The sequence below is a fragment of the Lynx canadensis genome, chromosome B3 (genome assembly GCF_007474595.2).
Source record: "Lynx canadensis isolate LIC74 chromosome B3, mLynCan4.pri.v2, whole genome shotgun sequence".
Classification (NCBI taxonomy): domain Eukaryota; kingdom Metazoa; phylum Chordata; class Mammalia; order Carnivora; family Felidae; genus Lynx; species Lynx canadensis.
The window spans coordinates 51,252,566-51,503,200 of record NC_044308.2 but is presented as its reverse complement, the minus strand read 5'-3'; the positions used below and the strand labels follow the sequence as shown (position 1 = coordinate 51,503,200).

Below are 250,635 nucleotides of genomic sequence, written 5' to 3'. Positions count from 1 at the left end.
ACAACCTAGAACTCACAGAAGATCCTGTTAGGAGCAGCGAACTGTATCAAAAGGTCAAAGGAGTCTCAGGAGTGCCATTCAATCTGCTCACTGTTACTCTTGCACATCAAGCCCAAGAATGTGGTCTTTCCCCAACCCCAACCCCCTGTGCCCATACTGTCTTCACCTTCTACCTGCTCTGCACCCCCACTTTCACTCCTGGCTGACTAATCTCCATATTTTTTTAATCCCAGCCTCTTATTATTCTCATGTTATTTCTTTGAATTCTGAAATGCCTGTCCTGGCAATCTGAGATGGGTTCTATCAAGACCATGTCTCAAGGCTGGCCCCGGTGTGTATCCAGCATATGTATGTGAAGGAAGACCATTGATATGTGGGGGGAGGGCTTAGGGCTAGTCCTCACTCCCTGGAATTCAAGCTTGTCTTTCCCTTACTGTTCACAATCCCCTCAGAGATGCCATAGGTAATGGCTACAGAATCCAAAGACCCACAGAATTCTCTGTTCCTTCCAATTTTAAAATCACATCTCTTTCATGTTTTGGGGTCCCACCCTTTGTTTGTCCAGACACAAAAAGGGAAAATGTGTAGCTATGACCAGTACAACAGGAAGGGCACTGGATTGAGATTTAGGAGGCTTGAATTCTACCTCTTATAAATTCTTCATGCCTTGTGTAAGGTGGTAACCACTCTGTTTCCTCATCCTCGGATAATACTTACCTCTCAGGACTGTTGAGAAATGTTGATGAAGGAGTTTACGGCATACACCCCAGGGTGTGCTGCTTTGGCATACCAACTATTTTGAGTTCAGAGCGCTTGAAAAACAGCAAATACAAGAAAAACATTCTTTTTCTTAAAAGAAGGACATGAAATTCCTATAGGAAAGATGTCCTCCCTATACCAGAAGGAAAGTAACATTCTTATCATCAAGGAGAAGCTGAGACCAAGAGAATTCTGCACCAACAAACCTTTGTTAAAGTAATTCTTACCTACCATTCGCCTCCCCACAGAGTTTAGTCACTTTTCTACAATTGCTTCTCTTTGTTCAACCTACCGTAAAAGCAAATAGGTTTTGCCATTTCTTTGGGTCAATGCTCCCGTGTCACAGAAAACAACATAAATACATATGTCACTTCTCCTCTTAATCGGTCTTTGTCAGTTTAATTTTTATACACAGCTAGGGACTCCAAAAGGGTTGAGGAAAACTTCTTCTTCCCCTATATTGAGAAAAAGCTTTAAAAAGGGTCTCATAGATGAGACTTTTTTTTTTTTGACAGAGAGACAAAAAACTAGAATTATTGTCTTCTAATTCCTAAACACGTGCATTCAACCACCCAAATTTGGGGGGCCACAGTAAGAGAAAGGTAGTGGAGATGAGGAAGAGGAGAAGAATTCTCTACCCTTGACTTGACTTTACCTCATTCAGAAAAAGAGTAGGCTTAAAAGCCAAAAGAAGCAACAAAGGAAACCCAGATGGCTGACCTCCCTTACTTTAATCACATATATTCACAGTTCCAAGCACTTTGTCATTAGTGAAGTATGGAAACTAGCAATAGTTACAACTTTCCAGGATTTAGGATTCCTCCCTCCCAAAGAGTTGCCAGATGTCATTGTATGTTTGAAGTTAATGAAGTTCTCAATTATCACTTTATAATTGGGAACATTTTCATGTAGTTTGTCTCAAATAAAAACAATGCCCAAGTTAATGTGAAAAATCCCTCTCTTCCAAAACATTTGTATCACTTTTTGCAACAAATATTGAGAGCTATTATGTGCCAGACACTGTTTTACATGTTCACTTGTGAGTGAACAACACAGATAAAATCTCTGACTTCAAGGAGCTTATATTCTAATCAGGGAGACAATGATAAAGGTAGAAGAGAAAGACGACAAGTATTCATTTGCTGAGATTGCACTAATAAAGCACCACAAATAGCATGGCTTAAACTGTAATGTGCTGTATGATCTGGAGGCTAGAAGTCTTCGATCTAAGTGTTGGCAGAGTTGGTTCCTTCCAGAAGCTGGGAGAGAGACTGTTCCAGGCCTCTCTCCTATATCCCAGTGGTTTGCTTACAGTCTTTGACATTCATTGGATTCTGCTGCTCACCCCAATCTCAGTCTTCATTTTTACATGGCATTCTCCCCGTGTGCATGTGTGTCTGTGTCTAAATTTCACATTTTTATAAGGCCACAGTCATGTTGGATTAGGGCCCAGCCTAATGACCTCATCTTAACATGATCATTTACAAAGACCCTATTTCCAATAAGGTCTCATTCACAAGGACTAGGAGTAGAAACGACTTAAGCATCTTTTAGAGGTGGGGAGGGGACACACAATTCAACCCATAGCTGTGTACAATGAAGAAAAACTAAACAGAAAACAGAATGTGGGAGGCTAGCAATTTAGTAGGGTGGTCATTGCTTTATTCAAATTGAAAAAAATAATTTGATGGAGGGCCTATTATGTGCCAGCACTTAAAATAATAAAGACAGAAATTAATGAAATATGGCATTTGACCTGGGGGAGCTCACTATAATGAGTAGCTGGGGAAGGGGCAGTCCATGCTGCATGATCATAGAAAATAGTAATTCTAGGGGTGCCTGGGTGGTTCAGTCAGTTAAGCATCTGATTCCTAGTTTTGGTTCAGGTCATGATCTCATAGTTCGTGAGTTTGAGCTCCACATCGGGCTCTACACTGGTGGTGCAAAGCCTCCTTGGGATTCTGTCTCTTTCTGCCACTCCCCTGTTCAAGCACTCTCTCTCTCAAACTAAATAAATACATTTTTTAAAAAAGTAGTAATTCTGATTCTGTAAGACTAGCCTATTCTAGAAGCAGAGGCAAAACACTGTGTTACTGGTTAATTAGTTGGCATTTATATATCCTAATATTTAGTGTTTCAGAGGACTAAACCCTAGGGCACCGGTGACATTTGAATGGGTGGGAAAGAACCCCAAATAGTTCACTGGAAGATCCAAATAATGATATGTATGAGAGGTCTTTTATTATCAAAGGATATATAAAAGAATAGTATAAGGGAACTAGGCTATGAAGCAAAGCCAAAATTAAGAATAGAGTAAGACCTAGAAGACTTTTGAAAGATGGAAGGCAGGGGGCGCCTGGGTGGCTCAGTCGGTTGGGCGTCCGACTTCGGCTCAGGTCACGATCTCGCGATCCGTGAGTTCGAGCCCAGCCTGGAGCCTGTTTCACATTCTGTGTCTCCCTCTCTCTCTCTGACCCTCCCCCGTTCATGCTCTGTCTCTCTCTGTCTCAAAAATAAATAAACCTTAAAAAAAAAAATTAAAAAAAAAAAAAAAGATGGAAGGCAGGCATCAGGAACTACTAGCTCCCCACCCCTTCACTTCTCCAACCCCAGCCAGTTTTTCTAGCTCCCTCCCACCTGAATTTAGGCCTAGGCACACTTTAAGACTCCCAAGGCAAGGAGGATTAAAAGTATAGTACTTAACTCAAAAGGTGCAATTATTTTTAGTCTCAGTACCTATTATTCTAATTCTAGATTCTAATCTTATGTGTCCTAAAATATCTGTGTGATCTCTGGCCCTTTGTTCCCAGTGTTCTCCCTGTGCCCTGACCACCAGCTATTTGACTAGCCTCTGCATCTCTATGCCTGGTTCTTTGGTACCAGATTCCCCCATCAGCTGATGTTCTGGATCTTGAAATGCTTTCTACTCATATCCATAGCATTCACCTGCTTTATACTACCCTGATCTTCGTGACTTACTTGATTTTAAGTACACCTACTTTCCATGTGGTAGTGATGGAAGCTCCTCAGTAGTCAGAATGACTTAGATTAAAATGACCTTGATTCTAGTCCTAGCTCTAATGTGGGACTAAGCCACCTAGCCCATGTGAACCTTCTTTTGTTTTGTTCTTTAAATACACTTCTTAAAAGTTTATTTATTTTTGAAGGGGGGTGGAGAGACAGAGAGAGAGAGAGAACACTAGGCAGGGGAGGGACAGAAACAAGGAGAGAATCCCAAGCAGGCTCTGAGAGGTTAGCCCAAAGCCCGATGCAGGGCTCCAACTCACAAAACATGAGGTCATGACCTGAGTCAAAGTCAGATGCTTAACCAAATGAGCCACCCAGTTGCCCCTAAATAAACTTTTAATTTATGTTTTATATTTATAGAAAAAATTGCAAAGATAATACAAAGTTGTCATACACCTGGGGCAATGAATTGAATGTTTATACCTCTGCCACCCTCCCATCCCTACCCCTACCTAATTCATCTATTGAAATCCTACCCCCCAAGGTGATGGTAGTAGGAGGTGTGGGCTTTGGAAGGTGATTAGGTAATAAGGGTGGAGACTTCATGAATGGCATTAGTGCCCTTATAAAAGAGACCCCAGAAAGATCCCTCACCCCTTCTACCATGTGAAGATACTGTGTCATCAGACACCAAGGTCAGCACCTTGATCTTGGGCTTCCCAGCCTCCAGAATTGTGAGAAATTTCTGTTGTTAAGCCATCCAGTCTATGGTATTTTGTTATAGTAGCTTGAATAGATTAAGACACCCTGCAACCATTTTACCTTATTATTATCTTAGTATAGTATATTTGTTACAATCAATGAATTAATACTGGCATATTATCATTAATTAAAGTCCACACTTTATTCAAATTTCCTTAGTTTTTACCTCATTTCCTTTTCTGTTCCAGGATCCTAGATTGCATTTAATCATCTCATGTGGATCTTCTTGGATGACAGTTCTTCCCTTGTTTTTGATGACAGTTTTGGGTAGTAAGATCAAGTATGTTGTAGAACATTCCTCAATTGGGATTTGTCTTGCTTAGACTGGGTTTTTTTTCGTGTGTGTGTGAGGGAGCGTGCCATTTCATCACATCAAATCAAGGGCCATACTATCAACATGATATTACTATTGATATTGACCTAGATCATCTGGCTCAGGTAGTGTTTGCCAAGTGTCTCCATTGTAAAGTTACTATTTTCCCTGTTACAGGCTGAATTGTATCTCCTCAAAATCCTTATTTTCAGCTCTAACCCTCAGTAACTCACAATGTGACTGTATCTTGAGAGTGTCTTTAAAGAGGCAATTAATTTAAAATGAGGTCATTTGGGCCTTCATCCAATGATTGATGTCTTTAGAAGAGGAAATTAGTGCACAAACATGTGCAGAGATGACCATGTGAAGACACTGGGAGAGACACAACTGCAAGCCAAGGGGAAAGGCCCCAGAAGAAACCACACTTGCTAATACCTTGATCTTGGACTTCCAGCCTCCGGAACTGTGAAAAAATAAATGTTGTTTAGGCCATCCAGACTGTGGTACTTTGTTATGACAGCCCTAGCAAACTAACACACAGACCCCTTTCTGTACTCTTGAATGAAATCCCTCTATAGAGGCCATGCTTCAAGAGTGGGGAGTTATGCTCCCACCTCCTTGAGGACAGAGTACTTACATAAATTTGGAATTCTTTTCCATGGGTAATTTGTCTCATCTTACTCATTTATTCAATCATTTATTTATATCAGTATGGATTCATGGATATATTTATACTCTGGGTTATAATCTCATACTACTTAATTTTGTTGCTCAAATCATTCAAGCTTTGGCCACTGGGAGTTTTGCATTGGTTCCTGTGTCCATCCCTTTGACACACACCTGCATTATTGTGTGTGGGTTTTTTTTGTTTTTTGCTTTGTGTTTTAAAGTACTTCCTTACTTTCTAGCACTACAAGATACTATAGATTCATCTTATATATTTCCTCTCCAGTCCTAGAATCAGCCATTTCTCTGAGGAGCTCTGGTTCCTTTCACTGGGGAATGGTATTAGAAACAAAGATCTGGGACTCATTGTTACTGGGGTATTGTTGCTTCTTGGATCTGTCAGTCACAGAGCAAGAACATAGAACATACATATACTGACGTGTATGTAGAGATATCTATACTCATTTCTATATGTAGCAGCCTATATTTATATTAAGCTGTCCATGAATTCATACTGATGTCTCTAATTTCAGACTATTACTACGTAGATCATTCTGGCCTCCTCCCCTGGCTTATCTGTAAACTCCAATAGTGAGGAACCTGAGCCTGTCTTCTTTTAATCAGCAACTTAGATGTGTATTGAAGGGTTCAAATGAAATAAATGAGAAAGTGTACTGGAAAGTGGACTGTGCTATATAAGAGATCATTATCAAATTTTCAGTCTTCTCTTCCCCCACCTACTCAGTCCCTGCCCTGGACTGCCCAAGCCTATGCTGTTGTAGGATTCAGTGGAAATCCAACAAAGAATCGAGTGACTTCTGAAAGAGCATTCTGGAAGAGGAACAAAACGAAATGAGGGATCAGCCAGAAGGGATGAATAGCTCAAAGATTAGGACTGTAAAAGTGTACTTATTTGGCTAGACCACCTGTCTGTATAGTTTAAGCCTTTTTCTTCTTTCTTCTCTTAATGTTTCTTATTTCTGAGAGAACATGAGTGGGGGACCAGGGGCGGGTCTGAGAATCTGAAGTGACAGAGGGTCAGAGAGGATCCAAGGTGGGGCTCTGCGCTGATAGTTAATGAGCCCAACGCAGGGCTTGAAGTCATGAACCATGAGATCATGACCTGAGCCAAAGTCAGCCTAAGGCTCTTTGAGTGAGGCATGTCAAATCGAAATGAGTAAGGGAATAACTGAATTCCCTGAAGTTCTCATACACTAAGGAAGACAATACTGCAGTGGTGTGTTGAAGAGGCATCACAGGTATAACAGCATCTGTCCTATTCGTTTGCCTGTCATCTTTTCTGTGTTTTGGGGAAATTTCTACATTAGTCTTGCCTCCTGATAGAAAAATCAGGATGCAAATCCCCCACGTCTCTTGCAGTTCAGATGTAGTTGTATGACCTAGTCTACAAAGATCAGATCCATCTGCACGGTTTAGGATATGGGAGGGAGCAGATATCAGAAAACAGACTCTTCCCAGAACTTCCATTTGCAAAGGAAGGTAGCAGCAGAAGTGGTCCAGTTCTGGGGACAACAGTGGTTACATCCAAGTTGGATTCTCGGCTTTTAGTGTTTGGTTGTGGCGGCGGAAGCAGCAGCAGCACTTTGCCTATCAGGCCGTTGCTGTAACATGCATGTTTCTTGGCGTTATTGCAAGACTGTTTCTCTAGCCTTTCCAACAATTTTGTAACTGATGTATTTTCTGATAAATCCTTTTCAGCTTAAAGGAGACAGTGCTTTGTGAATGAGAACCTTGACCAGTATAGACTGGAATAGCAGCAGTTAATGGGAATGGCTAAAATTCAAGGGTATGCTTTCTTTCAGAAAATACTGGGCACTTACGAAGCCTGGGCTAAGTAAGTACTGGAGCAAACTGATAAGATATTTTCCTGCAAGGGAGACTAACTGAATGGAGGCAACTAGAATGCACTGTGATTAAGTGTTAAAACAGTGTTATGTGGAGATGGTTATTGTGTCTCATAGGATGGAACAATTATCATGATGTGGGGGAGGTGAACATTCAATTCTTACAAAAGTATGCTTGAATTAAGTTCTGAAATACAACTAGGAATGTATCAACAGATAATACCAACTAAGACAAGCCACAGACTGCGGAAAGGTATTTATGATGTATATACTATGCGCAAAGTTTAAGATAAAGAACTTCCATTTCTTCTAGGGAACCGCAATAGTTGCCATATATGGAATCTAGAAAATAATGGATTCAGTTCAGGAGAGCAGCTAAGTCCCAAGATGAGAGCTGTATATAAGAATTAGAAAGCAATGAGTTCAGATTGAAGCAAAGAAGTTTCCTGGAACAAAAGGAAGACTTAGAGAATACTTAATATAATGAAAGACAGTAAAATAATTGTGGTTATGATAGAGGCCAAAAGTACAAGGGGAAAAAATAATTAAACACCAAAAACCAAAATACTATGTAAGAAAATGTGATCACAGTATAAACTGTGATCTACAGTGAACTGTATCAACTGATAAAGCTGAGGTAACTGTGAATAATAGTTATAAAATAGAATGCAAATGTTACCAACTTCGATAATGTAACTGTAAGAATAGAGATGACAAAAGTTGAGGGTGGGGGGAGAGTCAAAAGTAAAGACAGGAAATTAATATTGTCATTTTACCTACCAGAGAAGCAAGAATTACTGTTGACAGCCAATAAGAAATAAAGGTGAAAAAATAGTATTAGACACTGTAAAGGAAGTCTATAAAAAGAATCCAGAGTAGTAATATTATAATCCTTGAAGGAGGTTGGGAGGGAGGTAAGTGATGTAAACTAAATCCTCATCAGTCTTGAAAACCATTAATTTATGTCTAAAATTAAGCAATCAAGAAACAGTGATATGAACGTACTTTTGAGAGGTATGGAGCCAACTACCAGGAAAAAACACAAAACTGAATGTTTCAGTTAGTTTTCCCTCTGGGAAGCTAAACTTGCCTGTAGAGGTCTATATTGTGATTCTTAGCTTTTCACGATGTCCCTTTTATACTAACCTTCAGAATAACATACAGGAGAACTTTAAAAAAAAACCTGAAAGGAACAGAAATTTAGTAACAATTTAGAACCAAGTTTGGCTTCTATCATTCTTTTCCATATTTTTACCCTATGATTGATGCCCTGCTTGAGACCATCTGCTCCATATGGTTCTCTTACAAAAGAATTTAAGCAATGATCCCAGTGAAACACTTTTAAATTTCTAGGTCCTTTCTGATCTGTATTAATGTACATATATGTGTTTTACAAAGTTATAAAGACCCTTTTGGGTCTCAAACTTCCATCCTCTTCTCTCATCCCCTCCAGGAAGTGACCTCACAACCATGTCTTATGAATGGGAGTAAGGTCACTTGGGGAGCACTCTCCTCTAGTGTCCCTTTCCCCACCTGAACTTTATTCATTCTGACTCTTTTAAAGACATGCTAAGGCTGATCTCTTCACCCATGCTCTCCATCCTACTTCTTGCCTTTTTGCCTCTTCTACATCTTTGGTCTTTCTTCCTTACTTTTTGTTTTGCCTGTAATCAAACTCAAACCATTCTTACATTTAAAAACAAATCCAAAAACGGTACCTTCTTTCATGTGCCTCAGAAATCTCTCAAAAGAACCACACCCTTACCACTAATTCCTCTTTAGTTGTTTATCATTGCTTTTCTATTCCTCAGCCGCATGCCCACCCATACCTTTTCTACTGAAACTATTGCTTAAGTGACCAGGTATACAAATTTTCATTAAATCTACAGGCCTTTGAGTCCCACCCTTCTTACTGCTCTGCCATCCTCCCCACTTTAGACTATCTTCCTTTTATTGAAACTTTTTCCTCTTTGCTTCTGACATTTGTAGAGCGTACCTCTCATGGGAATGTGAATTAGTGCAATTAGCTGACAATGTTGTAACATAAAGGAGTCACAAGATATGAAACAAGTATAATGAATAGTTCTTTAAAGTTTACATATAAACCTTAACATGAGAAAGTAAACTTGGCAGGAATAATACTAAGTATGACCATTTTAAATGTCCCCAGCTGGCAAACACTGGAGCCACAGACCTAACTTACTTACAGGTATTCAAGACAGAAGTCTTAGAATCAGTAGTAATTGTCTGCCAATTACAAAAAATCAAAAACAGGGGCGCCTGGGTGGCTCAGTCGGTTAGGTGTCCGACTTTGTCTCAGGTCATGATCTCACGGTTGGTGAGTTCGAGCCCCACGTCGGGCTCTGTGCTGACAGCTGAGAGCCTGGAGCCTGTTTCAGATTCTGTGTCTCCTCTCTTTGACCCTTCCCCATTCATGCTTTGTCTCTGTCTCAAAAATAAACGTTAGAAAAAAAAAATTTTTTTTAAATCAAAAACAAAAAAACCAATTTAGTCTTTTAGCAAGTACATTCACAGTAATTGGGGGCTTTTCATAATACTGATATTAAAGTGGTTGAGAATAACCAAAAACAGTAAAGGTTTGTGTTCTGTAACTTAACAGCAGAAAGCTGCCCACTGGCGTGTCTTTGATCTTTACCCTTAAATTAAAATATGGCTGCTCTATAGTGATCACTTCCGCAGTAACCCTTACCCTTGAACCCAGGTTTGAACTGCACAGGTCCACTTAGATGTATGTGAACTTTCTTCCAATAAATACTGCAAATGTATTTTCCTTATGATTTTCTTAACATTTTCTTTTCCCTCAAAGTATGTAATACATATAATATACAAAATGTTAATCAACTGTTATCAGTAAGGTTTCCAGTCAAAAGTAGGCTTACGTAGTTACATTTTGGAGGAGTCAAAAGTTTTATTTGCGTATTTTCCACTGTGCAGAGGGCCACGGACTTAACCTCTGCACTGTTCAAGGGTCAGCTTCACATCAGTAGACAAAGTCATTAAAAACATTAGCTTGAATTCTCAGGTATACCAATTTCAGTGATGTGAGGTTTAGGAGAAAAAAGCTCTTTGACACTTCCTCATTCAGAGAATTGAGTATAAAGACTTACCTCAATGAAGGAAAGGCCAGATACAGCTGAGACAGCATTCTCTCTCTGCATCCATGTCCTTAATCTGGTTTTCCACTTACATGTCCAACCCAATACTTCATTTTTTATTAAGCATTTGAGTATATATAAACTGCTTGGGATACAATAATGAATTAAATCTCCCTCTAAGAAAGTTAAAAGCTGAGCAGAGATCAGAATGAAATAGAGCCAGCCAAGCTATGAATCCAGGGAAATGTCTAGTGGAAAAGAAATATGTCAAGCATAGGGCAGAAATAAGCTTCGAACATTTTTAAGTGGTTATTAAGAGTGGAAGCCAGGAAAGGTATAGAAGCACAACATGGACAAGAGAGCAGGAGCAGAAAGTGATGTGTTAGGAACCACAGCAAGTGTTCAGCTCAGAAATATTAATCAGGGGTATGGTGCCAGCAATGGAGAGAAATCAGCAAATTCAGTATGTATTGGTGACTATTGGTCACGGCCTCTGAGCAATCACATACGACTCCAAGTTCATTTGAGTACCTGAGTAGATAAATGCATGGTGTTATCATTTACCGATGGCTGGGAAGAAAAAACAATGTGGAGACAAATCACAAGTTCTTCCTTGACATGCTATGTTCTCCAACCAAACTTCCTTATTCAGCCCACATTTCCCCAAGTCCTTGCCTATTTGAAAACAACATCCCCTCTACCTAAAATGATCTTCTAGCTCCCTTGCCCCCCCTCCCAACCCATGCCTACAGTAACCCATCTCTCAAAATTCTCTCCTCTACCACTCATCCCATTTATCCCCGACATTGAATAACTCATTCCTCTGGACTTCCTGGAACTTTATTTCTACCTCTCTTAAGGGATGTAACACCTTCTACCTTGCATTAAATATTATGGAGGTTCTCAGAATGTAAGCTCCTTGTCTAACCCATCTTCTGTTTCTGACAGTATTGTAAGAGTGTTTTATTTTATACATGAGATGAAGACTTGCAATGTGCAAACATTTAACATTATCTTAATCACAAAGCCTTTACAAACATCAGATTGCTAGAATCTCATTATCACACGATTTAAAACAAAACTTAAAGACTCTAACAAAATTCTTTCTGCATTTAGTAGCTGAAATCTAAAGGTATCGACTTCAGAAAATATTTTGAAAAACAGTAACATTTAAATAAGACAAAAACTGCAAATTATATCAATAGAAATTAAGCAGATCAATTTATTTTTTTGTGTATTTCACAAGTATAATTTTGGAAGGGCTATTTGACAAATTTCAGCATTAACTGCCAACTCTATAGACATGTTCAACAAAAAAGGCATTTACTCTTGGCCCTTTTAACACAGGCAAAGTGTCATACTGCATCACAAATGAGATGCAATAACAGATCTGAGGCCTTATTAATTAGGTGTTTTCTTTCAAATGCAATTTGGTTGGTAAGTAACATAATACAAATATACATTAATGGTTTCATGACCACCAGCGAATGCAGAATAAAACCCACAGGTCTACCTACTTTAAAGGCCCAGACTAGTAAAACAGTATTAAAATCAGTGTTTTTAAATCCTTAGATTAACAATCCTGGAATGAGATTTCTTTGATCCCAATTTTACAAGGAGTGGTGGAGAGTCAGGGGGGAGAAAGGATATGAGGGAAGACTGGCAGTGCATACGCTGAGTTGTAGAGTTGGGACAGTCACTCAAATTAGTCATCCAGATTAGGATAGTGTTTTAGAAAATTAAAAATGTGTCCTTAATTGTGGCATTTTGGTAAGGATATTCAAGGTTGACACTTCATCAGCACTAAACATTTAACAAACACCATCTGGAGGCTTAAGAAGTAAGCAAGGATGTGGGGTGAAGTACAATGAGGTGAAAAAGGAAAATGAAAGGTACAAGAAATGTGTTTGAATGCTGGGGAGGGAAAAGGCCACCAAGAGAAACTTGTTTTAGTTGCCACTCGGGTGTGCTCTTCCTATAGGCTCCCAGCCCCTGGATCACCAAACATCAAGTTTACAGCACAATTTAAGTAGAGATTACATTTCAGCTTTGATAAAACCTAATTTTGATTGAGAAAGAATGCATGTCCGATTTAGTAAAAAGTATCAATACTCAGAGGTATGGTTTTGTTACATCAAGTAAAAAGAGCAACTAATTCCAACTTTTGAAGTAATAACAAGTAAAGAGAAGCTTCACCAGGCCTGTCTTGATGAATAGTTACGACTTATTTTTAGGTCAGCAGCACAGGAGTATTGAATAACTTGTAAATAGACTGTAAACATGCTACTGCCAGTTCATCAAAACAATCCAACAATCCTTACTATCCCAACATGCCAAGAACTACAATTGTGTTAGTCAGATATAGCCTTCAAAAATGAAATGTTCCTCAAACGGTACTATCAAAGTAAGAGCTACTAGACATGAAACAGGTACTTTATTTCAGATTTAGCCAATTTTCATCAAGTATTTGTTATCATGAACTTCAGTTCACTTCAACAGTCATTTGCATTAAACAGGACAATTAGCCATTTTTCAAACCACAACTCTGAAATTAGAGAAATGGAGAATTAAGCTCATCTAGTCAACATCTTCATTCAAGCAATGGTGAAACAGTTTGCAAATATATCTTAAATAAACTGAGATTTGAGGCAGAACAAAAAATAGAAAAATTAAAAGCCTCTATATTCCAAGCACCAATAATGGAGGCTAAGCTATTATACCTACAAAGTCTTATTGACAGGTCTTTCCCTAATGGAAAATCCTGACACTTTAAGCACTGTGACTTTACAGAAGGCAGGTTGGTTTAATGAGGAAACTTACTTTTAATAAAAAGACAATCAACAGTATTTTATTTTGGGCACTTACTCAGTATTTCACAGATCCTCAACAAGTTTTGAGGTAGGTTAAATATTAGCATTATACTTTACAAAATAAAACTTAGGCAAAGGTTGTATCATTTGTTGTAAACTACAGCGTCCTAGAGTCCTATCATGGTCAAGAATAACATGGTTCCCGTGATCTTTCAGATTAATCTTCTCTGATGTAAATTTAGTGGTGACAGCTTGCAAATAGTCACAAAAAAAAAAAAAAAAAAAAGGAATACATATTACAGAAATTCTACTTTGGGGTATTCCATAATTCTTAAATGGATCCTACAATGATTATATATAGTGGAATAACCTACTTGCTCCCATAACAAATATATTTACATATGACTGACCCTTAAAATTACAAACTAGAACATTACTGATTTCATTGCTTTTCTGCCTTTTGGGGGTAGGTGGAGAAGGAAGATAATCAGCAAGCCTTACAGAGCGCTAGGCAGCCTTTAAGTGCAGGTGCTGTGCTCAAGGCACCATTTACAATGATTTGGGGTCATAGGAAAGCAAGTATACAGATGGAGCCAAGATCTAGAAAAGATGCCTAGATCCCAAAAGAGGGATGCCGATGCAAGTCAAAGACAAAGAAAAAAAATGCTATCATCTCAGGCTACTGATCTTCAATGTCATGCTATAGCATTACAACACCAATGGGAAGAGCTCCTAAAAGAGCAGTAACTATATCCCAATAAAGTCTGTTAATTAAATTCTTACTATCTAGATAAACCACAAGTAAAATTAAATTGGTATTTTATTAAAATGACATCTACAGAAGTAAAATATCTAAATATTTTAATACGAGTATGTTCCACCTATCACATAAATGATTCTAAGTGTCTTATGTCTAATTCACTTATTAGCTCATTAGAATTACTTAAAATTATTTACCAGAATTCAGCTCATCCTGACATGAGTTCCTGGGCCACGCTGCTCAAGTAAATGTTTCAGTATAAAGTTCCTTTTATTTAAACAAGTGTCAAATATTAGTAATACAGGATTAAGAATGGTTAATTAACTAAGAAATTATAAGAAAAACATCATTCTGTTATAAAATATAGCATTCAGCAGAGTAAATTTCAAGAGTGAGGATAGACACCTAAGCTTCTGAAGACTGAACAGCACGGGTGAACAAGATTTGAGTCAAAGCAGCAAGAAAAAAAGGAGGGAGGGGCCACAGGAGGCAGAGTATCGAAGCCTTTTATTCTAGTGTTCCCCAAATTGACTGCGGAAGTAAAAAGTTTCTACATTAAAAAAGTTTATATAAATTACATGAATTGCAATTTTCATAAAAGTCAAAATGAAATGTTCTGCATAGGACAAAAGATATGCCTAAGCAACATATCATATCTGCACAAGGCCACTGAATGTCATGGATATTAATAACAAATGAAAAAGCTTAAGTCTATGACAGACTAAGCAAAGATTTCAGTTTAGTATTCTATAAGCCCAAGACTGTAAACTACTCTTACTATACAAAAGCTCTAATGACATACAGAGTTTTGTGTAGGAACTCTTGTGCTTCTGGTTGGCACATCATCTGCTTTTTAATATGTGAAATTAATACAGACATTTGTGAGAGGTTGTGCAAAACTATTGTATTTACAAAAATGGCACAAAAGTGAATTCAACAGTCAATGCACATGCACACTTCATTCACATCTTCAACAAAAGATACTCTAACACTATAGAAAGGAATAAGAATACTAGCTTCAACGGCAGCTGTTAAGCACTAGAGTCACATAAGTTACACCAGAATGGGCAAATATTGCCCAAGTAAAATTCTATTGTTAAAGCTGAAACAGGTTTAAGGCCATTCAAGTTCAAGCAGAGATACAAATCTTTCAGAGCCCCATCTATTTTTGTTTGAAGAATGTAACCTTTCTTCCAACTTGTGGTCTTAAACTTCTGTTTTACAAAATCCAAAAGGAAAATACAGAAGAAATCAATACAATAGAGGTTATATTAAATAAGAGTAACATACAAAGCTATAATTAAGATGAGTTAAGGAAAGCCAAAACATTACAACTGTAAAACTTGCTTGTTACTTGTTGAAACAGTCCTACACTAGGAGTTAGGTAATATATACAATTATTTTCAAGTAGATTACTTTATGTTGCTCTAACATGTTCTCTTTATCAGTGCACTGTTAAACTAATCAAAAACTCTACACATGTATATTCCCTTACAACAGCAGCACACACTACCGCTACCTGCAAAGCTGTCATTCTGAAATGACTTAGTGAATGAAAGGAAATAAAAAGCAGAGAAAGTAACATATTAAGGAGAAAAAAATGGGAATTGAAAGATTCATGCAGTTCAGTTCTTTTAATCAGCCAGCCAGCTTGCTAGCAACAAGGGATGGTTTCCGTTGAGGAAGGTCCTGTGGAGTGGGAATGTGGTCACCAGTGACCTCTGTCTTATCCGGAGCTGCAGTAGGAAGCTGCTTGTTCTTCATTTTTGCTTTAGCCATGTTGTAATCCCCAGAATCAAAATATTTTTGCTACAAGGGAAAAAAAAAAACATTCAGACTGGAGTTTAAAACTTTCATATTCAATCACACTGAATTTAAGATGTAGATGTAACCCTCAACTGTCAATATAAAATAAGCTAATCTAAAAAAATTTAAACAAAAACATTAACATGAAATAGCACAACTTTCAATTACTAACAGAAAAACCAGAAATTCTTGCTTAAATTATTTGGAAAATAAAAACACTTAATTCACCATCTTGCATTTAGGATGTGCCACACACTTTCAATTATTAAAAACATTATTTATAGTTCCTGTCACCTAGGATGAACATTCCTGAAAGGATTTAAAATCATTTATTTGAGGGAGGCTAGGGTGGCTCAGTCAGTTAAGCGTCCAACTCGGTCTCAGCTCAGGTCTTAATCTCAGGGTTGAGAGTTCAAGTCTTAAGTTGGGGTCCACACGGGGCATTGGAACCTACTTAAAAAAAATTATATATATATAAAAATAAAATCATTTATGTGAATGAAAGCAATTCAGTAAGATCAAAATTAAGGGTAAAATATAAATGCTAGGGTGACAAGAAAACTCATTAGAAATTATCACTTAAAATGTACATCCTTATCCCACACTTCCATATTTCACTTAAGACACTGAAGAAATACAACTTTTTAAGGTAGAGGAATGAATAAGGTAGCAATGATACCCTATTATCACTAAAATAGAAATTGCAAGGAGAGCTAAATATCAACCTTAATATAGCTAATCTACAGGAGTTATCTGTTCCAGAGTAAAAACGTACAAATCTGCCTGGTTTCCAACTTCTACCTTTCATGTTTAACCTACCTTTACGGACTGCTTACTATACCTGAGGCACTGTGTGAATCCTTGAGATACAAAGATGGACAATAGTCGAGTATTCCAACCATTATACTGTTTTAAGTACACAAGGTGCTACAGGTGCTCAAAAGAGAGTAACTTAACCTTTTAGAGTAGGCAAGAGGGAATAGTCCAGCAATGAGATGAGCACCTCACTGACAAAAGGAGAAAGGGGGAAAAATTCTCTTTGAGACTTCAGGGATATCTCATATGGTAAATGAAGTAGCTGGGAATTCACAGCTTGGTCTAAGACTGTTGAGTGGCCTGGGAAAAGGTCTCAGTGGCTGCCTCCCTGAAGGGACTATTATTCTTTGATAAGACAGCTCAGGCCTAAAGCCAAAGGGTCTAAAGCTAGAAACTGCTACTATACACTTAACACACTGAGCAGTTAACAAGGAAACTTGGACCAGACCCTACTAAAGCTTGCTGCAGCTTTATTTCTACATGTTTTAAAATGAGTATGGTGCTCCTGGGTGGCTTAGTCGGTTAACCATCCGACTTTGGCTCAGGTCATGATCTCACGGTTTGGTTCATGGGTTCGAGCCCTGCATTGGACTCTGTGCTGACAGCTCAGAGCCTGGAGCATGCATCAGATTCTGTCTGTCTCTCTCCTTCTCTCTCTGCCCCTCCCCTGCTTGCACTCTCAAAAATGAATAAAGGTAAAAAAATAAATAAATAAAAATAAAAATAAAAATAGAGTATGGTGGGGGCACCTAAGTGGCTCAGTTGGTTGAGAGTCTGACTTCAGCTCAGGCCAAGATCTCACGGTTCATGGGTTCGAGCCCCACCCATGTTGGCCTTTGGGCTAACAGTGCAGAGCCTGCTTCAGATTCTCTGTCTCCCTCTCTCTGCCCCTGTCCACTCAAGTGAGCTCTCTCTCAAAAATAAACATAAAAAAAATGAATAGGATGAAAAAAAAATCTCAGAACTTCTGAGTATCATATTAGAGAGCTACTTCTGAAATTTAGTAGCTTCTAGAGGAGAACAAAGCAGACTGCCAAATTCTTTCTCAATAAAAAACACAAAAGGAAAAATTTAATATACAGTGCAAATTTTAGGCAGACTGTCCCCATTATAATAAAGTCAGTTTCTAATGATCCTATTAACCCTGACATCTAAAAAATTCAAAACTCTTTTAAAATAGTAAGAAATGATATAGTTGAATATAAGACTTCATTTCCCAATATAAAAGTGCTTATTCATTGACATTTTGGTATAATGCAAAATCATTCAAGAGTTCCCTTCTCAAATTCTATTTCTTGATTCAAGCAGCATTTTCCCTTTCACAACCACTTACAACACCAATTCCAAAATACAAGATTTATAAATTCTGATTTGAAGATACTTAAAAATTCATAAATAGTTGAAGCTAGAGGAAAATTACAAAGATAACAGCCCAAATGTTGGAAGAATGGTTGAGCATAAATTATGCTGGAGATTAACAAAGGAAAAGTTTCCTAAACACTTAAGAGTCAATCAATTCCAAATAATAATTTCATAGTCAAAGATGATTATATAATTTATTTCATAAATAAAACCATACCTGATGGGACCATTTCAAAACTAGACTTGATACAAATACATTCTACATAGCTATGCTCTCAATGAGTATGTTTCTCATTCTGCTTTTTCTATTTATCCCCTACATTATGGTATTTAGAATAATGCTCGTAAATAACTACAAAATATTCTATTTTGTTGACTTATTACAATTTAACTATTCCTCTGCTGCTGAACAGCGGTGCTGCTTCTAGTTATAAAGCTACAAATAGTATCTTCAAACTCGATTTTTTCCTTATATTGAATTATATTCTTAGATTAATTCACAAGAGATTATTCATTCAAAGAATATGAACACTTCTATAAATCTTGATCCATATCTCTTTCCACAATGAGTATTAAATGCTACACATGGCAAAGAGAATATTAACTATATTCAACTTCAACCTTACCAGTGGTTATTATATTTTTCTAATTTACTTGTACGTGTACTATGGTATGATCTAATAATTTACATTTCACTGATTTCCATGTTTATCCACGGATAAACATTTTTCTAACGGTTCTTCTGATGAAATATTTTACATAGGGGCACCTTAATGTTTTTCTTGAATATCTGAAAAATCTTTTTTATGTACTACAGGTATTAACTATCATTTTTGTAACAATTTCCCCAATGAATTACTTCTCATGAAACAGAGATTTTACATTTTTATATATTTGGAATGATTCCAACCTGCCATCATATTATTTCAAAGCTGTGAATGTTATTCTTTCGTAAGACAAAGAAAATTCTGTATTTTGCCACTTTTAAAACTAAGAATTTATTTAATATATAATTCTGTAAAAATTTTTATTAGGTGAGCTTTATTTTTTCTTTTATAGGTAATCTCTATGCCCAACACAGGGCTTGAACTCACAGAGTTCAACTCACAGAGATGAAGAGTCACACATGCTACCAACTGAGCCAGCTAGGGTGCCCTGTTAAAATACTCTCTTGGTAAAAAGACAAACAGTGTATGATTTGACTTACATGTGGAATCTAAAAACATTAAACTCACAGAAACAGCAAAATGGTGGTTGCAGGGGTGGAGGAGTGGGGGAAATGGGGAGATACTGGTCAGAGGGCACAAACTTTCAATTAGAAGATGAATAAGAAGTTCTAGGGATCTAATGTACAATAAGTTAACAGTACTGAATTGTACACTTGAAAGTGCCTGGAAAGTAGAGCTTTAATGTTCTCACCATAACAAAAAAATGGTAATTATGTGAGGTAAGGGATGTGTTAACGAACCTTACTGGTCAACATTTTACAATATGTAGGTGTATCAAATCATCACATTGTACACAGTAAACTTACACAATGTTGTATGTCAACAGTATCTCAATAAAGCTGGGAAAAAACAGCCTTTTGCAATTTGGAGAAAATAATCCATATGTAACTATTGCCAATACCTACACATATAAACATACATATACATACAAACATGTTTTTACTAAGCAAGCAGCAGATACCAGTATATTCAAGGTATTTATTTTAGTAAACTCATGATTTGGCACCTGATTCTATTAACAATTCTTTTCTTTCCCTGTTCCCTGTAAGGTAAATAATTTAAATGTACTTAAACCAAAGATGGAGTCCTTTAATTTTTTACAAAGGAGTTAGAAAGAAAACCTAAGGAATAAGCATGTAGCAGTATCTCAATTCAGATCTCATTATTGAGCAATAATGGTTTATGCCTCACAAAGAATTAGTAAGATTTTGAAAAAATATTTTCAGTAATCTCAACTACTAAAATTACCATGTATAAGTTGTATTAGAGTAACTCTGTAAAATGTATTATGTAAAGGAGATAATAAGCTCTGCCTTTACAAGTGATCATTTCATCCAAATAAAAATTATTTTTAGCCTTTGCATGGAAATCATCTTTAAAACAAGTAAAAGTTAAAAAATATTGGCAGAAGGATAAATGCCAGCTTCTGGATAGTCGCTGCTTTTGGAAAGAAGGGTGGGTGGGGTGGGATAAAGGAAAGAAGGGGGCAGGGGATATATACATACATGTGGTAGGTTTCAACTATATCTACATTTTCTTTCTTACAAAGATAAAACTGAAGTAAATATGGCAAAATATATTAAATCTGGGTGGTGGGTACATGAGTTCTGCTGTATTATTATCTGCACTTTCTACATGCTTGAAATAGTTTATAGTTAAAAGTGATGAGATGTACATTCTTATACAGATTTATAGAGTAAACGATATAAAATATTGGAAAAAAAATGATGTATATCTATGTATATATTTGTATCTGATAAAGTACAGAGTTACATACACACAGACACCCTTTTCATAATCGCAACTAGCACAATGAGTTCAGGGTTTAAGCATTTGAAGATTATATATAAGAACTTACCCCCTTCTGCAATCGTTTCCTTAAGAAATCCGAACCTCCAGGCTTTTGTCCCAAATGAGGATACCTTGCTTTTAATTTTGCTTCTTCAGCTTTCTCTGGACTAGTCACTTTATCTTCCATTTCCTGAAATAATTTAAAATAAATTACTTCTCTATTACAATTCACTTATTTAAAATAATTCACCTTTCAATATCTGGACCCTGACTTCAGTTGTCAAATACCAAATAATGCAGCATCTGACTAAGAAATCAAGCGCAGAAGCTTTTAAAACATCTCTGTCTTGTTTTTCAAATGATCCATGTGATAGCTCTATTATAGCTGTGATGCACACAACACCCCACACACTGGATAAAAATATCAAGATAACTCAGCTCTGAAGTCTTGCTTGCCATTACTTTCCAGTTATGTATAATACATTTATAGTTAGTCACCTTCCATGGAACTCATCAGCTCTGTGCCTATATTTAGAGAACCATTTTAATGTTAAAATACAAGAGCTTTTTGAACTCCTATTAATTCAAATTCATGTATGACTGGGAAGCTCTGAGATTCTTTAATAGGAATTAACAACAGCTGATTTACCAGAATATATTCCCTAACTCAATACAGAAGACCATGTATTTTTTATTTGTTTTTTAAAAGATTCTATTTTTTAAGTAATCTCTACACCTAATGTGGGGCTGAACTGGAACCCCAAGATCAAGAGTCGCATGCTCCACCAAGTGAGCCAGCCAGGTGCCCTGACCTTGGTATTTTTAAAGGGAAACATCATCTTTGTCAACCTTCATATCAATGTCCATTATTCCCTAATCTCCCCCTGTATTTAATGACATGCCAAAGGTCCCATTCTTTATCAAAAATGTGTTTTCTGACCAAATGATATAAATATTTTTAAGCCTATTCATTTTTTTTTTTCTTCTTTAAAGTAATCTCTACAACCAATATGAGGCTTGAACTCATGACCCTGAGATGAAGAATTGCATGCTTGGAGCGACTGCGTGGCTCACTGAAGTGTTCAACTTCAGCTCAGGTCATTATCTCCTGCTAGTGGGTTTGAACACAGAGTCAGGCACTGTGCTCACAAGCTCAGAGTCTGGAGCCTGTTTCTGATTCAGTATCTTCCTTTCTCTCTCTCTGTCCCTCTTCTGCTCGTGCTCTGTCTCTCAAAAATAATTAAATGTTTTTTTTTTAAAAAAAAAAAAAAAAAAAAGAGAGAGTTGCATGCTCTTCAGACTGAGCCAGCCAGGAACCCCTGAGCCTATTCACTTTTTTTTTTTTTTTTTGAAAAGCATACACGATTTATTTAATACAAATTTTATGTGATACAGAAGATTTCATAAGGATGAAGACCAAACAAACAATTTAAACCTGACTTTTATGCTAGGTTTGAACAAAAGTACAGAGAAAATGAAAAAATATGATAGGACAAAAAGGAGTATGAGCTGAGAGTGGTAAATAGAGGAAAACAGCAAGGCCTATTTGCTCATTTTTCCCAGTGTCCCTCCATCTTTGGAGATAAGTAACCCACTGAACCAGCCTCAGTCCTGGGAATAGGTCAGTCCTTTCAAACAGTTATTTCTCATTTCAGGAGGTGGTGGTAAAGATGGGAATAGATACTCATCTACAATAGATCTGTATATGGTATGAACAATCAGGCATTTAAAAAAGGGACATTTCTCTTGCACTGACTTTTGTCAGTTTTCCCATGATCCCATCTGCAGACTCTGGAGTAAGTGGGGTGTCTTAGCCACCTCTTCATGGTCAACAGAAACTATTTGTCAAGTTGAAAAGGCACTGACTCTTTCCATTCTCTCTCCTTTTCTCAACTCCTCTTCATTCCCCCTTCCAAGGGCATGTGGTCTTCCCACCTGGGGCACGAGGTGGTGGCAGGGGGAGGAGGTGAAGCAAGGGGCTCCACGAGGTGGGGCAAGAGGCCTCCACTCAAGCTTATTCACTTTTAACACCAGTCTTGATACAGTCTACTTTCTTTCAAAGAGCCATATTTTATAGGGAAGCAACGTTTATGACTGTATGGTAAATACTGAAGAAGAAAGAATGAATCAAGAAAAAGTTGCCCTAATAGGCGATGCTGGGCAATGGCAAGGTACACACACCTTCCAGCTAATGGACGCTTTTCTGCATACCAGCTAGACAAAATCACACACCTTTGCATATCTCGATTCTTGCAGGTTATTTGCAAATGTCAAAAAGCAGAAATGTTATATCCATAAATGTCAAGCCTAGTATTCTTGTACAGCAAACAAATTACTTATGCCCAAAATGACTTAATATGATTTTTGCATTTATTTTTCAAAATTATATTCATACATGCTTTATAACTAGCTTTGTTCACCTTATACATTGTATTTCCTTCATCTTGACCAGCAACCTCATTTGTTACTACGTCTTCTCATTTTTAGTCTTAGAGGATTTTGATATTAAAACTGCTGCTGCTGTCAAATATGCTTTTTCTATGGGGCTTCCTTTATATGTATGCTCCTTTCTGCTTCAAGTGTTCTACCTTCCTCCTTTTTTTATGCTACAGTTTCATGCATCTATTTAGATTTTCAGTCTAAGACATCACCTCACTTGATGTACACAAAATTCAACTATGCTGCCAGAGAGAGAGAGAGACTCTAAACAGTATGAGTGGTGATCCTGCCAGTCATCCCATTCAAGAAGAGTATGCCTCAGAGAGCTCAAGTGTGAGGTGTGTGATGCCAACCTGCCGTTTCCATGATGATCTCACTCCTGGGCCTCTTTCAGAGTTTTAGCATAGTGATGTTCTATTTATCATCTTAGTATTTAAAAACTCAGTCCCTACATACAAGTCTGCTACCTCAGCTATAAACTGAAGAATCAGCCCAGACATCTGTTCAACCACTGGATTAAAGTGACTACTTGTCCTACTGAGAATTGATGGGGCTGTTTCCACTATTAGGGAATCATGGATTATGACTTCATTGGAGTTTTTCAAGAGTAAATTTAGTTATATGCTATTCCTGCCTTACTAACTTTAGAATATAACCCCTATGTAAGGTATGACTGTATTGAACTCATCACAAAAGGTAGAGAAATATTGTAAATTTAAGGTTACCAGTTTAGTGCAGGAAGATGGGCGGGGTCACTGCAGTTTGTCCAGCTGTATTCACATCGGTGCTACTCAGACGGAACTGGGAGAAGGAACCTACTCTTGGGTCCCTCTGTACAGTTGTGTTTTTTAAATTGGTTAACACTGAATTTGGATGTTAGCTGAAAAAGACTGTAACTTGATTTACACCCTTTGAGTCCTTGCACATTCAAAAAAAATTTTTTTTTAGTGTTTATCTGAAGCTGGCTCCAGGCTCCGAGCTGTCAGCAGAGAGTCCAATGCTGGGCTCAAACCCAAGCACCGTGAGATCATGACCTGAGCTGAAGTCGGATGCTTAACCGACTGAGCCACCCAGGCACCCTCTTGCACATTCAAATTAAAGAGTGTCAAGAGAGTCCTACATTTCCACTAAAACCATCCAGCTTTCTTGGGCCTGCCTGGGAAATAAAGGCTCTCCACTTCCTTTGTTTGATTTGAATTATCAGTTCTTTATATTTAAGAAAAATTCCTTAACATTTCTGGTATAGAGGTAGCAACTTTCCCTAATTTCCAGTGTTTCTGCAGGTTTCCCTTATTTTATATGAGAGGGGAAAAAGTTACACATAATATACAATCGTATCTGGCATTCCCTTATTTTCTTAATAAAGAATATATTCACATATATGTTTATACATGATATATACTACTCGCGTTCAATTAAATCGAGTTAGGTTACTATAAAATACGTCTGGGCAAATAGCATTTACAGAAGTATTGTTTAGGTTTAGAATGGATCTATATAATGTGTCCTAGAAAAAACAAAGTCAATCATTGAACTTTCTTGCCAAATACATAGCACAAAGTTAAGTGTCTGCAAGCTGCAACTTTGTAGCTGGATTCAGAATTTCAGCTGCATTTAATACCAAAAGGGGGAAAAATATGACCAAAGCTGTATTTTTAAAACACAGTATATACCATCAACACATCTATAATATTTTTCATGGATCATACAGAAACGTTCTTAACCTTTTGCAAATGTACAGTTATAGGACCTTACTGATAAGCAAGTTGAAATGCTTGGACTTTATGTAGAGTCAATTATAAATAACACATCAGGTGGCAGGCTGTCCGCTGGCATTCAGCCAACACTTACTCTTCTTTAAAACACTCCCCTGAATTAGTTAGAAGCCTGAAACTACCTTTCCCAGACTGAACTATTAGGTTCTGCTAATGGCACCTACACCAGATTAAAAAACATGGGAGAAAGAATCCACTCTGTTCCTGGTGATGCGACCAACAATGTGAACACCAGCAATAGCCCATGAGTTCCTGCAGGAGGGCACCAGGCAGATCATCAGGGGCTAGTGCAGCTGCTCCATGAGAGTATGTGCAGGGGATGGTCTGCTCAGAATAGTGCTCACTTATGCAGAGTCAACAGCTTTCTACAATCCGCACCTGTAGAAACATTATCTTCCCCCTTTATTCCTCCATCCCTTCTAATAATTTGTAACCTAATTCCCTAAATCACAACCCTTTCTGTTTGAAATACCCAAAGCGGTTTCTACTGTCCAGGACAGAAGCCGTCAATAAAATCAGGTAAAATAAGCAATTTATCCCTACAGTCATGTTAAAAAATGCAAAAGGCCACAATGACTGGTGTGACTGCATGTTTCTGGACATCCTTCAAAGTAACTCTTAAAACATTTATTTCAGCTAGAATCAAAATAAATCTTGAAAAAGGTTTGAGATATAGAAAGAAATTGCTAAGAGGGGCACCTAGGTGGCTCAGTCAGTTAAGCGTCCATCTTCGGCTCAGGTCATGATTTCATGGATCATGGCTCAGAGCCTGGAGCCTGCTTTGGATTCTGGGTCTCCCTCTCTCTGCCTCTTGTCTACTCATACTGTCTCTCTCTCTTAAAAGTAAATAAACATTTAAAAAAAAATTTTTTAAAAAGGAAAGAAATAGCAAAGAAACTGAAATACATTAATGTACACTGACAAGCCACTTTAATAACTCCCCCCCAGCTTTGCTGAGATATAATCAACACATTCGCTTTTCAAATTTTAATATCTTAATATGCGAGGTTAAAAACAAAACAAAAGGAAAACAAACAAAAGGGGAGGCTGGCTGGCTCAGCTGGCAGATCATGCAACTCTTGATCTTAGGGTTTTGAGTTCAAGCCCCTCATAAGGAGGAGCATTTACTTTAAAAACAAATAAAAAACAAAAATACTACATAACACAGTTTAAGTGTTCTATGGTCCACATTGTTTACTAATTTTACATTTTGTTTAATTAAGAATGTATGATAAAATTTCAAGGGGAAACAATTACATAACAGAAATGAAGTATGTAATTTCCATACTAACAGTAGAGGTAAAATGGAAGAAGAAAAATCAATCATGAGGGGAAAAAAACCCCAAAGCCTGGGAGGTCAAGAGATAAGAAAAAGAAAAAGAAAAAAAAAAAGGGGGGGGGGCCAAAAAGCATTAGGGATGCAGAGAATCTAGATATTCATGCCTCTGATAAAAAGCCTCAAAAATATATAAAGAAAAAATTGACTGAATTACAGTAACTGACAAGTCTATCAGTACAGATTTCAATACACCTTCCTCCATTATTGATAAGTGAAAAAGACAAAGTAGTCAAGATATCGTATTTTATTTCTGCACCCAATAGTTAGGAAATGTATATTATTCTCAAGCACAATGGAAAAATTGACTAAATAGGCTATAAAATAAGCCTTAACCATTTTCATCCAAATGACCATCTATGACTACAATTCACAAGATCAAAAGTCAACAATAAAAAAATTTATATATCCCTATTCAGAAATTAAAATACGTACGTAACTAAAATAGCTTAAATCATTAAAACTCTAATGTGCACAGGGGCAGACGCCTGGGTGGCTCAATCGTTTAAGCATCAGACTTCGGCTCAGATCATGATCTTGGAGTCTGTGAGTTCAAGCCCCACATCGGGCTCCGTGCTGACAGCTCAGAGCCTGGAGCCTGCTTCAGACTTTGTCTCTCTGTGTCTCTGCCCCCCTCCACCTCACCACTTGTGCACGCTCTCTCTCTCTCAAAAATAAACATTTAAAAAACAAACAAAACTGCAATGTATATAAGCTTAAAAAAATATATTACTAAAATAATTCATGGTTAATAAATAATGGGAATTAAAAAAGAAACACATGGAACTCACTGATAAAAATTCTATACTTACCAAACTTGTAAGATTCAACAAATGTCCCTTAAGGGCATTTATTAAACAAGAAAACTAAAAGTCAATGAGCTATACATCTAACTTCAGTAGTTAAAGAACAGAACCCAAAGAGAATGAGAGAAAATAAAAAACAGGTTAATGAAATAAAAACCAAATGGATCAACAAAATATGGAAATGACAAGCTTAACCAAGAAGTATTTTTAAAAATTCAAATCTGGGGGCCACTGCATAGCTCAGTCAGTTAAGTGTCTGGCTCTCGATTTCAGCTCAGGTCATGATCTCACAGGTTCATGGGTTCAAGCCTCCATCGGGCTCTGCGTTGACCGTGCAGAACCTGCTTGGGATTCTCTCTCCCCCTCTGTCTCCCAGAATAAACTTAAGAAAAACTCAAATCTGTTTTCAAACTTTTATTCTCCAAGAAGCTTCTGTGTCATAGAGCAATTTTACTACTTTGTAAGGATTCATCAGCTAAGTAGTTTCTATGCTGATAATACCTTGGGCGGGGAGGAGAGTAGAAGAAAAAGGATCATTAGAATTCTAGAACATTTAACCATACGCTACAAACTGGGGAAGCAGAAACCCAAAGATATATGCTTATAATATACAAAAAAATACTTAAAAACAGTATTTTAAATGAAGGTTATCTTCTTGACAAGTACATTTATCTTCAGTGTATACTCTATACCTAGCACATAGCTTAACATTTATTGTTTAGGCACTTGCATTTTTGTGAAATAGTCTACTGAAATATATTAGATGTCCCTTTTGTGAGTAGGTGGGGTATATGGCATAAAAACATAAAAAGAACATTCAAACAATTAAGGATTATTATGTCATGGACTGATTAAGTCTGAATGATTAATACCACTTTTCCACCTTCAGCAGAGAAGTTACATAGCAACATCAGCAATAAAAATCTGGTAACTCTAAGCAAATTTTCCTCTATCTGCTCAGCAATATGTTCACTGACGCAATGATTGATAAATAAGTAGAAAAGATTAATGAAAGCCCAACAAATCCTTTGGGATATTGCCAGGAAGGTATCGGAACTGTTATCAACCTCTAGGGAAAAATACTGTGGTCCAATTAAGTCCCTGCTGCTTGCCTAGTGCCTGGCATTTAACAGGTGTTCAATAAAAGCCTACTGAATGAACAAACACAACATACTCCAATTGTTTCAATAAAGCTAAGAAACTTTCCAAACACCTGACAGCTTCATTATCAGCTTATCTTTGAAATATATCATGTTATAGTAGCAGACACAGAGGCAAGCCTAAAACACTGCTGTATATATAGCACATTTGATAAGGTAGCAACAAGAAACATTTTAAAACTTTTCTGAGGTTTACTTCTAGATTGCTGAGTATCAATGGTTGCACATAAACTAAACAAACAAGTTATGGTTTAAAAACTAAAATTAAAAACACTCTTGAGGGGCACCTGAGTTGCTCAGGCGACTGACCGACTCTTGACTTCTGCCCAGGTGTCACATGATCTCATGATTCATGGGTTCTGGGCTGGAGCCCTGCACTGGTTTCTGCACTGACAGTACGGAGACTGCTTCGGATTCTCCCTCTCTTTGTGCCCCTCCACTGCTCTCAGTCTCTCAAAATAAATAAAATAACATTAAAAAAAAAAAAAACACTCTTAAGCCTTTTAGTTACCAAAGGTGGTGTTAAAATTGAAAATGTCAATACTAACTGCAATTTTTTAAAAACTGGGAAAATGGGAAAGCAGTTTGTACCCACTCTTTAGTGATGATATATGGACGTAATAGTTCTCTTCCTTTTCTACTACTCACAAAAGCACCAAGCATTATCTTTTAAACTGACAAAAATGTTTCAGTTGAGAGCCCCACTTCAGTTAGCTTCTTCCAAGACATCTTACTAACTTAATTTGATCAATATTGTAATAAAATCTCTAGAAAACCTGCTCTTCAGATCTTTTTAAAAAACTTATAAGTGGGGGCGCCTGGGCAGCACAGTCGGTTAAGCGTCCAACTTCTGACCTCAGCCCAGGTCATGATCTCACAGTTTGTGGGTTTGAGCCCCATGTCAGGCTCTGCAATGATGGTGCAGAGCCTGATTGGAATTGTCTCTCCTTTTCTCTGCCCCTCCCCTGCTTGTGCTCGCGCTCTCTCTCTCTCTCTCTCTCTTAAAATAAATAAATAAACTGAAAAAAAAAAAAAAAAACCACTGGGGGGCACCTGGGTGGCTCAGTTGGTTGGGCGTCTGACTTCAGCTCAGGTCAAGATCTCACGGTTTGTGGGTTTAAGCCCCATTTCAGGCTCTGTGCTGACAGCTCTGAGCCTAGAGACTGTTTCAGATTCTGGGTCGCCTTCTCCCCTGCCCCTCCCACACTCATGCCCGGTCTCTATCTCTCAAAAATATTAAAAAAAATTTTTTTAAACTTAAAAGCAGTAATACACACACACACACACACACACATATACATACACACACACATACATACGTGTTCCTTTATTCTCACTCAGATTTCTTAATTGGGTCTAAACAAAGGTTTTTATATTACTATAGTCTATTCTTCCCTCTTTCAAACTGCAGTACAAGCTTTGTCATTTGTATTAGATAGTACTTTGGCAATGGTTTCAAATGAAAAATTCTGAGAAAAATTCATTCAACCAGTATTTTCTGAACAATGAAATGAATGGAATGAATCAGGTAAGATAGGAGCAATGGGAAGATAAATAAAGGAGGGTCCATGACTTTAAGATGTTCACAATGAAAATAGAATTATGTGTTTTAAGTCATCACTATGCCTCTTCTCACCCCAGGACAAGAGTGTACACCTGTCTGACTGAGCTTAGTGTTATTCAAAGTGGAATTCACAGGTGATAGATCCATGAGGTCTCTGCTAAAATTTTTTTAATGTTTTGTTTTCACTTCAGTGATAATCCAGAAGGAAAAAGTTTAAGTATATACCAGCACATATGAATTGCCATCTCATATCTAAGTGCTACATGATTTCCATTTCAGCTTTCATTTATGAAGGAGACTGAGCAGTACTACTCCAATTGTCCAGAAGAGTGAGAAAAGAACAGAGCTGGATTTAAAATGTAAATGATGTATTTTTGATCCTAGAATTAAATGATCACACAGATTACTCTTAAAAAGGACAAGTGAGGGGTGCCTGGGTGGCTTGGTCAGTTAAGTGCCCAATTTCGGCTCAGGTCATGATCTCACTGGTTAGTGAGTTTGAGCCCCATGTCGGAGTCAGCACAGAGCCTGGAACCTGCTTTGGATTTGGATTCTGCGTTTCTTCACTCTGCCCCTCCCCCACTCACATTCCCTCTCTTGTCTTTCAAAAATAAACATTAAAAAAAAAAGGACAACTGAGTCATCACATGACCTAGGGAAGCGTTAACTTGCCATACTCAAAATGCCCTGCCTGTAACAACTGCTACCACATTCTCAATACGTTGGAAATTTACTTTCAGCAAAATACTATGCCACAATGGATAATTCACACTAATTTTGTTTGTATTTAATTTGTTTAATCTAAAATAAATTTTAAGTAATCTCTGTCCAATGAGGGCTCGAACTCACGACCCCAAGATCAAGAGTCGCATGCTCCACCAACTAAGCCAACCGGGTGCCTAATTTTTTAAATATTTTTGTTCATTTTTTGAGAGACAGTGTGAGCAAGCAGGGGAGGGGCAGAGAGAGAAGGCCAGAGACAGAATCCCAAAAAGGCTCTGCACTGCCAGCGAGGAGCACGACACAGGGCTTGAACCCAGAACAGTGAGATCATGGCCTGAGCCAAAACCAAGTCAGACGCTTAACTGAATGATTATCCAGGCACCTCAATGTGTGTTTATTTTCGAGAGAGAGAGAGAGAGAGAGAGAGAGAGAAAGAGAAAGAGAGAGAGTGCTCGCAGGCATACATGCAGGTGAGGGGTAGACAGAGAGGAGGAGACAGAGAAGACAGAGAATCCAAAGTAGGCTCTACACTTATCAGCACAAAGCTAGACATGGGGCTTGAGCTCAGGAACTGTGAGATCATGACCTGAGCTGAAGTGAGATGCTCAACTGACTGAGCCATGAAGGAGCCCCATCCGTGTTTTAATTTTAAAGCACTGTTAAAGAGGTATGTTTATACTTATTTTCATGTTTATACATATTTAATATCCCAATAAAAAAAAGTGGCCCATACAGTTTTTCTTCTCTTAACAAGGGGCCTGCACTTCTCAGAGAAATAGTGACTTAGCCCTTACTCCATGCAGTCTCATCTCTTTATGTTAATTTTTCAGAGGCAACAGGCCAACGTACCATAAAATTATAAAGGTGTTTTAGCTGAATGCTTTGGCTTTAATTGAAAGGTCAACTGGGTACACAGAGAATAATCCAATTTTTTAAGTCATCTATTCTTCCAAAATAGAAGAAACAGGTGATTTGGCCCATAGGAACACAGAAGTGACTCTGCACATTCTCCTCATGTTTAGGGATGGTATCCATGCTACGGGACACTTAACATCTACAGCCAATCCCTAATTCAAGAAGGGACATTATATTACCAACCCACTTTGGTATTAATGACAACAGACCTAAAACAAAAGGACTTGAGTTAAAATTTTAATGTAGACCTTTATGAAAACATTCAAGACATGTTTAATATTGTTAAACCTGATATTAGGTTGTTTCAAATAAAAGCATTTACCCGGTAGAAATCAACACTTTATACTTTGGCAACACACTAAAAATCTCATAAAAGGAAACTACATAGCACACCACAGTACATCAGAAGTCAAAACCAAAGTTGATGTCAGTGTTTAGGACAAGACAGCACACACATGGGTTTGTTGTTTTTGGGGGTTCTTAAATCCCAAGCAATTATGAACAAAATAAATGTTTTTCAATAAATAAATGATATTTCATGTTATAGTTAGGATTGTAATCTTTTTTAATTTTTTTTTTTCAACGTTTATTTATTTTTGGGACAGAGAGAGACAGAGCATGAACGGGGGAGGGGCAGAGAGAGAGGGACACACAGAATCGTAAACAGGCTCCAGGCTCTGAGCCATCAGCCCAGAGCCTGACGCGGGGCTCAAACTCACGGACCGCGAGATCGTGACCTGGCTGAAGTCGGACGCTTAACCGACTGTGCCACCCAGGCGCCCCAGGATTGTAATCTTTAAACTATATTTCTGTCCTAGAAGTCCATGTTTTTGTAAAGTGTGAAAAATACCAAACATAATCTTCATTGGAATATCCCTGAATAATATGGTAACTTGGCCTACTACCTATGCAGTTTTGTTTTTTTTTTTAATATTTACAAGTAACATAACAGAATCATTCAAATGAAGAAAAGTTACCATACTTAAGAACATATGGAGTGGGTTTAGAACACTAATACACTAATCAAATGTCTAACCTGTTTAGGAGCATGAGGAGAACATGAAGCAGAAGGAGCCCTTACAAAGTCCAAGTACTAGACCAAATCCTATTTATAATAATGCCGTCTGACTTTTCAAGAAAAGGTGCTGGCAACTCTCCATAAACAATTTAAGAAACAATATATGGGCCTTTGTAGGCCAGCCACAAGTACCAAGGAGGGCAAGGCAGCAGAAATAATAATGGTGGAAGGGGCAAGAACTAGCACAGACGAAACAAAGTCTTAACATTCGTAATTTGAATCATATTGATTTGTGGATTATTTTCCTACATCTGAAGGATGTTAGAAGTAAGTGTACAAAATATTCCTGTTGCTACAAAAATCCAGGTCAACTAAATTGGTAAAAAATTTTCAATTCCAAGCTTTTGGTTTTCAGTCAAATACCATATGCGGATCCCAGTGGCTCACATTTCTGAGCACACACTGCGCTAAATATTGTAAGTTACCCACGTCATTTAAGCCTCACAACAACTTTACAAAGCAAGTGTTATCAGCATTATTTTACAAATGAGAAGATTGAAAACTTGAAGAGTTTAGCGACTGGCCAAGGTTACGCGGCAAACTAGGACGGGATCGGAAACGCCAACCCTGGTCTAACTCGCCACCCGAACACGAGATACCGCCTTTGGAGTTAAAAGCATGCCTACAATACCAGTAGTTGGGAAGAGTTCGTTCTTCACGGAAAAATAAGACTTCCTACGCTAAGTGAGACTCATGGAAAAACTTAGGTTCCACCACAAAAACGGGAGTCCTGGGCTCATTATGTACAGTCGAGCGTAAGGAAAAAGGCGACACACCGAGGCGCTGAGAAAAGGCAAATCTCGGCCAAGACTCGGACAATGCTCAAACTCCCACCACGCGGGCGCTAATCACCAGAGTTACGGCGGGCGGCAGGTCTGGGAGAGCTCGGCCCTCACGGCGGAGGCGTCCAGGCAGCTCCAGCTCTCTCCACCAGGAGCCCGCGGGCCGACTCAGGGCGCGCCCCTCCGCACGCGGCGGGAGCAGGCCACCCGGCAGGCCCGGCCCGCAGAAGGCTCGCCTCTGGGCCTTCCGAGCCCCCGGGACCGCTCGCCGTGCACACTCACCTTCTGCTCCTCCGCGGAGGCTGCCTCGGGGACTTCCGCGGACATAGTGCTCCCTCTGCAAACGAGACGCCGGGAGAAGACGCGATTACCGGGGGGCCGAGGCCGCCCGGCCGCCGCAACGCCTCAGGCCCGCCCGCCCCCGCTCTCCGAGCGCCAGCTCGGGCAGCCTCCGCCCGGGAAAATGGCCGCCGCCTTATGACGACACGGAGCCTCGCGGCGCTCGGCGGCCACTGCAGCCCGCCGCGCCCCAGCCGCCCGTCCCGCACCGCGCCCCTACCTACCTTACCCCGCTTGTCCGACTCTGCGACGCCGAAGCACTTCCTTTCTTCCTTCAAAGGTCGCGGCTCGCACCCCACCTCACATCCGTCTGTCAGATGCTTCCTGGGAATTGTAGTTTATAAGTGGAGCCGCCTCTCCCCGCCCTTTCCTGCGTATTCCGGGAGATTTACTATTTCTACTTTCCCGGACTCGCCTTGCCCCGTTCTCTTCCTCGCTCCCCGCAGTGTAGCCACGCATGCTTTTTTGGGGGGCGCTTCAAAGCTCTGTGCTCCTTCCCTCCACAAGCCTCTTCCCGCTCCCCTTTTCGTACTTAACCATATTCATCTTTCACATCCCAGATTCTACGTCATTGCCTCAGGCTTTTCTTGAGCCCCTACCCTAGGTCAGATCCACTTCTTAAATGTCTTCACATGTCTGTATCTTCAGCAACACACGCTGTACCATTAGACATATGATTATTAATGACACCTTTCCTGCTCAAATAAGCCACATCAGGACAGGGACCTCGTCCATATTTGCTTATGTTTCACTCCCAGAGCCCAGCATTTCCTAGATGTTAAATAAATATCTGACGACAGAATTCAAATTCCGTTCATTTGTCTACTCCCGGAGGTCCACTCCCACAACTTGACTGAAACCCCTGACACCAAACTATTCCAATGACTTTAACTACCAAATCTGTTGGCTTTACATTTAATCCTCATAATAATTAACATCTGGATAGCTACCGGCAATACTGTACAGGGTGGTTCCAATGAAGAGTTTGTCAGAAACTTTGAAAAAGTTGCCCTCTAAGAGTTAAACTAGTAAAAAGCAGCGGGTAATGAATGCAATCCTGCGGGAATTTGGAAACCATCAAAAGAACCAGTTTCCTAGGAAGAATTTCAGACAGGAAGTATTGCATGGGGATTGCAACTTGAAAATCCAAGTGTGGTACTGCACTCCTTTTGGAGAAAAGGAAGAAGTTTGTCAGGCAAGCAAGTACCTAAAATACAAGAATTCAAGATGCCAACTCTTTGACAAAGATATCCCTTGAGAGTGCTTTAAGTGGGCAGCTGAGAAACTTCTTAAGATCAACTATTTGTTCTCATTCCATACTCACAAAACAACCTACTGAAAATTTGCCTTCCCTTTGTGTCAAACAATAGGGAGAAAGGAGAATTAAATAGTTAGGCTAACTGAAGTGTCTAACAGTTGTATTTTTATTAATAAATTGGCATTCTGGTATATATCCTACATCAATATATTTGCGAGCTTGAGTTAAAATCTGAGACACCCATATATATAAAAAAAATTAGTATATGTGATCTTGGATAAAGAGATTCTGTTCCTGAAAGATAGTGACATGCACGTGAGGGCAAGATTGAATTTCTGGGAGGGAGACTTTGGTCAATGGGGAATTTACAAAGGTCAGTGCCCCATTGTGGGGACGTGAGAAGCCATCCTTCCCCAGGTAACACTCCCCTGCATCATTAACCATGTACCTTAATGTTTAAAATTGCACACTAATCACCAGAATCCTGTTTTTCAAAACTTTTTTCTCTTGGCCTCTAGGATACTACTCTCTTATTCTCTCCTACTTATCTGGCCATCTCCTCTTAATCTCCTTTGTTGAGTCTTTACTTGCCTCTTTCTTTTTATTAAGTTTGTTTATTTTTTGAGAGCAGGGGAGGGGCAGAGAGAGAGAGAGAGAGAGAGAGAAAGAGAGAGAGAATCCCAAACAGGCTCTGAGCTGCTTGAACCCACAAGCTGCAAGATCATGACCTGAGCCAAAACCAAGAGTCAGATGCTTAACCAACTGAACCACCCTGACACCCCTTTTCCTGCCTCTTAAAGGGAGGATTCTAACAGTTCTATCCTTGGATCCCTTCTTTTTCAAGTTTACACTCTCCAGATCACTTCCACCTCATAGGTTCAGCTGCCATCTATGTATTCCAGATCAGTGCTATGCAATAGAACTTTCCGTGATGATGGAAATATTCTCTATCTGTGCTACCAATACAATTGCTACTACCCATATTTGACTATCAAGCATTTTGTTGTTGTTGTTAACGTTTTATTTTATTTTTGAGACAGAGAGACACAGAGCATGAACGGAGGAGGGTCAGAGAGAGGGAGACACAGAATCTAAAACAGGCTCCAGGCTCTGAGCTGTCATCACAGAGCCCGATAACGGGGCTTGAACTCATGGACCGGGAGATCATGACCTGAGACGAAGTCAGCCGCTTAACCGACTGAGCCACCCAGGTGCCCTTGACTATGAAGCATTTAAAATGTGACTAGTACAACTGAGAAACTGAATTTTAAATTTTATATCATTTTAATTAATTAAATTAGCCACAGGGATTAGAATCACTGAAAAACCGTATTAACAGAGATCCTCATTAGGTCTGAGGCAAGGTTCAAGTATTCATGTTTAACCAATGCTCCCCTGGTGATTCTGATCCACACCTGCACAAGATTTTTCAGGCTTGGAACTTGGTAGGTGTAACAAAAGCTTTAAAAAGACCAGAGGTCTTTTAGAGGCTTAGGTGCACTAGCTCAAGAGTTTGTACGAGTCAAGGAAATAATGTTCTACCACATCCATTCCTCAAGCAGCTGAGAGAGGAAATCCACCTACATCGTTGCTGAGATTGTAGCAAGGATCAAGAACAGAATACATTTACCCCCTTGTGGCTGCATTTTGCATTTTATTGGCCAGAGGGGAGGCGGCCTCCTCTATGTCACCAGCAGTGCTCATAATTTCTTCAGCCACTCCAGGCTTGGATCTTGGGGTCCTGGGGGTGGCTGGGCATGTCGGACATGTCCCCATCATCTCAGAGGGGCACTGGATAGTTGTAGGATGTGGCCTGGTCAATTATGGTGGCATATTTGATGAAGGGGCTAAGGATGGGCAGAATTGTAGCGAGGCCTCCTTAGTGAAGGATGCAACCGGCAATCGTTCCTTAGCCCAGGTATCCTCGAGGAAGGTGGCACCAGCTTATTTTTTTAAAGATGTTATTTTTAAGTAATCTCTATACCCAGTGTGGGGCTCAAACTTAACCCTGAGATCAAGAGTTGCATACTCTACTGACCAAGCCAGCTAGATGCCCCAAGAACAGAATATACTTTTAATAAAAGGACGCTATAGGAAGAGCCTGGAAGATACATTCGGGAAGTCAACTGAGCCACTGAGTGCCACAACCCCTGAGGATAAATGGTGATTTCTGAGAGCTAAGCCCAGGGAACAAAGATTACCTGAATAGGTAATACAAGCCAGATAACTATAGAGAGCAGTTTCAACCACTTGAGTACTGGCAATGGAACTTAGAAATTGGAAGATGCCACTTCTCTAGGGACTGAGATGAGAGATCTTTATATGAATTGAAAATTCAGACAGGAAAATTTTGAATGAATTTAAAATAATGATGAACAGTGGGGTCTAGAAGAGACTTCACAAACTTTCAACATTTTAAATCTCATAAAATATTTGCCACAATATATTTCTAAACTTTCCCTTAACTTTACTTGAGTGCCTCCTGACAGTATACTAAGTTGGATGGCCTCTGAGTTGGTTTAGGACATTCCTTCCTTCCTTCCTGAAGTCTTTTTAAGTCTTCTCCCTTCCCCCCCACCCAATGATTAATAGGCATGCCTTATATATGTCACTTATCACACACATATTATAAGCTGTATTGCCAAGAATATTGATGAAAAATATATTCTATGCCAGGCCATAAATACTAGTGGAAAGAATGGAAAAAGAGGCAAAATGCCCATGTAGTAGGGTGGAAAAGACATAAGCTTTAACTCAGATTTGATTCCTGATTCTTCTAACAGTGAGACTCTGGGCAAGCTCTTCAAGCTTCCTTTTCTTTCATTATAGAATATCTATACTCTCTGCAGTATGGCTCTAAGTATTAAATAACACATAAATTGCTTACAGTGCCTGGCACATTCATAGTAGGCATTCACATGTTCTCTTCCTCCTCCCAGTGTCCAAGTTTAAAATACATATCGTCAACTGTACTTCCATAATAAAAATTTTTAGAAAGGACATCTTTTTCATAGATTATCCATGATAGAGTAAAAGGGGCTGATTCCAATGCACATATAGTTTTAGGAATTGAGAATGAATTCCTACCATGATGAAAAGCCTTCTTCCCATCTAGACTGACACTGTATTCCTAGATCTAGTAGACCATATGGGGTGTCAAATACCAAAAGTTTAACAGTGACCACCTCTGTAAAATGATAGCTACAAGGGTGAACAGAGAAAAGGACTTTCATGTTTACATAATTATGTAGTGTGAAAATTTTTATAATGAACATATATTGCATGAATTTTTAAAATTAAGTTTGAAAAAGGATCACCACTTGATTCACAAACCTAAGTAAGAGTGAAGATCCTTAGAATGAAGCCTTGAAAGAGAAATGCTTTCCTTTCTTTCGGGCTGGGAATGACAAAGACCTGGTCTGGGGAAATGGCAGGAAGAAGGAATCTTCTTTTGGATGCCTTCCATTCAGTCCCCACCCATTTCATCACTATTTTTCTTTTTCTTTTTTTTTTAATTTTTTTTAACGTTTATTTATTTTTGAGACAGAGAGAGACAGAGCATGAACAGGGGAGGGTCAGAGAGAGGAAGACACAGAATCTGAAACAGGCTCCAGGCTCTGAGCTGTCAGCACAGAGCCCGACGCGGGGCTCGAACTCACGGACCGTGAGATCATGACCTGAACCGAAGTCGGCCGCCCAACCGACCGAGCCACCCAGGCGCCCCTTCATCACTATTTTTAATTCTCACCTGATAAGAAAATTCCCAAGGACTTTCTGCAGGTTGGTTGTGACTTGGAGTTCTTTTTCAAAGCAAATTATTAGTATGACTCATTGGGTTAGAGTGCACAACTGTCAAGTGAGCCTGTGGTAAATGAGGAGATCCCCATTACCTACCACAGGTGGACAGGTTGTCTGCTGGTATCTTTACCTGCATGCCAACACTCAATCTAGTGACATGGTCTATGAATACAAAGAGGCGTGATATGGCAAGAGTGGTAAAGACTCTGCCTGTGACAAAAGACAGGTAGGAAAAGAACTATTACAATAGAGATAGTGCCAGGGCAAGGGAGAGCAGATTTGTACTTGGTCACCATACCTCAAGTGGAAAAAACATGGGCATAAAAGACCCTAAGAAGAAGAGGGACAAAATGCCAGCATGTTTCCCTTGCCAGGAAGGGCACAGGATGCAACCAGATGTTGCAATCATCTTCTTGAAATTTTCTTTAAAATACCCAGAAAGAAGAAAAACCATGTACTAGCAGTAATTCTAGAAAAGTTGCAGTGAGGTATCCACATAAGAAGACACCTCTATCCAACATATATTACTAATTTTTGGATTACTGGAGAGGTCAAAGAATAACTTTTTTTTTTTTTTTTAAAGCATTTTGATGGTTTAACTACTTGGTGTTTTCCAAGTTGCACTCAAAATTGTCAATATTTACTTTGGTCAAATGAGTAAGTCTAGATACATATATTGGAATGCCAATTCCAAAAATCATATGACAGAATTTAAGAAGGCATATTATCAATACTCTCACTCTATTCTCTCACACAGACCCAGAAAGGTTAGAGGATTCCTGGAGTCAGTCCCATCAGATGCTATTAGAGCTAGAATTACAATCCCAACATTTTGGGTTCTAATTCCATGTTGTTTTCACAGCCTGAAAATCAAGAATAAGTCTTCAAAAATGTGTGCCATCGAAAACTTTTAGCTTTATGGAATGTAAGTGGCCTTTTCTCTTTGAGCTGGTATTTTATTTATTTATTTACTTAAGAGAGAGAGAAAGAAAATGCTCAAGCGGGGGTTGGGGGGGGGAGTAGACTCCATGCTCAGCAGGGAGCTGGATGTGGGCTCAATCCCACACCTGGGATTATGACCTGAGCCAAAGTCAAAAGTCGGATGCTCAAGTGACGGAGACACCAGATGCCTCAGCAAGTATTTTAAAAGTTATTTATAAGAGGCTTCTTGCTGGCCACCCCACAGCCTGCAGTCACATACTCATCACTGGTCTGATTTCCCTTGAATAGTCTATCCATTATCTGGATCCCAATATAAGGACCTTCTCATCTCCAAAATTCCAAAGCACTCACCTGGTCTTTGACTCCCAGGTCTCTTGGTGTGGCCTACTTGAGTAGTATGTATTCTCTAACCTGCACTTGTTGCTTTGTACCAGCATTCCCAGTATCTGTGCCTTGTCATCTGATCTGCTGTTGCCCACTGTCCCTGCACAAACATCTAAAACCATTCTTCTTTTTAGGGGGATGGAAGGAGGGCTTTTGATGCATTCAATCAATTCCCTTCCTCAGTGGTTTTCCTATTGTGACCCTGAGCAAGAACATGATAAATTTCTTTGGGGAAGAGGCTCAAGACATCTTCCTTCCCCTCTTGTCAGCTGTAAAGCTAGAATGGAAACTGTCTGATGGTTATCAGAAATTCACTTAATCACATGAAGATCTCATCTAAAAATAAAAGCCAAATACACGTTTCTTTGTTTTTGCGTATATTTACAATATAAATATTAATTTGTTTTCAAAGTACATATTTTTTTTTAACAATTTGCAAAAGTTATCTAGCATGGGACAGCAATTTAATGTAAAGCTTCTGTAGTAGCAATTAAGGAAAAATAGAACTGTTTTGGGAGTAAGGAGTTCTAGAAGGAATATGAATGGGCATAATGATCTGAATTTGCAAAGGGAATGTGAAGCAGCTTAGTCCACGTTGCACTGCCAAAAACAGCATGTTACAGGACTAGTATGTGAGATAGCAACCAGGATGGGATATTGTAAAAACTAAACCTTGGAGATATAAAAAGTACACATGCTTGCATAGTGCGTTAATCTTAAAGAAGCTCAACATTTCATTCTCATTTTCAATAAATTAAATGAATAGTACTTAAAACACATCACACACAAAATTAAAGACTTGTGCATATATTTTGGATTTCAACATTAATGTCAAAAATACATAGTATGATTTTACATAGGATTTGTGCTACATTAGAACACTAGAGACAAACATCACTTGAGTATTAAGGAAAACATTAAATATTAAATAACTGAGAAATAAAATGTGTAAACACTAATCTAATTGGGGAAGGGGGGGTTGCTATTGCAACACGTCCAATGAAGTGGTTTCAACAGTACAAAATGGATTAGGACATGAGTGTTTCCAGTCTACTTGGAATATGTGGATCTCATTCCAGGAATCCTTTAATAAAAACTGGTCCAGGATAACAGGAGAGGATCCACCCTCCTGGATGTTAATTGGTGCACTCCGTTCTATGCTAATTTTTACTTTCAAACTTGGGTACTGAGCGAACATTTTAAATTGTCACTCCTTATCAACATCTTGGTGAAAACTGAGGGTTTGTTGGCGATTCAGTGTAAGATTTGAGTTCATACGCAGCACCGCTATCAACTTCCATTGACTTTCTAGAGAACAGGAGCCGTACATCTCTATGGAGGTAGATCTTTCCAGATTTAGAACTCTGGAACCTAAACAAACAAAAAGATGCATTATTTCAGGGAATGAGTCTTTAAAATAAAGTTCAGTAAATTTTGAAAGCAAGAAGGAGTCTTGCTACCAATATTAAGAGTAACTGTTTAACAAGATACTTAGTCTTACATTGCTAAAGTATGTGCTGCTATTTAAGTGCCTCTTCCTTACTATTCCCTAAACATCCCATACTCCCTTTCCTTCTTACAATGTCAGAGATATTTTTTTATTTACATAATCTCTACATCCCATGTGGGGTTCAAACTCATGACCCTGAGATCAAGAGTCACATGTTCCTCTGACTGAACCAGCCAGGTGCCCCAGAGATGTTTCTTATTTCTATAAAGCTTGTTTCACATGTGATCCTTTTTTTTTTTTTAAATCTCTGACACCATAACACATGCACTTTCCCTTATCTACAATGTCAAGTTTCAGTTCACATCAGTCAATTATACTACATTTGGGCTTTGCAGCCCTAGCATCTTACAGTCACACAGACTGCCTTATTTCATATAACTTGCCCTTCCCCAATTGTGAGTACATTAAAATGGATTCCACACTTGAGAAGTCACCACAGGAAATAATCAACTATTGAGGACAATTACTGCTATCATCAGTAATGGCTAGCTAATAAAGCCTAATCATCATTAAAAAGACAAAAATTTGTAGTGAAATGAAAATGGTTATCAATACTGTATATGGAACTGTATTCCCTGCTAATACCTGTAACATAATACAGGGTGCTGGAGTCTTTTGTCATATAAACTTATCTGGCAGACATTCAAACATATCCTTTTGTGCTAATCTCTCTGGTTTACCCTTTGCATAGCAGAAATACTCTTTGGGTTTATGAATTTTACTCCTAAATCAGCTGAAAAATCTGGTGGCCAGTTTTATGTGAGCTGAACGCCAGCTCACTCTTTCAATCTGTCTGAAGTTTTTTCACCTTCTCAATCTGAAGGAGAAAAATGAGAGCTTTGGGAAGTATACCATACTCATACATATATATGGTATACTTCCGAAAGAGGTTTCTTTACAGCATTTAAAGTATCTAATCACTCTGTGGGGATTATATAAAAGCTGGGGTAGTTCATGTTTACTTTGGAGAATGTTGGTTATTTATGGTGGTTAAACTTCAAGAGGAATGGTATCAAATGGAAGTTTAGAGAGAGTTGAATCTTATCCTAGCTTGGGCTGGGATCTATTCTTATGGTCTGCTATTTCATACCATTTCTCTTTTTAAAAAAGTCTTCAGAGTCTGTTTTCAGATTTTCATTCTCACAATCTGTATACATTCACATTAGGCTCATGTCAGGTAGTGTAGAGTTGGGTTTAAAAACATTGCTCCAGTTCAACATGTCCTTAGGATGTAGAACACCAGACAGAAGACCCCAGGATAAGCAGTACTATGTGGGAACCCATTAATAGACTTTTTCAAGTATGGGGTTAAGTGGACAGCTCAGTCTTCATGTACTCCTGATGCCAAGGCAGATCTCTTGAAAAAAAGCTGGCAGTCACCATTAGTAGCAGATTAAAGAGGTCTTCTGCCTGCGCCCTGGATGAGAGGTGCCTCCTCCTCATGAATAGGATCTTTGAAGTAAGGAGTTAGGCTAAAATGAATTACTGTCACTGATGTGGTTAAGAACTTACTATAAATAGCATCTGAAAATTACCAAGAACAAAGTTACAGGCAAAAGACTATTCAGCTCTCTCCCAACCAACAGATTTGCTCATTGCCTGAGAACTGCACTAGGATTTCAGGGCCACAACCTTACCCCAGGATACTGGCAACACAGACCTCAAGGGCAAACAAATGGTTTTTCAAAATCTAGTGCTGTGACCTGGGTAGTACAAGTTAGAGGAAAGGTATTTCTGATGGAATTACCAGAATATAAACTCTATGAGAAAAGAGATTTGCACACTGCTGTTTCCCTAGTACCCAGAAACATACTCAACACATAAATACTTGTTGAATGAATGAATGAGGGTTAAAAACTTCCCTGCCCGATACAGTAGCCACTAGCAACATGTGGCTACTGAGCACTTGAAATGTGGCTAGTTCAAACTGAGTTGCCCTGTTAGTATAAAACCTATACTTGATTTCAAATATTTAGTGCAATAAAAGAGCATAGAATAACTCATTCATAATTTTTATGTTGATTATATATTCAAATTACAACATTTGGGTATGTTGGGTTAAAGGAAATATATTAATCTTTCCTGTTTCCTTTTTAAAATTTTTTTTATTTCAGAGAGAGTGTGAGTGGGGAAATGGGGGTAGAGAGGGAGAGGGAGAGAGAGACAGAGATTATTAGGTGGCTCCATGCTGTGCTGAGCATGCAGCCTGATGTAGGGCTTGATCCCATGACCCCTGGGATCATGACCTGAACTGAAATCAAGGTTGGACACTCAACTGACAGAGCCATTCAGGCACCCCAATCTTTCCTGTTTCTTATTTTTTTCTATCACTTTATTTTTATTATTTTTAAATTTTTTAAATACTTATTTATTATTGAGAGAGAGAGACAGGGCACAAGCAGGAGGCACAGAGAGAGGGACACCCAGAATCCAAAGCAGGCTCCAAGCTGTCAGCACAGAACCCAACGGGGGACCTGAACTCATGAACCATGGGATCATGACCTGAGCCGAAGTCAGACATTTAACCAACTGAGCCCCCCAGGCACCCCTCTTATCACCTTTTTTTTTTAATGTGGCTACTAGAAAATACAGAACTACATATACGGTTCATATTACAGTATTTTTAAGATTTTATTTTTAAGTAATCTCTACACCCAACATTAGGCTCGAACTCACAACCCTGAGATCAAGAGTATCATCCATGCTCTACAGACTGACCCAGCCAGGCGCCCCCGTATTACAATTCCATTGAATAGCATTGATTTAGAAAATGTGCTTCACTGCCCCAGATATGTCAGAATTTGTTTTGATATAAAATATTTTACATTACATAGCTATAAATGAAAACTTCCTTAATTCAACAAGTAACAATGAATGAAGGAAGATATGCTCTGTGTTTTCTGCATCTTGGCATATGAAAAGTTTCCAAATTAAGCAAATTCCAAGGGGGCACTGGTCTAGAGTGACACGTGTTAAAATAAACAAAAAAATTTGGAGTTGTTCTTCTGAAGTAACATATTTTCATATTTACTTGAAACATTACCTCAGATGTATGAGGTAGCGCAATAACCGTTCTTCTGTATGTCGGATGTTCTCTTTATTAACGCTTCTCTTCATTTCTTGTTTAACAGGTACAGAAAAAGTTCTTTGTCGTAGGAATGTCTGATGATTAGCTGGCATATCTCGTAAGTCATATATCACAACAAACATCTTCACCACAGTCTTATTAGGGTTAAATAAGGTCTGAAGAAACAATATAAAAATTTTTCTTAAAAAAGTGATTTATTGAGTTGATACAAAATAATTGTGCCAATAATAAAATAGACTTTTTAATAAGAAGTTAATCCCACTGGATATAATTTAGTTTTGGGAACTAAAGTTAATAACATTTTAGAAGTTTATGAAAAGATATTCACTATTTTAAAAAACGGTTCAATTTATTTCCTGTAACAAATCAAAATCTTTAGTCACAAATTTCATATTAGACAATATAAACTTTTACTCTTTGTTCAGATTTTTACAAATGCTTCCACTAAAGTAAGCAAAATACACCCTTACTGGATTAAAAAATTCCAGTTCACTTATTTCAAACATTAGCTTTATTAAAGTGTGTCAAACCCAAAGTACTCAAAACAGAATGTTAATTTTCATCACATTTTGATAAGTAAATAGAAATTGTTTTAAAATAAAAAAGCTAGGTAAAACTAGACTTTTTGGTATACTAGGTATGTATAGTTACTATAAAATTAAAAATATGTTCTAAAAAAAGAGACTTTTTCTTATTTGGAAATTTTTCCAAGTTTAGAAAATAAGGTGTATTATTAATTACCAAGTAGACTAAATAATACTTCATGTTCTCACAGTTGGATTCGTTTCAAAAACTGTAGTGTAAAATCATCAATATTATAATAGACCAAAATATGTATCCTTAGTTAAGACTGAATTAAATTCAATTGATACTTGGCTATTAATAACCAGAGGAATATTATTTTTTAAAGTACTAATTTTTAAACAAGATCCCAAGCTGCTGATCTGACTTTAACCAAATTACCAACACATCAATAGGTAACTTGGTGCCCGTGCTTTCAGAAGCTCATCCGTGGCACTGGACATCACTCACTGAATCAAAATGAGAAATATATCAATATTATGATCCAACTTTTGAAATCTAGTGAGTCTTAAGATTAAGGCTAACACATTCAACAACCACAACAACTAGCAAGCTAAAAGTTCAAACCATGTTGATAAATAATTAAACTATATAAGGAATGAAAGACACACCTAAATTTCAGATTTAAAATTAATCATTAAAGTTGGTAGTCCTCAAACAAAGGGGTATGAACGTGCTGCCTTGGGATTTATGCCTCATTATTATGACAACTGATAGCTAGCTTTTCCATGCTTTCACATGAACTACATAGCCAAGGGCAAGAAAACAAGATGATTATCACTCTTTTTAGTTCAAGAAATCCATTTAACATAAAAGTCTTACTTTAATATGCAATGATTATTCCTCAGTGAAATTATATATATATGTATATATATGTATATATTGCAATATGTGCACACAAATGTATCACATAATACCATGTTTCATCCCTGTGTGATGTGAACTAAGCAAATGTACAGAAGACTCCTTGATGTATTTGAACAATAGTGATGAGTAAAAGTGGTCTGGTGAAGCATTGATCACATTGAGGCCAAAAGGCATAAAAAGGCTTGTTGAATTAGACCAGATCCTGAGTATAAGGAACTTAGCTAGACTTTTTGTTTTGTTTTTTTTTAATTTCAACTTTCTTGAGGTATAACTGACAAATATCAGTTAGATTCTTGTCAGTCTGCTAGAGCCAGCTTTATAATATACTTTTGGGCATGTAAGATTATCCTGGGTCTGACTTGGAGATGAACCCAATTGTAAACTGGCCTTGATATCAAATTACTCTTCTGAAAAACCAAGACCAACGATGATGAAGGACTGCTTTGGGCTCAAGGAATTCTCCTGAGCCAAAACTAGATCAACACCTACACCAAAAGGAAAGATGCTTTCTCTGCCCTCACATCTGTCAGACTACATTTCTACTTGGTGTAACCATTTTAGTAGGTTAATTTAGAAATTATTACACCAGGGATAATATAATTTTGTTTCCCAAGTTTTCCTGCAAAAGCAATACTAGCATTTGAGGTTTCCTTTTAAATAGGTCAATCTCAGTCTGACTAACTATATTAAATGGAAGGAACTAGTAAAGTTCTAATTACATTGAAAACAGCTCTATTTAAGTTACGTAAACTGTCATATACTATTTTTCTAAAGCATTCACCTTGATTAGATTATTAATGTTTTCCTTTTATGGAGGTCCCCACATGGCCATTCCTGGGGCAGAGCAGGGAAACTCCAAAGAAAGCTGCAGCCCCACTGTTACTTACCAAAGTTGTTGCAGCAGCAGTAGCAGGAGAAAGGGCTAAGTTCTATATGTATGTGAGAGAATGATTATTGCAATTGTAGACTATAAAACACATACCACTTGTATTGTTCCTGAAGGAGGTACTCGATAACCCCTTTTACCAAGGGACTCTAAAGTAATCACACCCTTGAAATAAAAGAAGACAAATTGAGTACAAACTGATGCATATGTATATGAAAGGCTAAAATAAGTATAATAAATCATGTAATTACTAAAATTTTAGAATTCTACTTGTATGCAAAAACATTCCCATCAATAGATACATTCTGAGTATGAAATATTGAGGGTCCCACCCAAAAGGAAACAATTTACTGTTCTTCCTGCAGATGTTGAAATAAATAACATTACACTGTTTGAAATTTCCATTAAGATATACAATATAGAAGTTCCTTAAAAAGGAAATACAGTTAGAAGACAGGATTATTTTCTTGTATCATGTGGAAAGAGAGAAATGAAAAAGCAACTAATTTATTGTTCTTTGGACATACAAAAAGTAAAGAATGCAGAAGGGTCTAAGTCTTAGCCAATAGTGAAGTAAATTCTTTAGTCGGTGAGTTAAATTACATATATGGATTTCTGACTAGAGATAGACCAGCATAATCGGCATCACCTATAAACTTGTTAGAAATGCACAATTTATGGCTTCTCCGTAGATCTATCAAATCAAAGCTCTAGTTTTAAGATCCTCCAGATGATATCATATGTACATTAAAGTTTAAGAAGTACTATACTTCTCTATACTAGAGAACATAGTTTTCTGAGAAGGATGTTCTAATCACTACAGAAACCCAAACAACGGGAAGCACGTATAAATTAAAACAAGGAAAGCTAGAATTGAATATATGCAAGTTTCTAGAGAACTAAGATGACCAAACGACCACAGGTGGTAACTGTGATATTTAATTCTTAGAAAGGGGGCTGTTTCATTGGTTTTAACTGGGGAAATAGTTTCGAGTAGTTAAGTAGAATAAATGCATGCTCTGCATTTCATATCCCATCATTTTACATTGTACATGACCAAACATGTCAACTGAAGTAAATATAAAACAGGACTGTCCCATCAGACATTTTTGCTGGATTTGTAAGAAAGACCAGGGTTGGTGGGTAAAAAGAAAAAGTGCACAAAGGTGAAAAGGAAAGCCAGACTCTGCTATGTGAATCAAATGCCATCCTTCGACTGTTAAATTAACATATTAATATTAGGAAATGTTTGTGGAAATGGGCACTGAAAGGACATATGTTGTTCTTGTCTAATGTGATTTACCGCGTGGTCATTTAAAGCATGAAAACAGCATATTAACAAACTGCATCTCTAACCAAAATAATAATGAAGCTTTAACAATTTCTTATGATCTGCTTTATGTGAAAAAAGCTGTGGCATATAATGCCCCTCTTCTTCCTAGTTCCAGGAAAAAAAAGTAAAATATATCCAAATAATAGCTACCTTTCATAATCACATTGCTATAGACAATACATTACTGTTCTTTCCTTGCCTCCTTCCCCTAAATACGTATAAGAAAACTGGTGGGGCAAAAACTACTACTACCAAGCCTATGCTTATTTCCTTTGATACATACAATTCTAATAGTTTTCAGAACATGGTAGCAATAATTAAATCAATTTATAAAGAGAGTATGTGTATTTTTAAAACTTTATAGTTTAAGCCAACACTTCACAACCATCTCTAAGCAACGTAAGATCAGTAGGGGCACTAGCAAATTACAAATTTTAGACAGAAATTGGGAAATTATTTGGAATTTTATTATTTATTATTGTAATTTTAAATAACTTAATTATTTAATAATTATTTTTAATAATTAAATTTATTTTAGTTGGTCAGAATATTCATGTTTCTACCTATAAAAGTTACTGTACTTATTGTATTTATTTTCTTAAGGTTTATTTATTCTGAGACAGAGAGAAAGCACAAGCAGGGGAGGGGTCAGAGAGAGAGGGAGAAAGGTGGGGAGAGAGACAAAATCCCAAGCAGGCTTCCTCTGTCAGTGCAGAGTCCATTGTGGGGCTCAATCCTACCACCCTGAGCCAACGCTTAACCAACTGAGCCACCCAGGTGCCCCAAAAGTTATTTTAACATAAAGAAGAAAAATACATTTTGTCTGGTATTTAAGGATGGAAAAGAAAGATGAAGATAAACAGAATTAAAATCTTACACAAAAACTCCACAAATTACTCTGCTATAGAGAATATGCATGCAGTAAGTAAAACTGAAAGAAGTTTATCTTAATTTGGTGAATTACAAATAGAGAAAGATAACATATGGTCTTGTTAATCTGATGATAATTGAAGTCGTACCATGAATTTACCACTGGCATGCCTTCTTTAGACCATTCTACCTGGTTCCACCATTCAATAGTTTCTAAACAGTGACATGTTGCTATCTAACAGTTGGAGAACATTTTTACCAGTGATACCCAAATTGGAGAGAGATATTATGTGGCTTTTTGAGTTAATCTTTAAGGAATTATTTCATGAAAAGTCCTGTACCAGTTCTATATCACAAAAACAGAATTTTCTGTACATAATATTATCTTTTGTGAGTCATTTGTATTATTTGTGATGAGAGGTCCCAAGGTAACAAGTAGGAATTTGGTATCTCAGTTCTGCTGGTCTGTGATATATATTATCAAAATGTGATCAGTCCTTTAAAAACACACTAAACTACAAGAATGTAAATAAGATTCCCTAAATAAATATGATTAATTTTATTAATTTATAGTAGGAAAGATTTGTGGTCTAAGATTTGGACTGGGTCATTTGCAAAAGGAACCCATTCCTAATGAATAAACTAACATAGAAAAAATTTAATTACAAAATGGAAAGCTTACTGAAGAATATTATCAAAGAAAAGTAAGTCAGGGATTCTTTAATGTTTGCTTATTTTTGAGAGAAAGAGAGAGAGAGAGAGAGAGAGAGAGAGGGAGAGAGGGAGGGAAGGAGGGAGGGAGGGAGGGGGAGGGGGAGGGGCAGAGAGAGGGAGACAAAGGATCTGAAGCAGGCTCTAGGCTGTCAGCCCAATGCTGGGCTCAAATTCACAAGCCGTGAGATCTATGGCCTGAGCCGAAGTTGGATGCTTAACTAAGTCAGGGATTCTTAAAGGACAGACAAACTCAACTCAATAACCTGATTTCATACTCTTTCTGGTATCTGTTCAAAAGTTATAACCATTTGTGTGTACTTTCTAGAGAGAGTGACAAAACTCTTTATCATTTAATCCTATCTTTTTAGATGTCAACCAAGGTCAAGATAAATGCTGTTCTACTCTTTAAAAAGCATAGTTCAAATTCTCTCTTCCTTGTTAATTTCACTCAAAAATATTTATTTGAGCTGATTTCAGTCATTCACTCTTTTATCTTGTTTCTAACCCACCTTAATGGTCATTGGGGGCTTTGTACATGAATGACAGATTACAATAAATGAGCAGACACCATTATGTTTTCTCATTCGAAGTATGAAACACTGAAGTATGAAGCTCTTCATTTTACTCTTAAAATGGAGTAAGGCTAAAACAACTTTCCTTAAGCAAACAGGGCCAACAATGAGTAGGCTATATTTAAGTCCCTAAAAATGTGTAACTTCCTTTCCTTTGTTGTCTATTACATAGATTTCTCTTTTCACAACCTTTAGTTCTTTCTTGAAAATCTAGAAGGTTGTGGAGAAGGATATTAGAGGAAGCAATTGGGCCAAGTGGGAAGCTAGAAAATTCAAATAGCAAGGCCAGGGCTGTATATTTCTATAACTATAGCAGTCTGTATTTCTCAAAGTAAGACCTAACATGAAAACACAGATGTAACCCCTTATTTGAGACCATTACTGTAAACTATGTATACACTTGCAGGGTTAGCCACTTCTCTTTCTTTGTCTTTTGTAAAAGGGCTGATACGAAACATGCACCAAAACTTAGTATCATTTTTGCAGTTAAAGGCTTATTTTATTCTCAAGTGATCAGAATAACAAAATGGGAAAGACGTAATCATGGGATCATTGAGTCAAAACTGTGCTTTTACTTAGCTATCCTACTCTCCACTAGAACATTAGTGTGGAAAACAGAAATAGCTAGTATTCTAAACAACTCTAGGATTAGAAAAAAATGGTCTCGAAACAAACAGCATAAAGAGAGTGAAAGAGTCCAACAGAAGACTTAATAACTCACCAAATCTTTACCTAAATCTTCCTGAAATGAGGATCACATGTGAAGGCAACACTTATGGGACCAGAGTATATAGTAAGTACTTGAGAATTTGTCTGAATTCAGCAAGATATGAAATCATAGCGTCACTAATAAAAGTTTTATCATGTTTTTAAATCACACAGAAACAAGAAAATTTTCAGCAGATCCTCAAATGCAAAAGAGGATATTTGTTAGAGCTAGCTCAGAAAGAAGTTGTGAGATAACATGTCAGTACTTTTGTTTCTATTCAGCCTTCAATTTTCTCTTAGGAAATGCTTTATGTTTTCAAGTATTACCACAATGCAGTATTAAATTTCTTTAAATTTAAAGACACTTGCGATTTAATTGGTTGATTTCAGCAGACAGAGACAATTTTTTAAAATACTTGCCATATAAGGAGAGGGAGCATTATCATCTGAAACACTGTAGAATGACACTTCAACTGGAAGAGTCAAATGTGTGGGGCAGAAAATACCACTTGCCCCTACCTCAGCAGTAAAACCATCAACAATGCCAAGAGGATCTAAACGATAGTTCAAGACAGACTCCTGGAAGACAAAATAAATTTTAAGAAACAAATTTTAGAAGTTAACACATTCATTTCTTTTTTCATTTAAAGAAAAACGTTACTATGATTTCTGGTACCAAAAAAAATAGTTGCTACTCAAACAGAATCCAACAATATGTTAAAAAAATCATTTCTCACTATCAAGTGGGATTTATTCCAGGAATCCAAGGATGGTTCAGTATTTGAAAATCAATAAACATGATAGTCACTTCAATAAGAAAAAAGATAAAAATTATATGATCATTTCAACAGATGCAAAAAAAGCATTTGATCAAGTACAATATCTATTCATAATAAAATCCCTCAACAAAGTAGGTTTAGAGGGAACATACCTTAACACAATAAAGGCCTTAAATAAAAACCCACAGCTAAAATCATACTCAGTGGGGAAAAACTGAGAGCTTTTCCCCTAAGATCACGAACAAGACAAGGGTGTCCACTCTGAAGTCCTAGCAACAGCAATCAGACAACAAAAAGAAAAAAAGGAATCCAGATTGGTAAGGAAGAAGTAAAATTATCACTCTATGCAGATGACATGATCCTATATTTAGAAAACCCTAAAGACTCCACCAAAAAAACTACTAGAACTGATAAATGAATTCAGTAAAGTCTCAGGCTACAAAATCAGTGTGCAGAAATCTGTTCCATGTCTATATACTAATAAGGAAGCAGGAGAAAGAGAAATTAAGAAAACAATCCTACTTAAAATTGTACCAGAAATAGTAAGATACCTAGGAATAAACCTAATCAAAGAGGTAAAAAGACCTATACTCTGAAAACTATAAAACAATGATGAAAGAAATTAAAGAGGACACACAAGAAATGAAAAGATATTATATGCTCATGGATTGGAAGAGCAAATATAGTTAAAATTTCTGTATTACCGAAAGACATCTGCATATTTAATGCAACCCCTATCAAAATAACAACAGCATTTTTTTTTTTTTAATTTTTTTTTTCAACGTTTATTTATTTTTGGGACAGAGAGAGACAGAGCATGAACGGGGGAGGGGCAGAGAGAGAGGGAGACACAGAATTGGAAACAGGCTCCAGGCTCCGAGCCATCAGCCCAGAGCCCGACGCGGGGCTCGAACTCACGGACCGCGAGATCGTGACCTGGCTGAAGTCGGACGCTTAACCGACTGCGCCACCCAGGCGCCCCAACAACAGCATTTTTCACAGAACTAGAGAAAAAATACTAAAATTTATATGGAACCCTAGAAGACCCCAAATAACAAGAGAAATTTTTTAAAGTTTATTTTAAGAAAGAGTGCAAGCAGGGGAGGGGCAGAAAGGGGAAGAGAGAGAGAATCCCAAGCAGGCTCCACACTATCAGTGTGGAGCCCGATGTTGACTCAAACCCATGAACTGTGAGATCATAACGTCAGTGGAAATCAAAAGTTGGACACTTAACTGACTGAGCCACCCAGGTACCCCAACCAAAACAATTTTGAAAAAGAAAAGCAAAGCTGGAGACATCATAATTCCAGACTTCAAGTTATATTACAAAGCTGTAGTCATCAATATAGTATGGTACTGGCACAAAAATAGACACAATAGATCAATAGAACAGAATAGAAAACCCAGAAATAAACCCCCAACTATATGGTCAATTAATCTTTGACAAGGGAGGAAAGAAAATCCAGTGGGGAAAAGACAGTCTGTTCAACAAACGGTGTTGAGAAAACTAGACAGCTACATATGAAAGAATTAAAGTGGACCACTTCCTTACATCATACACAAAAATAATTCAAAATGGATTCAAGACCTAAATGTGAGACACCTAAAACCATAAAAATACTGGAAGAGAGCACAAGCAGTAATGTCCCTGATGTCAGCCACAGCAATATTTTTCTAAATATGTCTCCTGAGACACGGGAAATAAAAGCAAAAATAAACTATTGGGGCTACATCAAAATAAAAAACTTCCGCACAGCAAAGAAAACAATCAACAAACCTAAAAGGTAACTTAATGAGAGAAGATACTTGCATACGACATATATGATAAAGGATTAGTATCCAAAATATACAAAGAGCTCACACAACTCAACACCCAAAAAAAAAATAATCCAACTAAAATATGGGCAGAAGATATGAACAAGCACTTCTCCAAAGAAGTCATATAGGTAGCCAACAGACAAATGAAAAAATGCTCAACATCCCTCATCATTAGGGAAATGCAAATCAAAACTACAATAAGATATTGCCTCACACCTGTCAGAATGGCTAAAATAAAAAACATACACAATAAGTATTGGCAAAAATGTAAAGAAAAAGGAACTCTCTTGTACTCTTGGTGAGAATCCAAACTGGTGTAGGCACTGTGGTGAACAGTATGGAGGTTTCTGGGGTGTCTGGGCAGCTCATTCGGTTAAGCCTCCAACTTCAGCTCAGCTCATGATTTCACAGTTTGTAGGTTTGAGCCCCATGCTGGGCTCTGTGCTGACAGCTCAGAGCCTGGAGCCTGCTTCAGTTTCTGTGTCTCCCTCTCTCTCTGCCCCTCCCCTGCTTGTGCTGTTGATTCTCCCGCTCTCAAAAAATGTTAAAAAACAAATTAAGAAAGAAAAAAACAGCATGGAGGTTCCTCAAAAAGTTAAAAACTAGAACTACCCTACAATCCAGTAACCACACTACTAGATATGTACAGAAAAGATACAAAAACACTATTCAAAGGGATACATGCACCCCTGTGTTTACAGCAGCATTATTTACAATCGCCAAATTATGGAAGCAGCCTACAATACATGAATGTAAGATATAGGGTGTGTGTGTGTGTGTGTGTGTGTGTGTGTGTGTGTGTGTAAGTATCTATACACATACACACAGTTATACTGCTATATATATATATATATATATGTATATACATATGTATATACATACATACATACTGCTACACATACACACACACACACACACACACACATACACAAACACAATGAAGTATTATTCAGCCATATAAAAGAATGAAGCCTTGGCATTTGCAACAACATAGATGGAGCTAGAGAGTATAATCCTAAGCAAAATAAATCAATCACAGACAATTACCGTATGATTTCACTCATGTAGAATTTAAGAAACAAAACAAACAAGTAAAGGAAAAAGCGTTAACCCAAGAGCGTTAACCCAAGAAGCAGACTCTCATCTATAGAGAACTGATGGTTACCAGAGGGGAGGTGGGTGGGGGGATGGGTGAAATAAGTGATGGGGATTAAAGAGTGCACTTGTCATTGAAGAGCATAGGGTAATGTACAGAATTGTTGAATCACTACATTGTACACCTGAAATTAATATAACTGTATGTTAACTATGCTGGAATTAAAATCAAATTAAATTAAAAATAAAAATAAATAAATGACAGGTTAAACCCCCCCAAAAAAAGTTGCTACTATTTTCAAGTCCTTATTCAGATGTTCATTTGAACCGAAATCAACTTTTCTCTCTCAATCTTCTACAATCCTATGAAGTTTGGCCTCCTCTCACTCTTCCAATGCACACTGAACTATCCTTAAACTTCACCACTGTTCAAACCTAATTATTTAATATGTTATTCTTATCTCTGTAAATAAAACTATGTTCTACCAGAGCAGGTATAATAGAAATTTTCTTACCCTTCATAGAGCCTATTCAAGGTGCTAGACACAGAGAAGCACTTAAAATCTTGTTAACACTCTCAAGCTCACTTGATGACATAATCACTTGTAACAATTTAGTGCTAACTTGCTACGTATAAGAAACATTTTAGGGGCACCTGGCTGGCTCAGTTAGTAGAGCATGCAACTCTTGATCTCATGGTTTTAAGTGAGCCCCATGTTGGGTTTAGAGATTACTTTAAAAACCTTAAAAATATAAAGATTTAATATTCTTAAGATGTCACTTTTCCACATATTGACCTATTATCAACGCAATCCAAACAAAATCTCAGCAGTCTGTTTTGTAGGAATAGGTAAGCTAACTCTAAAATTTACATGATGAAGGGGAAAGGAACTACAATAGTTGAAGCAATTTTAAGGAAGAATAGGGGTGGTGCCTGGGTGACTCAGTCAGTTAAGCATCTGACTTCAGCTCAGGTCATGATCTGGCAGTTTGTGAGTTTGAGCCCTGCGTTGGCATCTGTGCTAACAGCTCGGAGCCTGAAACCTGCTTTGGATTCTGTGTCTCCCTCTCTTTTTGCCCCTCCCCCATTTGCACTCCGTCTCTTTCTCCCTCTCAAAAATAAACATTAGATTTTTTTTTTTAAAAAGAAAGAATAACATGTTAGAGAACTCACATTAGTTCATGTCAATTCTAAAATAATTGGGCATTCATGTTCATAAAAATGAAACTGGACTATAAACTACATATCATATATAAATCTTAACTCGAAATGGATCACACAACTAAATGTAAGAGCTAAAACAATAAAACTTGTAGGAAAAAAGTTTTGTGACCTTGGGGTCAAGCAAATAGTTCTCAACCACGGTACATGTGTCAATGTTTAGAGATATTTTTTACTGCTATACCTGGGGGGTAAGGGGCAGACGATGGTACTGAACTCTAATGGACAGAGACCAAAGATTCTACTAAATATCGTATAATGCATCAAACAGATCCCATAACAAAGAATTATCTGGCTCAAATATCAATAGTGCCATGGTGGAGAAGTGTTGGGTTAGATTTTTCAGATGCACTATCAAAATTAAGATCCATAAAAGAAAAGAATAAATTGGACATTTAACAAAACTAAAATTAAAATCTATTGCTCTTCAGGGGCGTCTGGGTAGCTCAGCTGGTTGAGTGTCCAACTCTTGATTTCTGCTCAGGTCATGATCCCAAGGCCGTGGGCTGGACGCCCACATTGGGCTCCATACTGAGCGAGTAGCGTACTTGGGATTCTCTCCCTCTGTCTTTCTCCCATGCTTGCATTCCCTCATTCTCTCTCTCTCTCAAAAACCATAAATGAAAAAAATAATTATTTGGAAAACATTATGTGCTTACTTGGGAAAGAAAAGCTAAATGATAAAGCACAGAAAAGAGGCTCAACAGTATGAGTAATCAGGGAAATACAAATTAAAACCACAGTTCAACAGCATTGCAAAACTACTAGAATGATTAAAATTAAAACGACTGACCCATGCAAACACTGGCAAGGATGTGGATGATCTAGAACCCCCATACACTACTAGGAGGAATTAAACATGGTATAACCACTTTGGAAAACACCTTGGCAGTTTCTTAAAAGAAGTTAAAGATATACCTACCATACTACCCAGACATTCCATTCCTAGGTAGTTACCCAAACAAAATGAAAACTTATGTCCACACAAAAATGCATCCATGAATATCCACAGCAGCTTTATTTGTAATAGCCCCAAACTAGAAACGACCCAAAGGCCTAGAATCAAGTGAGTGAATAAACAAATAGTGGTATATCAATATAATGGAAATAAAAAGAAATAAACTCTTGATACAAAGGACAACTATAAATTAAAGAGAACTTATGGGTTGGACAGTCTCAGAACGTCTCTGTATTTTTCTACTGAAGTCAAGTGAAAATATATGCATATCTGCACAAATAACATTCCAATGTATTGATCTTTTAACCATCTTCTCTTTCCTAAGGCTTTCACATATGAGATGCTCTTTTTCCCCACTCACAAATTTTCTTTTACTACAAAGGTTGCAGAATAAGTGATACTCACAATGGCCTCATGCCATTTTAAAATGACAGAGAATAGAGAGTTCAACAGTTCTGAAGTAATACTTTAAAAGTGACTGGAAAATAAATCAACTTATCATAACTATTTTAAAACTTTGAAAGACAGCTTCAAAATCAAATACAGTTTTAAATACAGCACACTGTTAACATAGAAAACTGCCATAACTCCAGTAAAGCTATTTAAATTAAAACTACTAATTTTACATTATTTTCCCATAAAAAAACCTCACCAATTAAATTCACTTTTAAAACTCCATTTACAGGCTTATGTTTCAGGTTGTTGTTTTTTTTTTTTTTTTTTTATTGATGTGCAGTTGGCATACAATATTAGTTTCAGGTGTACAACATAGTGATTCAATGTTCAAGGCTGTTTTCTAATTAAAGGTAGCTAATCCAATAGTACACTTGATCCCAAGTAGAAATATTCTTATTAAATAAAATAATAGCACATTATTGGAGACTAACCATTCCATTTTTTAAAATAATCTTATTTTAGAATAGTTTTAGGGGTGCCTGGGTGGCTCAGTTGGTTGAGCATCCTACTCCAGATTTCGGCTCAGGGTCATGGGATCAAGCCCCATGTTGGGCTCTGCGTCAAGCATGGAGCCTGCGTAAGATTAAGATATTCTCTCTCTCTCTCTCTCTCTCTCTCTCTCTCTCTCTCTCTCCCCCTCTGCTCTGCTTGCTCTCCCTTTCCCAAAAATAAAAAGAGAATAGATTTAGATTTGCAAAAGAGTTACAAGTATAGTACAAAAAAACATTTGATTTTGAAAATTAACCTCCTTGATCATGAAGGGGCTCCTATCAGTCCACCATCCTCCTTCCTTGGACTCAGAACCAGTACTATCAGGTAAGGTGTGGTCAAGTCCCTTCTCTGGCTAGAGTAACAGACACCTCACTCCAGTTTACCTAAGTCCTCTAACTCCCCTACAAGGTACCCAGTTATAAGATGGCAGTACCAACAATTCTAACTTCACTTCTCACAGAAAGGAAAAGGGAAAGATTTCAAGGCTTTGAAAAAATACAATCCATTTATTTATTTCCCTTTCACAAACAAATGACATAAATAACACCCTAGGTCTAGGTTAAGAAACTTCAACTCTTAAAATAGTTTTCAAAAACATTACCTCAAAATTTCCTAAGAGACTAAGACTTGTTATAGGTGGAGCACTAGAACTCAGAAATGGTTTTTCATGAATATCTGGATCATCTTCAGTGTTTAAACACGGTCGATGACTATTAAAAAGAAAATCAGCAAACAAACACATTAAGCACAGTATTTTCTAATTTATTTTTTGTATAAAATTAAATTAGGAGAATTTGATCCATTTTACTTAAACTACATGATAAAAAATTAATCCAACCAAATTTTAAGATATGAAATATCTAGTTTAAATTCCTGATTAGATTTTATGGTCTTTGTTCTAATATTTGACGAAAAAAATATAAATAATATCCTAGAAGGTTTCAAGGCAGAATTTATATCACATAGTGGCATCTGCTAGAAATATATAATGCAGTCTTCTTTATCAGTCTTCATTTTCAGTTAAAAATGAGAATATAAAGGCAAAATTATGTGACTAAAGAAAATAAGGAGAGTATTATTTGTCAACATGGACACATTTCCAAGGCTTTTTTTTTTGCAAAGAAGTGTAAGGTAAAGGAGGAGGTGAATGACCAGAAATATTCAAACTTACTTACGTGCTAAAACCAATGTATTTATTATGATGACCAATATACACTAGCTACTCATTGTCTTAATTTCTCCCTTCATCCTTAATAACTGTGTGAAATTAATATTGAAAATGATACCCAACTAGAAAATAATATTCCTATTAGAATTGTGATTATTAGAGTAAACATTACACAAGACTAGAAATTAGTATATTATTTCAAATACACAAATCAGTTTTAATATAAATACCTTCCAGATAAGCTTTTCAGATGCAGTAATGAAGAATCCAAATCAAAGCAACCTGATTGTGTCTTTCTTTGAGGAACCTAAGGTCAAAACAATCATTTGTGATATTTAAAAAGACTGTAATTTTTTCTTGAATTGATAGAACACTTTTCAAATGAAAGTTAAGCATATTTTACAAATACTGTAACTTCTCCCCAGTCTACTTACAATCATACTCTTTATTACATATTGTCCTTATTTCTCATGTTATTAACTGGTAGAAAAAAAATAAATAATTAACAAAAGCACTTTTACTAGGTTTTGACTCTTTAAGAAGCAGAATGTTTTTTCTAAAACAAAATCTTACATGGAATCTCAATATATAATAAGACTTTTACTTTTTTACTTTATATACTGTTAACCCTCTAACAACACAGGGATTAGGGGGCACTAATCCCCCCCGCCCAGCCTCTGCAGTTGAAAATCCACAAAAAGTTTTGGGTCCCCAAAAACTTAACTACTAATAGCCTACTGTTGACTGGAAGCCTTACCAACAGCATAAATAGCCAATTAACACATATTTTGTATGTTATATGTATTCTATACGTGTTGTTCAAGGGTCAACTGTACTTCTGTATTTTGTGAAGGGAGTAAAAGACTTATAGCTTTCAAATAAAAATAAACAACAAAAAAAAATTAAATGGTGATGGGAGCCTGGAGTCCTGCCAACTCTGCTACTCCTTTGTCCCTCCCTACCCACTGTGCATTTCTAAGAACTCTGGGGCTTCACAAAGAATAGGTTTGAAAAATACTGCTCCAGATGTTCAACCACCATTGTATACCACACATTACATTTAAGACCATGATCCAACCACCATCTAGCTGAAAATATCCTAAAAATAAAAGACCCAAATGTAAACTAAAGTTAAAATCACATACAACATGCAAGTTAAAAAGACTTGTTACTAGAATAAATATGTATTGTATACAGTACATTCATCATTAAGAAAAAAGATAATACTGAATGTCTAAGCAATCTCAATATTTTTGAGATTTTCATGAGTGCACCATGCTATTTTTTGTAGCTTGAACTTAATTGGGGGCACCTTGGTGGCTCAGCTGGTTAAACGTCCGACTCTTGATTTTGGCTCAGGTCATGATCTCACAGTTTCCTGAGTTTGAGCATTGACCCTGCAGAGCCTGCTTGGGATTCTTTCTCTCCCTCTCTTTCTGTCCCTCCCCTGCTTGTGCTCTCTCTCAAAATGAACTTTAAAAAAATTATATATAAAAAAGAACTTAATGTGAAGTTCTCAATCTAAATTCTCATGTCTTCAATTCTGAAAAGTTCTTTACCTTCATTTCTTCTGATACTGCATTTTCTTTGTTCCACTTAGTTCTACTTTTACAATTTGTACTACACTTCTATTCAGTATCTCATTTAATCCTCCATGGCTCTTCCATATTTTACCAACTCTCTTCCTTTCTGTACTTTATTCAAGATGCTTTCTTAGCATCTGTCCACCCATCACTACATTGCTATACAGCTGATTCTGATTCAATGTTAATCCTTCTGTATTTGTAGGCACACATGTTGTGTGTGTATACAGCAATTAAAATATTTTTCATATTTAAAATTTCTATTTAGTTTTTTCAAGTTCATAAGTCCTTGCATCCCTACCCCCTGTTTGTACCTGTCCCAGCAGAGGCATTAAACCCTAGCACTAAATTAGGTTCAGATATCCCAGAGGGCCATAATTTGCCTCATATGAGTATTTGGAGATTTATCTTTCTTTCTCTTACATTATATTATATACTTAAAGGTTATATCAGGTATTACATATTATTTTTATTAAAGGTTATATTCTATCCATGATTTCCGTCTTTGAGGAGGAAGAGTCTTTGTAGATGAACTCAGTCTACCATGCTGAACAGAAGTCTACAATGCTCTTTTTATCAGTATGATGCTGACAAATCTTTTTTCCTGATCACTTGGGTCTTTCGAAAGCACCTCATACCTAGGTCAAATGTTTGGTGTTATTTTAAGTTGTTTGGAATTCAGCTTCTCTAAGACAAACACCTAAGGTCCAAGTTATAAATTTAAATTCAAGATCTCTTATTCAATAATTATTTTTTGAACATAGGCCAGATATTGTATCCTTAGAGTTTACTTAAAAAAACACAGATAAAGTAGGGTGACTGGGTGGCTCAGTCGGTTAAGCGTCCAACTCCTGGTTTTGGCTTAAGGAATGATCTCACGGTTTCATGAGTTTGAGTCCTACATTGGGTTCTACACTGGCAGTGCAGAGCCTGCTTGAGATTCTCTCTGTCTCCCTTTCTCTCTGCCTCTCCCCGACCCACACTGTCTGTCTCTCCCAAAATAAATAAATAACTTAAAAAAAAAAACACGCAAAGCACCAAAAATTATCTTCTATCAGTAGCAAAATATATATGCTTTTACTTCTCCCTGATATTGATCACTTGACTCAGGTTTAACTGAAATGGCAGGTATACCAGCTAACAACTGATAGCTTACTATGTGTTAGGAATTATATTAATCATCCCCATAATACTAAAGCAGACATTATGCTAGGGTGAAGTCAGGGTGATTCCAAAGCAAGACTCCTAACCATTGCACTCAGATCTACAAATCTATTTGTAAATGTAGAGTGGGGAAATTTACATGTCTCAAAATAAGATGCTGCATGGGTTCCAAATCAAAAACAACCACAAATCTGATTCCCAAATAACTCAGCTGGTGATGTCAACCAGCTTCAGATACAAATTTATTTATACAAACCCTCTTGACACTAAATATTTTCTTTATATTTAGTAATAATTAAAAGATTAGACAAAAGAATTTCAGAGAAATTTTATAATCCTAATTTTTTTCATATTTTTAGTCTTTTCTCATATTAACACATAGCTATTAAATATATTAAAAAGTGGTTTCTAACTGGAAATTCCTTTTAAAGGCATTTACATTTTTCGGGTGCCTGGGTGGCTCAGTTGGTTAAGCAGCTGACTTCAGCTTAGGTCATGATCTCAAGGTTTGTGGGTTCGAGCCCTGCATCAGGCTCTGTGCTGACAGCTCGAAGCCTGGAGCCTGCTTTGGAGTCTGTCTGTCTGTCTGTCTGTCTGTCTCTCTCTCTCTCTGCCCCTCCCCAGCTCACACTCTGTCTCTGTCTCTCTCAAAAATAAAATAAAAAACATTAAAAAAAATTTTTTAATAAAAAAGTGCATTTAAATTTTTTTCAATTACAATTCAGATAAAATAATTTGTAAACATTTTAGATGTTTCCAAGTATTAATATGAAATAAGAGAAAGAAACCTTACAGGACTTGAGAGAAGAGGCAATCCAGTTCGAGGATGAAAAGCTCTGGTTGAGGTCCCATCTAAGGAATGAAAATTATGTTTCCGCCAGACACTTGAATGTTTCAGTGGTATAGTCTTCTGCTAGGAAAATAATTAATTTTAATGATAACATTTAAGTAATTTTGGTCTTATCCCTAATATGTACTGAGATATTACATCTTGGGTGGTAATGCTAATCATCTACAGATCTAGATCTACACACACACACACACACATATACACTTTAATAAAACAATGTCTAAGAGTTTTTTTTCTAAAGTACTGAATAAACTCAAATATTCTAAAGAAACTATGTCTAAATATAATCGTCTTATACATATGCTCATATTTATAAATACTCAGAGTCTAACATCTGGTAAGCTAATATTTGATACTTTTAATTTGTGAAAAAACAACTACTCACAGGTAGAAAAAAGAGTATTCTAAAATATAAAACTATGTTAATATTAAGAGTCGTTCTCAAAGCATGTAATTTGGTAGAGCACGACACAGAAATACAATAAATGTGAATTTAAAAATATATCTAATGCAGTTGCAGTACCATGTTTTTGATGTGATACAGAAACAAGCTATTTCTTAAGAGTTTAGGCAAGTTTAAACCCAAACACTAGAAATTCATAGCAACACATAAAAATCAGAAAAGTCTAATTTGGGTCCTGGCTCTGCCACTTACTAGCTTTGTAAGACCTTGGGCAAGTTACTTAAGCTCTCCAGTCCTAGGGTCCTCATTTGTAAACTGGAGTTTACTCTAGTTTACTCTCATAGTTTAGTGGAAGGATTAAGTATGCCAATATGTGTAAAATATTCAGAAGAGTGTCTGGGCACTTAGTAAATGTTGTATGATTATATTTAAAACAAGAGCATGAAAAACCGAATATTAGTAGCTTGAAAAATACAGTGGCCAAATTAAGTTTTCCTTTTAGGTACCAGAAAGGATCATGAAAAGCTAACTGTTTTTGTGACAATTATAGTTTTAGAAAATTGCAAACTACCATTTGATATAATCCATGTTAGATATTCTATTGAAAAACAGAAATTGGAAACATGGTACAATTATTAAAACTCTTATGTCCAGCAGAACTAATTTTACTGATAAAGAAGATAAACTAAGGACATTCAGATTTAGGTCAAGACAGTTAAAAAGTACTTTTCCAGGGGCACCTGGGTGGCTCAGTTGGTTAAACGTCAGACTTCGGCTCAGGTCATGATCTCTGGTTTGTGGGTTTGAGCCCCATATCCTGCTCTGCACTAATGGCTTGGGTTCCTGCTTTGGATTCTCGGTGTTCCTCTCTCTGCCTAATAATAATTTTCTAAAGCTAAAAAATGGTTTGGTAGAAAGTTAAATAAAATGTAAATAAGTATCTTTTATTTATATAGTACATTAAAGGTTCACAAAATTTCTTAAAATCTATTATATGATTGTCACAACTCTGAGATAGGCAAAAGAGATTTATCATTCTTATTTTAGAATGGAGGAAACTGAGGTTTTTAGAAGTTAAGTGACTTAAGGTCAAAATTGTGAAGTCAGGACAGGAACCCAGGCATTCTAACCAACAAACAGCCTCGTGACTTCTCTATAGATATTCCTAAAATCCCTAGCTGAGCAGTGGCATTACAACGGGTGCACTGTATTAGGCCAGAGCTACTAACAAATGATACATTAAGCTGATGTGAGTTTCATTTCTGACTCCTAATTACCCTCCAGCAATTGTCTAGTGTTGAAATAACCAAAAAAGGGCAATGGGAAGAATTCACCTAGCATTTGCTCTTAAGTAAGTAGGTTATTTTCCAAGGATGTTAATACTAGTTTTGTAGCAGGTTTATTAGAACTGACTGTATTTACTATAATTAATGGGCACCTTAGGCCTTTATAACTAGATCTTCTGTAAACAAAATTGAAACCATGATAAATGTTTGAGAATTATATTTGAAATATTAGATGTTACCTACCAACACCTCTGTATTTTTCAGTCGTTCACATGTAGACAAACAGTCTTTTACTTTCTTTCTCTGAGAACAGTTTTGAGATTTTTCATCAATTACCTCTTCTTTCTTATCCTGTTCAATTTTTAATAGGTCTGGCTTTTTGCATTTGCGAACTTCATTATCTGTATTGAGATAATTTTCTATACTATTAAGTTGAGTATTTTGCTCACATGTCTTAGGCCTTTCTGAGTCTTTATTTGAGCACTTGTTTTCATGTTTGTTCAAATATTCAGACATTTCCAACATAGTAGCTTTTATTTTTGAGTCATCTTTTTTGGAGTTATCAAATTCATGATTCTTAAAATATTCTGGATTAGAATTTTCATTTTTTATTCTTTTTTCCTTATACTTATCTGTGCAAATCTGTTTGTCAATACTGTTGCAATTTGAATACTTTTTATCAGTTTCATTGCTAATTTCTTGCTCCTTAAATTGACACTCAGAAAGTGTATTTTCCAATCTGACTGTCAAATCTAAGTTATTTTTTTTGCAGTGAGGCATATTTGAGGGAGTCAATAAACTAGTGGCTTTGTTCTGTGTCTCTTGAAAAGTATTTTGGATGGTTTCACTAGGATTGTCCTGATATAGATTTCTTCTTATTTGAGGTTTCAAAGAGGATTTGACTTTACCATTACATTTAAAATAACTAAATGATTTATTGGGTATTAAGTTTTCCCCTTCGCTGCTGTCTTCTAACAAGGAAATTTTTGTATTGGAAACGGAAACAGAGGTAACATCCTTGTTTTTCTTCCACAAAGTGTTGTCTTCATATGTACTCCTAAATACTTTCGAAGGAACCGAATTGGAGTCATGCATGTTGAATGACTGCCGGGGTATATGTGATGCAGTTGGATCAATATGCTCCAAGTGTTGAGCAATCCTTGCAATAACATCTTGTCGCTCCTGGAGTAAAGAGCCAATCAAAGGATTTGTCTCACCAACAGACTGACGAGAATAAAGACCATTGGAACTGCCAGTTTCACTTCGAGGAGTATCTGGTTTTACTTGAATTTTTCCCTCACTGGTGTCTTCTGAGGAGGTAAGCTCAGGACTACCAAAGGAAATGGAGAAAGTTTCTTTACATTTTCTCACATTTTCATTTTCTTTTGAAACCCGGAAAAGTTTTGAATTAAGTGAACTAGACTCTTGCATATTGAATGGATGTCCAGAAACAGGGGAAGTGCTTGGATCACAATGAATCAAATGCTGAGCAATTCTTGCAATAACTTCTTGTCGCTCCTGAATTAAAGAGCCTATTAAAGGATTAGTCTCACCAACTGACTGCCAGGAACTCTGGTGGCTAGAGACCCTGGAATCAATCACTGAAAATGATTTTAAAGTTCTCACTGGTGTTTCATGTGACTTTTTATCTCCTCTACCACTGAAGCCCAGAATATTGGCTTGACGTGTTCCATAGTCAGATTTACTGCCAGTGCCTGGATACAGTTTGACATTTTTGACAGCTGCAGTATATTCTGGAGTTGTGCCATTTTTTGCATGCAATATGCTTTCAGGTGCCATGGTCCAAGATTGTTTGCTACACAGACGCTGTGAACTATTTGTACTACATTGTTCTACTTCATTAGAATTGCGGTGCTGATGGACTTTAAGTTCATGTTCTTGAATTCTTTTCTCATAAAGGCCAATATTAGTGTGAATACTACAGGTCAAAACTGGATAATTAGATTGTCTGGGCAAGGACTGAACGCTGACTTTCAAGGCCACATTGTGAGAAACATTAGGAACAGGAAACACATGTTCAATCGGGGTCTGTGAAAAATTCCACTGCAGGTCTACATCAGCAGCACTGATTCTAGAATCATATAGAAATATACAGAATCAATGCATTGTAATGCGTATAACGTTATCATCTATTATAAAAAATTTTCAACAGTTACATACTTATCTTTATTTGTATTAATTACTATTAAGGGTTTACTTTCAGCTACTTTACCATGCATGTCATTCTGAAAAAACCAACATAAAAAGCACAACAGTTTATGCTTAGAATAGAGATTTTTTATCTGAAATTTATTGTCAAATTGGTTTCCATACAACATCCAGTGGTCATCTCAACAGGTGCCCTCCTCAATACCCATCACCCACGCTCCCCGCCCTCCCACCCCCCCCCATCAACCCTCAGTTTGTTCTCAGTTTTTAAGAGTCTCTTATGTTTTGGCTCCCTCCCTCTCTAATCTTTTTTTTTTTCCTTCCCCTCCCAAATGGTCTTCTGTTCAGTCTCTCAGGATCCACATAAGAGCGAAAACATATGGTATCTGTCTTTCTCTTCTTCACTTAGCATAACACCCTCCAGTTCCATCCACATTGCTACAAAAGGCCATATTTCATTCTTTCTCACTGCCACTTAGTATTCCATTGTGTATATAAATCACAATTTCTTTATCCATTCATCAGTTGATGGACATTATGGAAAGAGCCTAGAGATGATCTTTTTACGAACACTAGACTACTTAGGCATTAAAGCTCAAGAATACTATAATTTAGAATTATTTCTTAAAACAAAAAAAATGGCATTTACTCTAAATAAATTGATTTAGCTAATTCTGTTGTACAAGGTGATTAAGAGATACTCAATCTCAGGGCCAACTGCCTAAAGAAACAATTAGACACTTGGTCAGCAGCCTGTAAATTTACAGTTTTCAAGATGCAAAAATTAAATAAGTCTACCATTATGGAAATTCGGCAGCCCAGAAAGTTTTTATACATAAGCCCATTGGGGGTTCTTTAAAGCTAAAAAGCTCTCTGAAAACCATTCTATGCCGGAGGTGCCTGGGTGGCTCAATTGGTTAAGCATCTGACTTCGGTTCAGGTCATGATCTCACTGCTTGGGAGTTCAAACCCCACGTTGGGCTGTGTGCTGACCGCTCAGAGCTGAAGCCTGTTTCTGATTCTGTGTCTCCCTCTCTCTCAAAAGTAAACAAACATTAAAAAAATAAAAAGCAAATTAAAAAGAAATAAAGTAAAATTCATACTGATTCGCATTTAAATTCTCTAACTTGTTTTGAGAAAATCTTCAGTAAATTTTATCCACTTACATTTAGAAATGAAGGAAATAAACTGCTTAAAAGGTAAAATATCATTCAGTAGCTAACCAACAAGGTTAAATACACACTGTCCTTATTTTGCCCAAGACATACCTGTAAAGAATATTTCGTGGAATAGCACCATGGGAAACACTCAGCCAAGCACTTAATTGAGAAAAAAACACAAATGAGCGGACAGCCAATAGAAGAGTCTTCTCTTCAATAAATCGATCGCCACTCCTAAGGGAAGTAAAAAGTATCCTTTAAATGTCAGCAAGTACAAAATGATTGAACTTTAGAAATACAGAAGCTAAAATAAATATATTCTGGATATGTGCTTTCAAGAGTATCGAAGTGCATTTACTAGTGTCACTTGAAGTCAGAGAAGAACTAAATGTCTAAATTTTACTATCATTAGAGTCAAAGACATGATACATTACTAAAATAATTTATAGAAGCAATGGAAAACCTGATTTAGCAAGAACAACTTGAAACTCAGTTCAACAACTTACTGTCGAGGAACTGGCTCCAATATCCATCTTTCTAATAATAATGCATCTTGCTTAATTGCAGGATCATTGAGATCAATTCCATCTGTGGTGGGCCCATCATCACTGTAGCAGCAATCTGGGAGTAACATCACTTCCACCATGATTGGAAGGTTATTCTTCCACAACAGTAAGACCTCAGACCTAGTTCTTCTGGCTTGGCGACACTTAAGAGAAAATGAATGTAAGCGAAATACCTCAATAACCCAAGGCATTTTATATTTACAGTTTAAAATAGACATCTATATGAGAAATGAGTCAACTATAGATCTTTGTTTAGGCTTATTTAGATTTCCTCATTAAATAGTGGATTAACACTAGTGAGTTCTAGAGTACAAGGATTAGTACTGAACATTTATGATGCAAAGTTTCTTGGGGAGGGGGATATTTCTGCTCTATTTTGTGGAAAAATAACTGTCATACACCACGTCTGACAGGCCTTGAGGTGGCCCAGCCTAGTTTGTAACTATGTCATTGTTACAAAATAAAGATTCATTCTAAGTAAAAACCAAAATATTAAAATCTCATTTTCATTAAATGCTCAAAATAGACAAGATTTTAAAAATGTAAAATTTTGGACTACATTTAAGAAACTGTTGGGAAAATCCCTATAGCAAATTATACAGTACCTATCAAAATAACTATTTTTAACATTATATAAAAATACTACTATGATAGCAAAAAGTATCCTCCCGTAGGAAAAAAGAAAGGAATATAAAAGGGAAATTGGTTAATCTGAAGAAAATAATCATGAAAATAATTCTACCAAATAAACACAAGATCAATAGCAACAATTATCTTAAATCTGGCGAGTAAGAAGGCAGGTATGATTTTGGCTGTCACCCTGCATGCTGATCTGCAAAGGTACCTACTGTGACTTTAAGAGCATCGCTTAAGAGTTAGGGGTATTAGCTATGGTCCAAGATTAGGATTTTTTTTATTGTAGTTATAAGTGATTTTAAACTTAAGTGTGAACATTTTAATTGTCATGGAACAAAAGTGATCACAGAATTTAAACTAGTTTATATGAAAGAAAAAGAAAATATACTCAATACACAATTCTCACCTGAGCCAGCTTGTCACTACATTCATGTTTGGAAGTTACTGGGTAACAGGACTGTGCTGGAGGGCAATGGAAACTTTCTGTGCGACCTTTTACAGAACATTCAGGTGTTCGTCCTTCTGTTATTAACAAGGCCAAAGAGACCAAGAACTCCTCTGCATCATATTCAAAATATTCATCTAGAGTATCTGGTTTAAAAAAAAAATGAGTCTCTAATTTAATGTATTCTTGTTAAGAACTCACCGTTTACACCTAAAATACTTAATGTCACAATCTATATTCAAGTATATTCAGTAACAAAGAGTGAAAGGGGGGTAAAAATCAGGCAATTAAAATACAGTAAACTCTTGATTCACAAGGTATACAAGGTAAGGAGAGAATGGATAATTCCAAATTTCAGTTAAGACAAAGATGGTTGAAATTATAGCATAAAATTATTTTTATGTCAATTTCAGTTAAAATGTCTAAGATTTAGGAATAAATTTATAATCCTATAGATATTTAGATATCTTATATTTTTCAGATGTCAAGTGCAACAGTTTTTATACCCAAAATTTCACCAATAACCAAAAGGTTAAAAGGTCTTATTATGTCATATTGTTTAGCTGTTTTATTACTATTATTAAATATTAAGGATGCAAATTCAAATACATGTTTCTCCCTTTCTCTCCTTTGTCCCTTTCTTATCTAGTTCCTTATTCTTACAACCCATCTGTGCTATGGACATTCAGAGCTCTGGAGTCCTTCTCTGCCTATGCCTTACAGTATTAGTAGTTTCAAAAGGAGAAATGTTATAATTATCGCAGCAGATGCAGGCCCAAATTACAATATATAAAGTGTGAATTTTGTTGTTGTTATTGTTATTATGCAGTTCCAAACAATTTGATACGCAGGTGTTCTCACTTATTTGTAGTAATTTTTAAATTTCTCGCAAGTGCTCCAAGTTTGTGAAACAGTTAAGTTTCAAAAGTGTTAACCTGTTACACGAGTTGAACACTAGTGCAAATGTACACACACAAATTCAATTTGTTGTGTAATCCAATTAAATAACACATACTTTAAGTACTTGCTACACTGTATTAAGTGACAGGAGATACAGAATTGTACTATGGCATAGACCCTAGTCTCAAAGGGTTCGTGATTCATAAATCATCTTCAAAACAAATAGAACACTACAGCATTTAATACATTCCAACGTTTTTCAGATAACAGTGGTAAAATTTTGCAAAAGAGGTAGGCATTGAAATACACAAAAAGAGTCAGACCTATAAATACAAAGAACAAATTGTTGGTTGTCAGAGGCAAGGGGGCTGGGAGATGGGCAAAATTTGTGAAGGAGAGTGGGAAATACAGGCTTTCAGTTATGGAATAAATAAGTCAAGGGAATAAAAGGCACAGCATAGGGAATATAGTCAATGATATTCTAATAGCGTTGTTTAGTGATAGATGGTAGCTACACTTATGAGCACAGCATAGAAAATCTGAATCATTATGTTGTACACAGGAAACTAATGTAACATTGTGGGACAACTATACTGAAAACAATTTTTTTTTAAAGGAGGTAGGCATTGAGCAGAACCAGGAGAGAGAAAGTGCAACTTGAGTAGAGAATCTGTATAGAGAAAGCGTGCAAAAGAAAGGACTGGAGCCAGATTATGAATAGCCTTGAAGGAAATGACGAAGAATGCCCATTTCTAGCATCAGGAAGGCTTATCTGGAAAAGCAGCAGCCTTCAAAGCCAACTTTATTGAGTTGGTATTTTAAGACCATTCAGAAAATATTCCCTAAAATGACCATGTGCAACATATAAAATAACAGTGAACACTTACTAACAATGTCAGACATTGCCAGTTCTAAGTACTTTCTACACATTAATTCATTCTATCCTCAGAGCAGCTCTATAAGGCGGAAACTGTTACTACCATTTTAAAGGTAACTGAAGCATAGAGATGTTAAGTAACTTGCCCAAGATTACCCAGCCAGTAAAGAATGAAGTTGGAATTTGAATCTACAGTCTGGCTCCAGAATCTGGTTCCTTAACCACTACTACCTCATGCCTGCTTTCTTTCATTGCAGCTATAAAAACTGTTATTACATACTTTAGTATATGTTTATAAAAATGTAAGTAAAATAATAATATGCAACATATATATTAATAATACATATTGGAACAGACAGCCCCTCATCAGCTTACTATTTTTTGACTTGACGATGGTGTGAAAGTGATTTGGCTTTTGATCTGGTCCCAGACCAGCAATATGGTAGGGTCCTCTCGTGATGCTGCACAGCTGCAGTGAGCTCCAGGGCCCAGTCTGCCACATGATGGAGAGGGCAAACCACCAATACACTTACAACCATCTGTACCACCACAACCATTCTCTTTCTCTCATTTCCAGTACAGTGTTCAATAAATTACAGGCATATTCAACACTTTATTATAAAATAGGCTTTGTGTTAGATGATTTTGCCCATCTGTAGTCTAATGTAAGTGTTCTAAGCACATTCAAGGCAGGCTTGGCTAAGCTATGACATTTGCTAGGTTTGGAATGTTAAATGCATTTTTCACTTAAACCTATCATAAGTTGAAAATGTCTTATCAGGATGTAACCCCGCTGTAAGTCAGGGAAGATCTGTAGTTTCCAGGGATAGAACCCTAGTTTATAATAATGTGACAAGAAAAACAAGAGAGTGATCTCAACTTTCCACTTTCCTCTAGAAATCAATTAGATTATAAATCAAAGGTTTCCTGTAGTCCCTTGGGATTCACTGAGTTAAATCCTGGTGTCCTTCATGGAGAATCAAAAGATGTAAAAAGGATTCCATTCAATCCCTTTCTCTGGTGGTTCTGTGGGTTTTCAAAGCTACCTCAGGCTTGCCATGGGCTACATGGCATGATTTCAGCTCCTGAGATATTTCTCTGGGCTCATCCTGTTCCTTTCCCTGAGTTTGTCAGGTAATCCTGGAAAACTAAGAATTGTGACAGAGCAGTGGCTCCTAATCTTTGGAATGCTGAATGATGCCAAGATGTCAGCTACTCCATGTGAATACCAAGGATGATCCACAGCCTAAGCAATAAGTCTTACATTTATGTGCTACTACTTAAAAAAAAAAAAAAAATCTATACTTGAGAAAAAACCTACAAGGTCAGATTAAGAAAGGGGGAAGGGCAGAAAGAGTGGGGAGAATGACAGTGTTATCCTTATGCCTGCAAAACTATAATTTATCTCTAAAGCCCTAGCAAATAATGGCTTACACACCAGGAATTATCAAGTTTAAAGTGATAAAAACTAAACTATTACAAAAATAACTTTTTTTAAAGTTTATTTATTTATTTTAAGAGAGGGGCAGCGAGAAAGGGAGAGAACCCCAAGCAGGTTTAGTGCTGTCAGTGTAGAGCTCAATGTGGGGCTCAAACTCACAAACCATGAGATCATGACCTAAGCTGAAATCAAGAGTTAGATGCTCAAGTGACTAAGCCATCCAGGCACCCCCAGAGTGTTAAATATTTAAATGAAAAACTTAAAACAAAGATTAGAGATGACAGTAGTTATATATTAGTTATCTATGTAACCATTACATAAAAATTACAGGACATCTAGGTGGCTCAGTTGGTTGAGCATCTGACTTTGGCTCAGGTCATGATCTTGCAGTTAGTGAGTTCGAGCCCCGCTGTCACTCAGCACTGCTGTCAGCCTATCAGCAGAGCCCACTTTGGATCCTCTGTCCCCTCTCTCTGCCCCTCCTCCGCTGTACTCTCCCAAAAACACATATTAAAAACAAAACAAAACAAAACAAAACAAAACAGAACTGCAACGAATAGCATGGATTATACTGTAGCATTATGAAAAATAAAATACTACCTAAATGCATGTGACTTTATGATGACAACCTTTAGGAACTGTCAGGAAAAATGTAAGGATGTCTGAATTTTAAGAAATGAGAATACTAAATCACAGTGGCCATTAGAAAAAGTTACATAGTTAAAATTTTAATAATGTCAACCTCTAAAACACCAGACAGCAGAGACTACCATAAGGAATACGAACAATAACTGAGAACTATGTCATGCTAAAGAAAATTCACTCAATAGAACTTGATATTTTGAGCTTATTCTAGAAGTAAGTTATGATTTTAGGGCCTCTGAAAACAATGTACCTTTATAAAAACAAAAGGTGTTTCATATCTAGACAAATATGGACTGTTAAACTTACCTAGTAGTTACATATTTTAGAAGAAATAAATTATTTGATATAAAGCATAGCATTGAAGCAAACAAAGGATGTTACAAGTTTTCACAGGCTATGAAGGACAGATCTTTGGAGACTGGAGATTAATGAATCAAAACATAGTTCTAGAATCCCTCTACCTCCAAGACCTCAATGAGGATTGGGTTTACACCAGTTTGACTGAGAGCCATGACCAGACTGGCTGCTTTTGTAGTAGCATGCACTTCTGGCTGTGGAGTTTAGCTATTTCTTATACAGTTCCCCATCTGTTCTGTTTAATAAAAGAGGTGAACAATTTGGTAACTGGGAAAACTCTGATCAGAGTGATCCACAGATAAAATGGACTAACTCTCAGTAGAAGTAAATTCTTTATCACCAGGGATATTCAAGGACAGACTGAGAGACACATCCCAGGGGTGTGATTGAAGGTATTCAGCTAGTTAAGTGGTAGCAAGAGTTCTTTCAACCCTGAGAGTCTATGAATCTGTTCTTCAGAAGCAGCACAGAAAAAACCCTAGGAGAGAAGCCAGAACCACTACCTCCTTCTTAGGAGCCCCAGGAGCCCCTCTGAACCAGTTCTCATCATAGAGTGATTCAGAAAAAACTCCCAGGATAGCTCAGAGCTTCTTCAAAGCTCTGTGTAAAACGAATGAGAGAAGAAGGTCTTACCCATCACTGGGCTGCTAGATATGCGGTTCAGTTTACTTTTTTTTTTTTTTTTTAGTATTTTTAATTTATTTTAAATATAGTTTATTGTCAAATTGGCTTCCATACAACACCCAGTGCTCATCCCAACAAGTGCCCTCTTCAAGGTTCACTTTACTTCTAAAGCCTGGCAAGGTAGCAGAAAATTCCACACTTCTAATGACATGGAAGACAATGACAAGACAAGCAGGAGAATAACCTGGGGGTTGCTAAAAAAAAAAAAAAAAAAAAAAAAAAAAAAAAGTTTCTCTAACAATAAGGTCCTTTCAACTTCATAAAGGACAATCTGGTAATATGAATCAAAATCCTCTTTCTATAAAATAACACATACACTGAGCTGAATATTAAAGGATATTTATTTAAATGTTTATACCAATTTAAAAAATGGAATAAACGTAAATGTCCAATAATACAGGACTGGTTGATATACTGTGGTATAGTTATATCTAAAATAATGATATAGGTCTACTTTTGACAAGGAAAGATATTTATAAAATATCTTGAAATTGAAAACATAGTGTTTCAAAAGAAAGAGTGTTATGATCATGTGTTTGTGCCACAATCACATGTGCCATGTACACAGAAAGATGTATATATAATAAAATATGATCAGCCCTTTCATAAAGCTAACATACAAACACATAAGCTAAATTTTAAATAAACTACTGTTCTCTGATTGGTATTAGATAAATGATAAGGCCTTTTAATTGAAAAATAACATGTAAATAAAAGCATTACCTAGTGTCATACATTTTAGCCACTGTCTTATAGAACTCCTACTTAGTAGGCTGTAGTTTAGTTATTTAATATAGGAATTCGTGAAGACAAACACAGGTAACAGCATAGGTTGAAATAACTTAGCAGTTTAAAATGCTTTTTTTGCTTTTTAAAAATAAAATTTTAAAAATTAAGTGAGATCTAGAGTCTTATACTAACAATATGAGAAACATATATGTAGGGAACTGAGAATGGGTGTTAAGAATTAGTGGAAAAGATTATTCTCAAAGAACTGGATTCTCTGTTGGCATAACCAGTATATTGGTATTAAGACTCCATTTATTCAACAATTATTTATTATATACATACTATTATATACCTCCTGTGTGCCAGGCACTTTCCTAAACACTGGGACTTGGAACTTATATTCTAGTGGTGGTGGAGAAAAACAAGAACAAATTAATAAGAAAAATAGCAGATAGTGGGGTACCTGGGTGGCTTAGTCAGTTAAGCCTCCACCTTCAGCTCAGGTCATGATCTCATGGTTCTTGGGGTTGAGACCCGCATCAGGCTCTGGGCTGACAGTTCAGAGCCTGGAGCCTACTTTGGATTCTGTGTCTCCTTCTCTCTGCCCTTCCCCCACTCATACACTGTCTCCCTCTCTCTCTCTCAAAATAAAATAAACATTAAAAAAATTTTTTTAAAGACAAATATCAGATGGTGTGAAGTGCTATGCTGTAAGTGTAAAAAGAGTGAAATGAGAATGCTTATTGTGAATGTTTATATCAAGTGTTCAGAGAAGGCTTTTCTGAGTAGGCAACATTTAAGCTGAGATCTGAGCAAGGAGCTAGCTATTCAGAAATTAGGGGAAAGAGCATTCTGAGCAAAGGGTCTAAGGTGAGAATGAATGGGTAATGTCCCAGGTAAGTGAGGCTGGAAAGGCAGCAAGAAGAAAAGGAAGATGAAGATCAGAATGGTGGTGAGGGACTAGATTATACAGGATGATTTTGAAGCTCTCGAGGAAAGAGTTGAAATTTTGTCATAAATTCAATGGGAAGCCTTTGGAGGTTTTAATTAGAGAAATGGCTTGATCTGATTTATTTTTAAAAAAAACTTTATTTTTGAGAGTGATAGAGCTAATGTGCAAGCAGGGGAGGGGCAGAGAGAGAGAGAGAGAGAGAGAGAGAGAGAGAGAGAAAGAGAATCCCAAGCAGGCTCCGTACTGTTAGCACAGAGGTGACAGAGCTGAAGTCAAGAGGTATAAACTTAACTGACTGAGACATCCAGGCAACCCTGATTTACATCTTAAACTGATCACCTTGGCTGCTATGTTGATAATAGGAATAAAAACCAAAGTAGGTATACTAGTTAGGAGGCTACTGTAGTTGTCCAGGGTTAGGGATATAGCTTAGGGAATCATTGGCAATTGGAGAGTATTCACAATCAAGAGCTACCTAAAGGAATATGTTGGGAACTCATGACAGAGCCTGGAGGCACTCCACCAAGTAGTGATCTGAGAGAGGATGATGAACCAGCAAAAGGAGCTGTCAAGTATATTGTATCACAGAAGCACAAGGAAAAAAAAATGTTTCAAGGGCAGAGCCAATGGTTTCAAATACCAGTGAGGTTTAATAAAATGTAAACAAAGATGTGACCACTGGATTTGACAATAAGCAAGTCACTGGTGACCATGAATGACAATAGTGATCTCAGTAGACAGTGATGGAAGACTAGGCAGATATGACATACATTGTCAATTATTCTGAAGAGTATAGATGATAAATACAAAAGTCTACTTTCTGAGTCCCGAGAAAAATGACCATTCATGTATTACAACAGCCCTTTCTATAAAAACAAGGTAAGTATTAAATACACATCATCATCACTCAAAATGGTCTTCAAATCTCAAAATGAGAATAAAAGAAGTTCCCTTCTAAGTCTATGAGACAAGGGTAGGAGATTCTCCCTCTTTATGGTCCTGAAATCCAGCCACTAAATCTTACTAATCTTACTTTAAAATTTTTCTTTGATTTAAACTTTTTTTTTTTTTTTACCTCAAGACAGTTAACCTAAGTTAGGCTCTTACTATTTTATGCCTGAATTACTACAACAGTCTCCTAGCTATGGTCTAGGACTCTAAGCCTCTTCTTACTCACTTTGCACTTGAATGCAATTAATATTCCTGAAGAGCCATTTCATCACATTCCTCTTCATTCTAAGTTTTCGGTTTGTTTTACTGGCTCCCTAACTGCCCTCTGATTTAATGTAAACTCTGACATTAGGGCCAGGACCACACTACACTTGGCTGTGCACTGCCAGGTTCTGATGTGAATGCTGCATCTTGGATACACACTGAGGTGACCCTGCTTTAGACTCCACCTTTGGAGTCTTAACTTTCTCCACCTTTGCTTCTTCATCTCTTTTACTGCTCCCCCCATATTCTCTCTGTTCCAGCCAAACTGTGACCTATTCCATGCTTGTGCCACTCCTTGTTCTTTTTCATCTATTAAACATGGCTGATTCTTCTCCTTTCCAACAATTCTGAGCTTTCTGAAAAGTTTCTTGATTCCCTATTTTTTTTTCCTCACAAAAGAGCCCTTTCCTAACTCATTTCCACACTCATCTTTCACTGACATTATACTCTTCCCCAGAACTTAGGTAAGCCATGTAGGCTATGAATGGTTACTTCAGGGTGCTGGCTCACAGTCCTAAGGTCATGAATTTCACCTCCACATGGGTAAGTTTCACTGTGTTCCATAAACAGGCTGTACTGCTAACTTCAGGCAACCTTTGCTCAAACTTGGGGCACTTACCACAAATGTGAACATGAAAAAAGAAAGGATAGATCAGTGCAAATCAACCATCACTTCAAGAAAAACTAAGCACTATATTAACAGTTCCATAGGTAACTCAGCCCATCCATTTCTTTATAACAATATTTTTAATATTTCATGGATATGTATCTCAATGGGTTAAATTCTATATACACTGAAAAAATTTTGGTTTCTCATCTTTATGTTCCAATCTCAAAGATAAGTGTTTCATGGTTCTGTTTCAGGCAAAAATTGTAAGGGAGCGTACCTTACTTCCAGATGAAGAAAATAAGGCACAAAGACAAGTTTTCTTTAAAAAAATTTTTTTAATGTTTTATTTATTTTTGAGAGCAAGAGAGACAGAGCACGAGCAGGGGAGGGGCAGAGAGAGAGAGAGAGGGAGACACAGAATCTGAAACAGGCTCCAGGCTCTGAGCCTGTCAGCACAGAGTCCATGTGGGGCTTAAACCCACAAACTGCTAGGTCATGACCTGAGCCGAAGACAGACACTTAACCAACTGAGCCACCCATGTGCCCCTGCCCCTCAAGTTTCTCACTTCTTAAGGCATCACCAGATTGGTGGAATGGTTCATAAATGTTGTTAGCCTGTTTTATTAGCCTCTTTTTTTTTATCTTTTATCAAGTCATTCCAGGAGATTTCTATTGATTTAAAAAAATTTTTTTAATGTTTATTTATTTTTCAGAGACAGAGACAGAGTGTGAGTGAGGGAGGAGCAGAGAGAGAGAGAGAAAGACAGAATCCTAAGCAGGCTCCAGGCTCTGAGCTGTCAACAGAGAGCCTGAGGTGGAGCTAGAACTCATGAATTCAACCAAATATGGGTGTGAATTCAACCAAATATTTTTGTTGTACATCTACATAATACAATAACTACCAAAGTGCAAAATTATAATTAAAGCATTGTAATATTCTGAAGTGTCATCCAGAAAACTAAGTCATATGTATGTTTTTATAGTAATCTACCTTTTCAAAAACTGGCTATAAATTTTAATTGTCACTTAATCCAAACATCCAATTACACAAAGATGATCATCATCTTCTTGAGTTGTGAAGTATTTTATCAAGTGCTTCTTCCTTTTAATTTTCATGATGTAGCGCAAAGTAATAGTTAAGAGCATGAACTCTGAGACAACCAGTTCTACTACTTGTTAGTTCTTTGGCTTTGTGCAAATTATACAACCTCCCTTTGTATCAGTTTTTCTTTTCTCTTTTTCTTTTAACTTTATTTGAGAGAGATAGCACGAGTGGGGGAGGGGAAGAGAGAGGGAGACAGAGAATCCCAAGCAGGCTCTGCACTGGCAGAGGGGCTTGAACTCATGAAGCCAGGAGAACATGACCTGAGCTGAAACCAAGAGTCAGATGCTTAATCCACTGAGCCACCCAGGTGCCCTGCCTCAGTTTTTCTATTAAATGGGGAAAATAATAATATCAACCTTCAGAAGGTAGTTACAAGGATTGAGTTATTATTTGTAAAATTTCCAGAATATTATCTGACACAGAGCGATCACTATGGAATTGTTTGTTAAATTTAAGGTAAACATAAACGCAATGACACAGGTCTTCCTCTCATTTTAAAGATGTGAAAACTAATTCTGTAAAATCATTTGCCCCAAGTCACACACATATTATCAGTAACTAGAGAATTATCTTTAAAAACCTGCTTGCCACTACCAATAGTCCTTAACTCCCAATTATAGAATCTCATACTTATTTTTCATTTCACACAAAAATGACTTCAAGTCTAACCTTCCAGATCAAGGCATGGATTCTTTAAAGCTCCTCCGACAGACGTATCTTCAGGGATTCTTGGTATTAAATGAATTTGGACTCTTTAAAGCTCTTTCAATTTAGATATTATGGAAAGGTCTAGATTATGTACTTCCAGAAAAAGCAAGAGGATATCCCACTTAAAAAATTATGTTTTTTAATGTTTATTTATTTTGAGAGAGTTTGTGCGTGTGTGCGTGCAGGATGGGCAGAAAGAGAGAGTGAGAGAATCCCAAGCAGGCTCCCCACTGTCAGTCCAGAGCCTGACATGAGGCTCCATCTCCCAAACCGATCTCACAAACTGTGAGATCATGACCTGAGCCAAAATCAAGAGTCAGATGCTTAATGGACTGCTCCCCAGGCGTCTTGAAACATTATTCTTATAATGCTTGGCAAAACTGTACAATCATATCTGCTTAAAAATAAAGTGTTTCAATGTTCTATTTTGTGCATTAAAAAACACTTAAGAGTTAATTAAAACTGAGCTTGGTCCCTTTATCGTCAAAGAAAACTAAGCAGCTTCTGTGGGAAAAAAGACAAGGGATAAATGGTTTTGCTTTTTTTTTTTTTTTTTAAGACCAAGTCTTGGCTTTTGTACACAAGTCACAAATTAAACTCAAAAGAACCTTCGAGAGCATGTATTTTCATTAATTTGTACATGAGGAAACTGGACTTCGGAGAGGTAAAGTAATTGCTCAGACACACATGGCAATATAATGGCAAAGTGAGGCCTCAAACCAAGATCTCTTAGATGTGAAAAATGTTAGAAATCTGAGGACTTATGGGGGCACCTAGGTGGCTCAATTGGTTGAACATCCAACTTTGGCTTAGGTCATGATCCCACGGTTCATGAGTTCAAGCCCCACATCCGGGCTCTGTGCTGACAGCTCAGAGTCTGGAGCCTGAACTCCAGATTCTGTGTCTCCCTCTCTCTCTCTCTCTCCGCCCCTCCCCTGTTCTCATTCTCCCTCCCTCCCTCCCTCCCTCTCTCTCTCTCTCAAAAAATAAATGTTAAAAATTTTTTTTTAATTTGAAAAAGAAAACAATCAGAAAAGAATAAATAGTTAAGATTTGGGGCATTGAGGAGGGCACCTGTTGGGATGAAAACTGGGTGTTGTATGGAAACCACTCTGACAAGAAATTGTATTTAATATATTAAAAATAGTTAATATTTGGAATCAAAATACAGAGAAAAGAGGAGGAAAAGAAAAAGGTAAACAAAATAAATGAAGGAGAAACAATAAACAGCAGGAAAATAAAGGAGAAAATATAAAAGGAAGAATAAAGAAAACAGTAAAAGTAGAGCTAGAGGAAGTTGAATAAATAAGGGGTAGGATGTGGAAATCTAAGGAAAGCCAATACTTTGTTTCCTAATTGTTTCTCAGATTCTTTCCCCAAACTTCCATCTTTCAAACATTCCAAAGTAGTTCTTCCTGTTTCCTCACACATGTTCTACTAGCACCTCTATAAAAGGAGCCCCAAACTTCTAAAAGAATTAGTTTTTTTTAATGTTTATTTATTTTTGAGGGTGGTGGTGGGCAGGTGGACAGAGAGAGAAGGAGACAGAGGCGAAGGGAAGTAGCTGACAGCAGGGACAACAGGAAGCCTGACATGGGGCTTGAATTTATGGACCATAAGATCATGACCTGAGCTGAAGTCGGTCACTTAAGTGACTGAGCCACACAAGCACCCTTAAAAGAATTGTTTTAAACTATGTGGTCCAAGTGGGTCATTGAGTGCAACAATTGTCTTTATTAAATGGTAGGCTATAAGAAGTACTTGTGGAAAGGGAGCAAAGTGCTACACCCAAAGGCACCACAGAGACTGAAAACAAGCCCAAAACCGGGAGCAAAAATCTGCAACCTAAATAACCAACCAAAGATAAACATCTGGAATATTTTACCTAAGAACTCTGAGAAGCTAATGAACATATGATGCTGAGCTTCCCTAATCATCAAAGAATACAAATTAAATCCACAGGGACATACCATTTCAAAATCAACAGATTTAAGGGGGAAAAATTAGTCTGACTAAATAAGTGTTGGTAAATGTGTAGAGCATCTGAAATACTCATATACTGCTAGTAAAAGTATACCATAGTACAATCATTTTGAAAAATAACCTGGCATTATCTAGCCAAGAAGTGCATGCCCTACAACTCAAATAGTTAGGTAGGTATGTAGGTATGTAACTCAGAGAAAATTTTCTGCCCATTCACTAGGAGACCAATATGAGAATATTCAAAGAAACACTGTCTGTAATAACAAAAGTCATGAAAACAATAACAAATGTCTATCTATAAAATGGGTAAATTGTGGTATATTCATATAATGGGACACAATACAACAGTGGACATAAATATAAGAAAAACTGATAGGTACACACAGGTTATAGAAGACTATAAGTAGGATGATTCTATTTACATAAATGTTTAAAAAACAAGCAAAATCAAACAACATACTTGATGATCCCATACATATGTGGTAAAAGTATAATGAAGTACAAGGAAATAATTAACACTAAATTTAAAACAGTGGATATTTCGAGTGTGATTGGTGGAGGCAAGGCATACAGGAGTCTCCACACAAGGGACTGATAATGCTTTTGGTAGCCACTGAATGAGAAATTACAATGCACATAATCTTTGTGTTGATGATGTGCTCCATAACTTAAACAACTTACTATATTCTTTTAGAAACGTGACAAAAATAAACTAAAAATTTCAGCATGCATATGGAAAACCGACATCTGAGAATGCTGCACTGTGAGACAGTATGATCTAGGTGGGATTCATGAGGTCTACACTCTCCATTATGAACCTCTTTTGTTCTAGGTTTCTCCGGCTAACGTCAGACTATACCACCTCTAAAAAACCCTGCCGACTTTGGGATTTTGGGATTTGATGAAAATATTAAGGTGAAGAATCACAATATAAAAGAAAGAAAAAATACTCAATTTACAATATTGTTTAACTTTTGGTAGTATCCAAAGCTGATAAATTCAAGTAATAGGACAAACATCTAAGCCTAATTTGCCATATATATTATTTCTAGAATAAATTTTACTTTTTTTCATGTAAGAATCAAGCTTTCAGGCAAGTCTTATTTTGCATTGAACACAACTGAAAGATACTATTAATGAAAAGTTCAGAGATTTCCTTGGTTGGACAAGTAACTAAAATGCTCTAAAATACAATGCTGATACAAGTAATTGCATGGCTCATAGTATTTTCTTTTGAAATTGAATAAGCAGCCCTTTGCTTTCACATTAGCACAGTATATACTTTTGGGGTAAGTAAATGTCACTAAATATACAATAGACTTAGTCTGTACTACAACTACCACTTGCTTCCTTAGGGTACGTTGTTGGCATCTTGTGATGTAGTCTACTACAAGTCATGGACTCTTTTTTGTTTGTTACATAACTTAAATCACGTCTATTAGCCAAGTGATTCCCCTTACAAACTATATGATTTAGTTATTTATATTGTCACTATTTGTCTGCTCCCTGTAAATTCTACAATGGCAGGGATTTTGGTCAGGTCTGTTGACTGACATAGCCTCAATACACAGGGACTATGACTGCATATAAAAGGCATTCAAAAATATTTATGAACTTTTTCTCTCTCCAAGCCTTCTTGGCGGCTGCTTTTGGTTGGGGCCTTTCCACACCTAAGGCAGGAAGATGGTGGCCACAAACAAGATGAAAAAGTCACTGGAGTCGATCAACTCTAGGCTCCAACTCATTATGAAAAGTGGAAAGTACGTGCTGGGGTACAAGCAGACTCTGAAACTGATCAGACATGAAAATGATCATAAACGTATACATATATACATATACATGTACATGTACATATACACGGGTGTATATATGTATATACTGTGTGGCTCAGTCGGTTGATCATCTGACTTTGGCTCAGGTTATGGTCTCCTGGTTCATGGTTTCAAGACCCACATTGGGCTCTCTGCTGTTGGTGTGGAGCCCACTTCAGATCCTCTGTCCCACCCCACCCCCGGCTCCTACCCCACTTGCACTGTCTCAAAAATAAACATTTGGGGCGCCTGGGTGGCGCAGTCGGTTAAGCGTCCGACTTCAGCCAGGTCACGATCTCGCGGTCCGTGAGTTTGAGCCCCGCGTCAGGCTCTGGGCTGATGGCTCAGAGCCTGGAGCCTGTTTTCCGATTCTGTGTCTCCCTCTCTCTCTGCCCCTCCCCCGTTCATGCTCTGTCTCTCTCTGTCCCAAAAATAAATAAACGTTGAAAAAAAAAAATTAAAAAAATAAACATTTAAAAAAAATTTGTGGATCTAATTACTAAATTCTACACTGTGAAGAAGCTAATTATCAAAATCAATACTATATCTAGCTAAGGACCATGTTAGTATTTCTTAAGTAATGTTCCCTTAATTATAAGAAATTAGCTTATATCCACTGATTAAAAACATTTTATAAAGTAGAAAGACCAATTCAATGTGTATTTTCGTTTATAATAGTGCTCAAAAGGTATGGTGCTTCAGTTTAATAAGCATAAAATAGTGACCAAAACTTAAGCAAGTAGTTCTCATAATTATTTCTCTGGTATCTAAGAGATGATTTACTGTTTGATAATTGTATTACTCATATTCATTTCTTCTACTGGTTTTACACAAATGATCTTAAAGACTAATTCTGCTAAGGGTTCAATAAGATGCCAAAATTATAACTCATTTTAAACCCGAAATACTGAAATTTGATACTTTTCTATAGCACTGTAATAGTTCTGTAACTGTGGCCTACCTGGGAGAAAAAAATAAGCTTTATGATCAAGTAGATGTAAATTCAAATACTGAGTGTAGGCAAGTTGGAATAAATCTATTCTTTGATAAATTTCTGAGAAAAAAAAAAAAAAAGACTCTACCCTTGATTTTGGCATATCTTGCTATGGCAGGAATTATGAGATTAGATACCAGTTATTATTTAACCTTAAAAAGCATTCAGTATTAACTGACAAGTATTTAAAAACCCACTATACATGCATTCATTGCTCCTTACAGTCAGAAGACACATCTAGTGAAGTTTTCATATAAAGGACCAGAATATTAATCAAGAAATTATTGATTTTATGGGGTACTTCCTTCATAATGTATTTGATTCAACAAAACATAAAATCTTCCTATCTTCAGAAATGAAATTAAACATAACTGATGGCCAAAGTAAAAATTAAAATTCATGTAAAGATTTGAAAACAAAAGTGACCTTTAGTAACTATTTCATAACTGCAAAGGGTAAAATATTCACTGTAGAATTTGAAATTCAAAATTTTACCATTTTAACAAAGACAGCAATAAGATCCAGTGAGCCCAATCCTAGGCAAGTTCAGACATGTTATTTAATTTCTTCATTTATAAAATGGTAATAAGTGTTAGGGAAGAAAGGAACTTCTTCCTTTTACTCAGGAGGGGTCTCTGTACACAGGGAGAGTGGGACTTTACCACAAGCCTTTTCTTTCTGGGGTGGGGGGGGGGGACTTTAGAAGGGGAAAAGGCTAATCCCATTTTATGAATTCTTCCACAAGGCAGGTGAGGTGGGTAGTCTGACTGGTTTGACTTTGGCAGTCATTGGGCTATTTCCAGTCATAATGGAGTAAAAGGGACCTGATTAACCCACACATCTTAAATCACACAAAATACACAAAACAACTATTTTCAGACACTAGACAAGAGACAGTGAAGGACGGTGTTCTCTGACAGGGAAATCAGCAGGTGAGCCCTACAACTGCCCATCCATACTGTCTTGAATAAGTTTCAGAGCTGAAGTGTAGGGAAGGGGAAGCCAGACAGAGAGTAACAGTCTCCCTGAATGGAGGACAAAGGAATTAGGGGGAAGGGAAGTCAAGGTGGCTAGAGTCACAGGGGGAACCAACAGACAGGAAAGAGTAGCACACAAAAGGAGAGCTCTGGAGAACAAGAAAAGTACTGTAAGAAAAAAACCTGTCAACCTAGAATCCTTAAAAAAAAAAAAAGCAGAATGCTTCAGAAAGGTGAAAAAATTAATCAACAACAGACCTGCACTACCAAAAAAAAACGTTAAATCAAGTTCTCTGTCAGAAGGAAAATGATACCATTTGGAAATGCAGATCTACACAAATAGCACAGGAAATCATAATTACATATGTAGATATAAAATGATTTTCAAACCACTTTTAAACAGAATTGACTACTTAAAGGAAAATTAGAGTGTGGTTTATAACAAGGTAAAAGTAAAATGCAACATAACAACAGTATAAAGGCCAGAAGAGGGTGAAATGGAATGATATCACTGTAGGGTTTTATACTGTACAAAAAGTGGTATAATGTGCTTAAAGGTAAACTTTGACAAATTAAAGATGATTATCACATACCTTAAAATAACTAGTAAAATACCAAAAAACAACAAAAACAAAACAAAGAATCAAAATCAAAAACAAAGAAAAAAACCCACCACAAAACTAATTATAATTAATAAGTTAACAAAGGAGATAAACTGGAATTTTAAAAAAATCCAAAAGATGACAAAAAAAAGAAAAAAGAACAAAGAGGAACAAAAAGGAGCAAATGGAAAGTAAATAGTAAGATGGTAGATTTAACCCCATCCATATCAACAATAACCTTCAATGTGAGTGGTCTAATTAAAAAGACTGAGATTGGATTTTAAAAAAAGACAACTATATATGACCTATAAAAAACTCATTTTGTTTTGTAAAAAAAATTTTTTTAATGTTTATTTATTTTGAGAGAGTGAGAGAGACAGAGCATGAGTGAGGGAGGGGAAGAGACAGAGAGGGAGACAAAGAATCCGAAGCAGGCTCCAAGTTCTGAGCTGTCCGCACAGAGCCTGATGCGGGGCTTGAGCTCACGAACTGTGAGATCATGACCTGAGTCGAAGTCGGATGCTTAACTCACTGAGCTACCCAGGCGCCCCTTAAAAACTCATTTTGAATATAAAGACACAAATAGGCTAAAAGTTAAAGATTAGACAAAGATACACATCCTAACATTAATTAAAAGAAAACAGAGTGGCTATATTAATATCAGATGAAATAGATTCTAGGGCAAATGATATTGCAAGGGATAATGATGGTTATTTCATAACGTTAATGAAGCCAATCCATCAAGAAAGAGTAACAGCCCTAAACATTTATGAACCTAATAAAATAGCTCCAAAATGTATAAAGTAAAAACTGAAAGAATTGTAAGTAGAAAGAGACACATTCACAGTTATATTTGGAAATTTCAACACTCTCTTTTCAATAATCAATAGAGCAAGTAACAGAAAATCAGAAAGAATATAAAAAAATTTGAACAGTACAACTTGACCTGTCATTTACAGAACACTCCCTTCAACAAAAGCAGAATATACATTTTTACTAGGTAGCCAAAAACATTTACCAAGATAAACTGACCACATTCCGGGCCATAAAACAAGTCTCAATAAATTTAAAAGGATTTAAATCAAGCAAAGTGTATTCTCTAGCTACAATGGAATTAAATTAGAAACCAGTAAGAGAAAGATATTGGGAAAATCTCTTAATTATTTGGAAACCAAATGAATGGTGTGATTTTAAGCCATTGAACAACCCCTGAAGAGAGGTTACCAAGTGCTATGGACTCAATTGTGTCCCCTTAAAACTCATACACTGAAGTCCTAACCCCCAATGTGACTATATTTGGAAATAGGGCTTGGGGAGGGCTTTAATTAAGGTTAAATGAAGTCATTTGGGTAAGGCCCTAATCCAACAGGAATGGTGGCCTTATAGAAAGAAGAGATACCTCTTTCTCCAGGCACATGGACCCAGGAAAGACCATGTGGGCACACAGATGACATCTGGCTGCAAGTCAGGAAACACTTACCAAAACCCAAATCAGCTGGCACCTTGACCTTGGACTACCCAGCCTTCATAACTGTGAGAAAATGGATTTCCTGTTGATTAAGCCACCTAGTCTATGACATTTTGTTATGGCAGCTGAAGCAGACTAACACACAAAAACTAACAGCCAGGAATTTGGCTCCCTATTTCCTGTTTCTTCTTGAAACTCAAAGGAGGTAGTCTTGTACTCAGCTCTAGATTCCTGGATAAGGCAAGATGAAGCTTGTCCCCTACAGCCTACATGTTCCTAATTAATAAAAGAGGGAGTGAAAACACCAGGCATAAATGGGTTTCCAGAAACCTTGCACTTGGGGGATTACAGGGTGCATGCCCAATTTAATAAAGTGACACTTTCTTATTCTACTATCAATCATGTATACATACTTCTAGTTGGAACTCAGAAGGGGAAAAAGTGAGTAGTACTGTGACTCCCTAACAATTATAATAACTATGTAAGCACTGTACATAAACGCCATGATGATCAGAAGTGACACATGTCAAACACTGAATTCTTAGATTGCTCTTACTCAAAAGGGGGGAAAAGACCCCTTTTGTTCTATGGCATGACTATTTAATGAAGTCAAGGTGGGAACAAGAGGAGAAAATTAAGACAGAAAACAGGAATAAAGGGAAAATGAAAATAAAAATAATGATAAATCCATTTAGAATTCACTAAGTACAACATTATATCCTACTCCCTCCTACCATGTTCTTCCAATGACAAATTTGTTCTTCCTTCTTGAGTTCTCTATATAGTCTTACATTATCCATGCTCAATTGCCCAAGCCAAAAACTTGGTAATTCAGTCCTATAAATTATACTTCCTAAATAGCTCCAGCCACTTTCTTCCTCACTTTATGACCTGTGCCAAAACTACTAAGGCCATGATCTCTTGCATGAATAATTACAATAGCTCTGTGATGAGTCTTCCTGCAACTAGTCTCTTACCCTTCCCATCTAGCCCCATCCCCCTTGTTAGAATCCTATCTAAAATATAAATGCTGCCTATATTAAAAGGACCAAGAGTAAAATATAAATGTGATTATATTTGGCTTAAATGGCTACAAATGGCTTAAATCTCCATAATGGTTCCATTACTTACAATTTAAAGCCCAAATTCTTATTACTTAAGAATAAGTTTAAAAATCATATAACAGAGGCACAGGTGAAAGCTCCTTACTTCCTCAGGCAGATATTTATGATATGTATTGGTATTAAAGCTACTAGCCACTGAACTTCTTGAAGACAGAGCTTAGCTCATTCATTCCTATATGCTTTATATTAGGGTTTTCTATATAAAATATAGAAAAAAGTATGTCAATGCAAATAGAATTTTGCTTCCTTCTTTCCAGTTTTTAATGCCAATTTCTTTTTCTTACCTTATGGCAATGGCTAGGTATACAATGCAGTATAGAAGTGGCTAGAGTGCATGCCTTCTTTCTGATCTTAGCAAGAAGTGTTCAATATTTTACCATTAAGTGTGATGTTAAGTATAGAATTTTCATAGACGTCCTTTATCAGGTTGAGAAGGCTTATAAAAAATTGTTTTGATTTGATTTGATAGATAACCGTGTAAAATAAATCCCTCAAAGAAATGCCATTTTTTACTTTAGAATGCCCCATGAGTGCAAAAGAAAATTTTTAAGAGCAAAAAAGCATCTGGACAAGGATTGCCAAAAAGCATACCATTTTTCAATGTATATTACTTATTTTTAGTTAAAATAACCATGTTCAAAAATATTTACCTCCTATAAAATGCCAGAAAAAAATATATATCTTTATTCACCAACAGTGAACTCTAATGTATATGGACTTTGTGTGGTGGTGATATGTCAACACAGGTTCAATGATTGTAATAAATGTACCACTGTGGCATGGGTGGCATGGATAGTGGGGGAAGTTGTACATCTGTGGGGACATGGCATATATGGGAACGCTGTACTTTGTGCTCAGTTTTGCTGTGAAATGAAAGCTGTTCTAAACAAATAAAGTTACTAATTAAAAAAATTTACCTTTTATAAAATGCCCCCAAAATATTTTTTTTAATTTTGCAGTTAAAAAATAAAAATCAATAATGAAAATAATATATTCACTTATCTTAAAATTATACTTAAGATGTTCCCTCAGGAAGCATGAATTATGAAGAAAAAAAACCAAAAATCATAGAGGGGAACTTCACAACCAAAAATAAAAAGTATCGAAGCTCAAGAGTCTTTACTGTTCTAGAACCAAAAAAAAAAAAAAAAAAAAAAAAAAGCCTTCTGTACAAACTTAAATTAACATAGTTTAGAAGTCCTCAGGGCCTGGAGAAAACAGGTTAATGGAAGAAGGGAGAAATGCTGTCTCTGTGACATTATTCATTATTGGATTTGCATCACAAGTAAAAAAATTGTTAAGTGAGGGAAAACCATTCTTATAATAACTGACATTCTCAAAGTCTACGGACAATAACCTTGTCTCTCATATAACCTCTGATGCTATGTTTTTTGAACAACATTCCCCTGGATTACACTAGTAATATCTCTATATATTAAATTCTACATTTTGAGACCATGCCAGAGTAAGAGTCCCTAATGAGCAGTAGACTATATTGTACAATGATGGCTTTCAGCAGTCTGTAAATACAGCAGTCTGGGAAATATTAATTCAATGCCTGTTGGATTTCTGTTTATAAAAGGACTTATCTATAGAAAATAGCTTGAGGGGTGCCTGAGTGGCTCAGTTGCTTAAGCGTCTGACTCTTGATTTTGACTCAGGTCACGCATGGTTCATGGGATCCGGCTTCACATCGTGCTGAGAGCATGGAGCCTACACGGAAGAGAATCCCGTTCTTTCTAAATGAGCTAATTGAATGCTTTCTCAGCCCCTTCTGAAAAGCAAACCAACCTTGAAGAATGAAATCATTTACCCAACAAAGTGTGGATTTTTAAGTTTTTAAAAATTAAAACAAATTTTTTTAATGTTTATTTTTGAGAGAGAGCACAAATGTGAGCAGGGGAGAGGCAGAGAGAGAGAGAGAGAGAGAGAGAGAGAGAGAAATAGAGGGAGTCACAGAATCCAAAGCAAGTTCCAGGCTCTGAGTTGTCAGCATCAAGCCCAATGTGAGGCTCGAACCCACCAACTGTGAGATCATGACCTGAGCCGAAGTCAGACACTTTAAGCAACCCAGGCGCCCCTTCCTTTTTTTTTTTTTTTCATTGTTTTAATGTTTATTTATTTTTGAGAGAGAGAGAGTGTGTGTGAGAGCAGGGGAGAGTCAGAGAGAGATGGAGACACAGAATTTGCAGCAGGCTCCAGGCTCTGAGATGTCAGCACAGAGCCCGATGTGGGGTTCGAACCCATGGACCATGAGATCACCACCCTAACCAGTTGGACACTCAACTGACTGAGCCACCCTGGTGCCTATATCCAACAAACTTCTTAAATGAAGGGGGGGAAAGACATAGCTATAGTGCAGGTATTCATATAAACTGCATTCATACTTTATGCTTATTTATTTATTTTTTAATGTTTATTTATTTTTGAGACAGAGAGACACAGAGCATGAATGGGGGAGGGTCAGAGAGAGAGGGAGACACAGAATCTGAAGCAGGCTCCAGGCTCTGAGCTGTCAGCACAGAGCCCAACGCGGGGCTCGAACTCATGGACTGTGAGAACATGACCTGAGCCGAAGTCAGATGCTTAACCAACTGAGCCACCCAGGTGCCCCAATGCTTATTTATTTCTAATCAAAGTAAAAACTACTTCCATTAAAATATGTTTAATAATGATTGGTTAAAGTAAATTTATAGTGCAATAATGGGGTGCAAAGACTGGATATTTATAGTTTTATGATTAACAGATAATTTGAGTCCGGGTTCTGCTGCTAGTTACTACCTGCTAGTAACCTCCTGAAAACTGGAGGTAATATCTATCTCATAGCACCACCAATTTCATGAGGTAACAGTATGTTATGTTGAACACAGTGTCTGGCATACAATAAACACTATCATATAAAACCTAGTTCTACTGATACTTAATAAGCTCAAGTGTCTCAGAAATTTTCAAGAGTCTAAGAGCGCCTGGGTGGTTTAGTTGGTTAAGCATCTGACTTCAACTCAGGTCATGATCTTATGGTTCATGGTATGTTTGGGAGTTCAAGCCCAAAGAGTCAGATGCTCAACCAACTGAGCCACCCAGGTGCCCCTAAATTTTTTTTTTTAGTTTACCTATAGAAAATGGTTTCAGTGATGTCAACATGGGGAAATATCCTACAGCCATTAAAATAATTGTATGATATAGGAAAATATATGATAAAGTCCATTAAGTTAAATAGCAACATATACTTTATATTCATAATTTTGTTCAATAATGTATAAACTTAAAGACCAGTATCAAAAACAATAAAAAAATTTTCTTAAACCTTGCTAAAGTTTGCTTAAGTTTGCTAAAATAAGCTTGCTAAAGCTCCTTACTAAGTACCTTTACTACTAAAAAACTTTTTTTAAGTTTATTGATTGATTGAGAGGGGGGAGACGGAGAGGGGAGATAGGGAGGAAGGGTGGGAGAGAGAGAGAGAGGGAGGCTCAGTGCTGCCAGCACAGAGCCCAAAAAGGTGCTCAATCCTATGAACTATGAGATCATGACCTGAGCCAAGATCAAGAGTCGGACACTTAACCCACTGAGCCACCCAGTTGCCCCTGCTAAATATTTCACTTCTTAAATAAGAGCAATTTAGAAAAAAAAAGTATTACCTTTTACTTTCACCATCACTTCAGAAAAGGCATTTAATTACAAAAATTTGGAAGGCATGATCACAGAAAACCAAGTCCCTCTTGAGAAAGGCTGCTGCTACCTTTGCCATGGACAAATGATAAGCTAATGTTAGACTAGCATGGGTCTGAGGATCAGCCTTTGGCAATCACCACCGTAAGGTACTAACCTGAAAACTGACTTCAGTGTGTGTGTGAATGGTAACCCACAGCCCAACTAATGGGGTCCTTCTCCACCCTCTCCACTTGCTTCTACCTCAATCAGACTGGGAAGCTTATCTATCATTTGAAAGAGCAATGATGAGAAGGGTAGAAACCATGTTCCATAAAAGTGGGAAATTGCCAATTCTTCAAAAGGGGGCAGTGGACCAGAAGTCTATGAGAATGATAGTTTGCCAGAAAGAAAATGAGATGATGTAATAGCACCAAGAAAGAATACCCACCGGTTCCTCTAGTGATTCAACCAGTTGAAACAGGCAGACAATGCCACCCTTGTAACCATTTATTTGTTCAAGTGGATTCATTCATTAACCTCTGTGCAAATGTGGGAGATCAATTCTTTAGGATGGAAAATTACAGTTTAATTGTAAGTGGCTATTGTAAGGATATCACCTCCCTATAAGGGTGGGGAGAACAGAAACAATACTCTCTTCTAATTTTTTTTCACAAAGGAAGTTTCATATTGTTCTATCCCCTTTAAAATGGTACCTCAGGGGCGCCTGGGTGGCGCAGTCGGTTAAGCGTCCGACTTCAGCCAGGTCACGATCTCACGGTCCTTGAGTTCGAGCCCCGTGTCAGGCTCTGGGCTGATGGCTTGGAGCCTGGAGCCTGTTTCCGATTCTGTGTCTCCCTCTCTCTCTGCCCCTCCCCCGTTCATGCTCTGTCTCTCTCTGTCCCAAAAATAAATAAAAAACGTTGAAAAAAAAATAGAAAAAAAAAATAAAATGGTACCTCTGCCAAAGACAATATCCTTTGATAAAGATAATGATCAAGCATAGGATTTAATGCTAATGTAATGCTTTTAATTAATGTTTTATTGGATGACTGTGGTCATTATCGTCAACTTCAGTCAGGCAAGTACAGAATATTTCCTTGAACCAGATTAAACTGGCTTTAGTTCAGCCAATTCACACACAATTAGAACCGTAGTCAATTGAACATAGCTATTATGATCAAGCAATTATTTGTTGTTGTATTTTTCCAAAATCATCTGTTTAGAAAATAAATTTGCCAATCTGCTTTCATTCCACGTTTAACTTAGATCTTTTCCCTAAATTTTGATACCTAAATAACAGATCTTAATAACATTTATACTTGAAATAGATCTAGAAATTCCTAGATCTCTCAAAACCAAAATTTAATGATAAAAACGTTGTAGCAACTTGCAAAAAGTATGAAAACTCCACACACTAGAAGCCAAAAGAGCTGGACAGCCCCAAGACCTTGGGAAAGGTCAATTAAAATCTGTAACCCTCAGCAAACTCACTTGTAAAATGAAAGTTTGTGAAACTAGATGTCCCCTTCCACTTTAAACAATATCTGATTCTACTTGTGAAATTTTTGGAATCACAAAATACTACCATCCCATTTACTGTTAGTACCACTTTGGCCATAAGCACAGACTGATCCTGGCACACCTAGTCAACCACAAACTAAAAACAGTGATGGGGTTGCTGGTAGGGTAAAAAACTTTTCCCAAGCACAGTTATTTTTGCATTTTGTGATTTGAAATCTTACAATCATCTATGCCTCCTCTCTTTCTCTTGTCCTCAGTAAGCCATCAGTGGTAAGGGCTGACTGTTTCTATTAACAACCTCCCATACTTGGTCCCTTACCTTTCCCAGTTTGGCTGGTGTACTGGATGCATAAAGGAGAGTCATGAGAGATGAGGTGAAAAAGAACCCTACCTACCTTTTTTCACTTCTCTCATTACTGCCTTTAAGCACTCAATACTCTGGCCAAACTGATCTACTCATTCTCTCCTAGAGCCTCCTCAAGATATCCCATCCTCTATATTTTAATGAATCACTTAGAATTCCTCCTGTTTCCAGCACTCCTCTCATAGCTCTGAGTTGTTTTAATCCTTCTTTCCTACAAGGCCAATATTTTTAAAGCCTTACCATAGAAAAACTTTGTGATAATGAGGTGTGATTCATCCTTTTGTGCATCAGGGGAGCACTCCAACTCTCCTAACATACCTACTGCCTTTCTGGTCTTCACATACCTCACTAATTATCAATGATTCCCCCAAATTATAACTCAACAATCACTTCAACTTTTTAAAAACTGCATATTAAATATTAAAATCTCACCATTTATGCAAGCCTTTAAAAAAAATTTTTTTTTTAACGTTTATTTATTTTTGAGACAGAGAGAGACAGAGCATGAACAGGGGAGGGGCAGAGAGAGAGGGAGACACAGAATCTGAAACAGGCTCCAGGCTCTGAGCTGTCAGCATAGAGCCCGACGCGGGGCTCGAATTCATGGACCGTGAGATCATGACCTGTGCCGAAGTCGGACGCTTAACCGACCAAGCCACCCAGGTGCCCCTATGCAAGCCTTTTAAAACTTTCTTTGGCAGACTTTTTAAATTTTCTTCATAAAAGTCTTAAAATTTTCTATTGAGTTCATCCAAGATTATATTTGCTGCTCTTGTGCATGAATTTTTTTTCATTACATTTTCTAACAATTTCTACTCAGATGGAGTTAAAATTTTAACTCTACCACCTAATCAAATTTCTATAGATTGGGGTGCCTACTGGCTCTCTTAGGACAGGATGTGACTCTTAATCTTGGGGTCATAAGTTGAAGCCCCACACTAAGCAGAACTTACTACTCTAAAAAGTTCTACAGATTAAAAAAAAAGGCGGGGGGGGCACAGGGTGACGGGTCAGTGAAACAGGTAAAGGGGATTAAGAATATGCTTTACTGTGATGAGCACTGAGTAACATATAGAGTTGCTGAATTACCATATCGTACACTTGAGACTAACATAACACTGTATGTTAATTATACTGGAAAAATACATTAAATGAATAAATAAATAGGGTATAAAATAATGATTTCATCTTGGGGCGCCTGGGTGGCTTGGCTCAGTTGGTCAGCGGGCACCACAGAAACCGCTTTGGATCCTCTGTCCCCCTCTCGCACTGCCCCTCCCCAACTCTGTCTCTCTCTCAAATAAACATTAAAAAAATAAAATAATGAGGTGATCTCTATTGCAGTTTAAACACATATTTCATCATTAGGTGTTGTCCATCTCATTTGATCCCATTACACTCTTTCATGGTTTTTTATTTATTTTATTTTTTAAAGTTGATTTGATTTTGAGAAAGAGAGAGAGGGAGGGAGACCAAGGATCCAAAGCAGAATCTGAAGCAGGTTCCATCCTGACAGCAGAGAGCCCAATGTGGAGGTCGAACTCATGAACCCTGACATTGACCTGAGCCGAAATCAGTCGCTTAACCAACTGAGACATCAGGTGCCCCTTTTTATTCTTTTATTTATAAGAGTTTATTGCACCTTACACTTTCCCTTCCTAAAACCTAACACAAAGAAAATTAAATTATTTGCATCTCTCTTCTAACCCATTAGGCTCCACCAGAACAAGATGGTCCTGTTGCTTGGCCTAGCTGCTTGGCATGAACAAGCACTGGAACACCTGTTGAAATAATGAGTGGTCAATGTTCCATTATGTCTTATTTTCTTCATATTTCAGCTTATTTCTGATTAAAGTAAATAAAGCTTGCTGTTACCCTCTTCAGATAATTATTTTATTTTTCTCTTGGGTTTGATATTTTAATTCCTGACAGGTTTTCTATTTTTTCATATTTAAAAAGCCAAAGTTAGAAATAAAATTCTACAAATGTATCACCTGAAACATTGCACTAAATCTAATTATAATCTCCTTAACTTTCTTCACTTCCCGTAGCAGGTCTTAATTTAGTCAACGGGGCCTAGTTCCTGCTCTTTCTCACCAAAATAGTTTTGTTGTTTGAAATGCCCTTTATCAACATAATTGTTTAAGTAAACTCTACACCCAACATGGGGTTTGAACTCACAACCCTGAGATCAAGAGTGGCATATTCTACCTACTGACCCAGCCAAGCACCCCAATAGAATTCTCTTAAATGGAACAAGGAAACATTTGTTTTTAAAATAATGAAATTGGGTTAGGTAATAGCTAAACCTCTAGCCTAGAGAGAGTGAGTGAGAAAGCATTTTCTGTGTTCTAATTTCCATACTGATTATTGTAATTTTGCCTTTTAAGGGATTATAGAGAGAAATCATCATAACAATCTACTGGCTGCTTATATGGCAAGTATGGAGGAGCTTCAGCTCTAGAAAAGAAAACTAAATTTTAAGTAATTTTAAAGACTGGCTAGAAGGTAAAAGTATCTACCTGTCAAAAACATCAGTGAAACCTAGCTCTTCTCCCCAAGGCAATGGGAGATCAAGCTGTTGTGCCGCCTTCAAGTAGAGGGCAGTCTGATGGAGATGATATAGCTAAGCCTAATTCATGGTGATATGATAAATGGTAACAGGGGTAAATTAGGGTGCTAGGGAATGCTTAAGAAACTCAATCTTGGACATCAGAGAAAGCTCCCAGAGGACTTGATATTTAAAAGGTAAGAATTAAAACTAGTCAGTGTTATTGAGGAAATTTCCATTTGTCCTGCTTCCTTAAAGTCCAAGCTGCCACAATCGTGCTTTTAAGTCACACCATCACGGATGCATGGGCACAAACTTAGAGCTACACCAATATAATTCATTTCCTTCTTACCTGCACTAACCCTATGTAATTTCATTTCTCAGTGTTCTGCATAAACCATTTAGACCTAACTCATCACTGTTTCAGGGCCCGAAAAATCCTCAAGTAGGAAATATTGTCCTCTTCATTGTCCTTTGTGCTAATATTCCTGATTATATGGCATTATCACTCCATACTCCAGAAAGAACCATAGGACGAAAAGATGAGAAAAGTGTCACAGAAGGAAGCAAAGTACTGTCTCTTAAAACCACAAATTCTAGATTTAGCTATACACTCAGGTGACCCTGTGCTAAAAAAGCAACAATCCACTATTCCAGTGCTGTTTTGTTCTGTTCTAGCTTTACAAATCCCAGATAACTGGCACGTAACTTTCTCAAATAATACTCAAGCTTAACCTAATTTAGTCTTAACATTTTTACCTCATGGGAATATAGTTACAACATAGGCTGGTCCCCAGAAATACACTCTGTCCTTTCAACCTCCTTCCCACAGGCATGACCCCTATTTCTTCTAAGTATTCTCAACATTCATATTTTCCACTGTGTGTTTGCATGTGTGAAACCTAAAACAGCAGAAATAAAAAGTGGATAGAATAGAGAATTTTTTTTAATTAAGAGTTGAGAAACTTGAGCACATACAGTAAAATCAGGTCTGCTTGGTTCTGCTTGAATAAAGAAAGAACTAGGTGACATCCATAGCAGTCTCCATCTCCAGTGCAGAATGATTTCTGGGGGAAAGTCCAAGTGGTAGCCTAAGGCCAAAGAAGGTGTCTTCTAGGTCTCCTGTAATATCAGTCTACAACTCAGAGATGGCATGTAGGTCCTGGGGATCTCGACATTGCATTCCAGGTCTGGTCATTTTGTGCAAGGTTCTCTATCAGAAGCCCAACCAAAATATAGGAGCCAGCATAGGAATAAGAGGGACTCCCCAGGGAAAACCTATCTTCAAGAGCACTAATGTATGGAGTACATGTTGGAACATTTTACCATTTTTTTTTAGAAGCTACAAAACAGTGCCCCAGGTCACTACTTCACACTTTGCTTGTATACATATCTTATACTCCTATCCAGTCTATCTTAAAACTCACTCTTTAAAAATTAATGCTTTTATGTTTTGTCTAAAACCAAGATATGTTCAACAAGATTTCTTAACCTAAGAGAATTTATGAACCTCTGGATATTTTCCACAAAATCAAGTGTGTATATGCATAGATGTGGTGTTTTGCTTTTTGTTTTTTTTCCTAGCAAGGGGACTGACAATTTTAAGCAGATTCTCAAAAGGGTCAGTACCCCAAACTGAGAAATACTGACACAGAGAAATCTCTCTTTTGTTCTTTTTCTGTGTGGATTTCTTGAGAAAAGTGATTTAAAGTATGTATCCCCCCATCCACCCACCCCACAAAATATACCAATGCAATGCAATTGGGTAAACCAGGATACTTATTTCTAAAATGGTTCTCCTATCCTCTTCATCTGTTGCAGAACAGTCTCTGGACCCAAAGCAGAAGCTAGTTGGGCAGTACTATTGAATATATTAACAGTGATAAAATGGAGTACACTTGAAAAAGATCTTTTCTTTACATTTGCTTGTTCTCTAATTCTCAATAAGGTAAACTGTATCTTCAGCAAATTGGAGAGCTAAATAATAGAAGTATATATAGGAATCACAAAATCTTGGCACTTGATGAAAATATGAAAACCAGGATGGGAACTCAGATTATACCTCTCTCTCAAAATACTGTTAAATTATGACCACTCAAAGCAACGAAAATAATGTGGTCAGTTGAAATCTTGTATACTTGTTAAAATGACTAAAGAGTAGTTTCTGAACATTTCGGCTTAGATGTTTGAGTTTTTAAAATTTAGCCCTACACCACCAGCTTTTCTCTTCTGAAAGTTTTTATATTTCAATACAGTTACATTCATCATGTATGTGATGATATTCAATTTCTGGTTCCCAGGCCACTGGCTTATCCCTTGTCATTAATGTGGGTGGCAAATACAAGGTCACCCTTAGCCTAATCCTAGCTGAGGGATTCAAAACAAAATTCAGAAACAAGTTACTTCCCAGTAAACAAATCCCCAGTGGATTTAGCAGCTCTAGTCCATTAGCTCAGCATTTGTGGACACTTATGTGTATGCACATGCACACATGTGCACACACACACCCCCAAGATAACATCATCAGTTTTCTGCCTTCTCCTCTTTATCTTCCTCTGCTACCCATTATTTCCTGACTTTTATTGACTATTACCTTTCTTCAGAAATTTAGCCATGTACTTCTCTATGAAACCAGTACCCTTTCTTCTGCCCAAATACCAGTATTTCCATGACTTTCTATATCATGAAGTATTAGAAAATTGAGAAAACTACATATATATCAACATATGTGAAGCTCATGGGTAAAGTCTAAAAAACTATACTTAGTATTCTCAGAACTTAAAAATGTAGAATAATTAAAAAAATTTTAATGTTTTATTTATTTTTAAGACAGAGAGAGACACAGCATGAGCAGGGGAGGGGCAGAGAGAGAGGGAGACACAGAATTCGAAGCAGGCTCCAGGGTCTGAACTGTCAGCACAGAGCCCGACGTGGGGCTCGAACTCACAAACTGTGAGATCATGACCTGAGCTGAAGTCGGATGCTTAACCGATTGAGTCACCCAGGCACCCCAAAAATGTAGAATAATTTTAATGAGTATATTATAAAATCTCACATGTTATTGAGTATTAACTCTGTGCCACTTGGGTCAGTACTTTTCTTACACTGTTTCATTTAAACTCCACAATTACCCTAAGGACCTCCTAATACTGATGGGGAAACTACTGTTCAAAGATGTGAAACCATGCTCAATAGAACATAGGTAAATAATAACAAATCATATAGAATAGGTAAGACAAGCTCCCCCAAATTTGAACAACAAAAAAATCTCAAAATACTAACAAAACAGAAACCAACTTAGATTTTAATGGCCAATACTTAGCAATAACTCCTGTTAAATAACAGGAATGCCTGGGTGGCTCAGTTGGTTAAGAGTTTGACTCTTGATTTCAGCTCAGGTCATAATCTCACAATTCACGAGCTTGAGCCCCACATGAGGCTCTGTGCTGACAACATGGAGCCTACTTGGGATTCTCTCTCTCCCCCTAACTCAAAATAAATAAATAAGCTTTAAAAAAATGTTAAATAACAGACATATTTAATTGATTAGTAGAGTTTCTCTTTCATATTCAGGATGACAAGAAGCTTATAGCAAAATCTGAGGTCCAACTATGTATGAGCCTTATTTTTTTCCACTCCATCTTGACTATTTCTTATAATTTATAATTTTAATGTCCCTGTGTTTATCATAAACTTTATAATTCAAGTCCTTGGATGTTCAGAAGTTTCTGAATGAGTAAAATTGAGAAGACAAGCAAAGAAAGAACAAGAAAATATTTCCAGTTTATTAATACTAATCATGTTACCACCTTTGTTTTTAAAGGGGTATACTGACAACCCTTTTTTTTTTTTTTTTTTAATGTTTGCTTAGTTTTCAGAGAACGTAGAGGGGTGAGGGGCAGAGAGAAGGGGACAGAGGATCTGAAGTGGGCTCTGCACTAAGAGCAGAGAGCCTGATGTAGGGCTCGAACTCACAAACCATGAGTTCATGACCTGAGCTGAGATTGAACTCTCAATCGGCTGACTCACCCAGGTGCCCCTCATGCTACCATTTTTAATTCAGTCTCAGCACAAAGGATTATACAATCAGATTCAAGCAATAGTGCAAACAACTGTATTTTTAAAACTTGGGTCTTTGATTTCAGATACAGTAACATCTAAAGGTTAAAAAAATATGTATTTGCAGGGGCGCCTGGGTGGCTCAGTCAATTTAGCCTGACTCTTGATATTGGCTCAGGTCATGATCTCACGGTTCGGGAGATTGAGCTCATGTCCGGCTCTGCACTGTCAGTGCTTGAGATTCTCGTTTCCCTCTCTCTCTACCCCTTCCCTGCTTGTGCTCCCTCTCTCTCTGTCTCAAAAATAAACATTCAAAAAAAAAATTAAAATATATTTATTTTTACTATACTTTTGGAAAAACAATACAGCATATACAACAGCACTGTTGCCTGACAAAAGTTGTCAAGACTATTCCCTTGACAAATCTTCCTGGAATTCAGAACATAAACAAGCAATGGTATTTTTGCAAGGAAGAGGCAAAACAAAAACATTGTGTCATACAGCACTTAAGCACACATATAGGAATCAAATATTTGGGTAATATTTGAAGTAGGAATTATTAATAAAAATTTTTTCACAGGACACCTGGAGAAAAAAGAAAAACTCATAGTGTTACCCCTTTCTGAGGTTTTAAATTACAGAATTTTCTGAAGAACTGTACATGAGACACTGTTTACATATTATTGCCTGATGATTTCAAAATAAACAAAGTTATTTAAAATAAAATCAGTTATATCATTGTATCTGATAAATATTAGTACTTTTATTTCCTATTCTTTATCAAGTGGCCAAAACAAAAAAAGAAATCACTATTTATAAGAACTGAACTATTTTTTTTATTTTACAAGTACACAAGAGTATGGTCAATTTAAAGATTTGACATAGAATAAGGCAACAAAAATACTATTGTCAAATAATAGATAAATTCAAAGAGTTGAAACTTCCTGCAATGTTACTATATTTGACCAGGGTATAAACATCAGTTATTACCCTGAGGTTTTGATACTAGACAGAAACTTTCAGATGTTCCAGTATTAAAAACATCTTTAGGTGCTGAGCCCAGGAATAAAATTTGAGATTCTGCCAAGACTATTCCTCCTGCAACACAATGGCAAAGCTTTTGTGTGACACAGCAGTAGACCCAACTTTCTTGCCAATATCACTTTCCTTTATCTTTTACAGCACATGAACGAAACTAGCCTGCTCTTAGGAAGTCTATTAATTCCCAAGAAATAAATCAAGAGGAAAAGGTAGCAGATCAATTCAAGGAAAACTTTGGTTTTTGTGGTTCTATAATTAAAAAACAAAATTAGTAACTGATGAGAATGACAGCTCTAGAAAACAGAAACAAGGAGAATGGCTTCCATGTGGTTAGAGTTACATTCAATGAACCTGGGTTCTCATTATCCTCTGCCTCCCAACCTCTGGCTCCCTCACAGCTCTTTTTCTGTACATGGGTGCTTTATATTGTGGGGCCACCAATTTTGAAGAATATAGTAGCTTTCTTTATTTTGTTACAATTTTTTAAAAGTTATTTATTTAAGAAATCTCTATACTCAACATGGGGCTTGAACGCACGACCCTGAGACTGAGTCACATACTCTTCCAACTAAGCCAGCCAGCTGCCCCCATTTTGCTATAATTTTTATGGTAACTCCTATCAAGTTTTAGTTTTGGGTTCTACCTAACAAAATGAAAAAACTAAGAAATACCAGAGTTTTGTTTTGTTTTGTTTCAAGTTCAGCAACATGCAGGTTTGTGTGAAACACTTTACTGTTTAAGGATAATTTGTTTTATACATTTGCATCTATTATTTGAAGCCGTTAACACAAATATATGTATAATTAAAAATGATCAGTGATGGCCACCAAAGCATGAGCTATATTTGCATTCTTTTCAAAGAAATGTCTCTTCTCACTTATCAAATTATGCTAACACTGACTGCTAAATCTACCTAATGACAGGTACCTCCTGAAAAGACTAACAACAAAATCAATCCCTATGGAGATGAGAAATAAAGCTTTAATATCAACTTTAAATTTATATTATACCCATTTTATTCATCAGACATAAATCACTGAGTGAATTAAAGAGGAGCCGGTTACACAACCAGGTGAAAATGAATAACTAAAAGAAAACTCTTCGTAAATGGGCAATATGCTAATTAGTCTCCTGCTTTAATTTAAAAGAATCATTAGTTAAATCAACTGTGTAAACTCTATATGAGAAAATGTAAAAGAAAAAAAAACAAAAAACTTTTATCTAAGATAAAACTTTCGTGTAATCAATTAATTAGAGAAACCGGTTTTTCCAGATCCCATAAAACCAAACTGCAACTCATAGTCTGTTCAATTATTAAAATATTGAATAAGTGAGGCTTAATTTAATAAGATTTTACTATATTTGCAGCATTAACTAAGACAGATATAGAAATATTACATTTAAGAGGCTTACTCTAATTTTAAAATACTATCTTAACCATTTGTGTTATGTTGTCTTCAACATCCTTTATTTTTCCCACTTTCCATTTGGACATTTAATAGAACGCTGACTTTGCAGTTGGTTAATACAACTATCCTTTATCTGAACTGCTCAGAAGTAGTCAATGGATCAAATGATTACAAGAGTGCACAATTTGAGGTAGCATCTTCAGAAATCCTTTATAAAAAGATAGCACGTTCAATTTCCTAAACTATGCCAAAATTATCACTAAGCTAAATTCTGACTATCTCTGTCAAATTCAGAAACAATGAATTCAGTTAAAAATATGTAACTTACTTTAAATACTTTCTCCCTAGCAGCTTTTATTTTTCAAAAACACTTCCTGCTCCCAAATACAGTTAATGCTTCCGGCTAACTCCCCATTCTCTTACCCTATATTCTCATTTTTATCACATTTTTCCCCCCGTTAAAGTGAGCACATTGTATTTTGGTTTCTTTTCTTCCTACTCATTGTTCAGACCAGCATTTTAATAATCTTTTAAGCAATGCTGTTCAAAGAAAATATGAAGCTAAAGGAAATTCTCTAAGTTCAATGTTTTTCAAAGAGCGATTTTTCTAGACCTATTTATTAAAAAAATCTATGCAAAGCAAACACCACAACTGGTAAACAGCTACAGAAAATTCAAAGTTTAAAAATAAAGCCGTTAAAAACACTTCATTACACACCTTCTCTGTGAAGCCCTTTGTTTCCACTGAAAACCATACTGGAATCCTTGTATAAAAGAAGTTGCCTTCTGGCTGTCAATAGCTACACAGTCAGTAACTGAGGGATCCAGATGTCTGCAGTGGTTAAAACAAATGTTCAGCAGTGGGTGCTGATTCCGCTTCCCTCTGTGTAAGGTTTTCCACAAAGGCAGCAGAGTAAGAGTGCACATAGCAACAGCACTCACAGCTGATTGGATGGAGGGTGTGCTCAGCCGCCCCTGCCTGCTAGGTCCACTACAGCTTCCTGTCTACTTGGCAGCACTATCATGTTGTCTTTGCTCTTCTTACCAACTCAGCTGTGTTTAGGCAACTTGAAAGGAAAGAGGAGTAGAACAATAATGACAAAAGTATACTAGCATGCGCCCCTAAAATGGGTGTCTCTGGGTGTTTTTAAAAGAGAGAAATTCATAAGGCAAACATTTATTTCAGTATTTCACATAAAACAGGACAAAGAAGGGTGGTGGAGGCAATCAATTTATTATTTCACATTTCAAGTAAATCAGGTTCTACACCAAGAGAAACCCTCTGAAAACAAAGAAATATAAAAACTCATAACAATTAGAATAAAACATCAGCCTCCATTTACCAGAACAAAGAATTCCTTTACAACAAGCTTCACAAAGTCCTAGAAAAGCACAACCTGTTAGTTAAAATGGGATAGGGCATAAAGTAGCCCCCTCAAATGTATGCAGTGCCTTTTGAGAAGATAAAAAAAATTGAAGGTTAAGAAATTAGAAAAAGATCTGAAAAGGAAAAATAGTTTCTAAGCAAACTCTCAACAATAAAGATTTAACTAAGTATTTGCATTAAAACGTCTCTTTTTACAAAAAGCAACAAGGACATTTAGCCTGAATTCATTTATTTTTATCATAAAATTATTTGGAGACATTGAGGGCATAGGAGATTTTCTTCAGGTTTCAAGTACTGGGCTTCAATGTTATCAGTCTGTATCATCTCCTCAAGCTTTAAGAACAACAACAAAACTCCCCCCCCCCAACTTACAAAGATGTTTCGGGAGAGTCAGTGCCCATGGTAAGAGATAAACAGATAGGAAGGATCGAAAAATTCCCGTTTAAGAAATATTTCCTGTGAACATTACATAAACTAGGATAGTGTTTTTTAAACCTTAAAAGCAATTAAACTCTTTTTATTTACATTATTCCAATAAAATAATTGTTAATGGTGGCTTTAGGATTTCTATCAAGAGAGGTTTGTGGGAGAAAGCAGAAGCTACAGGAGCAGCACACTGTTTATTACTCAGATCTTTGTTTATCTGGAGTGTCTTGGGGGTAGGGAGCAGAAGCTGATGGAAATGCTGGCTCTATTAAGGCACCCCATGAGCAACATGAGGCTATTTTTAAATGAGAGGCCACAGACAACGCTGCAGTTTCAAATCAGCCTCAGAGTCCACAAGATTCCACCCATGCAAAAGCTTCTAGGACTTTTACAGTATACGAGTAAGAGTACGAAGTACACAACCTGTGAGGGTTAAATGTCATTATTACCTCAGTGTAAAGAAAAAACCTGATCATTGGCTCCGCAATTAGCCAGAGGGAGAACTGCTAAGCCCTCTGAGAAAATAACAAGAAGAAAGATGTGTTTGGGAGCACAAGAAGCCTGTGAGGTAAGTGACTCATACAAAGAATGGCATAGAAGAGAGCAAGGAGTTTGGAGACAGACCAACCAATGTGGGTTCAAAACATGAAACTGTCATTTATAAACAGTAACAGGCTTTACTAAGCCACTCTGAGCTTCTGTTTTCTTACTTATAAAATGGAGTTGGGGTACCTGTGTGGCTCAGTCAGTTAAGCATCCAGCTTCAGCACAGGTCATGATCTCAAGGTTTGTGGGTTCAAGCCCCACAACGGGCTCTGTGCTGACAACTCAGAGCTTGGAGCCTGCTTCATATTCTGTGTTTCCCTCTCTTTCTCTGCCCCTCCCAGACTAGGTAGGGCTCTCTGTCTTTCAAAAATAATTAAAAAAAATTTTTTTTTCATGGAGTCAACTTACAGGGATATTGTGAAGGCTAAAAAATGCTGTCAGCCAGACTGGACTTTTGGTTACTAAGGACCCTCTAAGCTTCTTCAAAACTTGGTAGTTTCTGCAAATACTATTCCTCTCTGCTAGGAGTGGTCTTCCACAAACCCTTCAATAAACAAGTCTCAGTTTAAATCTCTCTTCCACAGGGCAGCTTTCCCTGATCCAAGACTAGTCTTAGGCTCTCTGTACCTCCTTCTTAGTACTTACTTCATAGAATGTTAAATAATTATTTGCAAAATGACTTCTCCTCCACCACCTATAAGTGCTTTAAAGAGAAGTACTATGTTTGTCTACATTATTGGTTATCTAGCACCATGCCTGATTCCTATCCCATATGATACTTGGTTTGATCTGATTGCACAACCATGAGAGGTAAATAGAACAAGTATCATTATCTGCATTGTTCAAATAAAATCAGCTCTAAAAGTTTATTTCCCCAAGTCAAAGTCATAAATCTAGAAGTCAAAGGAAATTTTTTAAATTTTTGGTAGAATAACTTGGGGGTGCCTGGGTGGCTCAATCGGTTAAGCGTCCGACTTCGACTCAGTTCATGATCTCGTGGTCCGTGAGTTCAAGCCCCGCGTCGGGCTCTGTGCTGACAGCTCAGAGCCTGGAGCCTGTTTCAGATTCTGTGTCTCCCTCTCTCTCTGACCGTCCCCCATTCATGCTGTATCTCTGTCTCAAAAATAAATAAACGTTAAAAAAAAAAAAAATTGGGAGGGCACCTGGGTGGCTCAGTCGGTTGAGCATCTGACTTTAGCTCAGGTCATGATCTCACAGCTCTTGAGTTCGAGCCCCGCATGGGGCTCTGTGCTGACAGCTCGGAGCCTGGAGCTTGCTTTAGATTCTGTGTCTCCCTCTCTCTGCCCCTAACCCAGTTACATTCTATCTCTGTCTCTCTCAAAAATAAACAGTAAAAAAATTAAAAAAAAATTTTTTTTGGTAGAATAATTTTATAATTCAAAATCTACCTCTATCACTCTCAAAAAAGGAAAAATAATATACAATCCCTAAATTATTTTGGAATATTTCCTTTCAGTTATAATCCTCAAACTTTTAAATTAAAGGCTAATGGAATCCTCTATAATCTAAAACTATTAACATACAAAGAAAACTTATAAAAATATTAAATTTAGTCAGAAACATGTAATTATAAATGAATTAAAATGTACATGACACATGCCACCTTAAAAAGTAAAATCTAACAAAGATTTAGTGAAATGTTTCTTCTATGGTGCCAGTTTTCCAATAAATTTCAAAGTGGCACTTTATGTAACTGAAGAATGCTTGCTTTTCCCTACTTTTGTTTATCTTAGTACACAAAGCTATAAATGGGTATGCTATAAAAGAATGGCAGGTTATCTACTTTGTAGGTCTCAACAGTCTACAAATTAAGAATCTAATAATATAAAATTCTATATGGAGTGCTAGTTCCAGGTTCTCAATTTACAACACCCAACCATGAAAAGCCCCCTTTTCCCCCTGCAACTCATGTAGCATTATCATAATTGCGCTCTACAAATGGACAGTTCAAAAAATATAAATTGCTTATATTATCCTAATGTAAGGAAATACATTAAAAAGGAGATCTTCCATTAATTCTTTTAACTACATATTCTAAAAATAAAGTAGAAAAATTTCAAACATCAACTGTTTCAGATCATCTATGCCCTCCATTAGCAGAAATAATTGGGAACTATTTCCTTTTAAGAAACTTCAGAGATAATCATGCCAGCTTAGATACTTTCTAAGCAAAAAAGATATATTGCTAGTAGAAAAAAAAAACTTATTAAAGGTAATGATTCAATAGCTTCTATATGTGTAAGCCCATGGCCCAGGCATGGTGTTAGTCTCTTTACATACCTGTCTCCTTTGACCCTGTGGCAGGTGTTATCCCCAAAGATGAGAAAACTGGCTTGTTACCTGCCCAAGTAACTAGAATTAAGTGGGTAAAGCCAGGATTCAAGTTTAGGTCTTCCTGAATCTAACATGCATGCTCTTAACCACTGCTATCCTTCCCTTAACAATTTGTTTCTTATGGGGCACCTGGGTGGTTCAGTCAGTTGAATGTCCAACCTTAGCTCGGGTCATGATCTCATGGTTCGTGAGTTGGAACCCCACACTGGGCTCACTGCTGTCACTGTACAGCTTGTTTCAGACCTGCTGTTCCCCCCTGCCATCCCTCCTTCACTCACTTGCTTTCTCTCAAAAATAAAACATTAAAAAAACCCCAATTCCTTTCTTATATATGTTTCCATTCTTACATATATATATTTCCATAAGGCAAATATGGCATCATACAAGAATAAAGTTTAATTACAGAAATCTCAAGTTAACATTTTCCATTTATTACTCATTCAATGAGCACTATTACAGTCCCATTACCCCTCAAATCTGTCATCGATAGACTACTTATACTACAGACTACTTATACTACAGGACAACAGGATTTGACTGCTAAACAGGGAGCCAGGCTATAGCTATTGTGTGATCACTGCATGAAGACACAATAAAATGTTCAGTCTATAAAACTTCACTACTTCATGATCATAGATCACATATGTAATCCAGAGAAAGACAATGAAATAGAAAAGAACACTGACCAGGAACCAAAGATCCAGGTTGTAGTTTAAACTCTACCTCTAATCAGCTTTGTGATCTTAAGTACTCCTCTGAAATTGCTCATTTCAAAGTCAGGAATCCTTTTTTCTTTACTGGTTTAAAAAAAAATTTTTTTTTTACATTTATTTATTTTTGAGAGAGACAGAGACAGAGCACAAGCAGGAGAGGGGCAGAGAGAGGAGACACAGAATCCGAAGCAGGCTCCAGGCTCCAAGCTAACAGCAGAGAGCCTGACGTGGGGCTCGAATTCACCAACTATGAGATCATAACGTGAGCTGAAGTCGGATGCTCAACCCACTGAGCCACCAGGCGCCCCTTTTCTTTTCTTTTTTGCCTGCAGTGTTGGTTTGTTGTTAGGATCAAAGAGGATAGGATAAAATTACTTTGAAAACAATGACATTCTACACAATTAGAATATCATCTTCCCTGGTGATCTTCTAGGGGACAGCAGCATAAACTAAACATGTTTGCACAAAAATCAACCTCATTACTGGAATAATCCTTTAAAGCAGCAAGACAAAATAGAAAAGAGCCAGAGAGTCTAGGAGCTCAAGATCCTTCTCCTTAACAAGCTGTGCTATCACATTATTTAATTTAACCTGAGTCTATTTCCTCATCTGTAAAGTGGGAATAATAATTTCATTGAGAATTATAAATCACCTACCACATTACTTGGCTCTCAAGCAATTTAAGTTTCCTCTTTTCCTTTGCAAACATCAGGTCTACAGGATGTTAGTAAAAGGTAAGTGTACACACACACACAAACACAAATAAAGGACAATACGTTACTAGTAAACCACATTAATAACAATAAGGATAAAATTTAAATCTTGACTACTAAAGCAAGATTTATGACACTGATATTTTTAAACTCCTTAAAAAATGTCATTTAACAAAAGTTAAACATTTAACAGCACATTTCACAGTTCAATAATTTGCAATGAAGGCTAAGCAATAGCTAAAATTTAACATTGTTAACAACTTTGGAAATTAAGAAATTTATGGGCTTTCTCATTAAATCAGTTTTTATCAAAAAACAAAATGTTTTACCGTTAGGTCAGTACTGGGATAAATTAAGCCATAATAAGTTATATTAATTTCCACTCACATAGAGATTTCTAGCCATCATTATTGCCAAAATGATTACCCAGTGATTTGTATTCATTATGAAATGGTACAAATAACCTAAGTGGCCAAACAGCAATCCAAAAATACTGTGTTTTTAAGAGCTAAAATGTTTCTTAAAATTAAAATATTAATAAGTACCTAGAGACTTAGTGGCGTTTCTCCTCAAAAGATTTGAGGTTATGATGACCTAGATTAGCTCTAGAAGCAGAGCCTTGTTTACAAAATCTCAGATCTTGGAGAGAAGAAAATGTTCTAGCCTGTTTTTTGGCATCATTCATACTACATTGTTTAAAATGAGCTAGAACAGGGGTTATTTATAATCTAAGATACTGGACAAACACTTTGTCTAATAATATCTTGTACACACACTAATTAGATTTAGCAAGTATCAAGATCAGGTATAAGAATGCATTTTAACATCCTTAGGTACTCTTCATAAATTAAAACCATCATCATTGCACAAAACGTGCCAAGATGTTCATGGGTTCCCATTTACCTATACCCATACTTCTTAAAGACAAGTTCTAGGATGTTATCCCCTGATACTATATTATAAAGAATGGTATGCTTGATTCAGTCTTAAAATCTAGAGGCATCATTAATTTTTTATTCTGCCAAAAATGATGTTTACTAAAAGTATCTCCATGGAAAATAATGAAACTTACACTTATTTGTCCCTTTGGTAATCTAACTTTGTGAACTAAGAGTATTTTGTGGGGCACCTGGGTGGCTCAGTCAATTAATCATCCGACTTCGGCTCAGGTCATGATCTCACAGTTCGTGAGTTCAAGCCCTGCACTGGGCTCTGTGCTGACAGCTTGGATCTTGGAGTCTGCTTCAGATTCTGTGTCTCCCTCTCTCTGCCCCCTGCCCCCACTCACACTCTTTCAAAAATGAATAAAACATTTTTGAAAAAGAGTATTTTGTAGATAAAGAAACTGAACCATAAAGATTAAGGCAGCTGGTGGGTTACCTACCTAGTTGAATCACCTAACCCAGGTTTAATTCCAAGCCCTTTGCTTTTCTTTTTCCACAACTACCTATCAGTGGTACATATCTTTACCTCTACTAATTATGCCAATAGTCATACAAATGACAGATTCGGCATTTCAAATTTTGGAGAATATTAGCAAAAATCTGGCAAAATTCAACAGCTATAGAATTAAGTAGACCTCATGTAGCTTTAACAAAGACTCAACTGTTAAGTCCCTGAAGCTCTAGTACTGTGCTGGCATTTTTAAAAGTTTGCTAACTTCAGACTATTTTGTATAGTTTTGTTTCCAAATAATAGGACTAAACTCTCCGGCTACCTATAACACCTCAAATTCTAACGTATCTAAAATTGAACTAATTTCTCTCTGAATAGGATATACCATTATTGTTACTCCCAATTCCCTAAGCTTGCAAACTTTGGAGACAATCAAAATAGCCATTAATTATATGCTTATTAAATACCTGGCACAGGGGTGCCTGGGTGGCTCAGTTGCTTAAGCATCCCACTTCAGCTCACGTCATGATGTCACGGTTTGGTTACTGGGTTCAAGCCCTGCATCCAGTTCTGTGCTGACAGCTCAGAGCTTGGAGCCTGCTTCAGATTCTGGGTCTCCCTCTCTCTGCTCCTCCCCTCCTCATTCTCTCTCGCTCTCTCAAAAATAAATAAACATTAAAAATAAATAAATAAAAATTAAAAAATTAAATAAATACCTGACACAACCATTCTCTTAGATTATATCATTATAACAAACCTATGAAGTTAATACTTTTATTACCTCAATTTTAACTAATGAGTAAATTGAAACTCAGAGAAGTTAGATAATTTTATCAAGGTTACACAGAGCAGTTGACAAAAACCAGAACCTGAACGCAGGTCTAATTCTCCTAAATGCGAAAACAATCTGTAGGATGAAATGTGCTATCAAATTAATTTAAGGGGTTGGAACTATCATTTGTTTTTAAATAGGAAAAAGAAAACATCGGCCATCACTTAGCTTTGCTAAGTAATGACTTTGGTTTGGGGGAGGGAGTGTTGGGATTGAGAAGCAATGTCAATTGTCTTTGTAACTGTGGGCTGACAAAAATTTTAAAGCCACTGCTCCATGTTATAATGTCTCTTAACCACCGTCATCCCCTGCCATGTCCCCTAATAGATATTTGGTTCAACCGTATCATATTCAACCAACATGGACTTTGGAAGCACATATCAAAGGCTGATATTAAAATTTATTTTACTAAATAAAGTTTAAAAAAGAAGTAGGGGTGCCTGGGTTGCTCAGCTGGTTAAGCATCCGACTCTTAATCTAGGCTCAGGTCATGATCTCATGGTTCGTGGGACTGAGCCCTGTGTGGGGCTCTATGTTTACAGTGCAGAGCCTGCTTATGATTCTCTCTCTGCCACTCCTGAATGTGTGTGCAAGCTCTCAAGATAAATCAACTTAAAAAAAAAAAAAAAAAGGCAGATACTAGGGATTCACGACCAAAATTCACATACCTCACATGCTGCCACAATTCAGTTCTTTACTAGGGGTGACAGTATACAAGTAGAGACACAATTGTTTAGACACCTTTAAAGATGAAGAAAGTACAAATTCTGTAACTTATTGCATATACCTGTTTGTGGATAGTTTTCTTTTTCCTCATTTAAATGCTACAGTCAATCTGTCAAAGCTGTTCATTTTCAACATTATTGTAGTCTATACAATTATGTCACCCAGAAAGCCAGTGGGAAGTACTTACACTTATCATGGACTACCTCAATTGTTTTTAAACTTTTAGACAGGAAGGTTTTAGCTGCATTGCCTAGAGGGCAAAATCATGAAAGCCTCATGAACTGAGCACCTCAAGTGAAACTTGCACTTACTGAGAAGTAAATTTCCATTGCTCATTCTCCAAAATAAACACACACACACACACACACACACACACACACACACCCTATACTCAAACCAAAAATATTTGAGATCACTACAAATAGAAGAGGGTAGTGAAATGTAGGAGTTCTACAGATCTGATCTGTGTAGACCATGTAATATGCTCTTCCTCTGGGCCACTCCCCCTACTCCACACCTGAGCCTCTTTCAACCCAGCACAGGGTAAACCTCTAATCCTGATTTGTCTGTTTACTCAGGAAAAAAAAAAAGACCGCCAATTCCAGAGGCCAGAGGCCATGTTAGTTCTTGTTCATCAGTGCATTTCCAGCACAGTGCTCAATGAATATGTGTCTGAGAGAAGAGAGGGAAAGGGACACAAATGTCTAAAGTTTTACCATATTTGAAAATAAATTCTAAAAATGATAAATCATTTTACCAATGTTTTATGTAATCATTAATATTTATCACAGAAGAATATTCATAAGAATATTCTTCATTCATAAGAATATTCATCATTCATAAGAATTCAGATGACTTTGAATAAAAAGAACATTTTGTCAAAATATGTGCATTTTGGTAAAAACATCTTAGAAATCAAACATCTCCAGGGGCGCCTGGATGGCGCAGTCGGTTAAGCGTCCGACTTCAGCCAGGTCACGATCTCGCGGTCCGTGAGTTCGAGCCCCGCGTCGGGCTCTGGGCTGATGGCTCAGAGCCTGGAGCCTGTTTCCGATTCTGTGTCTCCCTCTCTCTCTGCCCCTCCCCCGTTCATGCTCTGTCTCTCTCTGTCCCAAAAATAAATAAACGTTGAAAAAAAAAATTAAAAAAAAAAAAAAGAAATCAAACATCTCTGAAACAAAGTCCAAGTGTTTTGTACTACTAAATCCAAGTAAGCATTCCATGTTGTCAATCCCTTGATTTATACAAGAGTCCACGTAAATTATAAAATATTATATGCACTCTCTTACAGAGCATAGCTGGGGCAAATTATCTACCTCAAGCTATATTTAAGCTATTTTAATACAGAATGAAATAGGAGTTATAGAGTGCTCTAGCAGGACAGAAAAATGGCTAACAATTAAGGTGACCATAAAATTCTTTGTCCAAACAAGGATACATTTAGAGTGAAAGAAGACAATGAAATAGGATTGGGCACAGAGGTAACAGGCATAAACCAGGACTATCCCAGGTAGTATTTCCATCCCATCCCCTAAGAAAATCTGAACCTCATAGCACAGTTAAACAGATATAAAATGGTTAACTCAAATTATTATACTGAATTTTTTTATTCCATGAAACTCACTGATCAGCCAAAACATAAAATTTATATTTTATATTTGAAATACTTGACAATTGTCTATCAATTTTGCAGATGCTCTTTTAAAAAAAAAAGGTACCATGTGCAACTCATTGCATCCTAGCTTACTTTTGTCTGAAAGGAGAAAGATAAAGTCCTCACCCATAAGGCACTGATAGTGATTATGTATGCAATAGGCACTTAAAATGTTTTCTCCAGTGTCTAATAAATCCTAACTCCATACCAAACACTGTCACAAGTGTGAGTGAAGAAGGCAGATGTGTCCCAGTCCTTGGAGAACAAATATTCTAATGAAGAAGACAATCTAAAGTGAGCAAATGAAGGAAATACAAATTATGGTATACGGTCTGTTCTTACTTCAGTTCCTAAAGCACGCCAGGCTCTTTATAAATTCAAGACCATTGCACATACTAGGTGCTTGGCCTGGAATGTTCTTTCCCTCAAACCTCACATAGTTGACTCCTTCACATCCTCACCCTACTTTCTAAGAGAGGCCTTACCTAATCATCCTAACCAAAAGGGCTTCTCCCTGCCCTGGGTTAAGCCAGCCTCTTAGCCTTTGTAAGTTTCCTTTAGAATATGTACTTATCTTACTTGTTGAAGAAATGTTAATATATTAATAATAGGTAACATCTTTTTTCTTCAGAATCAAATACTATTCTAATCATTTTACATGGACTACCTCATTTAAACATTATGATAGCCTTTTAAGTACTCTAGTCCTGTTTTTCATATGACAAAATTAAAGACAGATTTTTCTAATTCTTGATTTTTATTTATTTTTCAAGTTTTATTTTGAAAATGCAGAGCGCGAGCAGTGGAAGGGCACAGAGAGGAAGACAAAGAATCCCAAGCAGTCTCCACAGAGCCTTACACTGGGCTTGAACTTGAACTGAGCTCATGAACCCTGTGATCATGACCTGAGCCAAAAATCAAGAATCACTTAGACAACTGAGCCACCCACGCACCCTGAATTCTTGATTTTTAAATTTTAGATATTTTCTCTAATTTCTAATTTCATTGCATTTTTTCTTTTTAGCTTACTGTCTTAAGGATGAAATATGCCTTTTACTTCCAGTCTATTATCATTTAGCTTTCTTCTGAAGGAAGGTATATTTTCTTTGGAGAACAATGTTATAATATAATCACCATTCTTTCTTTCAAGTTCCCTGATGAAGGCTGATTGATCATTAATTATGTCATTTCTGGTGTAGAACCTAGAGGCAATTGTGCTTTGCTAGACGCAGAAATACAGAAACACTGGACTGGCGAGTGGAAATTTGAGTTTCACTTTAATAGTTGGACAGGTTATTTCTTTTTCTCTGGGTCTTAGGTTTTCCTAACTATAAAAATCAAAGACTCATACTTTCTAAAGACCTCCCCAACTCTGATTTCCAGGAATAGCATGAGTTTCAAAGTAATTTCAGAATAACAAAAGGATTTTAATGTCCTGAGCTCTTTTTGATGGAATTTAATCTGTACCACAATGTAACCTGAGGATTTTTTTTTTTTTCATTGTTAGCTATTTTGAGCCCTCTGGCAGATATGTGAACTCTGCAACATAAGCAAAATAAGAAAAAACACAGGTCAGGGTTATTATATGTTAGACTACAGAAATATGCCTCTGGACCAGCATTTAATTGACACAATAATTACTAAAACTTGAATACGCTTCCTCAAAGGAGTAGATATTTTCCTTATTCAAACTTCTGAATGAGAATACCAATTTAAGAACATAAATCCCAGACAATTTTTAAGAAGTTATAAATGAAGAGATTTAAGATTTCCTGCTTTGTGCTCTTTCTACCACAATACACTGAACAAACCTCTTCTATGGCCAAAAAAATTTCTTTTCTTGAAGCCTTGGTGTGAAAGTATTTATTTGGTTGGGTAGCAGGGAGGATATATGTCCATTTCCTCCTTAACATAGGTAGGAAAGCTTATCAGTATTGTTGGAATCTCCTTGCACTCATAGTTCACAAGTGGTTGGAAGGTACAAGGGCCTATAATCCCAGAGTTTATGAAGTTTCTGCCAGCAACTGTCTGAGAGAAAAAAACCCTCCAATTTTATCCTGGTTTTTTATTTGTTATAACACACAGGTACTTAAAAATAGTGTAGTTTACTACTTTAACAAGAGTATCATAAAACAATAGCTATGGCCTTGTCAGAATTGTGTACCACGTTAATATTCCCAGGAATTTTCATAAAAGAGAACACTAATCCTTCATATATTAAAGAGTGGTGGCAAAGGGAAAATAGATGGAGAAGAAAAAAGATTAGCCAACAGAGAAGAATATCAGGTAATTTTTATAATACCAAATCATAATGTTGGGGTTAAAAACTGATTTTAAAACTGCCAGATATTGAATAATAATTTTTTGTTAGTTTATAATGAAATTAAGTAGAAATACACTGACAAATTATTCTTCCATAAAGCTCTCTTTAATCAGACCAAACTACTTAATAGTGCCTATCAGGTGAATGAAGCTCAAATCCCTTAGCTTGACATTTCAAATGTCCCTAATTTTCCTCATTTCTAAGAAATCCCTACAACTCACGTTAGTCTACCTTCTGTCCCTTGAACATTTTAATTGCTCAGATTGTCCTCTCTTCCAGGCCTCCTCCTCTCAATCTTTGTAAACTTCCACCTATCCCAAAGATGCCTGATCTTTTAAGGCTCAATACAGCTGTTGACTCTAAGACAGGCTGTGCCGTGAAATTAATCTCCGCAGGTGAAATGATTTCTTACCAACTCTGATGATAGTTATTTTTACCATTTATTCAGTTATCAGATATCGTATGTTTGCATAGTTATTTCATTTGATCTGCCAATAACCTTGAGAAGTGGGGTAAATATTCCCATTTAGAAACAAAAACTGATACTAGAGAGTTAATTCTTAGGGTTACAAAACTAACAAATCACAGGGAAAGAATGCATAAAATTTTCCAGTAGTAAGTTTTATGGTACATCACAAAGATACTAAAATTCATGCAAACATTCATTTAATAGTAAATATTTATTGAGCAGCTACAAAATGTCAGGCACGAGTCCACGCATAGGGAAATACAGTCGTGAACAAACGTCACTAAGTCCCTGCCCTCATGAAGCTTACATTCCTATTGGGGAGAAAAACAAATAAGTAAATAAATACAGAACATCAAGTCAAGCAGTGATAATCACTACAAAGAAGAGTAGGGCAGTGTAAAGAGAAAATTAAAAAGCTGTACCTTTCTTGATAGGATGGTCAGGAAGGCTTCTTTGAGGAGGTGACAACTGAGCACAAAGTCAAATGCAGTAAAGGCCAGCATCATGAGACTTGTATTCCAAAAAGGGATAGCAAATGCAAAGGCCCCATGATGTCAACGTGCTTGTGGTGACTAAAGAACAGCAAGACCAATGTGCCTAGACTGCAAGGATCTTACAAGTATACTAAAAAAATGAGGTCAGAGAGGTAGCCTGAGACTTTAGGATTAAAATGTAATTCTTCCCCAATTCAAATATAATTCATTTCAATTAAAAAAAATCTTGGAATTTCATCAATACTCATTATTCTCTTAAATCTATTTGGTCCAAGTAATCTCTTTTTTTAAGCTAAATAAAATGAGGAAAAATCTGCTAAAATCTTAATTAACTGTCCTATATACACGACCTAATTTCTCCCCCCCACCACCCCAACACCAATACTTTCATCCACTTATACCTTTACCTATTCTTATGGTATAATCTAAAACCTTTCTAAATGTTGTTCAACATCAGGGTCTAACTCTCTTTCTGTAACAGGAAGCAATTTACTTCCTTAAAAAGGTAACATGATTAAAGACAATACTGGGACAATGAGAAATGTGAATATACAATGTATATTAGATATTAGCATCGTGCCAGTGTTAGATCTCTTGAGTATGATAAATGCACTGCAGGTATGAAGGAGAATATTCTTACTTTTAGGAGATACATGCAGTGGTATGATGGTAAATGTCTACCAACTGGCTCTCCAGAGGAAACAGCAGCTGGTTTGTAGCACTGCCAATTTCCACGTTGTAAAAACTGGCCACTATTGTAGATAGCAAGCAGCTAACTTGATACAGAGTTGGGAAGAAATGTACAGTCAGCTTTCACATGCTAATACCAGTCAGTTCTAGGTTGAATAACTCAGGGTTGATGTGTCAGGTCTACAACTTACTCTCAAATTCTAAAAACAAAAAGTAAAAATGAAAACTCCCTTGGGGTGCCTGGGTGGCTCAGTCGGTTAAGTAATTGACTTCAGCTGAGGTCATGATCTCACGGTTCATGGGTTCAAGCCCCACGTCAGGCTCTGTGCTGACAGCTCAGAGCCTGGAGCCTGCTTCAGATTCTGTGTCTCCCTCTCTCTCTGCCCCTCCCCTGCTTGTTCTCTGTCTCTGTCTCTCAAGAATAAATAAAAGTTAAAAAAAACATTTTTTTAAATGAAAACTCCCTTGTGTCTATCTAATCTACCACCCACCTATCGAGAGAGATAAAAGTGGTAAAATGTTGACAACCTATGAAAAGGCATTTGATTATTAACTATATGATTCAACTTTTCTTTGGATTTAAATTTTTTACAAATTAGAAATTATAAAGCAAACAATGTAGGAAGTTTAAAGAAATTCTACAGCCAATTCTCTTGCAAACAGATTAAATCAATTTTTTGGTGTATCGGTATCCTTTCATCAAGTACAGAGAATATGATATAGAACTTCAACCTGTAAAACGCCTCCAAAAAAAGCAATTTGCCAATATTAAGTGCTAAAATTACACATGCTTTTACTATTATAAATTTAGAAAGAAATTACCCACTAGATAATGTGACAAACTATGATACCACATCACACACACACACAAAAAAAAACCCTGCTGATTTGGTTTCAAAAATGTAAAAGAATTTTTTAGATGTCAGGGTAAGCTTTAGTTTTTTTCTTTTTTCTAAGTTTGTTTATCTACTTATTGAGAGAGAGAGAGAGAGAGAGAGAGAGAGAGAGATGGGAAAAGGTAGAGAGAAAGAAAGAGAGTGAGAGAGTGAGAGAGAGAGAGAGAGAGAGAATCCCAAGCAGGCTCTCAGCAAAGAGCCCGATAAGGGCTCCAACTCAAGGACTGTAAGATCATGACCTAAGCTGAAATCAAGAGTCAGACACTTAACCAACTTGAGGCAGCCAGGTTCCCCTGAGGGTTAGATTTATAAATGGACTGATGCCAGATATTGATACCAAATTTTAATTTCATTCAAAAAGATATTAATTTGGTAAGCGGGAAAATAAAAAATGAAAACCACATACTAATTTAAAATGCTAATCCCCGGGGCGCCTGGGTGGCGCAGTCGGTTAAGTGTCCGACTTCAGCCAGGTCACGATCTCGCGGTCCGTGAGTTCGAGCCCTGCGTCGGGCTCTGGGCTGATGGCTCAGAGCCTGGAGCCTGTTTCCGATTCTGTGTCTCCCTCTCTCTCTGCCCCTCCCCCGTTCATGCTCTGTCTCTCTGTGTCCCAAAAAAAAAAAAAATAAATGTTGGAAAAAATAAAATGCTAATCCCCAATGATAAATTGGTTGCACTGCCAAAGGGTAAGTTTTTAAGTCCAAATAATGGTCATATTTGGAATATTACTTATAAATAATGTGAATTATGACTAGATTCCCCAGGCTAGCCTACCAAAGATTTCTTAATCTATAATGGCCATTACTTGCAGCATTATGGAACAAGTCTAAATTCAAAGAAGTACAAGGGCCATGGTCCAAGCACTAAATCAATCCTGGGTAGTATTCTGATATGAGGAAAAAGACAATTTGGGGCACCATCTCACCACTTTAATATTTTCCATCAACCTCCTAGTGTCCACCTCTACATCTCAATCTCATTACCCCAATGCTGCTCTAAATGTTCATTGTGGTATATTATCACCCAGAAATCATTGGTGTGTTCCAATTACCCACTTTTTCTCTCATTGCATACACATTATAGATGTGTAGTTCAATGCTGGTTTTGAGTTCCTCCAGTTATATGTTGAAGAACACAAATTTCAGAGTAACATTAAGGATATGTTGATCTCTTACACCTGTAATGACTAGTCTTCACAACAGAGCATGAAAACACTCCTCAGTGCAGATAATTCAAGCTGTGTTTCCTTGGAAATAAAACACTACCAATCCCTATCCTGTGCCAGGCATATGCTAGGGTGCTGAACCACAGATGCTCAGTTCATCTCTCCTACAGTCCTTAAAACTGATGGTGCTAGAATGCAAAGACATCAAGTTCAGATAGGCTATGCAATTCGCTCAAGATCATGTGACTGGTCAAGTGCTGAGGTTACACTTTCTATCTGCCTGACCTTATAGACTTAGGGTTTTATCTCTTCCTGCTTCATAGCATGCTACTAAAAAGGACCCACTAAGCTACTTTTATACCAAAATATGGCCATCATTTCAAGATTCTTTAAAAATGTTTATTTAAATATACATTTATTGATCTAGGTAAATCTCTAGTTAGTATAATTTCAGGCAGCATAAAAAGGGGAAACTTTCAAAATGGTAAAAATCAGGTACTATATGAATGCATGTTTACATGGAGTGTCCCCAACTAAGATACAGTAAGCTGTGCTTAGGCACACTTGGCCCTTTGCTCATCTACACTAATGATTAGGCTCACTGGGTCAACTAGTCAACGTATCTAACACTTCACAGTTTATAAAGTTCTTTGGCACATCATCTCACCTGAAGCTCAGAAGCACCACTTTGAGCCAAATACATTTTACAGAAGAGAAAACAGGTTTGGAGCTTAACCCAAGTCACAGAACTGTAACTGACAGAATGGGTCCCAAGTCTAAACTCTAAAACCTTTGAGTCTTTTTCCTATTAATCTACCCTATCTCTTGTACTCGTAAACCTCAAGTTCTTCAACCAATGTAATCTCTCTCTCAGACAAATAGCCAACCAGAACAAATCTTGCATGGTGGGTAGATGGCATAGAGTTCTAGCAAATATTTGTCTGTGGATCATTTGTTAATCAGATATGTACCAACAGGGAACACCTATACCAAATAGCTTTTGCCTACTCCTTCGTTATTTTATAATGTTGTATTTCAATTCATTGAGATTTAGTCAATTTAAAAATATAGTTTTCCTTTAAGTCATGGGCAAATGCATTTTAAATCTATTTTTTAAAAAGTGGACATAGGGGCACCTGGGTGGCTTAGTCGGATTAAGCAGCTGATTTTGGCTCAGGTCATGACCTCATGGCTCCTGAGTTCTAGCCCCGCATTGGGCTCTGTGCTGACCGCTCGGAGCTTGAAGCCTGCTTTGGCCTCTATGTCTCCCTCTCTCTCTGCCCTGCCCACCCCCCATGTTCTATCTGTGTCCCTCAAAAATAAATAAACATTAGAAAAAGGGGGGCTTGCCCTTTAAATTAATAAATAAATATAAAAATTGGGCATAAAGTTGTGATAATAGCCTAAGAGTCAATAATTCAAACAAATCCCTAAATTGGCAGAATTCTAATTGCTGTGAGTAAAACAATCAGTGATTGCTGACCTCTGCTTATACTCCTATTTGCTCAACAGTGAGACACCCTAGTCATTCATTCTTTCACCGAATATACATTAAGCACCTCCTATGCACCTACACTGCACCTACCGTATACAAGGATGTCTGCTAGGTAATGGGAATACAGCTGTGAACAAGAGACAAGGTGCTTGGTCTCAGGGAACTTAAAATCTAGTTGTGGAGACAGACAATAAACAAACATTTACAAAATGCAGTAAATACAATGAAGGAAACAGACTGTTGAGACACAGAATAAAGGACATCCAATTTAATAAATATAATAGCAGCTAACATTAACTGAACACTTTAGATAGGGTAGTCAGAGAAAGCCTCTATGAAAAGTGACATTTAAGCCAAGATCAGAAGAATGACAAGGAGCCATCCATTTGATGCTTAGGGAGCAAGGCTTTTTAGGCAGAAGGAATAATCCACACAAGGCCCTGAACGGTCATCAAAAACCTAAAAGGTATCCAGTAGGGCTGGGCATGGTGAACAAGGAGAAAAAAAATGCAAAAGGCCTCATTATAATTTTATTGCATCCGTATCTTTTATATGAAAAGGAAAATAAGAGAAAACTCAGCTCCGATCATTGCTGTCTTTGGTATTACACATCGATTATTGTCTAATATTTTTGACATGGTTTTCACATTGTTACCCAGTCCATCCTGTTTCAGTTTAACATGAATGTCTAATATAATGAATGAACTATTCTCATTTTTCACCCATTTGAGAAAAGACAGAATTAATTATTGACAAATCGGTTTACATACTGAAAAAGAAGTACTGTTTCCAGATACCACCAATTTTTTTTGTTATTACAAAATAAAATTCAGTATTAAATTAGAATTCTAAGATTGATATTAACTTAGTTTTTAATATCCTCAGCCTCAAATGGGGGAAACAGAGTCCTATAATTCGATATAAAGTTGAGAAGACAAAAAAGTAAATATAAATGTTTTTCATTTAACCATTTTTTCTATACTTGTTCATAATGCAGAATGCTCAGTCTCCATGGGTTTCTTCACCTTTTTGAAATGGAAATCACCTTTTAAGTCACATTCCCTATACACACACTAGCCTCTCGATTCTGCCTTCCAATTATCTTTTTTCTCGTGCTTCAAAGAAATGACAGTTTCCATGCACTGAATCATTTCCTTCTTACTAGATGATTGGCAAAAACATAGACAGGGAAGGTCTATGTCAATCCTGTTAGTATCTAATTTCAGAAGTTAAATCAAACCAGCAATTATTTAACAGCTACAGTGTGTCAAGACCCATCAGTGTAAATGGATGATAGACCAGCAGTAACTTTTTTTTTTTTTTAACGTTTATTTATTTTTGAGTGAGAAAGTGAGTGAGTGAGCAGGGGAGTGGCAGAGACAGAGAGACAGAATCCGAAGCAGGCTCAGGCTCTGAGCTGTCAGCACAGAGTCTGACATAGGGCTTGAACCCACAAATCGTGAGATCATGACCTGAGCCAAAGTTGGATGCTTAAATGACTGAGCCGCCCAGGCGCCCCTAGACCAGCAGTAACTTCTGACTTGATATCACAGTGAGTACACAAAACATGTACAGTTGAATTAGCCTCTCTTTTGTCCTCTAAATGACTTAATTCTTAGAGTATGGCTTATAACAAAAGCAGTTCACATCTGAATGTTTACCATGTGCCAGCCACAGTTCTAAGAACACTAAATACGTGTATTTAATCCTGAAAACAACCGTAAGCAAGATACTATTACTTTCCTCATTGTAAAGATGAAGAAGGTGAGGCAGAGAAGATAAGGAGTTTTCCAAGGTCACAATACTTACCAGATCTGTTTTGTGTTTTCCTCAAGCCAATTTGGTCCCATTATCTTATAATGTCAGAGGATTAAAAGTATATACTTGAGCTCGCTTCAAACCTGAACTAGCCCTCTTGTTAGCTATGTGACTTTGGGTAACTTACCAAATCTGTGAGTCAGATTCATTTATTTACAAAATGAAGGTGACAAAAACATCTACTTCCTTGAGCAACTGTGAAGATTAAATGAATGATATATGTAAACTATTTGGAACAGTGTCTGGCACATAGTATATATAAAAGTCAGCTGTTATTATTAACACTACCACCACCACCTCCTCCTGGGAATTTAATAAAAGGCTTATTAATCTCGACTACTTAATCTCATCAACATTTGTTTTCTTTTCCTCTAACAGCTCTCATTTCTATTGTTTGATTTACATTGGCTAACAATGAGCTATTTTAAGCAAATAAGCAAGGCATCTTATTCCCTTGGTAATTGTTTGTCTAGGTCTAACCAGTTCTTTCCTCCTATTTCAGTTGCCTAGGAAGAAATTGGTTGAGGTTAATAGGGTTATATCATATCCTAAGTAAGTTCATAAGCCACTGTTATACTAAGGTTAAAGCCTAAACTTGTAATATAATAAAAACGGGGGAGGGGAGTCTCTTAGTTTTTTAGGCTGCTGTAACAAAATATCATAAACTAAGTGGCTTATAAACATCAGGAATTTATGTCTCACAGTTCTGGAGGCTGGGATATCCAAGATCGAGGCACCAGCAGATTAAGAGTCTGGAGAGAGCTGGCTTCCTCATAGATGGCTGTCTTTTCACCATGACCTCAGATGGTGGCCACTTTTATAAGGGCACTAATGCCATTCATGAGGTCTCCACCTGATCACAACCTAATCACCTTTTGAAGGGTCCACTTCCTACCCACCATCACTTTGGGGGGGGGGGGGGCTTAAGATTTCAACACATGAATTTGGGGAGGGGACACAAATCTATAACAAGGGAAAAAACTATGATTGCACTCCTCTCAGTTTTAACCTCAAAAAAAAAAAAAAAAAACAACCTATTTGGTATTTGGTATCTGTTTGGTATTTTGCTTGTGAAACACGGTTTACACTAATAGTGTTTATTTAACAATCATAAATCACCAATAATATGTATTCAAATATGAATTGGAATATAGTATTTTAAATTACTGATTTATTGATGATTTACTAGATTTTATAGGCAGACTTAGTCTTTTGTAACAGTTGATAAGCTCAGATAAGTTCAGATACTCTTAGAAATGTCTGATGAAAAAATTGTTTCTAACAAAAGCATAAAGCATAGCAAACTTTTACCTTCAAAATTAAAAAGCTTTTTATTTTCATGCAATACCATAAATTTAGGACTCCAGAAATACTACACATGTATAACACAAGTAATTATTAAAGGTTAAAACCATAAAGCGTTTTAATTGTTTCAATGCAAAGGCCATGCTTTAGACTTTTAATACTGGGCACTCAGTATCTATCTAGGACCAGGTCCAAAGTTTACATCCTTGGGTACAAGGTGGATTACACTGTTGAACCTCCCAGCTGCCCAGCTCTAGTCAGCAGTTAACACATTTAATAGATTTAAAAATCCATTCCCAGGAAGTTTAGTCCACCCACGCCCCCCCTTATATTTTAAGCGATGATTATAACAAATGACAGTATAAAGAAATTATACATGTATGTCAATCACCCTTTCATAGTTTTATTTTCTCAGATGACTATATATTAAAAGCCAATTAAATCTCCTTGAGCTTTAGCAGATTGAACACTATGAATGCGAAACGTAACAAAACAAAACAGTATGAGGTTATTGCACATTTGATTATTTTCTTTCCTCAAACATTCTTTTGTAACTGGCCAACTGTTAGGCATCTAAACATGATCAAAGGTACCATTTACTTAAAACCTACTATGTGTTAACCACTAACATATTTCATTCTAACAACTATGAGAAATTAGAATTACCCCCATTGTACACACAATCTGAGACTCTGAGGGATTAAATAATTTGATAGAAGATTACCTAGCTAGCAAGTAAAGGAACAAAGATACAAACAGGTCTATTCCCAAATCCTGTGCCAATGATAACATCAAAGACTGATCTTTGGCTGCAATGCCCAAGTAATGTTACGCTACTACTTAAAACTTAAAAAAATAAAAAAATAATTTACCTCAGACTATGGTAAAATACTATTAACTATTGTTACTATATAGGCCAATGGCTACATTTAGCATCTTAAATTATCTCAAAGTACAGAAATTTTCCTAAAAGACTTTTGCTTAATCAATTAGCAAGATGGACCAATGCTTTCCATAGCCTCCATAAAAATAAACTGGCAGACACTGGCTGCTAACAAGGTACTTTCTAGTTGTTTGCACTTTCTACTTCTACCAGTTGAGTTGTATGCTTCATTACAATCTGGTGTTTGTTCTCAAAAGTTATTTATAATACCACCCTATTTATAATAACTAATTTATTTAAATAATATATAAATCAATGAAATGAGTGCGAAAAAAGGTTATTTCTGTGAAAACTGCTGCATGCTTTGGAAAGAACATATGTGATGAACATGTATTCCCTCCCCTTCTGAAACAAATTCCTATTGACTTCTGTATATACAAAACATGTATAAAATTGTGTGAAACATTAATAATTTTAAAATGTTTTTAAACATAAAAGATACCATCCTCACACTGCTCTGCAAGTCTTATTTCACTTTTAAGAAAGCGAAACTAGAAAACTAGAAAAAAACAAAACAAACCAGAAATCTTAGGTGCACATTATTGGTGTCATTTATATAAGAGCATATGAAACTCTGAAAAACTGACCCCATTTAACCCCCCCCCAAAAGAACCCTGAGCCTGCATAAAAACACAGGTGAATTAATTAAAGCTGTTATATTTATGGTTCCTCACTGAAACTGACTTTTTAAACTAGCCACCCAACTACTTATTTAGAAACTCTCTGAAGCACAGCTGTATCCTGCTAAGCAAATATCTCGGAGTCTCTCTCTACACTAGAATTCACACACTTTACTCAGATTCTCATAGAAATCTGAAGGGTTCTCCTATTTACTCTTATTTTATAGAGAACTCAGTGTTAAGTATAGTTACCAAGTTCTCTAGCCCAGAGACCAAAAGCAGTGAAATTAAAAGGAGGCAAGAATAAACATTAACAGCAAAGACTGCTGACAGCAGCAACAATTAAATGAGAATTTAAAAATCAGATCTCACAAAAAAACAAAAAAGGAGACGTGATTTAAGTTAGAGGCAAAAACAAAAACCCCAAACCCAAAAAGGTCATAAATTTAAATCTCTCTGTAGGGCCTTTCTAGCCCTGTTTTAGAGGTCTGTCCATACATCATGATTAGAGTTGAAAATATTTTTGGCATTTAAAGAGTAAAGTTTCAATTATACAGAGAATTCACTCAGTTTCTTAGACACCGACGTAGAAGCAAATAAATTATTACTGTCATTTAGCTAAGCACTGCCCGTCATGTGCCTTTCCAACTGCAGGTCAAGAAATCCATTCAATGGGTTGTGACAGCAGTTTTTAAAAATAGAAATAGAACAGAAAAGACAAGACCACACTCACAGAGTAAGGGTAAGTACGTTTTGTGAAAAGTTTATTTTTGTATTTCTATACTGTTTGGCAAAGTAAAAGATCCTTTAGGCCATGGGCCTAAAGATCCCTATCATCATGATGAAATATAATCACAATACTAAACTTGCAATTCTATCATTTTTACATCATAAGGCTAAAGAAAGCTACAATTTTCAAGAGAAAAAATTTATTCTTATTATATTTATTCTTAACGAATAAAGGTATTTATTTTTCCTAGTAATCTGTATCAGCATATAACTAACATTTTATTGTGTTTGGTACCAGTTTTGGCTAAAATAGAGGTGTGTGCAAATATTATTTTTTTAAGCTGCTTACAGCATTAAAGCAAATTTTAACAACAACAACAAACCCCAAAACAAATAGCTGCTTTTATTTTATTTATTTTGACATGCAATTACTGATCTTGGTGCCATTTTTCCAAAGTCACTGATGTACTCTAAAAATCTCAACTTGGCATTCTACACAAGCAACCTGCTTAGTAACAATACACTTACTAATACTTCATGCATACATAGCTGATTTTTTAAAAACAGCCGAACACTTAAAACTAATTTAAACCACTAACTTAAGTATGGCTTTCTCCACTTCTTCCTGGTGCATTTTAAAAGGCACCATTAGCAAAGCCCTATTTTAAAACTAGAAAAGAAAAAGCCTTTGAATACACTTTGATAAAAATAAGGAAATAATATTTTATTACATCTTTTAAAAAATGAGCATCTCATTTATATGAAGATAAATTACTATTTCCAATCCTAAAGTCTCAACTCTGTCATCTAGTCCAACTCTGTACCAAATACAATAATCCTCTTCCAACAATGTTCCTTGGAATCAAACCCACACCTAAAAGTCTTCACTCCTAACTACTACTCTATTAATAATCTCCTAAACTTGGTCCTTGTCATTAATCAAAAGAAGGTTGATAAATTAGTGTTTAATTCCTTTTAAATCCTTGAAAAACAGAGTATACGTTATTCTCATAAATCCCGAAAATACAGGTTTAGAAAGGAAAGGACACATTTAAGGCTCTGGACTGCTTTGCAAACTTTTAGAGTTTGCCTAAAGCACAAAAATCAGCTAATAAAAGCACTAACAGTAACAGAATAGTATTTGTCAACTCAACCTTAAATTTTCTCAGTTTATCAAGTTCAAGTTCTCCAGTTGAAAGTTTGTAAACCGTAAAGCTGCAGTTAGATTGATGTTACCAGAAAAAAAAAAAATTGTGACTCTAAAAAGATGTCAAGTATTGTGGCAACGGATACAAATGCTGCTCCTGGTAATTTCATTTTGAGTGACACTAGAATATCTCTTGAAATTACTACTTTCCAAACACTTCTGAAGAATATATCCTCCCATCTAGATTCTAACTCTGTCTTCCTTGTGCCCTCCTCTACCTCACCTGCTGGAACCTATAACAGAAACAAGTGGGCATATGTAACAAGCAAAGAATTGATCCTGCCAGAGAATTAGGTTAACAATTACAAACCGGGGCACAAAAAAAAAAAAAAAAAAAAAAAAAAAAAAAAAAAAAAAAAAAAAAAAAAAAAAAAAAAAAAAAAACTCCTACTGAAGTAAGTCATTTACCTCGGTCTGGCTTCATTTTCACATCCAATTTCCACCCAAGGTGCTGTGAAATACACTTGTGGGTTCTTTCAACAAGCTCGCCGCTGATTCTGTGGCTACAGCTCCGTTTTCAAAATGCTGAAAGAGACCAAAATAAAATTAATCCGGCCAGGCTCTGATACCCAGACCTTGCAAGAAAACTACTGTGAACAGGCCTCTTCCTGGCAACTAACTGCGGTGACAGCAACCCTCGGCAGCTCCGAAAAAAGCAAAACTCTCTGTGCACGGCCTGCCCCATCTCCTCCGGACCCAGCACCCCTCTTCCCGCCCGTGTGCTCTCCAGGCCAAAGTGTCCTTCCTTGACACAGCGTCTCTGAACCAAAAGAAAGATCTATTTATAACCTGGAGGTACAGGCAAGAAAGAAAAAAAAAAAAAAAAAAAAAAACAGGTTCAAGCAACACGAGCTAACTAACCCCTTTGTAAAAAACGCCGCTGGGAACAGAGGCACCTCCGCACTGGCTGGTATAGAAATTCTCCGTCCAGGTGCCCGGGCGCAGGAAACTCTTCACGACCCCTAGCGCCTCGCCAGGAGCCCCGCCCGCCCCCGAAGGGCCTCACCTGTGTAATTACCCTCTGGCTAGCCTTCGTGTGGCAACCGCGGCCAAGTTTACACAATAAGAGGGTCAGAAAGAAATGCGAGTCATCTCCTCGCGCCCAGCCCCCAGCCCCAAACGAACTCTACTGGGCTGTCCCGGGTCGTCCCCCACCCCACACCCCGCCACCGCCACACGCACCAGACCCCCAACCCTGACTGGCCCGACCTGAGGTGGGCCTGAGGAGGGGTATTTACAGCTGGGCGCTCGCCCCTGCTCGGCGCAGCCTGCCCGCTGCGGGCGCCTTCCGTCCCTCCGCGGCCCCGGATTTCCTTCAGCCTCGCCGCACCGAGCGCCGCGCCAGCCCCTCTTCCCGCCGGAGAGTTGTTTTCATGGCTCCCTCGGCCGACCTCTGCTGACTAACTCTCTCTCCTCGCCCGTCCCAAACCCTCCTCCTCTTGGCACTTCTCTGCGCCGCTCGCCCAGCGGCTCACATCACACTCCCACCTCAGACCCGAGGCTCCGAGAGGCACAGGGCCGGCGAGAGCGGAACGTGGCGCGCAGCGGCCCCCGGGGCTGCGTTAGAGGACCATGGGGGCCCGAGACGACAAGCCCGACGCGGCTCCCGGGCGCCCTTGTGGCCATCCACCCCCGCCTCAGCCGCCGCCTCGCTTCACTCCCAGCGCTCAGCCCGTCCCCCTGCCCGACTCGCACCCGAGCCCCGCGGCCCCCGGGCTTCGCCCGCCCGTCGCCCCGGCCGGCCCGCTTGCCCCGCGCCTTTGCCAGCTCCTCGCCCGCCCGCTGTCTCTAGCTCTGGCGCCCCAGCTCCCGATCCCCCTCGCTCGCCCAGTTCTTTCTCTGCTGTTTGCCCTGTCAAAACACTGCCCGGGTCACGTGTCCCAACAACAGCCAACCCACCGCTCGTCACTTCCTCCCCGGCGGCCTCCGCGGCTGGCGCCCGGTTGTTATGGCAACACCCCTCACGCCCGGGGCCGCTAGCCCCGCGGCCTGGGTTTCGGTGCAGGTGCCCGACTGCTGCGCGGGCGCGGGGGAACGGCAGCTGCGAAGGGCTGACAGAGACAGAGCCTGGGAGGCTCGGGAGGCGCGAGGCGCTGCGGCCCCGCTCGGCCCCTGGCCGCGCTGAGAGCCGGCTGCCGCGCGTCTGGGACCAGGAATCCGAGCTGCGCTATTAGAACACAGGGTGACTGGGGAGATGTCATCCCGGGCCTGCCCCAGACGTGGAGGATAATTATAGTCTCCTCCTCCTCCACATGGGATGTTGGCTCTGGGTTGTGACCGAGCCCCAGTGGATTGCAGCACACGGTGGAACCCGGGTCTAATGTGGCAGGAGAGGGGGCAGCCAGGCGCACCAAGGAGTGAGGAGTTCAAGAGCAAGAAGCCCCTCTCCCTCTAGATTTTCCTAAATCCCTAGAGGTTTTAAGTAGAATTCGGAACCCAAGCTCCCAAGATACTCGCTGTGCTAAAAATAACTTTTATAACGTCTGAAACCCTGACTCATGGCAGGAAGACACTTTTGACACCATGTTATTGTTGAGGAGCTGTAATTTTGTTGTCCTATAACAATGTGACATGATGACATTTCGTGTTGTGATGTGTCATCACTTCAACACAAACAGATGACAAGGATCTGCAGTAATTAAAAAAAAAAAAAAAAAGGCAGTCCTAACAAGGGCTGAAGCTATTAGCTACTCAGTTTATAGACAAAGTACATACGGGGTTGTGAGCTCAAAACAGACAAAGTACCAAATCTGCAATGCTCTTGATGTCATATGAAAAGGTTTTTTTTTTTAATGAAATAATTTTGCATTTAAGAATCAAAACCGGAAAGTATCATGGTAAGTCTAAAGGTGATTTATTTTAGGGGCACCTGGGTGGCTCAGTCAGTTAAGCATCTGACTCTTGATTTTAGCTCAGGTCATGTTCCCACCCACTGGTGGGATCAAGCTTCCCATGGGCTCTGTATTGACAGAGCAAAGCCTGCTTAGGATTCTCTCTCTGCCCCTCCCTTGCACTCTCTCAAACATTTTTTAAAAAGGTGATTTACTTTATAGTTTTTGTACTCCTTTGTGGTTTCCAAAGTTTTACAGTATTACTTTTACATCAGAAATTTTTGCATTTTTTTGCCTTACATCAAATACATGAAACGTCAAGAAAAATACTAATTTTCTAGATGTTTTGATATATACAGTAAAATCACATCGACAACTGCAATGATTAACCTTAACTCTAAGATTGTATCTAACCAAAACAGGGCAGAACATTCATGAGGGTAACATTTTCAGGAAAATGTTCTATCATGAAGATGAAACTTCTGGCAAATGGCAACAGTTCCTTAGTCTCTGTAATGGCTACAAATCTTAACTCCTAGTGGACCTGATTCTGATATTAGTGAATACTCTAATATGTAGTTTCCTTTGTGAAGTTTTACTTGTTCTACAAACACCTCTTGATTAACCTTGGTAATGGGAGACAGAAGGAACACTTCCAGATAATCCAAAACCCTAAATTTAGCACAACAGCTGGGACCAGATAACAGCTATTGTAAAAGGCTTAGTAAGTGAACAGATCTGGAAGCCAGATCTGCGATTTAGCTCCTTTTCCTCTGCTTATTTTGCAAAACGTATAAAGACCAGAAAAAATGTTGAGAGCTGAAGTTGAGAATATTGGATAACTGGAACACAAATTAGAATAATTCTCTTTTCCATAATTCAGTTTTAATAGCACATAGATAAATGATGATGTCTGAACACTTCTTAGACTAACTTGAAGATTTTTATTAGGAATCCTAAATCTGTCTAACAATCGGAGATCATTATGTCAAAGGAAAGAGTACTTAAAAGTGTTATTTTTGACCCATTCTTCAAGTTGTTTCATTCACTTAACACACATTTACTGAACACTCATTATTTGCTAGGCACATCCTAGTCTCAGAATAAAAGGTGATGAAAAACAGGGTCACTTTTCTTACGGAGCTTACAATATTGACTATGGCATAGCTTTGGTCAAGTCACATTCGAGAACCTTTTTTCACCTGTAAAAATGAAGCGTTTTAACTCTCACAGAAGGTAATTTCTTTCCTTTCTAAAACAATTCTATTATTGGAGAAAACATATCCAGAATGGTTGGAAATAAGGACCCTCCCACAATGGCAACTCTAAGTGTTCGTGATAAATGTGTTTGCACTTTGGGGCACCCAAGCAAAACAAACATCTCTGGTTCCTACTTGGTGAGGGGTAAGGGTCAGCAAAGCAAGGAAGTCAAAACAGCTGACAGGAATCTTCCCCTTTTTCTATCTGATTTGCTCTCCATTTTGCTTTCCCGTAGTGTTCCAAAGACGTATAATTAATTTCAAAAAAAAAAAAATCATTCTTCAGCAAGGACGTAATCCCCTCAACTTTTACAGGTTTTGTTGAAGTAGTATGTAACAAAACTGTATTTAATGGAGGTCTCTATTAGTTCTTTCACTGAGGTGTTGAGGATAACTGGTTTGCCCACTTTATTAATACAGGGCTGTTACTTTACCAAGGTCATGGAATGAGTCCAGGGTACCCGAATGAGCTCTACCAAAGTAGAGACGGGCACCCTTTTCTTCTTGTATCTCTAGCACTAAGCAGAGGACCTGGCACAGAATACATGTCAAACTTTATATTAACCAATAAAATTTTCGTTTACATGCCCCAAAACTGTACCCTGAATAGTGATTGACATTTTCTCTCTAGTAGGTTAAAGCTAGAGCGTTGGGAAATCAGTTAGTGGCACAAACTTCACATGTGAAGGAGAGGTTTTCACTGTCCTTGATGTACTGTCCCGTAATAGTAGGAATGTCCTGGTTTGAATTGTGCCCCCCAAAATATTATGTTGAATTCCTAATCCCTGTACTTGTGAATGTAACCTTATTTGGAAATAGGGCCTTGCAGATATAATCAAGTTAAGCCCAGGTCATAATGGATTCAAGTGGGCCCCTAAATCCAACTACTAGTTTCCTAATAAAGTGAGAGCAATTTGAAGACAGAGGAGACAGGGAAGGTGGCCATGTGACAGAGACAGGAATGATACAGCTGCAAGCCTAAAGAATGCAAAAGATTGCCTGGAGCTACCAGAATTTAGCAAGAAACAAGTGAGGATTTTCCTCCCGAGAATTCAGAGGGAGTATGTGGCACTGCCAATACCTTGATTTTGCCCTTCCCACTTTCAGAACCATGAGAGAATAATTATCATTGTTTTAAGGCACTCAACTTTGTTGTATTTTGTTACTGTAGACTTAGGGAACTTATCTAGAACTCTAACAATATTGCTTTAATTTTTTTCTTGGCTTGTAAGTTGTATTGCTGATATTGCAAGTTTTCTAAAGTTCCAGGCTCTGAATGGTCACCTAAATATGGACACCTTCAATTCTGTAATAATTACAGTAAATCACTTGCAAATTTGAAAAAAAAACTCTCAAGTGTGGAAGAACAACTTTGACCATAGATAAAGGATGATCATGACTAAGTGGTTGAGAATCATGAATTGAAAAAACACTATTTTAAATATGGTGAATGGCCAATCTGTTTCATCATAAAATAATGAACAGTACAATTAACATGTAGATAAAGCTAGTCTTGCATTATAAGTAAAAAAACAAAAAAAACAAAAAAAACAAAAAAACAAAAAACGAATTGTGTACTTTTAGTTCTTGAAATAACAAGAGGAAAGGCAAGCTATCTTTTCAGAAAGCTAACTTGTTTCCAATGGTTCACTTAAATTCATTGCAGTTCATTTGTTTCTAAGGGAGAAAGATTGTGGAGTTGTTGCTAAGGTATCGTTTCTAATAAACAATCCTCCACCTTCCCTTAAATTGACTGGCTGGTTTGCTTTTTTTTTTTTTTTTTTTTTTTTTTTTTTGAGGCTCCTGCTTGTCTACCTTCTATGACCACAAGTATAAGGAAATGAAAAGTGATTCTACTTCCTGTCTGCAGAAGTGACTGTAGTACTTAGAAATACAAAAGCATCTAAATTTCAAGCCATGGAAACCCTTAATCAGATTTGCTGAGCTGCTAGAAGTCTCTGAGTCATCGAGTTTTAAGATCTTTTGAAAAGTTAGTAATTGTTCATTTTTGTAACAGTAACTGTGCTTAGCAGTTCACAGATATTATACATTTGATCCTGTTACCACCTTCTTATCTCGTGGATTAGGAAACAGGCTCAGAGAGGTAACTTTCCCAAAGCTATAGTTACTAAGTAGAAGGAGTCTACTTCCTTTAATGAGCTCATTTAATGTCTTTAACATTATGAAGTTAAATTATTCCAAAATTTTCAAATGGGAAAACTAAGGCTCAGGAACACTGAAAATGGTTGCACATTCATAATGTCAACTGGTTTATATAAACTTAGGCTCAATGCTTTGAGGTACAAGTTCTAAATAAAATGGTTCTGTTTTTGTTTTTAATTTTTTTTTTAACGTTTATTTATTTTTGAGAGAGAGAGACAGAGCACGAACAGGGGAGTGGCAGAGAGAGAGGGAGACACAGAATCTGAAACAGGCTCCAGGCTCTGAGCTGTCAGCACAGAGCCCGACGCGGGGCTCGAACTCACGGACGGTGAGATCATGACCTGAGCCGAAGTTGGACGCTTAACCAACCAAGCCACCCAGGCGCCCCTGTTTTTGTTTTTTACATATAAACTCCAAAGACCAAATAGCCACCAAGTTAATAACAGTAGCTAACTTTTCTTGAACACTTAAGTGGTAAGCACAATTGAGTACTCTATAGGGATTAGTTTGTTTAATCCCCGTGACATCCCTGTGAAGTATTATTATCCCTATTTTAAAATTAAATAAATAGGAAAAGGGAAGTTAATAACATGCCCAAGGTGAAGCAATTAGGAAGTGTCACAGCCAAGATTCACACTCAGAGAACAGGACTTTGGAGCATAAGTTCTTAACCACCAACTGGTATTGGTCCCCTTTAGTTTGGTTTTCCACCCCAACCCTGTACTTTAATGCCACTGAGCTCTCGCCATTTCCCCATCATGCATCCCTCCCCAGTTCCTAAACCTTTCTGGACTTTGAAGGCCCAAGTCCTACCTTATCATGTGTTCTAAAGCCCACACTCAAGTGTTTTCTCTGAACACCTATTTTATTTTTACTCTTAAAACTACATTTTATCTTTTAAGGGCAGAAATCAAAGGTGACCTCAAATTCCCTTATATTTCTTACGTTGAATAGCACCAGACTGGGCACAAAGACTCAAGTAATTTTTCAAGACCGAAAAGCCATCACTATTCTCTAGAACTGTTCCAGCCAGTCAGTAGCCACTAGTCACCTGTGGCTACTGAGTACTTCAAATGTGGCTGGTGAAACTGAGAAACACCATTTTTAATTTTAATTAATTTAAATGGAATGATGGGTTCTTGGTTTCAATAATAGATAACTATGTCTGGAAAAAGTTGAGTATGTGAATCTACCTTTTTCCACCTGTAAATTTTAGGGTATCTAAATACAGATCAATTATTTCTATTGTAAGTTTAGCACCCAAACTCAAAGTGTAAAACATACACCAGATTTCAAAAGACTTAGTAATAAAAATGAATGTAAAATATCTCTATTAATACTTTTACAACATTGACATGTTGAAATGATCCTATTTTAGATTAGGTTTCTTTTTAAATTTTTAAAATATGGCTACTGAACAACGTAAAGCTACATGTGTAGCTCACGTATTATTTTTATTAGGACTGCTTTAGGACAGAAGACATTTGAAAATCAGCTCTCCTCCTAACCAAGTGATGCCTTTCGAGGGGTGCAAATTTTGAGATTAGGGAACTTGCTGCTTGCTCCAGTCCTGTCAAGAAGAGTTCCATGTATCCTAACGGGCCTGGAGTGCACCACAACATGGTAAGAACGTACCTTAGATTTGGTAGGAATAGCAGTGAAATTTCCGTTAAAACACATGTTGGATTCAGTTGAGTTTTCACAGAAGTTCTTTTTTGCCACATGCCTCTCAGAGGCTCACACACAGAACTACCTTACCCCAAACAGTGTGAACTATTTTCAGAAGTAGTGATGGGTGGACTTCTGTAAACAGTTCAACTCTCCATGAGCTGGTAGTGCCATTAAGTCTGCTATAAGTAAAATTACTGATCCTTTTCCTCTTTTCATCAGAATACATTAGTTCATTGCATTCTAATGATAATTCTACCGATAGTGCTTTTGATACTTTAAAAAAAAAAAAAAAAAGGAATCCATACCATTTGACTCAAAAAGTAGATATAAACAACAATAGTAATCTCTATTTCAAAATGTGCATAGTAAACTAAATGATCAGATATTTCAGGAAAAAAAATCGGAAGCAGAGTCTGTAAGAAAAATCTTTTCTTAGGTTCTATTATCTTAGGTTAAGAAAAAAAAAGTTTTCTAAGACTGCACAGAAATAATGCAGAAAACCCCAACTCTTTTTTACAAATGGAAAAACACATAATTGAAACTAAACCTTCACATATAACGGATAGAGCAATCTGTAATGTATTTTTAGTAAACCAAACTTCTGCTGCTTCTATCAGAACCCCAAAAGCTCAGTTCAGCATAAAGAGAATTCTAGAAGTGATTCTTTATTTGCCTGTTGTGTATATCTCAATAATTTCATACTGCCATGCTTCAGAGAGACAGGAACATTAGCTGCCTCTTTATTCTAAATTGCACAGGCAAAATTATGTACTTGCAACTCAGTGTAATTGGTCTTTATTTCCAAAATGTCATTCTTGTCTAACATAAGTGTAATTCAATTCAGCATTCACTGAACTTTGTATGCCAAATACTTTGCTGGGCTCCTAGAGAGACAAAGGCCAGAAAAGCTAGTACTGACCCCTCAAAAATTTTATTAATCTAAAAAGAAGATACCTATGTAAATAAATAACTACAGCTTAGTTTTATTACAGGAAAAAAAATTCACGCATAAAGAACACAGCTTAAAAAGAAAAAAATATCACTTCTCTCTAGGAGAAGGAATTGCTCAAGAAGGAAAGAACGTATTAGCCATGTTTTAGAAGATGAAGAGGAGCTCATTCGACAGGCAAAATAGGGTGGGATGGAGATGAAGGAAATTGTTCCCAACAGATGAAGCACAGCATGTCACTGAAGCATGACAGAACACACTTTGTTCAAGATGCCCTATTAGAAGGTCAGATTTAAGAAAGTTAAATGCAAATGATTAGGTACAGCATTAGACAAAGCCCCTTTTTTAAAAAAAATCAACCCCAGTTCTTCATCACCCCCCCCCCACTCCCCTCCCTCCAAGTTCCATGCCTTTCCCATATAACTGCAGTCTCTCTCAGTAATAGGTCAGAATACATTTCCCAGATCCTGGTTCAGCCATGTGACTTGCTTTGAGGAAAAGAATGAGGCTAAAATGGTGGTTTTGAGCTAGACCTTAAGAGGCCTTGGCTGTTTGCTCTCTTGTACCTCTGCCATTAACATGAGAGACACTTGCCAGGGCTACCCTACTGGTCCCTGAAGATGAGAGACAAGTGGAATGAACTCTAACCACCTTTCCTGACCCACAGATCAACCCAGCTTTGATTAGCAAAACCCCCACAACCAACCCATATATCCACATCCCCGAGTATAAATTGTTTTATACAACTGGAGTCATTTGTTTTGCAGCATTATTGCAGCAATAGCAAACCAATGTAGCCATAACAGTGAACTTGGATTTTATCATGTGAATGACAGAAAACTATAAACAATTTTAACAGATAACTAAATTGTTTCAGAAACAATTGGTTCCAGCAACAAAGTGGAGGACAGAGATGGAAAGAGGATGGTGGGAGAGGTAGTGGCAAAGAAGTTATTTTAATGGGCCAACCCCAAGAGTATGCAGATCTGAACCAAGGCAATGGCAGTGTAAATGGAGTAGAAAAGACAGACTGGAGAGAGATTTAAAAGGGAGAATTGATAGAAAAAAAGAGAAGGGAGCATTTTTGTCTCCACTACTCCATCCCAACCTGGCTTGGAATAGTTGGTGGATCAACAGGTACTAGTAGGAAATACAAAACAAAGATCAGATTGGCCACTGAGTGCTGGGGTAGGGGTAGGAAATAGGAGTATTTAGTTTTAGATACATGATGTCTGAAAAACCTGTAAGCATCTAGACAAACATTCTGAAGGTAAAGAAAGATTCTGCTCTGGAGATTGGGAATGAGGTCTCATCTAGGTATATATTACTCAGAAACCATTAGCATACAAATGGTGGCTCCCCCATGGGTGCAGATGGAGAGATGATGGTATAAGAGAAGGATAAGTGCTCAAATGTTGGCTGTTGCAGGGAAGTCAAAAGAAGGACTGAGAAATATTCTTTTGATTTCTCTATCCTGTTACCCCTAAGAGAAAAACTCTTTTTACAAATGGACAGAGGTAGCCTGGGCCCCATTGAACTCACTGTGTATTCAATAACCCACAACTGGGAAATTCACAGTGTAGTTGCTTTGAATCAGGTCACTACTTTGCACCAGGTCAGGGCAGCATAATTCTGAGAACAGTCAACAGATTTACCCTGAACACATATTTTGGGAATTCATTATCATCTGTACCATATCCCAAAAAGGCCATTATCCATGATCTCATGAAGTGCACTGGCAAAATCCAACATGCAGAGATCTCACCAAAATTGTTTTTCTGAGAGTAATGCACTTCAGAAACATTTTCTGATTTATAGGCATGTCACATATGAAAAACCAAGAAAATAAATTCTCCCCAGCTCTTATTCTTAAGTGCCTGTGTACTCCATTTCTCTTCAGTGTGCTCTATGCATGACATTTTCCTCCCAATAAGTTATGGCTTATTTCTGTCTCTTCATCAGGATACACTGTGATGATTCTAGGAAACATGCCAGGTATTGATGGCTTGTCTGGCAAATGATATCCACACAGCAAAGATATGGCAACATGAATATAAAATAAAACCAGTATGGCTGTTTGGATTGTTAGGTATTTATACAGGACAGAACCTGGCTGTGGCTTTTAATAGGAAAGTAGTTCTAAGCTATGCAAGAGAACTCAAAGTACCCGTCTCTTTGTGGCCCTCTTTTTTATTTTTTATTTTTTTGCCATGTAACCCTACTCTCCTGGCCACAAGTGATTGAATCAGGGTAATACCTGACCTGAAGAAAACACTCTATAGGCTGGCAAGTGGCCTGTGAAGTAGTCTAGCCCTAGAGAACTCAGCCCAGAAGGAATACAATATATCAGCTAGTGACTAGCTAATCATACTCTTTAGATGGTGGTGGTAGAAGGGTAGTCATGTGCTTGAGGCATACAGAGTTAGTTACAGCTGGAGCAGAGAGCAGACACAGAGGATTCCCTAACAGTGAGCAATCGAAAATTGAGTAAGAGACACCCAGTTCTGAAAGAGCATTAAGTGCTCTTAAGCCAAGGACTACAAGTAGACTGCTGGGGGTGTTTCTAGTCCCAAGTGATGGGAATGATGGTCCAATTTTCTGTGAAGCCTGGCTATGTTTTCCGAGATTTTGTTGTTGTTGCTGTCTTTCATGGTTCTGTAAATCTTTCCAATAAACCCTTATAACAAAGGCAACCTGAACATCCCTAATAGTTGAAACTCAAAAGTATCTCATACAATTTTATATTACTTCCAAATTATGAGTGAAAAATGTCAAAATACAGGGGTGCCTGGGTGGCTCAGTGGGCTAAGCATCTGACTTAGCTTCAGGTCATGATCTTACTGTTTGTGAGTTAGAGCCCCGCATCGGGCTCCGTGCTGACAGCTCAGAGCCTGGAGCCTGCTTCACATTGTGTGTCTCCCTCTCTCCCTGCCCCTCTCCTACTTGTGCTTTTGCTCACCTCTCAAAAATAAACAAACATTTAAAACAAAAAATATTTTAAAAATGTCAAAATACATTAATGAATTAGATTCCCTACAGATGTCAATCATTCAATCAACAATATATAGTAATTACCTGCCATGTGCCGGACATGAACTAGCATTAGGAATTTAATAGTGAGCAAGATTGACATGACTCCTGACTGTATGGTGCTATGGTCTAGCCTGGAATACTTAGACCGCTTGGCTCTTAACATGTACTATATGGACAGATCTAAACTTAATAGGTCTCAGAAGCTTGTGATCTACATTTTCTTTGAATATTCATGGTTTTCTAAATATATCACATTGACAAGGGTGTGGCATATGCTAACACTTTAGGGATACAACATTTATATTAGAATGAAGTTTAGTTCAGAGGTTTTAAAGATTTACTGTATTTGGAAACGAAGCAAATGATAGAAAATGGGGCTAACAAAACTTTAAACTATTAAGTAGAACATGGCCACTGAGTAGAGCCAGAAGGATAGTAACAAGATGAGGCTTGCAGAAATCAACAGAAAAGAATAAGGTGATGGCATTTATATGCCAGCATTTTGCAACAGTGGTAATGTGCCACCTACAAATGAAAGTGAGCCCCCGAAGTAAAAAGGCCATTTTTCTTCATCCTCAGTAAAAGATAAACTGAAAATTAATGGCATGGATTGCCCAAGATAACAAGGCTAACAATAAAGATATAGGTGATTCATTAACCCAGATTGAAGAAAAATGGAGAAGATGGAATCTGGTGCTTGGTGAATTGAAATGTCAAGGAATGGACATTGATACATCCTGCTGGGAACTCAATAGTCAAGCAAAAATTTTTAATGCTGTATTTCTTAGATCACCTAAAATTAAGAGTAAATATATTCCAGTGAAGGTAAGATGGTCCAGTGAGAGTGGAGAATTTTGGGAACACTGTTAAGGTCTTCGAAGTTTCTCAGATTCTCTAGCTATTATTTTATTTGGAGTATCAGAGGACTGATGCTCTTTATATTCTACCATTCACATTTTTTCAGGCTGTCTCTTCAAGATTCCCAAATCCCTGAACACCTGAACTTGTACTTGCTGTAAGAGATAGTCTGATTGCTATAGTACTGCTATGGAGATTATCTCTTAGTGTCTTCAATTCAATGGATTGCAGTTTCAATGCCTGCAGTTCTTTAAGGAAAGAACACAGGTGACTTTAGAAATTATAGATGGCATAACTACAGCTACCGAAGATAATTTTAATTACCTCAAAATTTTATTTACCTAATTTTATACAAATTTGAAAATAAAAGTGGATATTATGGAAAATGTCAAGTATAAAATGGAGTTGAGAACAGATAGAGAACCAGACTAGACCAATCATCATCTAAGAAATACAATAGCCAGGGCGCCTGGGTGGCTCAGTCAGTTAAGCGTCCAACTCAGTTTCAGCTCAGGTCAGATGTCACAGTTTGTGGTCTTGAACCCTGCATTGGCCTCTATGCTGGCAATGTGGAGCCTGCTTGGGATTCTCACTCTCCCTCTCTCTCTCTCTCTTTCAAAATAAATTAATAAACTTAAAAAAAAAAAAAGCAATAGAATAGCCAAAGATCTACTCCTAAAGAGTTACCATACCCAGAAGACTTCACAAGTTTACATGAGAATTCTACAAAACCATCAAAGAACAGATGATTTCTTTGTTATACAAGCTTCCCAAAGCACACACACACACACACACACACAAAAAAAGGATAAAAAGCTTCACATTTCATTCTGAGACCAACATAATCCTGATAACAAACCAAAATGGAAAGTACGGTCTCTGTCTCCCCTTCAAAAAAAAAAAAAACAACCCACAAGAAACAACTCCATTTATAAACATAGAAGCAAAAATCCCAAATACAGTATCAGCTCAGAATATGGTAGTGTGGTAAAGGAATATATTACATCACGACTAAGAGCATTTATTGTAGGAATACACAACTGCTTCAAAATAATGAAGTCTATTTCTTTAGAACATTAAAAAAAAAGTTTATTTAACTTTAGAGAAAGAAAGAGCAGGGGAGGGGCAGGGAAAGAAAGAGAAACCCAAACAGGCTCCCATCTGTCAGGCCAAAACTCAAAACAGGGCTCAATCTCACTAACCCTGAGATCATGACCTGAGCCAAAAATCAAAAGTCAGACACTCAACCAACTGACCACCCAGGAGCCCTATGAAGTCTATTAATACAATCACCACACTATCCATTTAAAGGAATAGAAACCAAATGATCATCTTAGGCTGAACAGTACACTTGACAAAATTTAATTCCATCCCTATCAAAATGTCAAAGAAGCTAAGCAGAGAGTAAACTCCTTATAGAGAATTCTACGTAACACTACAGCAAGCGTCATACCTAATGTGAAACATTCAAAGCAAGAATTTCCTTGAAAGTAAAAAAAACAAGAATACTTCCACCACTGCTATTCACTATTTAAGGTTTTAGTTAACACACACTGAAACAGGAAGAAACCTAAAATACAAGTCAATGGAAAAGAGGAAACAAAACCTATTTCAGAAGTTATGGTTAAACTATTAGAACTAATGACGAAATTCAATATAAGATCAATATTTGAAAAATTAATAGTTTCTAATATTCCAACAATAGCCCAGTTAGAGAATATTAGGGGAAGGAGATCCATTCACAATAGCAACAAAACCATCACATCACTTAGAAGTAAATCTAATGAGGGGCGCCTGGGTGGCTCAGTCGGTTGTGCATCCCGACTCAGCTCAGGTCATGATCTCGCAGTTTGTGAGTTCGAGCCTGCGTCGGGCTCTGTGCTGACAGCTCGGATCCTGGAGCCTGCTTCAGATTCTGTGTCTTCCTCTCTCTCTGCCCTTCCCCCACCTGTGCTCTGTCTCTGTCTCTCAAAAATGAATGTAAAGGGGCGCCTGGGTGGCGCAGTCGGTTAAGCGTCCGACTTCAGCCAGGTCACGATCTCGCGGTCCATGAGTTCGAGCCCCGCGTCGGGCTCTGGGCTGATGGCCTCAGAGCCTGGAGCCTGTTTCCGATTCTGTGTCTCCCTCTCTCTCTGCCCCTTGCCCATTCATGCTCTGTCTCTCTCTGTCCCAAAAATAAATAAACGTTGAAAAAAAAATTTAAAAAATATTAAAAAAAAAAAATGAATGTAAAAAAAAAAATTAAAAAAAGAAGTAAACCTAATGAAAAATGTTAAAGGCTTACATGGAAAAAACAATGACAGAAAAGAAGACAAAATAGCTAGAGAGACAGACAATGTTTCCTGGATAGGAAACCCCAGTGTTTTGAAGAGGAAGGTTTTCAATCTACAAAATCAATGCAATCTCAATCAAAATCTCCAAAAATTTTTTAAATGAATATGTTGATTACAAAAGTTTACATGCAACACTAGAATGACACTTAACACAGTGAAAGGCAGGGCACCTGGGTGGCGCAGTCGGTTAAGCGTCCGACTTCAGCCAGGTCACGATCTCGCGGTCCTTGAGTTCGAGCCCCGCGTCAGGCTCTGGGCTGATGGCTCGGAGCCTGGAGCCTGTTTCCGATGCTGTGTCTCCCTCTCTCTCTGCCCCTCCCCCGTTCATGCTCTGTCTCTCTCTGTCCCAAAAATAAATAAAAAACGTTTGAAAAAAAATTAAAAAAAAAAAACAAAAAACACAGTGAAAGGCTTGCACGAACAGCACGTGAAAACTATTAACTAACGAACGGCCTCTTCAAGGCTTGCTTTTCATGCTCACATAATAAAAGATAGTAGCTGGGATGACTGTGTGACTCGGTTAAGTGACTGACTCCTGATTTCAGCTCTGGCTCAGGTCATGATCTCATGGTTGTGAGATGAGTTCCATGTCAAGCTCCACGGTGGGATGCGGAGCTTAAGATTCTCTCTCTTTTCCTCTTCCTCTGCCTCTGGAATGGTCTTTCCCTCTCTCAATCTCGCGCTCTCTCTCAAAAAGAAGAGGAAACAAGAAGAAACAAGAGGAAACAAAGAAAGGAGAGACGGAGACAGAGACAGAGAGACAGAGAGACAGAGAGACAGAGAGACAGAGAGACAGAGAGACAGAGTCGTTGGGGGGGAATGGCAGAGATGAATGCCTGCACAATTTAAATCCTCTCTCACACCTAGTCCTCCTTTCTTTTGTTCAGCACCTATACATGAGTTCTCTAAATTCAGTGCACTATATGACTGTTCTGTACTTTGATACATTCTCTTAAAATACAAGACCCTAGAATTTTGCAACTTCTTGCATCAGTCTCTGCATCTCACACTTAAGCTTCTGAGTACATTTTAATACATGATTGCTTAGAATTAAAACAGGTAATACCCTCTTTTGACACTCAAAAATTCAAAGAAATTTGACCTGATGCCTTGGTGTCACATCAGCTAGAAAATACACAACACAAATAAATGCTGAAAGAAAACATTTCGAACACTCCCCAAAACACACTGTTTTACAAGAGCACTGTTGCCAAAATTAGAAAAATCCATTACGTTTTTAAAATCTAATTTAAAAATACTTTGTCTTACCAATTTCACTGAACATATACTTTTCCACTTTTAAATTTAATAATTTCTGTGTGTTCTCTGATAGCAAAAAAAAAAATAGTAGAAAAAGCTACCGCTTCCTTTTTTTGACTACTTTTTTTTGAATAATTTTTATTTAATGTTTATTTTTTCAGAGAGAGAGAGAGAGAGAGAGAGAAGAGAAGAGAAGAGAAGAGAGAGAGGAGAAGAGAAGAGAAGAGAGTGCGAGCAAGGGCAGGGCAGAGAGAGACAGACAGAGGATCCAAAGCAGCTCTGTGCTGAGAGCAGAGAACCTGATGCAGGGCTCCAACTCAGGAGCCTTGAGATCATGACCTGAGCCGAGGTACGATGGTTAACCACTGAGCCACCCAGATGCCCCTTTTTCGACTACTTTTTAAATGTTAGTTGTCCCCCCAATTTGCCAGTTTTCTTTCATCAGTCTACAGGTACTCTCTGGGCAAGACCAATCTTCAAGTATTCCCCACAAGCTAAACAGCTTCATATTTACAATTCTGCACCATTCATCCTTTCCCCTGAACTCTATACCACCTACTATCTACACCCATTAGGACAACCTAAAGGTCCTTTCTCAAAAAAGTAAATCAATAGCATTTCCTTCATTTCCTAAAAAGTTCTGCTCCTTTCCTGCCTTTCCTTTCTTGGAGATACATCATCATTCCCTATCCATTCATACGGTATCTATCGAGCACCTGCTATGCACAATCACTGTTCTGGATGTTTGAAACCACAGTGACCAAAACAAAGATCCCAGTCTTCAAGGGCCTCCTATTCTACTGAGAGCTGGTAGATAATAAATTGAGTAAGTGATATGGTATATTAAAAGTCAGGAATAAATAGAACAGAGTGAGACTTGAGGAAGGGCTTTTTTTTTTAATGTTTATTTTTGAGAGAAAGCAAGTGTGAGCAAGGGAGGGGCAAGGGGGCAGGCAGAGGATCTGAAATGGGCTCTGTGCTGACAGCAGAGAGCCCCATGAAGGGTCTGATCTCAGGAACCATAAGATAATGACCTGAGCTGAAATCAGAGGCTTAACCAACTGAGCCACCCAGGCACCCTGAGGAGATAGACCTTGTAGATATAACGTGAAGGGGTTAAAGGCAGTTAGCATGTGGATATCTAAAGAAAGACTGTTTCAGGCAAAGAGAAGAGTCCGTGCAGAGGCCCAAAGCAAGAACATTCCCTTGTATACTTGAGAAGAGTAACTTGCTAGAACATAGTAAATGGAGGAGGCAGGGGAGTAGGTGGGGTGAAGGGAGTAAGATGAAGAGAGAAGATGGGAGGGCCATATTATACGGAGCCTTAAGGGCTAATGGAGGGGACTTTGACCATTGCATGCCTTTGAGCAGAGACATTATGTAATCTTATCTTTAAAAAGTTCACTGACTGCTCTGTGGAAATTAGACCTTAGTGAGGCAAGACCATATCCTACAAGCTAGTTAGTAGGTGATTACTACAATCCAGCTAAGAGCTAGTAATAGCTTGGATTGCCATCATCTCTCTTACCCAAGCTGGGAACCTGAAAGAATTCCTCCTAGGCATTCCCCTCTCCCATTTCCCAAATCATTTCCTCACCCTCCCAACACACATACCTGGATTCTATTTCCAAATAGCAACCATGCCCTCCACCTCTTACCACAGCCTCCATTCAGGCTTATCTGGACCACTGAGATGGCCTCCTAACTGGCCTTCCTGTCTCTGACTTACCCCTTAGTCTATCAGCCAGGATATCCTTCTGATCACAGGGAACCTTAGTCTGGGATACATACACAGACTTCACTAGGTCTATGATACTGAGAAAAGTACATTTTCAGTAAAATCTAACTGAAATTTAGTATTCTTTGGTTATGAATGTAAGAAACAACCATAGTATTGAAACCCATGATGTCATCAATAGTAATTACAGATATTTTCATATCACATTATAGTTGAAACCTACATCTCAACATCATCTATAATTATTACTTCAAAATTATGTTATTAGATCTACCGCTAGATCTTTTTGAAAATGTGCTAATGGTGGGGTGTCTGGGTGGCTCAGTTAGTCAAGCCGAATTCGGCTAGGGTCATGATCTCAGGTTCATGAGTTTGAGCCCAAGTTGAGCTCTACGCTGACAGCTCGGAGCCTGGAGCCTACTTTGGATTCTTTGTCTCCTCTCTCTGCCCCTCTGCCACTCATGCTCTGTCTCTCGGTCTCTCAAAATTAAAAAAAAACATTACAATTTTTTTTCTGCTTTAAGAATAAAATGTGCTAATGGACAAATATCATAATTAAGAAATATTTGTATTTCAATATTATAGGATTTCTTAAATTTTTATTTTTGAGAGAGAGAGAGAGAGAGAGAGAGGAACACTCAAGCAGGGAGGGGGAGACAGAGGAATCCCAAGCAGGCTTCTCATTGTCAGCACAGAGCCTGATGCGATGCTGAAACTCACAAACTGAGATCATGACCTGAGCTGAAATCAAGAGTCAGTTGCTTAACCAACTGAGCCCCCCAGGCACCCCATGGATTCTTTTTTTTGTTGTTTTCAATAATTATTTGGGGGGGGGGCGAGAGGGTGGGAGAGAGGGAGGGAGGGAGAGAACAGAAAGATGGAGGTAGACAACAGGGTCCAAAGCAAGGCTCTGCGGTGACAGCAGATGCCAGGGGTTGAACTCACCAACTATGAGATAATGACCTGAGCCAAAGTCACATGCTTAACTGACTGAGCCACCCAGGAACCTCACCATTAGCACATTTTCAAAAGATCTAGCGGTAGATGTAATAACTATCATAATTTCAAAGTAATAATTATAGATGTGGTGAGATGTAGGTTTCAACTTATAATAAGCCCAAGAGTCAGACACTTAACTGCCACCCAGGCACCCCTCTTGTATTTAATTTATACATTTAAAATTATTATTCCTTGGAATTTATAGGTTTTACCAAACTTCCAAAGGGGGTTCAAAGCCAGAGGGATTACAACCCCTGTTCTAATCCTATCTAATCTATTCAGCTCTGATCTTAATACTTCCATACTTTCGAATCCTCAGGGGCTTGCCAGCACACACACACACAGGATAAAGTCCCAAATTGTAACAGTACTACAAATTTTTCCACGTCCTCACTTGGCTAACTTTTCCTGCTTTATCTCAAGTCATTTGTCCTCTCCCTCATTCTACATTCTGACCACCCTTGACTCCTGCTGCTCCTGGCACTTGGGCCCTTCATTCCTCTGGGCATTTGTTCCTTATGTTCCCTTTTCCTGCAAGGCCTACCCAACCCTGGAAAACTCCTACCCATCTTCAAACTTCATCCTTCTCCAGTATCGGCCTCCTCCAGGCCCAAATTAGTTTTCTGGTATTCACATGCCACTGCACATCAAACCAGGTGTTTTCACATCCTATGGCATTCTGGTTGACCAAGATGGTTGACCATCTGCTTGCGCCTCTCTTGCTCAACAGTAGCACCTATGGAAAAAGACTATCTTATTACTTGGAATGTCTAGAAGGCTTTAACAGATGCTTCATAAATGGCTAGTTGATTTCAACTAAATGGTTCTTTAAGAAATTGATCTGCGGGGCGCCTGGATGCTCAGTCGGTTGAGCGTTGACTTGGGCTCAGGTCATGATTCACAGTCTGTGGGTTTGAGCCCACATCGGGCTCTGTGCCGCATCAGCTCAGAGCCTGGAGCCTGCTTCCGATTCTGTGGTCTCCCTCTCTCTCTGCCCCTCCCCTGCTACTATGCTCTTGTCTCTCTCTGTCGCAAAAATAAAAAATTAAAAAAAATTTTTTTAAAGAAATTGATCTGAGATTATGACTCATGTCTTTCATTTATAAGAACACGATCAAATATACCTCAAAATTTTCCCCTCAGTCTTCTTATAATCTTTAGGTAAGAATCTGAGATCCTTTACCCTATAATTTGCTTGCAAGTCACAGACCAGAAGAATGTTAATACATATATCTAAGGATTCAGAACCACCGTTAAAAAAAAAATCTACAAAATGATTAAAAACAACCAATCCAATAAAAATTGGGGAAAAGATTTGAACAGGACTTGGAAATGGAGGGTATCCACATGGACAATAAATACATGAAGCAAATTTCAGTAGGGCTTTATATGACTCATTAGGGAAATGAGAATGAAGACACACTGAGAACTACTATTCCACACCCCAGAAAGGCTAAGATTAGAAGACTGACAATATGAAGTGTTTTTAAGGATATGGATCTCAATATATTGCTGAGGGGGGCATGCAAAATGACATAATCTCTTTGGAAAAATCATTTGTCAGTTTCTACTAGGGTTAAATATTGCATTTGCTTTATGATACAGGGAATTCTATTTTTTTTTATCTCTAACAGGAGTGCAATGTTGTATCATTGGACATTATATTCATAGCAGCTGTATTCATAATATCCAAAAGATAAAAACCACCCAAATGTTTATCAACAAATAAATTGTGACACATTTATATAATGGAATACTACCCATTATTAAAGAAATAATTGGACTCCAGCAACAAGACAGAGAAATGTCAGATACTCTGTTGCAGGAAAGCCTGACAAAAGAGTTCTATATAGATTCTCATTTATATCAAGTTTAAGAACAAGCAAAGTAGGGCACCAGGGTGGCTCAGCTGGTTGAGCATCTGCCTTGGATTTCAGCTCAGGTCATGATCTCATGGTTTGTGAGATCAAGCCCTGCATAGGGCTCCGCTATGGACAGCTCATAGCTGCTGGAGGTTCTCTTCCCCTCTCTCTGCCCTGCCCCCCCCATGCTCATGGGTATGCTCTTGCACATGCTCTCTCTCTCAAAATAAACTTAAAAAAAAAGAAGCAAAAGTGAAAAATGTTGATGAAAATCAAAATATTAATTCTTCAGGGAATAGAATGAGAAACACACAAGAGATCTCATGAGGTATAGGAAATATGTCTAATCATTTTATCTCAAATATTGCTTATAGACATATACATATGTAAAAATTCAAACTATATACTTAGACTAGTGCACTTTATGCCTTTATCTTTTATACTAAGTATAATAAACTGGTCAAATCTGCAGTAGTAGTATCTTGGGAACTCAAACCATGGCATAACCATTTAGACAGTGTTTTGTTTTTTTTTTTTTAACGTTTATTTATTTTTTTGAGAAAGAGAGAGACAGAGCATGCAAGTGCATATGCACAAACGACTGGGGTAGGAGCGGAGAAAGAGGGGAGACAGAGGATCTGAAGTAGACTCTGCCCTGACAGCAGAGAGCCCAAGGCAGGGGCTCAAACTCACTAACCAAAGAACATGACCTGAGCTGAAGTCAGATGCTTAACCACTGAGCTACTCAGGTGCCCCAGGAAATGGTTTTAATATAGTCCAAATAAAACTGCCAGTTGACTCAGTGAAAAGAATAAAGCTATTTTGGTAAATAAGGGGAGAATGAAAGAAATATTTTTGAAGTAAAAGCATACTACACAAATGCACCATTGTAGCAAAATCATGTCCAGCCTTGAACCAATGAGAACCTGAGTTAAGCCAATGGCTTAAGGATCAGCTAATACACCTCTGTTCTATTTCCTATATTCTCTCTTCTTTTTGCATGGGTCTTCACACTGGTAGCACTTGGGACTGAAGAATATTTTATTCCTACTGCAGTCAGGCATGAGATGGAAAAAATATTTTTTTTTAAGTTTTTTTTTTTTTACATTTATTTTTGATAGAGAGACAGAGCACAAGTGAGGGAGGGGGAGAGAGAAGGAGACACAGAATCTGAAGCAGGCTCCAGGCTCTGAGCTGTCAGCACAGAGCCCGACGCGAGGCTCCAACTCCTGAACCAGGAAATCATGACCTGAGCCCAAGTCAGGTGCCTAACTGACTGAGCCACCCAAACTACCCTCTAAATTTTTTAATCTACTGAGACTTAAGCTGTGGTCTAACATATGGCCTGTCCTGAAAAATGTCCCATGTGCACTGGAGAAGAATGTATCTTCCATTGTTTTGGGGTAGAGTGTCCTATACATGTCTGTTAGATCTAGTTGGTTCACTGTGTTGAGTCCTGTATTTCCTTGAGCAGGAGAGGGGAGAGTAATGGATGAAGAGTTGGATATGGAAGAAAGATGGAAGGGAAGGTTGGTTGGAGGGAGCAAACTGGAGGGGTGGAGGATTAAAGAAAAACAAGAAACCCCATGGCTTGTTAGATTAATTTTTTATTGGTGTTGTTACTACTAATAATCACAACTATTAATAATAATGCAATTAGCTCAAGCTTGGTCCATAGTACAAACCTCAACACAATTTAGGTTTTTTTAATTTAATGTTTACTTATTTTTGAGAGAGACAGAATCTGAAGCAGGCTCCAGGCTCTGAGCTGTCAGCAGAGCCCCACATGGGGTTCAAACTCACCAACTGAGATCATGACCTGAGCCGAAGTTGGATGCTTACCTGACTGAGCCATCTAGTATTTTCTTCTAAATTGATGATGACTTGTCTACACAGTGAGTGTACTCCTTCACTGGTTCATCCATTTGTCACACTGTGCTGGGTGATGCTGAGGACATGATAGTGGACCAAAATGGCCCAGGTCTCTCCCTCAAGAGGGTTCACTATCCAGTAAACAGAACTCCCTGACAGACTTGTCCCCAGTGATGACCCAGAGTTGGTGGGGCTGGAATGGGCGAGGTTGGTAGGGGGGATTAAAAAAAAAAAAAAAAAAAAAAAAAACAGAAACAACTATACATGAGAAAAGAGAGGAATGGCACAATGTACACTTATTTATTACTTATTTACTAGATTCAGGGCTTTTTTTTTTCTACCCTTGCTTCATCCAATGGGGCAGTACATATCTTTATCTAAAACCATATACAAAAATTAACACAACATAGATCAAGGACCTAAATCTAAGACTCAATATAACAAAACTCTTAGGCACAAAAATTAGACAAAACTTCATGATACTGGATTTGACAATGATTCCTTAGATAGGACATTAAGGCCACAGGAAAAAGAAAAAAATAGGCAAGCTGGGATACATGAAAGTTAAGATCTTTGTGCAAAAGACACTATTCAGAGTAAAAAGGACAACCCACAGAATGGGAGAAAATATTTGCAAATCATCTATCTGATAAGAAATTAATATCCAAAATACATAGAGAACTCCTAAAATTCACCAGGAAAAAACCCAAGCAACCCAATTAAAAAATGCACAAAGGACCTAAATGGACATTTCTCCAAAGATACACAAACGGCCAACAAGCACATGAAAAGATACTCAACATCACTAATCATTAGGGAAACTGAATCAAAACCACAGTTAAGATACTGCCTCATACTGAGGGTGCCTGGGTGGCTCAGTCGGTTAAGCATCTGACTTTGGCTCAGGTCATCATCTCACCGGTTTGGGAGTTGGAGCCCTGCGTCAGGCTCTGTGCTGAGAGCTCAGAGCCTGGAGCTTACTTCAGATTCTGTGTCTCCTCCTCTGTCCTTCCCTTGTTCACACTGTCTCCCTCCCTCTCTCTCTCAAAAATTTTTTGATTAAAAAAAATAAAGAAAAAAATACCACCTCATACCCATAAGGATGCTACTATCAAAAAAAAGAGGAAAACACGAAGTGTTGGTGAGGATGTGGAGAAATTGGAACCTTTGTGCACTGTTGTGGGGAATATAAAATAGCACAACTGCTGTGGCAAACAGCATAGCACTGCTCTAAAAACAAAAACAGAATTCCTGTATGATCCAGCCATTCCATTTGGGACATATACTCAAAGGAATTGAAAGCAGGGTTTTGAAGAGGTATTTGTACACCCATGTTCTTAGCAGTATTTCCAACAGTTAACATGTGCAAGCAACCCAGTGTCCATCAATAGACGAATAAAACAAAATGTGGTATATCCATACAATGGAATACTATTCCACCTTAAAAGGAAGGGAATCCCACAATATACTACAACATGGACGAACCTTGGAGGCATCGGCAGAATGAAATAAGCCAGTCACAAAAGACAAATACTGTGTGATTCCACTGAGGTAGTCAGAGTAGTGAACGCCATACAGACACAGAGTATAGTGGTTGCCAGGGGCGGGGATAAAGTGTTATTGTTTAACGGGTATACAGAATGAGTTTTACAAGATGAAAGACTTATGAAAATAGATAAAGATGGTTTCATAGTATCAACGTATTTAATACCACTGAACAGTACACTTAAAAATGGTTAAGATGGCAAATTCCTATGTGTATTTTCCTGTAATAAAGAGAAATAACCCCCCAGTGAATGTACATGTGAAAGTGGTGAATTATATGGTATGTGAATTTCATCACTGTAAACATACATAAAATGGACTAGAGGGAGAAGAAGACCTCTTCCTTATAACAGAGGTCATTTGATAAATGTGGAGTCAGTGGTGGTATAATTGGAAAATTACCATTTTGCAGCAATCATGAAAAAGATTGGTGTGAACAAGAATGGATGCTAAATTTGGGGGAGAAAGGTTTGATGAGGAGCAGGATATTTGTATGAACTCATGGTCTTTCCAAAGATGGCTTGATTCCAAGTGTACAAGTAATAAATATACAGAGAAGAAATAAATAATGACTGGGTGGTTAAAATTGTCATCACCTATTAGATGCAGACTGATCTCATATGACTCCAGATAGGACAATCTGGAGAGAACACAAAATCACCAGGGTAATACTTCCACCCAGAGATGCATAATCTGAATGTAATTATGAGGAAACACCAGATGAACCAATAGAACATGTAATATAAACAGTCTATAGTCTTCAAAAATATCGAAGTCATGAAAGATAAACAACTATTCCTGATTAAACGAGACTAAAAGACATGATACAATTTTATAGGGAGGGTAGAATATTATTTGGACAATTGACAAAATTGGAATCATACTGTAGATTAAATTATTCTATCAAGATTAAATTTCTGGAATTTGTTTTATTATGGTTATGTAAAAGAACATCCTTGTTCTTAGGAAATATGCACTCAAAGAGCATGATACTTGCTACATATTCTCAAATGGTCCAGAAAAAAATAAAACAAGGCAGGGTGTGAGGGAGAGAATAATAAGCAGATGTGTAAATGTTGAAAAACTAGTGAATCTGGGTACAGGGTATACAGAAATTCTCTGTACCATTCTTACAATGTTCAGTAAGTAAAAGTTTAAATAACAGAGTGTTTGTACCAAGTGCTCATTAAAGACCAAAATGAGATTGTTAATTTCGTTGCCTTTTGTATGTGAGCCCAAGAGCAGTTTTGTTTTAGGGTAGCCAGGAAAATCTTTGTCCCCAAATCACACTATCTCTCTGCCACAAAAACTTTGTCACCAGAGGGTGGAATCACAGGAAATTTAAGGAAGTTTTCTGGAGTGGAGAAAACCTCAAGGAAGGAGTGGAGTTACCCTGGGAAGGTGCAGTGAATATTAAATTAGAACAGTAAATAGGACAAATGAAAAATGAACAAAGAGGCTAATCCTTCTGAATGAAACTGGGGTCAATCTTGCTTTCAGCAGGGTGGGTGGCGGGGTAGTGGGAGGTGGGTACTGTGACTCTACAACCATAACAGCCTACTCCTTCTAGAGCTTTCTCTTTTCACTGACAGGAGAGAGTTTCCCACACCCCTCTTCCTCAACAGTGAGGGAGGCAAAGGCTTTTCTTCTCAGGTTCCAAAAGGTGAATCAATGTACTTTCCATCTAGCCTTGGAGAGTGAAGCTGCCTGATTATGTATCACTCCCCACCAAAAAAATACTCCTCACCATAGTCTTAATCCTTTAAACAGAGCAAAGCCTTTCATTTGTGATAGTCCTCACATGCAAATAATTGGCCAGTGTAACACAGACATGTAAATGTATCCATGCTAAAGTGTCATCAGCTAACAATCAGTATGATCCTTAATTGTAAAGAACAACCAAAAAACCCAAAACAAAAACAAAAAACACCACCAAACCAACCAAACAAAAAGGAGCAAAAAGGAGTAGATTTTCTTGTTTGGAAAAAAGAGGAATTGAGAAAAACCAAAGAAGAAATTACTGGAGTAAAAAGAGGGAAGAAAGAGGAAATGAGAAGTTCTTACAACCTTTATAAAATTTGCTAGAAAGTTAGTCCTCAGATTCCTGGTGAACCAAAGCACCTCAGGGGATCATTGTTATTAATGGTAGGGCACACCTGCTTGCAAGGCACGATTTATGTTGTTTGTTATTGTAATCTCTAATAGAGCCCAGGTTTTAGAGGATTTTTTTTTTTTATGTTTGTTTTGGGAGGGGGAGAGGGGAAGGGGCAGACAGAGCAAGGGAGAGAGAGAAACCCAAGCAGGCTCTGTGCTGCCAACATAGATCCTGATGTGGGTCTTGATCCCACAAACCATGAGAACATGACCTCAGGCAAAAATCAAGGGTTGGGTGCTTAACTAACTGAGCCACCAGGAGCCCCTCAGAGGATTTTTTTTGATTCAAGGTGTGGGTGTTAAAATTGCCTCCGTTTCTCAATCTGTAAAATGGGAATAGTTACATTTGTAAAATCTACCCCACAAAATTGTTGGGATTGATGAGAGAGTTTCTGTTAAACTGCTTTAGGGAAGAAATATAGCACCAAATTAAAATTATGTATTTTTTTTCTATTCCAGTTGTCTGAACAAATTCTCTTTTCACTTGAACACTTACATCACCCACCCCAATATTATCCAATTGTTGGCAGATTTCTTAGTTGACCAGTGTTCACAACCTCAACCTCTCCAGGGCCCACCCAAGTAACACAATTCCGTGAAACTGGCTGATGAGAGGGGAGTGCTAGGGAGTGATGAGGAATGGGCCAGTGGAGATAGCACGTCCCGTCTGAGGGTCTTCATGATACAAAATACATCCAGGAAAGTGGGTCAGCTTTGCCTCCTTTAGATGATGTCTAAATTCCCTGTGATTATTTTGAAATTTCACACTTGGCATGGTAACTGGCTTGGAACTCCTCTCCCACTACTTATTAACCTGCATGGCTCTTGCTGGTCACCAATCATTGCAAAATCATTGAACTTTATGAGTAAAGGGGTTACCACTGAATTGAAAAGTTCACATAAAATACTTCATGTATTTGCAGAACTTTGCCCCAAAGCTTGAATTCTGTTTCCTCTCTTAAAGGACCAAGCTACTGGTTACAAAGTGACAAGTTATGGGCTATTTTTCACAGTTACCTTTTATATATTTTTTAAATACTATTTATTATTTTTTTTTTTTTTGAGAGACAGCATGTGCAAGGGAGTGGCAGAGGGGAGAGAATCTCAAGCAGGCCCCATGCTGTTAGTGCAGAGCCCTACACAGGACTCGAACCCATGACCCTAGTCTCATGACCTGAGCTGAAATCAAGAGTTGGAGACTTAACCAACTGAGCCACCCAGGCGCCCCCACAGTGACTTGTTAACATAATATGTACACATGTTAGGTTCACCCAATCTCTAAGTTTGTACCCAATCTCTGCTTTATCTCCCTTGAACATTCCAGCTAACTCTAACCTCATCTGATTACAAAGCTATTTGAGTCCTTTGTCCCGCTTAATCTTTTCAACCTCTTCACCCCACCATGTACCCTCATATACCCCCATCTCTTTCCATTCCCCACTTTCTCCAGACACATACCTATGAAGTCCCATCCATAGGATCCAGAAGCGTTCTCCACCACAGAAGACAAGACTAAGGTCGGAGTCTGGAAACAGAAGCTGTGGTGAGTTGCTGCTTCAGGTATAAATAGGCAGAGGGAGGAGTCTGTGGGAGGGTTAGTCCAGAGGGAAGTCCTTAAAGAGACTGGCCTGGGGCCTGGCTTTGGAGGAGGGGGCCCTTGGACTGTCACAGCCTCGCCAACCCCAAATAGTTTTTTTAATGCTTGATTCCTGATACTGCAGTAAAGTAGCTCGAGCTGGTTTTTATTATTACAATGATAATGATGTCAAATCAGGTTGATATCTGCCCCCAAAGAACTCAGAACTCCAAATTTCTAGAGCTAGTGAGGTGCTGACCAGTCCCTGGCATGCTATATTGCTGGCAGCTGATCCCAAAGAAAGGCAGCAGTGAGGTCAGGTGTTCTCAAGTTCAGAGGCCTGGTCTGAGACTAGCACCTGTAGCAGCTGGAAGATTGCAGCTGTCACCAGTGAAGTTTCTGTTCCTCATGTGTGTGTATTTACATGTTATTTTGGGTCCACAAAGGACAGGCTCCTTGAACCCATATTACAGCTTACTCCTCTGCACCCTCTAGAATCACTTTCTATCACGGCTTCCAAGACCTTCCCTGTTCTGCTCTGCCAGCATCTCAACTTTATCCCCTACCACGTGGTCCTCTTCCACTAAGGTCCAGCTACCCTGTGTTCTCAATGTAACATATCCTTTAAGTCAAACAAATTCTGTCTCAGGACTTTTGCACTGATTATATCTGCTACTAGAACACGCATCCCACTGTTACTGCTCTTTCCTTTCCATAAACATCTGCCTCCCCGTCATTCATTAGCCCACTGATAAGAGTCTTTCTAAGGGATACCCCTGACTTTCCCCTCGATCACCAGACAGTTTTGTTTTCTTCATAGCTACTAACACTACCTGAAATTACTGAGTTGACATGTTTACTTGGGTATTTCTCCAGTCCCCTCCCCTCACTACACTGTCAGTGCCATAAGAGAAGAGTTGGGCCTACATTGCTCATAACATTATCCCTACCTCCAAGATCAATACCTGACACATAGTAGGTGTTTAATGTATGTGCACAGACTAAATGAATGGGATACAGTTAATTCATTGAATAAGTATTATTGGGTACTTGATGTGTGCCAGGCACTGTGTTGAATACAGCTGAGAGAACAACTAATAAGACAGGCAGAGCCTCCCCCAGGGAGCCTTCAGGTCTAGAAGGGAAGACAATCATTAAAACAATAATCAATTCATGGAAGATATATCTTAAAAAACAATAAACAAATAAGAAATTGTTTTTTTCACAGATTGCTATGAATGTACATTTCAGAAGTGGTGGTGGGTGATAAATGGTCAGTCACAGAGCCCAGAATTCTCAGGAATCCAAGCCATTTATGAACTGATAAAAGGATATATTCCTGGAAACTTGGTGGGATCCCATAGAGCAAATGACCCATTTCTGGTTCTCAGACTAATTTTCTGCTGAGAAGTCTAATCAAGACTGCCCTATGGCACCAGCACATTTATCAGGATCAGTAAGTTTAATTTGAGAATGACCTTTGAATCCATGTTTCAACATTGAAAGAATTCAGATTCTGGGGATGTCCCAAAGCTCTAGGTGTCCTTTGGAGCTTATAAAAGAGATCTGGCAGGGGCGCCTGGGTGGCTCAGTTGGTTAAGCCTCTGACTTCAGCTCAGGTCCTGATCTCGTGGTTTGTGAGTTCGAGCCCCGCATCGGGCTCTGTGCTGACAGCTCAGAACCTGGAGCCTGCTTCAGATTCTGTGTCTCCCTCTCCCTCTGCCCCTCCCCTGCTCACACTCTGACTCTCTCTGTCTTTCAATAATAAATAAACGTTAAAAAATAAAAGAGATCTGGCATAAGGCAGGGATTGCAATAGGCCAGTAGGGCTTACAGCTGGGAAGAAGGGTGGAGTGATTCAAAGGCTGAGGGTTGGAATCAGATGGAGACATCCTCACTCAGAGGTCTAGCAGTTGACACAGGCAATTGACTAGGCACACCTCCATATGGTCTGTCACGGCAGTCCCTCTGCACAGGCTTGTTTGGACTTCCTCCCAGCATGGTAGTTGAATTCTGTGAGTGAGAGTCCCATGAGAGCAAGGCAAGAGTGCACAGCAGCTTTATAATCTGGCTAAAGGTCTCATTGTAAGAAGAGCATGTGAGATGGAATTAATGCAGGCATCTTAAAAAAATAGGATCTGCCACAGTGATAGATGTGACTTTCAAAAATAGCTAAAAGTCATTAAGAGTTAAGTTTGATAAAAAATGTAAATGAGGGGTGCCTGGCAGGCTCAGTCAGTAGAGCACGAGACTCTTGATCTCAGGGTCATGAGTTCAAGCCCCACACTGGGCATACAGCCTACTTAAAAAAAAAAGAAAAATGTAAAGGGGGCTCCTGGGTGGCTCAGTCTGTTAGGCGTCCGACTTTGGCTCAGGTCATGATCTCATGGCTCATGTGTTTGAGTCCTGCATCAGGCTCTGTGCTGACAGCTCACAGGCTGGAGTCTGCTTGAGTGTCTGTGTCTCCCTCCCTCTCTGCCTCTCCCCTGCTTGTGCTTTGTCTCTCTTAAAAATAAGTACACATTAAAAAAATGTAAATGAGTGAAGCTGTTTTCAATTAAAAAAATGAATATGACCATTAGTTAATAAGAACACTTCCTTCTGTTGGTCATATCTAGTCCAGAATTCAATTTCCAAACACCTCTTGTGGAACTTTTTTTTGAAGATTTATTCATTTTGATAAAGCATGAGTAGGGGAGGAGCAGAGAGAGAGAGAGAATGCTCAACCAAATGAGTCACCAGGTGCTTCTCTTGTGGAATTTTTTTTAATACTTTCAGGTATTCTCTCTTTTTTTAAATGTTTATTTATTTTTGAGAGAGAGAGAGAGAGAGAGCGAGTAGGGAAGGGTCAGAGACAGACAGAGACACAGAATCCAAAGCAGGCTCCCCATGTCAGGCTCAAACTTACCAACCGTGAGATCATGACCTGAGCTGAAGTCGGACACTTAACTGACTGAACCACACAGGCATCCCTCCTCTTGTAGAACTTTTAAAACAATTAGCATCATTCCCCCCAATTACCATGTCATATCTGATTAGGCATTGCATTAAGTATATTATCTTCTAGGGGTTTATTTGAGGAACTGACATGTAGGCAGGTAAATTCTTACATTTGGGTTTCCTGGGGAACAAATAGCCTCATCATCTTGTATCACATTTAGTACATAATAAAGACATCACCAAAAGCTACATTTTGCTTTAGGCATAAGTTCTGAGGTGCTAGCAACAATCAGTGTGTCCTAAATGCTTTCCCAAAGGTTTTCCAAAGCTATATTCTAAGCATTAGTTTTCGGACATGAGAAATCTTCCTCCTGGAGATTAATAATTAATAATCCCTCTAAGTATTAAAGGGTCTCTACAAAGGAAAATTTTTTGATATTGTTCAGCCAAGTGATCAAAAACCTCCCTTTTCAAGGAGATCCTATTAATATCCCTTGGAACAGGTATACTATGGAAAATATTGCCCTGTGGTCTTGTCCCTAGAAATGTTTGGAAACAGCAACAACAACAAAAACTACTGTTGGTTTGCCTTTTTGTCCCCAGTGTTCATGTTTAACTTCTGATTAAACAGGTGCTACTTGATATGATTAACCTTGGAGGATGGAGGTCACCTGGGGCCATTTGGTAAAGTCTCATTAATATAACACAGCGGTGCTGCCCAGGGTTGAAGGCTGCTTTCACACATGTGGAATGCAATCTGGGGTATAGACTGTAAAAGAACCACAGAGCTGGAAGAAGCCCTGGAGATCATCTACTTTAATAATCTTAAAGAAGGAAACTGAGGCCTGCCTCTGTTGGACGACTTCCCCAAGAAACTTTGTCAGTGCCAAACCAGAGCTGACAGCCAAATGCATTTTCTTAGAGTAGTTTTTGCAAGTATAAAAAGCACACCTGTATGTCTTAGAGTCTAAGTCTGGATCAGATACCCCCTAGAAGCAAAAACTTGGAGTCAGGCCTTAGGATACTCTGCCATTTATTAGCTGTCTAATTTTAGGCAACTCACTAATTTCCCTTCTCTGAGCATGTCTCATCCGGAAAAGTGAATGATATTGTACCTAGCTGCCCTGGAGGTGGGGGGGGGGGGGGGGGTTGTAAGGGTCAAATGAGGTAACGTGCTGCATGGAGGCTTATGCAGATATCGCTGGCAGATTGGTTTGCTTGCTCTCAGCTAGTATGTAGAAATGTGACGCTGGACTCCTCAGTAATTTGATTGGTTTGAGATATTGATAGACTTACCAATGCAGTTAGTCATTTATACTAGCCACACTCTTTTTTACCTCCATGAATGACACAAAATGAATAATTGAGGGTAAAACCTCGAAGCACATTTCCAAAGATTCTTAAAGCTAAAACCTAAGATACCAATGGGGCGCCGGGGTGGCTCAATTGGTTAAGCGTCCGACTTTGGCTCAGGTCATGATCTTGTGGTTCATGGGTTCGGGCTCCGTCTCAGGCTCTGTGCTGACAGCTCAGATTCTGGAGCTGCTTCAGATTCTGTGTCTCCCTCTCTCTGCCCCTCCCAGGCTTGTGCTCTCTCTCTCTCAAAAAATAAATAAACATGAAGAAAAATGTAAAATACCACTGATGTGTCCTCATTGCACTTTAGGAGTTGGAGGCTCTAATGTTGAAAAATTCTAGGCATAGGGAGGCCAGTTAGTCCTCTTGCTAACGCTAGTAGGGCTCAGGCAAAAGTAAAAACAGAGGCCCATATACCATATGTCCCTCAGCTGTACAGTATCCTTACTTTGTGGAGAAGAACACAGTCAGAAGAGAGGCAGCACAGGGGCCTTTCTTGCCTTGGTTTAACAGCACTGTAGCTTGCAAAAATCTCAGTGAAGGGGGACAAATGTGACCAAAGGAATGAAAAGGAGACAGTAACTGAGAAGTTCACATAAGAAACTACTGGGGTAGGGACACCTGGGTAGCTCTGAGCACAGAGCATGCTTGGGATTCTGTCTCCCTCTCTCTCTCTCTGCCCCTCCGCTGCTTGCTATCTCTCTCTCAAAATAAATAAAAAGAAACTTAAAAAAAGAAAAAAGAAACTACCAAGATAGGGGAGCACAAAAAAGAAAGGTAACAGAATGCCAAATTTTCAATCCTGGGTTATTGATGGGGTCAGGAGGGAACCTACATAGTTAATTTCAGATTTCTTTCAGCATATGTGATTTTTCATGACTGAGCAACACTCTTCCTCAAATATTTTCACACAGAATTGTCACCCACTCATATGTGTTCAGAATAGTGCAGGTACTTAAGCATTTGCTGTAAGCATCAGATATAAGAACATGTTTGCTTAGAAATGTTAACAGTAGGGGCACCTGGGTGGCTCAGTCGGTTAAGCGCCCAACGTAGGCTCAGGTCATGATCTCAGGGTTTGTGAGATCTCTCTGTCTCCTTCCCTCTGTTGAAAAAATGAATAAACATTAAAAAAAATTTTAAAAAGATATGTTAACAGTAATATCTTACAGCAACATAGTTTAGGAAAATGTGCAATCTCTATTTAAATATTATGTTACCTCAAGTCATGCAAATAAACGTCATTCTGTAGCCTTTATGGTAGAAAATTTGGTCAGCTGGAAAATAGGGTTATTAAAATTGTTTTATCATTAATTTTAAAAATACACTTCTAGAGTGGAATGGCATGAGATTTTTCTAAGCCAAAGACCTCAGAAGTCCGAGACATGGCTTTTCCTATTACAGATCAGTCCAGCTAAATCATAGGTAGAAATATATAGATGGAATATAATTATTCTAATTGGAAGATGGCTATGACACCAGCCAGCCAATACTCCAGTCATAAAAACAATGGTTATTTTTTGTCTCATTGCTTTTTATGAGACATTGCAATAATGGTTTGTGCCAGATAACTCTGACAATGTAATTGAATTCTAGAGTTATTATTCTAAACTTGCAATATAAGAAACACTTGTAATATAAGAAACAGAAGTGCATCTTTCTTTAAAGATAATCCATCAAATTTTTGCTTGAAAGATAAAAATATTTAGTCTTATGAAAGGTCCTATTGATAAATAATAAATTATAGAATTGCCACAGTGGTTTTTTCCTAAGGAATAATGAATAGTAAATTGTTTAAATGGTCCACTCTTTCTTAATATTGATAACTATGCAGGGAAACCACGTAGAGTTAAGTGTATCTTGGATTGAGGGCCCTTAGAGCATTGCAAATACACTGGTAATCCACAGTGTGGCCCAAATCAGAGCCTGGGGAACACTGAAAGGGAGCAGAACAGGAAGTAACTTGCAGGTGACTGGGTCCTCATCACCAACTGTAGGTGTTCTCCAGTCCACTTAATACATTTGACAAACCCCAGGTCTCACATGGGGCTGGGGGAAGGCGAAGATGAGGGGTAGAGGTGAGGGTGGGGGCTAGATCTTTAAGAAGATATATCAGAATGGGTTCTTGCTCTTCAGAGGATTCTGAGAAGCAAGGGAGTAGAAGCCTTTGCTGAGCAATTCTCCCTAAAACACCACTGAAATCGTAGGGACCTGATCAATCACATGCTTCCTCCTCTCTGATTCTGAATCAGTTGAGAAATAGGCATGCATATCTAGTGGGAATAAAATGACAAATTTTTATTAATGATAAAGCTGCACTAGAGAACACTGCTTGTACCTTGGTCTAGGTAGGGCCTTCAGCTCTACCTGTACATAGGGAAAGGTGTTCTGCAGAGCATACTTGACCTGCCTCTGCAGGAAAGGCAGTTTCCACCCTCATTCACTATTACACTCAGAGAGGAGGCCCAGAGAAACATCAGCCTCCAGAAAGTAGGCCTGAGTCCCACTCAAGATCAACTTGCTTCTTAGGAACACAATCAGTGAGGAGAAGGTGCAGGCAGTTCTCAGCCAGAGAGAGTGAGAAAGCAGTGTGACCTTTACCCTTCTGCCTGGTCATATCAGTCACTCCTCACCAAAGGGCAGCACTGGGAGCTGCTTTCTCACTTTCCTGAGAGGACAAAGTGTGGGCAGAAGTTACTATTTTAGGGGTCAACGATAGAACATGAGAAGAAGGAGAGAAGTGTTCCCTCAGCTGTCATGTGATTCGGTCTTATCCTAGCAGAAGAACATTCCAGAACAGGTGGGTCCTGGAAGTTATAATTTTACATGAACCCAAGTTTTAATCAGGGCAGAGCTAGGTAAGTAACATCGCTCCCTGTGGCTCATGGGTGGATGAGATGGGGGAGGCAGATGTACTTTGCAACTGAGCCTTTGCAACTGAAACTCTGAGATCAGTCCTGAAAAGGAGCCAAGGATTCCCTTCTGAGATCCCTGCCGACTTGTTTGGAGGGAAGAAAATAATGTATATGTTTATTTTTATTTGATGCCGCTCTGAGGCATGGAAGGTGTCTCTCTTCCAGGGCTGTCAGCCAGAGGAAGAAAAGCCCAAGGTGGATGTGAGGGGAGGGAAAAGGAGCCTAGATATGTGTACATGGACAAAGTTGAGCTTTGGCAAGAGTCTGAAAACTAGGTTCATCTCTGGTATCCTCGATCTGCTCTTCATTTGACCAAAGCCCTCCTGCATGATTCCCTCATCATCCAGATGACCTTTCCTTCCATCTAAACTTGTCAAAGCAAGCATTTCTTCATTCCTTCCAGTGTGGCTCAAAGGTAGATGGTAGGAGAAAAGTGAAATAATTAAAATCATTAACAATGAAGTGTGAGTCTCAGCCCTCTTTAGCCACCTTGGATATATTTATATTTCGAAACAACAACAAAAAAAACTGGGTATAAATATCTCAGTGGTTTAAATTTCATGCAGAGGGGCGCCTGGGTGGCGCAGTCGGTTAAGCGTCCGACTTCAGCCAGGTCACGATCTCGCGGTCCGTGAGTTCGAGCCCCGCGTCAGGCTCTGGGCTGATGGCTCAGAGCCTGGAGCCTGTTTCCCATTCTGTGTCTCCCTCTCTCTCTGCCCCTCCCCTGTTCATGCTCTGTCTCTCTCTGTCCCAAAAATAAATAAAAAAAAAACGTTGAAAAAAAAAATTTAAAAAAAAAAATAAATAAATAAATAAATTTCATGCAGAATTCTGAAGCTGTTTGCCTCAGACTCAGGAATGGAATTGTTCCCAGTACCAAGTGGACAATACAGCCTTCTGTGTAAACATGGCATGAGTAAGGGCCAGGCACAGATTCAGCAGAGGTCAAGAAGGATGAAGACAAATGACCATTGGTTGGCATAGAATGAGATCATCGGTAGCAGAAAGAAATTGGGGAGCAGTGGTAGCAGTGACGATGGACAATTATACAGGTCATGTGGACTCAATCCAGCCAGTAGTGTCCCCTGCTTATTATCTGCTAAGCCCTCAGCCAGATACAACCAAAGCTGCAGGGAAGAAATACACTCAATTGGAAGAAAGAACCAATGTTTAGGAAGGGTAGTAGAATGAAACATTTTAATTATCTGGACTCCTGCCCTAATGAGTATATATTGCTTTTTATAAGCAAACCACCAGTCTTCTTTTTTTTTTTTCTTCCCCAAACCCACTAGTCTTGAACACAGAAAATGCCAACGTATCCCTTGCTAGCTGCAGGACTCATGCTCTACCCTGATGGCGAGCTCTGCCTTGGGTCAGCCTCCTCATCCACCAAAATAAATGATCTATTCCTACCCTCAGCAGTCCTTATGCTCAGCCAAACAGGCACCTGACTGATGCCTCATAACCTGACACTTCTCTCCTTGCCTCTGTGCACACTGTTTTCCCTGCCACCACCCCAAGCCTGTTAGTGCCCCTTCTGAATTTTGCTCAAACCAGAGGTTTGCTCAAACGAGAGGTGGCTCAGGTTTTCAGACACTTCGTTCTCTGTGCAGGTTTCCCTGAATACCAGGATCCCTACCCCTATTGTAACTTAAAGTATCATATTAATAATCATAATGGTGAGGTGCCTGGGTGGCTCAGTCAGTTAAGTGTCAGACTTCAGCTCAGGTCATGACCTCAAGGTTCATGGATTTAAGTCCCACATTGGGCTCTGAGCTGATAGTATGGAGCCTGCTTCAGACCCTCTGTCTCCCTCTCTTTGCCCCTCCTCTGTGTGTGCTCTCTCTCTCTCAAAAAAATAATTGAAAAAATAATCCTAATGGCAATTATCATCATCATCATCATCATCATCATGTCCTACATTAGAATACTAAGAATTTTTTTTAATTTTTAGAGAGGGAACAAACTGGGGAGAGGGGCAGCAGAAGATAGAGAATCTTAAGTAAGCTACACACTCAGCCTGGAGCCCAATATGGGGGTTGAACCCATGACCCTGAGAGTAAGACCTGAGCTGAGATCAAGAGACAGTCGCTCAACCAACTGCGCCACCCAGGTGCCCCAATACTAAGAATTTTTTAAAATGCTGACATGTTCTTTGTTACATGTGTGCATCACAGAATCATTCAACAGACAGTAAAGGATTAACATTATTCCTACCTAAAACCAAAATAAAACAAAAATCAATAAGGAAACCAAGGTCCAAGGCCCTCCAAGGCCACATACCCCAGAATGCATTGTATCTGCCATTTTGGTCTCTCTAATTTATGATTTCTGATTAAATGCTATCTTGCACAGTTTTCAAATTGTTTCCTGTTGCTCGTCATGGCTCTGTAATAAGATTATACTTTTCTTCAGAAAATCTCTTATGCATTTTGGTAATTCCTCAGCACCCAGAAATATATTAAGTACACAATTTTGGCTTGGAAAATGTTGCATTGGTGATGTGGAGGGTCATATGTTCATATTTCTGCACATTGTGTGAGCACAGACATTTGAGTTTGCTGGAAGACAGCATGGCCCTGTGATTTCATTTGACCTTATTTTGGGTATTAGAGATCCTGGGGTACACATACACTGAGGAAGAGCCTTCTACTACTCTTAGTGGTAGTGGCTACCATTACTGCTCTAAATGATTTCAGTGTTGATATCAAGGTGGTAAGGAATGAAATATCTCTGCCTAATGTGTCACCTCCATAGCCCCTACAATATTAACTTGGAAACATGTGCCCTGTCCCCATCTGCTTGGAAATTTCTTGCTTCCCTCTCCCCTATCTAGGGTGACATCTGACCTGTGCCAGCTTCAGTGGGGAGGAGGAAAAGCACACGACTTTCTGACTGACACAGTGATAATGCTGGTGAAGAGAATGAGCTGAGAGGGTCAGTAATTGTGTTGGTGACTTGGGCCATCTGAGGGGGAGAACTGGAGGGGCATAAATGCTCTTTCTCTCCCAGTGCTTTGCGGAGGAAGGATGGTCTATGGGTTACTGCTCTGGCTCAGTGATTGGCCCCCAGGGGAAAGGAAAGACAAGAGATCTGCACAAGCTCCAGACCAGATTCCTTGAAGGTGAAGCTACTGAGGATCATTGCAGTGAGAGGATCAGGACAATTTGGAGTTCAGTTCAAGGATGGGCTGACCGCATGTCCCAGGAGTGATGGATCCACTGGTTAATGTAACCACTGGCTTGTTGCCATGGTGATTTATGTCTCACGATTAGGGTGTGCAATCACAAAATACAATGACATCATGAAAATGTGTTTAATTTTTTTAATGTTTATTTATTTTTGAGAGAGACAGAGCACAAGCAGGGGAGGGGCAGAGAGAGATGGAGACACAGAATCCAAAGCAGACTCCAGGCTCTGAGCTGTCAGCACAGAGCCCGATGCGGGGCTTGAACTCACAAACCATGAGATCGTGACCTGAGCTAAAGTCAGCCACTTAACCAACTGAGCCACCCAGGCGCCCCATGAAAATGTGTTTAAATGTATATCTGTAAATAGAGTAGAACATTGCAGTTTCAATACTTGAAGCAAATCATGCCAACTATTTATTCATTCATTTGAGCCAGCATTCAAATTCAAGTATGTAAGCATGCCAGGAAGATTACTGAGGCAAAAAATATTAATGTATGCCTCCTGGTTTCTGAGTCAACTTGTGTATCACTTTAAATAAATATATAGCACCTATTTCATCTCTAAATGATGACATCAAATGTTCCAGGGAACTTGACCTTCTCTAGAGAGAAACCAATAAAACTATGACAATATAACAAATACCTTGAAACAAAAATAAGAGCAAGGGAAAAATTTTAAAGTAGTTATTATGATAGGAATAATTTCCCAGAATTTTGACCCTGTGATTTATCAGCCAGAGAAGTCCTAGAGTTGGCTATAAAATAAAAACAGACTAGTTTTACAATTCTGAGTCAAAAAATATTTATTTTATACATATTAAAGGATAAAATCTTATTAGAGAGCCAAGACTAGCAACAGGAAATAATTAGCAAACAGTGCAAGATAATATTTAACCAGGGGACAAACCTAAAAATCAAGAGATCAAAGTTGCAGATATAATGCATGGATGGGGTACATAGTTGGAATCTAACTCATGATTGAAAGTAAAATAGCAAATATTCACGTAGCAATAATAATATGCCAGACACTGTTCTAAGTCATTTAAATATATTAACGGATTAACTTCTCATTAACTACCAATGGGATAAGGTTTTGTTAGACTCATTTTACAGATGAGAGAACTAGATCGGTTGGCATAGATCGGTTAGGTAATTTGTCCAAGGTCACACAGCCAGTAAGTGACAGTACTGAGGATATGATTCTAGGCAGTCTAGTCCCAAGGTCTGTGATCTTAACCTCATGATAACTCATACTTCTGTTCCTAGTAGTAATAATAATGGTAACTTTTAAATTATTATTTCCTATGTTATACCTGAAGTAAAGCTTAAGGTGTTAAGTGAAATACATGTATGCAGGTCACTGGTCTTAGTTTCATAATAAGCCACATCCAGAATATCCCATCTTCCTGTCTCCCGGGCTATAATGGACAGACTGTATCAGCAGCTGACTGATTACCCAGCTCATGTACGTGAAGCCTCAGGTTGTTTGTAGGTCCACAGCTGCTTTATCAGGAACCTAGATTGCATAAATTGCTTTAATTTGTGCCATGGAGACATGACTCTCCACCCTAGGTGAACACCTGCTCGAAGGCAGTCAATCTAAAGGCCGGCTGGTGATCTACGATTGGCCTCACCTGAGTCCTTTGGCCAACACTGCAGTGACTGGATCAGTCAGACTCTCTCCCTCTGAGATTTTTCTGTGAGGTAGAGATGGGATGCTAAATAAGTGATTTGGTGTTGAATTAGAGAGAGAAATGGAAAAAGCAGTAAAGAGGCATCAGGAGGCAGTAGAAGTAGGGGAGTCAGTCCACTGCAGAGTGGGAGGGAAAAACCAAGAGACGGCAGGCTCTGAGGACCTGAGGCACAAACTTGGCCATTGAGGAGGACTGCAGTGGAGCCCTGAAATGATACTGGATTACCAGAGCCACGTCTGAAATGTCATGAGTGACCTTTTCATGAGGCCAGCAATGCAGTCACAGAGGTGGCTCTTTGTCCCCTTTAGGTTTCCGTGTGTCCTTATCATATAATCCCATTCGTGGAGATACTTTGATTATTTGCATTTTGTAACCTGAAAAAAATCTCACTAATCCAGGGATTTGTAACTCCATCCAGACTTCTCTTTGTTCCCTTTCCTCCCATATGCCATTATCAAACCCTGCTAAATTTGTTTTCAGACCCCTCTTTCTATAGCTACCTCTTGACTGGAAGACCTTAATCCTCCTACCCATACGGCTACAGTGGCCTCCTCCTGGCACAGCCAACTTAAAAACTCAGAAACAGGAACTCCTGGCTGTCTCAGCCAACAGAGTATGCAACTCTTGATTTTGGGATTGTGAGTTCAAGTCCCACATTGGGTGTAGAGATTACTTAAAGACAAAATAAAAAAAAAAATCTTCAGAAACATTACTTTCTAATTTGTTTAAATATTGCTCTGATGAAGAATTTCAATGGGATTTGGACTTGTTTTTTTTTTTTTTTTAAAGGAACAAACCTTGAAATCAGTCCCTTCTGATTAGTATGCTATCACCACTGATTGAAAGCAGATAAGATGGAAATTTCCTAGCTGAATCTCAACAAGATTACTTACATAATGAGTGTGTGGTATTGAAGAAATAATAACTATTGTGATTTATAAGCATACTTCTTCCTCTGGGTCTGCTTTGTTTTGGTGAGTTATCTTTTATCAGCCATGACAACCACTAAAACCCAATGTCAAAATATACCCATTTTCCATAAGTTAAGATTTCCAGAATAATGAATCATAGCCCAGCTTATTGCTCACATAAATTATATATATATTTTAAAAATATTTATTTATTTATTTATTTTGAAATAAAGATAGAGAGTGAGTGGGGGAGGGCCAGAGAGACAGGGAGACAGATCCCAAACAGGCTTTGCACTGTCAGTGCAGAGCTCGATGTGGGGCTCAAACCCACAAACCGTGATATCATGACCTGAGCCGAAATCAAGAGTCAGATGCTTAACCGACTGAGCCACACAGGTGCCCCTAATTATTATTTTTAAGAACAAATATTAAGAATTATTTTTAGGGGCACCTGGGTGGCTCAGTTGGTTAAGCGACCTCAGGTCAGGTCATGATCTCATGGTTCAAGGGTTTGGGACCCAAGTCGGGCTCTGTGCTGACAGCATAAGCCTGTTTTGAATTCTCTGTATCCCTCTCTCTCTCTCTCTCTCTGCCCCTCCCCTGCCAGCTCTCTCTTTCTCTCAAAAAATAAACATTTTTAAAAAGAACTATTTTTAATGCTTATTTAACTCATCTAGCTCATTAATTCTTTTTTAGTGTATGTTTCATAATATACAAATATATACAGCTGCACAAATTCAAACATATTAATGGATGATGTGTGTGATAAAAAAATAAAAACTGGTGGGGGGGCACCTGGTTGGCTCAGTTGGTTAAGTGTTCGACTTCAGCTCAGGTCATGTTCTCATGGCTTGTGGGTTCAAGCCCCACATGGGGCTCTGCACTGATAGTGTGGAGCCTGCTTGGGATTCTCTCTCTCTCTCTCTCTCTCTCTTCCCCTCCCCCACTTGCTCTCTCTCAAAATAAATAAACTCGTTAAACAAACAAAAAACAAAAAACAAAAACAAAAGCTGGGGACCTCTTCCTGCAGGACAGAATGTTAGGTCTTTGAGGTTTATTCTTCCACCATCCTCCACCCTATTTCCTCCATGCTATCAAGCTTGCTATTTCTGGAAGCTCCTGCTACTCCAAGCTCTTATCCCAGCTGCTGTTTAATCAGGTGATCTCAGTTAACATACCTTTAGTCTCCTACCAATACAATTGGCTAAATTTTATTACTTTAAAAAAACTTATGGGTGTGCCTGGGTGGCTCAGTCTGTTGAGTGCCCAAGTCTTGATCTTGGCTCAGGTCATAATCTCATGGCTCGTGAGTTTGAGCCCCGGGTTGGGCTCTGTGCTGACAGTGCTTGGGATTCTCTCTTTCCCTCTCTCTCTGCCCCTCCCCCATTCTCTTTCTCAAAATAAATAAACTTTAAGAAATTAAAATTAAAAATAAATAAAAAACCTTAAGGGTACCTGGGTGGCTCAGTTGGTTAAGTGTCTGACTCTTGATTTTGGCTCAGGTCATGATTTTACAGTTTGTAGGTTCGAGCCCCTGTGCTGACAGCTGACAGCATGGAGCCATCTTGGGATTCTCTGTCTCCTTCTCTGCCTCTTCTGCTTGCATGTGTTCTCCCCCTCTCTCAAAGTACATAAATAAAACTTAAAAAAAAAAAAAGAAAGTGTTATTCCACTGTCTGTCATTCTAATTACTATTCCTTTGTAGGTGATCTGCCTTTTCTCTCTGAAAAAAGATATTTTCTTTGTCTCTGGTATTTTTCAGATTTCACTATGATGTAACCAGGTTTAGATGTTTAAGAAATTATCTTTCTCAGCATATGTTGTTTTACTGTAGCTTTAAATTCTTGACTTTAATCATTCTGGAAAATGCTCAGCAATGATCTCTTTAAATACTGCATCCTTGCATTGTCTTTGATCTCTCCTTCTGAGACTCTAATTAGACATATGCTAAACATTTTCCTTCTTTCTATCTCAACTTTTCTCTCTGTGCTACATCTTGTTAATTTCTGAAGCCCTCTCTTTCAGTTAGCCAATTTTTGCTTCAGTTGTTTCTAATCTGCCTATTTAATCTCTATTGAGTTTTTAAATTTTCTATATATTTTTTATTTTAAAAGTTCTATATGTAACATATGGCCAACTAGTCTTTAACAAAGCAGGAAAGAATATTCAATGGAATGAAGACAGTCTCTTAGCAAATGGTGTTGGGAAAACTGGACAGCAACATGCAGAAGAATGAACCTGGACCACTTTCTTACACCATACACAAAAATAAACTCAAAATGGATGAAAGACCTAAATGTAAGACAGGAAGCCATCAAAATCCTAGACGAGAAAGCAGACAACAACCTCTTTGACCTCTGCGGCAGCAACTTCTTACTCAACATGTCTCTGGAAGCAAGGGAAACAAAAGCAAAAATGAACTATTGGGACCTCATCAAGATAAAAAGCTTCTGCACAATGAAGGAAACAATCAGCAAAACTAAAAGGCAATCAACAGAATGGGAGAAGATACTTCCAAACAGCATACCTGATCAAGGCTTAGAATCCAAAATCTATAAAGAACTTATCAAACTCAATACCCAGAAAACAATCCAGTGAAGAAATGGGCAGAAGACATGAATAAACTCTTTTCCAAGGAAGATACCTAGATGGCTAACAGACACATGAAAAAATGCTCACCATCACTCATCATCAGGGCAAGACAAATTAAAACCACAATAAGATACCACCTTCCACCGGTCAGAATGGCTGAAACTAACAACTCAGGCAATGACAGATGTTGGTGAGGATGCAGAGAAAGAGGATCTCTTTTGCCCTGCTGGTGGGAATGTAAATTGGGCTAGCCACTCTGGAAAACAGTATAGAGGTTCTTCAAAAAATTAAAAGTAGAACTACCCTACCACCCAGCAACTGCACTACTAGGTATTTATCCAAAGGATACAGGTGTGTCTTTTCAAAGAGGCACATGCACCCCAATGTTTATAGCAGTGGTATTGACAATAGCCAAAGTAAGGAAAGAACCCAAATGTCCAGTAATAGATGAATGGATAAAGAAGATGTAGTATATTTAGACAATGGAGTATTACTCAGCAATCAAAAAGAATGAAATCTTGCTGTTTGTAACAACATGGACGAAACTAGAATGTATTATGCTAAGCGAAATTAGTCAGAGAAAGACAAATATCATATGATTTCACTCATATGTGGAATTTAAGATACAAAACAGATGAACATAAGGGAAGGGAAGCAAAAACAGTGTAAAAACAGGGAGGGGGACAAAACATAAGAGACTCTTAAATACAGAGAACAAACCGAGAGTTGCTGGAGGGGTTGGGGGTGGGTATAGGGGCTAAATGGGTAAGGGGCATTAAGGAACACACTTGTTGGGATGAACACTGGGTGTTATATATAGGGGATGAATCACTGGATTCTACTTCTGAAATCATTATTGTACTATATGCTAACTTGGATGTAAATTAAAAAAATAAATAAACACATACATACATACATACATACAAATTCTCATTTTTTATTGTCTCCTTTTTCCATTTTTGTGACTCCAACTTTTATTTATTTAGCCATTTCATATATTATTTTCTAGTCTTTATTTGGTAATTCTAGTATTTGAAGTTTGGACGGTTCTTACTTTCTGTAAGTCATGACTTATGATCAATGTTTTTGCTGATACTCACTCATGGTGCCTTTTTCCTTATTGATCCTTGGTAATGAGTACATATTTGTTTGATCTTAACCTGGGGGAACCCTCAGGGTGAAGCTTAACTTTCCTTTTTTCAAAGGAAACTTTCATTTGTTTCTGCATGGAGGGGGCACTGCCTTCAGGGACCTTTTGGCCCCTTCCAGGGTCTCTGGCTTAATCTAGAGTCTAAGGTTCATTTTTGTGACCAAAGGTGTAGGCTCTGTTAAGGGCTGAATTGTCTCCCCAAAATTCATATGTTGAAATCCCAATCCCCAGAACCTCAGTATGTAACCATATTTGGAGATAAGCTCATTAAATATTTAGGTGATAACATTAAAATAAGGCTGGGTCTCTGATCCAATTAGGGTGGGCCCCTCATCCAATATGACTGGTTTCCTTATAAGGGAGTCATAAGTTTTCCTTATAAGGGAGTTCACCTCTGTGAACAGGTGAAGAAGCAGTGAGATGGTGACTATCTTCAGGTCAAGGAGAGAGGTCCAAAAGGGTTGGCACCTTGATCTTGGACTTCTAGACTTCAGAATTGTGAGAACAATGAATTTCTATTGTTTAAGCCAGTCATTGTGTGGTATTTTGTTATGGCAGCCCAGCAGACTAATATAGGCTGCATGGTACAGTTCATTAGGATTTGCCCTCAGGGTAACAGCAGCTTTCCTCCTGTGTGTTTATTATTCAACACTGTTTTTAGCTCACATTTTAATCTCTGCCCCTGGGAAATGTCCCTTACTTCCTACAAGCTCACTGATGCAAAGAAAATATGTTTCACTACAGATCTAGCTGTTTGGTCGGGGTATCTATTCAGAGTATCTGGTCTGCCAGCAACAGAAGTGCTTCAAATTCTATTGCTTTCCTAAGTACCAGTTTAACAATTCTTTCTTTATGATATTGTCCTGAGTGACCTTCTCCTATGGCAATCCTTTCCCTCCTTAAAAATCTTAGCGTTTATACATATATCATTTATTGCCATTCAGGCTGCCTTAGAATTAGTCACCAACCATTTCCTTGAAAACAGAGGCCAAACCTTACACCTTCTCTCACACAGCTCATAAGGTAATCATAAGGTGCCTCATAAGGCACCATGGGGATCTATTTCATGTTTATGGAATGGTGAATAGAAAATGAAAAACAAAGGACCAAAACTCTTTAAGCTGTGACTACTAGCTGAACAGACTGCATGAACCACAGAGTTGATTATGGCTATTAAGTGATCTAAATACATTTTAACTACAAAAACATCACATCTGAGGCCCAATTCACAGAGAGCCTTTGAGGAGTTAGTGAAAAGGCCTTCCATTATCGGTGAGAAACACCCCTGAAAGAAATGAAAACTGACGTGAATCAGATCAGCAATCCTAATCTATTTTGCAAATCCTGCTCTTCCTGAGAAACAAAAATAATAGAAACTAAATTTATCCTGCACTGCCTAACACCAGAAAGGAAAATACAGTCACCTGTTGTGACTCATGTAGCCTATTTGGCAATGATTTCCAGATTCCTCTTCCAATTAAGAAGCAAGACAGAACTAAGATTGTTCAGTTAAGTCTGTGTGGCTATAGGTATTAGACCATAACCACATGGAGGCACTTAACGACATGGGGACTTAGTCTGTAAATGAATTCTGATTTTTATTTTTTTTATTAAAATTTTTTTTTAATGTTTATTGAGAGAGAGAGAGAGAGAGAGAGAGAGAAAGTGTGTTTGAGCATGTGCAGGGGAGGGGCAGAGAGAGATGGAGACAGAATCTGAAGCAGGCTCTAGGCTCAGAGCTGTCGGCACAGAGCCCAACGTGGGGCTCGAGCTCACAAACCGTGAGATCACGACCTGAGCTGAAGTTGGATGCTTAACCAGCTGAGCCACCCAGGTGCCCCAGTGAATTCTGATTTTTAAATTTACCAGGTTTCTACTATCAATTGTGTCATTTCATATTGTTGAAGAAATTAAAAGGAACCAAGTTGAAAAGAAAGATTTAATAGCTATATAACAACATGGTCAGAATTACTTTATTATTTTAAAGCTTGATTTTTATTTATTTATCTTTTTTTTAAGTAATCTCTACACCCAATGTGGGGCTCAAACTTGCAACCCTGAAATCAAGAGTTGCATGTTCTAACAACTGAGCCAACCACGTGTCCCTAAGCCTTAATTTTTAAAAAGCTAAGAAAGACCCAAAGGAAGAAGAGGGACAAGGAGCTGGGAAGGGCAATGGAGGTGTGAGATGAGATGGAGGGATGTCACAGCCAAGAGGAGTAAAGCACCGAGGCCACCTTGTGGGGTGACTCGGGAATCTGGAAGTGGTCCTCCTCCCTTCCAGCTCTCAGGGGCTCCTGGAGAAGTTCCGAACAGGCATTTGGAATTTGGAACAAGACAGATAGCAGTAAAGTGTATGTTAGTTGTCCTGCCTTGTAACCGGGGGCATTCTGTGTGAGTAGTACAGGAGTGGCCAGTTCTTAGTTAACTGTGATCTGGGAGACTGCTAGGAGCAAGTTTATTCCTAGACCAGTGCCAATCCAAAAAACCGGGACTGAATTTGATTTAGATTCTTCAATGGGCTCCATTTTCTGAAAGGCCATCAAATTAAAGAATCACATAGCCTCGTAATTAGAATTTTGATGGTTTCCATAGACTTATCTTCCTATTGTGTGATGTGTTTGTTTGAAACAAACTCACAGCTTGCTTAAGTTTACCTTCCTTTCTCTTAAGGGAAGAGACAATTATCCCCAAATGGGCCCAGACTAGTTGCTTTCTAGCCCAGCACTTGTGTAGGTGGTGACTTATAGGGGTATATATTTACTCAAGTGATATTTGTACCCCTCTTTTGTTAATAAATCTGTAAATCCATACCCCTTCAGACTCATTTTGTGGAAAAAAGAACCCCCACAACCCCCAATTTCCTACAAATCTTTTTGTGTAGCACACATATTTCAACTTCTGTCTTCATCTCATGAAAACATGATCAATTTCCTGTTGACTTGATTTGTCTCATGCACATGCTATTAGATCTTATGACTAATGCATGCCACCTTCTGAAGAGGACCTAAATAACCTACCTGTAATTCTAGTTCTTTTGTAATAGACCCACATCTGGTTTCTCTTCCTGGTCTAGTTAAGGCAGGTGATGTGCAGGTAATTTTTCTACCCCCTTCCCCACGGGGGTGGGGGTGGAGTGAGCTGCCCATCCCTGCACTACACTTCTGTGTCAGAAACAAAAGAATATGATATCCAAAGGGTTTCTGGGGAACTGTAATAAATAGTTTTCACTTATTACAGCTTTTATAGTCCAATTCTCCAAGGTGCATAAAACCAGCACATTGAGGTAGGGCAAATGAGTCTAAGTGTCAGATCTCAGCTTTCTTGTCTCATAGTACACCACAGAGAATACCTGAACCTTTGTGTAAGCCAACACCGAGGTTAAAAATACCTCTCTCTGCTCTAGCTGGGGGAGAGTAGGGCTTTACCTTGGAGAGGAGCGGATAAGGCCACAGCCACCCTCCTGAGCAGGGCATTCTGTTTCTGGAAAGCTGCCCAAATACAAAGATAGCCCATCACACAGCTCCCCCAGAAGCATAGTGGAGACAGTCTTGAGCTATCATAGAAATTTTAGAAGAATTGAGAAACGCTTTCCCCCGGGCAAGATACCTTCCTTATTCTAACAACCAGCACCTGAAATTCTATTGCTGATAGATGCCTTTAGCTGAAGACATGTGAATTTGCAAACCCTCCCAAGAATGGTAACATATATCAATACATTAAACAAAGAAAAAACAACCTGTAGTTGTTGAAAAAGTCATATATCCACACAGTAAAAAACAAAACAAAACAGAACAAAACAAACACAGATAGTTCAAAAGGCTATACATTAAAATTAGTCTTCCTCCCACCCCATACCTTCAATCTCTCTGCAGTTATACTAGTCAGACTCAGGCAGATGTAAGATAGGTATACCCCTATAGCCTTTCCCTTTGTTTCTTACCTACATGTGTACACACAGTTGTGATCCTCCAGTCTCCACTTTTTTTTTTTTTTTTTTTTGGCCTCCTAGGTTTCTTCAATCGACTGATTTATTCTGAGGGTATGCTTGGAGATGGAGCACATCCTTCCCCGCTGCTGTTCAGTGTTACATGACCATCATAACGGGCTCAAGGTATCCTTTTTTTTTTTTTTAATTGTTTATTTATTTTTGGGAGAGAGAGTACAAGTAGGGGAGGGGCAGAAAGAGAAGAGGATAGAGGATCCAAAGCAGGCTCTGTGCTGACAGCTGAAAGCCAGATTTGAGGCTCAAACTCATGAACCGGGAAATCATGACCTGAGCCGAAGTCAGATGCTCAACTAACTGAGCCACACAGGCACCCCCAGAGTTATCCTGTCTTTTTTTTTTTTTTTTCCAACGTTTATTTATTTTTGGGACAGAGAGAGACAGAGCATGAACGGGGGAGGGGCAGAGAGAGAGAGAGGGAGACACAGAATCGGAAACAGGCTCCAGGCTCCGAGCCATCAGCCCAGAGCCTGACGCGGGGCTCGAACTCACAGACTGCGAGATCGTGACCTGGCTGAAGTCGGATGCTTAACCGACTGCGCCACCCAGGCGCCCCTGGAGTTATCCTGTCTTAAGAGGATCCAGAGGCTCCACTTCCTTAAACAGAAGAAATATCTGAGATCACTTTAAGGGGGCTTGTTTGAGTAGATCACATGTTCATAGAACAAATTCTTTATTCCACAAAACATGGTAAAATATTTAGATTTGCGGGTAAATTAAGTTTGGAAATTGGAAGCTGTTGTAAACTTTGGGAACAGGTAAAACTTCAAATGTCCAATCTTCTACTTATGGGGCTGGGGCTGAGGGAGGGACCAGGCAGAGCAGGTGTGAAGTGGACGGTTGGACCAGGATCAGATCCAGGGGTGGGGTCAGAACAGGGCTGTGAATCAGAAAATGTAAACAGATCAGGCTCCCAAGAAAAAAACAGGTGTTTCCTGTAAAAGATTTAAATATTCTAATTTCTTTTATGTGGGTTTCTTCCAAGCCATATCAGAGCATATATTTGTGACTTATGAGATTCCAAAGGTAGAATTATAAGTAGACTCTGATCCATATAATGAATAAGTAAGTAGGTTTTGTGTTTCATGGGACTAAGATAAATGCGGTCTAATTGAGCAGTACCAGTTGATACGTGAATGATACTTTATACAATTGTCATTTATGTCATTCAGTCTTTCTGTGAGACACTTTCTCCATTTTATAAAAACATACTTAGAATTCTGGCACTTTAAGAAGAAAATATTTTATTTTTATGAGATCTCTGTACCCAACATGGGACTCAAACTTACAACCCTGAGATCAACAGTCACATGCTCTACTGATTGAGCCAGCCAGGTGCCTCTTAGAATGCTGGCTCTTTAAAAACATTTAACCCAGGGGTGCTTAAGTGGCTCAGTCAGTTGAGTGACCGACTCTTGATTTCAGCTCAGGTCATGAACCTAAGGTCCTGAATTGAACCCTTTGTCAAACTGCATGCTGAGTGTGGAGCCTGCTTAAGATTCTCTCTCTCTCTCTCTCTCTCTCTCTCTCTCTCTCTCTCTCCCTCCCTCTGCGTTTCTCCCTAGCTTGTGCTCTCGATCTCTTTAAAATTAAAAAAAAAAAAAAGTTAACCCGAATCTCTGTTTTAGATCTAACTTCCGGGTTATAGGAAACTTAACGGATAGAGCAACAAGCTAAGCCACATCTGGAAGAAGTCATCAAACACACCCAGGAGGCAGGCATTTTCCAAATCAACTGATCACAAGTCTCCAAGTCAGAAGCATTAAAAAAGGGAATGTTGTAGATTAAGAGACAATAGGGAAATAAAAAACAAGTGCAATGTGTGGTCCCGCTATTGGAGCCTACTAATTGTTTGTTTGTTTGTTTGTTTGTTTAAAGTTTATTTATTTTGGGGCGCCTGGGTGGTGCAGTCGGTTAAGCGTCCGACTTCAGCCAGGTCACGATCTCGTGGTCCGTGAGTTCGAGCCCCGCGTCAGGCTCTGGGCTGATGGCTCAGAGCCTGGAGCCTGTTTCCGATTCTGTGTCTCCCTCTCTCTGCCCCTCCCCCGTTCATGCTCTGTCTCTCTCTGTCCCAAAAATAAATAAACGTTGAAAAAAAAAATTTTAACGTTTATTTATTTTGAGAGAAAGAGAGAGCATGTGCAGAAAGAGCAGAGATGGGAGGGGGTGTAGAAGCCCAAGAAGGCTCTGCACTGAAAGTGCAGAGCCCAATATGGGGCTCGAACTCACCAACCAGGAAATCATCACCTGGGCCGAAGTCCCACGCTTATTCAGCTGAGCCACCCAGTCGGCTCTTCTTTCTTTATTTTTTAGAAAAATTTTCTTTTAAGTAATTTTACACCGCTCAAACTTACAACCTCCAGATCAAGAGCTGCATGCTCTTCTGACTGAGCCAGCCAGGCACCCCTGGAACCTACTTAAGATGAACAACTATAAAGGACATTTTTAAGGACAATTTGAGAAATTTGAATTCTAACTGGGAATTATACATTAAGGCATATATTTATATAATTTAATTTGGTTCAATGTGAAAATGTTATTTTGACTATAAAAAACGTTCTTTTTTATTTACTTACTTTGTTAATGGGCTGAACTTTATTTGCTACCCACCGTCGCGGAGCGCCCTCCAGGGCTGGCTCAGAGCTTCCCCTATTACAGCAGCAGGTCCCCATCCACCTCCAAGAGGCACGCACTCGAGGGCGTATCTGGTAGCGGAAGTGGTGGCACCCAGGATCGCTGACCACCACCTTGAGCCCTTATTCCGCGTTGGTGAGGAGCACGCAGAAAGGCTGTCTCGTATAGGAAGTGAATGCCTGCGCCACTCGCCTCTCGGCCCCAGGTGCCCTGCACCAGGGTGTTGAAGACCACTGCAGACTCATCCAGCCCAGGGGTTGGAATGCAGGGCAGAGGCACCACCCTGCGCCTGGCTAAACAGCAGGCTCACATAAAACCTGCCAGCCTTGACAGGAATGACGCTACGAATCCTCATCACATTGCCGGCCCGGATGCCCTAGGGCGGGGGGGTCTTGTGGGACACATTCTGCAGGATCAGCGGTGTGGGGTCCAAAGGAACCAGGGACACAGAGGAGTGAAGCAGATGGGTCAGCCCCAGGGAGAAACGACCAGGACCCAGATCAGCAGAATCAGTAAGAAGAAAGGCACAGAGCCAGAGGAGAGAGAGCCAAAGCTAGGCAAAGAACTGGAGAGAGAAATGCAAAGCATCAACGGAAAAAGAGAGAGAGAGCATCCAAGAGGCAGATGGGAGCATTGGGATGGGTTGGGTCAACCCAGGAGCCACAGCCCAGACACTTAGCACACCCTAGCACCCACTTTCTCCTTTCAAACAGGAGACCTCAGCTGGGCCAGGCCCTACCCCCTAGTCTGGTGCAGCGTTGGGTCCAAGTCCCCCAGGCCTCTAGGCCCCTGAGACCCTCACAGAGCTCCCCTGCCATGGCTGGGACAGTGGGGCAGACAATGAAATGAAAAATGTTCTTGTTTTAAAAAGATGTATACTGAAGTTAAAAAACAAACTGTGTTGTCACCATCCCCTCAACCCATCCCCCTCCTTCCACCACCAGACTTTGATTGAGTTCTTAAAATGAAGGCTACCAGATCAGAGTAGGGTACAGGACTGTGCTTCATTTTTCTTTTCCTTCTGGTTAAAGCCAAGTGTTATCACTGACACGTGGGGGTGAGGCGTGGGGAGGAAATTACAACAAATCAAAATGTTCACAGCCATGCATGTCTTTCTTGAGTTGCTTCTTTCTTGTATTGAGTTTTGCACCGTCAGCAGAGCAGAGCTTGTGTTATGTAAAGCCAGGGATTCCTGCATCGCAGTATCTAAGTCCTCTTACCCACATCCTGTCACATTCAGCTGCAGATGTGGGAAGAGGCTCCAAAGCAATACAAAAGGTCTGTCTCGGGATATTGTGGGTCAAAATGAACTGCAAGGATTCTGGGTTGGAAGGGAAGACAGAAACAAGTCAGGTGGGCCCCTGGGCTGGCTGGTACCTGCAGTGACCCCCAACCTGGGCCTGTACCAGAAACTCAGGAACAGCTCCTGTTGGGATCCTTTAACCCCATCTCTGTCAGTCTTAGTATTTCTCAAGCCTAGGCCCCAGGGAGCCCCGCTGAGTCTGGCTGATTCTGAAGGCCATGTCTTTCTATACATCCAATCTGCTGCTTTGCTGAACGGGCTCGGAGGGCTGGAGGGGGAAAGGATGTCTGAGGATGCCAGGCAGTGAGTGTTAACTGGGTATTTTCATATTGCTGGAGGACTCTGAGCAGACACCACAATGCCCGTCTGTCCATTAGCAGTAGGCTATGGATTAGAAGTGGTAGAAAGGATATCTTTAAATAGATTTCTTTTTTTGTTTGTTTGGTTTCAAGCCTAGTGATTGAGGTCACTTTGGGAGAAGCTTCAGAAGAAGCAGGAAGCTCTGGTCAGAAGCTTTGGGTTTTACATTTCACAACCATTATCCTCCCTCCTACTTCAATGGGAGAAAGAAAAGGTTAGGTGGGTGGGGTAGTGGAATGAGGAACAAAAATCCTCAGTCTAGGAAAATCAGACTAGAAAACATTACAATACATATTTTATATGTCTGAACCATTGAGGGAAGGGTTTGGCTTAGCACAACTCACCTTCATCAGGGAATCCTTGGTGCCCAGGTCCCTGTTACCTTTGAGCCCACTCATTTTGCAAATAAATGGCATGAGCTCAGAACCAGTTTCCGTTCCAGTGGAAGGACTGGGCTTATCCAAATTCTTGTCTTTAAGTCCTAGCTCTGGCACCTGCTAGCTGTGGTGTTTTAAACCAGACTCTGGCCTGCCCTGGGGCTCAGCAACTAGTAAAGATGGCTGAGATAAGGGGGTCGGGTATCAGACTTTCATGGGAGCAGTTCTGGGCTTTGGGGGAGAAGACAGAGGAGAGGAGAGAGAGAACCAAGTGGAGTTTCTTCCAAGTCTACAGTTAAAAAAAAATGCTATTAGTTGTATTTTAAAATGATTAAACGTTTTATAATATTAATAATTTATCATTTCCTTGTAATTCATTCTTTGAAAGCTTAAAAAACATTTGCAAGCCATCCTTTGTTATAATTTCAACAGCGTGGCATTAGCACCCAGTGGACGCAGTGCCCAGGGCTCTTTGATGCCCCAGGCTGGGTGTGGGGGCAGGGTGGGGATAGGGTGGGGTAGATAATTTTGCCTCCAAGCCTTACCTCACTGTTTACAAGTTCTTTCCTTCCTGCCTCATCACTTAAGTGCCAATAAAAATGGCACCTCCCTATAGTGACTGTACATCATATAATGACATTGTCACCTTCAACTCCTGGATTGAGGATGTCTCATTGTTTTACCTCCCCTCTTTGCAATCTCAGGTTTTGTCTGGAGTTTTGCTGAAAATAACCTTGGTTGAGTGCTGCCATCTGCTGGCCAAAATGTATATAAGTAAGGCGATGTGGCAGGGAAAATGTTAAAACCTGATGTTTCCAAGACCATGCTCTGTGATGTCACTGGGTTGCGGCTTTTCATATTATTCTGTCAGCAACCTATAAAGCAGAGACGGAATCCATAACTGACTTTCAGAGAAAAATAACTCTAGAAATAGGGGCTTAAATAAAAGTTTTTAAACCTTTTATGTTGAAGTAATTTGAGATTTACAGGAAAGTTGTAAAATAGTACAGAGAGTTCCATTAACCCTTTACCCAGTTTCCTTTAATTTTAAGTCTACATGACCATAGTGCCATTATTGAAACCAGAGAATTAACATTGACACAATACTTTTAACTATACTAGAGACCTAATCTGACTTTCGAATGTTCTTTTTCTTGATCCAATTCAGGAGCTCATGTCGTCATTTCTTCTTAGTCTCCTCCAGTGGTGACAGGTCCTCAGTCTTTCTTGACCTTAACGCTTTTGAAGAGTACTGGTCAGCTATGTTGTATAATGTCCCTCGGTTTGTTTGATACTTTCACATGATTAGATTGAAGAAATACATTTTTGTCAGTGCATCAAATAAGGGGAAACATGATGTTGATATGACTTAACAAATAGTGATGTTAACTTTTTTTTTTAAGATGTTATTTTTTTAAAGAAATCTCTGCACTTAACATGGGACTTGAACTCACAACCCCAAGATCCAGGGTCACGTGCTCTACTGACTGAGGCAGCCAGGTGCCCCCAGTGATGCTAGCTTTGACCTCTTACTTAAGGAGGGGCCTGTCAGGTTTCTCTGCGGTAAAGTTATTATTTTCCTCTTTTAAATTGATGGGTATCTTGTGGGAGACACCTTGAGATTTTGCACACGTCCTGTTTATCATACTTCCACCTAGTGATATTAGCGTTCATCAATGGGTGTCACTTGCAGCAAATATTACTGTGTTGTTTGCCTAATGGTGATTATTTCCATTTCTCCTATATTTTGAAATTGGAATTCTGCTGTAAAGAAGGACTGTCTCTCCCCTTCCTTTCTCCCTTTGTCCCTTCCTTCCTTCCTTCCTTCCTTTTCTCTTTCTTTCTTTCCTTTATATCAGTGTGTACTCATGGATATTTATTTTATTCTATGGGTTAGAATCCAATGCTATCGTTTTTTATTTTGTTGTTCATACTGTCCAAGCTTAGGCCTTTGGGAGCTCTTTTAAGTCTGTTCCTGTGCCCTTCAGCAGGTACCATCATTTAAAAAATAACAATGGTATTGAGATATAATTCACATACCATAAAATTCATGCTTCTAAAGTGTACAATCCAGTGTTTTTTAGTATATTCATGAGATTGTGCAACCATCACCACTATCTAATTCAAGAACATTTTCATCACTCCCAAAAGGAATCTGTTAGCACTTACTCCCCATTTCCTTTCCCTCAGTCCCTGGAAACCACTAATATCTACTTTTTTTTTTTTTTTAAGGACTTGCCTATTCTGAACATTTCATACAAATGGAATTGAAGGGTAGCAGACACCCCAAATTGTGCCACTTTGGCATGTGGATTATTTTGAGCTGCAGTCAATCAAAATGTTGCAGACTCAAGAAAAACTTTTACCTCTCCCTTAACTACCTAAAAGAATTTAGACAGGGGGCCTGCCCAGAAAGAGGGCTATTACCTCAGATAGCTCTTTTTATCTGAAAGACGTATCTGTATGTCAGGGTAAATATATGGTTACTGAATACCTGCTCTATGAATTACCCACCTCCCCTTCGAAGCCCCAGGTCCGTATCCTATTCCTTTGCTCAGGCAGGCATACAAGCCACAACTGGTTTGCCCTTGAGTCTCATACCTTTGGGACCCCCCTACATATGAAATTAAATATGTTTTTCTCCTGTCAATCCATTTTATATCAATTTAAATATTAGAGTAGCCCAAGAACTTTGAAGAGAAGAAGGGATACATTTTCTGACCCTGCAGCATCATACACATGTGGCCTTTCGTACCTGTGTTCTTTCACTTTGCATAATGTTTTTGAAGCTCCTCTGTAGTGTAGCGTGTATCAGTTCCTCATTGCTTTTTATAGTTGAATAATAGTGCATTGTACAGACATGCCACATTTCGTGTATCCAGTGAACACTTAGCTTGTTTCCATTTTTTTGGCTATTATGACTAATGTTGCTATGAACATTAGTGTACATGTTTTTGTGTGAACATATTTTCAGTCCTTTTGGTTATACACCTGTGAGTGGAATTGTCGGATCAAATGGTAACTCTATGACCAACTTTTTGAGGAACTGCCAAATTGTTTTCTAAAGTGGCTGCACCTGTTTACATTCCCACTAGCAATGTGGGTTTCAATTTCTCTATATCCTCACCAATGCCTGTTTTTGTCTTTATTATAGCCCTCCTAGTGGGTATAGAGTAATATTTCCTTGTGGTTTTGATTTGCACTTCCCTAATGACTAATGACATTGAGCATCTTTTTTGTTTTTATCTTCCATTTGTATATCTTATTATAATTTATTTAGATTGCTTCAAAATTTTTTCAACAACGTACTGCAGTTTTCAATGTACAAGTCTGGCACTTCTTTTGTTAAATTTGTTCCTAAGTATTGTATTGTACTGTATTTTGTTCTATTTTATTTTATTTTATTTTGAGAGAGAGAGAGAGAGAGAGTGAGCAGGGGAGAGGGAGAGGGAGAGAGAGAATCCTAGCTTGCTCCACGACCAGCATGGAGACCCATGTGGGGTTTGATCTCATGACCATGAGATCATGACCTGAGCTGAAATCAAGAGTCAGACACTTAATTGACTGAGCCACCGAGGCGCCCCAGTATTTTATTATTTCTGATGCTCATAAAAATGGAATTTGTTCTTAATTTCATAATCAGATTATTCATTCAATATATTAGTACAGAAATATAATTTATTTTTGTATAATGACCTTGTATCTTGCAACCTTGCTGAATTCATTCATCAGTTCTAATAATTTTTTTATAGATCCCTTAAGATTTTCCATACACATGGTTGTGTCATCTGTGAATATAGTTTTGCTTCTTTTTTATTCTGGATGGATTTTACTACTGTTTCTTGCCGAATTTCTCAAGCTAGAACCTTCAGTACATTTTTTAATAGAAGTGGTGATACTGTACATCCTCATCTTGTCCCTGATCTAAGGAGGAAAGCAGTCAGTCTTTAGTTATTAAGTATGATGTTGGCTGTGAGTTTTTCATAGATGTGTTTTGTGTGGTTGAGGAAGTTCCCTTCTATTTCTGGTTTGTTGAGAGTTCTTATCATGAAAAGATGTTGAATTTTGACATTTTTTTCTGCATCTATTAAGATGATCATGTGGATTTTGTTCCTTATTGTATTAAGATGGTATGTTAAATTAATGCATATTCACATGTTGAACCAACCTTGCATTCTTAGGATAGATTCCCCTCAATCATGGTATGTCATCCTTTTTGTGTGTTGCTGAATTTGGTTTGCTAGTATTGCATGGGGACTAAAATCATCCCTAGTTGAGAATTACTATGCTAGAGGAAAGACTAAATTATCTTTCTTTCCCCTTTATAGTGAACATTTATATAAGGAGGCAATCTAACATAACAGTGTGTAGCCAATGCCTTGGCCTGATGGAAGGAGAATTTTTATAGGATCCCCAGCCACCTCCTTCCGGTGGGCATAGCTGTATATGGCAACCCTAGGTGCTATGGAACTGAGAACAGATGGGGCAATCCTTGAGTAAGGCATGGGCAGAGGAGGCAAGTGAATGTTTGCATAGAAAGTACCTGGCATATAAGTTAGAATTGCAGTTAAGTAAACAAAAAATTCCTTTTGTAGCAGGATTCTAACACAGACTCGTGACACTGAGGCTTTTCTTTCCAGGAAGCAACTTTATTCCTGCTGGTACTGCTCAGTTGGGTTGTACCCAAAGAACTGAGCCCTGAATGCCACGTGGCATAGTTTTTTATATATTTTCTACTTCTTTGTCTCCCATATATGGTAACACACAAACATGTAGCCTGATTAAGGGGGTCTCATGTTACAACGTCATCGTCATCGTTGTGAGGGATGTTGTCACCTATAGCCAGGTTGTCTTGAGGTTTTTTTTTTTTTTCTTTCCTTAGGGAGGGGACCCTACCACACTTTCTTATGATTAGATAGCTCCCAGGTTGGTCTTAGCTCTTCCCAGAGGATGATAATGTGCAGATAAGCAAGTGCTTTGGGTGCCTTGAATGTTCTGGGCATATGGCCTGAGATCCTCTGAGCCAGCTGATTGACTTGGCTTAGATGAGTTACTATTAGGTGGGCCAAACACACATTTAAGGTACCAACCATGCAGGGGCACTCAAAATGTGACAACAAATTTTGGAAAGACTATGATGTTTGATCTATTAAGAAAAGCATTAAAGTAATTACCATGGGAAAAATAGAAAATGTGTTTAACTTCTTTTTGTGTACTGTAGGTTTAGTATTATTTTGAGTTTGAATTCTACATTAGGGATATGGTAGGGAGGAGGTGGGTGAAAGGAGGTACATCATAATCTTTTCAGTGCTTAGTGCCTCTGAAGATCCAGCCCTGCCTGTGGGGTTATCAGAATGTGCTCTAATGGGAAGAGCCTCCAAGTCTTAATCCCTGATTTTACAAAAGAGGAAGCTGAGGCTCAGAGAAGTTAAGTCCTTGCTTTGTAAAATGTGGTCTGTGGACCAGCATCACAGCATCACCTGGAAGCCTTTTGGAAATGCCAAATCTCAGGTATCATCTTAGACTTATTGAATCTGACTATGCATTTTAACAAGAACTCCAGGTTATCTGTGTACAGAGTCTGAGAAACACTGGGTTGAGAAATTTATTGAGGATCAAAGAGACAGCAAAGCCAAAGTGGGACCCAACTGCTACCTACCATGTATTTATGTTTTTGATGTCATAATTTACTTCTTTTTATATTGTGTATCCATTAGTAAATTATTATAGTTATACTTGTTTTTTTAATGTTCACTTATTTTTGAGAGAGAGAGAGAGAGTGAAAGCTGGGGGGGGGGTGCACAGAGAGAGCAGGAGACACAGAATCCAAAGCAAGCTCCAGGCTCTGAGCTGTCAGCAGAGCCCAATGTGGGGCTGGAACTCATGAACAACGAGATCATGACCTGAGCCAAAGTTGGACGCTCAACTGACTGAGCCACCCAGGCACCCCTCTATGTTTTCTTATAGCTCATTGATCTTCCTAAAAACAGCTGTTTAAAATTCTTTCTTGGGTAAATTGCAGATCTCCATGTCTTTGAGGTAAGTTACTGGAGGAGTATTGTGATACATTGGTGATGTCATGTTGCCTCAAATTTTCATCTTCCTTTAAGTCTTGTATTGCTATCTTCATGTTTGAAGTTGTAGTGCCCCTCTCCAGTCTTTACTGAATAAGTGTGACAGAGAAATATCTTCCTTGAGTCCTGCTGGTGATTCTGAGGTTTTCTCAGACCTTCTATGGATATCCCTGCTCCATGCTTCTTGCTGCCTCCTGTGGCAGAATTCTTAAGCTGTGTGCCTTCTTTTGATCCTTCACACCAGGCTGAGTGCTGATAGCCTCCCTTTTGCTTTCCCAAAGGTGGTGCTAAAGCTCAAGTTTTATGGTCTTTCCCTCAACGAAAGATTTGGACTGGTGCAGGCTTTCTGTGAGGGCTCCCTAGCCATCTGCAAAGCTTTCTCTCACTACTATTGGGAGCACACATAGGTAACTGGCTATAGAATGTGTGTGTGTGTGTGTGTGTGTGTGTGGAGGGGTGAGACTTGAGTAGTGCTGGGATGACTGTGGCCACTTGGGGAGATTTGTGGGTGAGGGATCCTCAGTAGATCATGGGTAAGCTTCTTGATGGAGTCCATGACATGGTTATTAGGATTTGTGTCTCTTTAGTGCCCTGAGAGTTCTATCTGCCACTGTGCCAGCCACCTTCTGTCTCCCATGTGTGAGCTCACAATTCAGTATTCTAGGTGCAGTGGGAGAAAAATGGGCATCTTTGGCCCTGTGCTGCACAGCTATAGAAGTTGTGTGCTCACTCATGTGCTTTCACTTTCCACTGTGGGAGAAATCATGGGCTAAGAAGGCCTCTTGGGGGAGGAGTGATGTGGGTAAAGTCAAACCACTCCTCTTATCCTCTCCAATGCATCCGAACTCATTTTGTTGTTGTTGTTGCTCCAGTGGTGTTCTGGAACCTCTGCTGGACTCCTAGACTTCCACAAAAGTTTTGTTGTTCATGGATAATTGTCTAAGATAGTGTTCTCCAGGGGTTCCTGGACCATGGGTAAGAGAGGCTAGAGCCAGTTCCTGGTACATTGCAGGGTCCACAAGCTGGGATTTACTACCCTGTATGGGTGGGCAAGAATCCTCCTGGGTCCCTTGGTAGATGATGCTGGATCCCATAGCTCCCACGAAGGTACTTGTGACCTTGGATGGATACCAAATTGTTGTTGATGGGGGGATATGAGTGAGGAACATCTTATTTGGCAAATTTACTGATGTTCATTCCCTGGGTGTTTTTTTAGACTGCTGATTAAGAAAAGATGTCATATCCTATTACTGAAATTCTTGTTTTTATGGAAAGATGGCTTTGAGACCTAACCCTTTTCCCCCAAAACAAAAAATCTGAAACAAGAAGCCAAAGGCAAAAATGTTCCTGCTTAATGTTTTCTAAGGAACTGGCTGATGTAATAAACACTGTGCGGTCCTGACCATGGTAACTTGACTAAATTCAAATGGAATGAAGTAAATGCCCTGGTTGTGGAGACTTTTAGTAGTAACACGTTAGAGGGGTGGTGGTGGGAGTAAAGTTTTAAACACCTGAAAAGGGAATAAGGTGAATTGTCTCCCATCACCTCCTTTAAGCCCATGAACAAACCTACTGAGTGCATCAGGTTTTCATGAATGTAGTCATTGGAGGTGAGGACCCTTCCTAGTAGGGTGGAAATAGAAAAACTTTTTTTTTTAATGTTTTATTTATTTTCGAGAGAGAGAGAGAGAGAGAGACAGAGAGACAGAGTGCAAGCGGAGGAGGGGCAGAGAGAGAGGGAGACAGAATCTGAAGCAGGCTTCAGGCTCTGAGCTGTCAGCACAGATGCAGGCATCGAAGCCACAAACCGTGAGATCATGACCTGAGCCAAAGTCGGTCGCTTAACCACCTGAACTACCCAGGCATCCCAGAAAAATCTTCTTTGGAAGGATTTGAAACCAATTACATTTTATAGGTATTTATTTGCCATCTGCAGTCAGTATGTATGCTAGTTTTAGCACTTAATAAAATAGAGAACTACTGACCCCATCTAGGAGGCTTCCATTTTTGTTTGACTTCTCTTCCCCTGGGCTTCATTTATAATTTCTTCTGCGGGTACTCTTAGACTCTCTAGGTTCTCTCTGTGGAGCCTTCCAAATCTACCCAAACTAGCTCCACTCCGCTAAAGACTCTAATAGTTGAAGCCTTCAGGAGACAGTGTTTGGGATGCCTACAAGGAGACTCTCAAAGTCCACTTTCCCTTCAAAAACTTCTTCCAGACAGGCAATTGCTTTTTCCTTTCTGGTGTCCTGGAAGTTAGACATTAAACTGGACATCTCTTTAGGGTCAACCCATTGGACCACTTGGCAAATCCCTATTCACATTTTATTGTACATCTTTGTTGCATATCTCCTAACTTTGGAAAATAAAGTAATTGCTGGAATATGCTGAGAAAGCAATCTTGCTTTTATATTGAAAAAATGGAAAGCCTAACTTAGATATTATTTCTTTAACTAGAAAAATATCTGCACTTTAAAATATTTACCAATAATAAAAACAGCTAAGATTTATTAAAGATTTGTCAAATGCCAGATACCATACTTTTACTTACTTGTAATATCTAATCCTCACAGCAACCCTGTAATATAGATACTTAGCCCACAGGGTGCCTGGGTAGCTCAGTTGGTTGAGTAGCTGACTCTTGTTTTGGCTCAGGTCATGATCTCATCGTTGGTGGGTTCAAGCCCCACGCTGGGCTCTGCCCTGGCAGCATGGAGCCTGCTTGGGATTCTCTCTCTTTCCCTCTTTCGCTGCCCCTCCACCGCTCTTGCTCTCTCTCTCTCTCTCTCTCAAAATAAATAAACATTTAAAAAATATATAGATACTTATCCCCATTTTACAGATGAAGAAACTGAGATTTAGGGAAGTTAAATCATTAAAGTTAAAGAATGTGCCCACAAATCTAGTAATGAGCATAGCAGGAATTCCAAACCCAGTTTCCTTTTGTACCTGAACCAGGCCTCTTGATCAATCACTAGACTACCACTGCTTTCTAATTGAAGATCCTAATTCTCCATCCTCCCCTAGCTCTTGAGCCACACACACACACACACACACACACACAGTATTTTACTGATGAGGACTTTTAAAGGTCATTCTCTCTAATAATAATTTTTATTTCTTCTGAAAGTCAGTCAGGTTAATACAAATGGCTAACATCTACAAATAGAATGTCCCACTTCCATTTAAAAACAGCCCCCTGAGGCTCCTGGCTGGCTCAGTCGGTAAAGCATGAGACTCTTGATCTTGGGGTTGTAAGTTCAGACCCCAGGTTGGGTGTAGAGATTACCTGAACATAAAATCTTTAAAAAAACAAAACCAACCAAAACAGAACAAAATAAACAAAACCAGCCTTCTGCTCCACTGGAGAATACCATTTTCTTTTTTCCCTCGTAATGAACCCTTCTTTAAACCATGACACTGGCGTTAGTTCTCAAGCACGTCACCCTCTCAGTTTCACCCTTCCTCCAAAGAAAAACTATGAGCTCCTTGCTGAGAATTGCAGAGAATAAGAACAAAAGAAGGCAAGAATTGTCTAAATTTAAAGTGCTGGAAAATCCAACATTTTATTTTACTACATTTTGGTGACTACATAAATGCTGAAACATTTTAACACTGAAAAGCATGATGGCATCATCACTTGCTTTTTTTTCTTTTTTTCTTTTTTTGCTTAGCAAACACAGCAGATGATATTGCACGGCATAAAGTGAGAACAGTAGCGAAGCTTAAAAAAATGAAAGAAACCTTAATGCAGTACAGGAGATACTCATAAACAAACCAGAATAATGCCTAATGCATTACACTTTTTGTTGCTACACACAAAAATACAGAAGAAGCATTAGACAGAGAGAGAGAGAGACAAAATATTAGCGAACAACCATAACTGGGTACAATAATCATTTAGTCTGAAATGCAGATGCAACGTAGAAACTACCACTGCTTTCTAATTGAAGAAGAAAATGACAACAACATTTGTCTTTTATCAAAAAATCTTCTAAGCCCCTCATGGTTAGGTTTTTAAATTAATTATTTAATTATGTATTTACCTTTTTTGGGTTTTTTTTTTTTTTTTTTTTTTTTTTATTTCTAAGGAAGAACTCCCTCTGCTCTTGGAAGATTTTCTACTCTACAGATCTTTTTAAAATTTTATTTTTAATTTTTTTGTTTACCTGATGATTGTCTTAGGCACCCTCCTTACATAATAAACCATCAAGCTAACTTGAACAGGGAAACTGAGTCACACTCAAACAATAGTGAAGGTCAAAGGTGTACTGAAAATAGAAGGGAGGGGGGACAGGTCTGAGTGACACATGGGCTGCCTTCTGAAGGGACAAGGAACACAGGGAGATATGAAAACTACCGAAGCAAGTGGAAGACAATGTTTTAAAGTTTATTTTGTTAAAAAATACTTGTCACTTGGTTCAGACGGCAAATCTAAAATGAGCCCACAATGATTATGTAATAAATGCAGAACATACCACAAAAAGAAAATCAAGACTAACACAGAAACAGAAAATATGACCTTGTGAATACAACTCTGTTCAGCGTTTCATTGCTGATGGTAAAAGTCTACTCCCTCAACCATTTTCCTGGGCTTTCTATAATTCACTGCTCAGCATTTGTATTAAAAACAAATAATTAGTCAATGCTTACCAATGATCCTGCAAGTCAGAGCAGATTTATTGCCCTATTAACATACATAACGAGTATAAAAATGTTTCTAAGAAAATGGAACATTTGACCCAAAGTCTAAGCCCTCCCTTTCCTTCCCCACCCCTAATACCCTTGCAAAAGAAAATAAGATAAAATTCTTGTATTGAGAGGAAAAGTATTTACATCTATGGATTTATTCCATATAGTTGAAGCAATTTATTTCCGCAAAATAAAACAAAACAGTGGGCACCGGCACTTCTGAGGATACTGCTAGTTGGCTGAGAATTGTGTGTGTGTTGACCTAAAGCAGGGCCAAGAATCTGAACAGCTTTGATTAAGGGGGCCTGGGGCAGGGACCATCTCTGGTGTGGACAAGAAAAGTAGTGGGAAGATGAGTGAGAAGAGACAAACTCAAATAGGGCTGGGATATATGCACTCAGGACTCTGACATTTGAGGAGAGCTCTTGCCATTTTGGGGGGGGTGATTGAGGGGGGGATGGGTAGAGGTGGGAGGTGGTGGGCGGGGGGGGGCAAAGGGGGAGGGTAACTGTAGGTAGCAGATTACAAGAAATGGATGTGGAGAGGAGCATGTAACTGTGAAACATTTTCCTTGATAACTGGGGCTAAGCAATTATGTCTTGCTTTCCTGTGGGTTGGCCAGACAGGCAGGAGCTGGGCCGGCTGCCTCTCAGCCTTGACTTTCTCAGTCAGGGCACAAAGCCATTCCACTTTCCTCAGCTCGGCCAGAAGAATTGCCTCTCTGTCCTGCCCCCTGCCTTGAAGCAGTTCAGAAACTTGGTGAACTTAAGAGGATTTCCAAATTCAAGTTCTTTGATTTTTTTTTGTTTTTTTTCTGTGTTTTTTTACACTCTTTACTTCTCATACCCGTGTGAATGGTTTAAAAAAAAAAAAGTAGCAAAGTATCTCACAAAATGCCGGTGCTTTGAAACATTAAACAACTCTACAATTCTTTGGAATTTCAGGTCTAACCTGCAAAATAATCTTTTCTAAAAAAAAAAAAAATTAATAAATTAAAGGAAGAACACGAATAATGCCTTTCTCCTTTCTAACTGACAAAAAGGACTACCGTGAAACACTCATTTTGGCATGTACAAGCGTTTTGAGGGGGGAACCTGGCAGTGTTCACAACACACATTGAAGTGTCTGCTAAGAAGCTGAAGATACACCCTGCAGTTAGAGAAGCTCTTGCCTTCAGCTTCATCTTAGCATCAAGAACAAAAAGATTGTAACGTAAAGCTTTGGCCGTTTCAATTCTACTATATACATTTTAAAAACTACACAGTCTTAAATTAAAGCAGTGATTAAATAAGCTCATATAAAATGTAATTAAATTAAAAAAAATCACAGCACATTATAGAGAAAAATAGGAACCAGTTTCACAAAAAAGAGATTATATATATATATGTATATATTTTTTTTTTACCCTGTGGAAACAAATTTACTACAAAACACAAAAACTTCATAAGTAACCATCAAAAGGAGAATCATTTCTTATTCCATTCTTGCATTTTTTTACACAATCCTTAACCCACCTGGGGAACATTTCTGGAAATTAAGTCTTCCTTGAGCAACAGAGCAGTTCTGCCAAGAAAATAAACCCCAAACCAAAGCGGGGGGGGGGGGGGGGGGGGGGGGGGGGACATCCCAAACATACAAACTACAAAATAAATAAGAATTATAAAGTTTTTTTTAAAGTAACCTTAACAATTATCAAACTAGTAAGTTCTGCCTTATCACATAGACTCTCTATACAACATAACCCTAAAACTTTATTACTATGAGGTATTTGGAGGAATTGGTAAAAGTGATGCACGGCCTGCCTGGTGAAGGGGCTCGGTGAAGTGGGGGGATCTTGAGAGGGAACGAGGAGGAGGAGCTTTGGTTTATCAGCAAGAAATTGGGGGGAAAAGTCATCCTTTGGTATCAAAGAAAGTTTCATTGCATGGTTGCACGGAAAAAGCACCACGGTGAATAATTATTCCTTTTTTTTTTTTTTTCATTAGTGGCCTTTCTAAGAGGCTGAGGTATTCAAAGAGTATAAGGTGAGAGGTCAACAGCGGTTTAACACTTTGGTTCAAGCAAGGCACTCGTCCTAGGAGTTTACAAAGTTTGCAACATGTTTGCCTAGAGATTTACAAGTAGAACTAGCAGTAGTAAGAGTAGTATTTCCTAATGTTGTTGTTATCATTTCGTATCATTATTATTAAGAATGAAGACAAGTTTACACACTGAGTGAAGAGTGAGGAGGGGAGGAGAGGTGGGGGAGGGAAAAGGGTGGAGTTCCCTCTGCAGACCAAGGCCGTGCATGAAAATATCTTTGGTATTCTTTGGTATCATCAATGTGATTAAAATCACCAATGGAAATCGAGTGAGGTAGCGTCTTTGGTTCACACTATAAATAGTAGATCTTTACACTTTTTTTTTTCTTTTTCTTTTTTTTTCTTTTTTTTTTTTTACACGTGGAAGTAGCTATTTCTTACCTTCTGCTTCTTTGTCCTTACTATTTAGGAAATAGTTACCAAATGTACTGTAAAGCTAACCACACCACAAGAATAATCCAGAAGGCCAATCGCATCTCAAAATGGCCTCTGGTGTTTGAATGCACCCTAAACAACTAGATAGGAAAGGGGGAAGTGCTTTCTCTTTGTTTGCTAAATGCATAGTTTTCATCCTTTATGTACAAAGAAGGGAGGACCTTTCTTACAGAAAATGCCTTTATAGCTCATGTGAAAATGTCCTAGGACTCTTTGGTATAGCAAAGTTTGCATTTAACCTGCAAAGATGGATCATTCACCTGGGGTAGCAATGGGAGTGGCATGAGTCCAAAAGTAGCATGGTGCTTTTACTTTTTTGTCCTGGAAAATTAATTATGCTTTTTTTTTGGGGGGGGGGGTGCAGAGTGAGTGACATATTCAGTTAGAATTTCTGAATTTCCCCACATTCTCTTTGGGTTTTGGGGTCTATGACAGCTGCATCCAGGGACTGAATACTTAGTTCCTGACATTCAGAATTCATTTACCTGAACTTTACTGAAGTCTGGGCTTCTGGAGTATCCAGACTTCTCATCTTCCACTCTCTTTCTTTGCCCCCTTTCAGGGAAACTTCTAGGCATGAGAGGACCTGAATGGTTTATGGTGAAAAACAGTCTAACTTCCATTCTACCAAAAAAAAGCCCCCACAGAACCCCAAAACATGTTAAGTGAAGTGCAGTTCTGGAAGAAACAAACATACAAATGAAAAAATGAGATATCTTTTTAGGTGAATTTTCCAAAAGGATTGAGAAATAATGGATGAGCAAATGGCATGTGATCTGCTCCATTGAGTGTGATAGGTTAAGAAAGCTGAGCCATAAATTAATGCCACATGCCAAGTTAGAAGCAATAAAGAATCAGTTGTACATGACGTAACGAGTATATTGCTCATGAGAAGCTGAGTTTGTCGTTATGATTTCTAAAAAGCAAAGGTTGTGAGTATACTTGAACAGTCAAGTAAAAAAATTGCTTTTCAGGCTCTGATTTGTGCATCTGTTTATGAGAAAATATATCTCTAGGCCCTGAAATTGCGTAATGGGTGCAAATTCAATGCTGGTATGAAAATTATCTTTGGTGTCAGCAAATAGGATCACTGTATTTTTTTTTTCAAAAAAGCATTATGATGGGAATATTAGAAATGTAGTAATATTCTCTGAGACTGTGTCTACACAGTACCAAAATAATTGGTTGAAAGGTCAAATGCAATCGGATCAATCTGAAGGGGATATGTAGCACAAACGAAGCAAAAACCATGGTGTTTGAATTCAACTTTTGTTTTTCCTGGGGAGCTGAATTTGGTAAGATTGTGTGTAGACACAGCTTGAATGTCCCTGCATTTAATATTCTCATGTTTTAAATAAATAAGGCTTTCCTCCCTCCTGAATTATAAATATATTATTATAGCTGTACCCCTGGCCCCCACCATTCCTGGAGAGAGTGAAAAAGTTAATCAGTTTTTTTCCTTTTGGTTTATGTCATTGACAAGATTATATGTTAAGCAAATCTCTAAGGGTGGCCATTGAAATGCTCTCTTTTAATAGCTGAACTGTAGTTGTGCCATATTTAGAAGAGAAATTTTTAAGCTGGAGTTTGGTATGAGATAAAAAAAAATACTAAGACAAAATGTGTCAAGGCAAATGCACTATTTCATTAAAGGAGAAGTATGTGTTGGTTTGCTTTTCTCATTCTACAGCAGACATGAAGGAGATCCAGATGGCTTGTTGGTTTAGTTTCATCTCTCCAGGTGCCCGTCTCTTTCTAGACCTAGACAAGACGCTGAGACTTGACCTTAAGGAGTTAGGTTTTGTGTCAAGATGGTTCAATATTTTTCCTTTAGCATTTTAATGAATATCAATTAACAACTTATTGTTGTGATAACATTTCACTTCATATCTCTAATTAGGTGTGCTAATTAACCAAGAGTACCCAATTCTTTACCTAATAGTACAAAAGACATCCATTTGTTTGAGTTACAATTCAATGGAGTTCAGAGAGAATTTTTCTGGGAAGCAAGTGATTTACTTGGGTACTGCTAGTACAACTGTATTAGTTTTTTTCTTCCCCCTTGATTTCTCCAGTTCTGGTTAAGTGATTTGGAAAAACAGAAATTGAAAATTTTGTATTTGGAAGCTCAGATCTAGTGTTTTATCTGTCCCTGTTAGAGAGTGGACTCTCTGTTAGAAAATTTCCAGCTTAATGCAGTAGCAAGAAAGAATGTAGTATACTTTGGAGGCTATGCTTAGTGAAATAAATAGCTTTACACCAATAGAACCCAAAGTCTTGTCTTCCACTAGAACTCTGGTTTTTTCTATGGCATTCCACCACTTCTCAGTTGCCTCTGCTATTTTTATTGATGTTCAAGTCATAATATGTCTGAGATTGGCAATAAGATCAATTTGGTTACAAATACTGGATAGTTCATTTTAATAATAATGTTGGTCTGCTCACTTTGTGTGTTTGTAAAATATTTTAAAAAGGTATTTGGTGTCAAATGCATAAAGCAACTTTCAGTCAAATTAACCCAAGTATGATATCCTTTATTCAGTGGTCTTTTACTAAAAAAGCATTACTTTGAACAAATGTTCTAATTTAATTGTTTGCTCTGTTAAACTTAGTTTTCTAATTTATAAATGGGGTCCTACTTTGGAAGAATCCCCAGGTTTTCTCAGCTATGAACAGATTATGGCATCACGTCTATATGTCTAAGTATCATTTACGGATCCCAAAAGGGAGTGTGCCATCTGGATGTACATGTATACTACACTGACCTCTCTGTTCTGATATTAAATGCTTCCCTGAAGCTACATTCTTTCTTGCCAGTTCTGAAAACTAATATTTCAAATGCTTCAAGAGTCATAAATAATAGTCATGATTCTATGTGGCATGTGTATTACAGCTAGATCAGTTTATACGTATAACTTTACATAGTATCTTGTGTAAAAATAGCTTTGGTTATTAAAATCATTGCAATAAAATACCTGCACTATAATATTAAGTGTGTTCTTTGGTACCTAGGTGATTTTTCTTTTAATGGATGGACTCTTGTTTCATTTCTTAAAAAATATCTGAACATTCCTTAACAAACAAAGAGAATGCACTGGTTTAGGTGTCATTCAAATTTTCTTTGCTGGGTTTGAATCTGCATTTAGGTTGCGGGCCTGGCAGGTTCAAACGCTAGGCTAGACGAGCGAAATCACACTCCTATCCAATGAACTCAGACAACCCCACACTATGTTGGGTGCACTCCTATAGCACAACCCTTCCTGAAGACCAGCCTGCCTAAGTCCCTAACCACTGGTGATGCATGTGTGTGTGTGTGTGTGTGTGTGTGTGTGTGTGTGTGTGTGTATGTGTATGCACTCACGTACCCACACACAGTACTGAGACACCATACACCTTCGTGGCATAGTGGAACGGATGAGAAAGTCTGATCTTAAAAGATGTCCACTCAATGGCTCAAAATCACTATGCTCCAAACCACAAAACAGCCAAGCACAGCGAGAATGATCATGGATTGAAGGTGTGAGATCCAGTGGTGCTTTTCTGCTCATATTTTCTCTTGCCAAGTCGTTGCCCCGCTGAAGTGTGTGTCTCCGAACAAAGTCAGAATGCAGGTGAGCTAAGTCTTTGGTTTCTTTGGACTATAAATAACACTTTTTTTTTCTTCAAATATTTCTAAGTATAAACCTGCTATCTTGAGGTCCTGGTCTTTTAAAAATTTTTTTATTTAAAGCTTTTCCACCGAGGTTTAGTTTGTGGGTGTTCCTTCATGCTTTGGTACAAGTGCTTGATGAAGAAGATGAGTTGCCTGAATTGGAGCTGCCCTCGTCCTGCCACTTGTCCAGACTCCTCCTCCTTGCGTTCATGAAGAAATTGCTGACCGTGCTCAGCTCCAACCCCAGCTGCTGGGAAATAGTGATTTGCAATTCTTTGGATGGACGCTTATTTTCCTTGAATATTGCATGTAGAGTTCGACGCTGGACATCTGTGAAGACCAACCTCGGCTTTTTGGGTGTGTTGCCTCTATCCTTCCCATGTTCTTGTTCTTTCCTTTTGCATGCTGCAAAAAAACATAGCAGGTGTTAGAACAAACTTGCCTGGGAGATTCAAGAGTAGAAAGGCAGAGCCAATAGCATTTGTTTGCCATTCCTCATGGACCACTTTGTGACTTCTGACCTCTAATTTTAGCACCATGTTGGGCTGGGAAGAAAGTGTATTTAAGGATAGAGAATTAGGAGGTGGGGTTCTGCGAGTCCTGGGTGTGGGTCCTGGCTTTATAAGCATCAACTCTTTGTCTGTGGCAAGTGGTAAATCAATTAACACCACTAACGCCTCAGATTCCTCATCTGCAGAATGTATTTTCTGTATTGTTCTGACAAAACAAACTCATTGCTTGAATTTTTGTATCATCATCTGCAAAAAACCTACCTTGCTGGGTTGTGGTAAGGATATATGAAATAGTACATGCGTAAGTTTGTGTTAACTGAAATGCTTTACAAAGTCTTATTACCTAGATGTGGTTGTAGCCCTCAAGGGGTTTACAGTCTGCTTCTGGTAGAATACTAAGAGCCTAAGAGAGTCTGAAAACAATAGAAAAAGGAATTGCATTTGCTATCCTTCTGATCTTTTTTGTTTCTGAGGCAACTCCGTATGTACGAAAACTGTATATAGCACACTACCGTGCCCATCAAACAGTTTTCTACTGATTATTTAGTGGAACCAGGACTTTGGGAGGTGTGAAGCCTGCTTCCTTGCATTTGGGGCTAAACCTGTCATATTAGGCACATTCCCTTTTGGGGTTTCTCTGTGCCTTTTTGCTGTTGGAGTCTCCTTCTTCCCCTACCTCATCTCCCACTCAGAAGACCTATTTCCTTTCATGCCTTTTGGTCCTGCATCAGGTATCATGCTTCTTGGCTGCTAGAACTGTTCTGGTGTATCATCCCAATGTGGCCTTTGGGCCCCCATGGTTTGGTGTTGGATCAGGGGTTCTCCTAACCTCAGGTGCCATACTTCCTCTTTGAGGGCTAATATGGCTCACTAGCTTCCACCTGCCAAAGAGGCACTAAGGACTACTTTGCTAATAACACGCTCCACCCACTCCTAATTTCCATCATCAATCAATGTCTATAGCCATCCCCAAATAACTGCACAACCTATATAAAAATGATGCTTTGGTTATGCTAATGCAACTTAAGAAGGCTCCTATGCCCTGACTCCAATCAGATTGCTGCCTCTCAGCCCCCTACATAGGCACTGTGGAGCAGCCAGTGCTTTCTTCATTTCTGGCTGGCTCTACTCTGACATGAGCTCCAGTAACAGTGACAGGCAGATGGGGTATCTTCCTGATTGACGTAGAGGCTGTTACTCTTTTATTCTTTTCTCTTCTTTTCTTTCCTTTCCTTTTTTCTTTCTTTCTTCCTTTCTTCTTTTCTTTTCTTTTCTTTCTTTCTTTCTTTCTTTCTTTCTTTCTTTCTTTCTTTCTTTCTTTTTCTTCCTCTCTTTCTTTCTTCCTCTCTCTCTCTCTCTCTCTCTTTCTTTCTTTTGGCTTGAGTGATGCAACAGCCTATATTGTTGTGGTAACACTGATACAGATGCCCCATTCTGGGTTAGGGCTACCCCCACCCCACCCCACCCCACCCCTTGGTCCTCATCACTGTGGAACTTTGGAAAGGGAGGGGGCAGAATCCCTCAGCAGAGCTGGAGAGAGTCAAGTGGGACTGGTGAGTGTGGGGGTCACCTGGAACCAAGGGTTCAACAGGGTCAGGATGCTTGAATCCTCTGTCTTTTTTTTTTTTTAATGTTTATTTATTCTTGAGAGAGAGAGAGTCAGAGAGTGAGCAGGGGAGGGGCAGAGACAGAGGGAGACACAGAATATGAAGTAGGCTCCAGGCTCTGAGCTGTCAGCACAGAGACCAATACGGGGCTCCAACTCACAAACCATGAGATCATGACCTGAACGACGTTGGACACTCAACCAACTGAGCCATCCAGGCACCCCTAGAATCCTCTGTCTTGATGGGGGCTGGGAACACTTGGGTCCCAGGTTCAAGACTGGTAATGCCCTGACCTGGGTTCAAAGCTGGGGTGAGGTCTGGAAAAGCCTTAGTCCAGGGTTCAAGAGATTCCCTTGGTTCCAGATCCCGGCTTTGGGGATGAGCATGGGAGATGGGGGGTCCCAGATTGAGGGTGGGGGAGTATCTCTGGGTCCAGAGTTTGAGGTTGGTCATGGATACTCTGATCTCCAAGCCCCAAGTTCAGGGCTGTGGAAGAGTCTGGTCTCCTAGGTAATGGGGACTGGATAGGAGGGATATCCCAATTTTGGACCTGGGTGAATGGTCGCAGATGTCCTACTTTTTAAACTGGAAGGGGAGCTCTATTTTTAGGGCTGTGGATAAGGGCTCTGGGTCCCTGGTTCCAGGCCAGAGTCGGGGGTGGGCAGACATTCTCCAGGCCATAGGTACAGATCCCAGGCACCTAGGAGACCAATACTCTCAGTCTTGTTCTCAATCTTGTTCTTGAGCTTTTGCAGGTGCAGTGAGGCATCCACCAGAATCAGAAGCATGGGCCTGGCGATGCTGAGCAGGAAGGTACAAGTGCAGCCCGTCACCCAGAGGACGAGGAGGTCAATGGCAAGCACTGCAGCCAGGCAGTTGGTGGTGGGGTGGCTGCTTGAATCTCAGCTGCCCACACCAGCACGTCGAGGCCACCATCACTACCAGGACATGTAGGAGGGTGTGCAGCAGGAGGGTGTACCTGCCCCTGGCACGATCCAGGCTCCCCTCCAAACCCAGAACCTCCACAAGTTCACCCTCCCAACACTTCAACTTGACTATGTCCCAGTCCCTGTCTCTGCCTGAAGTCCTGTTACCCTTTCATGCCTCTTCATACCTCCTGTTGGCTGCCCTCCTATTGCTGTCTCCTGCTCCACCTCCTGCCTCTTTTTATTCCAGGTTCTCAATTTCCTACCAGATGGCTCATCAGTTTGGGACAGATGCAGTCTCTGTGCTCTCCACACATAGCCCTGCTCCTCTGCCTGCCCCTACCTGTCATTCCTAATTGCTTTAGCTCCTGGATTTCAGAGTTTTCCTAAGGCCTTAGCACAAATTAGCTCAGCAATCAGATCAGCTGAAAAGTTAATGGGTGATGGCTGAAGGAGACTCCAGTCTTTGGAGTCCAATAAAGGAGTCTCTAAAATGTTTTAACCATGTGCTACTTAGCAAAAAATGTTTTGAGTGTACACTTCCTAATATTATTTATTTACAAATTATATATATGTGTTACTCTACTACAGTATTATATACATGATAAAATATATACGAAATATAGAACTTTTGAAACAAGTAAAATAAAAATAAATAGACACAGAAATTCTCTTCTCCAGATGAATTAGCTTGCGCAGGCCCTAGCATGCACTCACCCCAAAGGACCACTGGTCCAATTCCAATCACAGGGAAATATGAGGGTAAGAATTTCAGAAAGGCCATGACGGGAAAGCTCAGTCATAAAAGAGACAGTTTTAGGCCAGTCAGGCCATATGGTACCTTTCATAACATCACCCAAACATTACTGGCTGTGCCCCTTCTCAACATAAGAGGTAGCATCAACATAATGGGAAGTATGTATTAAATGCCCCATCCCTCAGAGCACTGAGTCACATATACTGAACCAGCTGAGATTTCCCAAATAGAATCCCTGCCCCCAGGGGCAACTATAGCCCTCATTGGGCAAACTAGATTAAGTCTCTGAAAAAAGAGCTGACTAGACTGAAGGCAACTCTAGTTAGTTTGAATCAGCCCATGTAGACCCAGCTTTACACAATACTGATGCATGTAGTTGACTGATTCATTCATTCACTTTCAAAAACGAATATGACAGGGTTGCCTGAGTGGCTCAGTCTGTTCAGTTTCCAATTTTGGTTCAGGTCATGATCTCTAGCTCTGTGAGTTCAAGCCCTGCATTGGTCTGTCTCAGTCAGCACAGAGCTTACTTCGGATCCTCTGTACCCCCCTCTCTCTGCTCCTTCCCCTCCTCAAAAGTAATAAACATTAAAAAAAAATGAATACAACACAGGTTTTGCTCTTAAGGAGGTCACTCTTACAGTCACAGAAGCAAATAACTGTGAGTATAAAAAGAGTATACAGGATATTACTTCTCCTTGGGGATATTAAAGGAGGCATCAAAAAGAAGGTGTGCTTACTCTGGGCTAGAAAGGATGAATAGGAGCTTGTTAGAGAGAAGTGGGACAAACTCATGCCCAGCAGGGGGAGCAGCACTCATGTAGGATTGATAAACATCAGTAGATTGGGGTTAGTGGGGCAAGAGCACATAAAAGGAGGAAAGCTGTGGGAGACAAGGTTTCACAGGTGGACAGAGATCAGAACTGAATTATCTTGTTGGTAAGGAGGAGTTACCGAGTGGTTTGAGAAAGGGTGTAGTGTGATTAAATTTGGGTTTAGAAAAACCCTTCTGGTGGTGTTGTGAGGGATAAATCAGAAAGCACTGGGAGAATTGGGAGAATTGGGAGAAGGGTGCTGGGGTATGCCACCCTGATCCCCTCCGGAGTAAGACATTCATTCCTCTGTTATAAGAGTTGGTGGCTGTTGGCTCTCAGCTGAGGGCCATTCTGGGAAGTGCACTTGGCCAAAGGTTATGGCACCCTGGGAGTGGGGTGGGAGGCTGCCTATAACCAGTGGGGGGTGCGGAGGGTACAGGATGGGGGTTGGAGGACGAAGGATGAAGAGGGTGGGAATGTGTTAGTTTAAGGATCTCCTCCCCAACCCCTTGCATCAAGTTGGGACAATTCCGAAGCATCACCCAGTTCCATAGCACCCCATAGGGTTGGTTGAGGCTATTGTTGCAACTGTATCAAAGTTCAACTTCTTCAGCCTGCTCTTTCTTCCTCCACTCCCCCAGTGGGAGTTATTCTCCATTGCTCTCTCCAATATCCTGCCTACATGCAAGACTCAGAAAACCTGACCTGAGAAAACCACGGTACTGAGGATCCCATATTAGACAATGACAGTTGAGGGTAGAATACAGAGACCAAATGTAAGAGCTTCTTGGAAGGTAGAATCAAGAGGACTCAATGACAACTTGGCTGGGAGGGTAGAGATTGGAACATCTCCTAGGTTTCTGAGTGGAAGGTAGCAATGAGGCCATTAGGGAATGCAGATGGAGAAATGAACTTTATGAGAGCGGTAATCACTTCTATGTGGGACAAACTGCATTTGAAGTGCTTGTTTGACATTCTATTAAAGATCTCCAACATGCGGTTGTCCAGCAGACAGCAGCATATATATGTATACATATAGGGCCTAGGGCTCAGTGGGGAGGTGTGGGCTAGGACTGTAGACTGGGAAGGCATTAGGGCTCTAGATGGCAAATTACACAGAACATACCTATGGAAAGGTAAGTAATTGAGCATCAGTTGTAGACTCAACTTACAGAACTATAATTTATCATTCAGAAGGCAGAGCTAAGGGAAATCACAACTCATTTTCCACCTAACTAGGTTGTATATTTGAATGACTTCAATCTGGTCCTTCGCATTTGGCAGGACTGGGTGGGCTGAAGCTACTTCCAAACCAGCATTTTCCTTTTTAAAAAAAATTTTTTTTAACGTTTATTTATTTTTGAGAGACAGAGAGATAGAGCATGAGTTGGGAAGGAGCAGAAAGAGAGGGAGACATAGAATCTGAAGCAGGCTCCAGGATCTGAGCTGTCAGCACAGAGCCCGACGTGGGGCTCGAACTCACGGACCATGAGATCATGACCTGAGCTGAACTCAGACGCTTAACCTACTGAGCCACACAGGTGTCCCCCAAACCAGCATTTTCCAAATGGTGTCAGAGAAATGATACTGTCTCCAATGGGTTCCTGGAAAAGATGGCTTGCAGGTCAAACACATTTGGAAAAACCTACTATATATATATATATATCTTTTTCCTCAAAATTCACAATATGTGTTAGCAAATGTAATTATGTTTCCCAAAAGTATTTAACCCTTGAACTCTGTATGGTAGGGAATGTCTATTAATATCTCATACTAATGTTGGGGAAATGCAGTTTGGAAGTTTTCTCCCTGAACTCTCAAGCATTACAGATGTCACAATGCCAGAACCTGGGAAGTGAGATATTCCAGGAACAGGGCACCTGGCTGTCTCATTCTGTATATCCAGGGCATGCTGGCATAGTGCCTGGATAGAAGGGTAAGTATTGTAGGGGGGGTGGCTATGACTCAGTGAATGTGGTATATCTGCAGAGAACTCTGTGAATAAGAATGCAGAGATATCAGTAGAATAAAAAGTGGACTAAAGCTTGCTGAGGCTCACTGGGTGACCTTAACTAAGGCTAGGAGGAACAACCCACAGAAGTAAAATCATGCTTCAGGAAGGCTCTACAGAACTACAATTGTTAAAACTGTTAAGAGAATATGAATGAGAGAAATGCTTTGAGATTTTTATGGAATAAATTTCAGGGTAGAGATTACCCTGGAGACTACCAAATGGAGGTCATGAGAGTCCACACAGTGTGCAAGGGAGGGAGCAAGAGGAGAGGAGTGAGAGTGAGGCGTGACAAGAGATACCGCTGCTCAAGGAAAACCACTGCATGTGTTTTATGTGAAAGTTATACTTCTTGTTTAGCTATATAGTTTCCATTAAAAATAGATAAGTATTTATCATAGAAATGGATTAAAGGGAAGAGGATACTTATTGCTTGTGAAAGGTAGTGTTGTAGAGGAAGATGACCTGTCGTGAGTCACTTTTATGAAGGTGCACAGCTAGTGTATTTGCAGGATGCAGTGGCAAAGTGTAGTGGGGACTATCCTAGGAGACTTTGATCTTCTCTGTGGGCAAGGTCACCCACAGTGAGTACTAAGTGGGAGGCAGAAGTAGGCATGAGAGATGGTAAAAGGCAGAGCATGACTTTGGGTGCTACAAGAATAAAAGATGGTAAATAATTATTATTTTTTTTAAGGCAGAACATGAGGATATGGGTAAAAGACAGAGGCTCTCATTTTAGGCATGCCTGGGACCTGTGCTTTGCCCATAGTTGGCAAGACTGAGCCAACTGTATTTCAAGAAATATGAATTCTGCAGGATGTTGAAAGGTATCCAATAACAATAACCTGAGTTATTGAGGTCAGTTTGGGAACTAGTGAGTAATTAAGGATTAAAAAAGCTTTTTAAATGCAGGACTTCTTAGAGCCTTTATATGTTAATGTGCACTGACACTTGGGGGTCTCCCCCAATTTAATATACTAATGTGCACTGATACTTATGGGGTCTCCCAAGCTTCTTTGATTAAGGAGCTCTTTATTCAGGGACTTTCTCTCAGGAATGGCATTACTTAGAACAGTGTTTCTCAAAATGTGGCTGGCAGGCCCATACTGGTCTGTGAACTCCCACTGACCTGCAGGAAGATCAGGACAGAAAATTGAGAAGAAGCAGTTAGAAATTTTCATGGCAGTTTGGTATTGCTACAACATTCAAGTGTGTTATTATTGTCCTAGTAATACATTTTTAATTGTATTATCAAAACTATTGTTCCAGGACAGATGAAAATTATAAACAAACAACTAGCCCTTGACTACATAGGGTTTAAGAGATCCTGTCTTGGAACATACTCTATAAAGCATGGTAGACAGTAACATCTTAGAATCTGTTGTTGGCCAAGCATTCCTTCATCAACTTGTATCCAGTTTCCTGATTTAATGACAGAAAGGACTTTACAGTATCTAAAGTGCTGACTGAGTTATGCAAAATCTGCCAAAAATTTGTCTAGGATCATGTGGGCACAGACATACTGGCCTGGAAGACATTTATAAAGCCAGATACATTTATAAGATAACTTTGTAGATGAACATGGGCTCAGGACACAGCTCAAGTCCCAGCTCTGTGACCAATGGTAGATGTGTGATCTTGGACAAGTCCCTCACTTTCTTTGAGTCTTAGCTCACCCAGCTGCAAAACAGAACAATGGCCTTCTTTCATCACAGGATTAAAATGATCACTAAATAAGACAATATATGTTGAAGTGATTATTAAAACTATAAACCCTTAAAGGAATATTCCAGATGTGTGCAAATTAATTTTCTTCTTCAGTCATGATACAAGTATAAATATTGAATTTACACAGTAGGTTGGAATATTTGCTCTGCCTCTAGTATGTTGCATGAACTTGGACACGTCACTTGATCTTTTTTTCTTCCTTCTTTAAATGAGCAGACTATGCTTCAAGGCCTCTGTGTACTCAAAAGCCCTGTCAGTCAATTAATGCATGGCTGCAGTGTCTCTCCTGGTTTCCAAAGTCTATTATCACCTCTGTTAAATAATTTCCAACGCAACCTTACTTTGTCTGTTAGAATATATAGCCACTATATTGACTTTGTAGCACATCTCCTCTCACCTTATAGCTTCTCAAAAACAGCAAGTAATGGCTCTGCAGGATCATCAGCCAGTTCTGCAAATAATCCAGATCTGCGTTCATCTGAATGAACGTGATAAACAAAAACTCACATTCCTCATAGTTGCTTTGACTTCTAAATGTTATGAGCTCTGGAGGTTAAAATATATACAGCAATCAGGACCACAGACATTGAGAACAGGTAAGCATTTGCCCTCCTAGGATTCTGAGCCATTAAACCGTTGCAGCTTATATTTTTACTGGGTTGCTACATTTTCGTGAAAATTGTAGGACAATTTATTTAACTTGCTTCCTGACTTTCTTGATAATTTGTCCCAGAGTTGGCTGCTTCACATCGGATGAAATTGTGTACTGGAATAAGGCTACCTTCTTGTGTATGTTTCAACATGTACTTACTGAGAGTGTACTGTGGGTCCAGGTATAGTCAATGTGTACTCCATCTTATCCATCTATGAGGGAGGAAGGTTTTATAAAAAGCATTGCACTAGTTGTCAGAAGCTTTGGGCTCTTGCTCTGACTCTGTCATCAATTAGTCAAACGTCTGGATTAAGTCATTTAACCAAGCTGGGTCCAGGTTCCTTAACTGTACAATGAAGGGATTGGACTAATGACTTATAGTCCCTTCAAGGTGCAACTCTATGACTTGATGTATGTAAAGGCTTTCTACATCACTCCAGAGGAAAGCAGCAGGCAGTACAGACCTTGTTCAGGATTATGGGTTTCTATGTCATTAATGGGCACCTGGACAAGAGTGAACATTGAAACTGTTCACACTAGGGATAGCTGGGCAATCTTTCCAGTCCATGCCCTCTCTTTTGTCAGACCACCCACGTACCAGTACTACCTCCATCTCACTCCTGGCAGGCAGAGGTGGCCGAGGGGATTAAAGAGAGAAGATCGTTGGGCAGAACACCTTCCAGTGAGGTGGGAAGGGGAATAAGACCTGCATGTATGGTAAATGATATTATCAGATAGGATCAGAAAATTGAGCTTCAGAAGCACAGAGTCTTGCATTTGATAGGAACTGGTGCCTGGATAGAAACTTACATCACCCATCACCCCTGCCACTAATAAGTAGGCTCTTCTTATTCACTACTGCATCTTGGGTACCAGAACAATGCCTGGCTCCATAAATGTGTATTGACTGACTTACTAAAAAAAAAAAAAAGAAGAAAGAAAGAAAATTGGGCTTCATAAATTGTGTTATTCTTAGACATACTTTGTAAAAGTCCTTCAGAAAATTCTAGCTTGGGGCACCTGGGTGGCTCAGTTGGTTAAGTGACTGACTCCTGATCTCGGCTCAGGTTATGATCTCACAGTTCATGAGATCGAGCCCTGCATCATGCTCTGCGCTGACAGTGTGGGGCCTGTTTGGGATTCTCTCTCTCTCTCTCTCTCTCTCTCTCTCTCTCTCTCCCCCACACACACATCCTTGTGTGAGAGAGCATGCCCTCTTGCTCTCTCTCAAAATAAATAAAATTTTTTTTTAAAAGGAAAAGTCCAGCTTACCTTAGTTTAGTGAGAGAGCATGCCCTCTTGCTCTCCTCTCAAAATAAATAATTTTTTTTTTTTTTAAAAAGGAAAAGTCCAGCTTACCTTAGTTTTACTAAGAAGGACTAAGTGTTGTGGCAGAGGCGGGGGTAGATACACATACACACAAGTGAAAATCAGGACTGGGGGCTCACTTCTAAGCAGTCATGCCTATCTGATAGAATAAAATGGGAATGGGGCCAAATGAGAAACAAATCACGCGTCTGTCACTTTAGAGGCATTACTAAATCTCAGCAATGCACTATGAGGACTACATATGATAGGCTGAATGAAATTTAGGCACTTAACCTGCGGGTAGGGCAGTTTTAGCCTTGATGTCTGGATGGAGAACCCCAGAGAGGCAGGGTGAAAGAACCAGGCCTGGGGGGTTCAAATTGGATTCATTTGGTGGTCTGAATGTAATACATTGAAGGAGGACTGTATGCCTACCCTGTGCTATGGCAAAATATCTTCTCCCTCCAAACAACTGCCCAAGTGTCTGCCATCCTAACAGGATCCCAAGGGAGATGGGTCAGAGAGAAGTAAAGGGGAAAGCTAAATTTCCAGGGCACTATGAAATTGCCTTGCCATCTCAGGATGGTGTGGCATTTTAATAGGGGCCTGCTAGAGACCCAGTGTCTTTGCCCTAAAGGCCAATGCTGGGGCCGAAATCCACAACCTGCAAGGCAGAGTATTCTTGAGCAGGTGACCCTGTGATGCCCCCTGTCATTCACAGGAGGTCTGGCCTCGGTTTGGAGGAGAATGCAGGCAGCTGCTCAGGCCCTCAGGCCCCTTGAGGCTCCAGGGTCAGGTGGGGTGCACTGGTAAGGTAAAAGCACACCCCAAAATTCTACCCAGATTTCTGATGGGCTTGCCCACGTTCATCCCTGCATACTCAACCCTTCAACCCACCTTCATCCCTGCATACTCTGCTCAGGGGAGCTTGGGGCTTCAGGGAAGCCAAGAAAGGGTAAAAAAGCAGCTGGGCCAGAATAGGCAAAGCCACAGGGACGGAAAGTAGGTTGGTGGTTACCTAAAGCTGAGTGGGTGGTAGGAGGAAATACCAGTAACTCCTCATGGGTACAGGGTTTCTTTTTGGGGCAGGTGATGAAAAGATTCTAAAACTGGTTGTGGGGATAGTTGCACAGCTCTGTAAGTATACTAAAACCACTGAATTATACATTTTAAATGGGTGAATTGTATACCATATAAATTATATCTTAATAAAATTATTCACGAAAGAAGTAGCTGAGCATGTACACAGGGTGAGTCCTCTGTTATCACTCCCTGTCTGCCTCTTCTGAACTATAGCAAGGACAAGCAGGGGTCGGCTCCTCATATCTACTGAGCCCCCAAAGACCCTCTCTTGACGGCTGAAGCTGCTTTCAAGGCAGACTCTATGTGGAGGAGCAAGAATGCAAATGAAACAGATTTCAGTAAAAGAAGATAGTGGTTGGGAGAGATATAAAAAGGGGAATTACTGGGGTGCCTGGGCGGCTCAATTGGTTGAGCGTCCGACTTTGGCTCAGGTCATGAGCTCATGGTTTGTGAGTTTGAATCCCATTTTGGGCTCTATGCTATTAGTGCAGAGCCTGTTTCAGATCCACTGTCCCCCTCTGTCTTTGCCCCTTCCCCGTGTGTACTGTCTCAAAAATAAGTAAACATTTAAAAAAATAAATAAAAAGGGAAACTATGGAAGTGAATGTGGCAGGTTTCCGAGCCCATTTGAACAGGCCAATACCTACACTGTGGAGCTCAAACAACTAGAGTACAGGCCACAACAGCTTCTGAATTATAGCTCAGACTCCAGGAGTACTGGGTCATAATGTTATCTGCCTTGCCTTGAGTTATTTTGCTATATTATGCATATTTTTATAATCCAGCCTCCCAGTTGTTTTTGGAATGATGTAGCTTTTTAATTGGCAGATTTAGAGGACACAGAACAATGCATGGTGTGTAATTTAAAAAGCAATTCCAGTGAGTTCCAGCTGATGGGGTCAAGGGCAGCCTTTGCACAGGAAGTGAACTCCTGCATACATTGTCTGGAAACTGTGATGCCCAGCAGAGGGAGGTAGAGCCAATCAGCATACCCTGCTGGACACAAGCTAGCTTTGCTTATGTCTGTGAGTTTGCGGGTAGCCAGAGCAACAGTGGAAACTCTTCTGGGCATGCACGTGGAAGGTCTAATAGAAACCTGCAGACATTCCCAGCCAGAAATGATCCCTATAACTCACCCCTGTTTCTTGCTTTACAGTGCTTAAAACATCACCATTGAACCTTCCTAGGTGATCCCCACAAAACTCAAGTGAGGCAGAAATGGGTATTACTTCTTTCTCTATAGATGAAGAAACAATGTCAGAGAGGTTAGGTGACTTGTCTATGGGCACACAGCTGATTGGGTGGGGCAGATGTCAGCACAATGGACACATCATCAAAACTTCTTCCAGAATGGTTAAATGGGCAGAAACAGCTGGTGAAAGGGAGCCCAGGGAACCCACAGCCAAGGTGAGCCAATACAGGAGCAGTGGGCCAGTGGGCAGCAGCCAGTTATCAGACCTGTTTTGCTACAGCTGAAAGGATTACAGTGAGCCCATCCAGGAGAGTGAGCAGCACAGGAGAGGACACAGAGGGAATTCGGCTTTGCAGGGACAATACACCCACTCTGGCCTGGGAGAGGGAAACTCGTTTTGATAGGGATGCAGAGGGGCAGGGGACAGCTATCTTCATGTGGATATGGGCTTTGAAAGGAAGCTAGAGCTGACCCAGTGGAGCAGCTGGGGAGCAGCTAAAGGTGGGAGAATGTGCCCTATCAAATTCTGGTTCAAGGGTCACCTGGGTTGCTCAGTCAGTTGAGCGTCTGACTTCGGCTCAGGTCATGATCTCACAGTTCACAAGTTGAAGCCCCGCATCAGACTCTGTGCTGACAGCTCAGAGCCTGGAGCCTACTTCAGATTCTGTGTCTCCCTCTCTCTCTCTGCCCCTCCCCTCTCATGCTCTGTCTCTCAAAAATGAATAAACGTTAAAAATGTTTTAAAAACCACACAAATTCTGGTTGGAAAAGTCACCTGAACCTCTCCTTACCCCACCTGGTTTGCTTCTTTAACAGAGCCATCTAGGACAGAGACCGTCTTTCCAGGCATCTGCTGTCTGGAGTCCTTCTGGAGTCAGCATATGAAATATTTCTATCCACCTCTCTTCTCTAGGTAAAACTCAATAGGCTATGGCCAACAGGTGAGGCTACTGGACTTTATGATCCCAGGAAGGCAGAGGCTGCCTGTGCTTGAGAGAAGTGGAACAGGATCATCTGAAACGCGTGGCTGCTTCCCCTGTGCTAAACTCTGCACGTGTATCACCTTACAGAGCCTCTCAACAACTATGGGAGGTAGGTACTATTATTATGTCTAGTTTACAAATGGGCAGCCTGAGGCTTAGGGGTTCAGGGACTGTCCTGAGGTCACCATGGTGGAGCCGGGATTCCAGCCTGTGCAGGGCCCTGTGATGGTACTGGAGGAGATGAGGAGATGTGGCTCAGGTATTCCTCAGACACAAACCAGGAGGGTACTAGGGAATCACACAAGCCTTTACTCTCTGTGGCCCCTCAAACAACCTTTTTTGTGTGGTTCTAGACTATCTTAGTTTTTCTCCCCACAAAATTTGTCTTCTCCCATTTGTTCTGTGTTCCCTCCAGTACTGGCTGAACCTGAACCAGAAAGGTGAGCTGAGTATCCTCATTGAATGAATAAATTTTCATATCCCTGTGAGACTTGCTTTGTCCTCTTGCTGGGCATTGACAATCTCACTCTCTCTCTCTCTCTCTCTCTCTCTCACACACACACACACACACACACACACACACACACACACACAATTTTCCTGAGCACAAGCTCAAGCTTTTTGACACTCACAGGAAGAAATACCCAGTACCTGACCCTCCCCTCCACGATACTCTTTCCCTGCATTGCAGCTTCAAAGGAACCAGCGGGAAGCAACACGGCTGTCTTGTACCTGCTCATTCAGTTAGTAACATGGCTCTTTTCTCTGAAACACTGCCTCAGGGATTCTGATTTTTAAATTCCTAAACTTCTGTTTATGCCTGACCCACTGGAATTTTACTATATCGGTATCCCTCATCTTAAGGAGCCCCTCAATAGTTTAGACCCTAATAATTGGAAACAAGTGATATTCATGCCCTAGTTATGATGCTGATTCCTCTAAAAGTCAAAACAAATGGTAGACCTGATGAATTTCACGCTTATGATGTGTTATTATCTCATATAGGCCTATTGTGAATTGCAAGTCTTAATTTTTCGATCCTATTTCTTTAATCAATAGCCATGTATAATACTTTATAATATTCACAGCAATTGAAAGTTCTAAAATGGAATTCCTTCAAAAATAACCTCCAATTTTTTTTTTTTTTTTTAGATAGAGAGAGAGAGAGAGGAGGAGGAGGAGGAGAGGGGCAGAGCGGGTGGGGGGGGGAGACAGAAAATCTTAACAGGCTCCACACTGAGCGTGGGACTCAATCTCATGACCCTGGGATCATGACTTGAGCCAAAATCAAGAGTCGGACGCTCAACCCACTGAGCCACCCAGGCACCCCATAAAGGTTGACTTTCTCTCTCTCTCTCTCTCTCTCTCTCTCTCTCTCTCTCTCTCTCTCTCTCTCTCTCTCTCTCTCTCTCTCTCTCTCTCTCTCTCTCTTTTTGAGTGAGAGAGAGTGAGAGGGAGCACTGCCATTACTCTTATGACCGAGTCAGAAGGTAGGTCAGGGCCAGGTAAGGAGGGGACTGTAGTAACAGAGTGGAAGAGCAGAAGATGCAGAGGGGCTGAATTTGGGCTGAAGCATTGAAACAAGCTGGGAGTAGCATTGAAACAAGCTGAACAAGTTTATCAGCCTCACCCAGATAAAATGCTCAGGTGGGGACACTGGTTATCAGAGGACAGAAACATGCTGTGTCTGTCTTTGCTAAGTCTGAGTGGTGACTGGTCCATACATCCCTCAAATACAGGGATGCAGTCAAATCAAGGGTTGAAAAACTCAGATGAAGAATGATTTACATATAAGGTGAAATGAAATATCATTTTGTTTCTTTTACTTCTGGTAACTGCCAAATCATTGGATTTTTTTGTGTAGGACCTCTGGCTGTTGGGAGAACTTTTTTTAAAAAAAAAATTTTCTTTGTAATGTTTATTTATTTTTGAGAGAGAGAGTGAGACAGAGTGTGAGTGGGGGAGGGTCAGAGAGAGGGAGACACAGAATCGGAAGCAGGCTCCAGGCTCTGAGCTGTCAGCACAGAGCCCGACACAGGGCTCGAACTCATGGACCATAAGATCATGACCTGAGCTGAAGTCAGATGCCCAACCGACTGAGCCACCCAGGCGCCCCGGGAGACCTTTGATTGAGGAGTGAGAGGTGTCATTCTTTCCACCCTGGGTCTCCATTCTGGCCTGAATTTTGCAGTGGGAGAGTCTAGAAGGATCCTCAGAAGTTCCTAGCCTTGGTTATAAATAGGAATCACCTGAGAAACTTCAAAAACATTGCTGCCCGAAACCTATCTCCAGAGATACTGACTTATTCAGTCTAGCAGAGGCCCAGCCCTGAGATTTTTTAAAGCTCCCAAGGTGATTCTAACATATACATAGTCAGGTTGAGAACCAGTACTCTACATCAGTGTTTCTCAAACTTGGTGTACCAACTTGAATCATTTGGATATCTTGTGAAGATTATGATTCAGCTGTTCTGGGTGAGGCCTAAGAGTCTGCAAAAGAAACAAGCTCCAGGTGATGCCTAGCTGCTGGTCTCTGACCACACTCCAAGTAAGCAGGGTCTAGAGTCCAGAGAAGAAATTCTAACTGATGTGTTTGTGGGCCAAATACATCAGCATCACCTGGGCACATGACGAGGAGGTTTGTTCAAAATACACTCCAGAACCTCATCTTATCCCTACTGAATTCGATTCTCTGAGAAAACGGGATTCACAAATACACAGTTTAAACAAACTTCCCAGGTAATTCAGATGCCCAAGTTGGACAGCCACTTGCTCCTAGGCCAGTATTTCAGAACTTGCGAAGATCAAAAGAATCACTCCACACACTTGTCAAGACTACAGACTGACCCAATCAGAATTTTAGAAGTGGCCTGGGAATCTGCATTTTAAGAAAAGCAGCAGGTGATGCCTTTTGATTTTAGGTTTAGGAAAGCCTGGTTGGTAGGATCTTCCACTGGGGCCAGGGAAGGTCCAGGTAACTCTTTTCCCTTTCTCCACCATGAAAAACCTAGGTATGTTGACTGTCATAAAAATCCGTAGAGGAGAAGTGAGTATGTAGGGAATTAGGGCAGAAGCATCCATGTGTTCACTGCTGGAGGCAGAGGGATTTATATGGTGATTCTCAAGAAAGAGGAGGTTAGGGGAAAACAGGGGGAACAGTTGTGAGCCTTTTCAGCACTGACTGCACCTCCTCCATCTTGACTGTACTCTCAGTTGTCTACTTCAGAGGGGAGACAGCTGTGGAATTGGAGGGCACCCCCTCTGGCAGGTTAGGGTACTTCACACTCACCCTCCCTCTCTGCCTCCTGATTATCCTCCTGGGTTGGCACCAGGAAGAGAAAATAGAGCTACAGTGTTTATTTTCTTTTACATTACACCCTCACACCCATGCTGTGACAGAAGAACCTCTATTTGTCTGCACTAGACCTGTTTTATATTTAAATATGTTTTTTTTAATGTTTATTTTTGAGAGAGAGAGAGAGAGAGAGAGAGAGAGAGAGAATGAGTGGGGGAGGGGCAGAAAGAGGGGGAGACACAGAATCCAAAGCAGCTCCAGGCTCTGAGCCGTCAGCACAGAGACTGATGCGGGGCTCAAACCCACAAACTATGAAATCATCATGACCTGAGCCACAGTTGGATGCTTAACTCAGGCTCCCCTATTTTAAGATATGTTTAAAGTATAACTTTACATAATAATGCATGGTTATGTGTGTTCACACACACACACACACACATACATACATATCATAAACCCATGGTGCACATTTCCAGCTATGCCTCTCAAACTTTAGGTTTAGAATCACTTCCAGAGCTTATAAAAACACTGGGCTCTACCACAGGGTTTCTGAATCAGTAGGACTGAATCAGTAGGACTTTTTCTAACAAGTTCCCAAGGGATGCTGGGGCATATGTATGGGGGAAGAATTGAAAATAAACCCTAACAAAAATTTTTATAGCAGATTTGTTTATTTTATGGGTATGGGTGAAATTACTTTAGATGTATGATACGATTGAGTAAATGAGTAAGTGTGGGTGGGGGAGAGAAAAACAAAAATAGAGATGTTATGGGTGCCGGGTTCTCACTGTAGAGGAAGGGATATGCAATGTTTCATTGTGCTTTGTGGATATTGCTTTATTTTTATTTTTACTTATTTTTTTTTATTTTTTTTTTACAAATTGAAGGTTTATGGCAACCCTCATGGAGCAAGTGTATTGGTGCCATTTTTCCAACAGCATTTACTCTGTGTCTCTGTGTCACACTTTGGTAATTCTTAAAATACTTCAAACTTTTTCATTACATTTGTTATGGTGATCTGTGATCAGTGGTTATGACTTGCTAAAGTTCAGATGATGGTTCACATGTTTTAGCAATAATGTATTGTTAATTAAGGTTTGCACCTTTTTTAGACATAATGCTATTTCACACTTAATAGGCTATAGTTGGGGCACCTGGGTGGATCAGTCAGTTGAGCATCTAACTCTTGATTTCAGCTCAGGTCATGATCCCAGGGCTGTGAGACCAAGCCTTGCATGGAGCACCATGCTGAGCATGGAGTCTGCTTAAGATTCTCTCTCTCTCTCTCTCTCTCTCTCTCTCTCTCTCTCTCTCTTTCTGTCTCTCCATCCCTCCCTCCCCCCTCTCCTTCTGCCCTTCTCCCCTGCTCATGCTCTACCTCTCAAATAAAATAAAAAGTATATTTAAAAAAATAAGCTATTGGGGCGCCTGGGTGGCTCAGTCGGTTAAGCGTCCGACTTCAGCTCAGTTCACGATCTCGCGGTCCGTGAGTTCGAGCCCCGTGTCGGGCTCTGGGCGGATGGCCCAGAGCCTGGAGCCTGCTTCCGATTCTGTGTCTCCCTCTCTCTCTGCTCCTCCCCCGTTCATGCTCTGTCTCTCTCTGTCTCAAAAATAAATAAACTTTAAAATAAATAAATAAATAAAATAAAATAAAAAATAAGCTATAGTGTAACATAAACATAACTTTTATATGCACTAGGAAACCAAATAATTCACTTGACTCACTTTATTGCAGTATCTGTCTTACTGCAGAGGTCTGAAACTGGACCCACAATATCTCCAAGGAATGCCTGTACAAATACGGAATGGGAAAAGGAAGAAAAAATCCTATGGGTATATATTGTAATTGGATGTGCAGGTATTGGTGTGAACTCGTGATTTAAAAAGTACATACATAAGCATGTTTATGTATACATGTATATAACATATGTATGAGTGTGTATGTACATTTGTGTGTGCATGTAAATATACATGCATATATTTCCTGGATTTTTCTGAATGATCCCATAACAAAGTCACCCTAGCAGCCAAACCCCACACCTAGGACTTTTTGGTCGCTAATATCATTCCCCACCAAAATATACCAGGGCTCATGAAAATGGTAGATTCTAGGAGTAGAACAGGGTAGGTAATAGACGGGGTTGGTCCATCTTATTATAACACCAGAAAGTTAAAACAAAAAAATAGATGGAAGAATGTCCTGAGAACATAGAAGGCAGGTCAAAGGTGCTCCCACTGGTCAAGTCTGGGATAATTTGAGCACTGAAATAGGTGAGTACAATAATGAATTATAAACCAGTGTGTGTGTGTGTGTGGGGGGGGGAATGTCTGAAGCTACACCAGTAATAAATTGAAGGGAGCTCTTGCTCATGGAAGAAAGCTGAGAGCTGGCTGCTAAATATGGCAGGAATGCTGGAGATGGAATACCATTCTAAAAGCATTGTGAGGGGCGCCTGGGTGGCTCAGTCGGTTAAGCAGCCGACTTCAGCTCAGGTCATGATCTCGCAGTCCGTGAGTTCGAGCCCCACATCGGGCTCTGTGCTGACAGCTTGGAGCCTGCTTCGGATTCTGTGTCTCCCTCTCTCTGACCCTCCCCTGTTCATGCTCTGTCTCTCCCTGTCTCAAAAATAAATAAAACATTAAAAAAACAAAAAAATTAAAGCATTGTGATAAACAATAGATCAGGCAAGAATCAGTAGAAGCCAAATCTATGGGGAATTTTTCAAACAAGGCTATTTGCATGACCTTAAAGTGTCTCTATACAGATTGCTTATTAGTTGTAAGAAAGAAAAAAAAACACAACTGCAATTATACAGCAGAGAAACTTAGCAACAGCTTGGCTGGGTGATCAAAATAAACTCACCAGTTTGGTGAGGGACAGACAGACTTTGTGGCCTCGAGATGTGATCCTCTGAGAGGACACACTTCACTCATGCAGCTTTCTGGGTAAGAAAGCATCCCTTCAATCCAATCATGAGGAAATATCAAACAAAAAATAAAGTGGGGATTGTATGCTTCAAACATGTCAATGCTATAAAAGGTGAAGTAAGGCTGTGGAATTGTTTCAGATTAAAGAAAAAAAAAAGGAGATATGAGACAGCTCAGCCTGACACTGGATTCTGTCTTGGAGGAGAACAATGCTATGAAGGACATTACTGGGTCAACTGACAAAAGTGAAGTGTAGCTGCATAAGGGAATAGCTGTGCTCTTGGAAATACACTCAAGTATTTAGGGGAAAGAGACCAGATGTTTATAACTTAACCTCAAATGGTTCATGGAAAAAAATTTCTGTGTGTGTGTATATGTGAGAGAGAGACAGACAGACACAGAGTGGGAGTATGAGTGCTTGAGCATGTGTGTACATTTAAGCAAGTGGGGTCAAATGTAAACAACTGGTCAGTGGGTCCTGCTAACAATTGGGAAAATGATTTATGGATGTTCTTGGTACCATTTTATTTTTGTACCTTTTAAAATTTGTGAAATAATTTCCAAAGAAAAATTTTTAAAATCAAGCTTTGGATAATATTTAATGGCACTGAAATATGTTCAATTTTAAATTCTCTATGAGCTCAATTTTGTGAAAATAAAAATTTTTAATGTATCTTTATTTTTGTACTTTTAAAAACCCAGAGGGAAACGAAACTATACCCAGGTATCATTCTGGATTATGGGATGGATAATTTGACTCTGTTGTATTGTTTATAATGTTTCATATTTTCCAAAATTTCTACATCCTGCATGTATTACCTTAATAATTACAAATTAAGTTTGAAGGAATAAAACAGATATTTAGTAAAGGTTTATGTATAATGTGGCTGACTGCTGTGTCATTCCTTAGTAATTGAAAAAACGAAGCCAAACAAAAACCCCTAAAATCACTGAATGTACAGTGATAGAAAAGGTTGTCAGAAAGTTTATATCAGTTATGATACTTTATTTAAGGTATAATAAAGTCATATAAATTTATGCTTACCCAATCAATTTATGGACCAACCCAAGTGTCCAAAAATAGGGGATTGCTTAAATGACAGCATAGCTATAAAACACAAAATGTGTAATATTTTCTGACATGGAGTGCTCTAGGAGTAGAAGGAACTGTCTTTGTTTTTCTCTGTTGATCTCTGCTGTCCTGCAAATCATAAACACCTTATCTATTCACATCTGTTAAATGAATGAATGCTAGTCATGAGGCATTTGGGAGGGGGGAGGGATGATGGAATTATCAGGAATTTTTATTGTCTCCATTATTCTTTTATGTATTTTTGAATGTTCTACCATAAATGTAATAATATGGGAGTTTTTAATTTTAAAAGCTGTAAAATAGTTTGTATGTATCATCCCATTGAGAAAAGATTAGAAGAATATTCTTTAAAAGGGGGGTTATGGGGCGCCTGGGTGGCGCAGTCGGTTAAGCGTCCGACTTCAGCCAGGTCACGGTCTCGCGCTCCGTGAGTTCGAGCCCCGCGTCAGGCTCTGGGCTGATGGCTCGGAGCCTGGAGCCTGTTTCCGATTCTGTGTCGCCCTCTCTCTCTGCCCCTCCCCCGTTCATGCTCTGTCTCTCTCTGTCCCAAAAATAAATAAACGTTGAAAAAAAAAAATTTAAAAAAATAAATAAATAAATAAAAGGGGGGGTTATCTCTGTGTGGGGGGTGTTATGGGTGATTCTTGTCATCTTTTTTCTTCTTTTTTTATAAAGATTAATTTTTTTTTATTTTAGAGAGAGAGTGAGAGAGCACAAGCAAGGGAGAGGGGCAGAGGGAGAGACAGAAAGAATCCCAAGCAGGCTCCCTGCCTGCGTGGAGCCTGATGTGGGGCTCCATCCCACAACCCTGGGATCATGACCCAAGCCAAAATTAAGAGTTGGATACCCAACAGACTGAGCCACCCAGCCACCCCTCTTTCTTTTTTTCTTTAAAGATTTTATTTTTAAGCCATCTCCACACCCAGTGTGGGGCTTGAACTCACAACCCTCAGATCAGGAGTCACACGCTCCACCGACTGAGCCAGCCAGTCCACCCCTTGTCATCTTTTTTTCTTGAATAACATTTTCTTTTACAAAGAAGTTATTTTTTTAGAGCACTGGAATTAAAAATGAAATTATAAAACATTTAAATTATAAAAAGTTTACAAAATTATTTAAAAAATGAAATTATAAAAAATTATAAAAAGATAGAGGGTGCCTAGACATGGTAGGTATGCAACAAATAGTAAAAATGTTTACTAGGGTTATGCCATGACAAAACCAGGGTCTAAAATTAAATATATATACAGTACAATAATTAACTGATTAAAAACCTCTATCATTGTATTGAAGGCAGTGTTCTAAAATGATATAGTAGCTGCATCTGGGTGTTATATTACTTTAAAATAGGGAGGCTGGGTGGTAGATAGCATATATTTATATAAGCTCAAATTTTGAACAACTTTCCTATATTAAGTTGTCTTTCCTAAAAGAACTGGATTAAAGCACTTTAATGAAACACTTGATACCACTTTCAATATACCCAGAAGGGTGGTCACCCTCCTGGCGTTAGTCCTTAATTTCAGTGTTCAGATAATTGCACTGGGCAGTACCTTGCTGGGTATATAAATATATTTACAGGAAGGCAACTGTCAGTCAAAAGAGCAGAATAAAGGAAGCAAGAAGCATTCAATCTTTTTCCCAGAAAGTTATTTGGGAGAGGGAAGAGGTCCTTGATTATTTTAAAAGAGGGATACACATGCATGCACACACACATGCACAGGCATGTACATGCATGCTCACACAGTTGAAAAGCCATAGACTATCTATAAAAGATACACAAGAAACTGGTAACAAGGGTTGTCTCTAGGGCAGGGGGATTGGGTACTGAGGGAATAGATTAGGAGGAGAACTTGGTTTTCTCTGTATACCTTTCTATGTTGTTTAACTTTTGTTAATCAAGCAATTAATTAGAAGTTTGTGTATTTATTTTGAGAAAGAGATAGTGCGCATGCATGCACACTTGAACAGGGGAGGAGCAGAGAGAGAGGTGGAGAGAGGATCCCGAGCAGACTTCACACTGTCAGCTCAGAGCCCAACGCATCTCGAGCTCATGAACCATGAGATCATGACCTGAGCCAAAATCAGGTCACTGAGGATGCTTAACCAACTGAGTTACCCAGGCGCCCCACCGTGTTGTTTAACTTTTAAAACACAATGTGCACATAGAACATACTCAAAAATAAACATTTATTAATTAAAAACAATTATTTAAAAAATTGGGGGCTTGTGGGGGAACAACTGTGTAAACTAGACTAGTTTTAGAAAAGCAAAATTTGCATTCTGGTGAAAGTGACAAAAACCAATACTTGCCAGTACCTGTCTGCCCTCCAATACACCTGTGCTTCTATACCCTCCTCTGTTGTCTTCACTTATAGACACAGGGCTCCTGACCAATTGTTACAGAGGATTACAGAGAGAGAGAGAGAGAGAGAGAGAGAGAGAGAGAGCGCGAGCCAGTGGGGGAGGGGCGGAGAGAGAGGGAGACATAGAATCTGAAGCAGGCTCCAAGCCCTGAGCTGTCAGTGCAGAGCCTGATGCAGAGCTCAAGTTCACCAACCATGAGATCATGACCTGACCCAAAGTTGGACACTTAACTGACTGAGTCATCCTGGTGCCCCATGCTTTTGTTTCTTTACCAGCAGGAACAGATTTGGGCTAACCTTTGGCACTCGTTCTTCATGGTTCTTGTGTGCCCAATGGTAGGCAGCTGGTTGGAATGAAAGTACCTATCACTGCCCACCAACACTGGGAAATACAAACCAGACCTAAAGGACTGAACCTACAATCTTCACCTCACTAGCATGCTAACATCATGTCTTCCCCATTCAGTAACATGTTCCTGTGAGGACTACTTGATTTTACATCTCAAATCTGTGTGGAGGCCAGAGAGCCCACCTCTCTTAAGAATATGCTTGAGTGGGTGGGCTATTCTGAAATGTTGTATCTTTATATTTACATCAACACAGCCACCCTGTAAGGCTAATGGTGTATCCAAGCACCAGCATCCCAAACCAGAACCATAGGAGTCAGTTTCTCTCTCATTTTTATTCTCCACGATGTCTTCTCACTTTTGATATATCTCTCAAGTTTTGCCTACCCATTTTCTCCACCTTTGCTGACAATGACATACAATCAGACCCTCATCATCTATTTCACCCCACCTCCCAGCTAGTTCCTTGCTATTGTTATTCTCCTACTATCTCACTCAAGTTTGCTTTCAAAAGCACACAGCTGACTTCATTCCACTATGTATTATATCTCTATCTGTCTACAAATATAAAACTATGGAACTATAGATTATTCCAGAAAAATGGTAAATAAAGGGGCAAAAATAAAAGTCATTTGCCTTAAACACTCCATATAAGTGTTCTAATTCTCAACCTGTAATTATATAAGAATCACCTGTGAAGCTTTTTAGCCAGCACCTATTTTCTCCCCACCTCTCCTCCACCAACCTAATTTGTTCCCTTAGAGGAATATAAAACCCTCTGCCCACTCCTCCCCAGCCTTGAAAACCACAGCCTTGGAGAACACTTTTGTTATTGATGGGAAGGTATTATGTCACTCAGCTGTGCCAGGGAAGAAACAAGCTTTTAGCTGTATAATAATTCAGATTCAAGACATCTGCAAAAACATTTCAGCCTGGGCCTCCGCGCATACTGCTGTTCCCTCTGCCTGGTAATCTCTTCCATTTCTGACCCAAGTCCTATTCATTTTCCAGATCTTCAAACTTGTCCTTTCATCACACCCCAAAGTTCTCTTGGCATGCATGCAGACACACACACACACACACACACACACACACACACACACACACACACACACACAAATCAAAAAGAAGGAAACGAACAGCTATTTGTCTCTCTTTCTCACTAGACTGTAAGTCCTAAGGGACAAGTTGGCTGAATATGCCATCCCCAGTACTGAGCACACGTGCTGTAGCTGGTGCTCAAATGAATGAAAAGCAAGTCTTTCTTTCCATTATCTAATAAAATTTCCTCTTTCACTTGTTTTTATTTTTAAGTTTTTATTCACATTCCAGTTAACATACATTGTAGTATTAGTTTTAGCTGTACAATAGTGATACAATACTTTCATATAACACCTGTTGCTCATCATAAGTGCCCTCCTTAATCCTCATCACGTATTTCACCCACCCCCCCTCCTCTGGTAACCATCAGTGTGTTCTCTACAGTTAAGAGTCTATTTCTTGCTTTGTCTCTCTCTTTTTTCCCCCTTTGCTTATTTGTTTTGTTTCTTAAATTCCAAATATGAGTGAAATAATATGGTATTTTTGTCTTTCTCTCTCTGCCTTATTTCATTTAGCATAATACCCTCTAGCTCCAACCATGTCATTGCAAATGGCAAAATTTCATTCTTTTTTATGGCTGAGTAATGTTCCACTGTGAGTGTGTGCATGCGTGCGTGTGTGTGTGTGGCATATATTCTTTATCCATTCATCAGTTGATGGACACTTGGGCTGATTCCATAATTCGGCTACTGTAGACAATGTTGCTCTAAGGCATCCTCTTTCACTTCTTGTGTCCTGTCCACAATTGGCAGAATATAATTTCTAAGAGGGTTGACATTTAGTACATGGCTAGGAACAGGGTAAATGACCATAATGCTGTGAGATTTGTTTGGTCCAAGCTGTTTGAGTTGGGAAACCAGAAAAAAATCAATCTTTTTCCTCCCCAATGTTAAAATTAAATAACATTTACATCCATGAACGATATGTATATTTAAGTTAGGAAGCCTAGTAACAAAATGAACATTTGTGAAGGCAGCATCCAACAAAAGAACTAAGACAGCAGTTGCATTGTAAAGCTACTTATCTTCTGACCTTCCCCTACTGGAGGTAACCACACTCTGGAATTTGAGTTTATTATTCACTTTTTCATTTTTTTTAAGTAGGCTTCATGTCCAGCATGGAGCCCAATGTGGGGCTTGAACTCACAACCCTGAGATCAAGACCTGAGCTGAGATTAAGAGTCAGATGCTTTAACTTACTGAACCATCCAGGCACCCCTCTTTTTTTTTTAAATAGCTTCATCATATACTTATGCATCTCTAAACAATAAATTGTTCAGCATTGCTTGCTTTTGAGCTTTGTAAAGGTGATATTGTTCTTTTTTTAAATGTTTATTTATATTTAAGAGAGAGAGAGAGCAGGGGAGGGGCAGAGAGAGATGGAGACAGAATCTGAAGTAGGCTCAAGGCTCAGAGCTGTCAGCACAGAGCCTGATGCAGGGCTCCAACTCAGGAGCTGTGAGAACATGACCTAAATGAAGATGGATGCTTAACCGACTGAGCCACCTAGGTGCCCAAAAGTAGTAATGCTTTGATGTGATCTTCCATAGCTTTTTTCCCCTTAATTCAACATTGTTCCTAAGACTCAACTATGCTGCTGTATATAGCTGTAGCTATATATGGTGCAAAATATCATCGTAGTATACGACTGCATTAGATAAATATATCACAACTTATGCACTCTTTGTCAATGGACACTTGGATGTTTCTGACTTCTTTGCTCTTATAAACAGTGCTGCTACAGTCTTGTATACATCTCCAGGAGCATCTGGAGATGTGAGTTTACCTAGGGTATATACCAAAAAGTAAAATCACTGGATAGGTGTAGGTTCAGGTTTATAAGTCAATGCCAAATTATCTTTTGAAACAATGGTAACAATTTACATTCCTAACCAGCAGTGTATGAATTCCTGTTGATCCAAATCTTCACCAACAGCTTGTATTATTAGGAGACAGGAATCTCAAACTGCAGCATATTTGTGCCGGAAGGCAGCACTCCTGACTGGATAAGTTGTTTTCTCCTGACAGTTTGACAGGAGAGCCTGACCTGAGTCTTTGCCCAAGAGATGGGCCCCTGGGCCTTACACCTAATGTTGAATCCTGACTTTGGGACAGAGCACTAAGTAGAGACAAAAGACTTTGCTGTGGATACACAGTCATCCAGAAGGCAATCAGTCATAGAATGTGGGACCTGAAAGGACCCTACAGTCAATTCCTTCATTCTACATTTAAGGAGACTGAGGCCCCAGAAAGGGTAAATGACAAGTTCTCTGAGTTAATTAATGCAAGAACTTGTCTCTGGGGCTTTTGATTCTTAGTCCAGGGTTTTTAATTTTAATTTCTTTATTTGTTTTAGTAATGTAAGGTGGCATAAAATGATCTATTAAATTAAAAATAACTGTAAGTATCCAAATAAATGCCAATTTATTTTTTAAAGGTAGTTGTTTGACTTATGTGACTGATGAATTTACTAATTTTAGCTTCTCTGCTTATGAAGAAAACAGGGATAATATTGAATTCCACTGGGATAAATAGGGGGAAAACGCAATCTCCACAATTACAGTTGTCAGTATGTAAATTTGACTGTACTAAAAGACACCTATCCCCTGGGGAAAATAATCCTCAATTTTATTTATGTCTGACCATCTTCATCCTTGGATCATTTCATTCCCCCCCCCCCCAGAAAATGCTAAACACTGCTTTATAAGTCACTTTTTGTGAGGAAGGCAAACTTCAAATTCAGTTTTTTCAATTCCTCTGTCTCTTATGAGCATTGATAATTAAGCTATCATAAGAGTCTGGGAGCTGTTTGTGAACATTATAGTAAGATAGCCTCAGTAACTTGATCGTTTATAATATCAGATGGCTTTAATATTCAATAATTTATAATATCAGAATGCAGAAAAATACTGAAAAAGGCCAATTTGCAGCTGAGGTACTTAGCACCATTCAGAGTGTGCATAACAATCAAGCATGGCATGATCCCCTGCAGAGGAATCTGTCCTCTTGAATCAAAGCAGTACAAGTGCAACTAGGGAGACGGAGAAGGACTGCTTTACTAGGAAGGGTGCTTATGTGAAGGAAAGTGGCCTCAGAAGCCTTCAATGGATATGTTCATTCTGGAGCTGTTCACTTCAGGGAATTCCCTCACCAGCCCTCCCTTGGCTCATCTGCCTAGCTCCTCCCTACACTGAGAATCCATTTACCACTTAAAAATGTCTGCTGATTGGGGCGCCTGGGTGGCTCAGTCGGTTAAGCGTCAGACTTCGTCTAGGGTTACGATCTTGGGGTTCAGGCCCCGTGTCAGGCTCTGCGTTGACAGCATGGAGCCTGCTTGGGATCCTCTCTCTCTGCCCCTCCCCCACTAGCACCCGCGCTCTCTCTGTAAAAATAAATTAATTAATTAATAAACTAATAAAATATCTTCCGGTTTAACAATGTCTGTAGGCTGGCAATAAAGGCTTCCTGTGAGATATCCTTTTTTTTTTCCTAATGTCAGGCTAAAACTCAGGAGGTGTTTATTATTTTGGGATGGGGGCTTGGAGAGAAAGAACACCAAGAAATTTTGCTAGGAATGCTAACCAAACTGCTGAGGTGCTCCTGGTTCAGGTTTTCCTCCTAGCAGTCATTTTAATCAGCACTTCCCCTATTTAATGAGCTTGTAGTGCCATTACATAATCACCCAGCTCGCTGGATTAATGATGAAAAGAGGAACTGATTTTTCCAGTTGCATCATTTGAAGTAAATGTTAACTTTCTTTCTGAGTCCTTAGTTAACCGCATTAGCGTGACAAATATGTCTTTGTCTAGCATAAGTAATTAGAATTTAATCACTTTAACTGCATCTTAATTATCCCAAATGAATTGAAAGGACATTTAATAGCAAAGATTAAATTGCCTTAATGAACGATTTTTGCGACTCCATCAATACTTGAATCGCGTTAGCCACTCCTCTCACGCACTTCACCTGCAGTGAACACGGGGGTCACTAGATGGCGCGCTTCGCTCGTTTATTTATTTAATCCTTCTCTGCCACCACCTCCCCGCCCCACCCCCCCCACCCCTCCCCACCCCCCTCCATTGATCTGTTTTAGAAGACAACAGGAAAGAAAGTGAAAAGCTCATAGTTTATTGTGTTCCTTTGATAACCTCTCTTTGGGACTATGAGATCATCACCAGATGCAAAAACGAAAGCAGTGATTTCAGAAACTGTCGATTCTGAGTACCCTATGGCATATGCAAAGGAAGATGAGAGACACACGGATAACTGGAAACACACAGTGTTTGAGGGAAGTTGTAAGTTGTCCTCTGGATGATTGCCAACTTATACACAGAGTCTTAGTTTCATTTATTATTTTTTAGTGCAGGGTCCTAAAATATGAGTAACAGTCAAGCTTGAAATAGCAAGACAGGTACTGATCTGAAGCAAAGAACTGTAATTGCTGTCCAAGTGCAGATCAGAACACCAATGCCTCAAAGTATAGGAGGATTGGGCCTTTGGGCCCTCCTCCAGGCATGAGTCCCAATGGACCAGTCCTACCCACAGAACACATCTAATGATTGATCTTGCCCATCAATAACTGTTTAAATGAACAAGTGGATAGGGAGACTTGGGTTCCATGTCTAGCTTTCACACTGCCTTATATTCCCTCTGGCTGCTTCTTCAAAAGAGAGCAATAAAGAGTCTCACTTATAAGTCTTTGGTAAAAAAAGCCATAAGTTTCCATAAGTAACTTCCTTGAGAGTCTAGAGGAAATACACACTCTTCAATTTCAAGACCTTTATTATGCAGACACTTTCCAGATGGGGTATTTATGACAGCAAATTAGACATCTCCACATTCTAGGTCCACTGACCTGGTGGATCTGTACTAGGCACAGGGTGGAGAGTAAGAGGGTTCTGGGCTTTGAGCTGGGAAAGCTGAGTTCAGGACATCAGTGCTTACCACAGGTAAATTATGTAACCTCAATGAACATGGAAATAGAGAAGATAATAGTAACTACTACTAAACTAGTGGCTCCCCAACTTTGCTGCTCATTAAAATTACCTTAGAGCTCTTAAAAATCCCAATGCCCAGGTCATGTCCTATACTAATTGCACCAGAATATCTAGGGTTTTAGCTAGGAATCATATCTGTAAAGATCCCTAAGTGATTCCAACATGTAGCAAGATTTGGGAGCCACTCAAATAGGCAGTGAATATTAAATAGGAACACCTATGCCCTCACACAGTACTTGACTAATAGAACATACACAACAGACATAAGCCCCTTCTTTATTAATTGCCATGACAAATTGGATGGGTATTACTTCAGGGGTTGGTTCTGTTTAGCTGTTGGTTTACCAAATTGTCTCATCTAAAGGAGAAGAAAAATTCTAGAAGCTGTTTTCCAACTTGATAATGTAACACCTTTAGGAAGAATACAGTGTAGATGATTCTGTAGCAAGACTCAGTGATAAAACATAAATTCCTATGTTTATATCAAATCATCAGACTTTCTCAGAGAAAAGCAAATAGCATATGACTTGACTCAGATGAGGACTTTAAGATACAAAACAGGTGAACATAAGGGAAGGGAAGCAAAAATAATATAAAAACAGGGAGGGAGACAAAACATAAGAGACTCTTAAATATAGAGAACAAACAGAGGGTTGCTGGAGGGGTTGTGGGAGTGGGGATGGGCTAAATGTGTAAGGGGCTTAAGGAATCTACTCCTGAAATCATTGTTGCACCTATGCTAACTAACTTGGATGTAAATTATAAAAAATAAATAAATTATTAGGTAAAAGAAAAAAAAGAAGAAAAAAAAGAAAAAATATTATAATGAAGCAGAAAAAAATAATCAGACTGTCTTGTGATTGGTGTAGTCATGTAATCCAATCTTATCACTTCAAGAGGAAATTAAGCTTCACTAGTATTAACATACTTGTCACAAAATAAAAACCTGTGCATATCTGTTGATAGAAGACAGGAATTTATGATTGTGCACTAAATTCATACCTATTAGAAATCAGTTTTTTTTTAACTGAACTCTATGAAACTGACACTTTTCATGGAGAAATAATGTGGCTTTCTTCTCCCAAAGGTGGTTATTCATCTTACTTAAGTAGAGACATGATGAAAATAGTATTTAATGAATGCTTTTATCCAGAATGATGAGAAATCTATTCTCTAACTACCATTACTTCAATAAGACCTCCTTCTATTGCTACCCTAGGCTGGGGACCATTCAATTTTAGCAAGAGTGTGGAGATTCTGCTGTTTTAACTGAAATGAAACTAGGCATTTCTCATCCAATCCATGATGGCTCCTTGGTTGATTTAAAACATTAAGCTGGTGTTTAACTATTCCAATATGTGGAGTTTACAAAGAGCACTGAGCACTATTACTTGGAGGACAAGGCTTCTAGCTATGGATTTTGAGGAGCAAGACAAAAACAACCTCTTTTTAAATTACCCACCTCCATCAGGCTAGAGGATTTTCTTTCTTACAAGGAAATCAAGAATAAATTTTACTGATATACCCTGTAAGAGCTATTTCCTCTGAGAACTTTGGGTAGCAATGACTGTTTGATTAGCTGAATTTCCCATGAATGTGGAAATGATGACATCAAAACAGCTCATGTAACAACCTTCTTAAGGACCTCGTAGATTAGAGATGACTATAGATTTTCCCCAGCACGGATCAAAGGGACTGAATTGAACGTTTTAGCTTAATGATCCAACCCCTGTCACACCCATAGGGACTCGAATTCTGATTTTGTAAGCGGGTGTGCACGTGTACTCAGACACACACAGAAAGCTGCCGGGGAGGGACGAAAAGATCAATCACCGGCTTGACGAGGACAGGTTTGATCTTTTTGATTACTTGACTGTGCCAGTGTATATTCCTGGCAGGGCCTCAAGATTTCTCATAAACTTCAGAATATTAGCTGTTAGTTTTCACTTCCTTACTACAACTCTTCAAAGGCATCCTACCCACTTTCCAGCAGCAAAGAGAAACTGGAACAGGCTAGCCAGGCGGGCCCTGTCCAGGGTCCTGACGCCGCACCAAGACTCCAGGCCGGTCGGCCTCTGTAGGCCCTTTCACCCACCCTACACTAGGGGAAACAAAGACCTCCAAGCTCAAAGCCTCAGGGCTGCCTCCAGACTCCCGTCAGTTAGCTAGGAGGGGAAACAACAAAACAAAGGAACCACTAATCCACACATCCAGTACTGCATCTCCCAGCCCCAGCCTCCTACTCCACACCACCGGGGTCACCTGCTTTCCTCAAACAAAAACATGCCAGCAAAAGTATAATTTGGATAGAAAATCCAAATGTGAATTTTGTTTCGAGAGGTCAGAGTTGGGGTGCACTTTGGGGGGCATGGCAATTTTGTCTCATTAGTGGAGTAACACCCAGACATTGTCAGGAGCCAAGATAGATCTACTATGTATCCCTTTCTTCCTCCTTCACACCCTTTTCCTATCAAAAAATAATTACTGTTTTGCAAATCACTAGGATAACGATGTTCTAAAAACAAAGCCATGGCAAGTATCCCTTTCCTCTCCGCAGCATGTTGAACCACTGGAGGCTTGCTTGGTGGCCGGCTGCAGCAGCCTGCAGGGGGCGTATGCAGCTATCACCGCACACAACCCATCAGGCCACCTGGGGAAGCTGAGCCCAGTGGAGGGCATCTGGGAGGGCAGGATTCCAGCTCTGCACAGGGCAGTGAGGCTCAATGCTTGAAGGTAAAGAAAGATGCGGCCTGGGCTCCGAGTTGCTTTGTTGTTACAAACAGGTATTGTTGGCACAGTCTGTCCCAAGTGCCAGTAGCAAAACAGCTATGACAGGGTCTGTCTCTCTAGTGACCACTACATCCCTGGGGCCAGCAGATCACTCTGGCTGATCCTGATCACCCTTTGGGCACTTCCAAGGCTCTGGGGCTGCACCTGCTGGTGGGACAGCCAGCTGCCATCAGAATGGGGTTATCTGTCTCAAGCAGCCATCCTGCAGGTGCTAACACTAGGGTTACAGACAATAACCACCAGGCTTCCTCAAGCCTCAATAACAGGTATTCCTATACCAGTCAAATAGTTGGCTCCAATCTTCACCGTATGCACACTTTTTTTTTTAATATATGAAATTTATTGTCAAATTGGTTTCCATACAACACCCAGTGCTCATCCCAAAAGGTGCCCTCCTCAATACCCATCACCCACCCTCCCCTCCCTCCCACCCCCCATCAACCCTCAGTTTGTTCTCAGCTTTTAAGAGTCTCTTATGCTTTGGCTCTCTCCCACTCTAACCTCTTTTTTTTTTTTCCTTCCCCTCCCCCATGGGTTTCTGTTAAGTTTCTCAGGATCCACGTAAGAGTGAAACCATATGGTATCTGTCTTTCTCTGTATGGCTTATTTCATTTAGCATCACACTCTCCAGTTCCATCCACGTTGCTACAAAAGGCCATATTTCGTTTTTTCTCATTGCCATGTAGTATTCCATTGTGTATATAAACCACAATTTCTTTATCCATTCATCAGTTGATGGACATTTAGGCTCTTTCCATAATTTGGCTATTGTTGAGAGTGCTGCTATAAACATTGGGGTACAAGTGCCCCTATGCATCAGTACTCCTGTATCCCTTGGATAAATTCCTAGCAGTGCTATTGCTGGGTCATAGGGTAGGTCTATTTTTAATTTTCTGAGGAACCTCCACACTACTTTCCAGAGTGGCTGTACCAATTTGCATTCCCACCAACAGCGTATGCACACTTTTTAACACCAAGTGTTCCTTCCTCTCTTCACTGGCATCTGTGCTCCCTAGTGGGGACTATAAGAAGGATCCCACAACCTCAAGGGATCAGGAACAGGCTGAGGGAAAGGGCCATGCAGAGCTTTTTGGTGACTGTCCCTAAGGATGAGAACTTTTGGATTCCTGCTGGGCTGGTGTGGGTGGGGGGGGGAGTGGGGGGGGCTGGGGAGGGGTCGACAGTCAACTCCTTGAGCACATGGCCACTATTCACCCTGAGGGAATGGGGGTTCTTTGAGACTCCTCTGGTCTCCTCCTGACAACTGGCTGCCCCCACCATTGCATGTTGGGAGAAGGTGCTCCCTTCTCCTCCACCACTGCCCCTCCTCCCCAGTCCCACTGGCTCCTGGGCTGCTAGGAAGATGCGGCTGGCCGCGCCCGCAGGCCCTTTGTTTGAATTGCAGTGACTTGGAAAAGCTGCACCAATGTGAGAAGTGGGGCTTAAGAGAACCAGTCCATTTGGTACCTTCTCCTATTTTGGGGCCCAGGAACTCTTCCAGTTCCTATGTCCCCATATGCCCAGTCCTAGTTTTTCTCCTGGCCTGGGAGTCTTTGAGATTTGGGGAAGTGAGGTTCCCAAGGCCCAGCATTTCACTCCTTCTTGGCTCACTTGGCCCAGGGATGTGAGGGGACAGTTGAAATGTCACCCACTGGGATAAATATTAACAAAAAGCAAATGGACTTGCAAGGAGGCCAGTTATCAATCAACCAGACCACAAGGCCACTTATGGCAAACACAGTCCAGGTTGGTCCCGGTGAGACTTTCTCATGGCCACTTCCTGGCTGAACATTCTCCCTTACACACATACCCCCAGACTCAGGCTCTCCTCCAGGTCTTTCTGTGGCCAATTCTGGACAAGAAGGGGGTGCCGTCCCAGATGCAGGAGATCTGGAAGGCTCCCTGGCTGGCATTGTTTGGAGGTTCCCTTCTTTCAGGTACCCCATGGTCAAAGGGGCCTGGCACCCATCCCTGCCTGAGCCTGGGGCCTCTGGGCTTTGCTTCCTGGGTCCATGGTGCTGTACCCTCGGGTAGTGCACATTCCAGCCTCTTCCTAGGCTGACAGCTCCTCTAGTGTGGCCAAAGCCTTCCGGAATCCTTAATTGGAAACTAATCTCAGGGTCTTAATAGGCGCCCACCCACCCATACAGTCCAGCCCACCCACGCCTACTGAGGATGAGAAGCAGCAGTGTACTTTAATGGGGCAGCAGCAAGTATTAGGTTGAAGGAACACATATTGATTTTTTAAAGGTACTTAATTTGGTGAGAATTTCCTCCTGTCTCCCATCTTCCACCAAGCCAGTGTAATATTGTAAGGAGAAAGCACCTCCCCAAACACACTGCCACGAGTGGAGGTTTTACACTTGATCTTAGCCAAAAGGCCGAGCACCAGTGTAGATTTTGACCCTCCGCAACAGGCTTCGTGGAGCCTGGGCACCCGGAAGAGGATGGAGAAGCCACTCATCGCAAAAAAAACCACCCAGCGGGATAGGGACGACGTTGAGGGTCTTTAGTGCAACAGCGAGTCAAACTGCAAGGGGCATCTCTGTGCGTGGAGGCTGATGATGGCGGTAATGTCCCCAGCCTCGACCAAAGTGTCCTGCAATGCATTTAAATCTGCACTTGGGGCCTACTAGAGATTATTTGGAGACTTCAGGAAAAGGCCTCACGCCCTCCTCACCCCACCCGGGAAATGCAAATGTTAAAGGAATGGCTCTTTGTTCTTCGGTGACTTTAAAATAGGTCGTGGTTCCTGCAATATAATGGGATTGTTCCCGGTTGGGCTCACTCTGCAAGCGTCCCCATCCCAGCCTTTTCAACACCTTCAGTTAAGTTAAAGAAAGAAAATTAAACATTCAGCGCTCCATCCGGGTCCTAAGATATGGATTCCACTTGGGGTTGGGCACCAAAGCTTGTCCTGACACAGTATCCGATTTTCCTTTCTTTAAAATTTTTCCCCCCAAGAAAAGGCCACGTGCCTGGGCCGAGCTTAACTCGCCTTTGGCTGCTGGGTGCCAGACCGTTGCCCCTTAGATAACTTTCTGGGGCCGGTGAGGCTGGCCCAACCTTCCCACATGACGGCCCCAGTACTCGTGCTACTCCCTCAACAGCACTGCGGCGCCCACGCGTGTAGGTCAGAGGGCGCTCGCGCAGATCACGGTACTAAGTCGGGTTTCCAGGGCTGGGGGTCATCTCTGAGCAGAACCTGTCAGTCTGATTTTCCAGGATGCGACGGGGTGGGGGGGGGGCGCAGAAGGGAAAGGCGGTCACTGACGTCTGGAGCAAGCACCTTCACCAGGCTGGGGATGGTGGGTGAGTACCAAGCTTCCCTGAGGGGATCCCTCTTCATTTCCACCCCGTTCCTCCATTTCCTCTGCCCCACAGGCGGGCCTGTGAGAGCACTGCTGGTTAAAAGGTCCTCAAGCCGGAGTACCAGGCTGACGCAGGCGTGTGAAAAGGCACTGACTACTTTGGGCTCCTGCAGAGGCAGAGCAAGTCAGGGAGAAGGGTAGCTGTTTCTCCCGCTCCTTGTGGAACTTCAGCTGCCCTACGGTCTTGGTCAGCTCACACGGGTGGGAGGCGATATGGTGTATGCACACAGGGATAGGGAATGGATTCGCGGGAACCCCGGAGGGCACCTTGTCAATCTCTCTCTCCTAACCTTCCTGTCCTATCCTGTCCCCCCCTCTCCTGACTTCCAGGCGCAAGCTGTAATAGCCTGCGCGGGGACATTGCTTGGAACCAGGAGCGCAGGGCTGGGCTGGAAAAACTGGCGGGGCACAGGCTCCGCCAGTGCTGAGGACCGCTGAGAGGCCAGGAGCGCCCAGACCCTAGGAGTGCTTTGGGTAGCATCCGGCTCCCGCCGCAGGCTCACTGGCACGCCGGCACCTGCCTCCCTCTAGCTTCTCATTGGCCCGCACGAGGTGGGGGAGGGGGCTCTGGCCTCTCGCTTTGATTTTAGACTGTGAAACGCCTCAGTGCCCCCGGCTCTGAGCGGATTGACTGTCTCTCATTCTCCAGGGACGAATTAATGGAGAACGATCAGTTAATTAACAAACCCTCATTCCGGCTTTTACCTTTCTCTTCGCCAGGACTCAGGCCAGGGCACCAGGCTGAGATTGGGGCGGGGGGAGTAGCACGGACCCAGGAGTCAATCAAGTCTGCCGGTCTCATCAAACCGTGTCCGCCCTCGGTTGCCCTTGGCTCTACCTCCCCGTGTGTCCTCTGCCCTCCGGGGTCGCCGAATCCGCTTGAAATCTCCAGTGTGATTCAGCCTGGGCTAAGCTGTCCCCTCAGCCTGCTTCCAGGAGCTTTCCTTGAACCTTGGCTTTGAGAAACTGAGAAAGCTAGGCGCTGTCTGTGCAGAGCCGAGGAGACATTCCTGCTCAACTCAGAAACACCGGGCCTCCGGGTTTCGCGCCTGGGAGACCTCTGCTCGCAGACTTGGGGGTCATGTCCACACTTTCACCCCCTTGCATGGGATTCACTCGAAACACCAAGCAGAGGAAACAAACAAACAAAACAACAAAAATGAAATGCGAAGTCGTAAACTAGCCGGCAGCAAAGGCGGTCCGTGGGCTCAGCTGTAAGCTCCCTAGCTGCTCCGCCCGCACTCACCCTTACCTCGGCACCATCTGCCTTCCTTTCCCTTCCACAGCCGGTTACTAGGGTAGAGTGCGTGCTCTTAACACAGCGTCGGCGCCAAACACACCCTCCGTCGGCTTCAGAACCTTTACCCAAACTCTCAGAGTGCGCTCCCCATCCCTCCCACCCCTGCCTCGCGCCAATAGAGTAAGCTCCGGAGGGGGTCACCGCCGTAAGTTCAGCCAAACGTGGGCGGGCAGCTGCTGCACACTCCTACCCAACACCCGGGTGTGTGCCAGGAGTACTGCCTGGCAGAATCTGCGCGCAGTTCCACGCACTCGTCGCCTTCCTCTTCCCAAACCCGGAGCGTCCAACTGATAAGCGACGCACAGACGTATCCAGCCAGGTGCCGGGGTCTCCCTTCGCCTCCGGCGGTGAGCGCTTCCAGCACTGTCTCCCAGCACAAATGCGTCCCGTCCCCGCAGTCGCCCAGGCGGTACCGCTCAGCTCCCGGAGCCTACCACAGCCCAATGCACTGAGTCCTGGAGGAGGCGGTCTGCACCTGGGAGCCGTGTGCTGGCTCTCCCAGCCCCAGGGGAACCCCTCTCCCTTCTGGGGGGGAAAGGAGAATGGGATGAAGCGTGCCCAACCCTCTCTTTTCCCTCCCTTCTTCTGCCCCTTCAGCTTCCCCAACCTCTGATCTCCCCCACGCGCCCAGCTCCTTGGCCGGCTCACCTGCCAAGCGGAGCGCAGACATGCGCTGGAACTCGGGCTCCTGCAGCCACTTCCACATCCTCCTGAAGGTCTCCCGTCCGGACTTGAGTTTGCTCCAGGGTTTGGGGTTGCGCAGCAGGTCCGAGAGGGTCCCTTGGGAGCGGCAGAGCACCCTCTGCGCGAAGATGGCCTGTGGGATGCTATAGCGCTTGAGCTCGGTGGTGATACGCTGCGCCACCTCTTTGGTATTGATCTCTTCCATCTGCCCTGAATTACTTCCATTGCTGACCTGTGCGCCGGTCACCGAAGGGTTGGGTTCCCGGGCCGTGCCCAGGAGCTGCCCGTGGCCCTGGGCGTTCAGGTGGGCGTGAGGGTGGTGCGGAGGAAGGCCGTTGATGGGCACCATGCCAGCCGAGGTGGGCGTGAGGTGCTGCTCCCCGTGACGGCCGAGCATGGCCGGGTGGTGGGCTTCGAAGCCGTTGGGGGTGAGCATCTTGTCAGTGGGCATAGCGGCGCCCGGGTGGGCATAGTGAGGGAGCCCTTGCTGGGAGTTGTGGATGCCGCCGAGCCCGGAGCTGGAGAGGGGCGAGAGGCTCTGGCCCATGCCGGCCACGTCCTTGTGGTAGGGGGTATAGAGGTTATTCATGGAGGCCAGCCCGCGCTCGTCCCGCATGAGCGTGAAGCTACCGCTCACGTTGCCCGCCAGGCGCTGGTGGTGGTGCGGGTGGTGGTGGTGATGGTGGTGGTGGTGATGGTGGGGGAACTTGTCCGAGACGGTGGAGATGGGCGGCAGCGGCTGCAGAGGGGTTAAGGTGGTGTAGGTGGTGGGCATGCTCATACCTGGGGGAGTCTCGCAGGCCATGGTCATAGTGGGGTGCAGGGGGCCGGCCAGGCTGTGCTCGGGGGCCCGGTGGTGGTGGTGGTAATCGCCGCCGCCGCCGCCGCCGTCCAGCAAGGACGCCATGCCCATGGAACGAGGGTGCGCGGGGGGCAAGTGGCTGCCACGGTGCGCCACGGAGCTTCGCGCGTGGGGACTGCCGCCCAGGAGGTCGGCAGGAGCGGGCACTGGCTCATGGCTCACCCCGTGCAGCTCGCCGATCGCCTCCATGGTCAACTGCGCGTTCATCGTGATCCGGGCGAGCGGGCGGCGGACACAACATCGATGAGGCCGGGCAAAGGCGGCGAAGGGCGCACGCAGTCCGGTCTTCACATCGGCTGCCGGCGACTGTTGCCTGCCTGCCTTCCTTCCTCTCACTGTGGGGCTCTGTCTCCCTCTCTGAGTGTCTCGCCTTCCCTCTTGCCCCCACCTTCCCCTCTGCGTCCTCGGCTTTTTTTTAAATATTAATTTCCAAAAAGGATCCGTGCCGTTGGGCGAGCGCGGAGCCCCCAGCCCGCCCGCCCCTGGCCCCCTCTCGCCCTTTCCTTCTTAGAATTCTGAGGCCCCCGGCTCCCCTGACGCAGCCCGCGCGTCTTCGGCGGCTGCTTTTTGCCCGCGCCGCTGGCCAGCTCCAGCCATGGCTCGGTTACTGTTGCAGACTCTGTGGCCGCGGTTCCGCCGCCGCTGCCGCCGCCGCCGCCGCCGCCGCCGCCGCCGCGGCCCGCCCTCACGCCCGCCGGGCTCTGCGCGCAGGCGCGCGGCTCGGCCCCGCCCCCTCGGCCACCGCGCGGTAGGCCCGTGACGTCCCCATACAAATGATGGAAGGGGGGCTCCGCGCCCTAACAGCGGCTCTGGGTGGCCCTGGAAAGGCGCGCACGTGCGAAGGCCTGGCGTGGACCGCGACCTGGGGAGGCCAACGCAACCGCTGGAGACTTGCACCCCTCTCGGCTCTCTGGCTGGGGTGCGCTTTCACCCAGCAACGTTTCCTGGGCTCCCATCCCGGGAGGCGCGCTACGCCTGGAGAGCCCTCACCCCTCCGTCCAGTTGCTGCTTCTCGGTGTAGATTGCCCAGAGAGCCTCAGCCAGTGTCGTTACTCCTTACACTCTGGTCTACCAAGCTTTTCCCCAGAGGGCTTCTGGGAGTCCGCGCTTTCCCCATCCTCAAACGCTTGGCCTCTTTGGAGGGAGTAGAAGCAAATATCTTAAATGCCTTGGTCAGCTTGGTGCCTGTTGACCCGACAACCTCCATCCTTCCCGATATTCCTCTGCCCACCCTTCCTCTTACACGCGCGGGAGAGGAGAACGCTCAGTGCCACGAGTTCGGGCCCGGCCATACCTCTCTGTCCCCCGCCGCCTGGGTCCTTCTTCATCTCAGCTGATAATTAAGGCGGCGTGCCACTTCGCGAATGACTGTGTGTGTGTGTGTGTGTGTGTGTGTGTGTGTGTGTGTGTGTGTTGGGGGTAGGGAGTGCTCTGGTGGGTTCCCACGTTAACTTCTGGGTGCTGGTGGGACTGCCGAGGCGCGAGCTGTTCTGCGGTTGCTCTAAGGCCCTCGTGGTGAAACACCCAGAGGACGCTGCTTGTGGGAAGAACTGACGCCGGCAGTGTGGACCTGGCGCGCCGGTCTCCGCTTGGCCCGTAGGGACGCCCTCTTCCCGGCGTCCCCGAGAGAAGCCTCCAGATTTGAAAATCAATTCAGCCTCGGGCGTAATTGTCCGCTTCCCACAATCACGCTCCAATCTGGAATCGAACCTGGTCCTTGGGCTTGGTGGGGACGCGTGGGGAGGCCCCCAGTGTGGGACGTACACCCGGCTACCACATGCCGAGGCTTTCTTTCATTTACAAAAGAGAGAAAAAAAAATCCGTAACAAAAGGCAGAGCCTTGTCTGCTTAGGTGCTTTCATCCCTCAGAGAAAGGACAGATGTGCCCATTGTCCAGCCCTTGGCAGTTACGACCGGGTCAGCGCCGAGCCTCAGCCCCAGGCAAGCAGTGGTCACAATAGGGGACAGGCTCTCAGAGCCTGGGTTATCTGGACCTGGATGTGGAACAAAGCGTGTGTGGCCTTCTCTGGGCCAAACTTAGACTGTACGTTCCTTTCCTGGGGCACTTAATCAGAGCCCACCAGCAGTGTCTCTGCTGAAAATGTTCTTAGACCCTAGGAGAGGCCAGGGCTGAGGTAGGGGGAGTAGTAGTGACTGAGTCCCCTAAGCAAACACTTGAGCCACACAATCCTTGGGAGAAACTTCCAATCAGCTAAGGCATGAGCAGGCCCATCTCTTTATCTAGTTCCCTGACAAAACTAGGGCAACATCATGATCCAGGTAGATTAAGGCCAGTGGGTACAGTCCAACTTGACTTCCTTGAAAGTGGTCATGTCCTGGGATTGGTTAATCTGTTTGGTTTCATCACCAGAGGCATGCCTATCTTGTCCAAATAATGCTTGTGGAGGCCCAGGAAATGGGAATGCATCTTGGAGGACTTAGTGTCTACCTGCACAGTGAACATTTAGGAATTTAACGCCCCCAGAAAAGAAAAGTTTTTTTGGGGGGGCGGACACACTGACATAAAGAAAGTCAGGGAACACAGTTACTCTATTTAAACTTATATCTACACCTAAACTATTCATACACACACACACACACACACACACACACACACACACAAAAGCATAAAACACAGTTTCTGCCTACTGAATCACAATATATTGGTGGGAAGCTGTATCCTTGGTTCCTTATTGTTTCTGTTCTCTTTTCTTACAATATAGAGTACGTAGCTCTCATATGAGACCAGACAATAGCTTACCGTAGCAGGCTGCCTTTGAGCTAAACCTTTGAGCTAAACCATTGTGTATCCTCCCCACCCGCACATATTTTAATCCCCTTGAAATGATTGATTTGCCCTTATGACAACTCTCTTCCCAAAAGACAGTTTGTTAAAAGAAAGAAGTGAATATCACCAAGTGCACAAAGTGTTCATGGTTTTCTCTTTGTGTAAGTAATTAGGGACTTGATCTTGGAAACTCTCCATGTGTGGTTCCCAGCTGGGCCCCTGGAGCCTATGAAGAGGGCTGGGATCAGGTGAGCTCAACATTGGCCCCCACCCCCTACAAAAAGAGGGTCTGGTTCAGTCTTGGTCTCTAAAGGAGAAGTCAAAGGAAAGATCTGTATAAGTGTTATGTATGTTAAAGTAATGTGTATACAGGACTTGCTTTTGGTTTGCAAGTCTCCCTAATCTTTCTTGGCTTTTCACACCTCTCATAACCATTGTTTACCTGTAGTTGACCCAAATTGCAATGATTTTTAAAGAAACATTGTATTCTTATTCGACCTTTTGGAAAATTTTCCTGTTACTAAGGATGGGTGATGAGTGGGAAGGATACTCTTAAGCTTAGTTAAGGTGAATATACGTGTGTGTGTGTGTGTGTATGTGTGTGACAGACACTAGATGGATTGCCAACTGCTGGAGGGCTGCGATAGCTTTTCATCATTTTGTTCCTCTCTTGCTTCCCCCCCCACCCCACCTTCCAGTGCCAACACAATGCCTGGTACCCATCAGGTGCACTATGGGTAAAGAAATAATTAGAGCTCAAGAGGGGCCCCTTAAAACTACTTGGCTGGTCAGTGTATACAATTACAGGATGCTGTTCAATTTTTTATGACAGTCAAGAAATTTAAGGGGAGGGCTTACTGTCAGCCGGTTAGATTTTGAGTAGAAGCATGGAAATTAATGGAAAAAAAATAGGGCCAATCACCACCACGAAATTACATATATGTATATATTTAAGAAGGAAAGAAATGTTTGTTAGTGGCAATATTTTCAGTGCAGAAACAAGATTTTCAGACTGCTTATTTTGTAAATGTTGGGTGGCAGTGGTTGGGCAGATACAGTCCTTCCTGTACTGAGTGGGCCACAGCTTGCCATGTAACTCTACCATGCTTAGAAGAGAGACTGGGAATAAGGCCATTTCTCCAAATGCTGGCCACACAAAATTCTCTCAGAACCTTCCATAAGTTTCAGAATTCCTGTGTTAGTTCTTCTTGTGAGTTATAGAGATGTAACCTGGCTCAGTTCTAGTTTTTAGGACCATTCCAAAAAAATGTTTCTAGCCCCTCTGAGCCATTAAATGTTTACTTCCTATTTGTTGACCATACAAACAGCAAACCTGGTGTCAAGGGCAGATTCTCCCATCCAGGGCTGCAGGGGAGGCTGACTCCTTGGCTAGAGCCTCAGAATGTAACTCACCAGAATTTCTGATGCCTGTAGCAAGTCTAAAATTAAACTCCTGGTGAGGAACCATTTCTATGGGGTCTGGCAACAGTAGGGAACTTGATAACTGTGGAGTGAAGTGTTTGGCCCTGGATGCTTCCTGCCAGCCTCTCCTGTCCTTTACACCTCTGTAGGAATTTTATTTAGAAAATTGCTGTTAGTTTAGAATAGAACACCAAAAAATTCAGAAGTTACCTGGTGATTCACTATTGAAAACCATTTTTTTAAATTAGTCAATGGCTTCTCCCCCCTCTCTGGGGGCCGAGGAAGTGGTAACCAATTATTCTAGCCCTCTTTGTCAACCTTTGATCTTCTATTTAGCATATAGTTTTAATTCATCTCTTAGGTTAACTTTTTTCCCTTTCTAAAGAAAAAGAAAACCTAACAAACTTACGGGGTTTTGCCCATGACAATATATAATATGTGTGTCTATGAGTGTGTATATATATATATATATATATATATATATATATATATATATAACTGTACTTTTGCATTCGCCTTTGTTTCATTTCCTACCCACTCCTTCTAAGTCCCAAAGAGAAGATGCACTGGAGAAGGGCCTGTGCCAACCCCTCCTGACTCGGGGTTCTAGAAGGTTCAAGGGTTGCGTTCCAGGAGATGCGAGAGGCAGTGGTCTCAGGATGTCAGCGGTCCTGATAGAGCATCTCTGATTACTTCCTCTCTTGGGCCATCTTGTAAGCCAGAAGCGGATTCTCATGGGCTTAAATCCATTCCACTCCTGCGAGGGCTTATTAAGGCATCAGAGCGCTGAAGGGAAAAGGGGTGTCCTGATGCCGTGGGGCTGCGGGAAGGGTTCAAAGCTTCTGGGTGACGCTCTGGCCAGAGGACCAGGCGCTGGACGCGGTCAGCTCTATTCCGGGAGAGTTGGCCTTCTCTCGCCAACCCTTCCGTGGATTTCCTTGGTCTTATCTCTGTATGGTTGAAGCATATCACAAGGAGAGACCTATAACGGCTGCGGAGGACGACGAATTTTTTCAGTTTTGGGGCGATGCTTAAAAGGCTCCTCTTCCCTTTCTGGATTAGCCACGCTGCGGGGGGGGGGGGGGGGGGGTAGAAAGTAGCAGTGTTGGGGGCTAGGGAGGACCGGGACAAGGAAGAAGGGTCACTTTTGGTGCAAGGCAAAGTGACTCGAAGTGAGTAGAACTCGGAACAAAGAGGGCTGGCGGAGGACAAAGTCGGCTCACGACGGTCTCCGATGCACCAGCCTCCAGGCCTGATGAACACAGGGGTGAAAGTCGCAGGTTTCGGCCCAGCCTGAGACTGGAGAGGCTGGGACCAACCACCCTTACACCATGTAGATTGCAGGCTCTGCGGTCGGGCGCACAGCCCACTTGGCGGGCTTCTCCGCAGCCTCGCAGGATAACGTCTACCCGGGCCGAGAACAGCTGCACTTGGGAAGGAAAACTCTTTAAACAAATCATTTTGGTGTCTAATCAATTAGTGTTTGCGCAGTCAAGTACCATAGATTTAACAGAATAATCGTTACTGCCCTTGTCTTTATTTGACCCGCAGACACCTAGAAGATTTAAAAATGAAACGCCGGTGTTCCGGGCTCCCCACCCCTTGACGGCGCTTCCCTCCACTCTCAGCTGGGCCCCCTCAGGGCCCTTTGTTTTCTCCTGGCCGAGCCTCCCTGTTCCCTCCCTTCCTTCATCTGTTCTTTCCCCTTCATATTTTCCGCTCTTCTTTCTTTTCTTGCCCATCTGGCCCTGTCCACATTGCTAGTCTCGGCTTCCTCGTCCCTTCACTCCCTGACTTGCGCGCGAACCCATCCTCGGAGTATGGGACCCCTCGTGCTCTGAGCGAGTGCGCCAGCCTTTGGCCCGCGCGCCATTCCGGCGCAGGATTATTAAATCTCTGGGGCCCAGAAATCTGTTCCTCGGACCTTCACCCTCTGACCCTGAAGCTCACTTTCCCGTCTCCACCCGAGACACCCGAGCCACCCGAGCCACCCAAGACCACCCGAGGCCCAAGGGGTCCTGGGAGTGCCCGTTAGCTTCCCCAGAGTTCGGAAAAGACTTTCACCTGGGCGGCGGGGCGTGCGTGCGTCGCAGTGTCTTGCCACATAAATATGGTGACCCAGGGCGCAGGAGGGGCCTTGAGAAGAAAATCTGAGAGCGCAACCTTGGCCTGCAACCCACGAAAGCGGGCCGTGGAGGCAGGGCCTGCGGGGTGGGGGCGGCGTCCCTAGGGATTGGGGTGTTTTGTGTGTTTGTGTATGTGTGTGTGTGAGGAAAGAGGGGGGGTGGAGAGAGAGAGAGAGAGAGAGGTGTGAATGTGTCGTTTCTCCGAGTCTTGCTTCTCTGAGCCCGGTTGACGCCCAAGGGTTGGGGGAGGGAGGGGGTTGGGAGGGTCTGCAGGCGGTCATGAATAGCTGCTCGTGTGTCTCTCTCTCCACCTCGTGTGTCTTTTTTTTTCAGGCCTAACCTCTGTGTGTGTGTGTGTGTGTGTGTGTGTGTGTGTGTGTGCATGTATTTGTGTAGGCACGCGGGCTGTGCGCCCCGCCCGGCCTCGGGCCACCAAGGCTGGGATGTGGGAGCCCCTAGTCCTGGGTCAAGATTCAGGAGGGTTGTAAGGTTGGTTACCAGGGCCAGGATGCCTGGAGGCGGGGCTAGGAGGCTGGAAGGAAGATGGGAGGGCGAGGTGAGGAATTTTGAGGGACGCGGGTGGCCAAGAGCGCCTCCACCTCTCGTTTTGTCTAATCATCATTTAACCCTTGGAGAGAGGTCAAGCCTGACACACCTGGGTAGTGGATTGGTTAAATATAAGGCTGTAATTCTAAAAAGGGGAGAGGAAGAGGGAGCTGGAGTTGTGAAGCCCCCTCCTTCTCCCACACAGCCAGCCCCTGGGGGCCTCGGCTGCCCCAATCTAAGCCTCGGTGGTCTTGAGGTCCCTGGGAGTGCCTTACAGTCACCAGTCTCTGGCACTCACCTGAAAAATTTTGCTCTCAACAATAGATGATTATAATGTACTTGACTAATGCCTGTATTTTCCTGTTTAACATACATTAATCCAAGTAACAAAAAAATCAATATTGCTAACAATATTGCAAACAAATCCTAGTCTCTCTCACACAAAAACTGCTCCCGATTTTCAGTCACTTCTACCCACTTGAATTTTGCTGTTCCTCTTCATCCACTGTAGTTGCTGGCTAACCTGGAATCCAATCCTGGATTTCAATGGCCTTTCTCTAAAAATCCTGATTTTTTTTTTTTTTTTTTTTTTGCCTTGGGGTAGAACCTGGAACCCTCAAAGCCCAACCTCTTTCCAGAGGCCCTTTGAGGATTCTGAGTGTACCTCAAACTCCGTCTCTTCTGGTACCAGCAAATGCCTAAAGTCACTGGTCAATAGTTTGGATTTGGTTGTTTGCCTTCCCTAAGAAAACCCCCTATGAGGCAGCCCCCAGACCTCAGAGAACTGGAGACCCCATATTGGACTTTCTGGGCCAATCTGCTTCCACCCTTGCCACTTGCAGCTAATCGCAAATGGTGGTTTTTGCTGGGAGATTTTTATGATCCTTATTACGATTATTTAAAAAAATTGGTGTTTTCCACCTGGAAGGAACAAACCAGAGGGGCTAGCTAATGAAGGAACTTAGGTTTGCAAAACACTGTAAATAATTTAGCATAGTATTTCAAGGAAAAAAAATAGCTTTCTTAAATCATCCCCGCAATATAAATTGCAGACTTACAGTATGGTCCTGGTAAGTCTAAATTTTTAAAGGAGCAATATTCAAAGAGACATAGATGTCTGTATTAATTATTTATTCGCCAGTGCCTTCCTTCGTTTCTAACTTATTATTAATTAGGCGCCTCTAGTCTTTCGCAGAGCGCTCCACCGAGCCGGTTGCAGCTTTAAATATGAATTAAAAGCAAATCCAAGCTACTGTAATGCGAAAATTATTCCGTGTCTTGCATGGCAGAGATGAATAGCTGCGTGGATCAATACCGTGAAACTCGGCTCCGAACGACAGGGTTATTGATAGCGTATATTAATGATGTTAATGATGGAAAAAGGAAAACAACGGCCCACACGACTTAGAAACTTTTTAGCCGCTGAAATCCCGCAATAAAAATGGGAAGGGGGCAGGAATCGGGCTTAAGTGTAATAAGAAAATTATTTATGAAACCGGATAAATGACTTCAGAGTCTTGATGCATTTGAACCTAACGCTCTGGCTCCTGGCGGCCCCGGCTCCAGCTGGGGAGACCGCGAAAACCCTAAGCCGCGGGGAGCTGGGGAGTGGAGGGCCCTCTGCTCGCCTCTGCAGCCTCCGGTTTGCAGCCCACCTTCCCCCACCTCCGCCAGGAGAGCCCTCTGGGGCGCTGGTCGCAGGCGCTTTTGGAAGTTAGTGGAATGTGTCAGGAGCGAGGCTGGCCTCTGCTGTCCCAGCAGGGACAGTGAAGCAGTCATTGGGGCCCGGAAGCCCGGACTTTGGCCCGATTTCTTCACTGGTCCTCTTGGCACCCGTTCCCATAGAAGCGTCAAATACTTTTGGCTTGGCGGGGGGGGGGGGGGGGGGGGGGAGGGGGGGAGCTCACAGGTCTGATTTCCACACTGTCGCCTCTAGTCCATCTGGCTAAGGCTCTCTGTATTCCCCACATGCGAACGGGTGGCTCATGTCTAAGAAGGGATTAGTTTGGTTGAAGAGAAACTGCTCTAAACAGGGCAGGAAAACTGGGAATGACGCTCACGCAACTCCTCCATGCCTCAAGGGGTTCTTTACCAGGCACGGGGTGTAACTGGGCCTTGGCATCCAGCGCCGGGCAAGCGCAGGATCCTCGAGGCTCGGTTTCCTAAGCGTGGGGAGTGGTGTGAGCGCTCAGGTTTGGGACGCATCCTCCAGCAAAGCGGCCTGGGCACCTCCCCCCTCTTCCTGGCTGGTCCCAAATATCGACCCACTTTCCCTTTCTCCCTAGCCGAGGGCAGGAACCAGGGAGCGAAAGGTTAAATACTGACCCTGGAGGACGGCAGGGAAAGGTCAAAGCCCCAGGGTCACTCTCAGGCCCGAGGTTCCACCCCCACACCCTGCGTGGGGGGGGGGCATAGGGCTACCAGGTCCCCTCCCATAGGCAGCGTCCCAGGCGTTTGCAAGCGGAAGGGGGGGGGAGGGCGACCCCTCCCTGCTAATTATAAGGACGTCCTTATAAAAGATGCTAGGATAGTAGGTGGGTCCTCCCCTTATGACTCAGTCTGGTTGGTTTTGAGTCTAGTCTTTTGGATTAGAGTAGGAAGTTGGGAGGCTTTTAATTTATGCTTGGGCCAGTCATTTGTTCTCGTTTCAGGAGGGAGTAGGAGCCACCTGGATGGAGCCACAGGAAATGTTCCAGGTCAACTACAGTTTCCTGCAAAGGATGGGGGTATTTTTGTATTTTTTAGTTCTTTTAAATTTTGTTTTTCTTCCTTCTTTTCTTTTCTTCCTGTCCTTCACCATCTTTTTCACTTCTTTTTATTTCCTTCCCCCTTCCTTCTATTCTTTCCTCTCCACCTCTCCTTTTTAATTTTCTGCTACCTTCCTTCTTTTCTCCCTCTCCCTTTCTATTCTCATTATTTTTTTCCTCTGAATATTTCTTCCCTCATTTCCTTCTTCCTTCTCTTCCTTCTATAGCAGAGAGGCCTGGTCTACTTCTCTGCACCTCAAGACTTTCCTATGAAAGGTGCTCACTGTATTCTGCACAGACATCAAATATTTTTTTTTTTTAAAAGAAAAGAGGCAAGTGAGCTCCAGAATGCAGAGGGAGCACCCTCTAGGCCCTTTTGCTGTAACAGGTATCCCCTGACACTTTCAGCTGAGTCTTTGCAGTGGCCATGTCCAGCTGGCTCAGTGGCACCCCTTTCCCAGGCTTGGAACTCGACAAACAGGGAGAGTGTGCTCCCCTTGCTAATGCTCCTCCGGGTGCCATCTGGGCCCCTGATATTAGCAAGAATCTTAGGTTGTTGTTTTTACTTTTATTTATTTGGCTATATTTTGAAAAAAATTTAAGTGAATCTCTGAGGCCATAACTCGTAAAACTGCCAGCCGAGAGCCTTAAATCTACCCTAGGGCTCTAGAGGCAGCCCAGTTGAAACCATTATCTAGATAATTAGACAAAAACGAAACTTCCTGCCATCCGGGAAGAGCCACCTCTCACCTATCTGGCTTCAAAGTCCACCATCAACTGCATGTTACAGATAATCGCCCGCTGCGTAGATGCAGCATTATACCCACACAATCTACCAGCAAGCGGCCATTCCTTGGAAAGGAAACACAACAGACACTGCACAAAATCACTTGATTCTGGAAAAAATCAATATCGAAATTAGGTTTATTGTCTGCTTATACGATTAAAAATGACAAAGTGTTGCCTTTTATTCTCATAAAAAGACAGAGGGCTGAACAAAATAATTTACTATGGTGTTCTGCTCATTTCATTTGCCTGGCAAAACCTGGAGGAGGCTGAAAGGGCGTTTGTGAAGCTCAGTGGCGAGGCCAGAGACCCCTTGCTCAGGGATGAGCTCGCCAGCCATCAGAGACATGTGCTGCTGCTGTGTGTGAGGGTATTATATTTCCTAACCTTCAGTTTACAGCAGTGCGGGTCTAGCTTCCTCAGTTCTCAGTTCTGCTTCATTCTAAAGATGTGCTGGGCCATCTGTACCTTGCCCCTAATTTCTTTAACTCAAACCCATGTCCCAGGTCTTGTTCCCCTAAATAACTCTAAGGATGACACTGCTTTAGAGGTTGCACAGGTCTGGCAGCGCCAGAGCCTTCCCTCAGTCGTAGCCTCCCAGATCCTCGTCCAGCCACCCTGCGTCTTCCATCGCAGTCCTAGTGCGTGTATACATCCGTGTGCGTATGTGTGTGTGCGCGCGCGTGTGTGTGTGCATGTGCGCGCTCGCTCCTGACCCTCTGCTTGGCCCGCGCTCGCGCCTGACCCTCCGCTTGGCCCGGAACAGGCTCCCTTCCCCCGAAGGTTCGTGGGTTTCCAGAGTCTGGGCTGCAATCAGGAAAATGGGGTTTCGGAAACCTCTGCACTGGATTCTCCAAGTGTGGCCGGCGGTGAGCGCATTCGAGGAATACGAGTGTATTGGGCGTGCGCTGGTTACACCAACGCCGGCGGGTATTTATCTACGTTAAAAACAAAAAGAAAAACCAAAAAAAAAAAAAAATCCACCATGTGAATCTCATCTCAAATTCATTTCCCTCTCCCTTACCTTTACCCCCAGTAGCCGAGTTAGATTCTACCCTCATCTCTCAGCTTCTGCTCCTCAGTCAGAGACCAGCGTGCCCAGAGCAGGCTCCCACTCGTTCACTGCCTTGTTCTAGAACAAAGTGGCTCCCAACCGCGCACTAAGGTTCATGGAGCGTGGCCTGCGAGAGAGTGTGAATAGCTTCAAGAGCACTTAGCACAATTAGGAAAATAACTACCAAGCCCAGGTCCCTTAGAATTCCCCCGCGCCTTCCGATTTGGAGCTGGTTCTGTTTAATGGGTTGCACAAGCCGCGGATTCATTTGTTAAAGTCGTTAATTGGCTCTCCTTTTGTTCTGGAACCTGGAGGATTTATCTCCTGGAGGTTTCTGAAATGAAACCTAACCTAACCCTCTCTTCTATGGAGTCCCCAGGGACGTGGCTTCTCCAAGGTCGTTTGGCCTCTTCTCCCGGACGAGGGCTTAAGGTGAAGCCGGCATGGATTGCTTGTTACTTGGAAATCTGACAGGCCCGGCTGGGTGCCGAAACTGGGCTAGCAGCAGTCCAGCCCCACCTGCTTAGCCTTCTTTCGGTATCGGTATCGGGCTCGATGCTGCTCTCTGCCCTGTCCGGCCCATCCAGCGTACTCTCGAGTCAGGCACCTTGCCGGGAGATGCCCAAAGAGAGGAGGTGAAGGCCCTGGGTCCTGACAGGCAGGGCTAGAGGAGGCTGCCTTTGGAAGGAGGAAGGATTGGGGCATTGGGTGGCCTCTGCTGTGTGGTAGCTCCAGCTCCTTCCTGTGTCAAGGCAGATTCATCTACCAGCTTCTCAGGAAACAAACCCGGCAGTCTCCTATCCCTGTCCATCTCTCCAGCCTCTTTTCCTTACTGGCCTCTGTCTCCAGCCTTGAGAGTCCCAGAGCTGGGGTTTCCAGGTCAAAGGTCAGACCTTCACTCCTTCACTAGGCTTGAGGTTCCACCTGCTTGGCTTCTGGTGTGAGGTGAGCGCAGGATTCTCCTGGCCCATCATTCTCTTTTGGATGCCCATTGCCAACCAAAGAGAGAACAGATGCTGATCTCAGAGCTCCCTCCTCCCCTACTTAGTTAGCCCTGTCTGATAAGGTGGGGTCTTGGTGTGTGTGTTTGTGGGGGGGGGGGGGGGGTCAGTTTAATTTAGAAAATCATATCCAGACCATAAAGTCACTCATCTGGATATTTTAGGAGATTTATTTTTATTTTGGTGAGGGTGGGGAGGTTTAATGATTTCTGTAGGTGTCCAAATTGGACTGGTTTTGAGCACAGGATTGACCACAGGAGCAGGCTTCCTTTGCATCATTGCATCATTTCCTTTGCTCCAACCCTGGTCAGAACTGGAAAGAAGTTGTCACAAGGGATCCAGGAGAGGCAAACGAATACCTAGCCCTCCAAGACGGCAGATCTGTTCCAAAGGGGCCGACCTTTTGCATGAATGGGGGCAAGGTCAGCAGAGTAAAAAGCAGATTTCTATGCATGTTCACGTGGCCCAATGTAATGAACATATCTCCATCAATTCCTGGAGGCAGAGGGCTCAATTTACTTCAGTTTTAGCAGAGGAACGTCCTCAGCCTTAGCTTTGACTGACTATACAGCAGCAGAGTAGTTAGAATTCTCTCTCCAATGAAAGCGATGGTCAATAGAATTCTCGGTATCAAATGAGCAATAATTTGCTGTGGCTACATGCTGGATAATGAAAGATGTTAGCAGGATCAATAAAAAATGAAAACACTTTTACTTACATCTTGAGTTACTGTTTTAAGAGAGGGAGAGGGATGCAACAAACCCAAAGCTAGGTTCAGAGCCTCCTCACACTCCCCTCAGACACACAAAGCTGTCACCATCAGACAGAAGCTTCTTGTAGCCAAGGCCTCTAAGTTACTCCTGTGCTCACAGAAGAGTAGGTTATTTACATCAAATTAACTCCTTAGAAACCTGTAATAATTTAACTATCAGAGTTGTAAAAATTTTACTTTTTTTCTACAGCCGGAAATAAATGTTAAATTGTTTTCCACCCAGAACTAAAGGTCACCTAACTAGTTGTAGTTTGCCCAAAACAGGAAAGCATTTCAAAGCTGAATTGCCCTTTGAAATGCCTTGAAATAAATGTGCACTTGACCAAGATACCCAGGAGGATG

General features: G+C 39.9%; 3 protein-coding genes and 1 pseudogene across 8 annotated transcripts; all 4 read right to left on the bottom strand.

Moving 5' to 3' along the window:
- Positions 1-11,646: 11,646 nt before the first annotated feature.
- Positions 11,647-33,747, bottom strand: ARPP19 (cAMP regulated phosphoprotein 19). Of its 2 annotated transcripts, none has more exons than XM_030318156.1 (4): positions 33,663-33,747; positions 33,382-33,436; positions 20,589-20,711; positions 11,647-15,827 (listed from the first exon to the last, which is right to left on the bottom strand). In XM_030318156.1, the coding sequence occupies exons 2-4, from the start codon at positions 33,424-33,426 to the stop codon at positions 15,657-15,659; spliced, it is 339 nt and encodes a 112-aa protein (XP_030174016.1). In that variant the 5' UTR covers positions 33,427-33,436; positions 33,663-33,747; the 3' UTR covers positions 11,647-15,656. The 2 variants fall into 2 exon arrangements, with proteins under 2 accessions (XP_030174016.1, XP_030174017.1); XM_030318157.1 differs by having other exon boundaries at positions 33,668-33,686.
- A 2,649-nt stretch (positions 33,748-36,396) lies between these two features.
- Positions 36,397-39,942, bottom strand: LOC115516990 (annotated as a pseudogene).
- A 669-nt stretch (positions 39,943-40,611) lies between these two features.
- On the bottom strand, positions 40,612-129,480 carry FAM214A (family with sequence similarity 214 member A). Of its 5 annotated transcripts, none has more exons than XM_030318153.1 (13): positions 129,089-129,480; positions 128,288-128,404; positions 69,162-69,346; positions 68,060-68,262; positions 67,662-67,787; positions 64,468-66,316; positions 62,479-62,598; positions 59,169-59,245; positions 58,372-58,480; positions 51,371-51,529; positions 46,850-46,918; positions 44,374-44,573; positions 40,612-41,191 (listed from the first exon to the last, which is right to left on the bottom strand). In XM_030318153.1, the coding sequence occupies exons 2-13, from the start codon at positions 128,301-128,303 to the stop codon at positions 41,038-41,040; spliced, it is 3,267 nt and encodes a 1,088-aa protein (XP_030174013.1). In that variant the 5' UTR covers positions 128,304-128,404; positions 129,089-129,480; the 3' UTR covers positions 40,612-41,037. The 5 variants fall into 5 exon arrangements, 4 of the variants coding, with proteins under 4 accessions (XP_030174013.1, XP_030174011.1, XP_030174014.1 ...); XM_030318151.1 differs by lacking the exon at positions 129,089-129,480 and adding an exon at positions 128,741-129,047; XM_030318154.1 differs by lacking the exon at positions 129,089-129,480 and adding an exon at positions 128,741-129,047 and having other exon boundaries at positions 62,479-62,595.
- A 64,344-nt stretch (positions 129,481-193,824) lies between these two features.
- Positions 193,825-237,258, bottom strand: ONECUT1 (one cut homeobox 1). Its single transcript, XM_030318150.1, has 2 exons — positions 236,154-237,258; positions 193,825-198,750 (listed from the first exon to the last, which is right to left on the bottom strand). The coding sequence occupies exons 1-2, from the start codon at positions 237,256-237,258 to the stop codon at positions 198,458-198,460; spliced, it is 1,398 nt and encodes a 465-aa protein (XP_030174010.1). The 3' UTR covers positions 193,825-198,457.
- Positions 237,259-250,635: the final 13,377 nt, after the last annotated feature.

Excerpts from the sequence above, each read along its gene's own strand:
- ARPP19 (XM_030318156.1), bottom strand. The coding sequence starts at position 33,426 with ATGTCCGCGGAAGTCCCCGAGGCAGCCTCCGCGGAGGAGCAGAAG. Across the intron at positions 20,712-33,381 it reads CCTCCGCGGAGGAGCAGAAG|GAAATGGAAGATAAAGTGAC; the intron begins GTGAGTGTGCAC and ends AAATTATTTCAG. Across the intron at positions 15,828-20,588 it reads GGAAACGATTGCAGAAGGGG|CAAAAATATTTTGATTCTGG; the intron begins GTAAGTTCTTAT and ends TTTCCCTTGTAG.
- FAM214A (XM_030318153.1), bottom strand. Across the intron at positions 59,246-62,478 it reads TGCCTCTTCTCTCAAGTCCT|GTTCCTCAAAGAAAGACACA; the intron begins GTAAGGTTTCTT and ends TTTTGACCTTAG. Across the intron at positions 41,192-44,373 it reads CGCTACCTCATACATCTGAG|GTTCCAGAGTTCTAAATCTG; the intron begins GTAATGTTTCAA and ends TTGTTTGTTTAG.
- ONECUT1 (XM_030318150.1), bottom strand. The coding sequence starts at position 237,258 with ATGAACGCGCAGTTGACCATGGAGGCGATCGGCGAGCTGCACGGGGTG. Across the intron at positions 198,751-236,153 it reads GTCTGCGCTCCGCTTGGCAG|CATGCAAAAGGAAAGAACAA; the intron begins GTGAGCCGGCCA and ends GTTTTTTTGCAG.